The following is a 287,504-nucleotide window of genomic DNA, read 5'->3' as shown; positions in this document are numbered from 1 at the left end:
CCTAGCGACCCCGTGGACTGCAGCCTACCAGGCTCCTCTGTCCATGGGATTTGCCAGCCAAGAACACTGGAGTGGGTTGCCATTTCCTTCTCCAATTAATAGTTCGTTAACCATAATTCCCTAAGGTCCATCTATTTGTTGCAGTTGGCAAGATATTATTCTTTTTATGGCTGCATAATATTCAGTTACAGATATATGTATCACATTTTCTTTATCCTTTCATTCAGTTGGGTTGCTTCCGTGTCTTACGTATTGTAAATAATGCTGCAATAAACATCTTGGTGCAAATACCTTTTCCAGTTAGTGTTTTCATGTCCTTTGGATAAATATCTAGAAGCACAATTGCTGGATCATAACAGTAGAGTAATTTTTTAACTTTTGGAGGAACCTCCATGCTGTTTTCTATAGTGGCTGCACCAATTTGCAATCCCGCCAACAGGCATGAAGGTTTCCTCTTCTCTACATCTCACCGACACACTTACTGTCTTTTTGTAATTGACACTCTAGAGGTATGAGGTGATACTGCAGTTCTGATTTCCTTTTCCCAATGATTAGGGATGTTGAGCACCTTTTCATGTACTTGTTGGCCATCTGAATGTTTTCCTTGGGAAAAAAAAGTCTATTCAGATCATTTGTACATTTTTTTTTAAACTGGATTTTTTTTTTCTGCTGAGTTTTAAGTTCTTTGTATATTTTGGATACTAACCCCTAATGAGGTATATGACATCTGCAGATATTTTCCCCACTTGGTAGGTTGTCTTTTCGCTTTGTTCATGGTTTCCTTTGCTGTGCAGGAGCTTTTTCATTACATGTAGTCCCACTTGTTCACTTGTGTTGTCAAGTACAGAAAGGTCCTCACCAAGACCTATGCTGAGAAGCTTATCACCTGTTTATTTCTGAGAGTTTTATGATTTCAAGCATGTTCAAGGCTGTCATCCATTTTGAATTACTTTTTGTGTAAGATCTAAATTAGTGGTCCAGTTTCATTCTTGTGTGTGTGGCTGTCTAGTTTTCCCTACATCATATATTGAAGAGATGACTCTTTCCCCATTGTATATTCCTGGCTCCTTTGTCATAAATAAATTGATCATATATGCATGGGGTTATTTATGGGCTCCATATTCTGTTATGGTGTGTGTTTTATGCTAATGCCATACTGTTTTGATTACTAGAGCTTTGAAATATAGCTTAGAGTCACAAAGTATGAAGACTTAAGCTTTGTTCTTTCTCAAGATGGCTTTGGTTCTCTGGGGCTTTTCTGTTTCCATATGAATTTTAGGATTTTTTTCCTCTATTTTTATGAAAAATACCATTGAAATTTTGATAGGGATTCATTGAAGCTTTAGATTGCTTTGAATAGTATGGACATTTCAACTCTATTCTTTCAGTCCATGAATGTGGAATATCTTTCCATTTATTTGTGCCTTCTTCAGTTTCTTTCATCAATGTCTTAAGTAGATTTCTGTACATGTTTTTAATTTCTTTGGTTAAATTTATTCCTAGATGTTTTATTCTTTCTGATGCAACTGTAAATGGTTTTGTTTCCTTAATTTCTCTTTCTGATAGTTTGTTATTATTGAATAGAAACACAGTAGATTTTTGCATATTGTTTTCATATCCTGCAAGTTTACTGAATTTGTAATTAGTTCTAACAATTTTGTTTTTGTGAAGTCTTTGGGGTTTCTATATATCCTGTCATCTGCAAATAGTGGGAGTTTTCTTCCTTTTCAATTTAGCTGCCTTTTATTTTTCTTAGCTAAATGCTCAGCCTAGGCCTTCCAAAATTACATTGAGTAAGTGGTGAGAGTGGGCATCCTTGTCTTATGCCTGATTTTAGAGGAAAAGCTTTCAGGTTTTCACTGTTGAGCATGACGTTAGCCATGGACTTCTCATATATGGCCTTTATTATGTTGAAATATGTTCCCTGAAAGCCACTTTGTTGAGATTTTTTAATCATAAGTGGAAATTGTACTTTATCAAATGTTTTTTATGTGTATTGAGACGATCATAAGGTTTTTTATATTTTATTAGAGTCTAGTTGATTTACTGGAGAAGGCAATGGCAACCCATTCCAGTACTCTTGCCTGGAAAATCCCATGGACGGAGGAGCCTGGTAGGCTGCAGTCCATGGGGTCGCTAAGAGTTGGGCACAACTGAACGACTTCAGTTTCACGTTTCACTTTCATGCATTGGAGAAGGAAATGGCAAGCCACTTCAGTGTTCTTGCCTGGAGAATCCCAGGGACGGGCGAGCCTGGTGGGCTGCCGTCTATGGTGTCGCACAGAGTCGGACACGACTGAAGCAACTTAGCAGTTGATTTACAAGATTGTGTTAGCTTCAGGTGTACAGCATAGTGATTCAGTTATTCATATCCATATATCCATCTTTTTCAAATTCTTTTCCCATATAGCTTATTATACTATATTGAGTATAATAGGTCATTGTTGACTATCTATTTTATATATAGCAGTGTGTATGTTAATCACAAACTCCTGATTTTTCCTGCCACACCTTTCCCCATCGATAACCATAAGTTTGTTTGTGAACTGAGTCTTGTTTCTGCTTAGTAAATAAGTTCATTTGTATCTTTTTCAGCTTTCACATATAAGTGATATCATATCTATCACTTGATATGTATCATATCATTTGTTTTTCTCTAATTTACTTCACTTAGTGTGAATCTCTAGGTCCAGCCATGTTGTTCCACGTGTTATGGCCAAGTAATATTCCATTTTATGTGTGTACCACATCTTCTTTATCCATTCATCAGTATTCTTGCCTGAAAAATGCCATGGACGGAGGAGCTTGGCAGGTTATAGTCCAAAGGGTCGCAGTCAGACATGACTGAGCACACAACACCCACACACAACATCTTTATCCATTCATCTGTCGATGGACATTTAGGTTACTTCCATGTCCTGGCTATTGTAAATAGTGCTACAGTGAACACTGGAGTGCAGATGTCTTTAGAATTGTGGTTTTTGTAGAGTATATGCCCAGCATTGGAATTTCTGGGTCATATAGTAGTTCTGTTCTTGATTTTTAAAGGAACCATTGTACTGTTCTCCACAGTGGCTCTACCAGTTTTCATTCCCACCAACAGTGCAAGATGTTTCTCTTTTCTCCACACCCTGGCCAACATTTATTGTTTGTAGATTTTTTTTCTTTTTGATGATGGCCATTCTAACTGTTGTGAGGTGATACCTCGTTGTAGTTTGCATTTGCATGTCTCTAATAATAAGCAGTATTGAGCATCTATTTATGTGTTTACTGGCCATCTGTATGTTGTCTTTGGAGAAATGTCTGTATAGGTCTTCTGTCCATTTTTAGTTTGGATTTAATGCTTTTTTTGGATACTGAGCTACATGAACTGTTTATTCCCTTGTCAGTTGCTTTATTTGCAAATACTTCCTACTGTTCTGAGGGTTGTCTTTGATCTTGCTTATGGTTTCCTTTGCTGTGCAAAAGCTTTTAACTTTAATTAGTTCTATTTGTTTATGTTTGTTTTTAGTTCCATTGCTGTAGGGGGTGGATCCAAAAAGATATTGCTGCAGTTTATGTCAAAGAATCTTCAGCCAATGTTTTATTCTAAGAGTTATGTACTGCCAAAGCATTACATTTAGGTCTTTAATCCATTTGGAGTTTACTTTTCTGTATAGTGTTTGGTAGTATTCTAATTTCATTCTTTTACATGTATGTGTCCAGTTTTCTGAGCACCATTTATTGAAAAGACTGTCTTTTCTCCATTGTATATTCTTGCCTCCTTTGTTGAAGATGAACTGATCATAGGTGTGTAGGTTTATCTCTGGGATTACTATGTTGTCACATTGATCCATATGTCTATTTTTGTGCCAGTACCATACTGTTTGATTATTGTAGCTTTGTAATAGAGTTTAAAGCCAGAGAGCCTGATTCCTCCAGCTCCATTTTTCTTTCTCAGGATTGCTTTTGCAGTTTGGGGTCTTTTGAATTTCTGTTCCATTCCATTCCAAAATTTTAAAATATTCTAGTTCTTTGAAAAATGCCATTGTTAATTCAATAGAAATTGCACTGAATATGTAGGTTATCTTGAGTAGTATGGAGAAGGCAATGGCAACCCACTCCAGTACTTGCCTGGAAAATCCCATGGACGGAGGAGCCTGGTGGGCTGTGGTCCCTGGGGTCACTAGGAGTCGGACACGACTGAGTGACTTCACTTTCACTTTTCATTTTCATGCATTAGAGGAGGAAATGGCTACCCACTCCAGTGTTCTTGCCTGGAGAATCCCAGGGATGGGGGAGCCTGGTGGGCTGCCGTCTATGGGGTCTCACAGAGTTGGACATGACTGAAGCTACTTAGCAGCAGCTTGAGTAGTATAGTCATTTTGACAAAATTGATTTTTCTAATTCAAGAACATGATGTGTCTTTCCACCTATTTCTTCATCTTCAAATTCTTTAATCAGAATCTTATAGTTTTCAGAGTATGAGTCTTTTGCCTTCTTCAGTTCAGTTCAGTTGCTCAGTCATGTCTGACTCTTTGTGATCCCATGGACTACAGCACACCAGGCCACCCTGTCCATCACCAACTCCCAGAGTTTACTCAAACTCATGTCCATTGAGTCAGTGATGCCATCCAACCATCTCATCTTCTGTCGTCACATTCTCTTCCGGCCTTCAATCTTTCCCAGCATCAGGGTCTTTTTGAATGAGTCAGCTCTTCGCATCAGGTGGCGAAAGTATTGAAGTTTCAGCTTCAACATCAGTCCTTCCAATGAACACTCAGGACTGATATCCTTTAGGTTAGACTGGTTGGATCTCCTTGCAGTCCAAGGGACTTTCAAGAGTCTTCTCCAGCACCACAGTTCAAAAGCATCAATTCTTCAGCACTCAGCTTTCTTTATAGTCCAACTCTCACATCCATACATGACCACTGGAAAAACCATAGCCTTGACTAGACGGACCTTTGTTGGCAAAGCAATGTCTCTGCTTTTTAATATGCTGTCTCCGTTGGTCATAATTTTTCTTCCAAGGAGCAAGCGTCTTTTAATTTCATGCTGCAGTCACCGTATGCAGTGATTTTTGGAGCCCAAAAAAATAAAGTCTGCCACTATTTCCCCATCTATTTGCCATGAAGTGATGGGACCAGATGCCATGATCTTCGTTTTCTAAATATTGAGCCTTAAGCCAACTTTTTCACTGTCCTCTTTCACTTTTCATCAAGAGGCTCTTTAGTTCTTCATTTTCTGCCATAAGAGTGGTGTCATCTGCATATCTGAGGTTATTGATATTTCTCCTGGCAATCTTGATTCTTGATTTGCAGTCTTGATTTGCCTTCTTAGGTAGGTTTATTTCTAGGCATTTTATTCTTTTTGATGAAATGGTTAAAGAGTTATTTCCTTAATTTCTCCCTTTGATATTTTGTTATTAGCATATAGAAGTGCAGCAGATTTCTGTATGTTCATTTTCTCACCTGTAACCTTACCAAATTTATTGAAGAGCTCCAGTGGTTTTCTGATAGCATCTTTAGGGTTTTCTATGTATAGTATCATGTCATCTGAGAACAGTGAGAGGTTTACTTCTCTTCCAATTTGAATTTCTTTATTTCTTTTCCTTTGATTGCAATAGTTAGACTTCCAAGACTATGTTGAAAAGTGATAAGAATAGACGTTCTCATCTTGTTCCTGATCTTAGAGGAAATGCTTTCAGTATGGTGTTAGCTCTAGGTTTTTCATATATAGCCTTTATTATGTTGAGTAAGTTTCTGTCTTTGTCCCCTTCTGGAGAGTTTTTATCATAAATAGATGTGAAGTCTGGTAAAAAAAAAAAAAATCTTTGTGTCTACTGAGATGATCATGTGTGTGTTTGGTTTTTTTAACTGGGGTACTGTTGCCTTACAATGTTGTATTGGTTTCTGTTGTACAAGGAAGTCAATCAGCCATATGTGTACATATATCACCTCCCTCTTGGACCTTCCTCCAGCCCCTTCCATCTCACTGATTTAGGTCACCACAGAGCACTGAACTGAACTTCTGTGCTGTATCAGATTCCTACTAGTGATTTATTTTACACATGGTAGTATATGTCAATCCCAATCTTTCAGTTAATCCCAACCCCCTTTCCACCCTCATCCCCATGTCCACATTTCCAGTAACCACTTCTGTATCTCTCTTCTTGCCTTGGAAATAGGTTTATCTGTGCTACTTTCCTAGAGTCCACATACATATGTTAATATTCAATATTTGTTTTTCTCTTTCTGACATAGTTCACCCTGTCTGCCAGATTCTACAGTGAACCAGTTTTGTTCCTTCTTATGGCTAAGTAATGTTCCATTGTATATATGTACTGTATCTTCTTTATCCATTCATCTCTCAATGGACATTTAGGTTGCTTCCATGTCCTGGCTATTATAAATAGTGCTGCAGTGACCATTGGGGTGGGGGCATGCATGTGTCATTTTGAATTGTTTTTTCAGGTTATGTGTGCAGTGGTGGCATTTCTGGGTCATATGGCAGTTAAATTTTCAATATTTATACTGTTCTCCACAGGGGCTGTACCAATTTAAATCCCACCAATGGTCCAAGAGGTTTGCCTTGGACATGATCCTCTACATAGAAAATCCTAAAGACACCACCAGAAAATTACTAGAGATAATCAGTGAATATAGTGAAGTTGCAGGATATAAAATTAACATGGATAAATCCCTTGAATTCCTATACACTAACAATGAGAAAACAGAAAGAGAAATTAAGGAAACAATCCCATTCACCATTGCAATGAAAAGAATAAAATACTTAGGAATGAATTTACCTAAATAAACAAAAGACCTATATATAGAAAACTATGAAACACTGATGAAAGATATCAAAGATGACACAAATATACCGTGTTCATGGATCAGAAGAATCAATATAGTGAAAATTAGTATACTACCCAAAGCAATCTATAGATTCAGTGCAGTCCCTATTAAGCTACCAATGGTATTTTTCACAAAACTAGAACAAATAATTTCACGATTTGTATGGAAACACAAAAAACCTCGAATAGGCAAAGCGATCTTGAGAAAGAAGAATGAAACTGGAGGAATCAACCTGCCTGAATTCAGACTATAGTACAATGCTACAGTCATTAAGACAGTATAGTACTGGCACAAAGACAGAAATATAGATCAATTGAACAATATATAAAGCCTAGAGATGAATCCATGCACCTATGGACAACTTATCTTTGACAAAGGAGGCAAGAATATACAATGGAGAAAAGATAATCTCTTTAACAAGTGGTGCTGGGACGACTGGTCGCCACTTGTAAAAGAATGAAACTAGAACACTTTCTAACACCATACACACAAATAAGCTCAAAATGGATTAAAGATCTAAATGTAAGACCAGAAACTATAAAACTCCTAGAGGAAAACATAGGCAGAACACTCTGTGACATAAATCACAGCAGGATCCTCTATGACCCACCTCCCAGAGTAAAGGAAATAAAAGCAAAAATAAACAAATGGGACGTAATTAAAAGTAAAAGTTTTGCACAGCGAAGGAAACTATAACCAAGGTGAAAAGGCAGCCTTCAGAACAGGAGAAAATAATAGCAAATGAAACAACTGACAAAGAATTGATTTCCAAAATATACAAGCAGCTCAATACCAGAAAAATAAATAGCCCAATCAAAAAGTTGGCCAAAGAACTAAACAGACATTTCTCTAGAGAAGACATACAGATGGCTAACAAACACATGAAAAGATGCTCAGCATCACTCATTATCAGAGAAATGCAAATCAGAACCACAATGAGGTACCATCTCACACTAGTCAGAATGGCTACCATCAAAAAGTCTACAAGCAATAAATGCTGGAGAGGTTGTGGAGAAAAGAGAACCCTCTTACACTGTTGGTGGGAATGCGAACTAGTACAGCCACTATGGAGAACAGTGTGGAGATTCCTTAAAAAACTGGAAATAGAACTGCCTTATGACCCAGCAATCCCACTGCTGGGCATACACACTGAGAAAACCAGAATTGAAAGAGACACATGTACCCCAATGTTCATCGCAGCACTGTTTATAATAGCCAGGACATGGAAATAACCTAGATGTCCATCAGCAGATGAATGGATAAGAAAGCTGTGGTACATATACACAATAGAGTATTACTCAGCCATTAAAAAGAATTCATTTGAATCAGTTCTAATGAGGTGGATTAAACTGGAGCTGATTATACAGAGTGAAGTAAGCCAGAAAGAAAAACACCAATACAGTATACTAATGCATATATATGGAATTTAGAAAGATGGTAATGATAACCCTGTATGGGAGACAGCAAAAGAGACACAGATGTATAGAACAGTCTTTTGGACTCTGTGGGAGAGGGCGAGGGTGGGATGATTTGGGAGAATGGCATTGAAACATGTATAATATCATATAAGAAATGAATCACCAGTCCAGGTTTGATGCAGGATACAGGAAGCTTGGGGCTGGTGCACTGGGATGGCCCAGAGGGATGGTATGGGGAGGGAGGTGGGAGGGGAGTTCAGGATTGGGAACACGTGTACACCCGTGGAGGATTCATGTTGATGTATGGCAAAACCAATACAATATTGTAATTAGCCTCTAACTAAAATAAATACATTTAATTAAAAAGTCTACAAACAATAAATGCTGGAGAGGGTGTGGAGAAAAGGGAACCCTCTTACACTGTTGGTAGGAATGCAAACTAGTACAGTCACTATGGAGAACAGAGTGGAGATTCCTTAAAAAACTGGAAATAGAACTGCCATACAACCCAGCAATCCCACTGCTGGGCATACACACTAAGGAAACCAGAATTGAAAGAGACATGCACCCCAGTGTTCACTGCAGCACTGTTTACAATAGCCAGGACACAGAAGCAACTTAGATGTCCATCGGCAGTTGAATGGGTAAGTGGTGGTACATATACACAATGGAATATTACTCAGCTATCAAAAAGAACACATTTGAATCAGTTCTAATGAGGTGGATGAAACTGGAGCCTATTATACAGAGAAGTAAGCCAGAAAGAGAAATACCAATACAGTATATTAACACATATATATATGGAATTTAGAAAGATGGTAATAATGACCCTATATGCAAGACAGCAAAAGAGATACAGATGTAAAGAACAGACTTTTGGACTATGTGGGAGAAGGCAAGGGTGGGATGATTTGACAGAATAGCATTGAAACATGCATATTACCGTATGTAAAATGGATGACCGGTGCAGGTTCCATGCATGAAGTGGTCACTCAAAGCTGGTGCTCTGGGACAACCCAGAGGGGTGGGCTGGGGAGGGAAGTGGTAGGGGGATTCAGGATGGTGGGACACATGTACACCCATGGCTGATTCATGTCGATGTATGGCAAAAAACACCACAATATTGTAATTAGTCTCCAATTAAAATAAAGTAATTTTTAAAAAGAGAAGGAGGTTTGCCTTTTCTCCTTACCCTCTCCAGCATTTACTGTTTGTAGAGGTTTTGATGATGGCCAAAGAGATGGGAATACCAGACCACCTGACCTGCCTCTTGAGAAATCTGTATGCAGGTCAGGAAGCAACAGTTAGAACTGGACATGGAACAACAGACTGATTCCAAATAGGAAAAGGAGTACATCAAGGCTGTATATTGTCACACTACTTATTTAACTTATATGTAGAGTACATCGTGAGAAATCCTGGGCTGGAGGAAGCACAAGCTGGAATCAAGATTGCTGGGAGAAATATCAATAACCTCAGATATGCAGATGATACCACTCTTATGGCAGAAAGTGAAGAAGAACTAAAGAGCCTGTTGATGAAAAGTGAAAGAGGAGAGTGAAAAAGTTGGCTTAAAGCTCAACATTCAGAAAATTAAGATCATGGCATCCAGTCCCCATCACTTCATGGCAAATAGATGGGGAAACAGTGACAGACTTTATTTCTGGGGGCTCCAAAAATCACTGCAGATGGTGAATGCAGCCATGAAATTAAAAGATGCTTACTCCTTGGAAGGAAAGTTATGACCAACCTAGACAGCATATTAAAAAGCAGAGACATTACTTTGCCAACAAAGGTCTGTCTAGTCAAGGCTACGGTTTTTCCAGTGGTCATGTATGGATGTGAGAGTTGGACTATAAAGAAAGCTGAGCACCGAAGAATTGATGCTTCTGAACTGTGGTGTTGGAGAAGACTCTTGAGAGTCCCTTGGACTGCAAGGAGATCCAACCAGTCCATCCTAAAGGAGATCAGTCCTGGGTGTTCATTGGAAGGACTGATGTTGAAGCTAAAACTCCATTACTTTCGCCACCTGATGCGAAGAGCTGACTCATTGGAAAAGACCCTGATGCTGGGAAAGATTGAGGGCAGGAGGAGAAGCGGGTGACAGAGGATGAGATGGCTGGATGGCATCACTGACTCAATGGACATGGGTTTGGGTGGACTCTGGGAGTTGGTGATGGACAGGGAGGCCTGGCGTGCTACAGTCCATGGGGTCGCAAAGAGTCGGACATGACTGAGCAACTGAACTGAACTGAATTCTGACTTGTGTGAGGTAGTAATTGTACTGTAGTTTTGATTTGCATTTCCTAATAATTAGTGATGTCGAGCATCTTTCCAGGTGTTTTTTTGGCCATCAGTATATTATCTTCTGCCCTTTTTTTACTGGGTTGTTCCTTTTTTTTTGGATACTGTGCTACATGAAGTGTTTATATATTTCAGAGATTAAACCCTTGTCGGTCGTTTCGTTTGCATATATTTTCTCCTGTTATGAAGGTTGTCTTTTCTTCTTGTTTATGGTTTCCTTTGTTATGAAAAAGCGTTTAAGTTTAATTAGATCCCATTTGTTTGTTTTTATTTTCATTACTGTAGGAGATGGATCAAGAAGATATTGCTGCAGTTTATCTCCGAGTATTCTGCCTATGTTTTCCTTTAATAGATTTTTAGTGTCTAGTATTACAGTTAGGCCTTTAAACCAGTTTTAGTTTACTTTTGTGTGTGGTGTTTGGTGGTTTGCTAATTTCATTGTTTTATATATGGCTGTCCAGTCTTCTGAGCACCATTTCTTGAAAAGACTCTCTTCTCCATTGTGTATTCTTGCCTCTTTTGTTATAGGTTAATTGATCATAGGGATGTGGGTTTATCTCTGGGTTTTCTATCCTGTCGTATTTGAGATATATATACACACATACACCAGTACCGTACTGTTTTAATTACTATAGCTTTGTATTAGTTTGATGCCAAGGTGCCTGATTCATCCAGCTCAAATTTTTCTTAGGATTGCTTTAGCACTACGGGGTCTTTCGTGTTCTCATACAAATTATAAAAATTTTATTCTAGTTTTGTAAAAAATGCCATTGGTAATCCAATAGGAATTACACTGAATATGTAGATTGCCTTGGATACTATAGTCATTTTGACAACATTGATTTTTCTAATCTAGAAGATTGTTTTTCCATCTATTTCTGTCATCTTCACATTCTTTAATTAGTATTTTATACTTTTCAGAGTACAGGTGTTTTGCCTCCTTAGGTAGGTGTTTACTCCTTGTTGTTTTAGGCTTTTTGATGCAATGGTAAATGAGTTATTTCTTTAATTCCTCCTTTTGATCTTTTGATATTAGTCAACTGAAGTGCAGCAGATTTCTATGCTTTAATTTTCTTTCCTGCAACCTTATCAGATTTATTGATGAGCTCTAGTGGTTTTCTGCTTGCATCTTTAGGATTTTCTATGTATAGTGTCTGGTCAGCTGCAAACAGTGACAATTTTTCTTTTACAATTTGAATTCCTTTATTTCTCTTACTTTGATTACTGTGGTTAGGATTTCCAAGATTATGTTGTATAAATGTGCTAAGAGTAGACATTTTTGGGTTGTTTTTGATTTTAGAGGAAATGCTTTCAGCTTTTCACCATTGCATATGATGTTATTTATGGGTTTTTCATATATGGCCATTATTATATTGATGAGGCATCCCTCTTTACCCCTTTCTGGAGAGTTTGTATCATAAATGGATGTAGAGTCTGGTAAAAAGCTTATTATATATCTCATGATCATAAAATTTTTTATTTGGAATCCAGTTGCTTTACTATGTTGTATTGGTTTTTGTTGTATAACAAAGTGAATCGGCTATATGTGTACGTATATACCTTCCCTTTCGGACCTTCCTCCAAGCACCCTCCATCTCACCCACCCGGGTCACTGCAAAGCACTGAGCTAAGATCTCTGCTATAGCAGGTTCCCACTAGATACTTATTTTGCATACTATAGTATATGTCAATCCCAGTCTTCCAATTCATTCTACCCCACCTTTCCAACCCCCTGCCCTGGGTCCACATATCCATTCTCTAGGTCTCTGTCTCTGTTCCTGCTTGGAAATAGGTTTATCTGTACCATTTTTCTGGAGACTACATATATCTATTAATATATGACATTTGGTTTTCTTTTTCTGACTTCTCTCTGTATTTCAGACTCTAGATCCATCCACATCTCTACAAATGACCCTGTTTTGTTCCTTTTTATGGGTAATATACCATTGTATATATGTACCACGATTACTTTATCCATTCATCTGTCAGTGAACATTTAGGTTGCTTACTTATCCTGACTGTTGTTACTCATTTGTCCTGCAGTGTACATTGGAGATGTATGTGTCTTTTTGAATTATCATTTTCTCAGGATATGTGACCAGTCGTGGGATTACTGGGTTATATGATAATTGTATTTTCAGTTTTTAAGGGAACTTCCTTGCTATTCTCCACAGTGCCTATACCATTTTACATTTCCAAAAGTTCAAGAGGGTTCTTTTTTCTCTTCACCCTCTCCAGCATTTATTTTTGTGGAATTTTGATGTTGGCCATTTTAACAAGTGCGAAGTAAAAATTGTACTGTAGGTTCAATTTGCATGTCTAATATTAGTGATGTTAAGCATCTTTTCAGACGTTTCTGGCCATCTGTACATTGTCTTTGGAGATATGTCATCTGCCCCTTTTTTCGATTTGGTTGTTTGATTTTTTGGGATATTGAGCTACATGAAATGTTTTTATATTTTGGAGATTAATCCCTTGTCAGTCACTTCTTTTGGTAATACTTATCCTGATCATTGGAAGGACTGGTGCTAAAGCTGAAACTCCAGTACTTTGGCCACCTCATGTGAAGAGTTGACTCATTGGAAAAGACTCTGATTCTGGGAAGGATTGGGGGCAGGAGGAGAAGGGGACAACAGAGGATGAGATGCCTGGATGGCATCACCAACTCAATGGACATGAGTTTGAGTAAACTCCGGGAGTTGGTGGTGGACAGGGAGGCCTGGCGTGCTGCGATTCATGGGGTCGCAAAGAGTCAGACACAACTGAGTGACTGAACTGAACTGAACTGATCCTGACCTGAGGGTTGTCTTTTTGTCTTGTTTATAGTTCCTGCACTGTGCCACAGCTTTTAATTTTAATTGGGTCCCATTTGTCTGTGTTTATTTTAATTTCATTACTGTAGGAGGTAGATCCAAAAGATATTGCTGGAGTTTATGTCAGACAGTATCCTGCCTGTTTTCCTCTGACAATTTTATAATCTCTAGCATTATATTTGCACATCACCAATGCAATGGACATGAACTTGGGCAAACTTCGGGAGATAGTGAGGGACAGGGAGGCCTGGTGTGCTACAGTCCATGGAGTCACAAAGAGTTGGAGATGACTGGGCAACTGAACAGCAGCAGCATTATATTTAGGTCTTTAATCCTTTTTGAGTTTACTTTTGTGTATGGTGTTTTGTACTGTTCTAGTTTCAATCTTTACATGTAGTTGTGTGGTCTTCTGAGCACCACTTTTTGAAGAGGCTGTCTTTTCTCCATTGTATATTCTTGCCCTCTTTGTTCTAGGCTAATTGATTATAGTGCTGTGAGTTTATCTCTGGGTTTCCTATCCTATTCCATCTATATGTCTATTTGATGCCAATACCATACTGTTTTGACTTCTGTAGCTTTGTAGTATAGTTTGAAGCCAAGGAGCCTGATTTCCTGTAGCTCCATTTTTCTTTCTCTGAATTTCTTTGGTTATTGGGCATCTTTTGTGTTTCCAAACAAATTTTTAAATTTTTTGTTCTAGTTCTGTAAAGAATGTCATTGGTAATTCAATAGTAATTGCGCTGAACATGTAGGTTGCCTTGGTTAGTATAGTCATTTTAGCAATATTGAGTCTTCCAATTCAGGAATGTGGTCTATCTTTCCATGTGTTTGTATCATCTTCAAGTTATTTCATCAGTGTCTTATGGTTTTCAGAGTATAGCTCTTTTGCCTCCCTGGGAAGATTTATTCTAGTATTTTATTCTTTCTGATGCAGTGGTAAAAGAGATGTTTCCTTAATTTCTCTTTTTGATCTTTTTATGTTAGTCTCTAGAAATGCAACAGATTTCTATGTATTAATTTTCTCTACTGCAACCTTATCAAATTTATTGTTGAGTCTAGTGATTTTCTGGTAGCATCTGTAAGTTTTTCTACTTATTGGATTCTGCCATCTGCAAACAGTGACTGTTTTGTTTCTTTTTTTACAATTTGAATTTATTTCTTTTACATTGATTGCTGTGAATAGGACTTCCAATACTATGTTGAATAAAAGTGGTAAGAGTAGACATTCTTGTCTTGATCCTGATCTTATAGGAAATGTTTTCAGCTTTTCACCATTGGGTTGATGTTATCTTTGGGTTTTTCATATAAGGCCTTTATTATGTTGAGGAAGATTTTCTCTATCCCCCTATCATTAGAGTTTTTTTTAATCATAAATAAGTGTGAAATTTAGTCAAAAGTTATTTTTATATCTATTGCCAAGATTATGTGTTTTTTTTTTTAATTGGAGTAAAGTTGCTTGACAATGTATCGGTTTCTGTTATACAACAAAGTGGATCAGCTGTATGTACAATATATTCCTTCCCTCATGGACCATCCTCCAGTGCCCCTCCATCTCGCCAATCTAGGTCATAACATGCACTGAGCTGAGCTCCCTGTGCTACAGCAGGAATCCACTAGCTATTTATTTTACACGTGGTAATGTATGTCATGGAGAAGGAAATGGCAACCCATTCCAGTATTCTTGCCTGGAGAATCCTGTGGTCAGAGAAGCCTGGTGTGTTGCTGTCCATGGGGTCACACACAGGCGGACATGACTGAAGTGACTTAGCAGCAGCAGCAGTGTATGTCAGTCCTAATCTTCCAATTCATCCCACCCTCATTCCCAGCCTCATGTCCAAATATCCATTCTCTAGGTTTGCATTTCTATTCCTACCTTGGAAATAAATTTATCTGTACTGTTTTTCTAGAGTCCTATGTGTGAATATACGATACTTGATTTTCTCTTTTGGACTTACTTTACTATGTATGCTAGACTGTCGGGCCAAATCTCTGCATATGACGCAGTTTCGTTCATTTTTACGGGTAACATGCCATTATAGATATGGGCCGCATCTTCTGTATTTGTTCATCTGTCGATGTGCATCTAGGTTGCTTCATGTCTTGGCTATTGTAAATATTGCCACAGTGGCTTTGCAGGTGCACGTGTCTTGCTGAATCATGGTTTTCTCAGATTATGTGTGTGGTGCTTGGATTACTGAGTAATATGATAGTTGTATTTTCAGTTTTTACAGGACCCTCTCTATACTGTTCTCCACAGTGGCTTTAGCAATTTTTATTCCCACCCACAGTCTAAGAGAGTTCACCTTTCTCCATGTCCTCTCCTGCTTTTATTGTTTTTAGATTTTTGATGATGTGCATTCTGACTGGTGTGAGGTGATAATTGTACTGTAGGTTTGACTTGCATTTCTGTAATAATTAGTGATGTTGAGCATCTTTTCATATGTTTTTTGGTCATCTGTACTTTGTCTTTAGTGAAATGTTTATAAAGATACATCTTCTGTCCGTTTTATTGGGTGTGATTTTTTGAATCCTGAGCTACGTAAACTGTGTGTTTTGGAAACGAATCCCTTGTTGGTTGCTTCAGTTGCTAAAACTTTCTCCTATTCTGAGGGTTGTCTCTTTGTCTTGTTTATGGTTTCCTTTGCTGTGCAAAAACTTTTAAGTTTAATTAGGCCCCTTTTGTTTATTTTTGGTTTTTTTTTTTCAGTACTATAGGAGATGGATCCAAAAACATATTGCTGCAGTTTATGTCAAAGAATGTTCTTTCCGTTTTCCTCTAAGCATTTTATAGTGTCTAGCATCACATTTTTGTCTTTAATCCATCCTGAGTTTACTTTTGTGTATAGTGTTTGATAGTGTTCCATTTTCATTATTTAATATATAGTTGTCCAGTCTTCTGAGCATTTCTTCTTGAAGAGACTGTCCTTTCTCCATTGTATATTCTTGCTTCTTTTGTTGCAGGTTAATTGATCACAGGGGTGTGGGTTTATTTCATGGTTTTCTATCCTGTCCCATTTGATACATATCTGTTTTTGTACCAATACCATGCTGTTTTGATTACTGTTGTTTTGTTGTTCAGTCACTCAATCATGTCCAACTCTTTGCAGCCCCATGGACTACAGCATGCCAGGCTTCCCTGTCCTTTACTATCTCCTAAGTTTAGCTCTAACTCATGTCCACTGAGTCGATGATGCCATGCAGCCATCTCATCATCTGTGGCCCCCTTCTTCTCCTGTCCTCAATCTTTCCCACCATCAGGGTCTTTTCCAATGAGTCAGCTCTTCGTATCAGGTGGCCAAAGTATTGGAGTTTCAGCATCAGTCCTTCCAATGAATATTCAGGGTTGATTTCCTTTAGGATAGACTGGTTTGATCTCCTTGCTGTCTACGTGATTCTCAAGAGACTCCTCCAGTGCCACAGTTTGAAAACATCAATTTTTAGGCACTCGACCTTCCTTATAGTCCAACCACATAGCTCAGTTGGTAAAGAATCCGCATGCAATGCAGGAGACCCTGGTTCGATTCCTGGGTCAGGATGATCTGCTGGAGAAGGATTAAGCTACCCACTCCAGTATTCTTGGGCTTCCTCTATAGCTTAGCTGATAAAGAATCTGCCTGCAGTGTGGGAGACCTGGGTTCGATCCCTGGATTGGGAAGATCCCCTGGAGAAGGGAAAGGCTACCCCCCTAGTATTCTGGCCTGGAGAATTCCATGGACTGTATAGTTGATGAGGTCGCAAAGGGTCGGACACAACTGAGTGAGTTTCACTTTCACTCACATCCAAACATGATTACTGGAAAAACCATAGCTTTGCCTATACAGACCATTGTTGGCACAGTGATGTCTCTGCTTTTTAATATGCTGTCTAGGTGTGTCATGGATTTTCTTCCAAGGAGCAAGCGTATTTTAATTTCATGGATGCATACCTGTCTGCAGTGATTTTGGAGCCCAAGAAAATAAAATTGGCCACTATTTCCACTTTTTCCCCATCTATTTGTATGAAGTGACAGGACCCAGTGCCATGGTCTTAGTATTTTGAAAGTTGAGTTTTAAGCCAGCTTTTTCACTTGCTCTTTCACCTTCATCAACAGGCTCTTTAGTTCCTCTTGGCTTTCTGCCATTAGGGTGGTGTCATCTGAATATCTGAAGTTATTGATGTTTCACCAGCCAATCTTGTGATTCATCCAGCCCAGCATTTCACATGATATGCTCTGCATATAAGTTAATTAAGCAGGGTGACAGTATACAGCCTTGATGTACTCCTTTCCCAATTTGGAACCAGTCCATTATTCCATGTCCAGTTCTAACTGTTGCTTCTCAATCTGCATACAGATTTCTGAGGAGGCAGGAAAAGTGGTTTGGTATTCCCATCTTTTGGAAACATTTTCACAGTTTGTCGTGATCTACACAGTCAAAAGGATTTAGCGTAGTCAGTAAAGCAGAAGTGACGTTTTCCTGGAATTCTCTTGCTGTCTCTCTGATCCAATGGATGTTGGCAGTTTGATCTCTGGTTCCTCTGACTTTTCTAAATCGAGTTTGTACATTTGAAAGTTCTCAGTTCACATACTGTTGAAGCCTGACTAGAAGGATTTTGAGTGTAAGCTTGCTAGCATGTAAATGAATGTAATTGTAGGATAGTTTGAACATTCTTTGGCATTGCCCTTCTTGGGATTGGAATGAAATTTGAGCTTTTCCAGTCCTGTGGACACTGCTGTTTTCTAGATTTGCTAGCGTATCGAGTGCAGCACTTTAACAGCCTAATCTCTTAGGATTTTAAATATCTCATCTGAATTCCATCACCTCCACTAACTTTGTTTGTAGTAATGATTTCTGAGGCCCACTTGACTTCACACTCCAGGATGTCTGGCTCTAGGTTTGTGACCTCACCATCGTGGTTATCCGGGTCATTAAGACTTTTTTTTTAAACAGGTCTTCTGTGTATTCTTGCCACCTCTTCTTAATCTCTTCTGCTTCTGTTAGGTCCTTACTGTTTCTGTCCTTTATTTGGCCCATCTTTGCATGAAATATTCCCTTTTGTTATTGTTGTTTGGTCACTCAGTTCAGTTCAGTTGCTCAGTCATGTCCGACTCTTTGTGAGCCCATGAATTGCAGCACGCCAGGCCTTCCTGTCCATCACCAACTCCTGGAGTTCACCCAAACTCATGTCCATCGAGTCAGTGATGCCATCCAGCCATCTCATCCTCTGTCACCTCTTCTCCTGCCCCCAATCCCTCCCAGCATCAGGGTCTTTTCCAATGAGTCAACTCTTCACACGAGGTGGCCAAAGTATTGGAGTTTCAGCTTCAACATCAGTCCTTCCAGTGAACACCCAGGACTGATCTCCTTTAGGATGGACTGGTTGGATCTCCTTGCAGTCCAAGGGACTCTGAAGAGTCTTCTCCAACACCACAGTTCAAAAGCATCAATTCTTCGGCACTCAGCTTTCTTTATAGTCCAACTGTCACATCCATACATGACTACTGGAAAAACCATTGCCTTGACTAGACGGACGTTTGTTGGCAAAGTAATGTCTCTGCTTTTTAATATGCTGTCTAGGTTGGTCATAACTTTCCTTCCAAGGAGTAAGCGTCTTTTAATTTCATGGCTGAAATATCTGTAGTGATTTTGGAGCCGCCAAAAATAAAGTCTGTCACTGTTTCCCCATCTATTTCCCATGAAGTGATGGGACCAGATGCCATGATCTTAGTTTTCTGAATGTTGAGCTTTAAGCCAACTTTTTCACTCTCCTCTTTCACTTTCATCAAGAGGCTTTTTAGGTCCTCTTCACTTTCTGCCATAAGGGTTACAGTCACTCAGTTGTGTCCAACTCTTTGCAACACCATAGATTGCAGCATGCCAGGCTTCCCTGTCCTTCACCATCTCCCAGGTCTTGCTCAAACTCATGCCCATTGATTGAGTTGGTGATGTCACCCAACCATCTCATCCTCTGGTATCCCTTGTTTTCTCAAAGAGATGTCTTGTCTTTCCCATTCTATTGTTTTTCTCTATTTCTTTGCATTGTTCCCTTAAAAAGACTTTCTTTTTTTTTTTTCTAATTTTATTTTTAAACTTTACATAATTGTATTAGTTTTGCCAAATATCAAAATGAATCCGCCACAGGTATACATGTGTTCCCCATCCTGAACCCTCCTCCCTCCTCCCTCCCCATACCATCCCTCTGGGTCGTCCCAGTGCACTAGCCCCAAGCATCCAGTATCGTGTATCGAACCTGGACTGGCAACTCGTTTCTCACATGATATTTTACATGTTTCAATGTCATTCTCCCAAATCTTCCCACCCTCTCCCTCTCCCACAGAGTCCATAAGACTGTTCTATACATCAGTGTCTCTTTTGCTGTCTCGTACACCGGGTTATTGTTACCATCTTTCTAAATTCCATATATATGCATTAGTATACTGTAATTATGTTTTTCCTTCTGGCTTACTTCACTCGGTATAATAGGCTCCAGTTTCATCCACCTCATTAGAACTGATTCAAATGTATTCTTTTTAATGGCTGAGTAATACTCCATTGTGTATATGTACCACAGCTTTCTTATCCATTCATCTGCTGATGGACATCTAGGTTGCTTCCATGTCCTGGCTATTATAAACAGTGCTGCGATGAACATTGGGGTACACGTGTCTCTTTCCCTTCTCTTTTTTCTATTCTTTGGAGCTCTGCATTCAGATGGGTGTATCTCTGATTACTATAGCTTTGTATTAGTTTGAAGCCAGGGACCCTGATTCCTTTAGCTCCATTTTTTTCTTCTCAAATTACTTTGTCTATTTGGTGTTTTTTGTGTTTCCATACAAATTTATACAGCTTTTGTTAGAATTCTGTGAAAAATGCCATTGGTAATTCAGTAGGATTTGCATGAGTATGTAGATTGTATTGGTGGTATAGTCATTTTAACAGCGTTGATTGCTCCCATCCAAAAACATGATCTACCCTTCCATTGTGTTATCTTCAGATAGAGTACAGGTCTTTTGCCTCCTTAGATAGGTTTGTTCCTAATTATTTTATTCTTTTTAATGCAGTGGTAAATGAATTGTTTCTTAATTCCTCCTTTTAGTCCTTTGATATTAGTCTGTGGAAGTGCAGCAGATTTCTGTGTATTAATTTTCTCTCCTACAACCTTATCAAATTTATTGGTGAGTTCTAGTGGTTATCTGGTTGCATCTTTAGGATTTTCTATGTATAGTATCCTGTCAACTGTAAACAGTGTCAGTTTTTCTTTTCCAGTGGAATTTCTGTATTTCTTTTCCTTGATTGCTATGTTGAATATGTGGTAAGATACGATCTTCTAGTCTTGTTCCTCATCTTAGAGGAAATGACTTCAGTTTTTCACCATTGAGTATGATGTTAGCTATGGGTTTGTTATATGTGACCTTTAATATGTTGAAGAAGGTGCCCTCTGTACCTCTTTCTGGAGAGTTTCCATCATAAATGGTGTAAAGTCTAGTAGAAGGTCTTTATGTATCTAATGAGATTATCATTTTTTTTCAATTAGGGTACAGTTGCTTTCCAATGTTGTATTGGTTTCTGTTGTACAATGAAGTGAATCAGCCATGAAAGTGAAAATACGTGAAAGCGTTAGTTACTTGGTCATGTCTGACTCTTTGCAACCCCAGGACTGTAGCCTGCCAGGCTCCTCTGTTCATGGAATTCTCTAGGCAAGAGTACTGGAGTGGGTTGCCCTTCTCTTCTGCAGAGGATCTTCCCCACCCATGGATCAAAACTGGATCTCCTACATTGCAGGCAGATTCTTTACCATCTGAGCCACCAGCTAATCAGCTATATGTATACACATATCTCCTCCCTCTTGTAAGTCTCTCCAGCACCCCCTGGATCCCACTGATCTAGGTTACCACAGAGCACTGAGCTGGACTTCCTGAGCTGCAGCAGGTTCCCACTAGCTATTTATTTTACTATTGGTAGTGTATGTCAATCCCAATTTTCTAGTTAATCCCACCCCCCTGCCCAGTATCTACATATCCTTTCTCTAGGTCTGCATCTCTATTCCTGATGTGGAAATAGAGTACCATTGGAAATTTGTACCATTTTTCTAGAGTCCATGTATGTGAATTAACACACGGCATTTGCTTTTCTCTTTCTGACTTTCTTCATTCTGTTTGCCAGATTTTAGATTCCTCCAGCTGTCTACAAATGACCCAGTTTAGTTCCTTTTTATGGCTGAGTAATATTCCATTGTATATATGATCACATCTTTATCCATTCATATATTGATGGATATTTGCTTCCTTGTCTCAGCTTTGTAAGTAATGCTGCAGTGAAAACTGTGGGTACGTTATCTTTTTGCATTATGGTTTTCTCACATTATATGAGCAATAGTTGGATTGCTGGGTCATATGATAGTTGTATTTCCAGTTTTAAGGAAACCTCAACAGTGGCAATACCAATTTCTATGCCCCCCAGTAATCCTAGAAGGTCCTGTTTTCTCCACACCCTCTCCTGCATTTGTTGTTTTTGGATTTTTGGTGATGTCCATTTTAACTACTGTGAATTGATAATTGTATTGTAGATTTGATTTGACTATCTCTAATATTTAATGATGTAGAGCATCTTTTCACATGTTTCTTCATCATCTGAATTTCATATTAGAGAAATAAATGTCTGTATAATTCTTCTGCCATATTTTTGATAGGGTTGTTTGATTTTTTTTGGCTAGTAAGCCAGAAACTGTATGTGTATTTTGGAGACTAATCCCTTGTTGATCACTTCAGTTGCAAATACTCTTCCCTATTCTAAGGGTTGTCTTTTCATCTTGTTTTTTTATTTTCTTTGCTATGCAAAAGCTTTTAAGTTTATTAGGTCCAATGTGTTTATTTTTCTTTTTATTTTCATTACTGTAGGAGATGGATCTAAAAAGATAATTCTGTTCAGTTCAGTCACTCAGTTGTGCCCGACTCTTTGCAACCCCATGGACTGCAGCACGCCAGGCTTGCCTGTCCAATCACCGATTCCCAGAGCTTACTCAAACTCATGTCCATCAAGTCAGTGATGTCATCCAACCATCTGGTCCTCTGTCATCCCCTTCACCTCCTGCCTTCTATCTTTCCCAGCATCAGGGTCTTTTTCAATGAGTCAATTCTTTGCATCAGGTGGCCAAAGTATTGGAGTTTATCAGTCCTTCTAATGAATATTCAGGACTAATTTCATTAGGATAGACTGGTTTGATCTCCTTGCAGTCCAAGAGACTTTCAAGGGTCTTCTCCCACACCACAGTTCAAATACATCAATTCTTCAGTGCTTAGTTTTCTTTATAGTCTGACTCTCACCTCCATACATGACTACTGGAAAAACCATCACTTTGACTGATGGACCTTTGTTGACAAAGTAATGTCTCTGCTTTTTAATATGCTGTCTAGGTTGGTTATAGCTTTTCTTCCAAGGAGTAAGCATTTTTAATTTCATGGCTGCAGTCACCATCTGCAGTAATTTTTGAGCCTGAGAAAATAAAGTCTCTCCCTGTTTCCATTGTTTCCCCATCTATTTGCCATGAAGTGATGAGACCAGATGCCATGATCTTAGTTTTTGAATGTTGAATTTTAAGCCAACTTTTTCACTCTCCTCTTTCACTTTCATCAAGAGGCTCTTTAGTTCTTCTTTGCTTTTTGCCATAAGGGTGGTGTCATCTGGGTATGTGAGGTTATTGATATTTCTCCCACCAATCTTGATTCCAGCTTGTGCTTCATCCAGCCCAGCATTTTGCATGATCTATTCTGCATATAAGTTAAATAACAAGGGTGACAATATACAACCTTTCCCAGGTTGGAACTAATCTGTTGTTCCATGTCCATTTGTAACTGTTGCTTCTTGACCTCCATACAGATTTCTCAAGAGGTAGGTAAGGTGGTCTGGTATTCCCATCTCTTTAAGAATCTTCTAGAGTTTGTTGTGATCCACACAGTCAAAGGCATTGGCATAGTCAGTAAAGCAGAAGTAGATGTTTTTCTGAAACTCTCTATCATAGAAAAACTGCTTTTTCTATGATCCAACAGATGTTGGCAATTTGATCTCTGGTTCCTCTGCCTTTTCTAAATCCAGCTTGAACATCTGGAAGTTCATGGTTCACATACTGTCGAAGCCTAGCTTGGAGAATTTTGAGCTAGCATGTGAGATGCGTGCAATTGTGCAGTAGTTGGAGCATTCTTTGGCATTGCCTTTCTTTGGGATTGGAATGAACACTGACCTTTTCTAGTCCTGTGGCCACTACTGGGTTTTGCTGGCATACTGAGTGCAGCACTTGCACAGCATCATCTTTTAGGGTTTGAAATAGCTCAACTGGAATTCCATCACCTCCACCTGCTTTGTTTGTAGTGATGCTTCCTAAGGCTCACTTGACTTCGTTTTCCAGGATGTCTGGCTCTAGGTGAGTGATCACACCATCACGGTTATCTGGGTCATGAGATCTTTTTTGTATAGTTCTTCTGTGTATTCGTGCTACCTCTTCTTAATCTCTTCTGCTTCTGTTAGGTCCATACCATTTTTGTACTTTATCGAGTCCATCTTTGCATGAAATGTTACCTTGGCATCTCTAATTTTCTTGAAGAGATCTCTAGTCTTTCCCATTCTATTGTTTTCCTCTGTTTCTTTGCACTGATCACTGAGGAAGGCTTTCTAATCTCTCCTTGCTATTCTTTGAAACTCAGCATTCAAATGGGTATATCTTTCCTTTTCTCCTTTGCCTTTAGCCTCTCTTCTTTTCTCAGCTATTTGTAAGGCCTCCTCAGACAACCATTTTGCCTTTCTGCATTTATTTTCCTTAGGGATGGTCTTGATCACTGCCTCCTGTACAGTGTCACAAACCTCTGTCTGTAGTTCTTCATGCACTCTATCAGATCTAATCCCTTGAATCTATTTGTCATTTCCACTTACAATCGTAAGGGATTTGACCATACCTGAATGGTCTAGTGGTTTTCCCTACTTTCTTCAGTTTAAGTCTGAATTTGCAATAAGGAGTTCATGATCTGAGCCACAATCAGCTCCTGGTCTTATTTTTGCTGACTGTATCGAGCTTCTCCATCTTTGGCTGCAAAGAATACAATCAGTCTGATTTTGGTATTGACCCATCTGGTGATGTCATGTGTAGAGTCTTCTCTTGTGTTGTTGGAAGACAGTGTTTGCTGTGACCAGTGCTCTTTCCTGGCAAAACTCTGTTAGCCTTTGCCCTGCTTCATTTTGTATTCCAAGGCCAAACTTGCCTGTTACTCCAGGTATCTCTTGACTTCCTACTTTTGCATTCCAGTCCCCTATGATGAAAAGGACATCTTTTTTCAGTGTTACTTCTAGAAGGTCTTGTAAGTCTTCATAGAACCGTTCAACTTCAGCTTCTTCAGCGTTACTGGTTGGGGCATAGACTTGGATTGCTATGATATTGAATGGTTTGCCTTGGAAACGAACAGAGATCATTCTGTCGTTTTTGAGATTGCATCCAAGTACTGCATTTCGGACTCTCTTGTTGACCACGAGGGCTATTCCAGTTCTTCTAAGGGATTTTTGCCCACAGTAGTAGATACAATGGTCATCTGAGTTAAATTCACCCATTCCAGTCCATTTTAGTTCATTGATTCCTAAAATGTCGATGTTCACTTTGCCATCTCCTGTTTGACCGCTTGTAATTTGCCTTGATTCATGGACCTAACATTCCAGGTTCCTATGCAACATTGTTCTTTACAGCTGGAGAACAGCTGAAAAAGATACTGCTGACAAAGGTATTGTTGGAGTTTATGTCAAAGAGTGTTCTGCTTATGTTTTGCTCTAAATTTTTATAGTGTCCAGCATTACACTTAGGTCTTTATCCACTTCAAGTTTATTTTTGTTTGTTTTCTAATTTCCTTGTTTTACATGTTAGGTGTTCAGTCTTCTGAGCACCACTTCTTGAAGAGACTTTTTTTTCCATTGTATATTGTTGCCTCCTCTGTTGTAGGCTGATTTATCACAGGGATTTGGGTGGTTCTTCGGTTTTTCTGTCCTGTCCCATTTCACCTGTGTGTCTATTTTTGTGCCAGTTCTGTACTGTTTAGATTATTGTAACTCTGTATTTGTTTGATGCCAGGCTGCCTGATTTCTCCAGCTCCATATTTCTTGCTCAGAATGTCTTTGGCAATTTTCGGTCTTTTGTGTTTTTATACAAATTTTGAAAATTTTGTTCCAGTTCTGTGAAAAATGCCATTGGTAATTCAATAGAAATTGCTTGAATATGTAGATTATCTTGGATAGTATAGTCATTTTGACAACTTTGATTCTTCTAATCCAAGAAGATCATCTATTTGTGTCATCTTCAAATCCTTTCATTAGTGTCTTATACTTTTCAGAGTACAGGTTTTTTGCCTACTGATGTAGGTGTGCTCCTAGGTGTTTTATTCTTTTGATGCAATGGTGAATAAAATAAGTTTTTTCCTTACTTTCTTTTTCATCTTTTGATATTAGTCTTTTGAAGTGCAGCAGGTTTTTATGTATTAATTTTCTCTTCTATAACCTTATCAATTTATTAATGAGTTCTAGTGATGTTCTGGTAGCATCCTTAGGATTTTCTGTGTATCGTATCTGGTCAACTGCAAACAGTGACAGTTTTACTCCTTCTTACACAATTTGAATTTCTTTATTTCTTTTAATTTGATTACTGTGATTAGGACTTCCAGGATTATGTTGAATAAGAGTTGTGAGAGTAGACATTCTTGTCTTGTTCTTGATTTCAGCTTTTCACCATTGAGTATGATGTTAGCTGTAGGTTTTTCGTATATGGCCATTATAATGTTGATGAAGCTTTCCTCTCTACCCCTTTCTGGAGAGTTTCTATCATAAATGGGTGTGAAGTCTAGTAAAAAGCTTATTATGCATCTGTTGAGATCATATATTTCTTCATTGGTGCACAGTTGCTTTATGTGTTGTAGTGCTTTCTGTTGTGTAACAGAGGGAATCAGCTCTATGAATTCCCTCCCTCTTGGACCTCTCTCCATCCACCCTCCAGCTCACCTACCTGGGTCACCGCAGAGGACTGAGGTGAGCTCACTGTGTTATAGCAGATTCCCACTAGCTCTTTATTGTACACATGGAAGTATATGTCAGTCCCAGTCTTCCAACTCATTCCACACACCCTGCCAAACCCTTGTCCTCTACCCGCATATCCATTGTCTAGGTTTCCATCTCTATTCCTGCCCTGGAAATAGGTTTATCTGTACCATTTTTCTAGAGACCACATATATCCATTAATAACCGATATTTGTTTTTCTGTTTCTTGACTTCCCTCTATATTTTAGGTCTAGGTCCATCCACATCTCTACAAATGGCCCAATTTTGTTTCATTTTTACGGGTGGGTAATATACCATTATATGTATGTACCACATCTTCCTTATCCATTTATCTCTCAGTGAACTTTTAGGTTTCTTCCTTGTCCTGGCAGTTGTAAATACTCCTGCAGTGAACATTGAGGGTGTATGTGTCTTTTTGAATTATTATTTTCTCAGGTTATATGACCAATAGTGGGATTACTGGTTTATATGATAATTGTATTTTCAGTTTTTAAGGGAACGTCCATACTGTTCTTCACGGTGGCTGTACCAATTTACATTTTCACCTACAGTCCAAGAGGGTTCTCTTTTCTCTACACCCTCTCCTGCATTTGCTATTGTGGAATTTTTATGATGGCCATTCTAACCTGTGTGGAGTGATGATTGTACTGTAGGTTTGATTTGCATTTCTCTAATATTAGTAATGTTGACCATCTTTTCAGATGTTTCTGGATATCTGTACATTCTTTGAAAAATGTCTATGTAGATATTCTGCCAATTTTTTTGATCGGACTGTTCAGTTTTTTTTTTATACTGAGCTATATGAGCTGTTTGTACATTTTGGAGATTAATCCCTTGTTGTCACTTCATTTGGTGATACTTTTCCTACTTTGAGGGTTGTCTTTTGTCTTGTTTATGGTTCCTGGGCTATGCAGAAACTTTAACATTTAATTAGTTCCCGTTACAAAAGCTCTTAATGACCATGTAATTGTGATGGTGTGATCACTCACCTAGAGCCAGACATCCTGGAGTGTGACATCCAGTGGGCCTTAGGAAATATCGCTAAAAACAAAGCTAGTGGAGATGATGCAATTCCAGCTGAATGGTTTCAAATCCTAAAAGATGATGCTGTGAAAGTGCTGCATTCAATATGCCAGCAAATTTGGAAAACTCAGCAGTGGCCACAAGACTGGAAAAAGCCAGTTTTCACTCCAATCCCAAAGAAGGGCAGTGCCAAAGAATGTTCAAACTATTGCACAATTGCACTCATTTCACGTGCTAACAAGGTCATGCTCAAAATCCTCCAAGCTAGGCTTCAACAGTATGTGAACCTAGAACTTCCAGATGTTCAAGCTGGATTTAGAAAAGGCAGGGGAACCAGCAATCAAATTGCCAACATCTGATGGATCATAGAAAAAACAGGAAAATTCCAGAAAAACATCTGCTTCATTGACTACGCTAAAGCCTTTGACTGTGTGGATCACAACAAACTGTGGAAAATTCTTAAAGAGATGGGAATATCAGACCACCTTCTTGCCTCCTGAGAAACCTGTATGCAGGTCAAGAAGCTACAGAACCAAGCATGGAACAATAGACTGATTCAAAATGGGGAAAGGAATATGTCAAGGTTACATATTCTCACTCTGTTGTTTAACTTTTATGCAGAGTACATTATGCGAAATGCTGGACTGGATGAAGCACAAGTTAGAATCAAGATTGCCCAGAGAAATACCAATCACCTCAGATATGCAGACGATTCCACCCTTAGGGCAGAAAGCAAAGAGGAACTAAAGCGCCTCTTTGATGAAGGTAAAAGAAGAGAGTGAAAAAGCTGACTTAAAACTCAACATTCAAAAAACAAAGATCATGGCATCTGGTCCCATTACTTAATGGCATATAGATGGGGAAACAGTGGAAACAGTGACAGATTTTATTTTCTTGGGCTCCAAAGTCACGGCAGATGGTGACTGCAGCCATGAAATTAAGAGATGCTTGCTCCTTAAGAAAAGGAAAGCTATGACCAACCTAGGCAGCATATTAAAAAGCAGAGACATTACTTTGCCAACAAAGGTCCATCTAGTCAAAGCTATGGTTTTTCCAGTAGTCATGTATGGATGTGAGAGTTGGACCATAAAGAAGGCTGAGCACTGAAGAACTGATGCTTCTGAACTGTGTTATTGAAGACCCTTGAGAGTCCTTGGACTGCCAGGAGATTAAACCAGTCAGTCATAAAGGAAATCAACCTTGAATATTCATTGCAAGGACTGATGCTGAAGTTTAAGCTCCAATACTTTGCCCACCTGATGTAAAGAGTTGACTGATTGGAAAAGACCCTGATGCTGGGGAAGATGGAAGGCAGGAGGAAAAGGGGACGACAGAGGGCAAGATGATTGGATGGCATTACCGACTCAATGAACATGAGTTTGAGCAAACTCTGGGAGATAATGAAGGATGGAAGCCTAGCATGCTGCAATCCATGGGGGTCGCAAAGATACATGATTGAGTGACAGAACAATAAGTCCCATTTGTCTATTTTTGTTTTAATTTTATTACTGTAGGAGGTAGATCAAAAAGATACTGCTGAAGTTTATATCAAAGAGTTCTGCCTATGTTTTTGAGAGTTTTATGGTGTCTAGCAATAATTCTAGTTTTTAATCCATTTTGAGTTTACTTTTGCATATGGTGTTTGTTAGTGTTCTAATTTCATTCTTTTATATGTGGCTCTCCAGTCTTCTGGGCACTACGTTTTGAAGAGAGTATCTTTTCTCCATTGTATATTCTTGCATCCTTTGTTGTAGATTAATTGATCATAGGGGTGTGGGTTTATCTCTGGGCTTTCTATCCTGGCCCATTTGATCTATACGTCTATTTTTGTGCCTGTACCATACTGTTTGATTACTGTGGCTTTGTAGTATAGTTTGAAGCCAGGGAGCCTGATTCTTCCAGCTCCATTTTTCTTTCTCCAGATTGTTTTGGCTTTTTCTGATCTTCTGTATTTCCATAAAAATTTTAAAATGCTTTAATTCTGTAAAAAATGACATTGGTAATTCAGTAGCAATTGAACTGAACATGTTGACTGCCTTGTGTAGTAGTCATTTTGACAGTATTGGATCTTGCAATCCAAGAATATGATTTCTTTCCATACATCTGTGTTGTCTTCAAGTTCTTTCATCTGTGTCTTATCATTTTCAGAGTATAGGTTTTTCCCTTCCTACATAGGTTTATTCATTGGTATTTTATTCTTTTTTATGCAATGATAAGTGAGTTGTTTCTTTAATTTCTCCATTTGATCTGTTGTTATTCATGTATAGATGTGCAACAGATTTCTGTGTATTTTCTCTCCTACAACCTTATCAAATTTATTGATGACATCTAGTGATTTTCTGGTAGCACCCTTAGGAGTTTCTACATATAGCATTTTGTTATCTGCAAACAGGGACTGTTTTACTTCTTTTACAGTTTGAATTCTGTTTCTTTTACATTGATTAGTGTGACTAGAATTTCAATACTATGTTGAATAAAAATGGTCAGAGTCGACATTCCTGTCTTGTTCCTGATCATATGGGAAATGCTTTCAGTTTTTCACCATTGAGTTGATGTTATCTTTGGGTTTTTCATATATGGCCTTTATTATGCTGAGGAAGGTTTCTCCTTCCCCCTTTCTTGAGAGTTTTTATCATAAATGAATGTGAAATGTAGTCAAGAGTTCTTTCTGTATCTATTCCCAACAATTTTTTTTTAAAGTTGGGATAAAGTTGCTTGATGATGTTGTACTGGTTTCTGTTATACAATGAAATGAATCAGCTATATGTAGATGTATATCCCCTTCCTCGTGGGCCACCCTCCAAAGCCCCTCCATCCCACTGATCTAGGTCATGACAGGCCATTGAGCTGAGTTCCCTTTGCCATAGCAGTTCACACTAGCTGTTTATTTCACCAATGGTACTGTATGTCAATCCCAGTCTTTGAGTTCACCCCACCCTCCTTCCCAGCCTCATGTCCAAATATCCATTGTCTAGGTCTGCATTGCTATCCCTGCCTTGGAAATAAGTTCATCTGTGCCATTTTTTTAGAATCCACACATATGTGTGATATATATTTGTCTTTATCTTTTTGAGTTACTTTACTATGTATACCAGACTCTAGGTCCTTCCACATCTCTGCATATGACCTAGTTTCATTCCTCCTCGCGTGTGTGCTAAGTCGATTCTCTCATGTCCAACTCTTTGTGACCCTATGAACTGTATCCCACCAGGCTCCTCAGTGCATGGGATTCTCTAGGCAAGAATACTGAAATGGATTGCAATGCCCTCCTCCAGGAGATCTTCCCAACCCTGGGATTGAATCCGCATCTCTTGCATCTTCTACATTGACAGGTTCTTTAGCACTGGTGCTGGGTGAGTAATATATCATTTTTTATATATGTACCACATGTTTTTCATGCCTTTGCCTGTCAGTGGACATTTAGGTTGCTTCCATCCTAGCTGTTGTAAATACTGCTACAGTGACCTTTGTGGGTGCTTGTGTCTTTTTGAATCATGATTTTCTCAGGTTATATATGCAGTAGTTGGATTGCTGGGTCATATGATAGTTGTATTTTCTGTTTTCAAAGGAACGTCTATACTGTTCTCCACAGTGGCTGTCGCAATTTTTATTCCCACCCACTGTTCAAGAGGGTTCGCTTTTCTCCTGCTTTTATTATTGGTAAGCTTTTTGATAGTGGCCATTCTGACTAGTGTAAGGTGATAATTGTAATAGATTTGATTTGCATTTTATGTAATAATTAGTAATGCTGAGCATCTTTTCATGTGTTTTTTGGCCATCTGTACTTCGTCTTTAGAGATATGTCTATATAGATCTTTTGCCCATTTTTTTTGATTGGATTGTTTGATTTTTTTTGAATACTGAGTTTCATGAACTGTTTGAATATTTTGGAAATTAATCCCTTGTCAGTCATTTCAGTTGCAAATATTTTCTTCTATTCTGAGCCTTGTCTTTTTATCTTGTTTATGGTTTCATTTGCTATGCAAAATGAGGTGGATTCAAAAAGATATTGCTGCAGTTCATGGAATAGTGTTCTGACTATGTTTTCCTCCAGGAGTTTTATAGTATCTAGCATTATATTTAGGTCTTTGGTCCATTTCAACTTTATTTTTGTGTAAGGTGTTTCTTAGTTTTCTATTTTCGTTGTTTTATATGCAACTGTCCAGTCTTCTGAGCACCACTTCTTGTAGAGACTATCTTTTCTACATTGTATATTCTTGCTTCCTTTGTTGTAGTTAATTGATCTTAGGGGTGTGAGTTTATCTCTGGGTTTTCTGTCCTGTCACATTTGATCTATATGTCTATTTTTGTGTGAGTTCCATACTGTTTGATTACTGTAGCTTTGTATTAGTTTAATGCCATGGATTCCTCCAGCTCCATTTTTTTTCTCAGGAGTGCTTTGTCTATTTGGTGTCTTTTGTGTTTACATACAATTTATAAAGTTTTTGTTTTCTGTGAAAAATGCCATTGATAATTCAATAAGAATTGCACTGAATATGTAGATTGCCTTGAGTAGTATATTCATTTTGATAACATTGATTCTTCCAATCCATGAACTTGATCTGTCTTTCCATCTGTTTGTATCATCAAATTCTTTCATCAGTGTCTTAAAGTTTTCAGAGTATAGGTCTTTTTGCCACCTTAAGTATGTAGGTTTATTCCTAAGTATTTTATTCTTTTTGCTGCAATGGTCAATGAATTATTTCCTTCATTTCTTCCTTTTGATCATTCGTAATATTAGTGTATAGATGTTTCGTTATTAGTATATAGATGTGTAACAGGTTTCTGTGTGTTAATTTTCTCTCCTGTAACTTTACCAAATTTATTGATGAACTCTAGTGGTTTTCAGGCTTCCCTGGTTTGCAATGCAGGAGACCCTAGTTTGATCCATGGGTTGGGTAGATCCTTCAGAGAAGGGCCGGGTAGATCCCCCAGAGATGGGTCAGGAAGATCCCCTAGAGAAGGGAATGGCTACCCACTGCAGTATTCTAGGCTGGAGAATTCCATGGACAGAGGAGCCTGACAGGCTACATACAGTCCATGAGGTCGAGAAACACACACTGCCCATCAGTGGCTTTCTGGTATCATCTTTAGAATTTTCTAACATCCTAGTTATATATAGTATAATACATATCGCCATCCTGTAGTCTCCTGTCATCTGCAAACAGTGACAGTTTTACTTTTCCCATGTGAATTCCTTTATTTCTTTTTCTTTGATTATTGTGGCTAGGACTTCCAAGACTAAGTTGAATGAAAGTGGTAAGAGTATGCATTCTTGTCTTCTTCCTTGAGAGGAAATGCTTTCAACCTTTTTGCTGTTGAATATGATGTTAGCTGTGGCCTGTCATGTATGGCCTCTATTGTATTGAGGAAGGTTCCCTCTTTGCCTCTTTCTCTAGAGTTTTTATCATAAATGCATGTCATATCATCAGTCACTCTTTCTGTATCTAGTGAGATGATCATATTTTAAATTGGGGTATAGTTGCTTTCCAGTGTTGTACTGATTTCTGTTGTACAAGAAAATGAATCAACCATTTGTATATTTATTTATACATCCCCTTTCTCTTGGACCTCGTCCAACCCACCTCCATCCCACCTATCTCGGCCACCACAAAGCGCTGAGCTGAGCCCTCTCTGCTATAGCAGTTTCCCCCTAGCTATCTGTTTTACACATGCTAGTGTCTGCCAGTCCCAATCTTCAGTTCATCCCACCCCAGCTCCCTCGTGTCCACATGTCATTGTGTATGTCTGCATCTACACTCCTGCCTTGAAAATAGGCTTATCTGTACCATTTTCCAGAGTCCACATATATGCATTAATATATGATGTTTGTTTTTCTATTTCTGACTTACCTCAGGATTTCTATGACAGACTCTGAGTCCATTTCTGTCTCTACAAATTTGTAGAGACATATAAATAGAAGAAGCATAAAAATTTGTAGAAACATAAAAATACAGTTTCATTCCTTTTTATGGTTGAGTAAGATATTGTGTATATATGCCTTGTATTTTTTCATTCATCTGTCAACAGACATTTAGGTTGCTTCCACGTCCTGGCTATAACCGGAATTGTGCTGCAGTGAACTGTGGGGTGCTTCTGTCTTTTTGAATTACGAGTTTCTCAGGATATATGCCCAAATGTGGGAATGCTGGGTCATATGGTAGTTCTATTTTCAGGTCTTAAAGGAACCTCTGTACTGTTTTACACAGCGGCTGTACCAATTTATGTTCCATACATTCGTGCAAGAGGGTTCCCTTTTCTCCACACCCTCTACAGCATTTATTTTTCGTAGATTTTTAATGATGTCCATTCTGACTTTGAGAGTGATACTTATTGTAATTTTGATTTGCATTTGCTTAATGATTAGTGATGTTGAGCATCTTTTCATGTGCCTCTTGGCCATCTGTGTATCTTGTTTGGAGAAATGTCCAGATCTTCCACCCATTTTTTGAGTAGGTTGTTTTTGTTTTATATTGAGATGCATTGAGCTGTTTGTATATTTTGGAAATTAATCTTTTATCCTTTTTTTATTTGCAAATATTTTCTCCCATTCTCAGGGTTGGCTTTTCATGTTGTTGATGGTATCTTTTGCTCTGCAAAAGCTTTTAAATTTAATAAGATCCCATTTGTTTATTTTTTAATTTTCATTACTCTAGTTGATGAGTGGAAAAAAAAATTATTGCTTCAGTTTATGTCAAAGAATATTCTGCCTATGTTTTCCTCTAAGAGTTTTCCAGTGTCTGGTCTTACACTTAGGTCTTTAATCCATTTTGAGTTTATTCTTGTGTATGATGTTAGGTTTTGTTCTAATTTCATTTTTTTACATGTAGCTATCCAGTTTTCCTAGCTGCTGCTGCTGCTAAGTCGCTTCAGTCATGTCTGACTCTGTGCAACCCCATAGACGGCAGCCCACCAGGCTCCCCCATCCCTGGGATTCTCCAGGCAAGAACACTGGAGTGGGTTGCCGTTTCCTTCTCCAATGCATGAAAGTGAAAAGCTCAGTCAGTCCAAGTTTTCCCAGCACCGCTTATTAAATAAACCGTCGTTTCTCCATTGTATATTTTTGCCTTCTTTGTCAAAGATAAGGTGACTATAGGCGTGTGGGTTTATCTCTGGGATTTATATTCTGTACCAATGATGTTTTTGTACCAATACCATACTGTCTTGATCACTTTAGCTTTGTTGTACAGTTTGAAGCCAGAGAGCCTAATTCTTCCAGCTTCATCTTTCTTCCTCAAGGTTTCTTTTGCTATTCAGGGTTTTTGTGTTTCTATACACATTATAAATAAATTTTGTTCTAATTTTGTAAAGACTGCATTGATAATTTGATAGGAATTACATTGAATATGTAGATTGCTTTGGATAGTATAGTCATTTTCCCAGTGTTGATTCTTTCAGTCTAAGAACATGATATCTCTTCTGTTTGCATCATCATTGATTTCTTTCATCAGTGTTTTATAATTTTCTGAGTACAGGTCCTTTCCCTTCTTAGATGGGTTTATTCTTAAGTTATTTTATTATTTTTCTTTTTTGGCTATGGCATATGGGATTGTTTCCTTAATTTCTCTTTCTGATCTTTTATTTTTAGTGTATAGGAATGCAAGAGATTTCTGTACATTAATTCTGTACCCTTCAACTTTACCAAATGCATTGATTATCTCTGGTAGTTTTCTGATGACATCTTTAAAATTTTCTATGTATAGTATCATGTCTTCTGCAAACAGTGACAGTTTCACTTCTCTATTTCCAATTTGGATTCCTTCTATTTCTTTGATTGCTATCTCTAGGACTTCCAAGATGATGTTGAATAAAAGTGGCAAGATTGGACATTTGTCTTGTTCCTGATCCTAGACCCCACAGAGACTGAGCCAGACCTGCCTTTGAGTGTTAGAGTATCTCCTGTGGAGGTACAGGTCAGCAGTGGCCTGCCGCTGGGTCTCTGGGTACAGCAGACCTGGGTATGGCATAAGCCCTCTTGGAGGAGGTCACCATTAACCCCACCATAGAGCCTACAGAACTTACACAGGATTTGGGAAACAGACTCTTAGAGGGCACAAAGAGAATCTTGTGCACGCCAGGACCCAGGAGAAAGGAGCAGTGACCCTACAAGAGCCTGACCCAGACTTGCCATGAGTGTCCAGGAGTCTCCAGTGGAGGCATGGGTCGGCGGTGGCCTGCTGCAGGGTCTGGGGCACTGAGTGAAGCAGTGCATGCATGGGACCTTTTGAAAGGAGGTCACCATTATCTTAATTACTTACACCATATTTTGGCCTCAGGTCAAACAACAGGAAGGGAGTAGAGCCCTGCCCATCAACAGAAAATTGGATTAAAGATTTACTGAGCATGGCCCCGCCCATCAGAACAAGACCCAGTTTCCCCCTCAGTCAGTCTCTCCCATCAGAATCTTCCATAAGCCTCTTATCCTTATCCATCAGAGGGCAGACAGACTGAAAACCACAGTCACAGAAAACTAATCAAACTGATCACATGGATCACAGCCTTGTCTAACTCAATGAAACTGTGAGCCATCCCATGTAGGGCCACCCAAGATGGATGGGTTATGGTGGAGAGTTCTGACAAAACGTGGTCCACTGGAGAAGGGCATGGCAAACCACTTCAGTATTCTTGCCTTGAGAGCCCCATGAACAGTATGAAAAGGCAAAAAGATAAGACACTAAAAGATGAACTCCCCAGGTTGGTAGGTGCACAATATGCTGGTATGTTCTCCAATATGGCAAACAGTGGAGAAATAACTCCAGAAATAATAGAGACAGAGCCAAAGCAAAACAACACCCAGTTGTGGATGTGACAGGTGATGGAAGTAAAGTCCGATGCTGCTGACCTGTACCTCCTAACCTGGAATGTTAGGTCCATGAATCAAGGTAAATTACAAGTGGTCAAACAGGAGATGGCAAGAGTGAACATCGACATTTTAGGAATCAATGAACTAAAATGGACTGGACTGAGTGAATTTAACTCAGATGACCATTGTATCTACTACTGTGGGCAAGAATCCCTTAGAAGAAATGGAGTAGCCCTCATAGTCAACAAGAGAGTCTGAAATGCAGTACTTGACTGCAATCTCAAAAATGACAGAATGATCTCTGTTTGTTTCCAAGGCAAACCATTCAGTATCACAGTAATCAAAGTCTATGCCCCAATCAGTAATGCTGAAGAAGCTGAAGTTGAATTGTTTTATGAAGACTTACAAGAACTTCTAGAGCTAACTGAAAAAAGATGTCCTTTTCATTTAGGGGACTGGAATGCAAAAGTAGGAAGTCAAGAGATACCTGGAGTAACAGGCAAGTTTGGCCTTGGAGTACAAAATGAAGCAGGGCAAGGGCTAACAGAGTTTTGCCAGGAGAACGCACTGGTTACAGCAAACACCCTGTTCCAACAATGCAAGAGAAGACTCTACACATGGACATCACCAGATGGGTCAATACCGAAATCAGACTGATTGTATTCTTTGTAGCCAAAGATGGAAAAGCTCTATACAGTCAGCAAAAATAAGACCAGGAGCTGACTGTGGCTCAGATCATCAACTCCTTATTGCCAAATTCAGACTTAAATTGAAGAAAGTAAGGAAAACCACTAGACCATTCAGGTATGACCTAAATCAAATCCCTTATGATTGTACAGTGGAAGTGACAAATAGATTCAAGGGATTAGATCTGATAGAGTGCCTGAAGAACTATGGACGGAGGTTCGTGACATTGTACAGGAGGCAGTGATCAAGACCAGCCCCAAGGAAAAGAAATGCAGAAAGGCAAAATGGCTGTCTGAGGAAGCCTTACAAATAGCTGAGAAAAGAAGAGACGCTAAAGGCAAAGGAGAAAAGGAAAAATATACCCATTTGAATGCTGAGTTTCAAAGAATAGCAAGGAGAGATTAGAAAGCCTTCCTCAGTGATCAGTGCAAAGAAATAGAGGAATACAATAGAATGGGACAGACTAGAGATCTCTTCAAGAAAATTAGAGATACCAAGGGAACGTTTCATGCAAAGATGGGCACAATAAAGGATGGAAATGGTATGGACCTAACAGAAGCAGAAGATAAGAAGAAGAGGTGGAAAGAATACACAAGAAGAACTATACAAAAAAGATCTTCATGACCCAGACAACCACGATGATGTGATCACTTACCTAGATTGAAGGCGGGAGGAGAAGGCGACGACAGAGGATGAGATAATTGGATGTCATCACTGACTCAATGGACATGAGTTTAAGTAAGCTCCAGGAGTTGTTGATGGACAGGGAAGCCTGGCATGCTGCAGTCCATGAGGTCACAAAGAGTTGAACATGACTGAGCAACTGAACTGAATTGATCTGAGAAGAAATACTTTCACTTTTCATTTTTGAGTATGATATTATCTGTGGGTTTGTCATATGTGGCCTTTGTTATGTTTAGGAAGCTTCCTTCTTTGCCCAGTTTCTGGAGTTTTTTTTTTTTTTAATTATGTTTTTCAGTCACCCAGTCGTGTCAGACTCTCTGCGCCCCTATGGACTGCAGCATGCCAGGCCTCCCTGTCCCTTACCATCTTCCAGAGTTTGCCCAAGTTCATGTCCATTGCATAGATCATGCCATCCAGCCATCTCACCCTGTGATGCCCTCTTCTCTTCTGCCCTCAGTCTTGCCCAGTGTCAGGTACTTTTCCAATGAGTCACTGTTTGCCTCAGGTGACCAAAATACTGGAACTTCAGCTTCAGCATCAGTCCTTCCAATGAGTATTCATGGTTGATTTCCTTTAACACTGACTGGTTTAATCTTGCTGTCCTAGGGACTCTCAGGAGTCTTCTCCAGCACCACAGTTCAAAGGCATCAAAACTTTGGCGCTCTGCTTTCGTTATGGTCCAGGTCTCACAACCATACGTGACCACTGGAAGGACCATAACCTTGACTCTGTGGACCTTTGTCGGCAGAGTGATGTCTCTCCTTTTCAACACACACTCTATGTTTGTCATAGCTTTCCTGCCGAGAAGCAATCATCTTCTGAGTTCATGGCTGCAGTCATCATCTTCAGTGATATTAGAGCCCATGAAGAGGAAATCTTTCACCACTTCCAACTTTTCCCCTTCTACTTGCCATGAAGTAATGGGACCAGATGCCATGATCTTTTTTTTTTTTTTAAGTTTTAGTTTTAAGCTGGCTTTTTCACTCTCCTTCTTCACCCTCATCAAGAGGTTCTTTAGTTCCTCTTCACTTTCTGCCATTAGAGTGGTGTCATCCACATATCTAAGGTTGTTGATGTTTCTCCCACCTGTTTTGAGTCCAGCTTGTAACTCATCTAGCCCTGCATTTCTCATGATGTGCTTAGCATATAGGTTAAATAAACAGAGTGACAACAGACAGCCCTGTCGTTCTCCTTTCTCAATCCTGTACCAATGAGTTGTTCCATGCAAGGTTCTAACTGTTGCTTCTTGACCTGAATACAGCTTTCTCCGGAGACAGGTTAAGATTGTCTGGTATTCCCATCTCTTTTAAGAGCTTTCCACAGTTTGTTATGATCCATAAAGTCAAAGGCTTTAGTGTAGTTGATGAAACAGAAGTAGATGTTTTTCTGGATTTCCCATGCTTTCTCTATGATCCAGCGAATGCTGGCAATTTGATCTCTGGCTTCTCTTCCTTTTCTAAACCCAGCTTGGATATCTGGAAGTTCTTGGTTCGCATAATGCTGAAGCCTAGCATGCATGATTGTAAGCATGACCTGACTAGCATAGGAGATGCCTGCAATTGTCCGATGGTTTGAACATTCTTTAGTGCTGTCCTCCTTGGGAATTGGGATGAGGATTGACCTTTTCCAGTCCTGTGGCTACTGCTGAGTCTTCCATATTTGCTGACATGTTGAAAGCAACACTCTGATAACATCATCTTTTAGGGTTTTGACTAGCTCTGCTGGAATTCCACTGCATCCACCAGCTGTGTCCACAGCAGTGCTTGCTGTGGCCCACTTCACACTCCACAATGTCTGGCTCTGGGTGACTGACCACACCATCATAGTTATCTGGTTAATTAAGATCTTTTTTTGTACAGTTTTTGTATTCTTTCCATCTCTTCTGAATCTCTTCTGCTTCCACCAGGTCTCTACCATAATTTCTGTCTTTTATTCTGCCCATCTTTGGGTGAAGTATTCCCTTGATATTTCCAGTTTTCCTGAAGAGATCTTTAGTCTTTCCCCTTCTGTTGTATTCCTCTATTTTATGCGTTGTTCATTGAAGAAAGCCTTCCTGTCTCTCCTTATTATTCTTTGGAAATCTCTGTTTAGTTGGATGTGCCTTTCCCTTTCTTCCTTCCTTTTTGCTTCTCTTCTTTCTTCAGCTATTCGTAAAGCCTCCCCTCAGATAACCACTTGGCCTTCTTCCTCTTCTTTCTTTGGGATGGTTTTGTTTGCTGCCTTCTGTACCGTATTATGGACCTCTGTCCATAGTTCTTAAGGCACACTGTTTACTAGATCTAATCCCTTGTATCTATTCATCACCTTCATTGTATATTCATCAGTTCAGTTCAGTTGCTCAGTCGTGTCCAACGTGCAACCCCATGGGCTTTAACCCTCCAGGCCTCCCTGTCATCACCAACTCCTGGAGTTTAGTCAAACTCATGTCCATTGAGTCAGTGATGCCATCCAACCATCTCATCCTCTGTCGTCCTCTTCTCCTCCTGCCTTCAATCTTTTCCAGCATCAGGGTCTTTTCCAGTGAGTCAACTCTTCACATCAGGTGGCCAAAGTATTGGAGTTTCAGATTCAGCATCAGTCCTTCCAGTGAATATTCAGGACTGATTTCCTTTAGGATGGACTGGTTGGATCTCCTTGCAGTCCAAGGGACTCTCAAGAGTCTTCTCCAACACCACAGTTCAGAAGCATCAATTCTTTGGTGCTCAGCTTTCTTTATAGTCCAACTGTCACATCCATACATGACCACTGGAAAAACCATAGCTTTGACTAGATGGACCTTTGTTGGCAAAGTAATGTCTCTGCTTTTTAATATGCTGTCTAGGTTGGTCATAGCTTTTTCCTTCCACGGAGCAAGCATCTTTTTATTTCATGGTGGCTGCAGTCACCATCTGCAGTGATTTTGGAGCCCCCCAAAATAAAGTCTGTCACTGTTTGCATTGTTTCCCCATCTATTTCCCATGAAGTGATAGGACCAGATGCCATGATCTTAGTTTTCTGAATGTTGAGTTTTAAGCCAACTTTTTCACTCTCCTCTTTTACTTTCATCAAGAGGCTCTTTAGTTGTTCGCTTTCTGAGATAAATGTAGTGTCATCTGCATATCTGAGGTTATTGATATTTCTCCTGACAATCTTGATTCCAGCTTGTGCTTCATCCAGCCTGGCATTTCTCATGATGTACTCTGCATATAAGGAAAATAAGCAGGGTGACAATATACAGCCTTGACGTACTCCTTTCCCAATTTGGAACCAGTCTGTTTTTCCATGCCCAGTTCTAACTGTTACTTCTTGACCTGCACACAGATTTCTCAGGAGGCAGGTAAGATGATCTGATGTTCCCATCTCTTTAAGATTTTTCCACAGTTTGTTGTGATTCACACAGTCAAAGGCTTTGGCATAGTCAATAAAGCAGAAATAGATGTTTTTCTGAAACTCTTTTGCTTTTTCTATGATCCAGCAGATGTTGGCAATTTGATCTCTAGTTCCTCTGCCTTTTCTAAATCCAGCTTGAACATCTGGAAGTTCATGGTTCACATACTGTCGAAGCCTGGCATGGAGAATTTTGAGCATTACTTTACTAGCATGTGAGATGAGTGCAATTGTGTGGTAGTTTGAGCATTCTTTGGCATTGCCTTTCTTTGGGACTGGAATGGAAACTGGCATTTTCAAGTCCTGTGGCCACTGCTGAGTTTCCCAAATTGGCTGTCATATTGAGTGCAGCACTTTCACAGCATCATCTTTTAGGATTTGAAATAGCTCAACTGCAATCCCATCACGTCCACTAACTTTTGTTTGTAGTGATGCTTCCTAGGGCCCACTTGACTTTGGATCCCAGGATGTCTGGCTCTAGGTGAGTAATCACACCTTCATGATTATCTGGGTCATGAAGATCTTTTCTGCATAGTTCTTCTGTGTATTCTTGCCATCTCTTCTGCTTCTGTTACCATTTCTTTCCTTTATTGTGTCCATCTTTGCATGAAATAGGGGATTTGATTTAAGTTCTACCTGGCTGGGCTAGTGGTTTTCCCTGTTTTCTTTAGTTTAAGCCTGAATTTTGCTATGAGAAGCTGATGATCTGAGCCACAGTCAGCTCCAGTCTTGTTTTTGCTCACTGTATACAGCTTCTTTAATTTGATTTCGGTATTGATCATTTGGGGATGTCCATGTGTGAAGTCATCTCTTGTGTTGTTGAAAAAGGGTGTTTGCTATGACCAGAGCATTCTCTTGGCAAAATTCAGTTAGCCTTTGCCTTGCTTCATTTTGTACTCCAAGGCCAATCCTGCCTGTTGCTCCGAGAATCTTTTTACTTCCTACCTTTGTATTCCAATCCCCAATGATGAATAGAACGTAATTTTTTTTTTTTTTTGGTGTGTGTTCTAGGAGGTCTTCTAGGTCTTCTGATCAACTTCAGCCTCTTCAGCATTGGTGGTAGGGGCATAGACCTGAATTACTATCATGTTGAATGACTTGCATTGAGTCATTCTCAAACGAACTGAGATCATTCTGTCATTTTTGAGGTTGCCCCCAAGTACTGCATTCCAGACTCTTTTGTTGATTATGATGGGTACTCCATTTATTCTATGGGAATCTTTACCCACGTAGTAGATACAATGGTCATCTGAATTACTTTGCCCATTCCCATTCATTTAGTTCACGGATTCCTGAGATGTCAACATTTATTCTTACCATCTTCTGCTTGACCACATCTAATTTACCTTGATTCATGGACCTCACGGAGAAGGCAATGGCACCCCACTCCAGTACTCTTGCCTGGAAAATCCCATGGATGGGGGAGCCTGGCAGGCTGCAGTCCATGGGGTCGCTAGAGTCGGACACGACTGAGTGACTTCACTTCACTTTTCACTTTCATGCATTGGAGAAGGAAATGGCAACCCACTCCAGTGTTCTTGCCTGGAGAATCCCAGGGACGGGGAAGCCTGGTGGGCTGCCATCTATGGGGTTGCACAGAGTCGGACACGACTGAAGTGACTTAGCAGCAGCAGCAGCAGCAGCATGGACCTCACGTTCCGGGTTCCTGTGCAGTACTGTTCTTTGCAGCATTGGAAATCACGTTCATCACCAGACACATCCACAACTGAGCGTTGTTTTCACTTTGGCCCAGCCACTTCATTCTTTCTGGGGCTGTTAGTAGTTGCCCTCCACTCTTCACAAGTGCAATACTGGATACCTTCCGACCTGGGGGACTTGTCTTTTGCTGTCACCTTTTATGTCTTTTTGTACAGTTCATGAGCTCCTCGGCAAGTATACTGGGGTGGTCTGCCTTCCCTCCTCCACTGGATTGCGTTTTGTCAGAACTTTCCAGTATGACCTGTCCATTCTGGGTGGCCCTACATGGTATGGCTCATAGCTTCACTGAGTTATGCACATCACTTTGCCATGACAAGGCAGTAATCCATGAAGGGTTTTGTTTTTTTTTAATCTTCAGTTCAGTTCAGTCGCTCAGTCGTGTCCGACTCTTTGCAACCCCATGAATCGCAGCACGCCAGGCCTCCCTGTCCATCACCATCTCCCGGAGTTCACCCAGACTCACGTCCATCGAGTCGGTGATGCCATCCAGCCATCTCATCCTCTGTCGTCCCCTTCTCCTCCTGCCCCCAATCCCTCCCAGCATCAGAGTCTTTTCCAATGAGTCAACTCTTCACATGAGGTGGCCAAAGTATTGGAGTTTCAGCTTTAGCATCATTCCTTCCAAAGAAATCCCAGGGCTGATCTCCTTTAGAATGGACTGGTTGGATCTCCTTGCAGTCCAAGGAACTCTCAAGAGTCTTTTCCAACACCACAGTTCAAAAGCATCAATTCTTCGGTGCTCAGCCTTCTTCACAGTCCAACTGTCAAATCCATACATGACCACAAGAAAAACCATAGCCTTGACTAGACGAACCTTTGTTGGCAAAGTAATGTTTCTGCTTTTCAATATGCTATCTAGGTTGGTCATAACTTTCCTTCCAAGGAGTAAGTGTCTTTTAATTTCATGGCTGCAGTCACCATCTGCAGTGATTTTGGAGCCCCCCAAAATAAATTCTGACACTGTTTCCACTGTTTCTCCATCTATTTCCCATGAAGTGATGGGACCAGATGCCATGATCTTAGCTTTCTTCCTCTGCTTCTCTTCCATTCATCTCCAGCTTCTTGGGGTGTGGGGGTGGGGTTCATTTTGCAGGATCCTCAAAACTTTTGCAACAGTATCATGTTTTGTAGCCTGTCTCGTCTTTCCCATTAAATTGTTGTCCTCCAACAGAAAGTTCGATAAAGTAAAGATAGTACTGGAAATGGGTAAAAGTACCTGAGGGGATAAGCACTTCCTCTCATGTTGTAACTGTAGGTGGACTGCATCCAAGAGTAAGGGTTGACAGGCTTACCCATTGGCTTTCCCCCCGAGTTTCATGCACAGTGCACGCAGCTCTACAGTAGGGGTTACGCTTTCTTACAGTGAACTGGACCTTGCTCACACTAAATCTTATACTCAGGCTGAATCTGGTTGAAACGGGCTAACTCATTCACAAGACACATTGGTGCTTTCTCTTTGGGGTGTGCCAGGTTAGAAGGAACTGTCTGTTGTCCCAAGCTTGTCCCCTGGCTGGTGGTCCCGGGTGGCAAAGTGATGGTGAGGGGAAAGAGGGAGAAGGAAGGGATGGTGGGTGGGAAGCAGAGTGTCCTCAGAGGAGACCAGCGCCACCAGGCCTGGGATCAGAGGAAGGTGCAGTCAAGCCAGATGTGGCCACTGCTGGCACAACACCGAAGCTATGAAAGTCTTAAAGTCAGTTTCAATTTCTGTATTTGTGATTGGTTTGTTCATATTTTCTCTCTCTTCCTGGTTCAGTCTTAGAAGATCATATCGTTCTAAGAATTTATCCATTCCTTCTAGGTTGTCCATTTTATTGGCATATAGTTGCTTGTAGTAGTCTCTCATGATCCTTTGTATTTCTGTGTGTCAGTTGTAACTTCCTCTTTTTCGTTCCTAATACTACTGATTTGAGCCCTCTCCCTTTTTTTTTTTTCTTGAATCTGGCTAAAGGTTTATCAATTTTATTTTTTCTAGGAGCCTGTGTTTAGTTTCATTGATCCTTTCTATTGTTTTCTTCATCTCAGTTTGATTTATTTCTGCTCTGATCATCATGATGTCTTTCCTTCTACTGACTTCAGGTTTTGTTTGTTGTTCTTTCTCTAGGTTGCTTTAGGTGTAAGGTTAGGTTGGTTGGTTGAGGTTTTTCTTGTTTCCTGAAGTAAGGCTGCGGGCAGCGGCCTGGCCGTTCTGCCTCTCCCCTCCAGCCACCCCTTCCTCCTCTGTCCTGCCCTCCTCATTGCTTCAGTCACCCACGGCCACTGGCTGGGAGATGAGCTCGGGGCAGCAGCCATTTCCTTCTAACATGGCACACCCCAAAGAGAAAGCCTCAATGTCTTGTGAATGAGTTATCCCACTTCAGCAGAATTCAACCTGAGCATGAGCTTATAGCCATAGAAGTTTATGGCAGTCTATAAACTTCCATCTTAGAACTGCTTTTGCTGTATCCCATAGATTTTAGATTGTTATATTTTCATTTGTCTCAAGGCATTTTTTAAATTCCCTCTTTGATTTCTTCAATGATCTATTGATTGTTCAATACCATATTGTTGGCCTTCACATGTTTTTCTTTCACAGTTTTTTTTTTTTTCTTGTAGTTGATGTCTAATGTCATAGCATTGTGGTTGGAGAAGCTGGTTATTTTGGTGTCAGTTTTCTTAAATTTACCCAGGTTTACTTTGTGGCCCAGCCCTGGAGAATGTTCCATGTGCACTTGAGAAGAATGTATATTCTGCCACTTTCAGATGGAATGTTTTGTAAATATCAATTGAGTCCATGATGTTTTTTATGTCATTTAAGGCTTGTATTTCCTTACTGGTTTTCTGTCTGGATGATCTGTCCATTGATGTTAGTGGGGTGGTATCAGTTCAGTTCAGTCGCTCAGTCATGTCCAACTCTTTGTGACCCCATGAATTGCAGCACGCCAGGCCTCCCTGTCCATTACCAATCAATAAACTGTGGAAAATTCTGAAAAAGAGGTGGGGTGGTATAGTCCGCCATTGTTATTATGTTACTCTTGATTTCCCCTTCTACGGCTGCCAACATTTGCCTTATATATTGAAATGCTCCTTTGTCGGGTGCAAATTCAATAACAATTGTTATATCTTCTTAGATTGATCCCTTGATCATTATGTATTGTCCTTTATCTCTTTTAACAGTCTTATTTTAAACTCTATTTTGTCTGATATGAGTATTCCTACTCCAGCTTTCTTTTGATTTCCATTTGCATGGAATATCTTTTTCCATCCCTTCACTTTCAGTCTATATGTGTCCCTAGATCTGAAGTGAGTCTCTTATACACAACATATATACGGGTCTTGTTTTTGTATCCATTCAGTCAGTCTGGGTCTTTTGGTTGGAACATTTAATCCATTTACATTTAAGGTAATTATCAACATGTATGTCCTTCAGTTCAGTTCAATTCAGTTCAGTCACTCAGTCATGTCGGACTCTTTGCGACCCCATGAATCACAGCATGCCAGGCCTCCCTGCCCATCACCAACTCCCGGAGATCACTTAAAGTCACCTCCATTGAGTCGGTGATGCCATCCAGCCATCTCATCCTCTGTCGTCCCCTTCTCCTCCTGCCCCCAATCCCTCCCAGCATCAGAGTCTTTTCCAATGAGTCAGCTCTTCGCATGAGGTGGCCAAAGTACTGGAGTTTCAGCTTTAGCATCATTCCTTCCAAAAAACACCCAGGGCTGATCTCCTTTAGGATGGACTGGTTGGATCTCCTTGCAGTCCAAGGGACTCTCAAGAGTCTTCTTCAACACCACAGTTCAAAAACATCAATTCTTTGGCGCTCAGCTTTCTACACAGTCCAACTCTCACATCCATACATGACCACTGGAAAAACCATAGCCTTGACTAGATGGACCTTTGTTGGCAAAGTAATATCTCTGCTTTTCAATACGCTATCTAGGTTGGTCATAATTTTTCTTCCAAGGAGTAAGCGTCTTTTAATTTCATGGCTGCAGTCACCATCTGCAGTGATTTTGGAGCCCCCCAAAATAAAATCTGACACTGTTTCCACTGTTTCCCCATCTATTTCCCATGAAGTGATGGGACCAGATGCCCTGATCTTCATTTTCTGAATGTTGTGCTTTAACACAGCCTTTTCACTTTCCTCTTTCACTTTCATCAAGAGGCTTTTTAGTTCCTCTTCACTTTCTGCCATAAGGGTGGTGTGTCCTTATTGTTTTCTTAATTATTTGGATTTGTTTTTATAGGTCTTTCCCCTTCACTTCCTCTTTTGTTTTCTTCTCTTGTGATATCATGACTATCTTTAGTGTTGTGTTTGGATTGCTTTTTCTTTTTTGTGTGTGTATCTATTACAGATTTTTGGTTCACATGATGTTTTAATATAGCAGTCTATGTATATACAAGTTTTTTTTAAGTTGCTGGTCTCTTATTTCAAATGCATATGCAATATCCGGCATTTGTATTCTCCTCCCCTCACAGTTGCTGGTTTTGATATTGTATTTGTGTATGCTGATGATTTCCTAGCTTTACTGTATGTTTTATCTTTACTGGTACGCTTTCCCATTAGTAATTTTCTTTGTCTCTAGTTGTGTTCTTTTCCATCCGAGAAGTTCCTTTAGCATTTGTTGTAAAGCTGGTTTGGTAGTGCTAAATTCTCTTTAACTTTTAATTTTTTGTATAACTTTTCATCTCTATGTTGAATCTGAATGAAACCTTACGAGGTAGTGTATTCTTGGTTGGTTTCTTTTTTTCATCACTTTAAATATATTATGCCACTCTCTTCTGGCCTGCAGCATTTCTGCTGAAAAAATGAGCTGATAAACTTATGGGAATTCCTTTGTATGTTGTTTGTTTCTTTGTTGCCTTTAATATTTTGTCTTTAATTTTTGTTAATTTGATTGTCTTAGTGTGTTCCTCCTTGGGCTTATCCTGCATGGGACTCTGCACTTCCTGGACTTGAGTGTCCCCTTTCTCTTGTTAGGGATGTTTTTTGCTATTATCTCTTCAAATAATTTCTCAGGCCCTTTCTCTCTCTCTCCTCCTTTTGGGACCCCTATAATGTGAATGTCAGTGCATTTAATATTCCAGAGGTCTCTTAGGCTGTCCTCACTTCTTTTCGTTCTTTTTTCTTTATTCTGTTCTCCAGCAGTGATTTGCATCAGTCTGTCTTTCAGCTCACTTATTCATTCATCTGTCTCAATTATTCTGCTATCAATTCATTCTAGTGTATTTTTCAGGTCAGTTATTGTATGGTTTAGCTCTGTTTGTTTTTTAAGGTTCTAGCTCTTCATTAAACATTTCTTGTATCCTCTCAGTCTGTGCCACCATTCTTTTTCCAAAATCTTAGATTACCTTTACTGTCATTACTCTGAATTCTTTCTCAGATAGATTGCCTGTCTCCACTTCATTTAGTTGTTGTTCTGGGATTTTATCTTGTTCCTTCATCTGACACGTATTTCTCTGCTGTCTCATTTTGTCTAATTATCTGTATTTGTGGTCTTCATTCCTCAGGTTGCAGGATTGTAACTCTTCGGGTTCTGGTGTCACCTCCATAGTGTGTGAGATTGGTCTTGTGCAGACTTTCTGGTGGGAGAGACTGGTGCCTGCCCACTGGTGGGTGAATCTGGATCTTAACCCTCTGGTAGGCAGAGCCATGTCAAAGAGTGTCTTTAAAGGTAGTTTTTGGCTCAGGGAAACTTCAGGCTGTGAAGAGATACACCATGTCCAAGGTAAGAGAAACCAAAGTGAGATGGTAGGTGTTTCAAGAGGGCATCAGAGGGCAGACACACTGAAACCATAATCACAGAAAACTAGCCAATCTGATCACATGGACCACAGCCTTGTCTGACTCAATGAAACTAAGCCATGCTTTGTGGGGCCACCCAAGACAGACGGGTCATGGTGGAGAGGTCTGACAGAATGTGGTCCACTGGAGAAGGGAATGGCAAATCACTTCAGTATTCTTGCTTTGAGAACCCTATGAACAGTATGAAAAGGCAAAATGATAGGATACTGAAAGAGGAACTCCCCAGGTTGATAGGTGCCCAATATGCTACACGAGGTCAGTGAAGAAATAACTCCAGAAAGAATGAAGGGATGGAGCCAAAGCAAAAACAATACCCAGTTGTGGATGTGACTGGTGATAGAAGCAAGGTCCAATGCTGTAAAGACCAATATTGCATAGGAACCTGGAATGTCAGGTCCATGAATCAAGGCAAATTGCAAGTGGTCAAACAGGAACTGGCAAGAGTGAACATCAACATTCTAGGAATCAGCGAACTAAAATGGCCTGGAATGGGTGAATTTAACTCGGATGACCATTATCTACTACTGTGGGCAGGAATCCCTTACAAGAAATGGAGTGGCCATCATGGTCAACAAAGGAGTCTGAAATGCAGTACTTGGATGCAATCTCAAAAACGACAGAATGATCTCTGTTCATTTCCAAGGCAAACCATTCAATATCATGGTGATCTAAGCCTATGCCCCAACCAGTAACGCTGAAGAAGCTGAACAGTTTATGAAGACCTACAAGACCTTTTAGAACTAACACCCAAAAAAGATGTCCTTTTCATTATAGGGGACTGGAATGCAAAAGTAGGAAGTCAAGAAACACCTGGAGTAACAGGCAAATTTGGCCTTGGAATATGGAATGAAGTAGGGCAAAGGCTAATAGAGTTTTGCTAAGAGAACGCACTGGTCATAGCAAACACCCTCTTCCAACAACACAAGAGAAGACTCTACACATGGGCATCACCAGATGGTCAACTCAACACCGAAATCAGACTGATTATATTCTTTGCAGCCAAAGATGGAGAAGCTCTATACAGTCAGCAAAAACAAGACTGGGAGCTGACTGTGGCTCAGATCATGAGCTCCTTATTGCCAAATTCAGACTTAAATTGAAGAAAGTAGGGAAAACCACTAGACCATTCAGGTATGACCTAAATCAAATCCCTTATGATTATATAGTGGAAGTGAGAAATAGATTTAAGGGACTAGATCTGATAGAGTGCCTGATGAACTACGGACGGAGGTTCATGACATTGTACAGGAGACAGGGATCAAGACCATCCCCATGGAAAAGAAATGCAAAAAAGCAAAATGGCTGTCTGAGGAGGAGTTACAATAGCTGTGAAAAGAATAGAAGTGAAAAGCAAAGAAGAAAAGGAAAGATATTCCCATTTGAATGCTGAGTTCCAAAGAATAGCAAGGATAGATTAGGAAGCCTTCCTCAGCGATCAATGCAAATAGAGGAAAACAACAGAATGGGAAAGACTAGAGATCTTTTCAAGAAAGTTAAAGATACCAAGGAAACATTTCATGCAAAGATGGGCTTGATAAAGGACAGAAATGGTATGGACCTAACAGAAGCAGAAGAGATTAAGAAGAGGTGGCAAGAATACACAGAACTGTACAAAAAAGATCTTCATGACCCAGATAATCACGATGTTGTGATCACTCACCTAGAGCCAGACATCCTGGAATATGAAGTCAAGTGGGCCTTAGTAAGCATCACTACGAACAAAGCTAGTGGATGTGATGGAATTCCAGTTGAGGTATTTCAAACCCTGAAAGATGATGCTGTGAAAGTGCTGCACTCAATATGTCAGGAAATTTGGAAAACTCAGCAGTGGCCACAGGACTGGAAAAGGTCGGTTTTCATTTCAATGCCAAAGAATGCTCAAACTACTGCACAATTGCACTCGTCTCACATGCTAGTAATGCTCAAAATTCTCCAAGCCAGGCTTCAGCAAACGTGAACCATGAACTTCCAGATGTTCAAGCTGGATTTAGAAAAGGCAGAGGAACCAGAGATCAAATTGCCAACATCTGCTGGATCATCGAAAAAGCAAGAGAGTTCCAGAAAAATATCTATTTCTGCTTTATTGACTATGCCAAAGCCTTTGTGTGGATCCCAATAAACTGTGGAAAATTCTGAAAGAGATGGGAATACCAGACCACCTGACCTGCCTCTTGAGAAACCTATATGCAGGTCAGGAAGCAACAGAACTGCACATGGAAAAACAGACTGCTTCCAAATAGGAAAAGGAGTACATCAAGGGTGTGTATTGTCACCCTGCTTATTTAACTTATATGCAGAGTACATCATCAGAAACGCTGGGCTGGAAGAAGCACAAGCTGGAATCAAGATTGCCGGGAGAAATATCAGTAACCTCAGATAAGCAGATGACACCACCCTTATGGCAGAAAGTGAAGGGGACCTAAAAAGCCTCTTGATGAGAGTGAAAGAGGAGAGTGAAAAAGTTGGCTTAAAGCTCAACATTCAGAAAACGAAGATCATGGCATCTGGTCCCATCACTTCATGGGAAATAGATGGGGAAACAGTGTAAACAGTGGCTGACTTTATTTTTCTGGGCTCCAAAATTAGTGCAGATGGTGACTGCAGCATGAAATTAAAAGACGCTTACTCTTTGGAAGGAAAGTTATGACCAACCTAGACAGCGTATTAAAAAGCAGAGATATTACTTTGCCAACAAAGGTCCATCTAGTCAAGGCTATGGTTTTTCCAGTGGTCATGTATGGATGTGAGAGTTGGACTGTGAAGAAAGCTTAGCGCCGAAGAATTGATGCTTTTGAACTATGGTGTTGAAGACTCTTGAGAGTCCCTTGGACTGCAAGGAGATCCAACCAGTCCATCCTAAAGGAGACCAGTCCTTAGACCATACTGATGCAGAGGCTGAAACTCCAGTACTTTTCGCCACCTCATGCGAAGAGTTGTCTTATTGGAAAAGACCCTGATGCTCGGAGGGATTGGGGGCAGGAGGAGAAGGGGACGACAGAGGATGAGATGGCTGGATGGCATCACTGACTCGATGGACGTGAGTCTTAGTGAACTCTGGGAGTTGGTGATGGACAGGGAGGCCTGGTGTGCTGCAATTCATGGGGTCGCAGAGTTGGACACTGAGGGACTGAACTGGACTGAACTTCAGGCAGCCTGTCTGCTGGTGGGTGGGGCTGTGTTCCTATTCTGTTGGTTGTTTGGCCTGAGGTGTGTCCCAGCACTGGTGCCTGCAGGCTGTTGGGTGGGGCTAGGTCTTGGTTATGCCAATGGATATTCCAAGGCAACCACCAGTGTCTTTGCCTCCACAGTCATCCACAGCTAACCCTCACCTCCCCAGAAGACCCTCCAAGACCCGCAGGTATGTCTGGCTCCATCTCCTATCAAATGACTACTTTGCCCTGAGACCTAGTGCACATGAAAACTTGTGTGCACCTCCAAGAGTGGAGTCTCTGTTGCCTCTAGTCTTGTGGAGCTCCTTTGAAGGCCAGCTCAAGCCAACTGGCCTTCATAGCGAAATGCTTTGGGGGCTTCTCCTCCTCCTGATGTTAGACCGCCAGGCTGGGGAGCCTGATGTGGGAGTTCCTTTTGGGAATTCTTGTGGGAGATCCTCTGCAATATAATTATTTTCCAGTTTGTGGGTTGCCCACCTGGCAGATACATTATTTGGTTATATCAGAACAGTGCCCCTCCTACCATCTTGTTGTGGCTTCTTTGTGTTGTAGAATAACTTTTTTTTTTTTTGTAGATTCAAGTCTATTTTTGTTGATGATTGTTCAGCAGTTAGTTGATTCTGGTGTTTTGTAAAAGGAGGCGAGCTCAAATCCTTCTACTCCACCACTTTGTCTCCAGCTCCTGAATCACTGCACATTCTGGAAATCAACAATGCTAATCTCGTAAGCCCATCTAGAAGTACCTTCAATCATTTTTATTCATTTGGTTAATACTGTGTATTATATTGCATGCAGATGATTTATTCCTTGCATTCCTGAAGTAAATCCCACTTAGTCAAGGTGTATGATTATTTAATGAGTTGTTGAATTAGGTTGGCTAATATTTTGTTGAAGATTTTCATATTTTATGTACATTAGGGATGTTTGCTTGTAATTATTTTTTGTGTCATCATCTGGTTTTGTCATGGGGGTAAGGTTAGCCTTGTAAAAGGAATTTGAAAATATTCTCTCCTGTTCTTTTTGAAAGAGTTTGAGAAAGATTGGTATCATTTCAATATTCAGTAGAATTCAACAGTGAAGTCATCTGTTCCCTTTCATTAGGTTTTTGATACTGATTCAGTCTTCTTACTAGTAATTGGTATGTTCAGATTTCCTATTCATTCGATTCAATCTTGGCCAGTTTTATGTTACTAGGAATTTATCCTTTTCTCTAGGTTGTCAAATTTTTTGGTGTATAATTGTTCATAGCAGTCTCTTATGATCCTTTGTGTTTCTGTGGCATCAGTTTTAACACCAGTTTTTCACTTCTGATTTAGAGTCCTCTTTTTTGTTGGTGAGTCTAGCCAGAAGTTTGTCAATTTTATCGGTTTAAAGAACCGGCTCTTAGTTTCATGTTTTCTTAAGTCTGTTTTATTTCTGATGATTTCATAATTTCCTGTCTTCTCCTAACTTTGGTTTGTTTTGTTCTTTTTCTTGAAGGTAAAGTTGTGTTTGAAATTTTGAGGTCCTTGTGGTATGAAGTTAGGATTTGAAATTTTTCTTGTTTATTGAGGTGTAGGCATTTATCACCACGAGCCCCTCTTAGAACAGCTTTTGATGCATCTCTTTAAGTTTTGCTGTGTTGCATTTTTGTTTTTATTTGCTCAAGATATTTTTAAAACTTACTTTGACTCATTTTTGTTTTTCAGTAGTATCTTATTTAATCGGCACATATTTGTGGATTTTTTTTGGTTTTCTTCTTATAATTGATTTCTAGTTTAAAGCCATTGTGGTTGGAAAAGATGCCTGTTACAATTTCAGTCTTACATTTATTAAGACTTGTTTTGTGACCTAATATGATCTGTCCTGGAGAACGTTGGATGTACAACTTGAAGAATGTGTATTTTGTTGCTTTTGGATGGAATGTTCTGTATACAGTTGATCCTTGAACAACATGGGTTTGACTTGTGTGGGGCACTTATATTTTTTTTTTTCAATTATATCTGTAGAACATTGTGCGCAAGATGTACTGAAGTGGATAGCCTGTCTTTACATAGACATAAGGTGAGTGGTATTTATTATGAAACCAACGTGTTAGTTTTCTCACTGCTTTATAACTTTGCATTCAAAGAATTATATTATTATACAGTCTACCTCTCTTGCAGAGTAGGAAATAGCAACCCATTCCAGTATTCTTGCCTAGAGACTCCCGTGGACAGAGGAGCCTGGTGGGAGTCGCACAGAGTTGGACAAAGCTGAAGTGCCTTAGCATGCATGCATACATTGGAGAAGGAATTGCCAACCCACTCCATTCTTCTTGCTTGGAGAATCCCAGGGACAGAGGAGCCTGGTGGGCTGCCATCTGTGGGGTTGTACAGAGTTGGACACGACTGAAGCGACTTAGCAGCAGCAGTGGCTACCTCTCTTGTAATTGGAGAAACTGCATAACAGCCTATCATCATAGGTAAATTTTTTTAAAATGTGTAACAGTGTTTCCAATACTATGTTATGAATATGACTACTAGTTTGTGCCAAAAAATTTTCACAATGATTCATTCATAGCATATAGGCTAGTTAAGTCTTTCTATGAATTACAGACTACCAGAAAGCAATATTACTGCTTCATTACTGATACATGATTATACCTGTAAATAAATGTTTTCTTCATTTTTGATGTCTACTGTTGATAATACATGTAATATCTACAGTGTTATACAAAAGACAATATTGATCTAGGTACTGACAGATGATTTGTCTTGTAAACTTGTGTTGACAAATACAGTAGTAAATGTATATATTTTCTCTTTCTTAACATTTCTATAGCTTTATTTTAGGAATACAGTATATAATTAACATACAAAATGTCTTGATCGATTGTTTATTATCAGCAAGGTTTTGTCAATACAAGGCTATTAGTAGTTTTGGAGGAGTCAGAAGTTTTGGTGAATTTGACTGCATGGGGGGGATGCTGCCCTGGCCAGTGTTTTTCAGATCTATTAAGTTCATCTGGCCTAACATGTTATTTAAGGCTGATGTTATTCCTTATTTTCTGTCTAGATGATTTACCTATTCATGAAGGTGGATATTAAAATTCCCTGTTATTGTATTACTGTTTCTCAGGTTAGGTCTGCTAATACTTGCTTTATATACTTAGGTGCTTCTATGTTGGCTATATAAATATTTATAAACATTGTATCTTATTGGGTTGATCCTTTTATTATTACATAGTAACAACCTTGTCTCTTACCACAGCCTTTGTCTTAAAAATCTATTTTGTCTGATACAAGTATAGCTACTCCAGCTTCTTTTTGTTTCCACTTGCATGAGTATGTTTTCAGCCCTTCACTTTGAGATGTGTCCTTACATCTGAAGTCTCCTGTAGGCAGCATATATTCAGCCACTCTGCATCGTTTGATTGGTAAGCTTAGTCCATTTTCATTAAAAGTAATTGATAGGTATGTAATTATTGCTAATTTTTTTCTATTTGGTAGTTCTTCTCTTCGTGACTTTTATATAGTGGTATGCTTAGATTCCTTTATCTTTTGTATATCTACTGTAGATTTTTGCTTTGTGGTTACCATTAGGAATAAAGGTTTTTTTTTTTTTTTTAAACTAATAACTGCATATGAATATATTATGTATCTCTGGGAAAAGAAGCCCACAGGGATGAAATTCTAAAATATTCCTACTGAAGTTTAAATTGTCAGAAAGTAACAGTAAAATATTTTTTTAAATCAGTCCAGCAACCACCAATGACTTTATTTAATACTCAGGGTGGCCTGAACAGAAACAGTCTTGAGATCCAAACAGCATTTCTAAAGTGAAGAAAACAAGAGTTCTGAGAACAAATCAATTAGGCCTCCAACCCACAGCAGTCCTGCACCTAGGATGTGCAACTTCCAAAACGGCTGCATGTGCTGGAAGGAAGGGGATCGTTCATGGAGCTGCATGTGCTGGAATGAAGGGGATCATTCATGCAGCTGCACGTGCTGGAATGAAGGGGATCGTTCATGGAGCTGCACGTGCTGGAAGGAAGGGGATCGTTCATGGAGCTCCATGTGCTGGAATGAGGGGAATCGTTCATGGAGCCTGTCTTGTCACTGCTGACACTCAGGCTCATCCTAAGCACTTATGCACAGATTCATGGGTTAAAATACAGAAACAGCTCCATATTGATAAATGGCTGCTGCTTACTGGACTCCTCACCCCAAGTGTTCTTATCCCTTCCTCAGGGTGTCCTACAATTACTCTTGAGCCTCTCAGTGCACTACGGCCAGCATTTGATCTGCTTGGTCAAAGCTCATGCCGTGTTAGTTGGAGGAACTTCCTGCAAGGTGGTACTCTTCATATACACACTTCACAGATATGGAAGGTAAGCCAAGAGAGGCTCTCAGTGACTCCTCTAAGGGCACTCAATTATTAAGGAACAAAGACAAATGCAAAGTCAGGTCAGGCTTCAAAACCCATGCTTTCCCTGCTTTTCAGTCTTCTGAATACCTCCGTAAAAGGAGGTTATGAATTTTGTTCTAAGCAGACCAAAGTTATAAAGAGATGAAATAGGATCAATATGAATGATATATATGAGCCATACTCATTCTTTAGATCAGGTAGTTTTAGAATCTTAAGTTTGTCATAGTTTTAGAATCTAAGTTTGTCATATCCTAGAAATAAATCATGATCTCTCATATAAAGTATTTAAACCAAATAAACCATATATTAAGAACAGGACAGTGCTGGTCATGCACATCTACTCTTTAGCTTAGGTATCTGGCTATGGGAACAGCCTAAGTTTTCAGATGAAAATGGATCACATAAAGAAAAATTTACATTACAAGCAGGCTTTTAAAAAAATCAAGAGTCACATGAAGTCAGGATTACTCACTTGTGATCATGGCACTGGAGCAGCATTCATGGATAATTTCATTAGATTTGTAAGACTTTCTCAAGTTTTTTACTTAATAATCAGTTTTTCCAGATTTCCTCTGAGACCAGCTGGTACCACTGCAGGGAGAGGAAGGAGAATATACCTTCTACCTTCATGGAAGTTGGCTGAGAATGAGAAAGGTGAACTGATCTCTGTAAGTTATTAATAAATTTAAAATGCAATGAAAAACAAGTGTGAGAATAGGAAAAGGCTTGTAACCCCACTCTCTGCCTTGCCTAGGACGAGTCTGGACAAAAAGCCCTCTCTCAAGTGATTCTCAGCCATCCCGGCTCAGCTCAGACAGCATTCCTGATCTAACAACTGAAGAATTCTTTTTATTGCTCTTTCATGGTGACAGATTTGTATCTGTTCATTTTTGTTATTTTGAACAATCATGATTTAACACACTAATGTGTTCTAATAAAGCAGCAAGATGTTAGCACAGTTAAGTACTTTGCTTTAGAACTCCAGGAGCTGTGCTTTTAGTTCTGATGTCATTTACTAGTTAATGTGGTCTTACCAAGTCATTTCTTTTCTCCAAATGTTTCTCCTCTGTAAAACTGGTATAACAGTACCTATCCTACCTCAGATGACTTGTACTATCAAGGAAAACCCCCTGGGATGTACGGTAGAATTTGCTCTGATGAAATAGCCTGAATGGTTAGAGTGTGATCCTTTTGGTAACTACAGTTGAGACAACGTTACTTTTTGTTGCCACACTGCACCACCTTCCCTTTTCAGGTAGTCTAATTGCTTAAAACAAGTTAAAAAAATACTACAGAACTTGTTTCTTAAGGGGGAAATAGTATTTCACAGGAAGCAAAGTGGACTACAAATGTAGGATAAAAACAACAGAGTAACCTTTGAGTCTTAAAGGAGAATAATAGCTTTATACACATGGTATTACAATGAGCTGGGTGTGGTTCCAAGTGCTTTATGCGCATGAACTCATTTATTCCTTGCAACCCCTTTGTGTGGTAGGTACTGTTATCCCCATTTTCAGAGGATGAACTTGAAACACAGTGGCAGTAAATGGCAGTCAACATTTAAACCCAAAGAACCTGGTTCTAAACTGGGTTCTTAACCAGCATTCTTGCCATTGCCTTTTAAAAACTGTCATATGTATGTAGGTAATACACATTTCTAGTATGTTAAATGAGTGAGAATTTCCAGGTGAAAATCATGCATCTTGATCCTAATGAAAGATAACTCCTCTGAATTCTCCTCTGGCTCTATGCAGTTGTTTTGAAGTTAGTCTATACACATTTACTCAAATCTTTCCCATTCAAAAATCCAAGAATTCTCAACAAGAAGAATCTTCAAAAAAAGAACAGGGAAATGAAAGCAGGGGAAGGTAAATGGAGATATGTATGTTATAATTCAAATCAACGGAAAGTTGTAGAAATTCTAAGACTTTTACAGAATTCCTGGAACCCAAGAACTAGAATTCTAATAATTTTATTCTAAAGCTAGCTGCAAAAATAATTTTTAAATTAAGCCTTAAGAACATTAAAGTTTAGTATATTTGGGAGGAAAATGATCAGGTAACATGTCAAAATTTAAAGTGGGATTATTTTAAGACATGCCCGTGTGATGTTAAAATGTGTGTAAGTCTGCCTTTTCCACACACAAACAGTAATGTAAGTTAAACTCACAATCTAATAGGACTGGACAGTCTGCACTACTGCTGCAAAACACAGCTAATAACATCTGATGGTAATCAGCATTATTGTATTTAATCAGTAACAACAGCAAAACACACAATATACTCTTTAAATTTGTTTCACTGAAATTCTACCATTTTGGTTTCATGTAATGAGGTATTTGTAGAAGTATTTGTTCACATTTTATGTACCATTTAAATTGAAAATTATTTTTTTAGGAGAAGGGGATGGCAGCCAGTAAGTAAAAAACAGACTTAAAACTTCATTTTTGAAAAACAACCAAGTAGCTACCCAACTCCAGACTTAATAAATTAGTGTGGTTTCTACACTTATTTCCTCTCAGCATGCATGCACTAAAGCTAATTCATATCAGAGAAATATTATAAATTATATGCAAAAACTATACATTTACCTTGCAGTGCTTCTTAAAGCGAGGAGACCTTGGCTACTGTCTAAGGGTAAAGGAAATGCTTTAATTTTGAGGATAGAATTTAGACCAAAAAACAATTTAAGCCTCAAAAGCTAATTAGAGTAAAAGATTATCAGCGTGACTGAAATTAGTGATAAATAGAAGTGTCCCAGGTAAAGGTAACAGTTCTCACTTTGGCTCAGTTAGCTATCTTGTACTTGCTGGGGTAGGGACATACTATCCCAAAGCTGTGTCATTTCTGTCATTTCTTTGGAAAAACTTTAAGAGGAATAGAGGGTCTCAAAGCTGGCTTATCACTCACACACCTTGGATTCTAAACAGATGATTACCTAAGCCCAGGGAAGCAATTTTATTTTATGGCTTATTCTCCTCCTCTTCTGCATTCTGACAGTAGCAGTCACTTCCATTTATTTGAAAATGATATGATAAAGGCCAGTGATCTAAGTCTGTACCTCTTCTTCAATCTCATGTTAGACATACACATCCACTTATATACCTCACTAAAATTTTAAAACTGGGTATTTTAATTGGGGACTTTAAATAACAGTTACTATAATGAACATAGTATTTCAGGATTCAGAAGGATGAAAACTCAAACAACAAAACTGAAAAATTTGCAGACAGCACCTAAAGCACTCAATTAATGCTAACATTCCATTACTATGTCAATAATTTTTAAAATAGGATTTCTATCTTGATCTACAGAGGAACAGGTACAGCCCTTAAGCCATTCCCAATAGGGCTAAGTGTTACTTACCTAGGATTAGCCTTGATAATGGTTATTAGGTATACTTTAACAGCTTGAAACCCCTTCATACTTATCTTGAAGTATACTTCAAGAATTTACTCAGCTGATTCTTAAGTAAAGGAGCCCAGTCAATGTCCTAAGTCTTGAAAGCTCCCTTCAAATGTAATTTCATAGTCTTTAAATTTTAACTGTCATTGTTTATTACTGTTTTGGCTACATTCTCTACAATTTCAGCAGCATCTTAAAGAGACAATGTGTCTATGTACAATGAAAGAACAAAATGGCTTGCAATATCAGAAATTAGAGCCACCATTTAACTGTACAATATTAAGGAGAATCTGTGTTAAACATAGCCTCCTTTTTCAGCAACATGGACAATTTACATGTAAGAATCAGCATTATGAACGTGATGATAAAGAAATTTCTTAAAGGAGTGAAATACAGCATCCTGAAAAATAACGGTTTCTACCATACAAGGCAGTTAGAAAATGTTCACATTTTAACAAATCTGTACAAACCGCAAGAAATTTGTTTAAGGGACTGTCATCCCACCTTGCTGATTAGAACCTGCTAGAAATGTAGAATTACCATGAACAATTTATAAATCTACTACATATGTGCTCCCACAGCCCTAGAAATCAAGAAACTGATTTCAAGAACTCTTTATGTCCAACATGGATCATTTTTACATGCCTTGATTGTTAACAAATGCCTGCTTTTAATAATCTTTCTATGATGTACAGTCAACTTGCACCTTTTAAGGAGGTCATTTGATTTTTTTTTAAGCAAAGAAGCAACACCATTTAGCAGCAATTAAAGCGCCTTCAAGAAGACTTAAAAAAAATACAATATCCAATTAGAAAAGCCATATTTTTAAACATTTGTACAAGAATAAGCTGCTGAAACTTGCTAGTTGAAATATGACATCTGTACAACAATTTACAATAGAGCTAGAAGGGAATTTATCATTATCCTGCATAGAACTGGCCTGCATTTGGTTATATATTGTCACTTGTTTGAATGAACAAGGCCTGGTAACAAAATAAAAATACCTGTTAACAGTTCTAACATGTTGAGAACACTGGAGATACCATAATTTAGTGACTTCAATTGGTTCCAAAATAAGCAGCGCACTTTGTCAGAGGTCTAAAGTATCTAGGAACAGTTCTCCCTTTAACAAAACCAGTGAAAAGAGCAGACATGTGATTTCGAGGTACAACCTGGTACAAGCCAGAATAGGCAAATGACGAAGTCTAACTTGGCCCAAAGATTCTCTCACATCCTGTTACTGTAAAACACAACGGCCACTATCATTCCGTTCTTACTTTGGTTGCAGCAGATAAACTGCTGAATGCTGAATAATGTATCCAGGCACTGTATAGTTCTCGTGTTAGAAATATGTCTCATTTTCCATGTGTTTTTAAATAATGAAAAACTACCCTTCGTATTAGAACTCTCGAGTAACAACCAAATGTACTGAAGTATTATAAACGTTATTTACAGTGTTCCCCTCCCCAACAAAACCCACTTTTCTTCAACATGGTATTCCTGTTTCTGTGCAACAGGCAGTCACCCTTCACTGCTTAGGTTACAGTCAGAAGTGTACATTTATTCAGGGTCCATGATCCACTCTCATACAAACGACTCTATGAAAAACTTCAGTTCACAAACAGTTCTCAACCATATCCTGTGTAAAAAAAAACAACAAAAACACTCAGAAGCTCTCAAACTCAAGTGTGCATCTGGAAGCAATTCAAAGACATCATGCCGATTTTGGAGGAAAGTCAGTAAGTAAGTATGCTTGAAGAAGGGGGTGTGGGTGATGCTGTCAGCCCAGCCATGTGTAAGTTGCCTGAAGAATTGGATCTTCTCATGTGTGGGAGAAGGTAGGGGTCATTTGCCAGTTGGTGCACATCAAACCTATCTTCTTTTCGGTATGCCAAACAGCGTCTTATAAAGGCCTTAAAAAAAAAATTAAAATCTTTTCTAAGTATTAATAAACTGAATAATACAGATGATGGACACAGTTCAGAAAATAGATCTCATTTCACTAGGGAATCAGATTAAAAGAAACCAGCAATAAAATTATTGCAAATCCAACTCTCAATTCTCAGCCTCTAATTGTCCACAGTACTAAATATTATTGCTACCACTTATGGCTGGAAAGCTGTTATTTCTTTTGTTTAAAACAATTTTTATGGAGAATAAAATAAACGTAACATAAAACTGAGCATTTTTAACCCAAGTATACAATTCAGTGACATTAAGCACACTCACACCGCAGTACACCATCACCACTATCCATCTGCAGAACTTTTCATCATCCAGAACTGAAATCTGTACCCATTAGGCAATATCTCCTATTCCTCCTTCCCCCAGCCCTTGGTAACCAGTATGTTCTTTTATGATTCAGCTATTCTAAGCACCTTATGTGAGTGGAATCATACAGCAGTCGTCCTTCTGTGTCTTTCACTTAAGTGTGATGCTTGAGTCATCCATGTCGTAGCATGCATCAGAATTTTGTTCCTTTTTAAGGCTAATATTCCATTGCGTGTATATGCTACATTTTGTTTACCCATTTATCTGTTGGTTGACTTTTCGGTTGTTTTACTTTTAATTATTGTGAAGTTGGTATACAATATCTGAGTCCTTGCTGCCGCGTTTTTTGGTCTACATATTTAATATCATTTTATATATAAAAACCCTTGTCTACCATTAGTGACAGTTTTACTTCTTTCTGATTTATATGCCTCTTATTTCTTTTTCTTGCCTAACTGTTCTGGCTAGGACTTCCAGTACAGGCATACCTTGTTCTATTCCACTTTGCAAATATTGTGTTTTTTGTTTTTTTCAAATTGAAGGTTTGTGGCAACCCTGCGTCAAACAAACCTATTGGCACCATTTTTCGAACAGCATGTGCTCGCTCTGTCACATTTGGTAATCCTAGCAGGTTTTGACTTTGCATCATGATTTATTTGTGGTGGTCATCAGTGACTTGTTACTTCTGTAACTGTTTGGGGGATGCCATGAACTGTGCCCATATAAGACCGCAAGTTTAATTGCTGAAATGACAATAAAGGATTTAGAATATTAAATAAACTTAGTTTCATAAGGCAGTGGCAGGGTTTGAGAGGACTGACTCAATTTTGAAATCATTTTACTCACAGAAGAACTTCTCTCAAAAGCACTGTACACTACAGAAAAACTATTCCCGAAAGGAAGAGTCCCATCAATGTGAAGCTGCCTGAGCATCACCACCATGCCCAGTCAGCAGCCATCAACAGCAAAGCAAGACCATCCACCAGCAAAAAGACTGGCTGAAGGTTCAGATGACGTCTATTTAGCAGTTTTTAGCAGGCAAGCATTTTAAATTAAGGTATGTACAGTATTTTTTTAGGTATAATGCTACTGCACTAATTAACAGACAACATTACCATGTAAACATAATTTTATGTGCACCAGAAAACCAAAAATTGTGTGTGACTTCCTTTATTGCAATATTCACCTTATTGCAGTGGTATAGAATCAGACCCACGCCATCTCTGGGGTATGCCTGTAAACTGTGTTGAATATGGAATACTGCATTGCTCCCTACAAAACTCCAGAGTCCTCTTTTTCTGAAATTTGTCTTTCGTAAAACAGTCATTCCATTTTCCTGTTAATTTAGTTTAGCCCAGAGAATGATGCCATTTTTTGCTGTAATATTTTCTCCCTAAGGGAGCATACAGCACAAAATGAATGTAGCTATATAACTGGCAAATGAATCAAGAAAAAGAACTTTATCAGAACCACCTAAGACTCTTCATGCCCACCTTTGGTCACGGGCACTGCCTCTGCCCCAGTCTACTGGAGTAATAAGCTATCTGACTTCTAAACACCATAGTTGAGTTTTGTGTCTTTTGAACTTTATGTAAATATAGTAATAGATTATGGTCTCTTTAGCCTGCCTTCTTAAAAGAAATCATGGACTATACTTGGGTCCTTAAAAACTATCACAACCAAAGCAGCTCTTCTCCAGAGCAAATCGCCCACCCCTATTGGACAGACTTGCCTGTGGCTGCAGTCCCTTTTGCTTTACTTATTAATGTTTACTTTGTTTTAACCACAACTTATGAAATAAAAAAATCACTTCACAAAATTTATTTACATAAATTTGGTACCTTTGCTTCACTGCTTACGACAGGTTTTACAGGGAATTGGACATCAGTGGCTTTTAATATCGTATTTTCTTGAAGAATGTCTTGCTGAGATTGATTGTGACCAAATGGCTTTAAAAGAAATGAATAAAATGTTGAAAAATTTATCTCACAAAATATTTAAACAGATGTTATCACTGAATCCCTGCAGTACAAATGATTTGTGTTTTAAAAAATCTTATTCTTAGTTACTTCCAGGTTGGGATGTATTCTCATAGGCTATAATTGATATAGCAGGCTGAGAAAGACCATCTGATCAATCCTCCACATAGCCAAAACACAATAAATAAGCAATTAAGATAAAAACATTAAATATTTTATTCTGTTTAAAATGTTTAAGAACTACTTCTTAGTAGAAGAAACTATAAGGTTACAGCTGGCACCTGCTAGCAGATATAGTTTTGAAAACAGCTAGTGGAGAAGGCAATGGCACCCCACTCCAGTACTCTTGCCTGGAAAATCCCATGGACAGAGGAGCCTGGTAGGCTGCAGTCCATGGGGTCACTGAGGGTCAGACACGACTGAGCGACTTCACTTTGACTTTTCACTTTCATGCATTAGAGAAGTAAATGGCAACCCACTCCAGTGTTCTTGCCTGGAGAATCCCAGGGACGGGGGAGCCTGGTGGGCTGCCGTCTCTGGGGTCACACAGAGTCGGACACGACTGAAGCGACTTAGCAGCAGCAGCAGTGATGTCCTTCAGTTTGATACAGTTCAAACTAGTTTGAAAAGTAGTGGAAACATCTGTGAAAAGTCCAGAGTAAAACACCTTGAGCATGACAAATTAAGTTAAATGAAACAGCTCTGGCTTTGGTCCTAACATGCAGTGAATTCCCAGAGAAGTCCCTGGATCACTTTTCACACTGATGAAGGGACTGAATGGGATAAGGATTAAATATCCATGGTAGTTTGTAGTTCTGACTTCAATATAAAAAGAAGTTTGAGAAACATTAGGACTAGGTTTGACAGAATTTCCCTGAAGAAGCACGGGCGAAACATGCTCAGGCCAATGTGTGTGTGTTTTGGGGGGTTGGGGGAGAATGGGGGTAGAGGATGTGAGAAAGTGAAGAAAATAGTTTTGACTCCATTATTTCTAATGCTACAGAAACATTAGCAGTGTTATTAAAGTAATTCTGATCCATAAAAATTTTAGTAAGTGATGATATATTTAAGATCACCTAAAAAAATTAACATGGGTAACTATGGTTCAGGCATCCAAAATGGAGCTGGGTAGCCATTATGGGTGTGGTTTCAGACACATCCCTGCATCACAGAAAACCTGAACTTTCCAAACTGTATCAAACCAAAGGACACTACTAGTTGTTTTCAAAACCAATTAGCCAATGCTAGCTGCAACCTTGCAGTTTAGAAGTCACCCCCACTTTGCAACTATGTGAACAGCACAGCACCCTTACTTCTGGCCAGCTCCAATCCTAATTCTTAACAATTTATGTAACCTTGCAGTTTTTTTGCCTATAAGCACCCCTCCCTCCTTTGTGTAGAGCTGCAACACAGTTCAAGTGCTTTCTTGGATTATTGCTTTCCAGGCTGTTCCTAACCCCAATGGTTATTTGGGGTTTGTTGTTGCTGTTGTTCCTGCCTTAACCAGGTCTCCATTCTTGACTAAACTGACTTCAAATTAATGAAACTTCAAGAAGAAGAGAAAATTCAACTTCTCTCCGTATGGCTGAATCTGCTATACTTTAACTTACCTTTCTACCATAAAGACATTGAAAGAAGATGACTCCAACTGACCACACGTCAACCTTGTTGGAAATCTTTGGCGGTTCCTTTCCAACTACGAAACATTCGGGAGGTAAATACCTAGTTTGGGATGGGGGGAGGCGGGGAGACAGAAAAAAGGAAAGGATATTAACAATTTATAACTTGTAAATGTAAAATCTTAGAACTTTCGTTTTATCCATACATTGAAGGATGTCCTAAACTTTTAAAGCATTTGTATCATCTGACTCTAGCGCCAAAACAAACAACTTTGTGATAAAGTGTGTAAGATACAGTTAACCCTTTAACAACACAGGTTAGAACTGCATGGGTCCACTTGCATGAGGATTTTTTTTTTAATAGTAAATACTACATACAGCACTACACAATCCCTGGTTGGGTGAATTTCGGGCCTTTGGAGGAACCATGTATATGAAGGGCAACTCTTTAAGCTACTCTCAGATTTTTGACTGTGTAGAGGGCTGGTGCCTCTCATCCCTGCATTGTTTAAGGGTCAATTATAAATGTGTATTATCTATAGAAATGACAAATTATTGTTAAAACTACAGTGTTCTGAGTAAGTAAGTATCCACTAGGACGAAAAAACTCTTCCTATCCCCCTCTTCACCAGTGTTCAAACTCTTCCTAAAACATACATCTGATCAGCCAGTTCTTTTGTTTAAAGAACCTCAACATCACTGGCTAGCAAGGTAAGACCTTGTATCTCTTGCTTGTAACAAACAACCTGTCTTAGTCTAGCAGCAACTTAAATTTCCAAAATCTCTTCCCCTGACCCCCGCAAACTGGCTGCTGCTAAGTCACTTCAATCGTGTCCTACTCTGTGCGACCCCATGGACTGCAGCCTACCAGGCTCCTCTGTCCATGGGATTTTCCAGGCAAGAGTACTGGAGTGGGGTGCCATTGCCTTCTCCGCTCAAACTGGCTAGGCAAAGCCAATTCATTTGGTCCCACACTGTGCTTCCCCACATGCTTCTGAATATGCTTTTTATGCTTTTATGAATACCTTTTACGCTTGCTTTTACCCCAGTTTGGGCTTCCCCAGGGGCTCTGAGGTTAAAGAATCCGCCTGCAATGCAGGAGATGGGGGGGTTCAAACCCTGGATTGGGAAAATTCTCTGGAGAAGGGCATGGCAACCCACTCCAGTATTCTTGCCTGGAGAATCCCATGTACAAAGGAGCCTGGCAGGCTATAGTCTATAGGGTCACAAGGAGTTAGGACTGAAGCGACTTATCATACTCATTTGACATGGTAGCCACCCTTTCTTCAAAATCTGCCTAACTATCACAAGCCTTCTCTGCTTCCCTCCAGGGACCTCTGTTACATTAATTCATTAATCTTTGTGCAGTTTTGAATGGTTGCAGCAACAGAAATATATGGAGCATTCAAAAATACTATCTTTTTAATTTATAAAGTCATAATTTTAGACAAAAGGTAAAAATAGATTGTAATATTTACTTTTACCTTTTAAATAAATTTAAACAGCTCCACCAGGATGCAAGCATCTCCCCCCATCTAAAATTTGGATAAACTACAAAGTCCTTAAAAGCAATAATACAGCTAAATGGGAATCTATGGTTTTTTTGTTTTATACTCACTACACTAATAATCACTTAAATTTCAGCAGAACGTTCACAGATGACCAATAGCTTGTATGTGATGTAATCCTTTCCTACCTTCCAAATCAAGTAAAAAGCCAGGTTTGTTCTATGAAAAGTATGTGTTTTCTGTAGGTTTATGTGTGTGTGTGTAACTGAAAACAAGAATGCCTCTCAAACACTATGCTATACTGTCCCTCAAGGTAAAAGGGTGTAAGCAAGGAGAGAAAGTATAGGAATAGATACCAAAGCTTTTCAGGAAAAATGACCAACAGGATTTAGTGAATGCTTGCATTTGAGACCTGAGAGGCAAGAAGAAATAAAACTCACTTTCTTATAAGTGATACTGACAGGGGATGAAAGGCAATTTGTAAAGGCACCATGACACATATTTTAAAAGTTTGTATAGGACATTGTTTACCAAATACATATCTTAAAAAACTAATGATTAGAAACTAACCATTTTGGGAAACATTGTTTCTATAAGAAGTGTAATTCCAGGTTCCTAACATGGAAATGCCATGACTTTACCACAGAGTACCCTAAACATAAGCGTCCCTGCTGCCCATCTGCCAGGGAAATTCCATTGCCTTGCCCTACACTAGGGAAACCGGAGTGAGAGGAAAACGGCATGTGGGAATCTCTGCAAAGGATTATCTATTATATAGAACATGGTTTCAAGCTGTTTTCCACAGAATTTAGGGTTCTACCAAGCAACTAGGATTCTAAGATTTTGTGGTGAAAAAAGGAGTCTTGTTGCTAAAAGAAGAAAGACTCAAGATTACTTACTGATTGAGGGTTCCGACCTTCAAGGAGTTACCAGTTTGAATGATAATTTTCTTTAAACATGTATTTTAAAAATCTATGACATACTGTATTATATTCCTTAAAAAATGCCACAAGCATAATTTTAAAACTCTAAAATGGCTTTACATGAATACATGGATATGACTAATCCCTATTCTGAAAAGTAAAAATGCATACAAACTTGTAGCATTTTCTATTGCCCAGGCTAACTATATTCTAGAAACCCTAAAGTCACATATATGTTTGTAATCACCATCCTGCTCAGTGAGGCTGAGTACAGCTATCTCCCTTCCAATTAAGATTTCACTCCTTTTGCTAAATTCATTCATTCTGAAAACTAAATTTTTTTTGAAAATTCACAATGAAGTAATTTTTGTCAACACCTAGGTAACTGTGAAGGAATGGCATTCATTTAGACTCATGTCCAAAAGATCAAGATTGTACCAAATTTCTCTTCTCATTCATGATCAACAAAACATCCATCTCAAACAAAAACTGTAACCACAAAACCTGTACAGAGAGGGCTTAATACTTACTGCTTTTAATAGCTAAGATGTTATATTAAGTATTATTATTCATAGTAAAGTAATGCTCAAAATTCTCCAAGCCAGGCTTCAGTAATATGTGAACTGTGAACTTCCAGATGTTCAAGCTGGTTTTAGAAAAGGCAGAGGAACCAAAGATCAAATTGCCAACATCCACTGGATCATGGAAAAAGCAAGAGAGTTCCAGAAAAACATCTATTTCTGCTTTATCGACTATGCCAAAGCCTTTGACTGAGTGGATCATAATAAACTGTGGAAAATTCTGAAAGAGATGGGAATACCAGACCACCTGACCTGCCTCTTCAGAAACCTATATGCAGGTCAGGAAGCAAGACTTAGAACTGGATATGGAACAACAGACTGGTTCCAAATAGGAAAAGGAGTACATCAAGGCTGTATATTGTCACCCTGCTTATTTAACTTCTATGCTGAGTACATCATGAGAAACGCTGGGCTGGAGGAAGCACAAGCTGGAATCAAGACTGCTGGGAGAAATCTCAATAACCTCAGATACGCAGATGACACCACCCTTATGACAGAAAGTGAAGAGGAACTAAAGAGCCTCTTGATGAAAGTGAAAGAGGAGAGTGAAAAAGTTGGCTTAAAGCTCAACATTTAGAAAACTAAGATCATGGCATCCAGTCCCCATCACTTCATGGCAAATAGATGGGGAAACAGTGGCAGACTATTTTTGGGGGCTCCAAAATCACTGCAGATGGTGACTGCAGCCATGAAATTAAAAGACGCTTGCTCCTTGGAAGAAAAGTTATGACCAACCTAGACAGCATGTTAGAAAGCAGAGGTGTTACTTTGCCAACAAAGGCCCATCTAGTCAAGGCAATGGTTTTTCCAGTGGTCATGTATGGATGTGAGAGTTGGACTATAAAGAAAGCTGAGCGCTGAAGAATTGATGCTTTTGAACTGTGGTGCTGGAGAAGACTCTTGAGAGTCCCTTGGACTGCAAGGAGATCCAACCAGTCCATCCTAAAGGAGATCAGTCCTGAGTGTTCATTGGAAGGACTGATGTTGAAGCTAAAACTCCAATATTTTGGCCACCTGATGAGAAGAGCTGACTCAATGGAAAAGACCCTGATGCTGGGAAAGATTGAGGGCAGGAGGAGAAGGGGACGACAGAGGATGAGATGGTTGGATGGCATCACCGACTCAATGGACATGAGTTTGAGTAAATTCCAGGAGTTGGTGATGGATAGGGAGGCTTGGCGTGCTGCAGTCCATGGGGTCACGAAGAGTCAGACACAACTAAGCAACTGAACTGATTCAAAATAAACATCACTCACTCTAACATTACAGAACAAGATTCACAAATTCTTCACATTAGGAATTTCTGGCTGGTAGTCACTGATGCCAAATTTCTCTTCCTCCAGTTTCCTGATACTTACAGTTAAGGCAGGATGAGAAAAGAGGGCTGATGCCAGTAGTCTCAACTCAGAGACTTCGTATCACCACCCTTATCACACCATAGTACTCTCAAAGGCACACGAAAATAAACTCTCTTTGAAAAGACTGGGCACTGACCTAGATAATTTTGGTGTTTTTAATAATATACTTACCAGTATGTGCCTGCCCCCTGGGATGTTAGATCCATTCCATCTACACCATAGCTGTCATCATCCATGATCTTGGACAGACCAAAATCCGTGATTTTTATTTCTCCACATGCTGTTCCATCTACCAGGAGGATGTTTCCTAAAACAAAGTTTATTTAATGATACAAAGATGAAAAACATTATGTTTACTACGAAAGCTGATTTGGGGGAAATAAATAATACATTTAGTATACATATGTAAAATTTTTAATTAAAATACACATTTAAAATATAATTGCAAAATATAGCAATGTTATTTTAAAAACACTTCAGGTTCTATTAGTATGCCACTGTCTCTTAAAAACTACATCACAAAGCATATTTTCAGATAATTATATTCTTTAAAGCTTAAAAACTTAAGACAAATTTTATTTATTACCTGGCTTAAGATCATAATGTATAATAGGGGGTTTTATTTCATTGAGATATCTTAGTGCATTTACAATTTGCATTACAATAGACCTAGCTTCTTTCTCTGACATTAACTTATGTTGCTTCAGATAGAAATCCAAGTCATTGCCTTCACAGTATTCTAACACTGTACAAAACCTACAATGGAGAAAAGAAAAAAATCAGACACAAAATATTAGCCAATACTTCAGAGTCACAATGGACAAATGAGTATTTGTATCATCACTACAGAATAGGGGAAGCAAATGCCAACATGTCTTTTCTTAAAAACTAAGTCTGTTTACATTCACTTACGTATCTGTATCCAAGGAGAAATAGTCATAGAGTTTAACTATTCTGGGGTGATCCAGTTCTTTGTGTATTCTATACTCTCTGCAGGCATGTCTACGAGAAGGAGAGTGTATTAATTCTCCATGGCCATTAAATGTATTTTCAAAATTGATAAAAATCAAAGAATTAATATTTACTTGTGGTAGTTTTCCTTCTTCTCATCCCTCCAGCTTTTATTAAGCTGGTGGATCTTCACAGCAGCATATCTTTGTTCATAAAGGTCAAAAGCCTAGGATTAAAGGAACAGAGAAGACTTTGAACCAAAGACCAACTGAAGAGCTCACTTTTTTGGGGGGGTAATAATTTTGCAGTAATATGGAACTAGAATATACACTTTTATACTATAAAATATACTACTTTTGGTAGTCATCTCTGCTAAGATTATAGTTCAGTGGCACATTTATTATCAGAAACAAGATACAAATTTCATGATGTTAAATCAGAGTAAACCTTAATGTGAATTTTCATGTTCAAGTTTTATAAATGCCAATATACTGAATTAAGATAAAACAATAAAGCTTTTTTTTAAAAAAAAAGAAAACATAGAGCTTCTCCTCTATACCAGCAGCAGCAGTAAGCAGCCAGGAAAACAGGTGACTTTAATACTTTTTTGGTGGATTGGATGAAGTAAACTTTTTCCTCTATCTTTTCCTACAGACTCCATGTTTTTTCCCCACTTGTTTGAAAATTAGTTTATTAAAGTTCTAAACTTTTATTACAAAATTAAACATAACCATATATAATTATACCATATCAGCAATTATTCCTTAATCTCATCTCAAGATACGTTTTTATACTGGTTTGTTCAAATTATCAGCCTATTTCTTAAGAATGAATGATCAATATTTTTTAAGGCTTCAGGTGACTTTTTCTTTTTTTCTAAAAAACACTGCATATCATGAAAAATTTAATAGTTTAGGTTCTACTGTAACTTATATACAAAAAGTGCTCCTTTAAGAAAACACTTAAATAGCTTACATATTTATTAAGAAGAAGGCTCATAGCTTCCACTCCCTCTATCAATTTAACCTTAAAATAAGCAGGGGGGTAAACTGCTTGTCACAAAATTATAAAAGCATGAGATCTGAAATCACAAAGGATGCAGTAATTAAGAATATTCACTTTGGAGTCAGATAAACTTATTATTAGATGTGTTACTTTGTGCTAACATCTCAAAGTTTGGATTGTTGAAGAGAATTAAATGGGGTGAAACATATAAAGTGTTTAGAATAATACATGATTCACAATAAATACCCAATAGACATTAGCTAAGTTTTAAACAACAGAAAAGAAAAAAAGTTCAGGTAGGAGAAAGCAAAAAGAACATAATAAGTTTATTAAAGAACTTACAAGCAATCACAGTAAGAAGAAAAAAAGTAAAAAATGAAATTCTAAAGTTATCATTAGTGTATACTGATTATAATGTAAGACACATCTTTCAAAGTATACCTTCCCATAAAGCTAAGATGGTAATCACTAAGCAACTGATTCAATATTTTCCACAAAGTCTATTTTTTGATTTACAATCTGCTGCTTTGTTTCCCAAGGGACATGGCAAGAAAGAAAGGACTTTGAAGGGGTCAGAGGCAGCTGTCATTAGTATTTAAATCAACAATAGGGATTTAAGACATTAGGGCCCCAACAATCTGCATTTTCTAATTTCTATGTAAGATTTTCTTCAAGAGAAAAGTCTCTTTTAGCCCCTATCTGTGAGACTAAAAACAGTGGAAATACTACTGGGCAGTGGCAGAAGACCGCCATGAAAGCTATTAGAAGCAACAGAGACTGGGCTACTTTTAGGATAAGCCAGTGCTAGCTATGGTGATTTTAGATCCACCATGAGCTATTATGATCTTCTTTTTTCTACCTTGTGGCCTGGGTAAGACTACTCAACACTTAAGTGCCCAGATAAACTACCATTCGAATCAAAGAAACAAGAACTGGAAGAGGGCTCACAAATCACTCTTGATGGGTGATACTAATGCTTATCCAAGTTAACAAAACAAAAACTAGTTCATGGTTGAACCAAGATCAGAAATTAGTTCTCTGAATCCAAATCCCATCATTTCTCCAGAGTCAGAACTGGATACAGGTTGTCTCTTGAACAGAGAGGATTTCTAATAACACTTTGATAAGCTTACATTTACTCAACACCAAAATTCTATGTGATTTACCTGATAGTTCATTTAATCATTACAATGATCCCATGATGTACGTAACTGTTAAACAGTCCCAGATGAAGACAGGATGATAAAGCAATAAGCCAAAGTTTAGACAGCTGGTAAACAGCAATCAGAATTAGGATTCAAACTCAGCCTGTTTGGCTTCAGAACCCGAGGTCTTAATCACTGATTATACCAATACATAATGAAGCTCGAAGTGTTACAAAGAGCTTATAAAAGGCAGATTAATAGGGAAGCCAATAGGAACTAAAGTTTAAGGTGAGACTATTACCTTCATTATGACTTCATCCTAACTAAGAGCAAATGGGAAAGCCACTGGGGCTTATAAGGCAGGGGAGTGAGATGATCAGACTGCATTTTCTAACAAGGCCACTCTAGCTGCAGCATACACACAAATGGACTGGAGAAACTCAATGTCCAGCAAGAGGTGATTGGCTAGGAGATTAGAGCAGCAAAGCAAACAAGAGACAATGAGGCTTTGAGCTGAGATAGAGAAGGGTCCTTGCTGGATTTAAGAGAGCTTAATGACACTAGTAATGACATACACCAGAGACTGGTTATGCTGGAGGAAGGGGGTTAGGGGAAAGATGTAGTGAAAAACGGCTTTCATTCAAGTTTTTCAGGGAAGGAACTGGGTAGATAAAAGGCAGTGCTGTGTATTAAAGTGGGGAGCGGTGTTTTTTTTTTTTTTTTTTAAGGGAGGAAGGTGTGGGAGGAGAGGAAGATAAGCTTCTATTTCACATGTGAGTTTGCAGTACTTAGGAAGCATCCACATGAGGTCATGTAAATCCGCAGGTATGGGGCTCAGAAAGAAGTGTGGGTAGATAGCTACATATATACTTATGTATACATATGTATCTATATCTGAAACCAAATAGGTGATAACTCAGTGAAGAGGAGGGGGATATATTTGAAAAGGAGATTAAGAATGATAAAGAAATTTGGGAACACAGTATTTAAAGGTTGGTCAGAAAGACAATACAGAGCAAAAAAAAAAGGTATAAAGTATTAAATGTGATGAATAAAAATTTCTGCATTCATATATATTTGAGAAACACTGGCCTTGAAATAGGTAGAACTTAGGGTAAATCCAGGAAATATAAGGACTTGTAACACATGTTTAAGGGATATAACCTTATCATATATGTACTATATTAAATGGCTACCTGCCCATCTTGATTCTAATGGCTATTATTTGTATCAGGTTGGTCAGTGGTAATCAGCTACCAAATATCAGAGGGTCTGCAAAGGCACAAGGATAGTTTATAGACTCTTGAGATAACATAAGCCATCACAGACTCTTTTTGCAATGAGAAGACATAATTTCCCAGTCAAAAAATCATAAAAACAATAAACATGTACTTCTTAACCACATACTCCTATATCTTTGCTATATTAGTGTGAAGAACAGAAAAAAATATGTACATTACCTTATATACTTCACTAAAGCCACCTCTACCAAGCAGATGGAGCAATAAATATCTTTCATTTAACGTTGGGTGATCTTTGAACCTTAAGGGTGGGGAAAAAAACACTCATGCACATGAAAACACACACGAAAAGGTCCTGTCCACAGCACAGCTGTGCTCTACCCTACTCCTGGCTCTCTTCCCTGCTATTCTGAATTCTATTCCATACTTCTTTCTCTACCTGCATGACTATCACCCATCTCAGCGCTTTGGTGTTCACGAAGCCCAACATTCAGCTCTTAAGCTGAATATTCAAGTTCAATGACCAATTATAGCACTGTGATAAAGACCTACCAACTACTGTATTACTAAGAGCTTTATAAAATCCTGTATCTATTCATCAGGAAATACTTCCCTTATGAAAACATACTTTTATCTGGGAGTTTTAATTAAGTTTTATAGTACTGACAGAGGATTAAAAATAATTATAAGCTGACTTTCATTCATGGTTAAATTTTATAGTCTTTGCCTTTTACAAATAAAATTTTAATTCCCAATCAAAAAAGAAATGCTTAAAAAAAAAATAAAACCCACCACAAATAAAATTATTTAAGGTTTATCACACCTGCTACACACTAAGCACTCACATGTATTATCTCATTTGGTTCTTAACTAACCCTCTGAAGTAGGCCCTGCTACTACCTCTATTTTACAGATGAGGGCACTACTGCACAGAAAGGTTAAGTAACTGTCCAGGGTCAACAGCTAATACATGGCAGGGTTTCACAGAAAAACATGGTTCCAAAATGTACACTCTTGATTCTTAAACGGGAGGGGGAAAAGTCAATGCCAGTTTTATAGTCTCAGATACAAAATATACATGGTATTTTATTCAATGTCAACACAACTTTGACAATTTAAGTTTTTCTTGAGAATTATTAGAGATTTCTGTTTAGTTTTAAAGCAAAATGTAGGAAATTTCCTGGTAGTCCAGTGGTTAGGACTCAGTGTTTTCACTGCCGTGGCCCATGTTCAATCTCTAGTTGGGGAACTAGAATCCCACAAGCCATGTAGCCAAAAAAAAAAAAAAAAAAAAGAAAGGGAAATATAACAATTCATTTAATTTTCATCAAGTGGATTAAGTTATATCCACAAACAAGCTTGGGCATAATTTTCAGAACAGTCAACTATAAATTAGCTTTGACTTATCTGCTTTATTAGAATTTATCTGGTATAATTAAGTATATTCCATAACTATGTTATTTCATTTACCTTATATATTGGAATGATTATGTTCATAAACAGGCCTTCTTTTAAGCAAGATATTTCATGGCAGAAATAGGCCACTTCCAATTCTGACACTCATTTAGGTCATGAAGATTTAAATTATATAAATCTGAAAGTGTAAATAAGACATCCTTCCTGTCCTCTACATAGACTACATCCAATTAATGCCTTTCTTTATTTCTGTCTTCCTCATAAAGCTCCCACCTGTCCACAGGCATTTTCTCTTTGAATTCCTTTAGCGTTTAAATAAATTTGATTAGGGATTAAGGACAGAGACTATAATTTAAACTGCTCTTCTATTTCTTCTTTACACAATGCTGGATACACGGTTTAATGAAATCCCTTTAGCTGAAACGATTTCTTCTTCACTACTGTAACACTAACTTTGGTATTTAGTCAACAAATATTTATTCTGTGCCTACCATACGCCAGAAACAGGTTTAGGTTTGGGGGATATAGCAAGAACAAAACTAAATCCCTGCTCTCATGTAGCTTACATTCCAGTGAAGGAAACAGATAAAAGAACTGGAAAAAAAATGTAATTCCAAATACTGATAAATGCCAAGAATAAAAAGCAAGGTAAGGATACTGAGAGAGGTGATGGAGTAACGCCAGGACTGATATTTTAGACAGGGTGGCCTTTCTAGTGACCACCTGGAGTGAAATAAGTAAGCCACTCATATGTCTAGAGGAAGAATATTTCAGGCAGAGAAAATGGAGAACAGAAGAGCCTTGAGATAGGAATGACATGTGATCAAGGGAGCCAGTGTATATATGACATATAAGTGAGAGGCAGATGAGAGAGGTGGGGTGGTGAGGTGCCTGAGACCGGATCATACAAGGCCTTCTGAGTCATGGGAAGGACTTTATTTCTATGATGAAGTCCCTCAACAAGGAAATACTGTGTTTATGATCTCCAAGGGGAGATAATCTTTTATCATGTAATCCTGTAAAATACAAATAATGACTTACTGTGAATTATCTTCATTATTTATTCTTTTGAGCTCTCGAATATGAAGATTTCTGACTCTTTCCAAACGTTCAAGTTCTGCCTGGATTTCTGCCTCTTCCTGAAAATGAAAAGAGGGGACTATAACAAGCTCAATCTATTGGTGATATAAAAAAGATGTTTTTACTCATGCACCAATTTTTTTTTTAACAGTGATGGAAAGAATAGTGTATTATAAAGTACCACTGAGTTAAAAGATCGAAGTGCTCTTTTCAATGCCTGAAAGATAAGAAAGAGATAAGGCAAAAGCCTATTTCAAGAAACCAACCTCCACATGAAAATCTCTGTACTACAAGAAATCTATTTTTATAATGTCTAAACTAAAAATGACTGCAAGGTAGTCTGAAACTGACTTATAACACAAAATGAGCTTAAGTTTTATTTCTGATACGTTCAAATTTTAATTTATGAGGGAATAATTTACTAATACAAAATAAATGAAGATATTTCACAATAGATAAAAGAGGAAGAAAGGTAAAACACAAAACTACTGATTATTCAGAGACCTCACAACATTTGGAATACACAAACACACACGTACAATCAGACCAATCACTTTGGATAAATTCCACTACAATTTTAAAGAGACTCTTAAAACAAAAATTATGTGACTAGCTGTGATTTAGATCCTTAGTCATCAGAGCACACCTAGGCAAATCCTAAAGGAATTTACTTTAACATTCATTAATCTAAAAATTCTGATATTTTCATGTCTCAATATATACAATTTTTAGAACATTTAAAAGACACCAAAACAAACAAAACCACCCATTACACACACCTCTTTGTCAATATAAATACTATTAAGACAAGAACATAACCAAATTTCAGTGAAAAGTTCTAGAAATGCCCATTTTATAATATTTTTGAAGAACTATTAAGTAAACACAGACTGCCTTGGCCTAAATGTATAACCATTATAAATCTATATACAACATGGAATAGGGATCATTTCTGAATATTATACTTAAATATTTCTGCTTTTCATTAGCACTGTCTCATAATGATTTATCTTCTAAAATTAAAAAAAATCCTTTGTCTCAAAAAATCAACAATTCTGAAATTTACTCTGAAAGTATATTTCATTGTAAGGCAAGATAACAGAGGTATAAAGTCTATTACGCCATTATCTATAGTCTCAGTGTCATAAAGAAAAACAAATGTTCACAGATTAAAAAACTAAGTATGTTTATATTCTACTTGACCTTAAGATTATATTAGTTATTTAAAAATGAAACGCAACCCCTACTTGTTGCAGATATTTAATGTAAATTAGGCATTAGATAATACATGCTGCTGCTGCTAAGTCGCTTCAGTCGTGTCCGACTCTGTGTGACCCCATAGACGGCAGTCCAACCAGGCTTCTCTGTCTCTCGGATGCTCCAGGCAATACTGGAGTGGGTTGCCATTTCCTTCTCCAATGCATGCATACATGCTAAGTCGCTTCAGTTGTGTCCGACTCTGTGCAACCCTATGGACAGCAGCCCACTAAGCTCCTCTGTCCAGGGGATTCTCTAGGCAAGAATACTGGAGTGGGTTGCCATTTCCTTCTCCATAGATAATACACAGAAACCACTGAAGATGAACTTTTCTAAAATTTATGGGAGAGTTCTCTAAAATACACTAAATTCTCTGAAATTTCCTCATTTAGTGTAGCTTCAGTCACAAATATTTCTAATTTTAATGAAAATAAGAAAAAAAGGTAAGATAATGTTCCAGGGGATTAAATAGTTTCATTATAAGGACAGGAAATAGATTCAAAAGCTTTGCAACAATAAAGTCAAACCATAGTTCAGTTATCTCAATTCAGTTACATAAAGCAGAATAAGAAACTGGCTATATAGGTGTGTCCATAAATATGAAAAAATTCAAATTCAATTATATCACAGAACACAGAAAGAGGTAACTTACTTTTTTCAGATTACTAACATTTGCTGCCTTAACATTTGCTGTTAATTTCTTACACATGTATGAAGCTACTAAACACTTAGTAAACTGGTATAATTTTAAATAATCTGATAAAACAGTGAAATGCTTATTAGAATTGCCAGCAAAAATACTTGTTTCAACTTTTACTTGAAATTGTGGTATGGGGATACTTATTTGAAAAGTGAATTTATAGAAATTCTATTATAAATATATAATTTTGAGACAACTAGATTGTTCACACATAATTACATTTGTTTTATAATTTTTGGTAATCTTCAAATGTTTATACAATGGCAGTAATCAATATTACGAAACAGTTACTAAAGAAAATAAAATACATGTATGTGCCAGTTAAACAAGCTTTTATTCCTCTATAAAACATGCCAAGTATGGGCTTCCCTAGAGGCTTATATGGTAAAGACTCTGCCTGCAATGCAGGAGACCAGTCTGATCCTTGGATCAGGAAGATCCCCTGGAGAAGGGAATGGCTACCCACACCAGTGTTCTTGCCTGGAGAATCCCATGGACAGAGAAGCCTGGCAGGTTCCATGGGGTTACAGAGTCAGATAAGACTGAGCGACTAAGCACACACATACACATGCCCCATAAGATCTTGTAATACAAAAGGACAGGCAAGCTTCATTCAGTCTGAACTGTAAAATTTACAGGAAAAAACCCCCAAATGTCAGGAGGACTAGTTAAAACAGACAGCTGGATCCTAGCTGTTTAAGAGGAAAGGTCAAGGGAAGGAACTATAACTGATTATATGCAGATACACGTAAATCTTCCATAGTCATCAGTAAATATATTTACATATTCCATATTGTAATTCAGTATTTATTCCAGTATCTTGGATCTCAAAACAAACTGACATATTTCTAGGGGAAAGATAATTCAGCAACTCTAAGTACCTTCTCTCAAATCCCACTGAGTAAAAGTATATATTCTGTTACGGATTGAAGGCTTTGTGTTCCTCCCAAATTGTGTATGTCTAAGCCCTAACCCCCCAGTGTGATGGTATTTGGAGAAGGGGACTCTGTAAGTTAAGCGTTAGCTTAGGTAATGAGACTGGAGCCCTCTTGATGAAATCTAGTGGCTTTTTGAGTAGGAAGAAAGAGATCTCTCCTCCCAACCCCACCACCTCTTTGTGGCAGCACAGAGAAAAGTCACATGAGGATGTGAGAAGATGACCATCTACAAACTAGGAAGAAAGCTACAGAAACTAAACCCGAGGCTCCCCTGGTAAAGAATCTGACTGCCAATGCAGGAAACACAGGTTCGACCCCTGATCCAGGAAGATCGCACATGCGGCAGAGCAATTAACCCTATGCGCAGCAATTATTCAGCCTGTGTTCTAAAGCCAAGGAGCCGCAACTACTGGAAGCCTGCATGCCCTAGAGCCCACGAGCCACAACGAGAAGCCACCGCAAGGAGAAGCTCACAAAGCAACAAAGACCCAGCACAGCCAAAAGTAAATGAATGATTAAAGAAAAAAAAGAAACTAAACCCCAAGGGACCTTGATCTTGGATTTCCAGCCTCTAGAACTATGAGAAATAAGTTTCTGTTGTTGGTATTCTGTTACAACAGCCTGAGCCTGTTACTTATTCTCTCCTTATAGAAGGGAATTCCATTATGGAATGGAATCCTCAAACACATGGGAAAGGTAGGTCAAATTACTAAAATAAAAGAGAGGTAGTCCAGAATGGAGATCATGCTTAGTAAGAACACTAAAGTTCAATACTCTAGTCAGCCACTAGCTAAGCAATTTACAGCAGAAAAGGTCTAAGAAGAAACAGCATCTCTGGAAAAGAATTGGTCTCTGTAGGCAATTATGGTGTTGAAGGAACACAAATAAGAAAAGATCCTACTAGAGAGAGGGAGGTAGGTTTGGTAATCACATACAATAAAAGGACATCGTTCTTTCCCGGTTTAGACAAAAAGATATGGCAATAAACCTTAACAGTACATACTACAGCTATTTTAACGGTATTTTAAAATAAGATCTAATATCTGAATTACTTGAATATATATTTTTAAAAACCCAGGTTAGACAAGTATACAATGACCTCAATATTGCCTCATTTAAGTAACCTGCAAAACATAGCACCTTCCAAAATTTTTAACTTTAAAAATTTATATGCAAAGTAAAACCAGTTTGTCCCTCAATAGATATTTAGCATACAAATACTTTCTATTTGTACTCAAGAGTCCCTTCCGGCAACTTAATATCCCCTTGGCTCAACATTCTAAGCTAAAAGTATGCTACAGCAATGTAGAATCTTCGTAAAATGCCAAGTTAAATAAAATGCAGGTTAAAACTGCTAGGCAGACTTGGGGTATTTTTTGAGCATTTCTCTTAATGGCAGTTTTTAAAAGGGCAATTATTTTCTTTTAAAGTAGGGGTGTGTAGGCATTAAACTACAAAACTTACAAGTTATATAGTAATGCATTTTACCAGTAAAGCTAATGCATTTCCTGTAAAAGTTGAACATACTATTGAATAGTTTAAACTTCTTTAGCAAATCTTTAATATATTACATGTTAGCCCCACAAAAACCCCTCAATTTTGAAAAGCTGCCTTTCTATAAAAGATAAGATAGAATTTGAGAATCTGAGAATTTCTGATGTATCATTCTCAGCTTGCCTATAATCCATGTGAGTTGGGAGAAGAAAAGAGTTTGTGTGGTATATTATGAAGATAGTGGAAACAGGGAAAAGCTTATCATTTACAATAGTATATTTGGGAGCACCATAACAACATTAGTCCGTTTGAGAAAACTATTAATAGTTCAGAATGAGGTTTCAACATATTTAATACCAAATTAATTTTAGTAATGTAATGATACAATCAAGTTAGTATCTCCAAGTCCTCAAATAAGTTTTAATTTCATAAAATATTTATAATGTCATTCTGAAAGTCTATCACTAGGAAAGTGAAAGGTGAAATTAACAAAAGGCGCTATTAAAAGCTAACAGAAAGGGCAGTGCAGAAAAGAATTAAGAAAATTATTACCAATTTACTTCAAATTTGTAATTTTTCTCTATTATATTCTTTTATATATCCTACATATGGATATAAGAGACACGAACCATTGGAAATATGAACCAATAAAAAAACTACATTGAACGTATAGAGATCAGTTTTGAAACTACTGCCCGTAATACTCTCTTTGCTCAAGTATGACCGTACAGATGGAGGGAGTAGGGTAGGAAGAGGAAAAAGGACAAATACTGTGAAATTCCTGGTGGGGGACTCTTTCCTAACTATGTATATGATGTCTCTGTCGATCCTGAGTCGCTGAGCTGGATATTACCGAGGGGAACGTACTGGGTCTCCCTCAAGTGTGTTTAACTGGCTTAGATAATTACTTTAGAACTTTAATGTTTTCCTCTCTCTATTTCATTTCCTTCTTTGGTGGGCTGGGGGTCATTCGCCTCTCCTCGATGAATAAACACACACATCAAAAACCCTAAATGGGAGTAAGTGTTAAAATGGACAATGGGATTGTCAGTTCCCCCATTCTATTTAAACAAACCAAACCCTATATTCTCAGCAGCAAATAAATATAACAGTTCAACTGACTGGCAAATTATAAATATCCAGTACACTTCCTGAAAAAGAAATCACAGCTTCTGTATTAAGGGGATGAAATTTCTTGATGTTGAAACTAGCTAAGATGCTGACACCAAACCCTAGCACCTACAGGTACGATGCCTTACTACATTTTCTTCCAGCTTTCTGCCTCCTTTTAACCTTTTGCAGGGTTCTGGTGGATTCCATATTTTTTAAAAGTATGGAAAGGTTTAACATTCTATACAATAATGAGAAGAGCCTAATCTTCTAGACTCTATGTATATGCATATAAACAGCATGGAGTTACAGTTTTTGGCCACTGGCCAAACAACTGCCTTCTCTTTTTTGTGAAATTATGACCTCTAAACTGAATTTACAAACCTGAATAAACTCTGCCCAATGGTTAACATGACTTCTAAGATTCTTTCCAAAATTCAAAGAATACCATTGCTTACACAACTGGATTAATATAAAAATCTACAAACGTGAAATACATTTTATCACTAAATTTTCACTCTGGTAAGTGAACACCATCTATTACCGGGTAAAGATGTGTAACTACAGATGGGGTGAGCCAGAACTATGCTTGCAGGTTCACAAGGAGAGCAGGACGCAGAGTACACACACCAGTAGCTTTCCTATCTACAGCTAGTGACGTGCTCTCTCAGGCATCGCTTTCACAGACTAGCACTCGTTTTTAAACAGAGGCAGAACTATGCACAAGGTGTCAAGTTTAGAATTCCAACACTCTTGGCACTTTTCTTGCCCACACATACCAAGAACTTGGGAACCTCGTATATTCTTTGTGGGCTTAACGGTGACTTTTTCTAGCGTAATGAATGCATTTTCGCTAGACTTCACTGAAAACTACTTCCTACACAAGTAGCGTCTTGTGTATTGTTCTAGAGAAATGTAACATACAATGTGGTTGGCTTTGAGAGAAAATTTTCTTGAATATAGAGGTGCACATGCAGTTTAAGCCCTCTAGCATTAACTATTTTCACATTTTTATTCATACCTAAAGTGACAAGAGGTGTCACATACACAAACGTATTCTTTGTGGTCATACTAAGGATTTGATAAATCAGATGACAATGGTATTCTAGAAAGAAAGACCAAAGGAGATATCAAACTTCAAGAATATTTGGGGATTAATTCACCTAAAACCAATGCCCTGTATTCTCCACTGTTCAAAAGGCTTGCAGACAATCCATTGTCTTCCATTTCAACTAGTTGCATGGTCCACTGTGAAGGAGTGAGAAAAGAGCTGTGTGCTTGTTCTTGACCTGTAAAGATTTCATCATGGAAGATTAATACTGATGCTGCTGCTGCCTGTTACTGGTTGTTTCTCTTTGCAGGTGCCAATATCGGTCAGAGAACAGGATTTCAGTGGCAGAGTTGTTGCTATACTGTTATCTCTTCAGAACGGAGGCACAAGGAGAGATGAATGCCACATCGCAAGGAGCAAAGGAGAAAGAGAGAAAGAAATGGTGTCAGGTGGCATGTTGGATGCGATTTTTGTTTTAGTAGAGATTGAGATGACCGTAATTGTTTAGCTGATTCCTTCGGTCTGCAAAGATACACTTGTGTTGGTGCTGATGGTTCTTGACTAATCCTGTTTCAATTACAAGTTGGTTATGTTTTTCCTAAAAGCTTGTGGTATTTAAATTCAGGGTTTATAACTCTCTCTCTCACACACACACCCCAAAACACATACATTAAAGTCAATCCCTACTACACTATCTAATATTCTATACTGAGACGTCAAATCTTCTATATGCATTCTCTCCAACTAATCAAATATTTTAAATCCAGAAGACCAAAAATTCGAACACTAGAATAAACACCTCCACACGCTGTTCACATCACAAACTTGGGTCAAACAGCAGTGGTGTGATGTAGTTATTGGTCCTGATAACTTTCAAAATTCTTACTTTCTCTTTATTTTGGGGTATTATGATTGGTAATTTATATTTTTAAATAATATTATGACTAGAGAGAATCTATTACAAGGAAGATGGTTTACCAGGGATTTTTTAAAAAGTTGTTTATGTTAGTTTAGTAATAATCCTTGGAAAGCACATCCACATAGTTTTGTTCAATTCTAGAATTAAGATTGGAGTTATACAAACAACCACCTAGTAGAACTCCTCAAATTACAAAGATAAACGACTTTCTCATAACTAGAATTTATCAAGACCGGTATCAAAACAGGATCAACTATAAAAGCTAACTGGTACACAGCTTATTAGTTTTTCTTAAAGCCAGAGATGCCACATGTGGCACAGGTACATTATCGGATTTAGTTGCTCTACCTTAAAGAAACAAAATTTTAAACATAGGAAATTATTCTCATTACAACTATAAGCTTATAAGCGATAATCAAAGAAGTTTATGCATAATGACTAGTAGCAAAAAGTTATTTTGTGTAAGTTTCAGGAGTAATCTGTATAATATACATATATTTGACTATATACTTCCTTTACGTTCTAGTAAATCTTTAGCTGTATAAAGGTAAAATTACACTAGAGAGTATTTACACATTTTACCTCCCAAAACATGCTTTTCCTCTTGACCTTTAAAGATAAATTTATAATGAAAAACAGTGAACCAATTAATAATAAAGAAATATTCTAGTTGATAGAATAGTCACTAACAGGCTACCCAAGGAAAGTAATATATGAGAGAAAGAGAGAAAGAAATACGTGTGTGAAAAATTTAATTGCTCTACTTTATCTGTGATGAAAATAAAACAGTCTATTTCTGGGGGAAAAAAGGAAAGCAAACATTCCTACTACTCTAAGAAAAATGCAAAGCTACAAGGGAATCAATTCTGAATACAGAAGGATCAACCTGCTCTCCATCTACAACTAGAGAATTGTAGGAATAAAGTGTAAGGATACTTCCACTGAAGTAGCAGTGAGAAAAGGTTCAAGTCTTGGCTTTGCTAGTTACTAGCTATATTAATTTAGACAAAGCAAACAGAGAAGAGCTTGGCATTCAAATTTAACATTAATGTTCACTCTAGAATGGTTAAAAATTCAAAGTGTATAAAATGTAATATTATGTAATTCTCCTGAAATGTGGAAATAAATCACTTAGTGAATGAGTGAGCAATAATTTCATAAACTGATAACTAAAACAATATTAATTCTTAATATATTAAAAAAGATGATGCTGAACAATAATTTTCCTAATTTCAGAAGACAGTAAGCCCTTAAGTAAGTTTACATTTACTATTTGGTGGTAACAGGAATGAGAATTTATTTTAGCCATGGACTTACTGCTGAACTCTCATTTGTTACTCTATCACACTAACAGATTCACTGGATTTGGATCATTATGTTTCTAGCCCTACAGAATATGAACTGAACTTTATGATTTACTCAGTGGTAAATACTTTTTCATATTTCGGTTTACCTATTCAGTTATGATGATTATCTTTATAAAATACAATGTATATCATAAATTATCTCAAGAAAAAGTTAACTAGGCCTTCTAGTCTTCTATGTCCAAATGGTATGGGCTTCAGCAATGATGGAAGTTTTTTCCTTTGGTGCCAACAAATTTAATAACTCTATCTAACTTCAAGAGTTTTTACTGAAGGGAGAGTGAAAGTCACCTTTGGTAATACAGGAGGTATACTGGGCTCCACATCTAAACCCTAATCTGATGTAGGTCACATGATTAATTCCTGCACAGGTTACATGGACATCAAATATTTACAGATCAGATCCAGCCTATGGTAGAAACTATATAGTTACATGTCGGGGTATGGTTCATGTTGGCTTAAGACAGAGGTGATGAAGTGTTCAATCTACTTGTGTTTTAGAAACCAGAATGACCTATTTTTAATGACCTACTTTCCAACTATGCTTTAGAATGCCAAATAACTTATTTTTAACACATGTAACTGAATGCCTATTATTCTTAAACTGTACAACTAAAAAAATAATACCCAGTGGAAAGCAGACTACTACTATTCATTTGTACTCTAAGGTGACACTACTTACTCAATTTTGTTCTCTGTATGTACTACTAGCAACTTTCTTCATAATGCATTCATTCTTCTCAACCAAAAAAGTCAGAAGTAAATGTGAGAATTCAAAACATGAGAGTATATTTCAGCATTAATTCATCAATTCTTCCAAAATATTCCATGATGGAGATCAAAGAAAAGTAATGTTGTAAATTGGTTAAGAAGAAGATAAAGTTAGAAATATAAAACTGCTCAGTAAATTTGATAAAAGCTGAAACAATAAAACAGGAAAAGGATTATGGATGGGACAATTATTAGAATGAGTAAATACAAAAATGGAGAAGTCAAACACTGGGAAAAAAGATAATACGGAAGTTAGAATAGAAGGTGTAGTAAACTACAAAAGCTTACAACTGTTTATATAATATCTAGACATTTAAGTATATGTACCTTACTTTATAAAATAGAAATGTTTCAGAGAAATAAAATATTTTCAATGTACCAGGAAAGCTTTAAAATCAACCAACCACCCACCAATCAAAAAATAAAAACAAACCGCCCTCTGAATCCTTTTAAGTATTTTTGTGATACAAACAGCCGATTCCTAATTTAACTACTTTATCATTTCAGATTTTATAACAGGTTTCCATAAGACATGTAAAACTCATCATTAGAAAGAGTAATCTGAAATTTACTATTATGTGTGAAAATTATAATCCTCCAGTTGACTATACACTTTAGCATCCCATTATCATGAAAGGCTGGTCAGAAAATAATTGATAAATCTTTCTTTTTATGGAACATCAAACACAGGTCTCTATCAAAATAGCTTAGGTGGGCAGACAAATACTTGTATGAATTCTGAACTTCAAAATCCCCACTTCCCTTCTATAGTCCCGTTACAACTCCATCAGTTACAAAACAGGTTGAAGTTGTCTACTTATATCAAAGGACAAGAGAAATATCAATAATTACAACAGAACAGAAAACAGAACAAAACAGATCAGAATAAATTCATTTTAGAATTTACTGTTCAAGTAGTTGGGCTGAAACTTTTCTGAACAGGGGCACAGTAAAGAACACTAATACAAATTACATGTATATGTATGTGTCTATATATACACACATATACACAAAAGTGAGGTGAAAGTCGCTCAGTTGTGTCCGACTCTTTGCGACCCCATGGCTCCTCTGTCCATGGAATTCTACAGGCAAGAATACTGGAGTGGGTTGCCATTCCCTTCTCCAATATACAAATATGTATGTATATAAAATATAATTTTTTTCTGTTCCCTGTACCTAAATGGCAGGACTCTGAAGCATGTTGATAGCATTCCAAAAATAAGCACATCTATAATGAGATGGTGGCTGCTACAAGAATGGGTTTCTCTGACATACCTCACCCTACCCCAGGGAGATGACTTGATAGATACTATCTTCAATTAGTTCACTAACTTAGTTTTAGCTATTACTCAGCCTATTTAAACAATGTAAGTAATGTGATAAGCAGACCAGACAATTTAAAAACTGGATCAAAGAAAAAGAATTTTACAGCTGTCAGTAATTTCATTTTGAGGGGGAAAATCTATTATTTCTCTGAAATGGTTTGAATTAAAAATATGAACTAAAAAACAATGAACTGAATATAATTTCAGAGTTTACAAACAAGTACACAGTTTACATTATAAAACTTACTAAAATATAACAATGTTTTTCTGAATTATATCACTTCATATTATTACCGATGATCAGGCTCTTCTAAATTTGCCAATGTATATGTTTTAACTGAAACATTTAATCAGGTATTTGGTAACTTTAAAGTTAAGTCAAAAAAACCTGTTATTAATTTACAATTGTTTCAATTTGTTATGAAATGGACACAACAACATAGAATATTACATTTTATCTTAAAAATAAAGCTTTTTTTTTTTTAAAAAAACAGATAGTATTTAACAGTAATCTTAAAAACCTGGAGTTCTGTCCAGGATCATTCCTCCACTATAGGGACATGGGTTTTTGTTTTTTAACTTTTTGACCACACACGTCATGTGGGATCTTACTCCCCAGACCAGGGATCGAATCAGCATCCCCCTGCATTGAGAAGTCCCAGGGACACGGTATTATCAGCATCTGAAATGTTTGTAAATTACCACAAGGTAAAGGAACGTTATTTTAATGTATTCAACATAAAAATGCAACTTTTATGCCCCTCTTTTATTTTTTGGTCTGAAGTTTTAAATTTGGGTCCTTTTTCTCTGTAAGTTTTGCCTTCTTTAATAAGAAACGGAAAACACAACTTTCCACAACCTCTGGTAAAATGAAATGGCCAGCATATGCTTCACGTACCTTTTTGAGATGTCCTAGTCTAAGTTTGAAAATTTCTTCCTGTTCATGATATTCTGCCAAAGTCAACCTGTCAAAATGAAATTGTAATTCTAGATATTAAGATTAATACTTATTGTTTCTTATTAACAACCAGCAAAATAAAATTAATCAAATAAAAATACTAAAAATGTTGACAAATTTCAGCCCCGAACACATAAGCCTAAAGTGCCTGAAGGTATTCTTCAGAGTATATCTAATACAGATGGAAAAACTGACTGACTTATAAATTCAACAACTATTTAATCAGTACCACGAATTTAGATCCTAAGGATGCAATGAAAAGGACAGTTTCTCAATATACTCTGGTTTGAACTTACACTTCATAGTGGGAGTATAGGGGGTAAGGAAGCAGAAGAGAAACAATTTAGTCCAGAAATGAAACAATCCCAAGTAACAGTACGTGTTATAAAGGGAATCAGAAAGGCTGGTGTGATAATAACTGTCTGTACTACACTAATTTGCACCAAGTTTTAGGGAGATAGTCTTGATCTGAATGTCAAAAGGACAGCCACAAGAGGACCTAGGGGAGTACGTTCTAGACACAGGTTAAAGCAGGTACAAAGACACCAAGATGGAAATAGACTGATACTGAGAAGAGGAAAAAAAAAAAACACAAGTATCAGAATATAGTCAAAGAGGCTGTCAGCAAAAGAGATAAAGCAGGGGCACAGCATCTAAAAGCAGGATGGATTTTAGACCAAGAAATGAATTTCATTTTACTTTAAGAGTACTGGGAAATCACTGCAAAGGTAATTGGTCCAATTTGGGCACTGGTTTAAGAAAGAAAGAAATGAAGACATTTTTCTCTTCTCTGCTTCCATGTGCTAGTGAATAAGTGAGACAGGGCTGCCAAAACCCACCAAATTATTAATAAATACAAACATATACACACGTGAGAGTACTTTATGGTTGTGGTATTATTAATTTCAAATATTCTTCTGTAAATTAGAAAAAATCACTGCAGCTGACCCTTGAATAACAAGGGTTTGAACTGCACAGGTCCACATACATGAAGATTTTTAAAATAAACACGTATTACAGTACACTACATAGTCTGGAGTTGGTTGACTCTGTGGAGGTGGAACTGCAGATACAGAGGTCAGCTGTGAAGTTATATGCAAATTTTCAACTGTAGGGAGGGTTAGAGTCCCAAACCCTCATGTTGTTTAGGGTTCAACTGTAGTTTAATGTATGTAGAACTTTAGTAGGATATGTACCTATTATAATATTTCATAAGAAAACATGATTCTGTATCAATAAAGTGAAAGAGGAAAACACACACACACACAGACACCCCCCCCACAACAAAACAACTTCCATTCATACCCATTACTGAAAGAACTGCTTTTATCTATCATATTTAGGCCCTTGTTTACTTATGTATTCTGGGTTTATTTGGTTAAGCTCCAAACCCCAAGGACAACTTATTTATGCTTGGTTTATATCCCTCAGCAACATTCAGTATAAATGCTATTTCCCTTAAGCTAGATGGTAATTAAAATATTAATATCATAGAAAGGGCATTCAAATGAAATAATCAAAAACCTCCAAGAAATTCAGTTAGTATTCCACTAGAAATATCTTAAGAGTAAAAAACAAACATTTAAAATTAACTCTCTCTACCCAGTCTTAGGTTAACATAACCATTGGATTTTATTATACTGAATATAGCAATATAGTTCCAGCAATTGCCTAACATAAATTTAGAGAACTAAACACTGCACTGTGAATGTGAAACATGTATGCAGATGCAATGAAACAAGAAGAGGGAAACATGGTATTTTTTTAAAAAAGAGGTTTGGAAACTAAAGCTGATAATATCTCAACTAGTTCACTAAAATAAAGCCATAGGAATTTTGGCAAATAGTTTCTGGATATGCATATATGCCATCAATGGAAATTACCTGTATAACAATATAGTAATTTACTACTCTTAAAATAAGGTTTTAGGCCCACCAGTAGACCATAGGATGGGCTCAGAACTAATTTTTTTAAATATGTAAATATTTTCTTTGTTTCTGTATAGGAATAAAATACAGTTCTATACTTTGGTTTTTATTGAGTTAAAATGCAGCTAAATTTACTATTCATAAGGTAAAATTAGTATGGCTAAAATTTAGTTTACTAAAATTTTTGACTGTCTTAAGTTGGCAGTAGTTTTCAATAGCTATTGTTCTTCTGAGTTAATAATAAATCAGTGTCAATTAGTTCCATGGTATCTTAGTCTGTTGAATACTGCATGGTATACATTTTATAATGTAATACATATTGGCTATTAACTAGCATTCAGTTCCAGTTGTTAATATGTTTGTGTTGTGGCTCAAATATACATCATCTACATACCTTTAATAAAAGCAAATACACACAAATAGTCCCTTCCCTAAATTTACTTAGTATAATGATACCTCATTGATTTCAAAAGCTTTGACCCCAGAGCATTATTTTATAGGTCTAATCCTAATATGAAACACATGCAATTCTCAGTAAAGATTAATGGTAACTTTCGGCAGCAACAGAACTTTGCTTTCTTTACTGCATTTGATTACTACCACTATAAAGCTCCAAATAAACAGCAAAATATATACATACTAATTTCTCTCTGCTGGGTTTGAAGCATCAATAAACAAATGTACAGATAGTACTAAATACTAGGCTACTGACTTTCTTGGACAGTGAAAGTGAAAGAAAGTCGCTCAGTCGTGTCCAACTCTTTGCGGCCCCATGGACTGTAGCCTACCAGGCTCTTCCGTCCATGGGATTTTCCAGACAAGGATACTGGAGTGGGTTGCCATTTCCTTCTCCAGGAGATCTTCCCAACCCAGGGATTGAACCCAGGTCTCCTGCATTATAGGCAGACGCTTTACCATCTGAGCCACCAGGGAAGTTCTTGGACAGTAATTCTTACCATTTTATGATCATGGTATCCAATTTCACATATACGTAACTTTGCGGTTCAAACAGCAGTTTAAGAATTCCTATTCCTGTCTCACAAAATAGAATGCAAACCACCAAACAGCAAAAGACATTTCTTACATTTCTTTGCACTTCCTTATCAGAAAGCACCTGACATATATTAGCACTTTAGAAATTGAAAAGTGAAGTTGCTCAGTTGTGTCCGACTCTTTGCGACCCCATGGGCCATTTAGCACTTTAGATATCTGCTATTTATTTCCACTGAAAAATACTTATAGATTAAATTTATTTAGATAAAATTAATTGGATCTTACTTAAAGAAATTGGATTTTATTTTATATATGGAAAGAGGTAAGCTAGGAAAATACTAATTTTGATGACTTTTAATTGCCACATCAATTAATTTTATGATGTGCTTTTTAAGATGCTTAAAAAACATCCACCCTCTTAAGCAAGTCAATTGCTTAAATTACTTAGCAAATCTCTTGTTCACAGAATGCAAAGTCCAATTTCTCCCTTTATGAATCATATCTCATATTATAGATTGAATATTAACTTTATTACACATTTATGTATATATATTTAGGAGAAGCTAAAAATCATAAAAACTGTTCAGGAGGTTAACACAAAATTATTCAAAAAGCCAAGAAATTTAAAACTCAAACATAAAACTTAACCACTGATAACCTTTCACAGTGAGTATGAATGAATAAAGAAAGCTGAGTGCTGAACAATTGATGCTTTTGAATTGTGGAGTTTGAGAAGATTCTTGAGAGTCCCTTGCACTGCAAGGAGATCCAACCAGTCCATCCTAAAGGAGATCAGCCCTGAGTGTTCACTGGAAGGACTGATGTTGAAGCTGAAACTCCAATACTTTGGCCACCTCATGAGAAGAGCTGACTCATTTGAAAAGATCCTGATGCTAGGAAGAAAGATTGAGGGCAGGAGGAGAAGGGGATAACAGAAGATGAGATGGTTGGATGGCATCACCAACTCAATGGACACGAGTTTGGGTGAACTCCAGGAGTTGGTGATGGATAGGGAGGCCTGGTGTGCCATGGTTCATGGGGTTGCAAAGAGTCGGACACGACTGAGTGACTGAATTGAACTGAATGAATGAATGAGAATTTTATTTTTAATTCAAAAATTGTTTTCCAAGAGTTTAATAGAAATGTAGGGTATCTGCAGAAAACAGAGATTACTCATTTCAAAGAAACTGATATCCAATTTTTTAAGGGTATTCTGTTTAAGCTGGAAACTAATCTGAAGTCTCAGAGTTAAGGAATACAAGATCTGGTAAACAGAATGTTAAAGGCACTTAAGAAAAAAAATATCAAGCCGGTTTTTGGGCACAATTTAGCAAACCTTTACAGAATACTGAACTAAGTCACACATTGAGGAGTAGACTTTTTTAAATGAGGGAGGAAATAGATGAGACTACTCTGCCTTTGAAGAGCCCTAAAAAGACACTAGAAATAGAAAAAAAAAATGTCCTTAACATGGTAAAGGGCATTTATTTAAAAAACCATAACTAACATCATACTCAATGGTGAAAGAGTAAAAACTTTCCCCTTAAGGCCAGGAACAATTTTCACCCCTGCTGTTCAATATTGTACTGGAAGTCCTCTCAGAGGATTTAAAAAAAAAAAAAACACTGAAATTGGAAAGGAAGAAGTAAAACTATTTCTAGTCACAGATGACTTAACTCTACATGTAGAAAATCTCTAAAAATGAACAAGAGCTAAAAAGTTCAGCAAAGTTGCAAGGCATGAGATCGACACACAAAAATCAAATGTGTTTGTATACATCAGCAATGAACAATGTAAAAACAATACTAAGAATACAATTCAATTAATAATAGAACTGAAAACAGTAATATACATAGGATCAAGTTACTCAGGAAGTGACTTGGATGCTAAAAACTACAAAATATAGCTGAAGAAATGAAAGCATACTAATTAAATGAAAGAACATCAGTGCTCATGTCCTTAAGATTAGCAGACTCACTATTGTTAAGAGGGCAATTCTTCCCCAAAGTGACCCACAGACCCAACATAATCCTGATCAAAATTATCAACGATTTTGCTGAAACAGGAAAGCTGATTCTTTAGTAAAATGCAATGTGCAAGGGTCCTCAAATAAACAAAACAATATTGAAAAAGAAGGACTCATACTTCCTATTTAAAAAATTAATACAGTTATGGTTATCAAAAGAGTGTGGTACTGCCTTAAGGACAGACATCTACTGTATGATTCTCTTTAATGCACTATCCAGAAGAGGCAAATACATAGAGAAAGGAGATTATTTGTTACCAGGAGGATGCAGGGAGGCAGGAATGGGGAGTGATTAATTAACGGGCATTAGGTGTTCTGGATGAATAAAATGTTCCAAAACTAAAGGGAGGTCTTGGCTGCACAACACTGCACAGCACTGTGAATGCACCAAGTGCCACTGAACTGTATGCTTTTCAATGGCTAACTGTATGTTATGCAAATTTAACCTAATTTTTTTTCTTTTTAAGTACCACTGGGAAAAAGAAATGGGGGAATATGGGAAGGATGAAACTAGTTTCCTCTGAAGAGCCCAGGATTCAATATACAAAAAAAAAAAAAAGAGGACTAATGACTTATGCCAAGTGCTGGTATGATGTGTAGAATAATGGCCTCATAAAGATGTCTACATCCTAATTCCTGGAGATGTGAGTATGCTAAGTTACACAGCAAAGGAGAATTAAAGTAGCAGATGGAATTAAAGCTGTTAATTAGCTTACTTTAAAATAGGGATTTATTCTGGATTACCCTTTGTGGACGCAATGTAATCACAAGAAGCCTTAAAATGCGAGGAGATGGGCAAAGGTGTTGGAATCACAGTGACATGACACGACAAGGGCTTGACTTGCTTCTGCTGGCTTGCAGTTGGAAGGGGATCATGAACCAAGGAATGTGGACAGGCTCTAGAAGCTGGAAAAAGCAAGGATTGTTTTCTAGAGCCACCATGAGTAATGCACCCCTGACAATACCCTGATTTTAGCCCAGTGAGATCCATTTTGGATTTGTGATCTCCAAAAATATAAGATAATAAATTTGTGTTGTTTTAACTCACTGAATTTGTGGCAATTTGTTACAGCAGCAGTATGAAATTACTATAGATCCTGGTACCTAGAAAGGGGATATTTCCATAACAAATACCTAAAAATATACAAGTGACTTTGGAAGTGGGCAGTGAGCTTGGAAGTGGGCAGTGAGCAAGAGGCTAGGAGAATTCAGAGGAGCATGATTTTAAAATAACCTTAGGCTGCCTTGAATAGGCTATTAGCAGAAATATGAATATTAACAACTCTGCCAAGTGAGGATTCGAGGAATTCCACAAGGAACACAGTGTGGAAAACCTATTGCCTTAAGAGAACACCTAAATTGTCATGAATGGATCATCTGGTAGATAGGAGAGGTGCAACTGGTGAAAACTCAGAAGGAAATGAAAAATATGTTATAGAAAACTGGAGGAATCCTTGTTACAATGGAAGAAAGCTTAGCAAAACTGTATCCTGTAGTTATACAGAAAGCCAAGTATGTAAGAAATGAACTCTGCAGATTTCCAAACAGTGTTCAAAGTCTGGACTGGTTTCTTCTCACTGTTTACACTAAAATGTGAGGAAAGATAAATCAAAGGTAAGAAATAAGAAATGTTCAACCAAAAATTTAATGGGTTTAATCCAACCAAGATTTAATGGTTTAAGAAATTTTCATTTTATTCAGAGTGCAAAATACACCAAAATTGAGATTCATGGTCAAAGCTCCTCTTAAAACGGAAGGTGTAGTTGAACAACCTTTTGCTAATATTCCAGAGAAGCCAGAGTATTCCTCACATAAAGTCTTTAAAAAGATGAAGTGTGTGACTCACAGATCCCTTCAGCCTTCTTAGCAGAAGTCAAAAATAGTGATAAAATTATCTAGGGAAAAAAAAAAAAAAAAAACCTGGAGGAGCCCCTTGTCTAATGGAATGAATGCTTGTGTCACACATGAGAGACCCACAAGATTCTTGAGAACTTTATACCAACAAAAACACTGCCAGCTTGGATTTTAAGGGACACAGACAGCACAAAGTGAAAGGCTGTCAAAGAGTCAAAACTCTACAAACAAGAAACTGGTTGTAAAGCTACTCAGCAGCAAATACATGCTAACCTTCACGAAAAAGAAATCTTTATAAAAAAATGGACAGAAGCTTGAAAAGTCACAAGCTACAGAAAAATTATTACCAGATCTTGAAACCTGAGTTTGCCTGGATGGATTCTGAAACTGCCAGGATCAGTGACACCTTTAATCTTTTTCTGTTTGAAAGGAAATGTCTATAACTCTTATCCTATGGCTGTCCCCATCACTGTATTTTGGAAAGAGGTAGTAACTTGTCTCTTGATGTTCACAGGTTCATAGGTTAAGAGGAATTATTTTCAGGGCATATTATACAAAAGTCTCACTCATAATTTATTTAGGTAACAAAATTTAGAATCTCTAAGTTGATGAGATTTAGGTAAGGTTTTTTAACGTGGAGTTAAGGCTATAATGAGGTTGACAAGACTTTGCAGATAGGATAAATGAATTTTGCATGTGGGAAAGAAGTGAATCTTAGGTCAGAGGGGAGGCTGTGTAGGTAGAATAATGACTTTCCAAAAATGCCACATTTTAATCCTCAGGACTTATGAATGTGCTCAACAGAAAGGATAAAATGGGATTAATATCACTAATTAGCTGACCTTAAAATACAGTGATTATCTTGGATGATACAGCTATGAGTACACAGTGTAAAGAAAAACAACTTTTATCGGAAGGAAACTGGGAAAAGGCACGTAAGTGGTAATATCTGAACCGGTTTAACAGAAGCAACAGAAAGCAGCCAGGAGGAAGAAACAGGGCACACAAGGACATGGTGACCCATAAACACAGCATGTAGACATGCAAGCCAAAAGAAAACTGGATGTATACTGCAGATTAAGGAAATTATCTTTTATCGGTTGCTTGCTAAGAGTTTAGACAGATCGATGCTGAATTTTACCTATTATTTTTTATTTTGGAATCTATTAAGATAACCATATAATCTTTCTCTTCATGTGAAAATTACACTGATTTTTCTTATTTTAAACCAAGCTATCATACCTAAAATAAATCCAAACTGGTCTTGATAAATTCTCATTTTTATGTATTATATGTGGGGTTGCTAATATTTTATTTAATATTTTTGCATTTACTTTATAAATGATATTAGACTATCATTTATCAATAGGGCTTCCCTGGCAGCTCAGTGGTAATAGATCTGCCTGCTAAAGCAAGAGGTATGGGTTCGATTCCTGGGTCAGGAAGATACTCTGGAGAAGGAAATGGCAATCCACTCCAGTATTTTTGCCTGGGAAATCCCATGGACAGAGAAGCTTGGCAGGCTACAGTCCATGGGGTTGCAGAAGAGTTGGACACAACTTAGGCTTCAGCAATATGTGAACCGTGAACTTCGAGATGTTCAAGCTGGTTTTAGGAAAGGCAGAGGAACCAGACATCAAATTGTCAACATCTGCTGGATCATCGAAAAAGCAAGAGGGTTCCAGAAAAACATCTATTTCTGCTTTATTGACTATGCCAAAGCCTTTGACTGTGTGGATCCCAATAAACTGTGGAAAATTCTGAAAGAGATGGGAATACAAGGCCTGACTTGCCTCTTGAGAAACCTATATGCAAGTCAGGAAGCAACAGTTAGAACTGGACATGGAACAACAGACTGGTTGCAAACAGGAAAAGGAGTACGTCAAGGCTGTATATTGTCACCCTGCTTATTTAATTTATATGCAGAGTACATCATGAGAAACGCTGGGCTGGAGGAAGCACATGCTGGAATCAAGATTGCTTGGAGAAATATGAACAACCTTAAGATATGCAGATGACACCACCCTTATGGCAGAAAAGTGAAGAAGAATTAAAGAGCCTCTTGATGAAAGTGAAAGTGGAGAGTGAAAAAGTTGCCTTAAAGCTCAACATACAGAAAACTAAGATCATGGCATCTGGTCCCATCACTTCATGGCAAATAGATAGGGAAACAGTGGAAAACAGTGGCTGATTTTATTTTTGGGGGCTCCAAAATCACTACAGATGGTGACTGCAGCCATGAAATTAAAAGACGCTTGCTCCTTGTAAGGAAAGTTATGACCAACCTAGACAGCATATTAAAAAGCAGAGACATTGCTTTACCAACAAAGATCCATCTAGTCAAGGCTATGGTTTTTCCAGTAGTCATGTACAGATGTGAGAGTTTTACTATAAAGAAAGCTGAGGGCCAAAGAATTGATGCTTTTGAACTGTGGTGCTGGAGAAGACTCTTGAGAGTCCCTTGAACTGCAAGGAGATCCAACCAGTCCATCCTAAAGGAGATCAGTCCTGGGTGTTCATTGGAAGGACTGATGCTAAAGCTGAAACTCCAATACTTTGGCCACCTGATGCGAAGAGCTGACTCACTGGAAAAGACCATGATGCTCGGAAAGACTGAGGACAGGGGAAGGGGGCGACAGAGGATGAGATGGTTGGATGGCATCACCAACTCAGTGGACATGGGTTTGAGTAGACTCTGGGAGTTGGTGATGGATAGGGAGGCCTGGCATGCTGCGATTCATGGGGTCGCAAAGAGTCGGACACTGATGAACAACTGAACTGAACTGAACTAGCCACTAAACAACACCATGACAAATTAGGCTATAACTTTCCTTTCCGGTATGGTCTTTCTTGAATTTCAACACAACTGCTGGCCTAAAATTAAGTTGAAAGTATTTCTCCCTTAGCTGTTCTTCAAAAGGTTTTGAAAGACTGGCACTATTTCTTCCTTAAATGGCTAGTGGAATTCATAGATGAAATCATCTGTACCTGAGTTTTTTATGATCAAAGATTTTAATTATAGATTCAATTTTTTTAACGTTACAGAACTATCTGATTTTGTTTGTTCTAGTGTCAATTTTGGTAACTTGTATTTTTCTAGAAATTTATCCATTTCACAAAAATTTTAAATTCAAGTCATTTATAATATTTTTTTCTTTAAGTATGTGTACATTCTATAATAACATTGTTTCTTTCATTCCTGATGATGATTCTTTTCTCTCTTTCTTGTTTTCAATTTTATTAGTCCTTCCTCACCCACATAAAACCCATAGACATCCCTTTTGGACTGGCTGATGCTCTGTATTTTATGATTATTTCCTGTATCAAAATTTCTGCTCTTATTTTTCTCTTCCTCCTTTTCTTGGTTAATTCTGCTCATTCTCTGATAAAAGTTTTACCTCAATAATTTTTGCCATGTAGCACTTTCACCATCATTCATCTAAAAATATCTTCTCATTTCCGATGAGACTTTTGCACTATCTTTGTTTCTGATTTCTAGTTTAATTCCACTGTGATGAGAGAACATATTTTATATGATTTCAATCCATTAAGTTTCACCCATGAGTCCTATCTAACATTTAAAGGAAGAAACAATGTCAGTCTTACATAAAACTCTTTCAATCCTTTGAACTTTGCTTAGACCTGTTCTACGACTCGACAAGGTCAATTTTTATAAAAGTCCATTTTTAAAAAGAACATATATTCTATAAATGTTAGGGGGTAACATGCTCATTAAGTCAAGCCTGTCAATCCCACTGAAATTTTCTATACTCATGCTGTGTTTCTATTTTATATTGTTTTATTTTTATCTATATGTTCTATTACTAAAAAATGTATGTGTTGAATTCTCCCATTATAATTTGTGTATATGTCCATATATCCTTAAAATACTGTCAATTTTTTATCTTGAGGGCATGTTGTTATGCATACAAATTTAGAATTATTGTATGTTTTGGTGATTTTAAACTTTTATAGTTATGAAATAATCACTATTTCTTATAATTTTTTGGTTTAAATTTTACTGTATCTGCTATAAATATGGTTTTCTTTCAATTGCCATCTGTCTAGAATGTTTTTTCCCTTAATTTTTACATTTAATATTTTTTTCTTTTGGTGGCCCCCTTTTTTTTTTTGCTGTGCCTCATGGCCTGTCAGATCTTAGTTCCCTAATCACCTAACCAGGGATCAAAACTGCATTCCCTGCAGTGGAAGCAGAGTCTAAACCACTGGAAGTCCCCCTGTTTGGCCGCTTTTGAGAATTTTTTCTCTTTTCCTTGATTTTCTGAAATTTCATTATGATGTGTTTGAGTACTTCTTTTTATTCATCCTACTTGGAATTCTCTGGCCTTCATGAATCTATAGACTGATCTTGCTCATTTATTTAAAATATTCTCAGTTACCTAATCTCCAAATATTGCTTCTGCTCCATTTAAGGTCATTTTCTACAGAGTCATCTGACTCGTCAATAGTAGTAATTTAAGTTAGAAGACAGTAAGATTCTATCTTCAAATAACCACCAACCTAAAAGCAGTAAAAATATTTCAAGAATGAAGGCAAAAGAGTTATTTTCAGACCAACCAAAACTGAGAGACATCACTACCAATAGACCCACACTAAAAGGAAATTACTAAAGGGTATTCTTAGGCAAAAAGATCTCACTAGAGGTAAAAATCAGAGATCCAGGATCAATGAAACAAAGGGAGAAAAATCAAATCAATAAAATTAGAAACGAAAATGGAGAGATCACAACAGACAACACAGAAATACAAAGGATCATAAGAGACTACTATCAACAATTATATGCCAATAAAATGGACAACGTGGAAGAAATGGACAAATTCTTAGAAAAGTACAACTTTCCAAAACTGAACCAGGAAGAAATAGAAAATCTTAACAGACCCATCACAAGCATGGAAATTGAAACTGTAATCAAAAATCTTCCAGCAAACAAAAGCCCAGGTCCAGACGGCTTCACAGCTGAATTCTACCAAAAATTTAGAGAAGAGCTAACACCTATCCTGCTCAAACTCTTCCAGAAAATTGCAGAGGAAGGTAAACTTCCAAACTCATTCTATGAGGCCACCATCACCCTAATACCAAAACCTGACAAAGATCCCACAAAAAAAAGAAAACTACAGGCCAATATCACTGATGAACATAGATGCAAAAATCCTTAACAAAATTCTAGCAATCAGAATCCAACAACACATTAAAAAGATCATACACCATGACCAAGTGGGCTTTATCCCAGGGATGCAAGGATTCTTCAATATCTGCAAATCAATCAATGTAATACACCACATTAACAAATTGAAAAATAAAAACCATATGATTATCTCAATAGATGCAGAGAAAGCCTTTGACAAAATTCAACACCCATTTATGATAAAAACTCTCCAGAAAGCAGGAATAGAAGGAACATACCTCAACATAATAAAAGCTATATATGACAAACCCACAGCAAACATTATCCTCAATGGTGAAAAATTGAAAGCATTTCCTCTAAAGTCAGGAACAAGACAAGGGTGCCCACTTTCACCATTACTATTCAACATAGTTTTGGCAGTTTTGGCCACAGCAATCAGAGCAGAAAAAGAAATAAAAGGAATCCAAATTGGAAAAGAAGAAGTAAAACTCTCACTATTTGCAGATGACATGATCCTCTACATAGAAAACCTAAAGACTCCACCAGAAAATTACTAGAACTAATCAATGATTATAGTAAAGTTGCAGGATATAAAATCAACACACAGAAATCCCTTGCATTCCTATACACTAATAATGAGAAAACAGAAAGAGAAATTAAGGAAACAATTCCATTCACCATTGCAACGGAAAGAATAAAATACTTGGGAATATATCTACCTAAAGAAACTAAAGACCTATATATAGAAAACTATAAAACACTGGTGAAAGAAATCAAAGAGGACACTAATAGATGGAGAAATATACCATGTTCATGGATTGGAAGAATCAATATAGTGAAAATGAGTATACTACCCAAAGCAATTTATAGATTCAATGCAATCCCTATCAAGCTACCAACAGTATTCTTCACAGAGCTAGAACAAATAATTTCACAATTTGTACGGAAATACAAAAAACCTCGAATAGCCAAAGCGATCCTGAGAAAGAAGAATGGAACTGGAGGAATCAACCTACCTGACTTCAGGTTCTATTACAAAGCCACAGTTATCAAGACAGTATGGTACTGGCACAAAGACAGAAATATAGATCAATGGAACAAAACAGAAAGCCCAGAGATAAATCCACGCACATATGGACACCTTATCTTTGACAAAGGAGGCAAGAATATACAATGGATTAAAGACAATCTCTTTAACAAGTGGTGCTGGGAAATCTGGTCAACCACTTGTAAAAGAATGAAACTAGAACACTTTCTAACACCATACACAAAAATAAACTCAAAATGGATTAAAGATCTAAATGTAAGACCAGAAACTATAAAACTCTAGAGGAGAACATAGGCAAAACACTCTCTGACATACATCACAGCAGGATCCTCTATGACCCACCTCCCAGAATATTGGAAATAAAAGCAAAAATAAACAAATGGGACCTAATTAACCTTAAAAGCTTCTGCACATCAAAGGAAACTATTAGCAAGGTGAAAAGACAGCCTTCAGAATGGGAGAAAATAATAGCAAATGAAGCAACTGACAAACAACTAATCTCAAAAATATACAAGCAACTCCTACAGCTCAACTCCAGAAAAATAAATGACCCAATCAAAAAATGGGCCAAAGAACTAAATAGACATTTCTCCAAAGAAGACATACAGATGGCTAACAAACACATGAAAAGATGCTCAACATCACTCATTATCAGAGAAATGCAAATCAAAACCACAATGAGGTACCATTTCACACCAGTCAGAATGGCTGCGATCCAAAAGTCTACAAATAATAAATGCTGGAGAGGGTGTGGAGAAAAGGGAACCCTCTTACACTGTTGGTGGGAATACAAACTAGTACAGCCACTATGGAGAACAGTGTGGAGATTCCTTAAAAAACTGGAAATAGAACTGCCTTATGATCCAGCAATCCCACTGCTAGGCATACACACTGAGGAAACCAGAAGGGAAAGAGACACGTGTACCCCAATGTTCATTGTGGCACTGTTTATAATAGCCAGGACATGGAAGCAACCTAGATGCCCATCAGCAGATGAATGGATAAGAAAGCTGTGGTACATATACACAATGGAGTATTACTCAGCCATTAAAAAGAATACATTTGAATCAGTTCTAATGAGGTGGATGAAACTGAAGCCTATTATACAGAGTGAAGTAAGCCAGAAGGAAAAACACCAATACAGTATACTAACGCATATATATGGAATTTAGAAAGATGGTAACAATAACCCTGTGTATGAGACAGCAAAAGAGACAGTATTGTATAGAACAGTCTTATGGACTCTGTGGGAGAGGGAGAGGGTGGGAAGATTTGAGAGAATGGCATTGAAACATGTAAAATATCATGTATGAAACGAGATGCCAGTCCAGGTTCGATGCACGATACTGGATGCTTGGGGATAGTGCACTGGGACGACCCAGAGGGATGGTATGGGGAGGGAGGAGGGTTCAGGATGGGGAACACATGTATACCTGTGGTGGATTCATTTTGATATTTGGCAAAACTAATACAATTATGTAAAGTTTAAAAATTAAATAAAATTTAAAAAAAAAAATTAGTTAAGAACCAGGAACCATGCAAGTACTATATAAGCTTCATCTCATTTCATCTTTTCAACATTATGACATAGGTACTTTCACAAGGAAGTGGAGGCTCTAAGACATAAAACAGTTTACCAAAAATTAAAAAATAAAACTGGAAAAGTCAAGGTTGGATTCCACATCTGACTAAAGAGCTTAAAATCCTAAGCACTACACAGCAGTAACCTTCTTTAATAGTACTTACTTTCTGGCTGCACTGGGGCTTTGTTGCTGTGCAGGCTTTCTCTAGCTGCAGTGAGCAGGGGCTACTCTCTAGTTGTGGTGTGCAGGCTTCTCACTGCGGTGGCTTCTCTGTTGCAGAGCATGGGCTCTAGAGTGCACAGGCTCAGGAGCTGTGACACACGGGCTTAGCTGCCCTGTGGCTAACTGCCCTTAGTCGAATCTTCCTCGACTAGAGGCTGAACATTGGCAGGCGGATTCTTAACCACTGGACTACCAGGGAAGTCCTATTTTCTACTTTAATTTCTTGATAAAGAAATAATGAAAGATTCATGACCTCTATTCTAATTACTTTACTAGATGTTCTGCACAAACAGATATAAAAGAAGTTTTAGAAGACTACTGCAATGCATGGCTGATAAAATCAAATTAATATATATGAATCAAAGTGTTTCTGTCACTTTTTTCCTTATTTAAATCTGTACTTATGTAAGGATGCAATACAACTGCTATGTTGTATTACTTCATCTGCCACTCTAAGAACACAGCAGTATAACTTCAGAGGTAGTTCTAAGTCAACATATGCAATTAACTGAGATGGAAGTGAGATAATCTACGACTAATAAACTACTGTTAGAGCTAGAGAAGCAAAACACCTGTGGCAAACTAGAAAAATGGTCTTTTGAGAAGGAGAAAATGAAATTCAATCATATGCTTATGTACTATAATTTAGTATTTACTGACCATTTTCTATATGCCAGGCACTGTACTAGATACTGGGGGCATAGAGAGAAGATGGAGAGATAAGAGCTCCAATACTGACAGGCGCAGGTACAAAAGGTACCTAACTCGAGGGGAAATGGGGAAGAAACTAGGACGAAAAAAGGTCAAAAAGGATTTACTACTGGAACTGACATACAAGGCAAGTCATAAAGGATAAATACAAAATGGAACAGGTAAAGAAAGGCAAAGAACAAGATATACAAAGGTGCAGAAACAAGTAAAGCAGAGTCCATTTAAAGCACTGAAAGAATTTAATGCAGATGCCTAAGGAAGACACTGGAGGAGAGAAATCAGAAGGCCTATAAAGGGTCTTCATGAGAGTGAATTTTATCTTAAACGCTGGTGAAGGAGGTTAGACATGAAAAAGACATCAGGTGAAAGGTAAGAAACAGTAACTGATGTTAAAAAAGAGAGAGAGCAGCAGTCGTACAGTAAGGATAGTGGTAGTGAAGATGGACAAGATACAAAAACGTTATGTAAACAGACACAGAGAACAAGGAAAAGGCAAACATCTAGGATGTTTCCAGTGTCATTAACTGAGTGGATGATGATGCTGTGACTGAATACAGAGGTATGAGTATCAGGTTATCACTGAATACCTCAAGTGATAACTGAGTCCTATCCTTCAAGGGTCAAGGAGAAGCTTTCAAGAGGAATCAATATTTAGTATGGGATTTAAAAGATGAACAGAAATTATGACAATGGGCTGGAGTTTAAAAGTTGGTGGTGAATGGGAGGCACTGGTCAATGATAAAAGATGAGGCAAGAGAGGTCAGAAGCTGCCAGGTCAAAAGTACTTTCTGGACTATATTATCCAAGCAATGTAGAATTATGTTAGGTTTACAGGGAAGAAAAAGAAAGGATTGTATTTTTATTTTGGAAAAAAAAGGACTCTGACTATAAGATGACCTAGACCAAAGTTGAAAGATGTCAGAGTGGGTGGGGGTGGGAAGAAAGAACCCAAGTGAGAAATGGCAGTGGACACATTTGAGTGAAGACTGGATGTCTATGGGGTGGAATTAAGCTTACACACCACCTTCTGTATAATTGCTCACCTATCCATCCACTCTTTTAAAAGCAACAAATTTACCCATCTTTGAAAATGAAGTCATGTTATTTTTTTAAAATATCAATAGCCAAAGGATTTAATTGCAAGTCACAACCACCCCCTCCCCATCCTTGCCCAAATCAGGAAGGACTTAAAAGATGGAAGCACATTTTGGACTTTAAAATATAAGATTATCACCACTTATTTATTAACTAAAAGATAATAAAAATGGATTAAGAAAAATAAATGGAATCCTGATTTAAAACCTGTAACAACCAAAATTCTGGTATGTGGAATTGAGAGGATGGTGGTACCATTTACTAACTAAGAAAACAGGAGGAGGCAAGGAGTGTGTGTATGTGTGTGCATAGAGAGAAAAGAGAAAAAGAGAGGGGGGGGGAAAGGGGGTTGGGGAGGACAGAAATGGGAAAGATAATAATAAATACCATTTTTGTTTTGTGTGTTTAGTAAATACAGTTTTGAACAGGCTGCCATTAGAGGCACTTGTGAGGCATTTAAGTACCAATACCAATTAAGCAAGGATATGACATTCAAGACTGAGATATAAACATTTGACACTCAAGAGAGAAAAGTAGGCTGGAGACAGAAGTTTAGGTGTCAGCAGCATAAACAGGGCAACTGAAACCCTAGGAGTAGCTAATACTCATGGAGAATACACAGAGCAAGTGGTAAGATGGCCTAGGACAGAGCCTTAAAAATCCTATGCTTTACAAATTGATAATGTAAATGATGTCCACAGAAGAGACTTAAAAGATGTAGTCAGATTAAGTTAAAATGAAAATCAGAAAAAAAGGTTCTCAAAAACTATGGCAAGAAAGTGTCTTTCCAGAAAAAATAAGTAGTCAACAATATCCAATGTTGCCAAGTTAAAGACTCAAATGTCTGTGGCATTTAGTATCAAGGACATAATCTTTAAAAGAACAATTTCAGTCAATAAAAGAGAGAATGGAAAGTGAGGTAGCAGAGACTATAAGCAACGGAAAGTCTTTCAGGAAACCTAGTTATAAAGATGACAATATGGAGACTGGAGAGATTTCTAATTGATAGAGAGTTTTTTGTTTTGTTTCCTAAAAGGAAGGAACCAGTGGACAGCACAAGGGTGAAGATATACGATAAAGGAGGTATCAACAGAAGAGGTCCCTGATGTGGCAGGGGATGGGCTTCAAAGCACAGATGAAACAGTATCTTTCAACAAAGGAGAAGCATATTAAAACATAAAGCAGAGGGTGTGTGTATGTATTTTCCACTCACATAAACTTATATAAAGTCTTATAAAACAGAAAAACTATATAAATTAGATTGCATCTATATACAGAAAGTATAACAATGGTGTTTTTTCCAGTGGTCATGTATGGATGTGAGAGTTGGACTATAAAGGAAGCTGAGTGCCAAAGAATTGATGCTTTTGAATTGTGGTTTTGGACAAGATTCTTGAGAGTCCCATGGACTGCAAGGAGATCCAAACAGTCTATCCTAAAGGAGATCAGTCCTGGTGTTCATTGGAAGGACTGATGTTGAAACTGAAACTCCAATACTTTGGCCACCTGATGCGAAGAGCTGACTCATTGGAAAAGACCCTGATGCTGGGAAAGATTGAGGGCAGGAGGAGAAGGGGACGAGAGAGGATGAGATGGTTGGATGGCATCACCAACTCGATGGACAAGGGTTTGGGTTGACTCTGGGAGTTGGTGATGGACAGGGAGGCCTGGCGTGCTGTGGTTCATGGGGTCGCAAGGCATTGGACACGACTGAGTGACTGAACTGAATTGTTCTCTGTGAGATAGGATCATGGTCTTTACTGTTTTATTGTTTTTTCATATTTTTCAAATTTCCTATGATAAGCATATAATTATTTTTTAAATGTCTCCAACTTCTGAATTATAAAAAGTAGTTCACCATTAAAGTAGGAAACCTAGAAACTAAAGCAGGAAGGGGAAAAACAATACCTATAACCTCTGAATGTGCTGCCTTCATAGGTTGACAAAAATATGTCAGCTTACTTAAGCCAACAGTTTCTCAGAAAAAGGAACATTAAGAGGAATACTGAACTAGAATAATCAAAATTGACAAGTGACTCTACTTCATTCACAGACACAGAAGAAAAAGTGAACTCTAGCTTCCTCTTAGCTACCCAAGTCTCCATTTTAAAACAGGATTACTAAATCTCCACTTAGGTAGAATTCAGATTTGGAGGCTTATTATTCATTTAGAAGTAAATTTTTGCAATACTGTTTTCCTTCCTGGCCATGATGATTTTTACTATTTAATTATTAATAACACCCACTACTAACATTCATGCTCACTGGCAACACTTAAAAAAAAAGAAATTAAAAATGCAAACTTACAGTTGTGGTAAATTTGGTCTAACGAAGGGATCATTTTCTGCTCCATTGACTGCTTTGTTTTTCCTTTGTTTTGATTCAGAATTGGTAGAGGGTGCCTGAGAATTATTAGCTGTGGGAGGTTTGCGTTTGGCTAGAAGTTTCCTTTGCCTTTCAATATCTTCCCTTTGCTGATTCACCCATTCTTGTTGCCTACATAAAAATAAATGTGGAAAAAAATTAACCTTCCTTTACTTTTCACATTTAAAACATGAAAATACATTAGTAAACATGAAAAATCACATAATATAAACATGTAACGTTATGGTCCCACTCTTGTTAACCAACACCTTCTCACTGTCCTTTTCTCATTGGGAACATACATTTTTAAATGAGGTCTTCCCTAAACCCCCTGGATGAGAAAGATGTGTTGCCACATATAACTTCACAGTACCTTGTAGCTCCCCATCTTCTCTTTTCTAACACATATATCTATGGACACTTGATCTCAATATGTGTGGTTAGACTAAATCACTCCATGAGAAGACAATTATTTTATACCCTATTGTACCCTAAGTGCCCAGCACAGTGACTGGCACATGCTAGGCATTCAATAAATATTTCTTGAATAAAATAAATCAACTATTGAAAAAAAGAAATAACAGAATTAAGGAGGTTTTATACATTCATCTCACCACTGTTTAAAGAAAAACTTATAAAAGACAAATGTGAATTTATTAATAAAGTGTTATTTTCTAAATGTATCTGTTAAATTTCAGGGAAGGCTAAGTGGTATATTGAAATGAAACAAAAACTGACCTTAGAAATTTAGGAAGAAAGAAGGAATTTTGACACTTTAAAGAGAGAAAACACCAAGAAAAATTTAGATGGCATTGAAAAATGGGCAACTAATTTAACTAAAAATATTACTGTTTCCAATTGAAGCTTTTAAAAACCATCCTCTCATACAACATCTTAAGCCTGTTCTAATATAATTATCTTCCCTCTTAGGTCACCTTACCACACTAGGAAAAATTTTTAAAAAACTAAACGGTGATTGTGACAGGATGTGGAATTTTGTCTAATTCTTTAATTGTATCGAGATGATTTTGTTTTCCTTCATTGTATTAGGTGACATATCACACTGATTTTTTCTGCTGACCCATTCTCAAACCAGGAATAAATCCCACTTTGTCACAGTGTATAATTCTTTTAATGTAAAAAAAAAAAAAAAAAAAAAAAACCCAAAACACATAACCTCCATGGTGATGGTACTCAGATTTAGAATAAGTCAAAAATTTCAGTTCCTCACTCCTTCACCCCTATTCAGACCAGGACTAGAGAGCTTCCACTCTACCGACAAAGACTTGTTTTACACATGTTTCAAAGTCCCATGATCCCAGTTAAGGCAATGCAGAACAGGAAAGAAGGGAAGGAATGAAGGAGCACCCAAGTAAAAGAGCAAAATGTTGGAGAAAAGTCTCAAGAAGAGCAAGGTTAGAATGTGACTTTAATCCAGTTTTCTACTGGAAGTAGGAATAATTTCAGTTTATTTAAAAAATTAGTTTTAAAGCTAGTTTAGGGTACAATCAAGATTAATAAAAATAAGCAGCAATAATCCTACTGAAATAATGAAAGAATTACTCTAATGGATATATACATATACACACACACATATATATATAGTGACTGATTATTCAGTAATGACCATACAGTTTAGAGATTATTAATTTAGTATTACTAATTTTTATTTCTCTTCTTATCCTCCAACTATTTTGGGTTATATCACAGCTTAAAAAATATACACTGATTAACCGTTTGATACTAAATATATATGTAACAACATACAGTAGGCCCTCAGTAAATGCTTATTAGTAAGAAAAATATACAAGCAATTCCTTAAAACTGGGTTATTGCTTTATTATAAAAGGATATAGCTCAGAAACAGCTCCAGTACTCTTGCCGGAAAATTCCACGGACGGAGGAGCCTGGTAGGCTGCAGTCCATGGGGTCGCTAAGAGTCAGACACAACTGAGCGACTTCACTTTCACTTTCATGCTTTGGAGAGGGAAATGGCAACCCACTCCAGGATTCTTGCCTGGAGAGTTCCAGGGACGGAGGAGCCTGGTGGGCTGCCGTCTATGGGGTCGCACAGAGTCGGCCACGACTGAAGCAACTTAGCAGCAGCAGCAGTCGCCACCAGATGGAAGAGCTGCACAGGGCGAGGTATGGGGGAAGAGACACGGAGCTTCCATACCCTCTCTGAGCCTGATAACCTTCCCAGATCTCCACACATTCACCAATCCATAAGCTCCCATTTTACTCTCTGACAGCTTAATGGAGAAATTTTAACAATTGGCAGCATTTGTATTTTAGTTTATATTTAATCTTATACTATGTAACCTTCTTTTATTCATTACCAGGACAACTGTAGATCTGGGTTTAGCAGCTCAGAAAAACACTAAAAATTTTTAAGTTGTACCTCAACTCTCTTACTTTCTACTTCTACTGTTAATATTTTAGCTCAAGCCTAATCACCTTTCATTTGGATGCTTCTCCATCTAAATTGTCAACAATTTATGTTCTTTTAAGTATTATTCCCACATTACTATCAGTTATCTTTCAAAAACTCAAATTTGACCCCACACTATATAAAACTTTAACAGCTCCCTTTTATCAACAGAATTAAAATCCAAACTTCCTACCATCACAAAGACACTGTCCTTCAATACCTAACACCCAGAAACAGTTCTGTTGAACATAAGCTGGGTAAATCAACCGAGATAGGTACAAGACCATTCTATACTTAAGTCCTAGGAACTAATGTTTGAAACAGCAATGTTTATGTGATACTATGTGAAATAAAGCTTTGCCTACATTCTCCATTTAACTGGACTGACTCTGGGAAAGCTGATTTAGATGCTGGCACTACTCTTGCTTTGCAGGTTTTTATGTTTTCCAGCAAAAAAAGAGGGGTAGGGGCAGCAATAGATCCTGGCTCCTTAACACAGAAATAGTCAACCTACCCTTTCCTACCACCAACTTGAGAAAATGGATTTCTCCATTTTAAAGTTTACCTCAGAAGTGCTAAAGCCACATACATGTTCAGTTCAACTGACTTTTGAGTTATTATGTTTGACACTGGAGAGAAAACATGTCTCTCTTTCCCACAAGAATAATGAGCAGACAAATGCCAAAGGAAGGACTGAAGAATGGGAGAGGGGAGGGGAAAAAACCCAAAAAACTAAGCAGAAAACCCCAAGATACACAGATACAAATCTTGCAATTAAAGTTAAAAGTTTTAACAATTTCCCTCTCAACTGACCTACAAAAGCTAGGTCAGTTTATGTTTTGGAAAGTCATATTTAAAATAATACATCATACTATACAGATGAATACTAACTAATCAAGGAGTGTGCTAAAGCTAAAACTGTAATGCCTCTTTTATGTTCCTTTCAAATGTATTAAGTTCTATGATTTCAAAGAGTAGTGAGGAGTAGATATAGAACATAATTTCAAATCTATAATCTTTGAAAATAACAAACACCCAAAGGAATACTAAATCTTTCAAAATGTAAGAGTGACTAACTTTACAAGATTCTGAAATGCAAAACCATCTGTCCATTGTTCAGTAAATGAAGCACCATGTCTAACTGTTGTGAAATGCCCAAGGCGTAATCTGTCTTGCATGCTCTTCTCTCGGCTTGACAGTTTTTCTTGTGTACTCTGAAAAAAAAGGGGGGGAAAATCATCATTCAACTTTATTCATTTAAATTTTAAAAACATAGGACTAGTGAAAGGAGAGGGAAAATTTATTGAACTTTTTTTTTTTGACATGGACTTTTTTTAAGCCTTTACTGAATTTGTTACAATACCGTTTCTGTTTTACCTTTTGGTTTTTTGACCACGAGGCATGTGGGGTATGTGAGGATCTTAGCTTCCCAACCAGGATCAAACCCACACTCTTGCATTGGAAGGTGAAGTCTTAATCACCGGACTGCCAGGGAACTCACCTTTTCAATAAGCAGTTTCTTGCTCATTGATATGCACTTATTTAATCGCTCTTTGTATTTTTCAAGTAGCTTTTGTTGCTCATCTATCTGCCGTCTGAGATCACAATTAGCCTACAATATAAGTAGATAATGAAAAAGGTCTAGAATTTGTGTATATGAGACATTTAAGAATATTTATACATTTTGAAAAATTTCATAAAGAGAAGGATTAATAAGATTAAGTATTTGAATGTGATACTAAAAAAAAATGTTAAAACACTTACTTACCATGAGAATAACTACACTGTTACATGCTGCTTAGTTGTATAGTGAAAAGTACATGGAACATGTATCATACTCCATAGGTTCAAATCTACACTCTAGGTTATATAATCTGGGCTAAGTTTAATAAATTATTTGAACCTTATTTCTAAAGTTGTCTTAAAGGTCTGCTCTATTATCTTATTTCTAAAACAGAGCAACATCATTCTATCTCATTTGAAATAACTGAAATACAAAGTGTCTAACACTTAGAAATGAATGTGAGTTCTCCATCTTTTGTAATAAAACATCTCCATTCAACACGTGGGTAACACTGCAGATGCCTATCCAATAGCTAACTGTTCTCACCATCTTTCTCAGCCACATGAATACAAATTTTGTTAACTCTGTAGGCAGTCATATGCTCAGTCCCTCTTTCTAAGCTCAGAAGATGAGTCTGATTAGTCTAGTACAGTCACCAGGAAGTAACCTGGAGAGCTTGTTGGAACACAGATTACTGGAATCCATTCCCAGTTTCTGAATAAGTAGCTCTGGAGTAGAGTCTGAAACTTGATTTCTAATAAGTCCGCTAGTAAGGTTGATGCTTACTGGTCTGGGGATCATTCTTTGAAAACCGTAGGTCTATGCCAATCACAGTATGAGCCAAAAGAGAGCAGTATAATAAATAAAAAATGCTGGGAGAAAAATACAGCTGCCAATCTAAAAGTATGTATCTAACAAAAAGCTGTTTTCCAAGGAAAAGGGTAAAATAAAATAGTTTCAGAGGAACATATATGAAATTTAGCATCAGACCCTTATCATTATGTGCAAGTCGAACAGAAACCCAACAAATTGTGTATGTGTGAGTTGAAAATCTAACACTAGCTAGTGTATTTCCCATCTCCTTGCAGCTAATGATGGTCAGTGAAATGTAAGCAGAAGTTGTTCAATGGAATACTCAAGAACACTATGCAGAAAACTTTTGTATTTTTAATTTCCTTCCTCTTCTGCTTAAGAACACAGATACCATAACTGTGACTCTGATAAATATTTTGTACCTTGATATAATCTTCAAGATGAAGGCCATGTACTAAGGGGAGGGAGCAGAAAAACTGAGGGAGACAAGATTCCATATGACACCTGGGCTACCTCTTTCTGTTCTTCTCTTAAAAAATAATATTGTATTTCATTTAAAGTACTGTTGTTTATGGAAACCTGTCCAGATGCCTATGGCCTGCATAGCTCAGTCGTCTCTACTTGCTAGCAAAGCTCTGCCTGGCTGGAAATAAAGCAGGACGGATAAAATTGCATTTTCACAAAACTTACCATCTTCCATTCAAAGGCCTATGGCCTCTTAGGCTTTGTCCAGGGTGGCAACAGCCCAATTGCACACGTGTAGACATTGCTGTCTAGATAGATGAACAGTCTCCAGGGCCTCCTCAGTCACATCTGGGATGAATGGTCAGTGTGGCACCAGGAGCCACAACTGCAGGGTCCTGCCTAGCCTCCATCACTAGCTTGGGGGTCAGGGAAACACTCGGTCCCTTGTCCCCTCAGAGGTGAGCAGTATGCAGAGAAAAGAAAAACCTATCTCAGATATGTTAGTGAGGGGCACTGTGTTCCATGGGTTATCTCAGCACCATTTCCTTCTGGGCCTGCTATGGAAGGACTGGGCTCCACCCCCAACTGGATTTAGTGTGGGGCAAGTAACTCAGTGGGCAGGAAGACACTGCACCCTCAAGCTCTGACTTGGAACACCCCCCGCCTTTCTGTTCTTCTCTCAAAAAGTAATCCTGTATATTATTTAAAGGACTATTGTTTATGTTCTCTGTTACTAACAACCAAAGACAACAGCTAAATGATAAAAAGATGCTGTAGCACCAGTATAGGAATACACAAAGAGAACACGGTACTTATGAAATGAGATTATAAAAATGAGATTGTATGATGGAGCTGGCAGTAGAGAGCAGACTTAATTACATGGTCTAGATAACTGGTTCTCTATATAGAAATTAAAATGAAACCTTATTTCACATCATACCCCAAAATGAATTCCAGTGAGATTTATAACTTGTATTGACTATAAAATTTTTTTAAAGAAGATACAGACGAACATTTTTATGGTCTTAGGGACAAAAACAATGAGTTATTTTGGTATACCCTTGATAATAATTTGGAACAAACTATAAACAAAGAGATCACTCAGTCATGTTCGACTCTTTGCAACTCCATAGACAGTAGCCTGTCAGGCTCCTCTGTCCATGGGATTCTCCAGGCAAGAATACTGGAGTGGACTGTCACGTCCTTCTCCAGAGAATCTTCCCGACCCAGGGATCAAACCCAGGTCTCCTGCACTGTGGGCAGATTCTTTACAATCTGAGACACCAGGGAAACCCATAAAAAAAGACATGTAATCATATAAATTTTAAACGATCTAATCAAAAGATAGTGCAAAGAAATAAAAAAGACAATTTACACACTGGGAGAAAAATCAATATATATGGTCAACAAAAAAACTGATACAATTTTTAAAAAGACAGCAAGTCATTAAGAAAAATGAGCAAAAAAAATGATTATTTACTTCACAGAAATACAGTTAATAAATATTTTACAAGATATTCAAAAAATAAAGTGAATGCATAATAACTAATACCTTGTTATATCCATTAAACTGAACCCCCAAATTAAATATGATTCTAATAAGCTTTGTCAAGGATGATGAGCAATAAGATTATTCTCTGCTTATAGTTAGTGGAATGTAAACTGATCCAACCACCTTGGGGAAAATTTGCTTTTATAGAGTGGAGATGTATGCCCTGTACTCTAGCCATGTCTCTCTAAGCATATACCACAGAGAAATTCTCCATGTGTGCCGCAGAAGACATGTACAAGAGTGTGTCTTAGCAGAACTGTTCATACTAGGAAAAAGTAGAAATAAAACGTCCAGCAAGACCAGGAAAGATAAATTACAGTATATTCATTTACGCCTTACTATACTGCAGTGAAATGAAAATGACAATCCCACATATAATGTTTAGTGAAAACAAGCGGGGCATACAGTATAATTTTGTAATTTAAAGTTCAAAAACAGTGAAATAATATGTTGTTAAGAATGTTTAAGATACATATAAGATAACTATAAGAAACACAAAGGCGAAGAAACAGATACAAAATTTACAACAGTGGTCAATGGTAAAGGGATGTAAGAGAGTGAATAGGATGGGAACGGGAGAGGCACACTAGATGTTTTAGAGGTATCGGTAATTATGGGATGATCATAGATGATGGTTTCACTGAGTTTCTACACCAACAGTTCTGTTAGCTAAATTATAATCATTTGGAGAAGGTTTTTATTTTTCCCCCTTAATTTATTTATCTGGTTGAGCTGGATCCTAGGTGCAACATGTGCGATCTAGGTCCCTGACCAGAGATCAAACCTGGGCCCCCTTCATTGGGAGCATGGAGTCTTAGCCTCTGGACCATGTAGGAGCTTTTAAAACTACCAACGCCCAAGCCCTACGTCACACCAATAGAATCAGAATTCCTCAGGGTAAAGTATAATCATTGTTACTTTTATAAAGCACCTCCCATATTTTCCATCCAGTGATTCAATGAGCAGCAAGGGGTGAGAACAACTACTTCATCTCTTACTAACATATAAGGCATACTTTTTGATGTGTCTCTTTAATAAGTTTCCATTAAAAGGTTTATAACAAAATCAAGTAACTTTAAAACCACCATGAAATGGATATCTGTCTTAGGATAGCTGATCAAGTAAAAATAAAATTTTATAAACTTCTATTTCTCCAACTGCTTTTCAGTTCAAATTTAAAGAGCTAATAAAAGCTTTTTCTTTAAATGGTTGATATTTTCAATTATGTCCTTAACACTAAAAGATTTAATTTCTCCCAATAATAGAAAAATTTTAAAATGGTAAGTATTTTCTCAACTGTTTTACTATTGCCAAATACTTGGCAATGACGACTTCTTACTTACCCTGAGCAAGTCATCTATGCGACCTTCCTTCTTTTCCAGGTCCTGGTTTTTATTACTTTCTAATGCTGCTAATTTCAGCATCGTAAGATCAGTCTAAATAAAAGAAAGCTATTTTATTATTCCATTCTATATATCACTGCATGTAAACATAAAATTAGATTTAATTATGATTCTAAAAACCATAGCACTGGAGTTTGTGTATGTAAAGGGTATCCCAAAAGGTCTTAGTGTAGTTTTAAGTTTTATTATCTCCAGAAATGTAAGTGCTACACAGACTTAAAAAAATTATTTTCAAAGGTTAATCATTTAAATTTTTAGAATATTGATATGTTTGTTCTTCATTAAAATTCAGTATAATCACTGTTATATGATATCAACTCTAGCTGATTTTTGAACAGGGCAAAAACATTCACAAGCTGTTCACTGACTCAAAGCAATGTACTTGTAAATCCTGGTCTAAAGATTATCCAAAGAAAGAAGTTTTGATGCATTCACAGAGTCTGGCCATGACCTGACAGGAAGAGTGTAACGGCAATAAACTGCACAATTAAGGTGGCAAGCAAGAAGACCTACTTTTTCAATCCTTGGTTTCAGACACTCCTTCAAAAGCTGTCACATGTATATAAAGTTAAAACGAAAACTCCAATACTCAAAATTCATAAAACAAAGTAACTGCAAAAGATGTCTGATTTTCAAATAATTTTCAATTGTGTGGCATATATGATACACAAAAATACAGACATGTAAAACAAACTGCTTTAATATCCACTTATAACAAATATAACACCTTCAAGAAGGTATCAATTATATGTACTTGGATGTTAAGTTAAAAAAGAATCAGTAAGCAGAACTGACATGTTATGGTTGTTTTGGTTATTTAATTTGCTTAAAATATATATTTAACCAGTGTAACAAAGGACAGACTGACAATAAACTGGGTTTTAATTTCTCTCTCTACGAATTTTTTTTGTTGTTATTCAGTAATTAGCTTTCTTGATATTGAATTTTACTTTATGATTATGTTTAAAAGAGAAGACATCTTAATTGTGTGCACAAACTGGTCACTGGTTTTTTATCCCTAAGTCATACAAAGAAATCTCAATTACTATTTACCTGAGTAATTTTAAAGGATAACTGCTTTGGCTGTACAATAGGGTGGTCCCCAAAAGCTAACGCAGTAGGAGAAGGGCTATTCGGTCGAACCTTAACAAAATATTAAATTTTACATTAGCAAAAATACAATAGAAAGATTCTTCTTGATGTTTGCCAGAAAACAACAAAATTCTGTAAAGCAATTTTCCTTCAATTAAAAAATGAATAAATTTTAAAAAAAGAATTAAAAATAGATTTATGCTTAACAACAACTAAATATTTCTTACGTGTTTATTAGGATAATAACTCAAAACATAACTGAATTTTAAAAACTTTTTATCATTGTTTATTTAATAAGGATTCATTGAGTACCTCCCTCTTACAAAGCCCAGTAAAAGAAACAACCAGCCATTTGATAGATAGATAAAATAGACAGACAGGTATGAGCCTTGGTCTCAGAAACTCATCCAAAAACTGTCACATGTATAAACTTTATAATATATATATATATATGCCTTGCCCTCAAGGAGTTTACAATCTGGTCCCATAAAAGAAAACTGAATGCTTTCAATCTGTTAAATATAACAATGTCAAATACATCATTTTAAAACAAAATTATCAAAAACAGCTTATGACGGTTCAAAAAGTAAAACTGAAAGACTTTAATATATCAGTAGAATTCTTTTAGAACTAGGGACAACAATGCATGCCCATGTTGTTGCTGTTATGTTACTTGCTCAGTCGTGTCTGACTCTGCATGACCCCATGGACTCTAGCTTGCCAGGTTCCTCTGTCCATGGAATTCTCCAGGCAAGAATATTGGAGAGGGTAGCCATTCCTTCTCCAGGGGATCTTCCCAACCCAGGGGTCAAAATCAGTCTCCTGCACCGTGGTGGATTTTTTACCATCTGAGTCATCAGGGAAGCCCTAATGCATGCCCATGTGTAGTATAAAATGAATTTACTGATAAGTTGCACAGTTTAGTCACTAGTTTTAAAATACATTTGCTGAAAACAGTCGATTACATCATGTACCAATGCTATCACTACAATTCCAAGCTATTTTTGAGTTTTACACTTTACTTGGTATATGGCAATAGGATGTCCTCCAAGATACAAAATGAGTAAGACATTAAAAAGTATGTATCTACAGAAAGGACTAGAAAGCAACACTGGAAGTTACAACAGTGTAACTGAATAAATGACATACTCTAATTTTTAAAAATTCTTAATTCATCTTTAAATTACTGAAAGCCAACACTGCTATTATGGTTATACAATGAACTTTCACATAATGAAAGTTAAAAAACAGTAAATAAAATCCAATATGTAGAGCAATGCATACCTGGATCTTAAAAACGTTAGAAACAAACTAAAAAGTTTTAAGTGAATTTTTAGATCCAAGATCCTTTTCTTACCCCAAACTATATTATCCAAGACTGACAGCTGCCTACTCTTTTCTCAAGGATTCCCAGAAAGGAATTATTTAACTGATAAGATCCCTGACCAATGATGGAACTCTGGCCCCGGCAATAAAAAGTTCTGAGACCTATCCAATGGACTACCAAGGAATTCCCAATCCTATCATTCTTTTATAGAAACATTACTTCTTGGAACTAATTAACTCAGAAAATCTTTAAGAATCTCACTTTCAGAAATAAAGTTTTAACAGCATCAAATCATTGAAAAGAATTCAACTCACCTCAATAGAATGAAAGACTTTTTAAAAAAGGTAAATGCTAATATATATATATATATATATATACACACACATATATATATATACACACACACACACACACACATATATATATATATATATACACACATATATATATATATATTTGATCCCTGAGTTGGGAAGATCCCCTGAAGGAAGCCATAGCAACCCACTCCAGTACTGTTGCCTGGAGAATCCCCACGGACAGAGGAGCCTGGCCAGCTACATCCATGGGGTCGCAAAGAGTCAGACACGACTGAGTGACTAAGCACATATATATAAAAGGCCTCAATAAAGACAAATTGTAAAAATTATTCATTCAGTACATATAACCTCTGAGACATAAAAACACATGGAAAAACTTACAGATGAAGAAGGCGTGGAATGTGAATGTGAATTTTGAGGCGAACGGATTGCAGGAGGTATGCCTCTTACTGGACTTGAGCCATTTCCACCTTGGTACTGAGGGTAAAAGGAAACACCACTATATATATATATATACACACATATAAAACCAAAGTTTAGAAAGATGTTTTAGACATGGCATTACGAATTAATTTAAATATATATTATTTTTGTGGCAGACTCAAAGACAAATTTCCCCAAAGCAAAGAACATGTCTTATTTTTCCTTCAAATTTTAGCAGTTCCCTTATGCTTGTGAAGCCAGCAGGAGCTCTAATCCCAAGAAACTTTAATCTCTTTACAAGTAGATATGTAGATGTTAATCAACTATCTTAAGACAGAACTGTCATTCCCAAGATCTGTTAAGTATCCAAATGTTCATAGCACTATAAAAGAACTACTGGACCAAGCCCCTTCTTAACAGCACAAAGTCTAATACAAATTGATTCTTTCTTACATGCATTATAGTGAATGACTTAATCACATATGAAGAGAAGCCACCTATCTGTTCCATAGCTTTCTCAAGTCTCATGTTTCTGAACCAAGAATGGAAGGCAAAAATAATTTGCTGCTAATGGCTTCATCTTTGGGTATTAGGTATGAACAGCAGAAAAGGAGACTTCCTAGTGTGTTCATTAAACAACTTCCTACAACTAAAGAACTTATTCTAGATTTTTAATCTACAGTGCCTAGCATAATGCTCAGCACATAGTACGCATTCAAGACACCTGAGATGTGTTTATTTGAACAGACCCTACCTTTGGCAAAGATTTTTAATGACATTAACACTAAGGGACTGACAGCAACTAAAGAGCTTTAGGTGTATTTTATAGTCTGCAACTGTTTTAACTTAGATTCTGTAAACTCAAAAAAGAAAAACAATGGAGGATATATACATATATATATATGTGTGTGTATATATATATATATATATATATATGAGTGAAAGAGAGCGACTGTGTTAGTCACTCAGTCATATTCAACTCAGTGCAACCCCATGGAGAAGAGCCCACCAAGCTCTTCCCTCCATGGGATTCTCCAGGCAAGAATACTGGAGTGGGTTGCTATGTCCTTCTGCGAGGGATCTTCTCAACTCAGCATTTATATATATATACATATAAAAAATACAGCCCTTCTCCCAACGAGCAAATTCTGCTCTCTCAAGTAAATATAAATATTTTTCAACAGACTAGATTATTATTTTACTAATCACACTAATATTTTATAATTAATCACATTAATATCATAATGGTAGGTAAAAGTGTTTCTGTGTACAGGCAAAGAAACATTTCAGATAGGGTAAAAATTTAAATTTACCACTGTTTATTATTTTCAGGGACTCTTTAGATTCACATCTCTATCATTATTTAATCTCCATCCACAGGCCTCAGCTGTTGCTTTGGTATAATAAAATCTTGACTGACAGTACAAAGAATTCTAGAGGCTCTTCCATTTAAAATTTGCCTTTAGGTAGGATACTTTATGCGGCTTCCCAGGTGGCTCAGTGGTAAAGAGTACACCTGCCAGTGCAGGAAACTAGAGTTTAATCCCTGGGTCAGGAAGATCCCCTGGAGAAGGAGATGGCACCCCAATTCAGTATTCTTGCCTGGGAAATCCCATGGACAGAGGGCCTTGGCGAGCTACAGTCTACAGGGTCACAAAAGAGTCAGACACAGCTGCATGACCAAACAACAAGGCTACTTTAACATCTCTGGTTCTCAGGTTCTTCACCTAAAACAGGAATACTAATACCTGCTTTGACCATCTCCTGACCTATTACAAGAAAATATGGGAGAAAATCCTTTGAAAATTATGATGTGCCATACCAAAGTAAAAGTAAACTTTAATGTTCCTAGGAAGACAGGACATCACATAGTACCTAAGTTCTGCTTTAATCAAGTAGATCAACAAAAGCAGACTTGGTGGTTCAAACAGCCTATGGCAGAATTATATTAAGAACTGAAGATATTCCTCAATGAACTTACTTCAAAATAGTCGCTAATTTTGTGGCCACGTCCCCCAATACTTTTTCCTAAAATATAAAAGTAAAAAATTTTACAGATTTAAAGTCAGTCGTGACTATCTATCACATATTATATGAGAAAGAGAATGTGCCAAACTTAATTCCCCTAATACACACAAAAATAATGTTAAGAATATGATATTCTAGTTGGGTGGTGATGGGCATTAAAAGAATACTAAGATTCCTCAGAGGGTCAGATGCCAACTTCACAATTCCAAAAATCAAATGATATTCCAATAGATACATGTCAATTTTAAAAGTCTCAACTATGGGAAAATCAGAAAAATAAATCATATTAAAAGACTGCCTGCTTTTAAAACAACATTATTCATATTGCTTCATGGTTAATAACTTGAGAAAAGTGTATCAATGAAAAATATATCAATTAAAAAAGACTAGTGGCAGCTGTATAACTGACAAACCAATTTATATCTATAAATAATAAAAAAGCTCGGTCAACACAAACCATAACAAACTGACAATAACATGCTTTAATATGAACACTATTTTGTAAAATACTTGATTTTCTAAAAGGTATTTTCAAATTAATAGGATTTTTTTCAAAAATAAACTAGATTTTAAATATTGTGCTTACATGGCCACTTTGATAAAGTGGTCAAAATTATCATTAAAAGTTTTGCTCCAAAATGGACTTTTAAAAAAACAAAAAGCAAATAAGATGAATTTTTTCATCAATTTTATAAATACTAAACTGAGAAGCTGCTAAGAAATATAGCATTTTGGATGGGAGTTATCCATCCTTCATTAGAATTACACTGAATACATCATTTCTTCAAGTTACAAAAGAAAAACTAATGATAGCATGGAGTCAAAAGCATTGGATAATACAAACATTTATCAATTCAATACTGACACATCATCCATTCACTTATTTTATTCAACAAACATTTCTTGAGTGGTTACTATTTGCCAGGCATTACCAAGATGAACAAACAATACATTTAAAGGTTCAACAACCTCAGATTCCTTCCTGGAACAAGGTAGGGGGCATTAAAAAAAAAAAAAAAAAAAACTAAGAAGTAATACAACCTAGAAATTTTCAATAGTTTTGTATAGGTTTATTCAGAGGTCAGAGAGGACTGTAAGGTTTTAAATACCAAAGGAATTTTCCTTCTGCCTATAACAACTTTCTTGCAGATTCTGAAGTGGTGCCATCTTTTAATGAAGACAGAGACATTTTTTGGTTGCCTACCAGAAACTATTTCCCCAGTTCTTTTTCCCTGATTGAATCCAAATTTTATTCTGTTAACGTTCTCTCCCCTGCATAGACCATATAATTTCAGTTCAGTTCAGTTGCTCAGTCGTATCCACTCTTTGCAACCCCATGGACTGCAGCACGCCAAGCTTAGCTGTCCATCACCAACTCCCTCAGCTTGCTCAAACTCATGTCCATTGAGTCGGTGATGCCATCCAACCATCTCATCTGGTCGTCCCCTTCTCCTCCTACTTTCAATCTTTCCCGGCATCAAAGTCTTTTCTAATGAGTCAGTTCTTCACATCAGGTGGCCTAAGTATTGGAGTTTCAGCTTCAGCATCAATCCTTCCAATGAATATTCAGGAATGACTTCCTTTACGATGGACTGGTTGGATCTCTTTGCTGTCCAAGGGACTCTCAAGAGTACTTCTCCAATACCACAGTTCAAGAGCATCAAGTCTTTGGCACTCAGCTTTCTTTATGGTCCAGCTCTCACATCCATAGCTTTGACGAGATGGACCTTTGTCTGTAAAGTATTGCCTCTGCTTTTTAATATGCTGTCTAGGTTGGTCATAGCTTTTCTTCCCAGGCTGTTTCCTATTTGGCCTCCATTCCTAGTTCCCTATCTCTCCTCCTTCTAATCAGAAATTCAGTTTTTCTCAGGTATCACGCTTTCTGCACAAGATCTATATTTCTAAGGGGAATGTTACCACATTTTCAATTTCAGAGACAGGCCTGATTTTAAGGGCAATAATACCTCTCATGGACATAATTGGTTTTGGAATGGACACAGAACCAAATTCTGACCAAGAAGATGACAGGAGAGGTTTGCTATGAACTTAAATAACCTACATCAAAGAGAGGTAAAAAAAAGAAAAGCACATAGAAAACCAGCCTCTCTCTAAAGCAAATACAAGTGTGGAGGATGAAACGAGGAGATACAATTTAAAATGGCCACAGTCCTAAAATCATAAAAGAAAAAAAGCAGACAATTCTGTAGATGGCAGATCACAGAGAAAATGATGTGGCTTCCTAAAGACATAAGTTGGCTCAACCAATCCAGAAGTCCCACACTATATTGAAACCTGCTTTTAAGTGAGCTTTAAAATTTAATGTTAAAACTATCATAACTAATATAACTAAATAAATCCAAGTTCACTAAACACAGATGAGGAAACTACACTAAGATCAAAAAGGACCTCAGGCCAGGCTGAAATACAAAATAGCACAAACTTAGAGAAAGGCGCTAGAGTGACCCAACTTACCCTTTCCACAAAGACAGCTGCTGCAAATCTATTTCTTGACCCCAGTGCCACATGTAAATACTAGTAAGCCATGGGTTCATAGCTCTAGACTTTGTAGCTAAAAATGGCTCCAAAACACATAATATATGCATAAAATCAACATTACATATGATTCAAGAGTCCAATTTATTGTGTTTAATCTTGAAAAACCAAATTAAATGATAATACTATCTTATCCATTATAAGAAGTTTTGTAGTCTAATGAAAGTAATTTCCTTACTAGTTTATAATATAAAATGTAGAAAAAAAGATGAAGAAAGGATATGGAAAGAAAGCAAAAACGGATGAAGAAAAGGTATGGAAAGAAAAAGATGATGTTTTAATGAAGCTCCTCAATCATTTTTATATAATCTTTTTTTCAACAAAAAGGATGAGTAAATTTAGGTATTTGTTTCAAAGCAAGATATAAAATTCTTATCCAAAAACAAGAAGTCATTCCAACACCATATTTCATATAAAGAGAGAACAGAGAAAGGTGATAAAGGTAATGCATATCAGGTTTGGACATGACACTTTCTAATTCTCAAAAAAATAAAGGAAATGTTAAAAAGAGTAACCATAAGCAAACTACCTGTGGTACAAAAAGACTCCAACTTCATAATATTTTTTACACAAAGTATATGTAAGCTATTATTAATGCAGATATTACACGGTATCTATAGAAATCACAAGAACAGAAAACTTTAAAACAAATTATTAATTGATTAAAAACCAGAATAATTAATTGCAAATACCTCTTTGGGTATGAAGGAGGATTTTGCTTCACTTACCCTGACTACTTTCATTCTGGTTTTCTGCTTTTCTTTTTCTTCCTCTGGATGATTCTGATTGTTTCTTCTCTGGTGTCTACGGAAAGCAAGTTAACAGAGTTTTATAGTTTCAACAAACAAAATGTTATAATCACTATAAATGTCATTTTTATTTTCTAATTAAGAAATTTTGCTAAATAGCATTCATGCAATGTGAATGTCTAATTACTTACATACAATTTCTTTAAAAGATAAACTTCCATAGCTATTGTATAAATTTTTAAAATTCAAAATGTAGAAGGCCTTGCACATATTACTTGAAATTTATAGAATGTGATTTGAGGTGGATGAGAAATCTGAGAGTAATCAGCCTTAAAAGATGTCCTTCAAATTCTTAAAAAACCTCCACACAGTAACAACAAATCATCATTTGTTTTTCCCATTAGTTTTCTACTATTAACATATATTCTATAAAGTATTTATATATATATATATAAAAACATATATTCTATAAACTTGGGCAAGAAAAAAAGAGCAGAACATAAATCCTAACATATATAATCCCTACATGCTTGAAATCACCTAAATGCTTGAAAATTATCCAACAACAGCAGCAAATTCATAGATTATATCCTAAATCAGGCATCTGCAAACTAACAGTCAGCTGGCCAAATCTGGCTAGCCACCTGTTTTTCTCAAGGCCCATTTTTTAATGACTGAAAAATATAAAAACAAAACAAGACTATTTTATCATATGAAAATTGTAAGAAATTCAAATTTCAGTGTTCATAAATTTGGTTTTATTGGAACACAGTCACACTCCTTCATTTATGTACTGTCTATAATTCCCTTCACACCGCAACAGCAGAGTTGAGTAGTTCTGTCAGAAACTGTATGGCACATAAAGCCTAAAATATCTGGCCCTTTAAAAAAAAGGTTCGCAGAGCTCTGTACTACTCGATGGCTTGTTCTTAAATTACAGGTTTGTTCTTTTAACTGATAGGAAGTACTTTCATCAGGCTAAAACAACAATTTTTGTGGAGTCTGACAGAATGTTGTGTTTAGTGAAAAATTAAAACCAAATGTGCAAAAGGCAATGGCACAGGGCCCTCAAATTCTAGAAGCCTGGCAAATATATCTGATGCCAGAACACAGAATATCTGAATGAATGAAACATCAGGCAACTTAAAGTAATTCTCTAAAGGCAATGGAGTCCTCCAACAAGGAAGGGACTTAACCCACATTTTGATGTCTCTTGTGGGTAGTTCTGTGATTAAATAGTACGAATGACAAAATACAATGACAGATAATACCTTGAGGTATAATACCTTGAGGTTTATATAGGTGCTCAATATCAACCTAACTCATATTGAACCTCTTTGGTTCCTCAAGGTATTATTATCTGGGGAATTTTAAGTTCTCTCATTGCCATTTTGCCAACAACATAACAAATTTAGAGAGGTTTAAGTGAATGCTACTGATATATGAATTCTTTAAAGACAGAAGTTACATCTTCTCCCCACCACCTCCTCCCACCCTTCATGCCTAGCATAGTTACTTAATATTATCTTATAAATATATGAATATGAAATAACTTACTCAAGGTAACCAGGATTCAAATCAGATTCAATTCTGTGTATTTCCAAGCCCTAAATATGCTTTTCCCCTCCTTCTATGTGTCATGATTATGTGTCCTACATCAAGAAGTAACTGAATATATCAACTATACAAAAATACTTCAAAATTGTCATTAAGTTCATAAATAAAATTTATTATGTCCAATAAACTGCCCATATGTTTTCACATGATAAATTAAGAGATTAAAGAGAGCCACTCTAACTAAAAATCTACTCAGGAGACAGACTGACATACACGCAATTTAGGATAAACAGTTTATTACTTGACTTAAATGATAACTAATCTTCTATTTCTGTTGGAATAAAAATATCATCAGAAAAATTCTAAGTTAACAGTTTTATAAGGAATCCTATAATGGATTTTAAAACAAAGGAGGCATCCCAAATAATAATTTATTCATATCCTTCCCAATTTAATCTATGTAAAAATATAAGGTCAAGGAAATATGGTTTTTCAGAACAGTTTCTGAAAATGCTTCTAAGAACCATTAAAATGCTAGCATTCACTGGCTACCTCCAAGTGGGGATGGAATGGAAAGATACGGTATAGGTAGGTATTCTCAAACTTATTTGGGATAACATTCATTGAATACTTTACTGGATATAGACTTCAAGACATTTAAGGTCCTTTTTTTTCTTTTTTTAAAAGACATATAGGGTAACTGAGTAAAATCTTTCTCTCCAAGGCAAAATTTCCCTGAATTAAAATTTTTTCTGGAATAGGGAAGTGGGACAGTTTTGGGAGAAATGTCATTCTGTTTATCAGAACAAACAAACCCTCAAATGCATAATGATTACAGTAAAGAAAAAAAGGCAACAGGCTTCCCTCCTTTAAATCAGAGAAGAATTTGAGGAAGGAGAATGAAGGGAAAAAAGGATGACAGGACTAAAATTAATTTTAAGACTGTAATCTAAGACTAATGTGGGTAAGCAGCTGGAAATAGCTAGTAACTGAAAAGCAGAGCAAAGCAAAAGATGAGAAAGGGAAACCTAGATATACCTAAATTTGCTTGTAAAGTAAACACAGGCATTATAAACACACCATTTTGCCTTCCCATGAACTTTTTGCACCCACATCCTAGTATGTAGGATATACCTACATCCTAGTGGGTATATACCTAGTATATACCCACATCCACTACCTAGTGCTGACCTATGACTTCATTCTCACCTCTGTCAGCCCAATAGACCATAATTTTCTCAGAAGAAAAGTACCATGGATCTCTGAAAACACACAGACTAAGAATCTAACTCTGGGTCTACTATTTACCATAATTTTCAGCATGTTCCTTAACCAAGACTCAATTTTCTCATCAATTTTAAATGTGATAACAGGGGCATAAAAGGACTGTGGGGACTAAATCAGAAACATAACTAAAATAACATCTAGAACAGTGTATAGTATGTATCAGTAAGCTGTGCTTATCTGAATGGCTATCCTATTACTCTAAATATCTGTGCACTTGTATGTTTCAAGACTTCAGTCAAATGTCATTCATTAAATGATTAGCAGCTTTTGACCTAATAGTTTACAAATTACTTGTAGGGTTTGCAAAATAAACAATGTTTCTTCTTTAAGGTCCCCAGTCAACTCTGATATCAACTATAGGCCAATTAAGGCCTTCAGTCTAGGACCTAAAGATTACATCACTAACTCTAAGACAAATGTACTTTAAACAGTTTTCTGGTTTTGAATTTAAATAATCTGAGCAACACGTATATTAAACAAAACAGAAACTCTCAATGAAGCCTAATGCTGCCAATTTTCCTAGGTCATTCTTTGTGTATGGACTTATTTTGAGATTTCGAACCTTGAGGATTTAGGATAGGCAGAAACTCAGCAAGTATTTAACCTCTAAAATGGCTAATCACTGAAAAAAAGTTCAGAATACTATCAGCGACTTTCACATTGTACTCCAGGAACACCTCAGGGGAAAGGAGGTTGTGTCTCCAAAGTTACTGAAGGAAAGGAAGGAGCAGGTGGCTGAGCTGAGGCTCCAGCCACCAGTGAGTGCGTGTGTGCTCAGTCACTTCAGTCTTGTCCAACTCTTTGCGATCCCATGGACTATAGCCCACCAGTCTCCTCTGTCCATGGGATTCTCCAGGAAAGAATACTGGAGTGGGTTGCCATTCCCGTCTCCAGTGTCTAGCCACTAGACACATCCTATCCCATACCCTATCCCTTGGAACACAGAGTATATCTTAAGATCAATACTGTATACCAGATTTACTTCAAAGAAAGAGATCAATGACTTCAAAAATGTTTAAAAACCCCTGATCTTGACCAAACATCAGTTTCCTAGAAAATCTAAGGGACATCAATCAGGTCACCACTGTTAATTTTGTAAGGTATAAAACTTGTATACATTGAGCATTTTATACAGAACACTTTCAAACTTGTTACTGCTCTAACACTGTCATTCTTTCCTCTATTTTTTCTCAGTTACTGCGCTACAATTGAGCACAATGGGAAGGATCATTATGGAAGGCAAAATAGTATGACTTGGCTTTAAAGTAAAGATGGAAAGACTACAGTAATTATAAAAAGTCAAAGAATTCTGGCATTCAGTGGAACAGTGGTTAGGAGAATATGATGAAAGGAGAAATTGGTATTCTTCAAATCCATTTAGTTTTAAAAGTTCTAGTTTGTAATCATACCAAAACCTGAATGATTACTCTGGCATTTAAATGTTCCAAGATATTAGGGTGAGTTTATACAGCATTTTCTAGAGTTAGAAGTAAATTAAAAAAAACAAACAAACAAACAAAAAAAAACAGATAAATCTAAAGGACTCAAGGGGCAATAGTGATCTATCTAATGTTCTATTTCATCTGAAATTTAAGTCAATGATTATTAAACAAGGTTTTTATATCTAATCATGTGGCCTCTCGATTTATCTTAAAAATAAATCTGCTTTCATCAATGCAAATAAGACCAAATATAAGAAAATAAGAACCTTAATGCTATCACAGAGTGAGGGAGGGAAAGCAACATGGATTGTTGAAAATTGATCACCACCTCTACAAGCCTCCGACTAGAGTGAAAGTCACTCAGTCGTGTTCAACTCTTTGCGACCCCATGGACTATACAGTCCATGGAATTCTCCAGGCCAGAGTACTGGAGTGGGTAGCCTTTCCCTGCTCCAGGGGATCTTCCCAACCCAGGGATAGAACCCAGGTCTCCCTGGGTAAAGAGGTATTTTAAAATCACTGGAATAAATGCATGACAGAAAATTTTAACAGTTTGTGGAAAGATATTATAATATCAATAAAAGAGGAGTGGGTATTAAAATTTATTCTTCACCTCTACCTTAGGTAGAGATCATAAGCTCCAACTGAATGGAACAAAAACAAAAGTCAGACAGCATCACATATAATAAAATTATTGAGTTAACGGACACAAATATTTTTAATTTCTTTCTGTTAAATGAGAAAATAAGGTAGAAAGAAAAGTTGCTCTAATATTAAGTAATATCTGTATAATAAAATATTCAACCCTCAAACTTGTCAGAATGAATTTTTTCTGACTGATTCACTTACTAAAGACTGATTTAAAAAATACAACTCATTAGCTACTTCAATGATTCATATAGTTACTGAGGTACCAAATTCAAGGTCATTATACTTTGGACAAATGGCACTTAAACCTTTTTGCCCACAGCTGGTAATAACAATGTTTCATTCACATTTCTAGGCAAAATCTTTCAAATTAGTTTTGAGACAGAAGAAATCTTTGATATTTTATAGCACATACCAAAACAGCACTGAACTAAAAGGGACATCTAGAGCCTTATAACAATAATCAATGTAAAATAGATGTTCCAGTCAAGAATATCAAATGTACAAGAAACTATTTCTTCCAACCTTTGCTGTAAAGATTAGGTTAGAATAATGCCCTATATGAAAAATGAAATTCTGTAGTGAGAACTTCCTTGCAGCTTTGTATCCGATTTACATTTAGATAAAATCTATCACAAAACATGTATACCCTAATTCCAGGATGATTTTGAGTTAGCATGACCTGAAAAATTCTCAGTCTTTCTCTGCCCAAGAGTCAAACTTTAATACTAACAATTATATATAAATCTTTGCTTGAATCTCTGACACCCAAAAGATCTATGTTATACTGCAGAATTCAATATAAAAAATATGAAAAGTTTATATATGCAACATTTTGGGATCTTATCACCAAATAAAAGCTGTTCACCAAATAAAAGCTGTTTCCTTGCTGTTCAAAGGAAATCCAATCAACATATCAGCAATTTTGAGTGTAGCCTATTCTGCTGTATTGCCTTTATCATTTAATAATATGTAATGTCAAAGATGGTAGACAGCCAAAAAGAAATTAGGCAACCCTCAACTAAAATGTATGCTGCCTTAAGTTAACTTAAAGTGCACCAGCTCACAACATTTTTAAGAGCCTGAAGGATTTTGACTCCCTCCACAAACATACAGCATCCATAACCATTTCAATACCTAAAAATATATAATATTTAATCTCATTTTCAATTTTTAAAAGCTACTTTATACCTACCATCCTCACAGCTGTATTAGGTTGGTACAAAAGTAACTGTGGTTTCAGACCATGAATTTTAAATCACTGTAACTAGGCTCAAACATGTCTTTATTAATCAAAATAGGAACCATTACAGTCAACATATTTTTGCCAAAGAGAAGTTTATTTCTACAGTGTAAAATTCAGGCCTCAGGATTCGACAAATTTTTGGAAACCATTCTCTGTGTCCTGTAGAGGTGTTTCAAGAAGTGGTAGTCAGTTGGATAGAGGTCAGGTTTTGGAAACCATTCTCTGTGTCCTGTAGAGGTGTTTGAAGAAGTGGTAGTCAGTTGGCGAGAGGTAAGGTGAGCACGGCAGATGAGGCAAAACTTCATAGACCAATTCATTCAACTTTTGAAACGCTGGTTGTACATCATGTGGCCGGGCGTTGTCATGGAGAAGAACTGGGCCCTTTCTGTTGACCTATGCTGGCGGCAGGTGTGTTCAGTTTTTGGTGCATCTCATCGATTTGCCGAGCATACTTCTCAGATGTAATGGTTTTGCCAGAATTCAGAAAACTCTAGATCACCAAAATTCAGCAGCAGATCACCAGTGACCATGACCTTTTTTGGGTTGCAAGTTTGGCTTTTGGAAGTGCTCTGCGGCTTCTTCTTGGTTCAACCACTGAGCTGGTCGCCACTGATTGTCATACAAAATCTACTTTTTGTCGCACATCACAATCCAATTGAGAAATGGTTCACTGTTGCTGCACAAAATGAGAAGACCACACTTCAAAATGATTTTTTTTTGATTTGCAGTCAGCTCATGAGGCACCCGCCTATCACGTTTTTTCACCCTTCCAATTTGCTTCAAATGCTGAATGGTCAACATTGAGTTCTTCAGCAAAACTTTCTGTAGTTTTAAGAGGATCAGCTTTGATGATCCTCTCAATTGGTCCTTGTCACCTTCCAATGGCAGACCACTGTGCTCCTCTATCTTCAAGGCTCTCATCTCTGTGGCAAAACTTCTTGAAGCACCACTGCACTGTATGTTCGTTATTAGTTCCTGGGTCAAATGTGTTGATGTTGTGAGTCGTTTTTGCTGCTTTATGACCCATTTTGAACTCAAACGAAAGAAATTTGCTTTTTGACTAACATCATTTCCATAGTCTTAAATATAAACAGCAAGTAGTAAGTCATTGGCAAAAAAACAAAGCGAGAAATGTGCATTAAAATGATGTGTAACATAACCACATTTATTAAAGAATGCATTCCAATATCAAAAGGCAAAGATCAACAATGCAAACTGCAATTACTTTTGCACCAACCTAATACTTCTTACAAGGCTGTATATTGTCACACTGCTTATTTAACTTATATGCAGAGTACATCATGAGAAACGCTGGACTGGAAGAAACACAAGCTGGAATCAAGACTGCCGGGAGAAATATCAATAACCTCAGATATGCAGATGACACCACCCTTATGGCAGAAAGTGAAGAGGAACTAAAAAGCCTCTTGATGAAAGTGAAAGAGGAGAGTGAAAAAGTTCGCTTAAAGCTCAACATTCAGAAAACGAAGATCATGGCATCTAGTCCCATCACTTCATGGGAAATAGATGGGGAAACAGTGGAAACAGTGTCAGACTTTATTTTGGGGGGCTCCAAAATCACTGCAGATGGTGACTGCAGCCATGAAATTAAAAGACACTTACTCCTTGGAAGGAAAGTTATGACCAACCTAGATAGCATATTCAAAAGCAGAGACATTACTTTGCCAACAAAGGTCCGTCTAGTCAAGGCTATGGTTTTTCCTGTGGTCATGTATGCATGTGAGAGTTGGACTGTGAAGAAGGCTGAGCGCCGAAGAATTGATGCCTTTGAACTGTGGTGTTGGAGAAGACTCTTGAGAGTCCCTTGGACTGCAAGGAGATCCAAGCAGTCCATTCTGAAGGAGATCAGCCCTAGGATTTCTTTGGAAGGAAGGATGCTAAAGCTGAAACTCCAGTACTTTGGCCACCTCATGCGAAGAGTTGACTCATTGGAAAAGACTCTGAAGCTGGGAGGGATTGGGGGCAGAAGGAGAAGGGGACGACAGAAGATGAGATGGCTTGATGGCATCACTGACTTGATGGACGTGAGTCTGGGTAAGCTCCGGGAATTGGTGATGGACAGGGAGGCCTGGCGTGCTGCGATTCATGGGGTCGCAAAGAGTCAGACAAGACTGAGCGACTAAACTGAACTGAACTGAATACTTCTTATGCTCCTATTACCTGGACCTATTTTAATTTATATTCACATTTGCTTAAAAGGAACATATTACATCTTTGATACCGATAAAGTACAGTTTTGTTTGCCATTTTCTTCTCATTCACATGGCATAACTATTTCTTGGCATTTTCTCTTCTGGCTTTCTGTTTGACTTAAGGCTTTATTTACTAAATACTATAAACCATAAAATTAGAATCAAGTTGGACCTTCTCCTCTGTTCATATGATCTGAAAAGTAGTTTTAAAATCATACAATCTGGATAAAACAGCCACAGGGAGCAAATACTATGGGAGGAAAAGCAAATCTTCAAGATACTGTAGTCTGAGAATGTTGACATTTTGAGAATGCCTGTTACAAATACTATCATTATAATACAAAATACTATTATAAATACTAAATTCAGAAAGTTAACTACCTGACTTTTTAAAAGTGATATTTCATTGTTATTATTTTCTGTCTAGCAGTACTACTGCACTATAACCAGAAAAAAAAAAAATCCTTTTCTTTTAGTCTATTTTTTAAAAGAAATTGTTCTATAATTTATCTATTAGCACCAATTCTCAATGTTGACTATATTTCATAATCACAAAGCTGTTATTTAAAGCTCATGCTGGCATCCCCATCCCAAATTTAAACATCTATTAAAGGATATCAAAGAAATCTGTATGTTTTTAAAAGCTCCACAAGTGATGCTAATACATCATCAGGATTAGCAATAGTCAATCTAATATATAGTAACACAGCATGTATTTCCTGCACATTCCACTTTAGAGAATCTCTAAAATTAGTTGTTATTCTTTATATACTCTTCCATTAAAAATTACAGACCAAAATTGTGACATACAGCAGAAACTTCATTAGGATATGAGAAGTCCAAGGGGTTGTTATGGTTACTCAGTTATTTTAGAAAATGAGAATTATTCTTAAAGAAAATTAGTAAAATACTATGTTCTCCTGACATAAAAACACATCCAATACTTTAAAAATTGTACTATAGTACAAGCATAGCTCATTTTATTGAGCTCTGCTTTACTGCACACTTTGCAGATGTAACATTTTTTACAAATTGAAGGTTTCTGGCAATCTTGATCTAGCAAGTCTTTTGATCCCATTTTCCCAACAGCATTTGCTTACTTTCTCTCTGTGGATCACATTTTAGTAATTCTTACAATATTTAAAACTTCTTCATTATTATATTTGTTATGGTGATCTGTGATCCATGATCTTTGATGTTACTACTGTAATTGTGTTGGGGTGGCACAAACTGTGACCATATGACAGTGCTCTTAATTGATAAAATGTTGTGTGTCTTCTGACTGCTCCACTGACCAGCCATTCTCTCCCTCTCCTCGCACTTCTCTATTCTCTGCTACTGCTGCTAAGTCACTTCAGTCATGACCGACTCTGTGCGACCCCATAGACGGCAGCCCACCAAGCTCCCCTGTCCCTGGGATTCTCCAGGCAAGAACACTGGAGTGGGTTGCCATTTCCTTCTCCAATGCATGAAAGTGAAAAGTGAAAGGGAAGTCGCTCAGTCATGTCCAACTCTTAGTGACCCCATGGACTGCAGCCTACCAGGCTCCTCCATCCATGGGATTTTCCAGGCAAGAGTACTGGAGTGGGGTGCCACTGCCTTCTCTATTCTCTAAGACACCACAATACTGAGATTAGGCCAACTAGTAACCCTACAATGGCCTCTGAGAGTCCAAATGAAAGGAAGAGTTCTACATCTCTGACTTTCACCAAAAGCTAGAAAGGATATAGCCTAGTGAGGAAGGTATGCTGAAAGCTAAGGGACAAGCTGAAAGCTAGGCCTCCTGAGCCAGTTAGTCAGGTTGTAAATGCAAAGAAAAAGTTCTTGAAGGAAATTAAAAGTACTACTACAGTAAACACACAAACTGTAAGAAAGCAAAACACCCTTACTGGGGATATGGAGAACATTTGAGTGGTCTGGACAGAAGATAAAACCAATTACAACATCCCCTTAAGCCAAAGACTAATCCAGAGCAACTCAATGAAGGCTGAGAGAGGTGAGGAAGAGTAGAAGTGTGAAGACGTAGAGGTTGGTCCATGAGGTTTATGGAAAAAAGCTGTTTCCTTAACAATGAAAGTACAAGGTGAAACAGCAAGTACTGATGTAGAGGCTGCAATGAGTCATCCAACAGACCAGCTGAGATAATTACTGAAAGTGGCAACAGTAAACAACAGGTCAATGTAAACAAATCAATCTTCTATTGGAAGAAGATGCCACCTAGGACTTTCGTAGCTCAAGAGAAGTCAGTGCCTGGGTTCAAAGCTTCAAAAGACAGGCTGACTCACTTGTTAGGGGCTTTTACAATTGGTGACTTGAAGTTACAGCCAATGCTCATTTACCATTCCGAAAATCCTAGGACCCTTAAGAATTATTACTAAATCTACTCTGCCTGTATTCTGTCTGAATATTCATTGGAAGGATGATGTTGAAGCTAAAGCTCCAATTCTTTGGCCACCTGATATGAAAAATCAACTCAGTGGAAAAGATCCTGATGCTGGAAAAAACTCAGGTCAGCAGAAGAGGGTGACAGAGGATTAGATGGTTGGATGGCATCACCAACTCAATGGACATGAGTTTGAGCAAACCTGTGAAGGACAGGGAAGCCTGGCGTGCTTCAATCCATGGGGTCGCAGAGTCGGCTATGACTTATCGACTGAACAACTAATACTACGACTCTGCCTGTGCTCTATAAACGGACAACAAAACCTGGAAACGGACAACAAAACCTGGATGATCACACATCTGTTTACAACATGGTTTACTAAATATTTTAAGCCCCCTGTTGAGTCCCAGTGCTCAGAAACAAAGAGATTCCTTTCAAAATATTACTGCTCACTGACAATGTACCTGATCATCCAAGAGCTCTGATGGAGATGTTCAAGATTAATGTTGTTTTCATTCTTGCCAACAAAACATCCATTCTACAGCCCACAGGTCAAGGAGTAATTTCAACTTACAAGTTTTATTATCTAAGAAATACATTTTGTAAGGCTATAAGCCACCTGTGGCCTTCCCAGATGGCACCAGTGATAACCTGCCTGCCGATGCAGGAGATGAAAAAGATGTGGGTTCGATCCGTGGGTTGTGAAGATCCCCTGGAAAAGGAAATGGCATTCCACTCCAGTATTCTTGCCTGGAAAATTCCATGGGCAGAGGAGCCTGGCGAGCTACAGCCCATGGAGTTACAAAGAGTCAGACACAACTGAGCGCCTGAGCACATAAAATACAGCTGCCATAAAATTCCTTCGATGTAATTCCTTTGATAGATCTAGGCAAAGTAAACTGAAAACTTTCTGGAAAGGATTCACTATTCTAGAGCTATTAAGAACATCGGGGATTCATGGGAAAAGGTCAAAATATTAACAGGAATGTGGAAGAGATAGATTTCAACCCTCATGGATGACTTTGAGGGGGTTAAAGCTTCAGTGGAGGAAGTAACCACAGATGTGATGGACAGCAAGATAACTAAAAGTAGAAATGGAGCCTAAAGATGTGACTGAACTGCTGCAATCTCATGATAAAATTTCATGCTCAGTGGTAAAGAATCCACCTGCCAATGCAAGAGATGCACATGTGGGTTTGATCCCTGAGTTGGGAAGATCTCCTTGAGTAGGAAATGGCAACCCCCTCCAGTATTCTTGCCTGGAAAATCCCATGGACAAAGGAGTCTGGTAGGTTACAGTTCATGGAGTTCTAAAGAGTTGGACAGAACTGAGTAGCATTACTACTACAGAGAAATCAATGGCAAAAAGAAGAGTCAATTAATGTGCAAACATCATTGTTGTTTTAGAAATGGCCAGAGCCTCCTTCCAGCAACCATCACCCTGACTCATCAGTATTGAAGCAAGACACTCCACCAGCAAAAAGATTATGACTTGCTGAAGGCTTAAAAGATGGTGAGCATTTTTTAAGTGGTATTTAAAAATTAAAGCATGTACACTGCTTTTTCAGATATAAGGCCACTGCACACTTAACAGATTATGGTATAAATATAACTTTTATACACACTGTGAAACCAAAAACTTCATGTGACTCGCTTTATTTTGGTATTTGCTTTACTGTGGTGGTATGGAACTAAACCGGCAGTATCTTTGAGGTATATGCCTGTATAAGATACTAAAACCAAATTTCTCAGTATTGTCAACTGGTGCTGAATGTACTTAAGTGTGAAAACATATTTGTCAGAAAAAAAACATTTGTGAAGTTCTGTCAGTCCAGCATATCCTGGATTGGCAAATTTGATGAATATGATAAATCATCTTAAAACTAAATATTTCCAAAAAAGAATACCACTCTTTTTCAAAAGACTAACTAGGGTCATTAACTTATAAGTAATATACCACTTTAGTTATACAGAGAGAGCACAGAACAATAGTTGAAAGCTTCACTTTCAAATAAGACGCTGGAGAATTTTAACAATTAACTTACTATATGTAGCAAATTAACCTCTCTGGGCTTCTGTTTTCACAGAAGAGAGGTGAAACTTAAACAGAAATGTCATCTAGCTCCACATGTAACATGCTAAAACTTTATTTTCCCTCCTTCATTAATGGGGTGGTTCCCAACCAGAGGACATTTGCCTCTACCCCAAAGGATACGTGGCAATATCCAGAGACATTTTCGGTTGCCACGACTCGGGGTGGGGGCCGGGGGATGGGCTACAGATATCTAATGTATCATGTAGAGATGCTGCTAAGTATCCTATGTTACACATGACAACTCTCTCTCCACCCCCAAAGTCAATAATGTTTAGAAACCTTGGTTTGATGAATACATTAGAATTATATGTTGACACAAAAACTGCTTGTGTATTATGTGACAACTAAAGGCTGTTATCAAATTTATTTATTCAACAAATACTTACTATGCCTCTATGATGCTTAAGTGCTATACCAGAGTCCACTTTAAAGTATGTCTTCATTGTTAAAGTGACCTGGAATTTTTCTCTTCAAATATTGTTTTCATTTATCAGCTTAGAATTTTCTTGCTCTAAAAATCACCCACCCCCACTAAAAATGTACTTTTTTAAAAAAGGGAAACACTAAAAAAAAGGGGTGGGGGGACCTTTAACAGCTGTTTGTTTTCTAAATAAACTGCTAACTGCTATGTCACTTCAGTCATGTCCGACTCTGTGCGACCCCATAGACGGCAGCCCACCAGGCTCCCCCGTCCCTGGGATTCTTCAGGCAAGAACACTGGAGTGGGTTGCCATTTCCTTCTCCAATGCATGAAAGTGAAAAGTGAAAGTGAAGTCGCTCAGTTGTGTCCGACTCTCAGTGACTCCATGGACTGCAGCCTACCAGGCTCCTTTGTCCATGGGATTTTCCAGGCAAGAGTACTGGAGTGGGGTGCCATTGCCTTCTCCAACTAAATAACTGGCCTACAGAATCAAGATTTATTGATTTACAAGAAATCAAAAATAATCTAGACAGAGTATATCAGAGTTTCTAAGAAGGGAGCCTAAGTGTGTTTATTTTGGAAAGGTGATTCTGACACACACAGTCCTCCACCTTTATGGAAACAGGAACACAGAGCCAGTCAGTATTGGGCCAACATTTGACTTCCAGTGTTTTTCCTTCCAAGACACTAAGGACATATAGTCAACCAGGATAGACCACATCCTTTGCTGTGAACTCGTCATATAACATATTTTAGCACTGGATACTCCATAACTCTAACTGAATATACTTCCTGTAAGAACATGTCCTTTAGGGACTTCCACCACCCTTCACTGGAGTGGCGTGGGTTCAATCCATGGTCAGGGAACTAACTCCCACATGCCATGGGATGAGGTCAAAGAAGAAAAAACCATGTTCTTTCATGTTTAGTGGTAGACTATTTGAATACAGTTTTTTCTTTTTAAATAAAAGGAAATTCCAAGTAATTCCAAGTATTTCACAGAAACTATAATTTCAAAGTTTGACTATTAGTCTTAATAGAGAAAAAAACACATTTATTCCCCTACTGAGAAAATGTCTTTATTGGTGATACAAAATCCTACTAATCTCACCAAGTACTATAGTAAGAAGTCCGTGAGAAAATACTGCCAGTGGAAGATAAGTAAAGAAGACAGAGGAACTAAATCAAACAGAACACCACAAAGGTCATTAATCAGGCTAAAACATTTCAGAAAATAATGCAGGTTACAGGACACAAAGAATATTTCTTAAAGTTGATGAGGACAGTAAAACTAGATATCTAACAATCTTTAGAAACTGAGTAGGTTTAAACAGAATAAAGTAAAAAACAAAGTAATTCATTTAGGGAGAAACAGGTATAAAAATCTAACTTTCATTGACATTTAACTATACACCACTAAATTAATTTTTCAAGTTTTCTTTCTTACTGGGTCCTCAAACTAGGACATTAAAGAAAAGGTCTGTCCAGGTTATAACGTGTATGTGTGTGTGTGTGTGTGTGTGTGTGTGTAGGGAGAGAGAGAAGTAAAACTTAAATGAATTTTAAAGAAAAGGTCTGTCCAGGTTATAACGTGTGTGTGTGTGTGTGTGTGTGTGTGTAGGGAGAGAGAGAAGTAAAACTTAAATGAATTTTAAAGAAAAGGTCTGTCCAGGTTATAACGTGTGTGTGTGTGTGTGTGTGTGTGTGTGTGTGTGTGTGTGTGTGTGTGTAGGGAGAGAGAGAAGTAAAACTTAAATGAATTTTAAAGAAAAGGTCTGTCCAGGTTATAACGTGTGTGTGTGTGTGTGTGTGTGTGTGTAGGGAGAGAGAGAAGTAAAACTTAAATGAATTTTAAAGAAAAGGTCTGTCCAGGTTATAACGTGTGTGTGTGTGTGTGTGTGTGTGTGTGTGTGTGTGTGTGTGTGTGTGTGTGTGTGTGTGTGTGTGTGTGTGTGTAGGGAGAGAGAGAAGTAAAACTTAAATGAATTTTAAAGAAAAGGTCTGTCCAGGTTATAACGTGTGTGTGTGTGTGTGTGTGTGTGTGTGTGTGTGTGTGTGTGTGTGTAGGGAGAGAGAGAAGTAAAACTTAAATGAATTTTAAAGAAAAGGTCTGTCCAGGTTATAACGTGTGTGTGTGTGTGTGTGTGTGTGTGTGTGTGTGTGTGTGTGTGTGTGTAGGGAGAGAGAGAAGTAAAACTTAAATGAATTTTAAAGAAAAGGTCTGTCCAGGTTATAACGTGTGTGTGTGTGTGTGTGTGTGTGTAGGGAGAGAGAGAAGTAAAACTTAAATGAATTTTAAAGAAAAGGTCTGTCCAGGTTATAATGTGTGTTTGTGTAGGTATGTATGTATATAGGAAGAGAGAGAAGTAAAACTTATATGAATTTTAAAAATCAATCTAAAACCTGAAACTCAAGGCCAGTGTTACCTCTGCTGCCAAGTCGCTTCAGTCATGTCCGACTCTGTGCAACCCCACGGACTGCAGCCTACCAGGCTTCTCCGTCCATGGAATTATCCAGGCAAGAACACTGGAGTGGGTTGCCATTTCCTTCTCCAAGTATTACCTCTACTTTCAAATAAAATCATAACTTCCAATCAATCTAAGGTCACTAAGTGTTCATGGAGGAAACATTTCAGCTAAAGAATATGTAGAGGACAAAAGGAAATATAAAAACGTAGAGATGGGGATGTACATTAAAACAAAGGTAAAAACAGAAAATGCTCTCCTAATCCAGGCAATTCACAAATACCAGGGAATCAATTTATATATTTAATCAATCATACCATTTAATCAATTCATATATGGCTATGCATAATTTAATACGAAAAAGGAGATTTTTAAATTAAAAAACTATTAAAGAACTATATAAATAATATGACTTGTTCTAAACATGAAAATAATGCACCCCTAAAGCCAAGTGGCACCCCACTCCAGTACTCTTGCCTGGAAAATCCCATGGGCGGAGGAGCCTGGGAAGCTGCAGTCCACGGGGTCGCTAAGAGTCGGACACGACTGAGTGACTTCACTTTCACTTTTCACTTTCATGCATTGGAGAAGGAAATGGCAACCCACTCCAGTGTTCTTGCCTGGAGAATCCCAGGGACGGGGGAGCCTGGTGGGCTGCTGTCTATGAGGTCGCACAGAGTCGGACACGACTGAAGCGACTTAGCAGCAGCAGCAGCAGCAAAGCCAAGTAAGGTTGTTTTAGTTCTGACTCCCTAGTGTTCTTGATTTCTACTTCCTCCAAAATATGAAAGTAAGAACACACACAACGTGGCCTTTTAAAAATTATTTTTAGAAAAGAATAAAACTAAGCATTAATGCTTCAAAGTGTCTTCAACACCGTAACTTCATTTCAAATAAGGAGGGGGAAAATTTGGATTTAAATATCACGACTATTTCTAGAAATTAAATTCAAATGAGAAAGTTAATTAGATCTTCTTTCATAAAATGGCTTTCATTAATCACCATTAGTTCCTCTTCGCTTTCTGTCACTAGAGTGGTATCATCTACATATCGGAGGTTGTTGACACTTCTCTGAAGACAATCAAGGCAATGTATCTATACCATATTCCTCTCTCATTACAATCATTACAATTCTGAAAGTGCACCAAAGTTTAAATGTTTAGATGCAACAACTGTTCCAGCTTCTGTGTATCTGTAACTTAAAAATCCTTAATCCTAAATAAATCAAATATCCCCCCAAATGCACTTGGATCAAAAAATAAACAATAATTCAATGCCAGTGGATACATGGTAAAAGAACTGATAATTACCCAGAAGGAAGGGGAGAAAAAAGTTTAGTTCTAGAAAAGGATAGTATGTATTTTAAACTGTTCAACTATGATTCAGGTTATAAAGAAGTTGTATAAAAGGAGACAAAAGGATCCTGCAAGGAGAATGGCAAATGGGTGGAAAACACTGATAAAAGGAAACATGGGCTCCTTATCTAATCCTCATAAAATAATCTGTACTTTCTGCCAGAAATAATAATTATCTGCCAGGAGGTAAGGCACACAGACCATGTCTCTAATTCCTTCAGGTATCCTAAGACACTTAAGTAAGGTGAGTGACTCCTCTCCCCTGTAAGCTCCTTCCTTGTCTCTCCCATAAATTTTTTTTTTATTATTCTCCTCACACCCACAATCCACTCAAGATTCTCTCCTTCAGTTGATATTCTCTATTTTCATTCTGAAAAAAGAGAAAGGTTATCAGGTATGGAAGTTCACTGATCAGAGGAAAGATTGTTCCTAGTCAGTCCTATCCACAACTAACTCTGTCCACTGAGTCTGTAACTTCATACCACCTCTGGGCAAAGTTTACTTTAGTTCCTCCTCTCTCTTCAGCACTTTGCTTGTCCCTGTCCCATCAAAGGTCTGCTATGATCCTCTCCCTAGCACATAATAAGTCAAGTCTGTTAAGACTCTGGATACCACCTCCCTTTCTTCACAGTCAAGGTTCTTCCAGGAGCAGTCAATATTTGCTCACTGTCCAATTGTTCCTTAATCAACTACTATCTGGCATCTTGCTCTCATTAGGCTACTAACACTAAGCCTAAGTGACAAATTCTTAGTCACTTTTTAGTTGTTATCTTAGTTGACTTTCATGACATTTAATCCTCCTTGTTATTCTCCTTCTCCGCTGGCTCCTCTTGTATCCACCCCTTTACCTTCTCCTACTCTTTCTCCAGCACACCCATCTTGCCTGCTCACATTTCCTAGCATTACATATACTATGAGTTCATCTTTAAAAGCGGTTTTTAAACTTCTGGGTCTCAAAACCTGTCTACAAACTTAAAAATTGTTGAGGACCCCAAAGAGTCTTTGTTTATGTGGGATATAACTATCGTTTTAACATTTTAGTAGTTAAAACTAAAAACACCAGAACACACAAGTACACAATCAATAAATCATCAGTAATGATGTCATCACAAATCTTACAGCCTTTGGAAATTTTCACTGTAAACTCATGATGAAATGAAAATTTACAAGCCAAATATGTTTTAGCGATACTATAAAAAAGGCAAATAATGTCTTTGCACTATTGTGTGCCAAAACCCACTAAGTCTTCATCTTCAATCTAACCTCCTTCTGGAGCTCCAGATAGCTTCCTCTGCTTTGGCCATTTCACAGGTATTCAAACTCAGCACTGTCCAGAATCTAATGTGTTACCTTTTATGCTAACCCATTCATCTTCCTTCTGTGTTGTCTATCTCACTCAAAGACATTATCATTCATCTGAGGCTGCTGCTGCTGCTGCTAAATCACTTCAGTCATGTCTGACTCTGTGCGACCCCAGAGATGGCAGCCCACCAGGCTCCCCAGTCCCTGGGATTCTCCAGGCAAGAACACTGGAGTGGGTTGCCATTTCCTTCTAAAATGCATGAAAGTGAAAAGTGAAAGTGAAGTCGCTCAGTCGTGTCCAACCCTCAGCAACCCCATGGACTGCAGCCCACCAGGCTCCTTTGTCCATGGGATTTTCCAGGCTAACTACCTATAAATAATCTGAGGTTCCTCCCTCTCCTTCTCTACCCTCATTCAGTCATCAAAACCTACTTTTATTTATTTATTTTTTTTTTACATACACATGGAAATTTATTTTAATTATGTAAAACATTATATAGTAGCAGACTCATTCACTTAAATATAAACTTTTTTGATTTCACAGTCATAAGTCAAGTATATCACACCACTGGCACAATTAATATACTATAGGAAATAGTTATACAGAAATATATACGTTGTCAATGCTCTTTGGAAAACTACATAGTACAATACATATGGTCTTTTTTTTTTCTCCCAAATCTTCCCACCCTCTCCCTCTCCCACAGAGTCCATAAGCCTGTTCTTTTAAAATCTAGTGGAATCTGAGAGCTTGTTAGAAATGCAAACACCCACTCCAGATCTGTAAGAACCCTTGGTAATTCACTTGCACATTAAAGTCTGAGCAGCATGGGCCTGGGTGGTTATAGTATCAATAGTTGAGAGAATCCGAAGAAGGCAGAGTCCAAAACACAAACTTGAGAGCACTGTAATTAGAACTCCCACTTGAAATTTTCTCTCTGGTTAAGCCTGGAGTTTTGTAAAGGCAACAGCATTCCTTAACTAAATGATCTTCCCAACTTGGGTTTCATCGTCCTCTCATTTCATCCTATTCACTGCCCCCTTAAGGAGCCTTCTTCATCTCTACTTGTCTTGTTTCCCTTCTTGTCATCTTCTAGAAATGAAATATAAGGGCACTCAAACTCTGACTTTGCCTATCTTTCAGCATTTTTGCATTATCTTCTCTACATAAGAAGTCGGAAAACCAGGTCAATCACCTAGGCAGCTTGTTTTTGTTTTTTCCCCCAAGCTCCTCAGATGAGCTAAAGGACAGTTAGGACTGATAATCACGGCCCTACATCTTGAACAAAACCATGCTGTCGTTGTTCAATCGCCCAGTCATGTCCGACTCTGCGAGCCCATGGACTGCAGCCTGCCATGCGCCATACTTCCACGCAAAAGCACACCCTAGTACCGCTGCCTGCTTTCTTCTCATTCTTTGTCCTTGTCCTCTGAGATGAGCCCACAGGCTTTCCTAGGGACTCAACTATCATCTCTTCTTTGAGGGAAGACCTCTCTTTCCTCTTTCCCTACCTCTCCCCTGCAGGCAGATGGAATTAGAGGTTTCTTGCTCTTTCCTCCCATAGTACCTCGTGCTTGCATCTGTTGTAGCACAGCCCACACTGGTTATGGAACTGTTTGTCCTACTAGACACTGATCTCATGTGAAAGCAAGAACTGTGTCCTACTCATTTTTATATTCTCTGTGCTTAGACATAGAGGTTAGAAGATAACAGATATGTAATAAATGCTTACTGAAACTACATTTTTAGAGTCTGCTGAACAGCCCCAGAGTGATGTAAAATAAAGCAAAACAAGACTGATGCAATTTCTTTCATCCAAGACTGGACAATTTCATTAAAAGACAACCCTTTTTGTTTTACAATTTTACATTTAGAAATAAAAGGCAAGCTCATGCATGAAGTGATTCACATATAAACTACAATGAAAATTTCAGCTGAAGTAATCAACCTAACAGTGAATATCAGATGTTTTTCACTTTTAATAGTAAAAGGATAGATGAAAACAAGAGGTTCTTAGTGTCTGAAAAACAGTACTGGGAAGAGGTTAGAAACCAGGGGGATATTATTAGTAGGCTAAAATCTTCATAAATACTAAAAGGAAGTAAAATACCCAATCAATGAACCAAAAATGCAAGATATGCATAATATTTATATTATAATGTGGAAATAAATAGCAGGAAGAAAAGCTAAGAGAATGGAGATCAGGGTGAGGTAGGGGTGGATGGTAGAGAATGCTATTAAAAAAATTAATAAACCTTCTACTGCTGTCTATAAAAACAAAAACTATTATCTTAAAAAATAAAAAATGTTATGGTTCAGGGGATGGATTACCAAAAGAATAAAATGACATCAGCAGACAATGGAATACTACATAAACTTTACTATTACGTGTACTGGGGAAAAAAGAAGTATTTCTATCCTGTAGCTCTTTGCTCTCAACAACTTTACTTCATGACCTATGAGAATCTGTTCTGTGATGTATATGAAGTATCACCCCAAGGGAAATCATTAATTGAGCCATCTCATAGTGAAACAAAGTCTTCCAGACAAATCACTTCTTAAAAGACAAACCCCTGCCCCCAAATTTCCTTCTTCAAATTTTAAGGAAAACATATAATCTGTAGTCATTTCCAAAATATTATGCCACTTAACCATTATTTTGTAAAAATTCCAGATGCTGAACACAAAACAGCAAGAGCCAAAAGATTTTGAAAATTTTCTACTGTGACCCCAAATGTCAAAAGAAAGCCAAGTACATCCAACGGTTAACCAAATTGTATTTCAGTGCAAATACCATTAAGGTCTTAAAAAAACTTTTTTTTAACATAAAAATATAGCCAAAAGTGAGCCTTAGAATTCTTTGGTTATTTTCTTTCAAACTGATTCTTTTGGAAGAATTCAAATATTGCATCTACAACTTATTTGGGAATATGGGTAACTAAAAGGAAGACATAAATATATAACCATTACAGGTGATCTAACTTTTCCTGTTTTTCTATTAAAAAAAAAAAAGAAAAATCTATCAAAAACACCAGGTTTAGTGAACATAAAAGAGAAATATCTAAAATTATTTTATTATCCTTCATAACATAAAACCCTATGAAAGAGGAGGCATGTGAAATTACTACATAGACCCAAACCTGTGGAAATATCAAGAAATGTTCCAAAATCCAAGAAACATTCTTGATATGGTTTTTGAAAAAATGTACTTTGACAAGATCTAAACCTACAATTCTTCAGGACTCAGTGTGTATTAATTTGGAAAAAAAAAAAAGCTAAACTGTGATAATCTGGTGCTACAGGGGCTACTAACGCTTACCTCAAGGGAACCTACTGCAGATAAAGTCCCGTCACTTGCACAGTCCTTTCAGCTGCCTGCCAGTTGTCTCTGTGGAAGGGAAAGCCTGATGAGTGAGAGCCCTATGCCACACTCCTTTGGAGTGTCAGGGTGCCTGCACAGAACTCCACAAAACTGTCTACCTAGAGATTCCTAGATGCTTTCAATACAACAGGGCTTAAAAAGATGCCGCTGCTAATATTCTCCTTCCACTGAACACCACACTAAATGGCTAAGAGTGTGCTAATGACCTATTGGTATTATTATCATGTGATAAATCTACACTAAACCAAGCAGAAAAAAGACTAAAATGGGTCAAACAGAAATAAGTTAACACTGACAGGGGAAATATACATACACACACACACACACAAATGTTGAAAAGTAAGTGACAGAACTCTGTAATCTGAGAAGAAGTATTACAGACTTTTATTTGCAAAAAGTGAAGTTGTAGCATCAACAAATGAATGCTAATACTCAAAGAACCTCCTGTCTAAATATTTTTTAAAATGCCATCAAGAACATCATGCTCAATGTGAACTATACCATGGATCCAAATACCTACTTATAAAATTCCATGTATTTTCTTAGTGGGAAGAGTAAGTGGGTGGGAAAGGAAGGAATTTTTCAGATATTTTTAACCATGTAAAGTGAAAACCAATAGCATGAAATCCCACAAGAAATTTCAAAAAGAAAACAAAAAACGTGTATCTGTATCTCAAAAAGTAAACAAACCTTTACTCAGGACCAAACTAAGAGGGAAGTATAACAAGAAATAGTAGAAAACGGTGAAAAACAACATATTACAAAAATCACGTTCATCTCTTAGAATCATGAATGGCTAGCAACTGAAGAACATCTATACCATTAATATAAAAGTTCATCTACATAACCAAAGAAATTACATTTTCTTTCTAATGTCAAATAGTCTTCAGTCTAATGTTATGCTTCTAAAACAGAATAAAATGCTCCTATAAAAAACAAAGATTAACATTTAGCACAAGTATTAAAGGAGGAAAAAAATTAATTTTAAAAAAGGTGATTCCAACTTTTCCTTCAATAGCAACATATTTAAAATGAAGTTACTCACCTCTGATTCTTTGTCACTCAAAGATCCCAAGCTTCCAAAACTGTGATTAGAGCTTTCATTATTTGTTGAGGCCTGTGAAAGATTTTTTAAAGGTAAAAATTAGGAGTAATTTTAAATGGAACATATTACAAAGTAAACAATCTATCTTTAGAATTAAAAACCTAATTCCTTTAAATAAGGAAGACAAATGAAGTAAAAATAAGAAACATTAAAAAAAAAAACACCAACGTCATAACAATATAGCTTAGAATGTTTTATTAAATCAATAAAGTTCTATCGTGTTTCAGGAACTGACTTCTTAGCTGATTTTTTAGATTATCAGATTCAGGAGCAAAAGAAGTGAGACGTTATTAGGATAAAAAGAGCCTTAAAATTACTTCCCAATAAAAACTAATCTAATGCTTCCTTTAACTAAAAGTATTATTTGTGTTCCTTAATTCCCACCACAATCTTAGCAAATTCTATCATATCTCATCCTCACCCCTTTGCCTCTTCATATAAACAAATTGGTCAATCTTCAGTTTCTCTTTGTTTGGGATTAGTCTTTCAAAAGAATCTTTTATTAATTTGACCATGTTAACTGCTTCACTGAAGAGTTTCTAAATTTCTTTTACAATATTTTGGACTGTGACAGTAATGAGCTATCTCTGTCAAATAACATTTTCTATGTTACTATATGTTTCTATGATGCTTATTATTTTGTGGACTTTTTGGAAATATTAGTACATTAGATCGATATCTTGCAGGAATGTTTAGACCAGACTAGAGCATATATGCCAAAGAGGACATATGAATGAACTTCCTGGACAGGTCGGCCAGCTGATAGCTCTATGTTTCCCTTCAATCTGTAAGAGTAACTATTAATCCTACCATTACGAGGTTGCAAATTAGCCTATAATTACGCTAGACTGACAAATTTCCAATTGATGACTGATAGGACATATTGCATATATGTCCAGGGCTATGCTGTAAAGGCTATTTTTAACACAAAACAGTACTTGAACTAAGATTCAAGCACTATTTAAGAGGAATTTATAATCTAATTAAGACAAGATTATCAAATTAGAAACAGGCAACACCATAAACAGAAATTAAAGAGTGATAAATTAGAAAGATTCAGGGCAATGGAAGCAGTGACAATGTTTCTGAGCATCCCTAAACCCCCAAACCTATGTTTACAACAAAACCAGGTGACAAGGAATCTCCATAAATCTCCCTAAAATAGTACGTGGGAACAAATCACCAACAGAACCTGCACTGTATGAGAAGAAGCAGAAGGAAACAGAGTGTCTGACACATCTGAGAAGAGAGACTCCCCAAATAGCTATAACTGGAAGGATTTCTGCATCTACTTGAAGTCTAAAGCTGGAGCAGTTAGCCTCTATGGTAAACTGATCTCTCACTAACAGCGTCCCAATGAGCATAAACTACTGAGCATGCAATCGGAATTGAGCACATTAAGTATAATGACTATAAAGAAATAAGAACAGTGGGGAAGAGAGCAAAGCCTTAGAAATCTTAGAAAGCAAATGCCACACTTCTGAAGAGTTCCCAAAAACAACAGCAGAGGGAGCTCTGTAAGAAATGCCACCCTAAACCAAAGCAAGAAAATGATGTAGATCAATCACATGAAATTATAAGGGGGAAAAAAGCAAAAGACACAGAATTACATCCTGATAATAAAAGCACACCAGGAAAATACACCCACTAAATAGATGAATTTATAACCAACCATTTCAAAATGAGCTAGGAAAATGACTCAAGACATGAAATAATAACACAAATCAGATGTCAAAAAACTAAGAAGGTAATGGAATTCAGGAAAGTATCAGAAATTGAAAAAAAAAAAAAATTTTTTTTTTTTTTTTTTCAAAAATAAAGATTAAACCTGAATGAACCCAAGAGAAAATACATACAACAGATAATGCTTTAAAAGAACAAGAAGGTAAAAAGGAGGAACAGTTTTGGAATCAAATGAACTGAAGAGATTAAAAGGGTGAGAGAAAGCAATCACTTAATAAAGTAATAAGGATCCAACATTCCAGTAACAGAAGTCTTTAAAAAACACCACTACAAGAGAACAAATTAGTAAAGATTGCAATTTGAAAAAACTTTTTTGAAAACAGAAACCAAAATCTGAAACTACTGACTGAAGGAGCACCACGAACACTTAAGAATTCAGCCAGAAGGCCAACATCTGATTTTCCAAAGGCAACACTTTACTTTTGTCTGAAGAAAACCGAGCAACATATTTCAGCTATTCAAGGAAAAAACTATGAATAAAGTATATTATGTTTGGTAAAATTGATTTCTCATCACATGGAAGACACAGATAAACTTATCAAAATGCCAAAAATTGGGAAACACTGCTCCATGATGGCAAGCAGTAACACTCTTGCTGACACAGATTAGATAAGAAGTACATGGAATAGAGTATAAAATTTAATGGCTAAATGTATACAAAATGTTTTGAAAACTATGGTATGGAAATTCATGGAAAGCACAAGCAAATTTTTACACTATTTTCAATAATCTCTGTGGTCATTGTGATAGTACACACATTGTTGAGACTGCTGTGTGTGAGATACAGAAAGGAGGAAATAAATACATAAATTAATTAAATTATTTTAAAAACATGAGATTTTTACCTTTCAAAAAAAACACACACCCCACAGACCTGCCATGATACCCAATATCTCTTATCAGAACAACATTCACACAGATAACAATAAATTCCAGAAAAAAAGTATATAAAACAACTACCTAAAGGCACTTGAGCAATCAAAAACAGGCAGAATCTGGTTAGAAGACAATATTTGGAAGGAAAAAACAGAATTGGATGGGTTTCCTATTTCTACAGCTTTTGCCTGAGAGAAGGCCCCTAGATTGAGCTGCACAGAGCAGCTGAAATTTGAATCAAAAGATACAGTCTTACTGGCTTGAAAATTGGGAGTTTGAAGCTGCCACAGTAATGGAAAGTGAGAAGATACATACTGGAAAATAAAGAACCACAAAGAGAGAGAGAACCACAAAGAACTGTACCCATATTTCTGGCTGGTCACTGACCTATGCAAGAGTGGAACAGATTCTAAGCATCCAGTAAGATCTGCCATCCTCTTCAGGGAGGCACAGTTTAGATTTCAGTTCAGCCAAATTAACTGCTTGCAAATACAAATAATAACCAAAATACTAACACTCTCCATAAAAACACACTAAATCCCAGAGTTACTACAATGTATCATTACAGTATGCAGGATATAATACAAAATTTCTTGGCATATGAAGAAACAAGAAAATGAGACCCATACTCAAGAGAAAAGACAATCAATAGAGAACAACCACAAGGCAACCCAGATATTAAAATTAGCAAAGATCTTAAAGCAGCCACCTGTAAATACGCTCAAGGCAAGAAGGGAAAATAAACTTGTAACTAAATGAACAAGTTGGAAATTTCAGCAGAGAAATAAAAATATCAAAAAGAGCCAAATGGAAATACCAAACTGAAAAATTCACTTTCTAAAATAAAAATTCACAGTATGGGTTTAACAGAGAATGGATAAAGTATTGAAGACAGATCAAAAATTAGTCCAACTAAGAAACAGAGAAAAATACTGAAAAGCAGTTATCTGCTAGACACTATTAAGTAGTCTAACACATGAATTTGGAGTCACAGAAGGAGAGAAAAGGACAAAAAAAAATTTTTTTAAGAAATAGGCAGAAACTTCTAAACATTGGTGAGACATAAATTTACACACTGATGATCCCAAGCAAGATAAGTACAAAGAAAATCATATATAGCTATATCACAGTCAAACTGCTGAAAAACAAAGTAAAAAAATCTTACCACAATGAGGTATTACCTCATATTTATTAGGGTGGCCATCATCAAAAAGACAAGAAATAACAAGTGCTGGTGAGGATGTGGAGACGAGAACTCTCCTACACTGCTGGTTGGAATGTAAACTGGTGCAGCCACTAGGGAAAACACTGTGGGGTATCCTCAAAAAAGCACAGAACTACCACGCGCATGTGTGCACACTCAGTCATGTCTGACTCTTTGTGACCCCAGAGTAGCCTACCAGGCTTCTCTGTCCATGAGATTCTCCAGGGAGAAATATTCAAGTGGGTTGCCATTTCCTCCTCTAGGGGATCTTCCTGAACCAGAGATAGAACCCACATCTCCTGTATTAGCATGCAGATTTTTTTTTACCACTGATCCACCTGGAAAGCCTCCATATCCTTGCCAAGAACTACCATATGTTTTAGGAATTCCATTTCTGCATGTTTATCTGAAGAAAATAAAAACAGTAACTCAAAATTATATCTGCACCTCAATGTTCACTGTAGCATTGTTTACAACAGACAAGACATGGAAGCAACCTAAGTGTCTATCAATTGATGAGTGGGTAAGGAAAATGTGGTGTGTGTATGTATATATATGTATATAAGAACACTATTCAGCCATTAAGAAAAAGGGAAATCTTTCCATTTGTGGCAACATAGAACCTGAAGACACTATGCTAAGGGAAATATGTCAGAGAAAGACAAATACCTTCTGATTGCACTTTTGTGTGGAATCTTAAAAAAACAATAAAAATTTAAAAGCCCAAGCTCAAAGATATAGAGAAGAGATTGGTGGTTTCCAGAGACAAGTGGGGGATGGGGGAGAAATGGATAAATGGGGTCAAAAAGTACAAACTTCCAGTTATAAAATAAATAAGTCTTGGGGATATAATGTACAGCATGGCAACAATAGTTAATAATATTATATTTGCATATTTGAAAGTTGCTGAGAAAGTACATCTTAAAAATCCTCATCACAAGGAAAACAATTGTAACCATGTATGGTGATGTTAACTAGACTGTGACGATCACTTTGCAACATACACAAATATGGAATCATTATATTGTATACATGTGATCTAATCTAAATGTAATCTTAAACATCACTTATACTTCAAAAAAAAAAACCTTACAATTAAAAAAAAATAAAATCTTGAAAGCAGCCAGGGAAAGAACACATATTACATTCATGAGAACAAAAAAGGATATGACTGACAGCTAGCTTGTCACAATTGGTACTGGAGGTCAGACTTCATCTCTGGAAATGGAAGCCAGGGGAACTCTGTACTGAGACACGTAAGGCGCAGATGAGGAAAGAGAGGCCTTGGGTGCACAGCTACACACTACATGAAGACACTCGGCACCTTTCTGTGCTAAACTAGAAAGGCGGCAGCCAAACTTAAACTCTTCAGGCTGAAGATTACAGAATTTCTCTCTAGGAAAACAAAACATGGTTTAAGAGACAAGACTTACAGACACCAAGAATCAAAAATCTCTCAGAAGAAGGACCCAGTCAACTCATCCTACTGAAGTAAATCCTGCCTACTCAAACAACACTTCCAGTAAGTGTTCCAGTGCCTAACGTACAGATATGAAGAAGGCCCCATATCACCAGATATCGGAAGAATATAAACAAAAAAAATTTTTTTAAGCCCACAGGCAAAAGACAACCCAGGAAGCAGAAAAAAAAACTTCATACAAAATAAAACTATCACTCATCTCACACGCTAGTAAAGTAATGCTCAAAATTCTCCAAGCCAGGCTTCAGCAATACATGAACCATAAACTTCCAGATGTTCAAGCTGATTTTAGAACAGGCAGAGGAACCAGACATCAAATTGCCAACATCCGCTGGATCATGGAAAAAGCAAGAGGGTTCCAGAAAAACATCTATTTCTGCTTTACTGACTATGCCAAAGCCTTTGACTGTGTGGATCACAATAAACTGTGGAAAATTTTGAAAGAGATGGGAATGCCAGACCACCTGACCTGCCTCTTGAGAAACCTATATGCAGGTCAGGAAGCAACAGTTACAACTGGACATGGAACAACAGACTGGTTCCAAATAGGAAAAGGAGTACATCAAGGCTGTATATTGTCACCCTGCTTATTTAACTTATATGCAGAGTACATCATGAGAAATGCTGGACTGGAAGAAGCACAAGCTGGAATCAAGATTGCCGGGAGAAATATCAATAACCTCAGATACGCAGATGACACCACCCTTATGGCAGAAAGTGAAGAGGAACTAAAGAGCCTCTTGATGAAAGTGAAAGAGGAGAGTGAAAAAGTTGGCTTAAAGCTCAACATTCAGAAAACTAAGATCATGGCATCTGGTCCCATCAGTTCATGGGAAATAGACTGGGAAACAGTGGAAACAGTGGCTGACTTTATTTTTTGGGACTCCAAAATCACTGCAGATGGTGACTGCAGCCATGAAATTAAAAGACGCTTACTCCTTGGAAGGAATGTTATAACCAACCCAGATAGCATATTAAAAAGCAGAGACATTATTTTGCCAACAAAGGTCCGTCTAGTCAAGGCTATGGTTTTTCCTGTGGTCATGTATGGATGTGAGAGTTGGACTGTGAAGAAAGCTGAGGGCCGAAGAATTGATGCTTTTGAACTGTGGTGCTAGAGAAGACTCTTCAGAGTCCCTTGGACTGCACGGAGATCCAACCAGTCCATCCTAAAGGAGATCAGTCCTGGGTGTTCATTGGAAGGACTGATACTGAGGCTGAAACTCCAATACTTTGACCACCTCATGCAAAGAGTGACTCATTGGAAAAGACTCTGATGCTGGGAGGGATTAGGGGCAGGAGAAGGGGATGACAGAGGATGAGATGGCTGGATGGCATCACCGACTCGATGGACATGAGTTTGGGTGAACTCCGGGAGTTGGTGATGGACAGGGAGGCCTGGCATGCTGCAATTTATGGGGTCGAAGAGTCGGACACGACTGAGCGACTGAGCTGAACTGAATACCCTAGTAACAGCAAACTATGAAAATGAAACATTTTAAGAACAATCCTAAAGGACTTTCCCTGGCTGTCCAGCAGTTAATACGCCACACTTCCACTGCATGGGAAGCCAGTTTCATCCCTGGTTGGAGTCTAAGATCCTGCATGCTGCACAGTGTGGTCAAAATCAAATAAATAAATAAATAACTTTTAAGTTAAAAAAAAGGAGAGAGTGAACACCCACCCACCCCCACTCCTCCCTTCCCCCTAAAAAAACCCAAAATACCACTCCTGGAAATTAAAAATATGATAGCAGAAACACACAGAAAATAAACTGGATGAATTCAAAGATAAAGCTGAAGAAACCTTCCCAGGAAGAGAAAAAAATAAAAAGAAAAAAAGAAAACTAGAGAATCTGTCCAAGAGGTACTGTTCCAAAAAAAGAGTTCCAGAAAAAAGAAAGAAATCTAATGAGGTAAAATTATCAAAGAAATAATTGAAGAAACTTTTAAAGAACAAGTAAACATTAGTTTCTGGATTGGAAGGATACACTTCTGAATCACACTGGTTCAAGGAAAATCTATACCAACACACATTATAATAAATTTAAATACCAAGGATGTGAAGCTTCTAGAGAAGAATAAACAGGAAAATCTACATTGATCAGGAATAAGAGCAGCACTGGAGTGCTCAGGAGTAACACTGGAAGCTAGAAGGCAATGGAATAATGCCTTCAAAACTCTGTTAAAATGATTTCCAACCTAGAATCCTACACCCAAACTAACAGCTAAGTGAGAAGATGACAATACCCAAGGTCTCACATATCTGACTACCCATTTACCTTTTCTTAGGAAATGACTAGAAAATCTGCACCAACAAACAAAAGAATAAACCAAGAATGATGAAAATAGGGCATTTAAGAAACGAGCTCAAACATGGGACAGACACAGAATGAATCCCCATGATGAAAAATAAGAGTGATTCCAGGACGACAGGCACCCAGAAGACACAGAGAGTAACTAGTCTAGATTTCAGAGGCTGTAAGTAAGTAGGTAATAAGTTGCTCAGTCGTGCCCAACTCTTTGCGACCCCACGGACTGCAGCCCACCAGGTTCCTGTGTCCATGAGATTTTCCAGGCAAGGATACTGGAGTGGGTTGCCATTTCCTTCTCCAAGGGATATTCCTGACCCAATGATCGAACCTGGGTCTCCTGCATCATGGGCAGATTCTTTACCTACTAAGCTATGGGTCAAAGGCTATGCCAACAGAAAAATAAGATGAAAACAGGTAAATAAACATATTTGAAAAAAAGACTGATAATATCTGCTAGAGATTATATGGATGCTTACATGAATACTAATAAACTAAAGAAATAAGTCAACTCTAGGAAAAACAAAAAGTTGTACAAAAGTATTAACAGAAACATAATTATGGAATCTCAAAGCTGTGAATAAAATTTAGTCATAATATAAACAATGAAATAATGATCTAACCAAAAACTAAAATATATCTAAATTAGGATAGGGTTGTAGAAGCTTGAGGGTTGGATAATGTTAAGTGTTACACTGCATCTTTTATAAAAGGAAGTCAATAAATACCAAAAAAACTGAAAAAAACCCACAAAGAACTGTAATAATCTTATTTAGAAATATAAACATAAAAAGGTAAAACATATGTGGTATAATAAAAAACTACAGGTGAGAAGTACTGCCTCTATGAAGAATGAATGTAGGGTTAAAAGAATGGGGCATGCTTCATCTAATTTTCCCTACGGCTTTTAAAGCTCTGACCCTTGTGTGTCTTTTTCCTTCCTGAGCTGTAGGAATTCTTTACATATTCTGGGTATGAATCCTCTATGATTTTCCCTTCCACTCATATACTGGTATCATTTGAACATAGCTGCATTTATCAAATGATTTCCTTTATGACTACAGCCTTTTGTGACCCATTTATGAATCTGTCATTATTCTTATTAAAGCTTTACTGTTTTATTTTTCATATTCAGATCTACAAATCACTTGGAATTGATTTTTCTATGATGGCAAGGAGTGATGATCTGAGTCATTTTCTTTCCCATGTGGATATTCAACTGATCCAGCATTACCTATTCTAAAAGACCACACTTTCCCCACTGCACTGCAGTATTACCTTTGTCATATATTAAGTTAGTATATATGAATGGCTCTGCTACTGGAGCCTATTCTCTTCCACTCGTCTATTTTCTTTCCTATGTCACTATCACAATGCTGTAATTACATTCCTTGGTATATACCTAAGAGAACTGAAAACATATGTCTACACGAAAACTTGTATCAGAATATTCACAGCAGCATTATTCCTGTAAAAAAAAAATAAAAACAACCTAAATGTCCACCAACTGCGAATGAATATACAAAATGTGAAACACATCAATATAATGAAACACCCAGTAATAAAAAGAAATGAGTACTAACACATACTACAATATTCATGAACCTTGAAAATACTCAACTAGGTGAAAAAACCTGCCACAGACGTTAAACGCAATGTTCTGTATGACTGATTCGATTTATGTGAAACATTCAGAAGGGGCAAATCCATAGAGATAGAAAGTAGACCAGTGGTTTCCAGGGGACAAAGAGCAGGGGAAGAAAGCAGGAAAATGAGGAATTGCTGTAAATTTTTATAGGGTTTCCTTTGAGGGTGATAAAAATATTCTGGAATTAGTGGTGACGGCTGAACAACCTTGTGATATACTAGATATCACTGAAAAATACACTTTCATAGAGTCAATTTTACAGTCTATGAATTATATTGCAATACAAAAAGTTTCAAGTTGTTAAGGAAAAGAGTGTGGGGGTGAAAGCTTAACAGAATCTATAAATGATTATGTAATTATTATACATTCAGATATACAGTAAGCACACATGTAAGCACAAACTCACAGACTTTTGAAGTCTTCAAAGCAGAAAAAAATTTTTGCAAATATTCACAAGATGGTTTTTAAAACATACAAGTAACACAAGCACACAGAAAAAATTTCATTATAGAAATGTAAATTTTCCCCTCCCTGATCAGTCCTACTATACTGACAGGAAAAATATACCCATTTGAATGTAGAGTTCCAAAGAACAGCAAGGAAAGATTAGAAAGCTTTCCTAAGTGATCAGTGCAAAGAAATAGAAGTAAACAATAAAATGGGAAAGACTAGAGATCTCTTCAGGAAAATTAGAGATACCAAGGGAAATTTTCATGCAAAGATGGGCTCAATAAAGGACAGAAATGGTATGGACCTAATGGAAACAAAAGATATTAAGAAAAGGTGGCAAGAATATACAGAACTATACAAAAAAGATCTTTATGACCCAGAAAATCACAATGCTGTGATTACTCACCTAGTGTCAGACATCCTGGAATGCAAAGTTAAATGGGCCTTAGGAAGCATCACTACGAACAAAGCTAGTGGAGGTGATGGAATTCCAGTTGAGCTATTTCAAATCCTATAAGATGATGCTATTAAGTGCTGCGTTCAATACAATATGCCAGAAAATTTGAAAAACTCAGCAGTGGTCACAGGACTGGAAAAGGTCAGTTTTCATTCCAATCCCAAAGAAAGGCAATGCCAAAGAATGTTCAGACTACCATACAATTGCACTCATCTCACATGCTAGTAAAGTAATGCTCAACATTCTCCAAGCCAGGCTTCAACAGTACATAAACCATGAACTTCCAGATGCTCAAGCTGGATTTAGAAAAGGCAGAGGAACCAGAGATCAAATTGCCAGTATCCACTGGATCATCAAAAAAGCAAGGGAGTTCCAGAAAAACATCTATTTCTGCTTTATTGACTATGCCAAAGCCTTTGACTGTGTGGATCACAATAAACTGTGGAAAATTCTGAAAGAGATGGGAATACCAGACCAACTGACCTGCCTCCTGAGAAATCTGTATGCAGGTCAAGAAACAACAGTTAGAACTGGACATGGAACAATGGACTGGTTCCAAATGGGGAAAGGAGTACATCAATGCTGTATATTGTCACCCTGCTTATTTACCTTCTATGCAGAGTACATCATGAGAAACACCGGGCTGGATGAAGCACAAGCCAGTATCAAGATTGCCAGGAGAAATATCAATAACCTCAGATATGCAGATGACACCACCCTTACAGCAGAAAGCGAAGAAGAACTGAAGAGCCTCTCAATGAAAAGTGAAGAGGAGAGTAAAAAAGTTGGCTTAAAACTCAACATTCAGAAAACTAAGATCATGGCAGCCGGTCCCATCACTTCATGGCAAATAGATGGGGAAACAGTGGAAACAGCAACAGACTTTATTTTTGGGGGCTCCAAAATGACTGCAGATGGTGACTGCAGCCATGAAATTAAAAGATGCTTACTCCTTGGAAGAAAAGCTATGACCAACCTAGATAGCATATTAAAAAGCAGAGATATTACTTTGCCAACAAAGGTCCATATAGTCAAGGCTATGGTTTTTCCAGTAGTCAGGTATGGATATGAGAGCACTGAAGAACTGATGCTTCTGAACTGTGGTACTGAAGACCCTTCAGAGTCTCTTGGACTGCAAGGAGATCCAACCAGTCCATTCTAAAGGAAATCAGTCCTGAATATTCACTGGAAGGACTGATGCTGAAGCTGAAACTCCAGTACTCTGGCCACCTGATGTGAAGAGCTGACCCATTAGAAAAGACCCTGATCCTGGGAAAGATTGAGAGCAGGAGGAGAAGGGAATGACAGAGGATGAGATGGTTGGATGGCATCACTGACTTGATGGACATGAGTTTGAGTAAACTCTGGGAGCTGGTGGATGGACAGGAAGGCCTGGCGTGCTGCAGTCCACGGGATAGCAAAGAGTCAGACATGACTGAGCGACTAAACTGAACTGAAGAAACCAGTAAGTACTTCTTAAAAACTAAGTGGAGGAAGGAAGAATGGTATAGGAATATCATACACAGAGCATCATAGAATGCCTATATAAAGAGGTGACATTTGAGCAGAAACCTGAAGTTAGGTAAGTGTATTTGAGACAACTGGCAAATAAACCAGTTTGAGTGCAGTATCGGGACAGTCAAATAGGGTAGTCTAGAGCTAGATCAGAAGATCTACTATGACCATTTCATTTTAACTGTGATGGTAAGTCTTCGGAAGGGTCTGAAGTTGAGGAGATACTAATCTCAAATTTGTATTTGATTTTACTGTCTTTTACTTTATGATTATCTGAAATATTTTCTTTCCGGTTAATTCCAGTCTTTGTCATTTTGGGGGTATGTTTCCTGTCAACTGCCTAAAGATAAGATTCTCATTTTTTTATCATAATATACACTTGGCTTTACTTCTACTATATTGTATAAAAGCAGGTAAAAATGTTTCCTCTTTCTTCCTCATATTTATTAGACTAAGTTTCTTTTTGTTCTTCCTCCTATACCCCATCATAGTAAAAGTTCTATGTATAGTATCTCTGCTCTTCTGCTTACTACTTTCTTACTTTCAGCAAACATATAACCCTAAAAATCAAATCTTAATGAACTATTCTATATTCCTAGATGATTTTCTTATCTTTCTCCCTCATTCCTCTTCTCTCAGAGCATGATCATTATCAGAAATTTGATTCTTCAAATGGGTTTATTTCCACATTACAAACTCCTGGTGTTGCTATTATTAAAATCTGACTCATATTAACAATGCATTTCACAGGCACGTTATCACTATCAATTCAAATAAAAAACACTGTAAGAGTCATTGCTCACCACTATCTGACATCCTGTAAGGTTCTGTTGTTTGTTATTGTCTATTTGCTAAGCCGTGTCCGACTCTTTTGATACCCCATGGACTGTAGCCTGCCAGGCTCCTCTGTCCATGCAAAATCCCAGGTAAGAATACTGGAGTGGGTTGCCATTTTCTCCTCCAGGGGATCTTCCTAACCCAGGCATCGAATCCACATCTCCTGCAATGGCAGGCGGGTTCTTCACCACTGAGCCACCAGAGAAGCCCTCTCTAATCTTTATCTGTACTACTAAATTTAAGTAAGTATTTTTATAATACAAGCTTATCCCTCAAAGAACAACAAAACCAACATTAGTACAGTATCATCATCCAACATACACTCCACACTCAAATTTTCCCTGTTGTCTCAAAAATGTCCTTTAAAATTGTTTTTCTCCCAATCCAGGAAGAAATCAGGATCTAGAGTCACACACTGCATTTGGCTAATAAGTCTTTTTTGTCTCATCCGACTTAGAATGGTCCCTCTACTTCTGTTTGCTCTTCATGGCACCAGCCACCAGGATGCCCCAGGGGTATTTCCTCATGATTAAATTCAAAGCAATGAAAACTAGAAGTGATCAGTGTTATTCTTATTACATCACCCTCGAGATGCGCATATCAAGCTCTCTGTGACATGACTAGTGCAAAGCTTAACCTTATTTACTATGGTGGTAATCAACACATCTCTCTACTTTAAAGGCACATTTGCTCTTTTATAATTAATAACTAATCTATAGGGTGGAGAAGGGAATGAAAAACCACTTCAGTATTCTTGCACTGAGAACCCCATGAACAGTATAAAAAGGCAGAAAGATATTACACAGAAAGATGAGCCCCCCAGGATGACAGATGTCCAATATGCTACCGGGAAAGACTACAGAAATAGTTCCAAAGAATGAAGAGGCTGGGCCAAAGCAGAAAGGATGCCCAGCTGTGGATGTGACTGGGGGTAAAAGTAAAGTCTGATGCTATAAAGAACAATATCGCATAGGTACCTGGAATGTTAGGTCCATGAATCAAGGTAAATTGGAAGTGGTCAAACAGGAGATGGCAAGAGTGAGCATCAACATTTTAGGAATCAGTGAACTAAAAAGGATGGAAACGGGTAAATTTTATTTAGATGACCATTATATCTACTACTGTGGGCAAGAATCGCTTAGAAGGAATGGAGTAGCCTCACAGACAACAAAAGAGTCCAAAATGCAGTACTTAGTGCAATCTCAAAAATGACAGAATGATCTCAGTTCGTTTCAAAGGCAAACCATTCAGCATCACAGTAATCCAAGTCTATGCCCCAAAAACTAATGCCAAAGAAGCTGAAGTTGAACGATTCTATAAAGACCTATGAGACCTTCTAGAACCAATGCCCAGAATGTTCTTTTCATGATAAGGGACTGGAATGCAAAACTAGGAAGTCAAGAGATACCTGGAGGACCAGGCAAGTTTGGCCTTGGAGTACAAAATGAAGCAGGGCAAAGGCTAACAGAGTTTTGCCAAGAAAACACACTGGTCATAGCAAACACCCTCTTCCAACAACACAAGAGATGACTCTACACATCGACATCACCAGATGGTCAATACTGAAACCAGATTGATTATATTCTTTGCAGCCAAAGGTGGAGAAGCTCTATACAGTCAGCAAAGACAAGACTTGGAGCAGACTGTGGCTCAGATCATCAGCTCCTTATTACAAAATTCAGGCTCACATTGAAGAAAGTAGGAAAAACCACTAGGCTACTCAGGTATGATCTAAATCAAATCCTGTATGATTACAGTGGAGATGATGAATAGATTCAAGGGATTAGATCTGGTAGACAGAATCCCTGAAGAACTATGGACAGGTTTGTAACACTGCACAGGAGGCAGTGATCAAAACCATCCCCAAGAAAAAGAAATGCAAGAAGACAAAGTGGTTGCCTGAGGAGGCCTTACAAATAGATGAGAAAAGAAGAAAAAAAAATAGGCAAAGGAGAAAGAGAAAGATAAACCCAACTGAATGCTGAGTTCCAAAGAATAGCAAGGAGAGATGAGAAAGCAGCCTTAAGTAAACAATTCAAAGAAAGAGAGAAAAACAGCAGAATGGGAAAGACTAGAGATTTCTTCAAGAAAAAGAGATACGAAAGGAACATTTCATTTAAAGATGGGCACAATAAAGGACAGAAACAGCAAGGACCTAACAGAAGCAGAAGAGATTAAGAAGAGTTGGCAAGAATACACAGAAGAACTACACAAAAAAAGGTGTTAATGACCCAGATAACCACAATGGTGGTCACTCACCTACAGCCAGACATCCTACAGTGTAAAGTCAAGTGGGCCTTAGGAAGCATTATTACAAACAAAGCTAGTGGAGGTGATGGAATGCCAGTTGAGCTACTTCAAATCCTAAAAGATGATTCTATTAAAGTGCCGTACTCAATACACTAGCAAATTTGGAAAACTCAGCAGTGACCACAGGATTGGAAAAGGTCAGTTTTCATTCCAGTCCCAAAGAAAGATAACACCAAAGAATGTTCAAATTACCATACAATTGCATTCATTTAACATGCTAGCAAGATTATGCTCAAAATCCTTCAAGCTAGGCTTCAGCAGTATGTCAATCAAGAACTTTCAGATGTACAAGCTGGGTTTAGAAAAGGCAGAGGAACCAGAGATCAAACTGCCAACCTCTGAAGGATTACAGAAAAAACAAGGGAGTTTCAGAAAAACATCTACTTCTGCTTCACTGACTATACTAAAGCATTTGACTGTGTGGATCACAACAAACTGGAAAATTCTTCAAGAGTTGGCAACAGCTGACCATCTTACTTGCCTCCTGAGAAACCTGCATGCAGGACAAGAACCAACAGTTAGTACTGGACATGGAACAAAGGGCTGGTTCAAAATTGAGGAAAACAGCATGTCAAGGCTGTATATTGTTATCCGGCTTATTTCACGTCTATGCAGAGTATGTCATGTGAAATGCCAGGCTGGATGAATCAAGCTGGAATCAAGATTGCCAAAAGAAATAACAACGATCTCAGATACGCAGATGATACCACTCTAATGGCAGAAAGTGAAGAGGAACAGAAGAGCCCCTTGATGAAGGCGAAACAGGAGAGTGAAAAAGCTGGCTTAAAATTCAACATTCAAAAAACGAAGATAATGGCATCAGGTCCCATCACTTCATGGCAAATAGATGGGGGAAAATGGAAACAGTGACAGATTTTATTCTCTTGAGCTCTAAAATCACTGCACATGATGACTGTGATCATGAAATTAAAAGACGCTTGCTCCTGGGAAGAGAAGCAATGACAAACCTAGACAGCATATTAAAAGGCAGAGGCAAAGGTCCGTATAGTCAAAGCTATGGTTCCTCCAACAGTCATATAACAATGTGAGAGCTGGACCATAAAGAAGGCTGAGCGCTGAAGAACTAATGTTTTTGAACTGGTGCTAGAGAAGACTCGAGAGTCCTTTGGACTGCAAGATCAAACCAGTCAATCATAAAGGAAATCAGTCCTGCATATTCAATGGAAGGACTGATGCTGAAGCTCCAATACTTTGACTACCTGATGCGAATAGATGATTCACTGGCAAAGTCCCTGTCTGTGAAAGACTGAGGGCAGGAGAAAGGGGCAACAGACAGTAGGATGGTTGGACTGGATGGCATAAGTAATTCAATGAATGTGAGTTTGAGCAAACTCTGGGAAATAGTGAAGGACCGGGAAGCCAGGTTGCTACAGTTCATGAGATCACAGAGAGTTCTGACAGGACTTGGCAACTAACAATAGGGTGAAACTTTGAAACCCTGTAAAACACTGTTCTCCAAAACGTTTTACTAAATGGTTTTAGCATCCATTGATGATCCTTAACTTAATCAGTACTGGGAAACACTATGTTGATTTCCTGAGTCTATATTCTTCCTACATTAGCTGACACTCTTCTAAGAGATTGCCACATAACATTAAGCATACCTAGCTTGGTTCCTCGGAGTAGGCAATGGCACCCCACTCCAGTACTCTTGACTGGCAAATCCCATGGACGGAGGAGCCTGGTGGGCTGCAGTCCATGGGGTCGCACAGAGTCGGACACGACTGAGCAACTTCACCTTCACTTTTCACTTTCGTGCATTGGAGAAGGAAATAGCAACCCACTCCAGTGTTCTCGCCTGGAGAATCCCAGGGACGGGGGAGCCTGGTGGGCTGCCGTCTCTGGGGTCGCACAGAGTCGGACACGACTGAAGCGACTTAGCAGCAGCAGCAGCAGCAGCTTGGTTCCTAAGTCCTAGTCCCCACTAAAGTGAATAAGGTTCCTTGAAAAGGTCTGTTTACAGTTTGGGGGGTTTTTTTTAATCGAAGAAAAACTGCTTTACAGTGTTAAGTTTCTACTAAACAGCAACATGAATCAGCCATAGGTCTGTTCACATTTATCACAGAGACAATACTTGAAAGAGATGATGGAGATGTGTATACACGCATGAACACAAAATTGACAAAAATGCTTATATTTCTTAAATCTAGATAAAGAGTATAGAAGTATTCTTGTAAAATATTTCCAATTTTTCTATAAGTATAGTATTACTTTTCAAAGTAAAAAGTTGTTTCAAAAAGGTGGGGGAGGGGGGTGGGCAGAGGCGACCATACAGGAATGCATAAATACCAGTTAGAGAGAGAACAGAAATAAATGACTAAAGAGTTTCATCATAAAACTAAAAACAGAACATGTAACTTTTTTTTTAAACATATAACCTTTAAAACATCAGGAAAAACTGCATCTGTCCAATGGAAAGCAAGGAGTGGAAGGGAATGAAAGTCAAGAAGATATCAATTAGAAGGTATCAACCAATAGATGGCAGAACCAAGTCAGAAAATAAAAATAATTATAATAGGTATAACAGACTGAATCCACCATTTGAGAAAAATGCTCATTTTCCGTCCAAAAGAGGAGACATACTGTCTATAAGAAACACAATTAAAAATAATAAAAATAAAGGAACAGAAAAACATACCTAAGACAAATATGAACCAAAACAAAGCCAAGGACAGTACTTAAGATCTAAAAAAACAAGTATTTTCTAAAAAATAATTATGTAGCCATGAAAAGAACCAAAAAAGATATATGCATGTAAAAAGGTAGCATCAAAATACATCAAGCCAAAACTGATAAACAACAAGCTGAAATGCATACCTCAATAATCACAATTAAAGATTTAAAAATACGACAATACAAGGAGATCTCCAAGATCTGAACTAATACAACTAGAAGCTATTAGATATGAAATGTTTATAAAACAGGGCACATTTCAGCACTGATGTCACACAAACTGTATTTTCAAAAAACAATGCAAAAAATTTAATTCTATAACAAAAGAAGAGCTCAAAATAACTAAACTTAAGAGGAGTGAACATACAAATGTTTATAGTAAGTGTATTTGTAATCCTTAAAATACTTAAAATAACCTAGATGCTCTTTATCTAGTAGAAATGGATTTTAAAAAAAATTGTGGTTTATTTTTACACACTACAGTATAAAAAACAGATAACCAACAAGGACCTACTCTATAGCAGAGGGAACTATACTCAGTATCTTGTATGGAAATGAATCTAAAGAAAATATATATATATGTATGCATGTATAACTGAATTCACTTTGCTGTACACCTGACACACAACACTGTAAATCAACTATATTTTAATAAAAATTTAAAAAACAAATGTATCAATATTTTATACAATAGAACACTATTTAACAATAAAAATTAACTATTGATAATATTACAACAATGGATGAATCTCAAAGGAATGCATTTTTCTAAGATAAAAGAAGTCAGAATCTAAGGTTACATATTTATAATACTGACTCCATTTGTATGACAGGCTTGCAAAGACAAAACTATAAAAACAGTAAATAAATCAGTGGTTACCAGAGGCAACCTAAAGGACAGAGTACAAAAGGGCATGGGGGAATATTCTGAGAACTATATTACATCCTAATTGTGGTGGAGGTTACACAATTTTATGCATTCACAAAACTTACAGCACAAGTCACTTAAAATCCATACATTTTACTGTATATTAATTATGTTGCCATATAAATAATCTAACTCATTCAACTCAACAGCTGGAAGAAGAGCCACAGAGCAAATCCAACAAGTAAATTATGATGACAGAAATCAATGAGGAAAATAAACTGAAACAGATTAAAACCAAATTCTTTGAAACAGTTACTTAATTAGAGCTCTGGCAGGAATGAACAGAAAAGCAGAATCTGAAAGAATAAACAGAAATGAATAAGAATTGAGATTTTTTTTCATGTGTTATAACTATCCACTAATAAGTCTGAAAAGCTTAACTGAAATAGATTAATTAAACTAACTAATATTAATGAAATTTAAATGATAATGAAAGACCTTTCTTCACAACAAACCCCAGGACAAGACAGTTTTACAGGTAAACGTCTACTCATCTTCCCATGAACATTTTCTACCATATATACGATGTTGAAAAAATTAAAAACAGCAAGAAAATAGTTCACTTTATGGGGCTAGTGTGATACTGTTTTATAAAACAGACAAGGTGGTGTGATGAAAATGTTCTATATCTTAAAAAGATGTGGATTCCTACAAGTGTATACATTTGTCAAAACTCACTAAAATATTACTCTTCAGGTCAGTGCATCTATTTCTTTTACAACCATACAAGTACAAATCCTAACTAAAATAGCTAGTCATGTATTAAATCTAATAAATTTTTAAAATAGTATATCATGACGAAGTTGGGTTTATCCCGGAAATGCAAAGTTCAATGTTTTTTAAAATTTGTTACACTTACTATTTTTAAGACAAATGAACAAAAAAATTCTTAACTAACCAGGAATGGAAAAGTTCTTCTGCTATGTGGTCATGGTTATATACACATAACCTACAGCAAACATTATACTTAATAGACAAACTTTGGATGATTCCTCTTGAACAGGACAAGACATAGTACTGAAGCTCATCACCAACACACACACACACATACACACACACACAAACATGAAGTATAAGAAATAAAACTGTAATTTGGGGAAAATAACTATTTCTCTTGGACAAATCTAAATAATCAACAAAGTAGTATAACCAATAAAAGAGACCTAAGTAAGACTACTAAATACAACACCAGTCCATAAAAATAAAAAACCTCCTAGGTCACCAAGAGCTAACTAGAAAATATAAAAAATACTTCACCCACAAAAACTTTCAAGTATCCAGAAATAAGCCCAAAAAATTCATAAAAATAGCCAAAAATTCTGTATAACTCTACAGAGAGAACTGAACAAATGGAGAGACATTTCAGGTACTTAGATGGGACAACCTAATCTTACAAACATTTCAATACTCCAAAAATCAATCTGCATTTAGGACAAAAATTCCATTTGATCTTTAAAGGAAAAAGATACAAATGAGTTATTAAAGAAGAATCATCCCCAAGTGCTAACAACTAAAGACATGCTCAAATTTTACATGAGGGAATAAAGATCCATAAATAATTGAGTCAATCTTACAAAAGAAGATTAAAGGAGAGACTTGCTTTACCACAGAAACAAGACAAACCAAAACACAACCATATTCTTTACGTGATACTGACAGAAGAACACAGAAAGACCACCGGAACATAAGGTAAATTTCAGACAGCTCAGAATATACACGTGGCAAATCAACACATAATACAGGTGCATCACACATCAGTGGGAAAACATGGATGCTTTAAGAAGTGGAGAAAACTGGTTTACTATGTGGAGAAAAATAAAACCTGATCTTTACCAATATTATATAAAAGATGAGGCCTCAATGGGCTAAAGAATAAATATAAAAGTAAAACTATAAAACAGAAGCAGTTGTATTTGTGCCTCACGGGTGGGAAAGAAGAATTTCACTTTTAGAATACCATCAGAGTCCACTGGACCCAACTTTAGCTTTCTGGCTTCTTTTTCAAGTCAGTTTGTAATAATTAATATTTCAGGACTTTTATTCTTTGAGACCATCCACAGAATAAAAATAGGAATTTATTTTTAATAGAATATAACACATTCTACCTTGCAATTAATTACCAGATGTCCACTGGCTTTCATAAATCCAAAATACATTATGGGATCTTACTGATCTTATCTTTCCTATATTTTGTTATTATATCATAAAAGGAAGTCATTACTTATCATTGTTCATCAATTATTCAAGTATGCTGAAACAAAGAGAAGCCTCTAAAATAAAACGGAAGAATGATTATATGATAGGCAGAATATTGGCTCCCCATTGATGTCTATGCCCTAAACACCAGAATGTTATTGTATACGGCAAAAGGGACTCTGCAGATGTGATTAAGGATGAGAATTTTAAAATGGGGAAATTATACCAGATTATCCAGATTGAGGTGGGCCCAATCTAATCATATTAGCAATTATAAGTGAAGAGCCCTTCTAGGCTATGGTCCATTACATGTGATTGTCAAAGATTAAGAGAGATGCAACACTGCTGGCTCTGAACATGCAGGAAGGACACCATCAGCCAAGAAATGCAGGCAGCCTCTCACAGCTGGAAAAGGCATGGCAAATCAATTCTCCTTCAAGACCCCAGAAAGACATGCAGCAATGCAGACAGCTTGATTTTAGCCCAGTGAGACTTGGGTCAGACTTCAGATGCTACAGAATTATAAGATGATAAATGCGTACTGTCTTGAGCAACTTCGTGATAATTTATAGTAGAAATAGAAAAACAGTACAGATTTAATGACTAAAAGGATGATGTAATAGTGAATAAATTATAAATTTATAAATAAATTATAAAGTTATTTTCTTTACCTCAAAGTACTGCATCATCTTTCAAAAACATATAAATGACTAAGAAACTATCTTTGGAGTCTGATTTTAGCTTTTATCAACTCCAGCTAATAAAAAATTTTCATTTTCTACTTAAGACGATCAGGAGAAGAAAATGACAGATGATAATTTACATCTATTAAACAAATCAGAAAATAAATATAAAGAGGTAACAGCACCTAAAACTGATGATGGTGACAATAAACATATAAATAAAATCTGAGTCTTCAAATGACAGTATCTTAGATGAATTTTCTCAAATTCAAGAATCAATGAACTGGACAATACATTTCTAAGAGGAGGAAAAAGGGAAACACTGTATTCTCATCCACTAATTCATTCAACTGAAGGACTTGATCATACAATGTTCTGCAACAAGAACCTGGGCCATTTTTAAGCTCAAAGGATGCACAACAATATCCTTCATCTTTTATGATGCTTGTGCACCAAGATTTACTTGATACAAAGAGATTTTTAAGTATGTTTAAATTCATATTAAAATTTCTAATAAAGTTGCTATTATATTTTTTATTGCTGAAAATTAGTAAAATAACAAAATATAGACATAGCAAAAAAGATATAGATCTAGATCATTTGACCTAGATGGTTACTGGTGACAACTGTTTTTCTTAGTAAAACCAAAAGTTGGTATACTAAGGTATAGACCATAAAGCAAAAAAAACTAGTGAGTTTGAATATAACAACATTAAAGAGTTCTGTACCATATTTATGGTGGATATGATGGATACTATAAAAAAAGCTAACAGACATGACAAAATGAAAGAAGTTATCTGCACTGTATGTAATCAACATGGAATATATAGAATATACAAGGGACATATGAAAAACAGTGGCTCTGATGGTAAACAATACAGGAGACAAAAGAGACATGGGCTCAATCCCTGGGTGGAGAAAATCCCCTGGCAACCTACTCCAGTATCCTTGCCCAGAAAACTCCATGGACAGAGAAGTCTTGTGGGTTACATGGGGTAGGAAAGAGTCAGACATGATAAAGCGACTTAGCGCAGCACAGCAGCCCAGCAAGACACACAGCACAGCAAAATATACCTTCTGGGCTATCAAACATGAGGAATCTGGATGATGCCAAGGGTTTCTTGGATACAGAGATACAGAAATACTCATGCACTCTGCTGAATGCAAATAAGTTTTATACAACCGTTATAAACAGCACACACTATTTATTCAATTTAAATCTATACATGTCCTATGCTCTATCAATTCTGCTGTCAGGAATATATTTTTTAAAAATGTTTACTAAGTCACAAAAGAGAACAGTTACAAGAAATTCACCACAATGTGAGGTAGCGGGGAGTTGGAGACACCCTGAGATTGATCACTGGAAGCCATAACAGATACACTATTCATTTTATGCAGGAGGTAGCAGCAGTGGACTACTGTACAGATAGGAACATATATAACAGCAACATGAGTTACAGGGGCAAAGAAGAAACAAAAAGGATAAGGAAAGGTGAAAATTATGTAATGGGAAAAAGACAGTACATCTAACAAATTCATTTCTACTCTTGAAACCTATTATGCTATATTACAACATAAATACTCAAAATATAGTATCAGTTCAGTCACTCAGTCGTATCTGACTCTTTGCGACCCCACAGACTGCAGCACGCCAGGCTCCCCTGTCCATCAACAAATCCCTCAGCTTGCTCAAACTCATGCCCATCCAATCAGTGATGGCATCCAAACATCTTATCCTCTGTCATCCTCTTCTCCTGTCTTCAATCTTTCCCAGCATCAGGGTCTTTTCCAATGAGTCACTTCTTTGCATCAGCTGGCCAAAGTATTGGAGTTTTAATTTCAGCATCAGTCCTTCCAATGAACACCCAGGACTGATTTCCTTTAGGATTGACTGGTTTGATCTCCTTTCAGTCCAAAGGACTCTCAAGGGTCTTTTCGAACACCACATTCTTCAGCGTTCACCTTTCTTTATGGTCCAACTCTCACATCCATACCTGACTACTGGAAAAACCATAGCTTTGACTAGATGGACCTTTGTTGGCAAAGTAATGTCTCTGCTTTTTAATATGCTATCTAGGTTGGTCATAGCTTTTCTTCTAAGGAATAAGTGTCTTTTAATTTCATGGCTACTGTCACCATCTGCAGTGATTCTGGAGCCCCAAAAAATAAAGTCTGTCACTGTTTCCATTGTTTCCCTAAGTATTTGTGATGAAGTGATGGGACCAGATGCCATGATCTTAGTTTTCTGAATGTTGAGTTTTAAGTCAACTTTTTCACTCTCCTCTTTCATCAAGAGGCTCTTTGGTTCTTTGCTTTCTGCCATACATGTAATGTCATTTGTATATCTGAGGTTATTGATATTTTCCCCAAAAATCTTGACTCCAGCTTGTGCTTCATCCAGCCTGGCATTTCTCATGATGTACTCTGTATATAAGGTAAATAAGCAGGGTGACAATATACAGCATTGATGTACTCCTTTCCCCATTTGGAACCAGTCCATTGTTCCATGTCCAGTTCTAACTGTTGCTTCTTGACCTGCATACAGATTTCACAGAAGGCAGGTAAGGTGGTCTGATAGTCCCATCTCTTTAAGAATTTTACACAGTTTGTTGTGATCCACACAGTCAAAGGCTTTGACATAGTCAATAAAACAGAATTAGGTATTTTTCTGGAACTCTCTTGCTTTTTCTATGATCTAACAGATGTTGGCAATTTGATCTCTGGTTCCTCTGCCTTTTCTAAATCCAGCTTGAACATCAGGAAGTTCACGGTTCACATACTGTCGAAGCCTGACTTGCAGAATTTTGAGCATTTCTTTGCTAGCGTGTGAAATGAGTGCAACTGTGCAGTAGTTTGAGCATTCTTTGGCATTGCCTTTCTTTGGGATTGGAATGAAAACTGACCTTTTCCAGTCCTGTGGCTCCTGCTGAGTTTTCCAAATTTGCTGGCGTATCGAGTGCAACACTTCCACAGCATCATCTTTTAGGATCTGAAATAGCTCAACTGGAATTCTGTCAGCTCCGCTAGCTTTGTTTGTAGTGATGCTTCCTAAGGCCCACTTGACTTCGCATTCTATGACTTCTGGCTCTAGGTGAGTGATTGCACCATCATGGTTATCTGGGGTCATGAAGATCTCTTTTGTATAGTTCTGTGTATTCTTGCCACCTCTTCTTAATATCTTCTGCTTCTGTTAGGTCCACACCATTTCTGTCCTTTATTGAGCCCATCTTTGCATGCAATGTTCCCTTGGTGTCTCTAACTTTCTTGAAGAGATCTCTAGTCTTTCCCATTCTATCGTTTCCCTCTATTTCTTTGCATTGATCACTGAGGAAGGCTTTCTTATCTCTCCTTGCTATTCTTTGGAACTCTGCATTCAGATGGGTATATCTTTGCTTTTCACTTTCACTTTCTTTTCTTTTTTTCAGCTATTTGTAAGGCCTCCTCAGAGAACCATTTTGCCTTTTTGTAAAATGGTATGCAAAATATAGTATGCTATACTAGAAATCAGGTATAAAAACATTGGACTTTTTCCTATACATTATAAAAATAATAGTAAGTACTAACTTGTTGTTAAATATAAATCCTTTACAAAATACGCATACTTTAATACAAAGAAAAAATGTCAAATAAAGATTACAATTTTACTCACTTTAGCTCCAACACTGCAACTGCCCGTGCTCCCCGTGCTCCCACTTGCAACTCCTGTAAATCTAGCTTCCAATAATTCTTGCCTTCTTGGATCCAGACTATGAAGCTCATCCATTGCACCTATTAAGACCAAAAAAAAAAAAAAGCACACTTACATATGTATTTATATACTTACATCTAAAATATATTTATGTAATTAGCTATGACAAACCTAAACAGCGTATTAAAAAGCAGAGACATCACTTTTCCGACAAAGATCCATATAGTCAAAGCTATAGTTTTTCCAGTAGTCATGTATGGATGTGAGATTTGGATCATAAAAAAGGCTGAGTGCTGAAGAACTGAAGCTTTTGAGAAGATTCTTGAGAGTCTCTTGGACTGCAAGGAGATCAAATCAGAAATCATCCCTGCATATTCACTGGAAGGACTGATACTGGGCTGAAGCCCCAATACTTTGGCCACCTGATGTGAAGAGCCGACTCTTGGAAAAGACCCTTATGCTGGGCAGGAAGAGAAGTGGCAACAGAGGATGAGATGGTTGGATGGCATCATGAACTCAATGGACATGAATTTGAGAAAACTCCGAGGGATAGTGAAGGATAGGGAAGCCTGGTGTGCTGCAGCCCATCTGGTCGCAAAGAGTCAAGACACGACTGAACAACAACAATTAGTTGAAATGTAAACATAAACTTAACGAATCTAAAAGCAGATGAATGTAAGGACTTTAAAGGTTTTTATAATGTCCACAATTATTTATCAAAATAACCTATGATGGATTTCCAACACTTTTTGACTGCAATCCACAGTAACAAATATATTTTCACCCAAATCAACACATACATACATACATTTTATATTAAAAGTTCCACAACTGTTTATTACTATATGCTGCAAGCTCCAATATTTTCTAGTTTATTCTAATCCATTAAAAAGGAAAAAATGCTGTTTGTGAGCTATTAAATTAATTTGATGAGCCATTAGTGGACCCAAGTCCACTTCTCATAATATAATCACCCTACTCTGAGCTTTACGGAATTTTGCACTAAGTGGTATTACTACTTAAATATTTTGCTTATATATAATTCATGACTTGGTTGTTTTGTTGTTATTTAGTTGCTAGGTCACGGTTTGACTCTTTTGCAACCCCAACTCTTTTGCAGCCCGCCAGGCTCTCTGTCCATGGTATTTCCCAAGCAAGAATATTGAAGTAGGTTGCCATTTCCTTCTCCAGGAGATCTTTCCAATCCAGGGATCAAATCCATGTCTCCTGCTTGGCAGGCGGATTCTTTATCATTAAGCCACCTGGGAAGCACTCAATTTATGACTAAGTGTATTTGAAACTGGGAAGACTCTTATTACTGTCATGTCCAAAGATTTTTTTGTACAGTGTTTTCAGTTTCTAGCAGGCAGACACAAACACACACAAATATCAAGCAGATCACTGAGATATCATCTATTATTAAACAACAACCCTAAGAATTAAAGAAGGGGAAAATGAACTCCCTCGTGTAATTTCAACGAAGCAGACTAAAGCACCACAAATTCTAGTTAAAGCTCAACTAAACTCTTAAAAATCCTCTCCTCCATGTCTGCTAATTCTCTACTGATAAAATTTTAGGAGTGACCTAAGTGAGTCAAAGGGAGCTGGAGGATATTATCAGAATCCAAAACCACATGTGAAACATATTCAAACTACACTAGACCCCTTTCACACACCGTAATGTTTTTCTTCTAAAACTTAAGAGCTATTCCTATAGTCCTTAACCCTTTAAAGTTTCCTCATTATCTTCCACCTTCATCTGGATGGAGGGCTAGAGAGATAATGGCCACCCTTTCATGTTTATTAGCGTTTCTCTGCCTGTATGTATCTGCCCTGTCCATTCTTCATTCTTCCATCTTAGACAAAAAGGTAGCTAAGTCCAAAAACCTAAAGCCTTCATTTCTTGTTTTTGATCCTATTCCTTCTTAATATTCAAGAAATCTTGCATCTGCATGTGTCCCTGCTCTCTTGTGCATCTCTCCCCTCCCTCCCTCCTTCTGTCTCACATATGCCTTTAAAAAAAATAAAACTGAAGCTTGAATTTTGTGCAATTAATATCAGAAAATTTAATTATTTCCTTACACTGGTGATTTATAACCCTAACTAGTTTTAGGTCCCTAGAATCTAGTTTCTATCATAAGTATACTCCTGACAATGTACTTTCAAGTATCACTGCTGCTAAGTCGCTTCAGTCGTGTCCGACTCTGTTTGACCCCATAGACGGCGGCCCACCAGGCTCCCCTGTCCCTGGGATTCTCCAGGCAAGAACACTGGAGTGGGCTGCCATTTCCTTCTCCAATGCATGAAAGTGAAAAGTCAAAGTGAAGTCGCTCAGTTGTGTCCAACTCTTAGTGACCTCATGGACTGCAGCCTACTAGGCTCCTCTGTCCATGGGATTTTCCAGGCAAGAGTACTGGAGTGGGGTGCCACTGCCTTCTCCGTCAAGTATCACTAGTACTTCCTATTTCCATGGTCATCCAGTGGTTAAGAATCCACCTTGCATTGTGATACACCAGTTCAATCCCTGGTCCAGGAAGATCCCAGATGCCACGGAGCAACTAAGCCCGTGTGCCACAACCAGCCAGTCAGCGTTCTACAGCCTACGAGCTGCAACTACTGGGCCAACATGCAGCAACTCTGAAGTCCGCATGCCTAGAGCCTGAGCTCCACAACAGCAGCAAGCACTGTGACAGAAGCCTGCCCCCTGAACCAAGAGCAGCCCCTACCGCCCCAACTAGAGAAGGCCTGTGTACAGCAATGAGGACACGCTGCAACCAAAACATAAAATACATCTTAAAAAAAAAAAAACTGTCAGTTGGTTGACAGACAGGAAAAACATTTTCTGTAAGTCTTTGATTTTTATCCATTTTCTTCATAATGATTTGAGAAGAGGAAATGTTTAATTCTGAAGTGAAAATATCTAATTTTTCTATTTATGGTTATTATCTTTCTATTACCAAGAAAACTTTGCATGTCCCAAAGTGAAAAAACAATCTTTTTAAGTTTTATGTTTTTCCACTTAGGTCTATGATTTATCCTAAATTAATATTTGTGTATGGTAGGGGGTCAGAATTTTTTCCCATATGCTTTTCCTGTTTTATTAATCACCACTTATCAAAAAACAGAAGCAGCAAAATTCTGCATTCACCAATAGTTTTGGTGGGTTTCTCAGGAGCAAAAATATATATATATATATTATATACAGTACTAATATAAAGACAAACATGTAAACCAATGGAATAAAATAGAGAGCCCAGAAATAAGAATGCTGAGACCATTCCATGGGGGGGGGGAAACAGTCTTTTCAACAAACAGCACTGGAAAGACTGGATATCCACACGCAAAAATGTTAAGTTGAACACTTCCCTAACATCAAATACAAAAATTAACTCAAAATGGATCAAATGCTTAAATATAAAGACCTGAAACTGTAAAACTCATAGAAGAAAAACAAGGGAAAATCTTCAGACACTGGATCTGGCAATGATTTCTTGGATATAAAAACAAAAGCTCAGCAACACAAGAAAATATATGTAACTGGACTTTATCAAAATTAACTTCCCTGGTGGTCCAGTGGCTAATGTTCTAAGCTCCCAATGCAGGAGACCAGGGTTAAATCCTTGGTCAGGGAACTAGATCCCACATCCAAACTTGAAGCCTGTGCTACAAAGGCTTCAAGACCTTTGGAGGAGAGGATTTCAATCCGGGGCCAGAGACGAGGCTTGACACTCAGAGCTTTTTATGTAACAATTTTATTAAAGGTAAAATAGACACAGAAAGCTTCTGACAGACATTAGAAGGGGGCAGAAAGAATGCCCCACTGTAGTTTTTAGCAAGGCATATGTCTGTTAGCAAGCTGCTAATCAGATAAGAGAGAAACGTCAAGGTTGAGGGAATTTCACCAGGCCCCTGTCCCACAACATGCATTTTTAAGATAGAATACCAAAGGTGTGTCATTCTCCACCCCTCCCCCCCAAAAAATGACCTGAATACTGGCTTGTTTAGCCATTATCAGCCCAGGTTTGAGAAAAGAAAAGAAAAGAAAAAAAAAAAAAGTTAGTCTTAGGCTGAACCAATTTGAAGAAAGGCAGACTGCAAAGCAAATACATAGTTTCAGTAATACAGCTTAAGGAAAACATTTACATAAGAAAAACCCATTGGTTAGCTCAAGGTTTGAGAAAAGTTAAGTTGAGGCAGAACCAGGTAACCTCAACAGAGAAGGGGAAAAGCCTACCACTTGTAGTGTATTTCCTCCTGCCACCTGGGAACTTCTGGTCTTCCTACCTGTTAACCCTCTTAAAAGTGAAAGTGAAGTCGATCAGTTGTGTCCGACTCTTTGTGACCCCATGGACGGTAGCCTACCAGGCTCCGCAATCCATGGGATTTTCCAGACAAAAATACTGGAGTGGGCTGTAAATGGGAGAAAACATCTGCAAGTCCTACGTCTCATAACGGATTGCTATCTAGAGATTGCAATACGAGAGACCTGGGTTGAATCCCTAGGTTGGGAAGATCCACTGGAGAAGGGAAAGGTTACCCACTCCAGTATCCTGGCCTGGAGAATTCCATAGACTCTAGTCCATGGATCGTGAAGATCTTTTTTGTACAGTTCTTCTGTGTATTCCTTCCACCTCTTCTTAACATCTTCTGCTTCCGTTAGGTCCCTACCATTTCTGTCCTTTATTGAGCCCATCTTCCCATGAAATGTTCCCTTGGTATCTCTAATTTTCTTGAAGAGATCTCTAGTCTTTCCCATTCTATTGTTTTCCTCTATTTCTTTGCATTGATCACTGAGGAAGGCTTTCTATCTCTCCTTGTTATTCTTTGGAACTCTGCATTGAAATGGGTATATCTTTCTTTTTCTCCTTTGCTTTTCACAGCTATTTGTAAGGCCTCCTTAGACAGCCATTTTGCTTTTTTGCAAAATTCTTTTTCCTGGGGATGGTCTTGATTCCGGTCTCCTGTACAATGTCACAAACCTCCGTCCATAGTTCATCAGGCACTCTGTCTATCAGATCTAGTCCCTTAAATCTATTTCTCACTTCCACTGTATAGTCATAAGGGATTTGATTCAGGTCATACCTGAATGATCTAGTGGTTTTCTCCACTTTCTTCAATTTCAGTCTGAATTTGGCAATAAGGAGCTCATAATCTGAGTCACAGTCAGCTCCTGGTCTTGTTTTTGCTGACTGTATAGAGCTTCTCCATCTTTGGCTGCAAAGAATATAATCAATCTGATTTTGGTGCTGAACATCTGGTCATGTCCATCTGTAGAGTTTTCCCTTGTGTTGTTGGAAGAGGGTGTTTGCTATGACCAGTGCGTTCTCTTGGCAAAACTCTATTAACCTTTGCCCTGCTTCATTCCGTATCCCAAGGCCAAATTTGCCCGTTACTCCAGGTGTTTCTTGACTTCCTACTTTTGCCTTCCAGTCCTCTATAATGAAAAGGACATCTTTTTTTCAGTGTTAGTTCTAGAAGTTCTTGTAGGTCTTCATAGAACTGTTCAACTTCAGCTTCTTCAGCATTACTCGTTGGGGCAGAGACTTGGATTACTGTGATATTGAATGGTTTGCCTTGGAAACGAACAGAGATCATTCTGTCGTTTTGGAGATTGCATCCAAGTACTGCATTTCGGACTCTTTTGTTGACTATGATGGCTACTCCATAATAATCACAATAGTGTGATCACTCACCTAGAGCCAGACATCCTGGAATGTGAAGTCAAGTGGGCTTTAGGAAGCATCACTATGAACAAAGTTATTGGAAGTGATGCAATTCCAGTTGAGCTATTTCAAATCCTAAAGGATGATGCTGTGATGATGCTGCACTCAATATGCCAGCAAATTTGGAATACTCAGCAGTGGCCACAGGACTAGAAAAGGTCAGTTTTCATTCCAATCCCAAAGAAAGGCAATGCCAAAGAATGCACAAACTACCGCACACTTGCACTCATCTCACACACTAGTGAAATAATGCTTAAAACTCTCCAAGCCAGGCTTCAGCAATACGTGAACCGTGAAATTCCAGACATTCAAGCTGGTTTTAGAAAAGGCAGAGGAACCACAGATCAAATTGCCAACATCCGCTGGATCATCGAAAAAGCAAGAGAGTTCCGGAAAAACATCTATTTCTGCTTTATTGACCATGCCAAAGCCTTTGACGGTGTGGATCACAATAAACTGTGGAAAATTCTGCAAGAGATGGGAATACCAGACCACCTGACCTGCCTCTTGAGAAATCTGTATGCAGGTCAGGAAGCAACAGTTAGAATTGGACATGGAACAACAGACTGGTTCCAAATAGGAAAAGGAGTACATCAAGGCTGCATATTGTCACCCTGCTTATTTAACTTATATGCAGAGTACATCATGAGAAACGCTGGGCTGGAGGAAGCACAAGCTGGAATCAAGATTGCCAGAAGAAATATCAATAACCTCAGATATGCAGATGACACCACCCTTACGGCAGAAAGTGAAGAAGTACTAAAGAGCTTCTTGATGAAATTGAAAGAGGAGAGTGAAAAAGTTGGCTTAAAGCTCAACATTCAGAAAACTAAGATCACGGCATCCGGTCCCATCACTTCATGGCAAATAGATGGGGTAACAGTGGCTGACTTTATTTTTGGGGGCTCCAAAATCACTGTAGATGGTGACTGCAGCCATGAAATTAAAAGACGCTTACTCCTTGGAAGGACAGTTATGACCAACCTAGACAGCATATTCAAAAGCAGAGACATTACTTTTTCAACAAAGGTCCGCCTAGTCAAGGCTATGTTTTTCCCAGTGGTCATGTATGGATGTGAGAGTTGGACTGTGAAGAAAGCTGAGCACAGAAGAATCGATGCTTTTGAACTGTGGTGCTGGAGAAGACTCTTGAGAGTCCCTTGGACTGCAAGGAGATCCAACCAGTCCATCCTAAAGGAGATCAGTCCTGGGTGTTCACTGGAAGGACTGATGTAGAAGCTACAACTCCAATACGTAGGCTACCTGATATGAAGAGCTGACTCATTGAAAAGACCCTGATGCTGGGAAAGATTGAGGTCAGGAGGAGAAGGGGATGACAGAGGATGAAATGGATGGAATCACTGACTCAACGGACATGGGTTTCAGTGATCTCCGGAAGTTGGTGATGGACAGGGAGGCCTGGCGTGCTGCAGTTCATGGGGTCGCAAAGAGTCGGACATGACTGAAAAACTTTGTTTCACTTTTCATCTAGAATATATAAAGACATCCTACAATTCAACAACAAAAACAATCCAATTAAAAAAATGGACAAAGAACTTGAACAGACACTTCTCCAAAGAAGACATACAGCTGCCCAACAGATTAAAGAAATGGACATCAAAATCACAATGAGATACAATTTCATATGCATTAGGATAGCTATAGTCAAAAAAAAAAAAAAAAAAAAACAAAATAACAACTGTTAGCAAGGATGTGGATAAGTTTGAACTCTTGCGTGTTGCTGGTGGGAATGCAAACTGGGGCAGTCACTATGGAAAATGGTATAGCAGTTCCTCAGAAAATTAAAAACATAATTATTACATGATCCAGAAAGTTTCTCCTCTAAGTGTGTGGAGGTAGGTGTGAGTGAGCTTCACTCCCAAAGGAAGTAAAAGCAAAGACTCAAATAGATATTTGTACATCCATATTGATAGAATTATTATTAACAGCCAAAAGGTAAGAGCACTCATAGTGTCCATCAAAGAATGAATGAATGAATAAAACGTTGTATATACATAAAGTGAAATTAAATATTATTTGGTGTGAAAAATGAAGGAAATTTACTTTCTATAGTTAAAGGAAATTTAGGCTAGAACATAAATAAGCTCCGAAGACATTATGCTAAGTGAAATATGTGAGACATAAAAAGACAAATACTGTATGATTTTGTTTACACAAGATTCCTAGAGTAGTCAAATTCATAGAGACAGAAAGTAGAATGGTGGATGCCAAGGGATGAGGGGCATGGGGGAATATGGAAGTAGTGTTTAATGGGTACAAAGGTTTGCTTGGGGAAGACAAAGAAAGCTCTGGAGATGGTAGTCACTGATCTATATATCTTAAAATGGTTAAAACGGTCAATCTTATTTATGTATATTTTACAACTCTTAAAAATAAAACAGAAAAAATAAATTGGACTTGTCAAAAATTTGAATTGGCTAGCTTAAAAAAATTATAAAAAAGGCAAGCAAGAGATTGAGGGAAAATGTTTACAAAATATGTATGTGCTATACATACTATGGAGTTCCCTGTGGCTCAAATGGTAAAGAATCACCCTGCAATACAGGAGACCTGGGTTTGATCCCTGGGTTGGGAAGATCCCCTGCAGAAGAGAATGGCTACCCACTCCAGTAGTCTTGTCTGGAGAATCCCATGGACAGAGGTGCCTGGCGGACCACAGTCCATAGACTGGCAAAGAGTCGGACATGACTGAGCAACTAACATTTTCACTTTACTCATACTATGTCTACTCTTTGGCTTGGAAACTGGTTGCTGGCCCCGTGGAATTTAGCAGGGAAGAGGACATCAGTCCCTACTATCGTACCAGCCACCAATGCAGTATTTTGCTTCCCACTGTTTCTGTTTCTTAAGATGTATAGCTTCCTCTCCCCTTCACGAGGTGCTGCTGCTGCTGTTGCCAAATCGCGTCAAACTCTGTGCGACCCCATAGATGGCAGTCCACCAGGCTCCCATGTCCCTGGGATTCTCCAGGCAAGAACACTGGAGTGGGTTGCCATTTCCTTCTCCAATGCACGAAAGTGAAAAGTGAAAGTGAAGTCGCTCTGTTGTGTCCAACTCTTAGTGACCCCATGGACTACAGCCCACCAGGCTCCTCCATCCATGGGATTTTCCAAGCAAGAGTACTGGAGTGGTGTGCCATCACCTTCTCCATCATGAGGTGCTTGAGGAAGCTAATCAATCAAGGGAAAACAAAACAATTAGTTTCTAATTCAAAACCCTTACTGGGCTTCCCTGATTAAAAAATCCACCTGCCATGTGGGAGACCTGGGCTCGATCCCTGGGTTGGGAAGATCCCCTGAAGGAGGGCATGACAACCCACTCCGGTGTTCTTGCCTGGAGAATCCCCATGGACAAAGGAGCCTGGCGGGCTACAGTCCATGGGGTTGCAAAGAGTTGGACACAACTGAGTGAATAAACACACAGAAAACCCTTGCTAGAGTTCCCAACCTCACTGCAGTCTTTAATACCTTCTAACAAGTTTCTGTGACATTTTAAAGAGTCAGTATGTCCAAAAGCCCCTGGTATAACTCCTGGCACATAACATATGCTTAACAAATATTAGAATACCTGTATAAAAATCTAACAAACTTGACTACTAGAGCTTTCCTTCTCAAAATGCAGTCCATTGATACCAACACCTGTTATCACCTCAGATGCATAAGAAAGGCAAACCTTGGGTTCCACCCCAGACCTACCAAATCAGAATCCATATTTTAAGAAGATCCTCAAAAAATTATGTACATCCAAGTTTGAGAAGCACTGCTATACAACAGGGGATACCACAACTGTTATAAAGAGCTTGATCACAAGGTATTTTGGTCCTTGCAGGCCACTGGGCAAAATTTATGAAGAGACTTATGTAACAGGAGAGAAAAGCCTCCTACATATTTTCTAATGATAAAATGTAAGGTATAATGATATCTGTATATGGTATTTTATAACAGATCAGTCTGCTAATGGAATGGACTTGGTGGGGGGGAGGGGAGCAGCAAAGGAACATTCCGCCTAATTCAAGTTTCCTATCATCAAAATATAAGTACTCCTCTGATAATGATGATCAGATTTTAAGGATTTATCTTTGAAAAAAATCTTTTCTGAAAAATAAGTACTGCCATATGCTGATATTAACCCGGAAGCACATGATTTTAATTAGCATATTCATTATTTCAAAGGCAGTTAGAGAAGTCTATTAGATTATTCTTGTGATATTTGCCTTTCGCTCTGTCATTACAGTGCAGATTAATCACTTCCAATTGAAGGTTAGATAGAGTTCCTCAAGTGCACAATTAAATTGATTCTGAATTATGGAAACATTCTTTGTGCTTGCATCAGTGTCTGAAAAAATGCTGCTGGAACTGTAGTTTGGGGTTGGAAAATATATTCAAGCCAATTCATGTGGGAATGAAGTTCTCATTTTGACAGGATGAGAACTGTATAAAGCAGCTTGATGTTACTTGTAATTCAAACATCAGTTACCACTCAAAGACTTTACTGCAGCTAAATTTCATAAATGAATGCTCTTATGCCTTGTAATTTTACATTAAATTCATTTAAAAATATTTTCAACTCCATATAAAAAGTTAGTTTCCAAAACCAATCAGTATTTGATAATAGTGATTGAGGGCTGCCTCTTTGTTCAGAAAAATCTCAAACTCAGTCCTAAAATCAAAAAACTGCAATAAAATGTTACCACTGCTAAGCCAGTCAGGATATTCAGCTTCGAACAAAAATGTGTACAGCTGGTGCTAGTTAAGTCCATGAGAACAAATCGAGTTCACTGTTGACCATACTGATTCTGTAACACGTAATAAATTCACATATTTTCAGCAAAGTACCTGCTGATGAATTGTACAACGTATAACAGTAGGCTCTGAACACCTCACATTTTTACAAGCTTTGTAGATGTGTCTAACTAAGCCTCTTTCTCTTTCACACGTATTTTTACCATTATCAGTTGTAGCACATCTTACCAGATTCCACTTCAGATTGTACTTAGTGTTTTCTCAACTGTGAAAATATTTTTACCTGAAGTTGTTCCACACAGATTATTCACAGAAGCTAATTTTTCTGCCACTTCAAACTTGGTATTGATGCCTTAAATCAACAACTGAGTAACATCAATAAAATCTGTGGATTCATCAAGACAAGGAAAACCATTCTAAATCTTTCGCCTTGTTTTTAAACTGACTATTGATATTGCTTCAAATGTCCTCAACTCTTAAATCAACTGTTCTTGCCAAAAAGTTAATAGTCTAAAACAGATTTATTTTCTCTGGACACATTTCTTTGACTGCTGCAATCAAACACAATTTAATTAACTCACCATCAGTAAACAGCTTTCTTTGCTTGGCTAATGAATGAGTTGCTCAGAAACTTATTTTGGTGGCAGCCTCATTTTCAACTTTTTATGAAGTTACACTGTAATGAAATGTTCCATTTTAAATGGACTGTTACTTTAAAAATTTGAGAGTTAAGAATACTGTGATGTATGCTTAGTCTAGTAATGTCAATATATACTTTATTCTTCTACCACAGCTACAGTGTCACTGCAAAAGATAAGAACAATTTTTTGCTATCTAACTCAATAATAAAATAATACATGCTCCAACTGTGCCTTAAAAAGCACACCACTCAGAGTTCATTGTTCTCTATTTTTCTTGTTCTGACATGATGTATATGCATATATAAATATTGAAAATTTTATTTAAAAAAACTAAATATTACAGACTGGAAATACACATGACATTCAAAATACTGTCAAGGTGTAACTGCAGCACTGAAATTCGTAGTGAACCAAAGCAGTAGGAAGTGAAGAGAATGCCATACAGGAGCTCTGTCACAACTACTCAGCTTTGCCATTATAAAGCAAAAGCAGCTGTTGTCCCAATAAAACTTTATTCATAGGTACTAAAATCTGAATTTCACATGTCACAAAATGTTGTCTTTTGATTATTTTTTAAATCAGGAGTCAGGTCATTTGCTGACTCCTGTTATAGCTAACACACTTCTGATACATCCAAAATTTGGATCCTTAATTATAAGAAGTGAGATTTTTCTTAAGAATAGGTAATTTTACCATGATCCATTAAATTCTTCAATATACAATAATGGTTTATATTTTTGAAAAAGAAAAAATTACAGAAGACACTATAAAGACCACATCATCCTTACAAGAAAACCCCATCCCAAAATACAACCACCTATCTCCTAGCTATGCTACTATTCTTACTAAACTGCCCCCCACAATCTACCATAAACCCATAAACCCATAAACTTCACATAAAACATAAAACAAGAGACGTCACTACTCAAATTAGAGCTCAATCACATCCTATTTTATGAAGAACAACTTTAAGAAAACAACAAAAATAAAACCACAATTTGACCCACTAGAGTCTGTCATGGTCCCTTCTAGTAGGTTTTCTCTCTCTCCCCCTCTCTTTCATACATACGTTCCCAAACTCACTCAATAAATGTTAACTATAAAAATATGGTCTCCCAAGGTGGTCATTCTGAAACAAGATACCATTATTTGAACATATTAGCAGCTCTGGTTGGTCAATATTACTTTACTTAGCACCTATTTTTAGACGGTGAATCAATTTTTCATTATGCCATTTTTAAATTACCTGAACTCTTCATCTTCCTTAGCAGATGGTCAAAAAAAAAAAAATCTAGAAAGCATGTTTTCAAAAGGTTAAAACCAGAACACTAGTTAACAAAAAGTAAAGAAATGAGTTTGTTCAGTAAGACACTTTTAATATTAGAGTCAACTGCTACTCAGCTATTACTTCACATTTTTTTTAATTCAAAACTTCCTTTACTCTAAAAATATTTTAATTCATTCTAGATTTTGTTACTTTTCACATTACATATGATAAACTGATTTATACAGAACAGTAAAGTCTTTCTTCAATTAATACTTTTCACATTATGCCTTACAAGGCAGAGAACTGTAGATTAGAAATATAATAAAGTTAGAAAATTTTTCAACAAGATAAAATATTCCAATTAAATAATTCCTTTTCATTAGTTTTTAAAATGCATTTGAAAGTACAGGAAACAAAAAGAATTCAACAAGTTTACACTGTTGAACACTCTAGAATTACTTTTGACTCATCTTTAAACATCTACTCTAGCACTGCTAATAAACAGAACATACCTATTTTCATATACAGTATTTTGTATCATGTATTCAATGGATATACTTATTATTTTTGTTGAATACACTGCATTCTATCATTTATTCCACTGTCTGATCCTCTATTTAAAATCAAATATTCTAATTTTTTGGCAGTTAAATAAACATGTTAAATGAGCTATCACAAGAGTAGCCCAATTTATTTCCTAATAAACTTTCTCTCCCAGGAATCCAATGAAAATACCACCTACATTTTTATAATGATTTAAAATATTAACATTTGGACATTTAATCCATTTAAAATTTAACTATATATATCTAGAATTTTTTTCAACAGTTAATAATTTCTCACAAATTCAACATTTCCTCACTGATTTGAAATACCTCTTTAGTCAAGTATCACATTCCAATATAAACATGGATGTATTTCTGTACTTAATTCAATTCTGTTTCCCTGAACTATTTCTGAACCATATATATCTCCATCCTATCTCTCCACACAAATATTTGTGTATTGTTTATATACACGTAAATATTTCACCTACAATGACTGAAAAAAAGTAAGCATACAAAGCCAGATTCCTGAATCTATTCTATTGATATACATTCAGTAAGATAAGCCTGTGATAAAGAGAAAACAGATCTGATCTAGAATCACTCCAAATCAGATTAAAATGCTTAAAGATAAGGGGTGAGATATTAAACACTTTAATTTATAACACTTCCAGCAAAGGATTCACACAACCCTAGACCAAATTTTAATATATGTACTGTGCATCAGAAGTAAGGCACAAGAGTTTTCATTTAAGCTTCAATTTTAATTTAATAATTTAATTTCAATTTTATTCTTATAAATAAAAAAAGTCTGAGCTAATTTTTCTTTCATCAAAAATAAAAACACACACACAGACAGACAAGTTGTACACACACACAGGAGGCCAAGTTCCTTTCCCTCTCCATGTTTCAGCTTCTTTATGTATAAAATGGCGATAATATAAGTATATACCTTATAGTTGCTAAAGTAAAACAAGTTAATATGAAGAGTTTTGAACTATACCTGACACTAAGCAGTCAATAATGTAAACATCTATGTATGCTAAAATACAAGTGCTAAGTAAACACTGCCATGTATAATGTATATAAGCTCTCTTCTAGCTTTCCCCCTTAAGTCAGAAGTTCCTGGTAGGTAGAATGGCATAATACTTCAATGCCTAATTTCCTTCATGTATTAATAACATAACTAACTCCTTTCCCTCTAGCTTAAAATAATATACTTTAAAAATCAATCTCTGAATAGCATTGAAACATGTATATTATCACACGTGAAATAGATCGCCAGTCCAGGTTCGATGCATGAGACAGGGTGCTCAGGGCTGGTGCACTGGGATGACCCTGAGGGATGGGATGGGGAGGGAGGTAGGAGGGAGGGTCAGGATGGGGAACACATGTACACCCATGGCTGATTCATGTGAATGTATGGTAAAAACCACCACTATATGTATTGTAAAGTAATTAGCCTCCAATTAAAATAAATTTAAAAAAATACATGCTAAAAAAAAATAAAAATCAATCTCTGCTTCCATTTATACACACACACACATATATAATCTTAATACTAGTCTATTTTTCTATTTTACCATATACTATGAGCTTCCCTGGTGGCTCAGAGGTTAAAGTGTCTGCCTGCAATACAGGAGACCTGGGTTCGATCCCTGGGTCGGGAAGATTCCCTGGAGAAGGAAATGGCAACCCACTCAAGTATTCTTGCCGGGAGAATCCAATGGACAGAGGAGCCTGGTGGGCTACAGACCAGGGGGTCGCAAAGAGTCGGACACGACTGAGCAACTTTACTTTCACTTTCTTTAAAAAATAAGGAGACTGAGACAATAAGAGGTTAATGCCTTTTGTTAGAACTTACACCCACTCAACTAAGCATCCGTGTTCCAAAAAGAACAATCCAAAAGGAGGGGGTAAGGGTATGAGTGAGAAAGAGTGCATGCAGAGACAGCACGTGATTGCACATGTAAGAAGGAATACTCTCTAAAATTACATCAATCTACCATAATAATATAATACATGTATGTATTTTAATAAAATTTAAATTTCTTAACAAACTTAACTTCAACTTTTATGCTAAAATTGATGAGTACTGAAGCTGCCTAACGGGTACATTAAGGTTCACTGCAATATTCACTCTACTTCAATAAATTAGATTTTTCTCATAATAAAAAAGTAACTTTTATATTTTTCCACAGGTTTGTGAAGAAATTTGTGTTTTAAGGGCATTTGCAAATTTAAGAATCAGAAAGTTATCTGGGGCTTCCCTGGGGGTACAGTGGTTAGGAATCCGCCTGCCAATGCAAGGGATGCAGGTTCGAATCCTGGTCTGGGAAGATTCCACATGCCCCCAGGACAACTAAGCCTGTGTGCCACAACTACTGAAGCCCTTGAGCCCTAGAGCCTATACTCCATGGGAGAAGCCACTGCAACAAGAGGCCCAAGCACCAAAACTACGGAGTATCCCCCGCTTTCTGCAACGAGAGAAAGCCTACAAACAGCAACAAAGACCGAGCATGGCCAAAAATAAATAAATAGTTAAAACAAAAAAGAAACAAAGTTACTTGGCACCCACTACTACCATCAAGACCATACACTACTTCCTGTTCTTTTATATTTTCTTGTTCTTTCTTACTCTCTCTCTCCCTTCTTCCCTTTTTTCATTGTTTCCTTCTTAAATAGATGATGCTCTAAGTTCAAGCAAAACCTGGGGGTCTAGGACATTACACATCAGGGAGCACGGCACTTTCAGCTTGCGTTCAGTCGCGTTCGGTTCTTTGTGACCCCCATGCACTGCAGCCTGCCAGGCTCCTGTGCCTGTGGTATTCTCCAGGCATGAGGACTGGAGTAGGTTGCCATTTCCTGCTCCAGGGGATCTTCCTGACCCAGGGATCAAACCCATGTCTCTTGTGCCTCCTGCACCTCGGGCAGATTCTTTCACCACTGTACCACCTGGGAAGCCCAAGACACTACACTGCTTACTGCTCTCTACCCTGTGTTCTTCCAGTCATACAAAAACAATCTGCCACATTATTATGTTTTCATGAACATAATTTTCATGGCTACCTAACATTCCATTAAAAGGATGTACATTAATGTTTAATTATCCTATTATTGATGACTCAAATGGTTTCTAATATTTTGTTATTAAAAATAGTGCTACAACAAACACCATCCTACCTAAAATGTTTGTCTGAACCTAGGATTATTTCCTTAAAACAATGACTCTTAAAGCATGACAGGAAAGACAATTGTAAATATTTATTATCTCTTTCCAGACTCACCCCAGCTATCTCCATCCACACTAAGTAACTATGCAGAAAAAGATTAACACAGTGGACCTGAGGATGCTATCCCAGCAAAGAAATTCTCACCTTTCTGTAACTAATAAGGGTGGCTCACAGTGCTGAAATTATACAATGTACCATAGCTAGGAAGCAGATGCTCCAGTAAAAACCTTCAAGTGCAGGGTAGTCTCCAGTGGACTTCCCTCGACAGACACACTGCACACAGGTTGCTCAAACTTCACTGCTGGGGGAAGTGTGTTCACTCTCTGCACCCTCTCTTATAGGGGAGAGAACACAGGGAAGCCTAAATATGGATCCCAACAGGCTCTACCTACTCTTTTTCCCCTTATGATCCAATTGTTCATCTTTACTATGTCACCATAATATATCTCAACTATGAATACAACTATAGTGTAAGCCCACTAGTCTATCAAAACTGACACAGTATCTGAAGCCCAAAGACAACTCCAAGACAGGCTGAAAGGACACCTGGTCACTAGTGAGGCCCCAGGTTCATAGCTCTAGGCAAAAACTGGCAATTATCCTACTTTTTGAGGTTACGGAGAACCCTGGAAGTAAGGTAACCTTACGTATCTCCTCCCATGCCAAGACACATTTAATGCTTCTTAGTTCTGAAGCTCCTTGGCAGACAAGTCATTCTGAGTCTGCAGCTGCATCAAAGAGTGGGTTATCATCCTCCTCTCCCAAGAATACAGCTCCAGAGGAAGAGCAGTGGGAAGGGGGCAGCTGAACAGATCTAGATCTGTTCTCTGAAATATCCAGATCTATTAAAGAATGACCAACATGTAGAAGACTCTCAGTAAGTATTTGTTGAATGAATAAATGAATATTCTCAGTTATGCTATTACAAAATCCTCAAATTCAAGAAACCTAGTCAACAACTAAATTCGTATCTCAGTTCCACCACCTAGTAATTCTCAACTTGTTCTCTCATTCATAAAATGAAATAGCCATCTAACTTGCACTTTGAAGATGAATGTAATACTACGTATGGATAAGCTCCATATAGCATAGGAACAGACAAACGACGTGACAGATTATATTTAGAAAAGCAAGGAACTATAATTTCCTAGAGATAAGTGGGTTGTTACTGTTGTTCAGCAGTGTCTACTCTTTGCAACCCCATGGACTGCAGCACGCCAGGCTTTCCTGTCCTTCAACAATTCCCAGATTGCTCAAACTCATCTCCATTGAGTCAGCGATGCCACCAACCATCTCTTCCTCTGTCCTCCCCTCCTGCCTTCAATCTTTCCCAGCTTCAGGGTTGTTTCTAATGAGTCAGCTCTTTGCATCAAGGAGCCAAAATATTGAGCTTCAGCTTCAGCATCATTCCTTCAAATGAATATTCAGGACTGATTTCCTTTAGGATTGACTGGTTTGATTTCCGTGCTGTCCAAGGGACTTTTAAAAGTCTTCTCCAACACAACAGTTCAAAAGCATCAATTCTTAGGCATTCAGCCTTCTTTAAGATCCAGTTCCTATATCGACAGAGATAGCTTTGACTAGATAGACCTTTGTCTATAAAGTAATGTCTCTGCTTTTTAATATGCTGTCTAGGTTGGTCTAACTTTTCTTCCAGGAGCAAGCGTCTTTTAATTTCATGGCTTCAGTCATCAAATGCAGTGATTTTTGGACCATAACAAAATAGTCTATCACTGTTTCCATTGTTTCACATCTGTCTGGCATAAAGTGATAAGAGTGTATGAATTTTGAGTTTTAAGCCAGCTTTCCCACTCTCTTCTTTCATCTTCATCACAAAGCTCTTTAGTTCCTCTTCAATTTCTGCCATGAGGGTGGTGTCATCTGCCTATCTGAGGTTATTGATATTTCTCCCAGAAATCTTGATTCCAGCTTGTGTTTCATCCAGCCCAGCATTTTACATGATGTACTCTGCATGTAAGTTAAGCAAGCACGGTGATAATATACAGTCTTGCTGCTAAGTCACTGCAGTCGTGTCCGACTCTGTGCAACCCCATAGACGGCAGCCCACCAGGCTCCCCCGTCCCTGGGATTCTCCAGACAAGAACACTGGAGTGGGTTGCCATTTCCTTCTCCAATGCATGAAAGTGAAAAGTGAAAGTGAAGTCGCTCAGTCATGTCTGACTCTTAGCGACCCCATGGACTGCAGCCCACCAGGCTCCTCCGTCCATGGGATTTTCCAGGCAAGAGTACTGGAGTGGGGTACTCCTTTTTCTATTTGGAACCAACCTGTTGTTCCATGTCCAGTTCTAACTGTTGCTTCTTGACCTGCATACAGATTTCTTAAGAGTAAGGTCAGGTGGTCTGGTATTCCCATCTCTTGAAGGATTTTCCACAGTTTATTGTGATCAACACAGTCAAAGGCTTTGGTATAGTCAATAAAGCAGAAATAGATGTTTTTCTGGAACCCTCTTGCATTTTCAATGATCCAGCAGATCTTGGCAATTTGATCTCTGATTCCTCTGCCTTTTCTAAATCCAGCTTGAACATATGGAAGTTCATGGTTCAAGTATTGTTGAAGCCTGGCTTGAAGAATTTTAGCATTACTTTACTAGTGTGTGAGATGAGTGCAAGTGTGCAGTAGTTGGATCATTCTTTGGGAATGGAATGAAAACTGACCTTTTCCAGTCCTGTGGCCACTGCTGAGTATTCCAAATTTGCTGGCATATTGACTGCAGCATCATCACAGTATCATCTTATAGGATTTGAAATAGCTCAACTGGAATTCCATCACCTCCACTAGCTTTGTTCGTAGTGATGCTTCCTAAGGCCCATTTAACTTCGCATTCCAGGATGTCTGGCTCTAGATGAGTGATCACACCATTATGATTATCTGGGTTATGAAGATCTTTTTTGTACAGTTCTTCTGTGTATTCTCGCCACCACTTCTTAATATCTTCTGCTTCTGTTAGGTCCATACCATTTCTGTCCTTTATTGAGCCAATCTTTGCATGAAAGGGACTTAGCAGAAGCAGTAGCGGTTGCATGAAATGTTCCCTTGGTGTCTCTAACTTTCTTGAAGAGATTTCTAGTCTTTCCCATTCTATTGTTTTCCTCTATTTCTTTGCACTGATCACTGAGGAAGGCTTTCTAATCTCTCCTTGCTATCCTTTGGAACTTGGCATTCAAATGGGTATATCTTTCCTTTTCTCCTTAGCTTTTTGCATCTCTTCTTTCCACAGCTATTTGTAAGGCCTCCTCAGAGAGCCATTTCGCTTTTTTCCCTTTCTTTTTCTTGGGAATGGTCTCGCTCCTTGTCTCCTGTACAATGTTATGAACCTCCATCCATAGTTCATCAGGCACTCTATCAGATCTAGTCCCTTAAATCTATTTCTCACTTCCACTGTATAATCGTTAGGGATTTGATTTAGGTCATACCTGAATGATCTAGTCATTTTCCCTGCTTTCTTCAATTTAGGTCTGAATCTGGCAATAAGGAGTTCATGATCTGAGCCACAGTCAGCTCCCGGTCTTGTTTTTGCTGACTGTATAGAGCTTCTCCATCTTTGGCTGCAAAGAATATATAATCAGTCTGATTTCAGTGTTGATCATCTGGTGATATCCACATGTAGAGTCTTCTCCTGTGTTGTTGGAGAGGGTGTTTGCTATGACCAGTGTGTTCTCTTGGCAAAACTCTGTTAGCCTTTGCCCTGCTTCATTCTGTACACCAAGGCCAAATTTGCCTGTTACTCCAGGTGTTTCTTGACTTCCTACTTTTGCATTCCAGTCCCCTATAATGAAAAGGACATCTTTTTTCGGTGTTAGTTCCAGAAGGTCTTGTAGGTCTTCACAGAACTGTTCAACTTCAGCTTCTCCAGCATTTTTGGTCAGGGCACAGATTGGATTACTATGATACTGAATGGTTTGCCTTGGTAACAAATAAAGATCATTCTGTTGTTTATGAGATGGCATCCAAGTACTGCATTTCAGACTCTCTTGTTAACTATGATGGCTACGCCATTTCTTCTAAAGGATTCTTGCCCACAGTAGTAGCTATAATGGTCATCTGAGTTAAGTTCACCCCATTCCAGGCCATTTTAGTTCAATGATTCCTAAAATGTTGATGTTCACTCTTGCCGTCTCCTGTTTGGCCACTTCCAATTTGCCTTGATTCACGGACCTAACATTCCAGGTGCCTATGCAATATTGCTCTTTACAGGATAGGACCTTGCTTCTATCACCAGTCACATCCACAGCTGGGTATTGTTTCTTGCCTTGGCTCCATCCCTTCCTTCTTTCTGGAGTTATTTCTCCACTGATCTCAAGTAGCATACTGGGCACCTGCCGACCTGTGGAATTCATCTTTCAGTATCCTATCTTTTTGTCTTTTCATACTGTTCATGGGGTTCTCAAGGCTAGAATACTGAAGTGGTTTGCAATTCCCTTCTCCAGTGGACCACATTTTGTCAGAACTCTCCACCATGACCCGTCAGTCTTCGTGGCCCTACACGGCATGGCTTGTAGTTTCACTGAGTTAGACATGGCTGTGGTCCATGTGATGAGATTGGCTAGTTGTCTGTGATTGGGTTTTTCATTCTGTCTGCCCTATGATGGAGAAGGATAAGAGGCTTATGGAAGCTTCCTGATGGGAGAGACTGACTGGGGTGAAACTGGGTCGTCTTCTGATGGGTGGGGCTATGCTGTATAAATCTTTAATCCACTTTTCTGTTGACGGTCAGAGCTGTGTTGCCTCCCCTGTTGTTTGACTTAAGGCCAAACTATGGTGGTGGTAATGAAGATAATGGTGACCTCCTTCATAAGGTCCCATGCAGGCACTGCTACACTCAGTGCCCCCCAAACCTGCACCAGCCACTGCCGACTCACACCTCCACCAGAGACTCCTGGACACTCATGGGCAAGTCTGGGTCAATCTCTTGTGGGGTCACTGCTCCTTTCTCCTGGATCCTGGTGCACACAAGGTTTTGTTTGTGCTCTCCAAGAGTCTGTTTCCCCAGTCATGTAAGTTCTGGTAGCTCTATAGTGGGGTTAATGGCGCACCTCCTCCAAGAGGGCTTATGCCATACCCAGAGCCCCTGCCCTTGCAACAGTCCACTGCTGACCTGTACCTCTGCAGGAGACACTCAAACACAGTTCTGGCTCAGTCTCTATGGGATCTCTGGGTCCTGGTGTACATAAGGCTTGTTTCAGCCCCCTGAGTGTTTCAGGCCAGTATGGTGTTTGATTCTAAATGCAATTTCACCCTTGCTATGGTCTTGCTGGGGTTTCTTCTTTGTCCTTGGATGTGGGGTATCTTTTTTTGGTGGGATCCAACATTCTCCTGTTGATGGTTGTTCAGCAGTGAGTTGTAATTTTGGAGTTTTTGCAGAAGATGAGTGCACATCCTTCTACTCTGCCATCTTGGAATCAAAGTTATTTATATCTTGTACAAATTTAGAAAGGTATCCTTAAATAATAGTTAAAATATGTAATAAAACTGCTCAGAACTTAATAAATGAAAAGTTTGCATCAACTATATCACTTTCTTGCTAAAAACAAGTTCAATGGGGTATGGGTGGAGGTTGTCATTAATCATGTTAACTATAATGATAACTAAAATGCTTCAAACATCAAATTTTTGACAGTCTTCTATACATCCAAGTATCTATGTTTTAGTTGATAACTCATTTATAGAAAATTTAAAACAACAACATCTGGGAATTCCCTAGTGGTGTGGTGGTGAGGACTAAATGCCCAAGTTCAATCCCTGGTAAAGGAACTAAGATATCACAAGCCACAGGACATAGTCAAAAAAAGTTGTTAAAACTTAAAATACTTCAGAGGCTTCCCTAGTGGCTCAGATGGTAAAGAATCTGCCTGCAATACAGGAGACCTGGGTTCAATTCCTGTGTTGGGAAGATCCCCTCAAGAAAGGAATAACTACCCTTTCTAGTATTCTTGCCTGGAGAATTCCATGGACAGAAGAGGCTGGTGGGCTACACCCCACAGGGCTACAAAGAGTGGGACATGACCGAATGGACTTAAAACAACATACTTAATATATTTATTTTGGATTCAGAAAGTAAAGAGTAAGTAACTACTAAAAATTGATTCCAGCAAGGAGACCATCATACTATGGCATACTGATCTAAAAAAATCTCTATTTCAAATCTTCAAATTTCAGACGTCAGTGTTTTGGGAACAAGCTGAAATATTTTACACCCACTTAAAACTCCTGATCATTTTTTCCCTCTGCTGTTGCCTAATGTAAAAAACTAAATGAGACAATGCACATAAATGCAAGTAATTTTTACTTATGAACTACACAATCCTTGTAGTCAATAAATACCATAGTAAAAGCAAACTTTTGCAGTAATAAGCTAAAATAAAGGGTCCATAATATCAAAGATATGACCTCAGCTAATTAACTTTGCTCTCTCCTAAAAAGACACACTGACCTAAATTTTATGACCAAACAATTCAAAATGTCATTCCTCACAGTAAATTTTAAGAAACTTGAACAATCCTTAAAACACATTACAAAGAGAAAATGTGATAAAAACATTGACAAACTGCTTATATTCTTGGTAATTAAACATATACAAGTAAAACAACCTGGAATTCCACTTAAAAAATCTGATACTTGTAAAATATAATAAAACTAGAGCAGTGATGGTCCAGTAAACTGGTTCATATGTGTTGCTGATGGTACTGTAAACAGGTACAACTCTTATAATACAGTAACATCCAGAAAGAAATTCACATTTTTTTTTTTTTTTTTTTACAAAATAGCTTGAACTGAAATAAGTACAATGTATCAGGCCTGATAAAAGCATCTTAAGTATTGTATTTAACAACTCTAGAAGTCTATTTCTGAGGCCATAACAGTTCTTTATAATAAGCTGTTGTTTATAGCTTAATATGATAATCTAAAAGTAAAGTAACAAAACAAAGGCATGTGTCACATTTTTTACCTATAGTGGAAAGAACTAAAAACAGAGAACTGAGAAAACAGCCAACCTTAAAGGAACAGCAAGTACATCCATCAACAAAATGAGCCAAGACTTATTTGAGATGGCAGAGTAGTAAAAGGACATGCACATATCTTCCGCTGCCAGAGCACCAAAATCGCAACTGGCTGGCGAACAACCATCAACATGAAGACACTGAAACCCACCAAAAGAAGATACCCCACATCCAAGGAAAATGAAGAAGCCACAATGAAACAGTAAGAGGGGCACAATTATGATAAAATTAAATCCTATGCCCACTGGGTGTGCAACTCACAAAGTGGAGAACAATACCAAAGAAGTTCTCACACTGTTGTGAAGCTTGTAGGCTCCACATCAGGCTCCCCAGCCTGGAGATCTGGTGAAGGGACTGAGAATCCCCAAGGATTCTGACTTTGAAGGCCAACAGATTTGACTACACAGCTTCCATTGGACTGGAGGAAACAGAGACTCTCGGAGGGCACAAATAAAATCTTGCGTGCACCAGGACCCAGGGAAAAGGAGCAATGACCCCTACAGAGACTGTGCCTGACCTACCTGTAAATGTGTGAGGGTCTCCTGCAGTGACAAGGGTCAGCACTGGCCTACCAAGAGGACACGGGTACAGGAAGCAACAATCCTGGGAGATGTGTCTTGGCATAAGTCCTTTTGGAGATCACCAATAGCCCTACTTTAGCAGCCTATAAACTCCAGGACTGGGTCTCAAGGCAAACTAACAGGGAGGGAGCACAGCCCCACCCATCAGCAGAAAATTGGATTAAAGTTGTAGAGAGCTCTACCCTGTGGGACTTCCCTGGTGGCTCAGATGGTAAAGCCTCTACCTACCATGAAGGAGACCTGGGTTCGATTCCTGGATCGGGAAGATCTCCTGGAGAAGGAAATGGCAACCCACACCAGTACTCTTGCCTGGAAAATCCCAAGGACAGAGGAGCCTGGTAGGCTACAGTCCATGGGGTCGCAAAGAGTCGGACACGACTGAGCCGCTTCACTTCACTTCACTCTGTGCACCAGAACAAGACACAATTTTCCCCACAGCTAATCCCTTTCATTAGAAGCTTGCACAAGCCTCTTATCCTCATCTACCAGAGCAGCAGACAGAAGAAATAAGAACTAAAATCCCATCAGCCTCCAGAACTAATACCACAATCACAGAGGGCTACTCAAAATGAAAAGAAAGGATTATGTCCCAAATGAAGGGACAAGATAAATTTCCAGAAAAACAACTAAATCAAGTGGAGACAGGCAACCTCCCCCAAAAAGAATTCAGAACAATGACAGTGAACATGAGTCATGACCTTGGAAAAAGAATGGAGAAAAACATTTAGAAGATGCAAGAAATGTTTTTCTATTTTATTGACTATTACAAAGACTTATTATTAGACTGTGTGGATCACAACAAACTGGAAAATTCTGAAAGAGATGGGAATACCAGACCACCTGACCTGTCTCTTAAGAAATCTGTATGCAGGTCAGGAAGCAACAGTTAGAACTGGACATGGAACAACAGATTGGTTCCAAATAGGAAAAGGAGTACACCAAGGCTGTATATTGTCACCTGTTTATTTAACTTCTATGCAGAGTACATCATGAGAAATGCTGGACTGGAAGAAACACAAGCTGGAATCAAGACTGCCGGGAGAAATATCAATAACCTCAGATATGCAGATGACACCACCCTTATGGCAGAAAGTGAAGAGGAACTAAAGAGCCTCTTGATGAAAGTAAAAGAGGAGAGTGAAAAAGTTGGCTTAAAACTCAACATTCAGAAAACTAAGATCATGGCATCTGGTCCCATCACTTCATGGCAAATAGATGGGGAAACAATGGAAACAGTGACCGACTTTATTTTTGGGGGCTCCAAAAGCACTGCAGATGGTGACTGAGGCCATAAAAGTAAAAGACGCTTGCTCCTTGGAATAAAAGTTATGACTAACCTAGACAGAATATTAAAAAGCAGAGACATCACTTTGCCAACAAAGGTCCATCTAGTCAAGGCTATGGTTTTTCCAGTAGTCGTGTATGGATGTGAGAGTTGGATTGTAAAGAAAGCTAAGAGCCGAAGAATTGATGCTTTTGAACCATGGTGTTGGAGAACACTCTTGAGAGTCCCCTGGACTGCAAGGAGATCCAACCAGTCAATCCTAAAGAAAATCAGTCCTGGGTGTTCATTGGAAGGACTGATGCTGAAGGTGAAACTCCAATACTTTGGCCACCTGATGCAAAGAACGGACGCATTGGAAAAGACCCTGATGCTGGGAAAGACTGAAGGCAGGACAAGGGGACAACAGAGGATGAGATGGCTGGATGGCATCACCAACTCAATGCACATGAGTCTGAGTAAACTCCAGGAGTTGGTAATGGACAGGGAGGCCTGGCGTGCTGTAGTCCATGGGGTCACAGAGTCAGACACGACTGAGCGACTGAACTGACCTGAACTGCAAAGAACTAAACAAACAAACAGAGATGAACAATACACTAGAATCAACAGCACAATAACTGAGCAAAAAGAGCTGATAAGTGACTTGGAAGATAGAATGCAAAAAATCAATGCTGCAAAACAGAACAGAGATAAAAACAATGAGAAGAAATTAAGACAGCCTAACAGACCTCTGGGACAACATTAAATGTACCAATATTCACATTATAGAGGAATCCAAAGGAGGAGGGAGAAAGGATCTCAGAAAATATTTGAAGAGAAAATAGCTAAAAACTTCCCCAACATTGGAAAGTAAACAGTCAACCAAGTCCCAGAAGCACAGAGCATCCCCAGCAGGATAAATCCAAGGAGGAACACACTGAGACACTTGGTAATCAAACTGACAAAAATTAAAAACAAAGATAAATTATTAAAAGCAGCGAGGAAAAAAAAGACAAACAACATATAAGGAAAAAACCCGTAAGATTATTGGCAGATTTCTGAACAGAAACTCTAACAAGCCAGAAAGGAATGGCATGATATATTCCAAGTCATTAAAGGGAAGAACCCACAACCAAGAATTCTCTACCCAGCAAGACTCTCATCCAGATTTGATGCAGCTATCAAAACCTTTGAGACAAGCAAAAGTTAAGAGAATTCAGCACCACTAAACCAGTTATACAACAAATGCTAAAGGAACTTCTCTAGGCAGGAAATACAAAAGAACAATAAGATCTATAAAAAATAAACCCAAAACAATTCACTGTGGAGGGTGACTGCAGCCATGAAATTAAAGGATGCTTGCTCCTTGGAAGAAAAGCTATCACCAACCTAGACAGCATGTTAAAAAGCAGAGACATTAATTTGCCAACAAAGGTCTGTCTAGTCAAAACTATGGTTTTTCCAGTAGTCATTAATGGATGTGAGAATTGAACCACAAAGAAAGCTGAGCGCCAAAGAGTTGATGCTTTTCAACTGTGGTGCTGGAGAAGACTCGTGAGTCCCTTGGCCCGCAAGGAGATCCAACCAGTCAATCCTAAAGAAAATCAGTCCTGAATATTCATTGGAAGGACTGATGCTGAAGCTGAAACACCAATACTCTGGCCACCTGATGTGAAGAACCGACTCATTGGCAAAGACCCTGATGCTGGGAAAGATTGAGGGCAGGAGGAAAAGGGGATGACAGAGGATGAGACGGTTGGATGGCATCACTGACGCGATGGACCTGAGTTTGAGTAGGCTCCAGGAGTTGGTGATGGACAGGGAAGCCTGGCGTGCTGCATTACATGGGGTCACAAAGAGTTGGACACAAATTAACAAAATGGTAATAGGATCACACATATTAATAATTACCTTAAAAGTAAATGGATTAAATGCACCAACCAAAAGACAGACTGGGTGGGTAGATAACAAAAACAAGATCATATATATGTTGTCTTGGGCTTTTCTGCTGGCTCAGCCAGTAAAGAATTGGCCTCAACACAAGAGATCTGGGTTCAATCCGTGGGTTGGGAAGATCCCCGGAAATAACAAATGGCAACCAACTCCAGTATTCTGCCTGGAGAATCCCATGGACAGAGGAGCCTGGCAGGCTACGTCCATGGGGTCACAAAGAGTCAGATATGACTGAGCGACGTAGCACAGCACACACATACATGTTGTCTACAGGATACACACTTCAAACCTATGGACACTTACAGACTGAAAGTTAGGGGATGGGAGCAAGTATTTCTCACAAATGGAAATCATAAGAAAACTAGAGTAGCAATACTCATATCAGAAAAAAATAGACTTTAAAACAAAGACTGTTATTAAGATTCAAAGTACACTACATAACCATCAATGGTTCAATCCAAGAAGATATAACAATTATAAATATATATGCACCCAACATAGGAGCACCTCAATATGTAAGCAAATACTAACAAACATAAAGGGAGAAGTTGACAGTCACACAATAATAGACAGTCACACAATAATTAAAACACTGTAATACCCACTGTCATCAATGGACATATCATCCAGACAGAAAACCAATAAGGAAACGTAGGCCTTAAATAACATTTTAGACATAATTATTACTTATAGAGCATTCCATCCAAAAGCAGTTGACTACACATTTTCCTCAAGCGCACATGGAACATTCTCCAGGACTCACCACAAGCTGGGCGACAAAAGCAAGCCTGGTAAATTTAAGAACACAGATATCATATCAAGCATTTTTTTCTGATTACAACGGTATGGGTTTAGAGTTAAACTAGAATTAAAAAACTCTAAAACACAAACATGTGGTGGCTAAACAACATGTTACTAATCATTGGATCACCGAAGGAAAAAAAAATAACCTAGAGACAAATGAAAGCACAACAGTCCAAAACTTAAGGGATGTAGCAAAGGCACTTCTCAGATGGAAGTTTATATCAATACAATCTTAACTCAAGATATAACAAAAATCTCAAATAAACAACCTAACCTTACACCTAAAACAATTAGAGAAAGAAGAACAAACAAAACCTGAAGTTAATACAAAAAAGGAAATCATAAGATCAGAGCAGACATAAATGAAACAAAGACAAAGAAAATAATCACCAAGATCGATGAAACTAAAAGGTTCTTTGAAAAGATAAACAAGATGGATAAACCTGTAGCCAGACTTATCAAGAAAAAAAGGGGACTAAAATCAGTAAAATTAGAAATGAAAAGGAGAAGTTACAACCAACTCCACAGAAATACCAAAAACCATACAAGACCACTATGAACAACTGTATGCCAATAAAATGGACAACCTGGAAGAAACAGACAAATTCTTAGAAAGATACAGTCTCACTAGACTGAACCAGGAAGAAAAGAGAAAATGTGAACAGACCAATCACAAGCATGAAATTGAAACCATGATTAAAAACCTCCCAACAAATACAAGTCCAGGACCTGATGGCTTCACAGGCAAATTTTATTAAACATTTAGAAAAGAGTTAACTCTTATCCTTCTGAAACTGTTCCAAAAAGTCACAGAGGAAGGAAAACTTCCCAACTTATTTTATGAGGCCACCATTATGCTGATACCAAAATCAGACAAAGATACCACAAAAAAATTACAGTCCATATCACTGATGAACATAGATGCAAAAATCCTCAACAAAATACTAGCAATCCATATCTAACAATGTTAAAAAGATCGTACACTGTGATTAAGTGGGATTCATCCCAGGGAAGCAAGGATTTTTCAACATCCACAAATGTGATACATCATATCAACCAAGTGAAGAATGGAAACGATATGATCATCTCAATAGATGCAGAAAAGACTTTTGACAAAATTCAGCACCCATTTATGATAAAAACTCTCCAGAAAGTGGGCAAAGAGCGTACATACCTCAACATAAGAAAGGTCATATATGACAAACCTACAGCTAGCATCATACTCAATGGAGAAAAGCTGAAAGCAAGTCCTTTAAGATCAGCAACAAGACAAGGGTATCTACTCTCTCCACTTTTATTCAACATAGTTTTGGAAGTCCTAGTTACAGCAATCAGACATGAAAAAGAAGTAAATGGAATCCAAATTGGAAAGAAGTTGTTAAACTGTCATTGTTTGCAGATGACACACTACTATACATGGAAGAGCCTCAAACCACTATCAGGAAACTGCTAGAACTCAACAATGAATTTGGTAAAGTTGCAAGTTACAAAATTAATACACATTAGTCTGTTGCATTCCTATACACTAACAACTAAAGATCAGAAAGAGAAATTCAAGAAGCAATTCCATTTACCACTGCATCAAAAAGAATAAAATACCTAGGAATAAACCTAAGGAGACAAAAGACCTATACTCCGAAAACTGTAATATGCTGATGAAAGTAATCAAAGAAGACATAAACAGATGGAAAGATATACCACATTCATGGTGTCAAAATGACTATACTACCCAAGGAAATCTACAGAGTCTGCTGCTGCTGCTGCTGCTGCTGCTGCTAAGTTGCTTCAGTCATGTCCGACCCTGTGCAACCCCATAGACGGCAGCCCACCAGGCTCCCCCATCCCTGGGATTTTCCAGGCAAGAACACTGGAGTGGGTTGCCATTTCCTTCTCCAGTGCATGAAAGTGAAAAAATAAAGTGAAGTCGCTCAGTCGTGTCCGACTCCTAGCAACCCCATGGACTGCAGCCCACCAGGCCCCTCCGTCCATGGGATTTTCCAGGCAAGAGTACTGGAGTGGGGTGCCATTGCCTTCTCCGACAGATTCTATGCAGTCTCTATTAAATTGCCAATGGCGTTCGGCAATTTAAATTGCCAAAAAACTCAAAATGTGCACGGGGACACAAAAGACCCCAAATAGCCAAAGCAGTCATGAAAAAGAAAAACGGAGCTGGAGGAATCAGGCTCCCCAACTTCAGACTATACTACAATGCTACAGTCATCAAAACAGTATGGTACTGGCACAAAAATAAAAAAACATAGATCAACAGAGCAAGACAGAAAACTCAGAAATAAGCCCATGTACCAACAGTCAATTAATCTATGACAAAGGAGACAAGATTACATAATGACTGAAAGACAGTCTCTTCAACAAATGGTGCTGGGAAAACTGGACAGCCACATGTAAAAAAAAGAAGTTAGATCATTCCTTAACTACAGACACAAAAATAAGCTGAAACTGGATTAAAGACCTAAATGTTACACCAGACACTGTAAAACTCTTAGAAGAAAACATAGGCAAAACACTCTCCGACATATTTCACAGCAACATCTTTTTTCATAAATCTCCCAGAATAATGGAAATAAAAGCAAAAACAAACGGGACCTACTTGACCTCAAATAATAAGCAAAAGGGAAAAAACCCACAGATTTGGAGAAAATATTTGGAAATGATGTGACTGATAAGGGATTAGTCTCCAAAATTTACAAACAGCTTATGACACTTAACAGCATCAAAACAAATAACTCACTCAAAAAATGGGCAGAAGACCTGAATAAATATTTCTCTAAAGAGGACATACAGATGGCCAATAAGCACAAGGTGTTCAACATCACTAGTTATTAGAGAAATGCAAATCAAAACTACAATTAGCTATCATCTCACACTGGTCAGAATGGCTAACATCAAAAAAATCCACAAACAAATGATGGAGAGGTGTGGAGACAAGGAAACATTGCTGCACTGTCGGTGGGAATGAAACTGGTACGGCCACTATGGAGAACAGTACGGAGGCTCCTTAAAAAACTAAAAGTAGAGCTACCAGTAGTCCCAGTCTTGGGCATATATCCAGAGAAAAACATGGCCTGAAAAGACACATGCACCTCAATGTTCACTGCAACACTGTTTATAATAGCCAAAATATGGAAACAAACTAAATGTCCATCCACTTAAGAGTGGAAAAGGAAGATGTGGCATGTATGTGTTATGTATGTATGTGTATACATATATATGATATATAATGGAATATTACCCAGCCATTAAAAAGAATGAAATAAGGCTACCTGCATCAACATGGATGGACCTAGGCAGTGTTATACCGAGTGAAAATAAACCAGACAGAGATGGAGAAATATCATATGACATCCCTTATATGTGGAATCTAAAAAAGAAATGATACTAATGAATGAACTTACAAAACAGAGACTCACAGGCTTAGAAAATGAACTCATTATTGCCAGGGGGAAGGGATAGTTAAGGACTTTGGGAAGGTCATATACCCACTGCTATATTTAAAATGGATAACCAACAAAAACCTACTGTACAGCACAGAGAACTCTGCTCAATGTTATGTGCCAACCTGGATGGGAGGGGTGTTTGGGGGAGAATGGATACATATGTATGTCTGAGTCCCTTCACTGTTCACCTGAAACTATTACAGCATTGTTAATCAGCTATACACCAATACAAATGTCTTGGGTGCTAAAAATAAACAAATGAAAATTAAAGAAAACAAAAATGACCCTAGTTACTGAATTATGAAAGGTACAATCATTAACTACGGCTTCTTTAAACCAGATTCCTAAACCAGACACGACTCCATTTCATCAAACATAATTCATTAGAAAACAGTCTTTTCCAGGATCAAAAAGCTGTATTTGAGTAATAGGATTATACACCACATGTTATTTTTGAATTTTATCAATATATTGTTCCTTGCTAATAATAAGAAAATAGTAGTACCAGATATCATTTACTCAACTGTACATTCATTATCACTCTTTGATGATTAACAAATTAAGTCAGTAACTATAATGTCTGAAAATTTTCCAAAGGCCAAGAAGGTGAAAGAGTTAATTCTTAGGTTGATAAGGAGTCCAGGGCCTTCAAGAAGGAGAAAGGGACAAATATTTTTTTCTACACTGCTTTCTGTTAGTTACAAAAAAAGTATTTTGTTAAATTGAGTTGTTATGACAACAATCTTTAGGACTAACTTTAAGCCCAGAGCTAATAATTACACAACAAAACAACTCATCTTGCGCAACGGTATATTTTACTGTAAGCTCTGTACTAATGATTATATAACAACAATGTATCTTGCATTGCAGGACATGTCTCTCCTTCTTAACAATAACTTTCTGACTAATCTTGTTATCTTAAGATATATGTTGTGGGAGTGGGTCTGGTAAAAGTAAGGCCTTGATAAGATAGCAAGCGGGGCACTCTCCACCCTTCGGATGTCTATGTCAGAAGCTTTCTCTGTCCCTTCTTCACTTTAATAGAACTCTGACACACAAAAGTTCTGAGTGATTAAGCCTGGTTGCAAAGCTAAATCTTCTTTCTTGGAGATCATGAATAAGACATCGTTCACCATAAGCTATCAAAGGCTCAGGCTGTTTCTGGGATTAAACAGCATTGGGCATTAAATTACCCTCAGTTCAATTCAGTTCAGTCGCTCAGTCGTGTCCGACTCTTTGCGACCCCATGAATCACAGCACGCCAGGCCTCCTTGTCCATCACCAACTCCCAGAGTTCACTCAGACTCACGTCCATCGAGTCAGTGATGCCATCCGGCCATCATCCTCTGTCGTCCCCTTCTCCTCCTGCCCCCAATCCCTCCCAGCATCCGAGTTTTTTCCAATGAGTCAACTCTTTGCATGAGGTGACCAAAGTACTGCAGTTTCAGCTTTAGCATCATTCCTTCTAAAGAAATCCCAGGGCTGATCTTCAGAATGGACTGGTTGGATCTCCTTGCAGTCCAAGGGACTCTCAAAAGTCTTCTCCAACACCACAGTTCAAAAGCATCAATTCTTCAGCGCTCAGCCTTCTTCACAGTCCAACTCTCACATCCATACATGACCACAGGAAAAACCATAGCCTTGACTAGATGGACCTCTGTTGGCAAAGTAACGTCTCTGCTTTTGAATATGCTATCTAGGTTGGTCATAACTTTCCTTCCAAGGAGTAAGCGTCTTTTAATTTCATGGCTGCAGTCACCATCTGTAGTGATTTTGGAGCCTAAAAAAATAAAGTCTGACACTGTTTCCACTGTCTCCCCATCTATTTCCCATGAAGTGATGGGACCAGATGCCGTGATCTTCGTTTTCTAAATGTTGAGCTTTAAGCTAACTTTTTCACTCTCCTCTTTCACTTTCATCAAGAAGCTTTTTATTTCCGCTTCACTTTCTGCCATAAGGGTGGTGTCATCTGCATATCTGAGGTTATTGATATTTTCCCCGGCAATCTTGATTCCAGCTTGTGTTTCTTCCAGTCCAGCATTTCTCATGATGTACTCTGCACAGAAGTTAAATAAGCAGGGTGACAATATACAGCCTTGACGTACTCCTTTCCCTATTTGGAACCAGTCTGTTGTTCCGTGTCCAGTTCTAACTGTTGCTTCTTGACCTGCATACAGATTTCTCAAGAGGCAGGTCAGGTGGCCTGGTATTCCCATCTCTTTCAGAATTTTCCACAGTTTATTGTGATCCACACAGTCAAAGGCTTTGGCATAGTCAATAAAGCAGAAATAGATGTTTTTCTGGAACTCCCCTGCTTTTTCCATGATCCAGCGGATGTTGGCAACTTGATCTCTGGTTCCTCTGCCTTTTCTAAAACCAGCTTGAACATCAGGAAGTTCACGGTTCACATATTGCTGAAGCCTGGCATGGAGAATTTTGAGCATTACTTTCCTAGCATGTGAGATGAATGCAACTGTGTGGTAGTTTGAGCATTCTTTGGCATTGCCTTTCTTTGGGATCGGAATGAAAACTGACCTTTTCCAGTCCTGTGGCCACTGCTGAGTTTTCCAGATTTGCTGGCATATTAAATGCAGCACTTAATAGCATCATCTTATAGGATTTGAAATAGCTCAACTGGAATTCCATCACCTCCACTAGCTTTGTTCGTAGTGATGCTTCCTAAGGCCCACCTGACTTCACATTCCAGGATGTCTGGCTCTAGGTCAGTAATCACACCATCGTGATTATCTGGGTCATGAAGATCTTTTTGTGCAGTTCTTCTGTGTATTCTTGCCACCTCTTCTTAATCTCTTCTGCTTCTGCTGGATCCATACCATTTCTGTCCTTTATCGAGCCCATCTTTGCATGAAATGTTCCCTTGGTATCATAATTTTCTTGAAGAGATCTCTAGTCTTTCCCATTCTGTTGTTTTCCTCTATTTCCTTGCATTGATTGCTGAGGAAAGCTTTCTTATCTCTTCTTGCTATTCTTTGGAATTCTGCATTCAGATGCTTATATCTTTCCTTTTCTCCTTTGCTTTTCGCTTCTCTTCTTTTCAGAGCTATTTGTAAGGCTTCCCCAGACAGCCATTTTGCTTTTTTGCATTTCTTTTCCATGGGGATGGTCTTGATCCCTGTCTCCTGTACAGTGTCACGAACCTCAGTCCATAGTTCATCAGGCACTCTGCCTATCAGATCTAGGCCCTTAAATCTATTTCTCACTTCCACTGTATAATCATAAGGGATTTGATTTAGGTCATACCTGAATGGTCTAGTGGTTTTCCCTACTTTCTTCAGTTTAAGTCTGAATTTGGCAATAAGCAGTTCACGGTCTGAGCCACAGTCAGCTCCTGGTCTTGTTTTTGCTGACTGTATAGAGCTTCTCCATTTTGGCTGCAAAGAATATAATCAATCTGATTTCAGTGTTGACCATCTGGTGATGTCCATGTGTAGAGTCTTCTCTTGTGTTGTTGGAAGAGGGTGTTTGCTATGACCAGTGCATTTTCTTGGCAAAACTCTATTAGTCTTTGCTCTGCTTCATTCTGTATTCCAAGGCCAAATTTGCCTGTTACTCCAGGTGTTTCTTGACTTCCTACTTTTGCATTCCAGTCCCCTATAATGAAAAGGACATCTTTTTTGGGTGTTAGTTCTAAAAGGTCTTGTAGGTCTTCATAGAACCGTTCAAGGGTGAAAAGAGCGGTAAGAAGGATACACTGGGAGATTGGACTGACATATACACACCACTATACACAAAAAAAGAAAAGTCAAAGTGAAGTCGCTCAGTCACATCTGACTTTTTGCAACCCCATGGACTATAGCCTGCTAGGCTCCTTCGTCCATGGGATTCTCCAGGCAAGAATACTGGAGTGGGCTGCCATTTCCTTCTCCAGGGGATCTTCCCAACACAGGGATTGAAGCTGGGTACCCACACTGCAGGCAAACTCTTTACCTTCTAAACCACAATAAAACAGATAACTAATAAGAACCTACCATATAGCACAGGAAGTCTCTACTCAAAACTCTGTAATGACCAACACAGGACTAAAATCTAGAAGAGTGGATATAACTAATTCACTTCATTTTACAGCAGAAACTAACACAACACTGTAAATCAAGTACACTGTAATAAACATTAAACTTAAAAAATTATAGAAAAAGAGAACTTTCTGTTTCTAGTCATGATTAGGTACATCACACCAATCTTCTGACTGAGGAAACCTGAAAAACTGGACTAAATTTTAAAAAGAAAAGTCTGCTTATAGACATAAGGCAATAAAGAACATCAGTCCAAAATTCAGGAAACGACATTCCAGAGGGATTTGGTATATAGGCTTTCCTGCCTCTGGAGGCATCTGTTGATTCCAAAATTAGTGACTTAGATGCTGAGAATCTAAACAAAACTCTGCCAGCATCATTGAGCTTGTTGTTGTTTAGTCACTAAGTCATGTCCAACTCTTTCTGACTCCATGGACTGCAGCCTTACCAGGCTCCTCTGTCCATGGGGTTTCCCAGGCAAGAACAGTGGAGTGGGTTGCTGTTTCTTCTCCAGGAGATTTTTCTGACCCCGGGATCAAACTCACATCTTCTGCACAGTCAGGCAGATTCTTTACCACTGAGCCATCAGGAAAGTCCTATCACTGAGCTAGCCAGAGAAAAAATGAAATGCAGAGCACCTCCAAACTTTGAACTGGTATCCCAATCTTGGAGCAAGAATGACTGGGATTAAATGAAGTTCAGCTTCTAATCTTAATCCTTAAAAGTAGATCAAGAAACCTGAGATTTATAATGCCCCTATATTTTTGCCAAAATTAAATGACTTATAAATTCTCTGTCACAGAAGATTGCTATCATTCTATTAAAAGGCCCCAAAATAGTTCTATAGTTGCCAATTTAAAAAAAAGAGAGAGAAACCCAAAAAAATAACATAACTGAAAAGCAAATGAAGCATGACCCAAAGGGATCTAGATAATTAAGTTATCAGACACAGAGTTTTAAATAACTGTGCTGAAGAGTAAGACTGAGAACTCTGGCAGAGAGCCTGAAACTAGAAAGAAAACCAAACTGGCTCCTAGAACTAACAAGCAAAAGAACCTAAACCAACTCAGTTGACAAGCTTGATGCATATTAGATATAGCTTTAGAGAATTAATGAACTAGGAAATAGCTCAGAAATACAATTTTAAAAACACACACAAGAATATGATGATGAAAATACAGGAAAGGGCATAAGAAACAGAGGATGCAAGATAAGAAGGTCTAACACATGTAAACTGGAGTCCCAAAAGAAGAGAAGACAACAGGACAGGAACACTATGGGAAGTGATATGGGATGAGAATTTTACAAAACTTTAGAAAGCCCCTCAACAGTGCTGTTCAAGAAAACTTTCAGCAACGATGGATATGTCATCCACCTGCCAATAAGGCAGCCAATAACCGCATGTGGCTACTGAGAACCTGAAATGTGAATAAATGGATTTTTAACTAATTGTTAACGTTTAACTACTGATAATCAGTTCAACTAATGATAATTAAATAAACAGCCACACATGGCTAGTGGCACTGATAGTGCAGTCCCAAGTCACAGACCTAAGAAGTCATACAAACACCAAGGAGAACAAGGGAGAGTGTACCTAGATATATCCCAGTAAAACTGCTTGAAAACCAAAAATCAGATCAGATCAGATCAGTCACTCAGTCGTGTTCGACTCTTTGCAACCCCATGAATCGCAGCACACCAGGCCTCCCTGTCCATCACCAACTCCTGGAGTTCACTCAGACTCACGTCCATTGAGTCAGTGATGCCATCCAGCCATCTCATCCTCTGTCGTCCCCTTCTCCTCCTGCCCCCAATCAGAGTCTTTTCCAATGAGTCAACTCTTAGCATGAGGTGATCAAAATATTGGAGTTTCAGTTTTACCATCAGTCCTTCCAATGAACATCCAGGACTGATCTCCTTCAGAATGGACTGGTTGGATCTCCTTGCAGTCCAAGGGACTCTCAAGAGTCTTCTCCAACACCACAGTTCAAAAGCATCAATTCTTCGGCACTCAGCCTTCTTCACAGTCCAACTCTCACATCCATACATGACCACTGGAAAAACCATAGCCTTGACTAGACGGACCTTTGTTGGCAAAGTAATGTCTCTGCTTTTGAATATGCTATCTAGGTTGGTCATAACTTTCCTTCCAAGGAGTAAGCATCTTTTACTTTCATGGCTGCAGTCACCATCTGCAGTGATAAACCCCCCAAAACCTGAGGGGCAAAGACACTACAAGCAGGATTCCATCAAAGCAGCAACAACAGGACTGACAGTTGATCTCTGAACACAAACAATGGAAACCAGGTCTCAATGGTGTAACACTCAACGTGCTAAATGAAAATATTGGGGTAGCCAAAAAGCTCCTTTAGGTTTTTAAGTAAAAATAAAAGACATATTTTTCACTTTCACCAAGAACTTTATTGAACAACATATTTAACAACATTCACTGTTTTGTTCTGCTACCTTCTGCCATTTTTGAGGCAACTTAATAATTCATCTTCCCAAAACTTTTTATCTTTTGAGCAAAGAACTGTTTCATGTGCCTTTTACAATCTTCCATTAAGAAAATTCTATACAGACCAAAATAAATGAACATCCAAAGGTGCAATATCTGGTAAATATGGTGGATGAATCAGAACTTCTCAGTCAGCCTGTAACAGATTTTGTCTGCTCCTCATCTTGTGTTACTCTGATAGAAGGTTATGCATTTTCTGTTGACTAATTCCAGACACTTTCTGTTGAGTGCTGCTTTCAGTTTGCCTAATTGGGAGCAGTACTTGTTGGAATTAAACATTTGGTTTTCCTGAAGGAGCTCATAACAGAGTCCTCCCTTCCAATCCTACCACATACACAACACCACGTTCAAGACCAGTCTTCACTGTGGTTGGTGGAGATTCATTTTGCTTGCCCCACGATCTCTTCCATTCCACATTTTTGTACAGCTTACACTTTCAGCATCTGTCACAATTTGTTTTAAAACCAGAACATTTTCGTTATGTTTAAGTTGAGAATCATAAGCACAAATATGGTCAAGGAGGTTCCCGTTCCTGCACCCCCTTAACTTATGTGGAACCCAAACATCAAAGGGATTAACATAACCAAGCTGGTGCAAATGATTTTCAATGGTTGGTTGATTTGAATGTTTTGAGTCTGTTGGCTATTCCAGCATGGTATAACGTTGACTGTTCTCAATTAATGTCCCAATTTGATCACTATCAACTTCAACTGGTCTACTCAATGGAGGCGCATCATCAAGCAAGAAATCTCTAGCACAAAAGTTTGCAAACCACTTTTGATGTGCTCCATCAGTCATAGCACCTTCTCCACACACTACATAAATCTTTTTTTCAGTGTTGCATTTTCAGTTTTCTTTAAATATAAAGCACAACATGCCAAAAATGTTGTCTTTCTTCCATCTTCAATACTAAAAAGGCTATACAAAAATTCACCAATTCTGATAAGGCTTTTTTAAAAAATGAGCACTGATAGGACAGCTGTTACAACACAATCTAACAAAATTGCTACTAGAACCATCGTACAGCAAACACCAAACAAACTTTTTGGCCAAACCAACTAACTCCCTACCTAGATTCCCCATGTCCAGCCAAAAAAACAACAAACAAAAACACTTTCAAGAATCAACATGGAAAAAAGACATTATCAGAGAAGCAATCCCAAACAATTCCTCACCAGACAGACTCCAAAATTATAAGAGTATTCTTTAGGAAAACAGAAAATCAATTCAGCTAAAAAAAAAAAAAAGTAAACACAAAGAAAATAAAAACTCAACGTAACTATATAAAACACTAATATCTTTTGGGTGCTCAAAAGCGTACATGGAACTAAACTACAGAGCGGTAAACAGCATATAGTCCACGAGAGGGAAGGGCACAGTTAATATCTTCTGAAGTTGCTATGCTGATGAAGAAGAAAATGTACTGAGACATATAATACTTTAACAAATCAAGAAAGCATTTTCAATTTCTAGGACAACCACTTAAATACATAAAACCACCAAGAATCAGCCAACCAATAAACAAACAAAGAAAAACAGATTAGGATATTATTAAGCCAATTGTGGGAGATAACTTTGCCCTCCCAATGCATGGAGCTTGACTCTGATCCTTGGTCAAGGAAGTAATATCTCACAGTGACAAAATATTCATCATCATCATCATCATCATCATCATCCAAAGGCAGAAAAGGAGAATGAAAGAAAGTTCAAAGAAACAGTATAACTAGAAATCACTTATTAGAAATATCTATTTAAACTCAAGTATATCAGTAAGTATAATGAATGTAAACTTACTAAATGTTCCAATTAAAACATAAACATGGTCAAGCCCATTTTTTAAAAAGAACTTATGCTACTTACAAGAGACTTACAATTTCTATAACCAAAAGTCGCAAATAATAGGATAGAAAAAGATATACCATGCAAACATTTAAGACCTGAAGCTAACATTATCTGTCACAACACTAGACTGTTGTTTAGTCGCCAAGTCATATACGACTTTTTTGTGACTCCATGGACTGTAGCACAGCAGGTTCCTCTAGCCATAGGATTTCCTAGGCAAGAATACTGGACTGGGTTCCCATTTCCTTCTCCAGTGGATCTTACCAACCCAGGGATCGAACCCATGTCTCCTGCACTGGCAGGCGGATTTGTTACCACTGACCCACCAGGGAAACCCCTTAATAAAGTACTCTATTAGGAAATATGCATTATTATTGTTATCAGACATTTCCTGTTAATAAAAGGTTTGTTTTAGCAGGTAGAAACAAAAATGCTTAATTTCTAAGCACCTATGTAACATATTTGAAATATATAAAGCAAATGACAGAAACTATACAGAGAAACAGACAAAGCTACAATTGTTTTCTGGACATTTTAACAAACTTTTCTCTGAATAAGAGCAAATTCAAAAAGTAATGATAACCATTTTAAAAAGCAACAAACTGGATATAACTGATACACATATTACATGGCATCTAGTAACCACAGCCAATAAAAAAAAAAATCTTAGCCCTATATAAGGAATATTTACCAAGACAGACTATATCTCTGCCATAAAGTTAAGTCTCAAATTTTTAAAAATTGAAATCTTATAGATTTACTTCTTACTATGATGGAGTTGATAGAAATTAGTAAGAAAAAAACATTTAGAAATACCTCATGTTTAAAGATTAAGCAAGATACTTCTGAATAAACCATAGCCCAGTGAACAAACTAAAAGACGGTTCCACGTAAAGGCATAAACTGGTAAGATGGATCAAGAAGACAGACAAGACACAGACAGTGACCATCTGGAATGAAAAAGACATCACAATAGACTCTAGACAAAGAAAGATCACGAGAGTATTATTTACAATTTTATGCAGACACATTTGAAATTTTACATAAAATGAAGGGATTCCTAGAAGACACAATTTACCAAAACTGATGTGAAAATTAAAATTCTAAAGAGCATTATGACATTATAGAAACTGAAGCCATCTACTTAAAATTTCACAGAGAAAATTCCAAGTCTAGGATGCTTCAGTGAATTCTACCAAGTATTTTAATGATGCTCTAACACCCTTCTTATATAAATTACTTGAGAAAATGGTAAAAGAAAAGGTACTTCCCAACTCATTTTTATAAAGCCAATGTTACCTTGATATAAAACCTAACATTTTCAGAAATGAAAATTAAGCCTGAATGAATCCAAGAAAAAAGATAATGCTTTAAGGAAATAAGAAAAAGGAGCAACATTTCTGAAATCAAAAGAAATGAAGAGATTAAAAAGATAAGACAAAGCAACTACTTAATGAGGTAACAGGGATCCAACATTCAGAAAACAAGTCTTTAAAGAGCACTACCATACCAGAATAAATAGTAAAAACCACAATTCAAGAAAGCTTTCTTAAAAGTTAAAAAAAATAAAACTGCTTACTGAAAGAGCACCATGTACACTTAAGAATTCAGCCCAGAAGGCCAACATCTAATTTTCAAAGGCAATAGTTTATGCCACAAGAAAACAGAGTAACATATTCCAGATAATCAAGGTAGGAAAGTATAAGGTGTCTTATAGTCAGTAAAATTTATTTTTAGCACATGAAAGACACAACCTGTTATCAAAATGCCCCAAATTGGGAAATACAGCTCCCATGAGCTGTTCCAAAATCTAGAGAACAAATCTGTAAGAAGTAATAGACCTATCTCATTCATGAACATAGGTGAAAAATACTAAACAAAGATCAGTAAATTAATTTGTAGAAAAATAAGAGCTCAAAACTACATTGGGTTTAGTCCAGGAAAACAAGGTTGGTTTAACACTTCAAGAGCAATAAAATAATATCCATCACATTAAAAAAAAAAAAAAACCTGGAAAAAAATTAGATTGTCCAAAAAGATGCAGAAAAAGCATCTGATAAAATTTAATATCCATTTGTGATTTAAACAAACAACAACAACAAAAAACTAGTAACTAGTAATAGAAAGGAATTTCCTTGATCTGAAAAAGGGCAGATCCAAAATACCCATATAATAAATTGTGAAATACTGAAAAATTCTCCCCCCTACTTCTAAAATTAGTAACAATACAAGTATTCCCATAATAACCAATCTATTCAACACCGTACTAGAAGTCGTAGTCACCACAAGGCTGTAAAAAACAAATACATATAAGGATTGGAAAAGATGAAATGAAATTATCATTCATAGGCCATATGTTTATAGAAAACAAATCTAGCTAAGATAAATTATCAGAATTATAACCAAAGTTGGTCGTTATCAAGTCAAATGCAAAAATTAACTGAATTTCCACATATCATCAATAAACAAAGAATAATAAAACTAAAATAGGTATCTTATTTACAATAACATCAAAAAGTAAAAATACCTAGAAATGCAACAATAATTATGCAAGTTTATTACAGAGAAAACTATAAAACATTATTAAGATGGCAGGAATACACTACAGGCATAAATTATTTTGTTCAGTCACTAACCTGTGTCCCACTGTTTGAAACCCCATGGACTGCAGCACACTAGGCTTCCCTGTCCTTCACTATCTCCTGGAGTTTGCTCAAACTCATGTCCATTGAATCAGTGATGCTTATCTAACCATCTCAACCTCTGCCACCCACTTCTCTTGCCTGCACTTTTTCCAGCATCAAAGTGGAATGAGTCAGCTTTTCACACGAGGTGGCCAAAGTACAGGAGCTTTAGCATCAGTCCTTCCAATCAATACTCAGGACTGATTTCCTTTAGGATTGACTGGTTTGATCTCCATGCTGTCCAAGTGACTCTCAAGAGTCTTCTCCAGCACAATTCTAAAGCATCGATTCTTTAGTGCTCAGTCTTCTTTATGGTCCAATGCTCATATCTGTACATGACTACTAGAAAAACCCTAGCTTTGACTATACGAACTTTGGCTGTCAAATTGAGGTCTCTGCTTTTTAATACACTATCTAGGTTTGTCATTGCTTTTCACCAAGGAGTAAGTGTTGTTTTAATTTCATGGCTGCAGTCACATCTGCAGTGATTTTGGCACCCAAGAAAATAAAACTTGACACTGTTTCCACATTTTCCCCCATCTATTTGCCATGAATGATGGGACTGGATGCCATGATCTTAGTTTTTTGAACAGAGTTTTAAACTAGCTTTTTCACTCTCCTCTTTCACCTTCAATCAAGAGGCTCTTTAATTCCTCTTCACTTTCTGCCATTAGAGTGGTATCATCTGCATATCTGAGATTGCTGATATTTCTCACAACAATCTTGATTCCAGCTTGTTATTCATCCAGCCTGGCATTTCGCATGATGTACTTGGCACAGAAGTTATGCATACATAACTTCTGAACATTCTCTGGCATTCTCTGAACATTCTCTGGCATTGCCTTTTGTAACACTCATTATTGTAAAGATATAATCAATATATTCAGTGTTATCTCAATGAAAGTCCCAACAGATGGGTGTTTGATTTTTTAACTTAGCCAAAAACAGCCAAAGCAATTTTGAAGAAAATCTAAAATAAAGTGTCCACTGCTGTCCTAACAAGTTAACTATACACTTATCAGCTTAAAGCACCCATTTATTATCTCCAAGTTCTATGGGTCAGATATCTTGGCACATCACAGCTCAGCTGGTTCTCTCCTTCGAGTTTCACAAGAATGAATCAAGGTATCAGCCAAGCTGTGTCCCTGTCCAGACACTCTAGGAGAGAATATATTTCCAGGTTTGTTTAGGATGGTCCAGGTTGACAACAATCAGTGCCAAGCAGATGCAGGACAGAGGCCCCATTCCCCTGCTACCCCTCAAGTGGGGTTTGGCCTCAGTTTCTAGAGACTGCCTACACTCCCTGACCCATGATCACCGCCTTTCAAAGGCAGTAACAGCAGGTTAAGTCCTATTCAATGCTTCTGAGTAAATCCCTCTGATCTCTCCTTCTGCCCCTTCTCTTTTGCTTCCCTCTTCTGTCTTCTTTGCTTCTGACTCTTCTATTTTTAAGGGCTTGTCTGATTATACAGGACCCAACCAAATAATCCAAAATAATCTATTTTAAGGTCTGTTGATTAGTAACTTTAATTACACCTGCAAAATCCCTTCACATCACTTTCTAGATTAGCAGTTCACTGAATAATTGAGATGGAAATGTTGGAAAAATATCTTTAAAATTCCACCTATCAAAAAGCAGCAAAAGTATTTTATTGACTATCAACCTAATTATAAAACTATAGTAATAATAAAACATGATACCAGCACACACACAAAAAAGACAAACATAATATAGAATATAAAGCCTAGACACAGACCTGTTGCTGGGCATAGACATTTGACTTACAAAAAAAAGGAAAACAGTGTGAAAGAACAATTCTTTTCAGTAAATTGTGCTCTGATATCAGGACAGTCATAGGAAAATGAAAACTATTTCAATCCAACACCACACAGAAAAAAATCAACTTCCTAATGATTACAGACCTAAATATGAAAAGCATAACAAAAAAGCTGAAAGATAACATGGGAGAGTGAGACTTCAAGAATAGTGGCATGATGAGCTAGGTGGACCATTTCTCTAGTAAAACATTACTTTGGCAACAAAAGTCCGTCTAGTCAAAGCTATGGTTTTTCCAGTAGTCATGTATAAGATGTGAGAGTTGGACCATAAAGAAAGCTGAGGGCCAAAGAATTGATGCTTTTGAACTGTGGTGTTGGAGAAGACTCTTGAGAGGCCCTTGGACTGCAAGGAAATCCAACCAGTCCATCCTAAAGGAAATCAGTCCCGAATATTCATTGGAAGGACGGACTGATGCTGAAGCTGAAACTCCAATACTTTGGCCACCTGATGTGAAGAACTGACTCACTGGAAAAGACCTTGATGCTAGGAAAGACTGAAGGTGAGAGAAGGAAACAACAGAGGATAAGATGGTTAGAAGGCATCACCAACTCGATGGACATGAGTTTGAACAAGTTCTGGGAGTTGTTGATGGACAGGCAAGCCTGGTGTGCTGCGGTCCATGGGGTCGCTAAGAGTCGGACATGACTGAGTGACTGAATTGACTGAACTAAACTGGTAGAAAGAAAATTTTTAAAGTCAACCATTTAATGTCTCTGAAAATTGTCTCAAGGACACATAGCAAATAAAAAAAAGAACATTTATTCAAGAAAACATTAAACAGAGGTGAGAACAGCAAGTATCCATGACATATGAGCCATAAACCACTTTCAATTACACCCCACAACTCAGGATAACTCCAATGTTCTACACCAAACAGGTGCTGCAGGAGCTCCCACATTCCAGCCTAGGAATGAATTTCACCCTTGGAGGGGAACGCTGCTGGCATCTCCCACCTGCCCCACTCCCCCACCTCCATGCTGCAGAAACGCTATGCCAGGCAGGCCCACGTAAGAAGAGTAAAAGAGTCCCTTCACCCAACCAGCGCCCACGTATAAGGCAGAAAAGCTCTTTTTCCAGTGTAGTAAGCCAAAAGTATTAAGTCCCAATCGCACTCCTAAAACAGAGGTTCTTTACCAGAAGGGGCAAGTTAAAAGTACGTGCTCTACTCTGAGAGCAGTGTCCCTTCAAAGTGAAGTGATCTCTTTGCCTCTGACCCTAATTTCACTAAGGCAAGGTAGAGGGTCCTCCCAGGGGAAAAGGTAGACAGTTAAGAACAGAAAGCTCTGTCCTCCACCTAATGGAATTACTTTACTTGGAACAGACTGTGGGAAAATTCATTTTAAAGGGCAACGTCCGGGCGGAGGCTGGGCTTGTGGGGTGACCGGAGTAAGGGTTCGGATCCCGGCCGCGAGGTTTCTGATCAGGATTGCTACAATGAGTCTGTGGAAGCAAACGCCCAGTGACTTCCTGAAGCAGATCACTGGGCGACCAGTTGTGGTGAAGCTAAATTCGGGAGTGGATTATCGAGGGGTCCTGGCTTGCCTGGATGGCTACATGAATATAGTCTTGGAGCAGACAGAGGAGTATGTAAATGGACAGCTGAAGAATACATACGGGGATGCATTTATCCAAGGAAACAATGTGTTGTATATAAGTACGCAGAAGAGGAGGATGTGAAGACACCAAGACACAGTACTTTTCATACCGAGATATATTTTTTATCAAGTTTTTTGTTTCTTCTGTCATATAATTTTTCCTGTTTTGAAATAGTTGGTGATTTTTCACTGACACGTGATTGAGATACATGTGTAAACTTGTGGATTTAATTGTAAAGAGTTCTTTCATATTTAAGTTGCAGTCATTTTCTTTTACCTCTATGTCAGTGTGCAGAAAGCAAAAAGATTTTTTTTTTAAAGTGGAAAGAAAATTTTTTTCTCCCTACACGGAAGTTTTCAAGCAACACCATTGGATCTGACTGCTTGGTCTGTGGGACTGACTGAAATGATGGGCGTGAGGCTAATAAAACACTGTAGAGACGGCAAAAAAAATAAATAAAGGGCAACGTCCAAAACTATGGAGATCTTGGGAGTGAATAACTAAAAGAAAGCTGGTAGTTCCATGACAGTAGTAACATGCAAAACTGCAAACCAGCTAAAAGTTTAACGGAGGGAACTAGACAAAGAAAAAGGCAGGAAGATTCCTCAGGGTAATAAGCCCAAGTCTCAAAGGCTGGCAATTTAGCAAACTTGTTAGCGTCTATAGAGATCTGACTTACTGTGATCATGCCCTGGGATATTGGTGAAAACAATAGAGCAATCAGTTAGCAGTTAGTGGAGGCTGACAGCTAGGTATGACAGCTATAGAGGCAGACCAGCCAAAAGTTTATGTGGAGATCAGGGAAAGAGGCAAAGAGAACAAGGTGAAAACCAGTCATCGCTGGTAGACTGCACATGACTTTGAGAGGGTCCAGATGTTGGATTCATCAGACAAAGAGTTCAAAGCAGCTATTATAAATATATTCAAAGAACTAAAGAAAATCATGTTTAAATAATTCAGTTCAGTTCAGTCGCTCAGTCGTGTCCGACTCTCTGCGACTCCATGAATTGCAGCACGCCAGGCCTCCCTGTCCATCACCAGCTCCCAGAGTTCACTAAAACTTATGTCCATTGAGTCGGTGATGCCATCCAGCCATCTCATCCTCTGTCGTCCCCTTTTCCTCCTGCCCCCAATCCCTCCCAGCATCAGAGTCTTTTCCAATGAGTCAACTCTTAGCATGAGGTGACCAAAGTATTGGAGTTTCAGCTTTACCATCAGTCCTTCCAATGAACATCCAGGACTGATCTCCTTTAGAATGGACTGGTTGGATCTCCTTGCAGTCCAAAGGACTCTCAAGAGTCTTCTCCAACACCAGAGTTCAAAAGGATCAATTCTTCGGCACTCAGCTTTCTTCACAGTCCAACTCTCACATCCATACACGACCACTGGAAAAACCATAGTCCTGACTAGACGTGGTCCACTGGAGAAGGGAATGGCAAACCACTTCAGTACTCTTGCCTTGAGAACCCCATGAACAGTATGAAAAGGCAAAATGATATGATACTGAAAGAGGAACTCCCCAGGTCGGTAGGTACCCAATATGCTACTGGAGATCAGTAGAGAAATAACTCCAGAAAGAATGAAGGGACGGAGCCAAAGCAAAAACAATACCCAGTTGTGGATGTGACTGGTGACAGAAGCAAGGTCTAATGCTGTAAAGACCAATATTGCATAGGAAGCTGGAATGTTAGATCCATGAATCAAGGCAAATTGGAAGTAGACAAACAGGAAATGGCAAGATTGAACATCGACATTCTAGGAATCAGCAAACTCAAATGGACTGGAATGGGTGAATTTAACTCAGATGACCATTATATCTACTACTGTGGGCAGGAATCCCTTAGAAGAAATGGAGTGGCCATCATGGTCAACAAGAGAGTCCAAAATGCAGTACTTGGATGCAATCTCAAAAACAACAGAATGATCTCTGTTCGCTTCCAAGGCAAACCATTCAATATCATGGTAATCCAAGCCTTTGCCCTAACCAGTAACACTGAAGAAGCTGAAGTTTAAATAATTAAAGGAAGGTATTACTATAAGGACTTGTCAAATACAGAATATCAATGAAAAATAAGGAATTATAAAAAATAAGCAAATGAGAAAACATGTATGCTAATAAAGAGAACATAACTGCATATTTCTTCTCACCTAATTTTAAAAGCAACTGCACAATAATAAATAAAATAAAAGCAACTACACATACAACATAAATGCAAATGCATGGTGAGATATAACATACAGAATATGCAATATATCTGACAATAACAGCACAAGGACAGTTGGAAAAAAATTACTGAAGTAAGGAAATAACATCATATGTTATAAATCAAATCTACATGAGGAAACAGAGAACCAGATATAATAAGGTTAGTACAAAAACTATAAATATGTTTTCTTATCTCAGTTTCTTTAAAAAAGACTTTAAATTACATAAAGTAATTGTAACAATTTATTCTGGAGTTTATATCTACTACTGTGGGCAAGAATCCCTTAGAAGAAATGGAGTAGCCATCATAGTTAATAAAATTGAGTCCAAAATGCAGTACCTGGATGCAATCTCAAAAATGAGAGAATGATCTCTGTTCATTTCCAAGGCAAACCATTCAATATCATAGTAATCCAAGTCTATGCCCCAACCAGTAATGCTGAAGAAGCTGAAGTTGAACGGTTCTATGACGACCTACAAGATCTTCTAGAACTAACACTCAAAAAGGATGTCCTTTTCAATATAGGGGACTGGATTGCAAAAGTAGGAAGTCAAGAAACACCTGGAGTAACAGGAAATTTGGCTCTGCAGACGGAATGAAGCAGGGCAAAGGCTAATAGAGTTTTGCCAAGAGAACACACTGGTCATAGCAAACACCCTCTTCCAACAACACAAGAGAAAACTCTACATGTGGACATCACCAGATAGTCAACATTGAAATCAGACTGATTATATATTCTTTGCAGCCAAAGATGGAGAAGCTCTATACAGTCAGCAAAAACAAGACCGGAGCTGACTGTGGCTCAGATCATGAACTCCTTATTGCCACATTCAGACAAATTGAAGAAAATGGGGAAAACGACTAGACCATTCAGGTATGACCTAAATCAAATCCCTAACAATTATACAGTGGAAGTGACAAATAGATTTAAGGGACTAGATCTGATAGAGTGCTTGATGAACAATGGACGGAGGTTCGTGACATTGTACAGGAGACAGGGAGCAAGACCATCCCAAAGAAAAAGAAATGCAAAAAAGTGAAATGGCTCTCTGAGGAGGCCTTACAAATAGCTGTGAAAAGAAAGAGATGCAAAAAACAAAGGAGAAAAGGAAAGATATACCCATTTGAATGCCAAGTTCCAAAGGATAGCAAGAAGAGATTAGAAAGCCTTCCTCAGTGATCAGTGCAAAGAAATAGAGGAAAACAATACAATGAGAAGACTAGAGATCTCTTCAAGAAAGTTCCCTTGGAACATTTCATGCAAAGATGGGCTCAATAAAGGACAGAAAGGGTATGGACCTAACAGAAGCAGAACAGATTAAGAAGAGGTGGAAAGAATACACAGAAGAACTGTACAAAAAAGATCTTCACCACCTAGATAATCATGATGGTGTGAACACTCACCTAGAGCCAGACATCCTGGAATGTGAAGTCAGGTGGGCCTTAGGAAGCATCACTACAAACAAAGCTAGTGGAGGTGATGGAACTCCAGTTGAGCTATTTCAATCCTGAAAGATGATGCTGTTAAGTGCTGCACTCAATATGGCAGCAAATTTGGAAAACTCAGCGGTGGCCACAGGACTGGAAAAGGTCAGTTTTCATTCCAACCCCAAAGAAAGGCAATGCCAAAGAATGCTCAAACTACAACACACTTGCACTCATCTCACATGCTAGGAAAGTAATGCTCAAAATTCTCCAAGCCAGGCTTCAGCAATACGTGAACCGTGAACTTCCTGATGTTCAAGCTGGTTTTAGAAAAGGCAGAGGAACCAGAGATCAAATTGTCAACATCCGCTGGATCATGGAAAAAGCAAGAGAGTTCCAGAAAAACATCTATTTCTGCTTTATTGACTATGCCAAAACCACTGACTATGTGGATCACAATAAACTGTGGAAATTCTGAAAGAGATGGGAATACCAGACCACCTGACCTTACTCTTAAGAAATCTGTATGCAGGTCAAGAAGCAACAGTTAGAACTGGACATGGAACAACAGACTGGTTCCAAATAGGAAAAGGACAAATACGTCAAGGCTGTATATTGTCACTCTGCTTATTTAACTAATATGCAGAGTACATCATGAGAAACACGGGGCTGGAAGAAGCACAAGCTGAAATCAAAGATTGCCGGAAGAAATATCAATAACCTCAGATATGCAGATGACACCAATTTTATGGCAGAAAGTGAAGAAGAAATAAAGAGCCTCTTGATGAAAGTGAAAGAGGAGAGTGAAAAAGCTGGGTTAAAACTCAACATTCAGAAAACAAAGATCATGGCATCTGGTCCCATCACTTCATCACAGATAGATCGGGAAACAGTGGCAGACTTTATTTTTGGGGGTTCCAAAAATCACTGCAGATGGTGACTGCAGCTATGAAATTAAAAGACACTTGATTCTTGGAAGAGAAGTTCAGATGAACCTAGACAGCATATTAAAAATCAGAGAGGTACCATTTCACGCCAGTCAGAATGGCTGCGATCCAAAAGTCTACAAGCAATAAATGCTGGAGAGGGTGTGGAGAAAAGGGAACCCTCTTACACTGTTGGTGGGAATGCAAACTAGTACAGCCACTATGGAGAACAGTGTGGCGATTCCTTAAAAAACTGGAAATAGAACTGCCTTATGACCCAGCAATCCCATGCTGGGCATACACACCAAGGAAACCAGAATTGAAAGAGACACATGTACCCCAATGTTCATCACAGCACTGTTTATAATAGCTAGGACATGGAAGCAACCTAGATGTCCATCAGCAGATGAATGGGTAAGAAAGCTGTGGTACATATACACAATGGAGTGTTACTCAGCCATTAAAAAGAATGCATCTGAATCAGTTCTAATGAGGTGGATGAAACTTGAGCCTATTATACAGAGTGAAGTAAGCCAGAAAGAAAAACACCAATACAGTATACTAACGCATATATATGGAATTTAGAAAGATGGTAACGGTAACCCTGAGACAGCAAAAGAGACACAGATGTATAGAACAGTCTTTTGGACTCTGTGGGAGAGGGAGAGGGTGGGATGATTTGGGAGAATGGCATTGAAACATGTATAATATCATATATGAAATGAATTGCCAGTCCAGGTTCAATGCATGATACAGGATGCTCGGGGCTGGTGCACTGGGATGACCAAGAGGGATGGTACAGGGAGGAAAGGGGGAGGGAGGAGGGAGACGGGTTCCGGATGGGGAACACGTGTACACCCGTGGCGGATTCATGTTGATATATGGCAAAACCAATACAATATTGTAAAGTAACTAACCTCCAATTAAAATAAATAAATTTATTGAAAAATAAATAAATAAATACATAAAAATAAAATAAAAATCAGAGACATTTCTTTGCCAACAAAGGTAGGTCCGTCTAGTCAAGGCTACGGTTTTTCAAGTAGTCGTGTATGACTGTGAGAGTTGGACTGTGAAGAAAGCTGAGCACCGAAGAATTAATGCTTTTGAACTGTGGTGTTGGAGAAGACTCTTGAGAGTCCCTTGGACTGCAAGGAGATCCAACCAGTCCATCCTAAAGGAAATCAGTCCTGAATATTCATTGGAAGGACTGATGCTGAAGTTGAAACTCCAATACTTTGGTTGCCTGATGCAAAGAGCTGATTCATTGGAAAAGACCCTGATGCTGGGAATGATTGAAGGCAGGAGGAGAAGGGGACGACAGAGGATGAGATGGTTGATGGCATCACCAACTCAGTGGGCATGAGTTTGAGTAAATTCTCGGAGTTGGTGCTGGACAGGGAGGCCTGGCGTGGTACAGTCCACGGGGTTACAAAGATTCAGACACAACTAAGCAACCGAACTGAACTGCACCCAGCAACATGTATAACCAAAACAGAGAAGAATGGAGTAGAGCTATATAGGAGCAAAGTTTCTATATAATGTTGGAATTAAGTTAATGTAAATCTGAAGTCAATTCTGATAAGACTATAATGTAAACCTTAAGAGAATAACAAAAGAAGATAAAAATCATGAAAGGAATTAAAACATTACCCTAGGAAATAATGGAAAGAAAATAGAAATGCAGGTACAGAAGGACAGAGACATGAGACAGAGAGAAAACAAAATGCAAAATGGCAGACATAAATCCAACCATACCCAAAAAACATTTACTGTGAATGCATTAAGCAATATAATCAAGAGGCAGGGACTGTAGGAGTCAATCAAAAAAGAACAAGATCAAATTAAATGCTGTCTACAGAAGACACACTTTAGATCCAAAAACACAAATAGGATAAAAATAAGTGGATAGAAAAAGACACTGTGCAAAGAACTACCACAGAAAAACTGAAGCAGATACACTAATATCAGACAACTTCTAAAATGGTTTTAGAAATGAAGAGGGATGTCTTATAACAATAAAAGGGTCAGTTCATCAGTAAGATAAAAAAATTATAGACACAGAGGTTTCCCTGGTGGTTCAGTGGTTAAGAATCCACCTTGCAATGCAGGGGACATGGGTTCGACCCCTGGTCCAGGACAATTCCACATGCCACAGGGCAGCTAAGCCAGCCCATGCACCAGTCGCTGAGCCTGTGCTCAGGAACCCAAGAGCCCCAACTACTGAGGCTGATATGCCACGACTACTGAGGGGCACACACCCGGAGCCTGTGCTCTGCAACACAGGAGGCCACTGCAGAAGCAGCTCGCACACTGCAACTGGAGAGTGGGCCCGGTCTCTGCAGCTGGAGAGCCCACGCACAGCAACGCAGACCCAGTGCAACCAAAACAAATCAACAGACTTTTGTAAAAATCAATCAATCAATAAATAAATGGCATGTCCACAGACATTTTAAAAGAATTGTAAACATACATATGTACCTTATAACAGGGCTTCAAAATACATGAAACAAAACTGACAGAAACAAAGGGAGAAAAACACTATTCAACACTAGTTGGAATATTTCAACGCTTCACCTTTAATAACAAACAGAACTAAGCAGAACATAACAAAGAAACATAAACACAATATACCAACTATACCTAACAGACATCTAGAGAATATTCCATTCAACAGTAGAATACACGTTCTTCTAAAGTACACATGAAACACTCTCTAAGACAGACCATATGCTAGGCCACAAAACAAGCATCAGCAAATTTAAAAGGACTGCAAGCACACACATATGTCCTCTGACCAAAATGAAACAAAATTAGAAATCAGTTACAGAAGGAAATTTAGGAAATTCACAAATATAGGAAATTAACATACTCCTAAATCAATAATAGACCAAAAGAACAAATCAAAAGGAAAATCAGAAAACACTTGAGATGAGTAAAATCAAAAACACAACATATCAAAACTTAACGGGATCAATCAACTGCGTGCTTGCAGGGAAATTTACACTTGTAAATGTCCATATTAAGATAAGAAAGGGAAAACATTTTGTATGAATTTGAGATACTTCTTAAACACAATAAAGGGGGGCAGGAGGCCAAAGAAACCTCTGGGGGAGGTAATAAAAAAAAAGAGTACCTATCCAAAATACAAAAAGAATTCCTTCAATTAATTTTAGTTTTTGTGAAGAGAACACAAAGGAAAACTGATCAAAAGATGTGAATAAGCACTTCACAAGAGATATCCAAAAGTCAATAAACTTATGAAAAAATGGTAAACCTTTTAACTCACCGGGAAAATGAAAACCAAAAATACCACCTCACATCAGAACACCAGAAATAAATAACAATCCAATTGTCAGTGAGGATACAGAGCAATGGGAACTCTCATACACTGTTCATGGGAATGTGAATTGTTATAACCACTTTGGGAAACTGGCAGTATATATTAATACTATATTAGGCCTATAATCCAGCAAATCTGCTATTAGGTCTAAACTCAATAGAAATTAATACTATATGAACAGACAGGTACAAATATGTTCACACAGCATTATTAGTGATAATCAAGAAGTAGAAACGATCCACATCTATCAACAGACTGTATAAACAAAATGTGGTAAATGAATACAAGTAATATTACAGAGCAATGAAAGTGAACTACGGTTAAGGAATTAACATGGATAAAACTCAAAAACATGTGAAGCAAAAGCAGCTACAAACAAAATACATATTGCATGAGTCCATTTATATTAAGTTCAAAAACAAGCATATTAAGTCAGAATAGTGTTTGGTGGGCTACAGCCCATGGGGTCGCTAAGAGTCAGACACGACTAAATGACTAAGCACAGCACAGCACAGCGACAGCTCTGGAGGGAGGCAGAAGGTAGTAAAGGACTGATGAGAGCGGAAGAGAGCTCTCAAATGCTGCTAGTGTTCCTCTTCTTGACTGAGTGAGTGGTAGTTACACACACCATGGTTTACAGTAGCTCGCTGAGCATCAATTTGTCTGTGTGTGTTTTCTGCATTAATATTATTCTTCAATAATGAAAACTAAAGCACCACATAACATTAAAAAATAAAATCAATTGAATCATAGTAAAATTAGAGTGCTTGAACCTTAGACGGTAATAATTTTTTGAAGACTGAGCTTTTGATATAAATATTAAGTTCAATCTCACAAGCAATCAAGACTTATCAACTGAAACAAGATGATACCATTTGAAAATAGTTAAAGTGGAGGAAACCTAGCTAATTCCCTTCTCTAGGGAATACTCTGTTCACACCTACTGATAGAAATACAATTACCTTCCTTCTCACTTTTCATTTTCAAGAAACCTTCCTTTACAGTCCTAGAAAGGGTTGCTCTACGATCCACAGGAGAACAGTGCGACCATGGTCCCTGAATTTCCAGTTCAGTCCCCTGAAGTCTAACTAGGTTCTAAGAGATACTCAGCCCTATATCCTTCTAATAATAAATCTGTATTGCTAAAGTTTGTTCCTAGAAATCAAATGACCAATGGATATAACACCGTGATATAGGATATGTTACAACCATGTTATATAATAGTTCTATTTACATCAGAAGTTGAAAATTGGCAACTTACAGACTGTTTTATCTGATCCACAAAGTATTTTTTTTAAGTATAAATTACATGTTATGAATTACAGTCTTCCTCACTAGACTTTGGCCAAACTCCTAGGAGGCAAGTACTGGGTTGCCATTCCCTTCTCCAGGAGATCTTCCCGACCCAGGGATCGAACCTGGGTCTCCCACATTGCAGGCAGATTCTTAACCATCTGAGCTACCAGGGAAGCCCCATTATACAAGAGTTCTGTTTATATCAGAAGTTAAAAATTGGCAACTCATGAACTGTTTCATCTGATCCACAAAGTGGTTTTTAAGTATAAATTACATGTTATGAATTACAGTCTTCCTCACTAGACTTTGGCCACGCTCCTAGGAGGCAAGGACTATTATTTTACATATCTTTGTTTTTCCCAGTGCTAGGCTCTAGGTCCAAAAATACATGCAGAATGATTAAACAAACTATGCCAATAGGTTTCTATAAAATTCTAGAACTCTGACAACTGATTAATTTCTGAGAAACTAAAGAACAAACTTTAAAATCCTAGTTATTCAATAGGGAAAACAATAATGACAATACACATTAAATGATATTTTAAAAAATCATGTGCTTTTGTACAGTAAAACAAATCTTTAAAATGTAAAATAAAGAAATCAAAGGAAGAAAAATTTTATGTAAAATAAATGCCATAATATTATATAGTGAAAAGAAATGAGATTAACAACTATAATTATCACTTAAAATCTGCCTCTGTCATACACAACCCTGCTAAAATTCTTCAACAATCCATGGAGACAATCTATGTCAAGTGTGCTCTGGCCAAAAGATCTCAATGTAGATAGGTCCTGTTCCCTATTCTTGATATTTTAAAAAGGAGAAAAATTTTTAATTCTAAAGTATCCTTGTATCTAAATATAATAGTAATAGTTAACATATTGGAGAAGGCAATGGCACCCCACTCCAGTACTCTTGCCTGGAAAATCCCAAGGACGGAGGAGCCTGGTAGGCTACAGTCCATGGGGTCACGTAGAGTCAGACACAACTGAGCGACTTCACTTTCACTTTTCACTTTCATGCACTGGAGAAGGAAATGGCAACCCACTCCAGTGTTCTTGCCTGGAGAGTCCCAGGGATGGAGGAGCCTGGTGGGCTGCCATCTATGGGATCGCAGAGTCGGACACGACTGAAGCAACTTAGCAGCAGCAGCAGTTAACATATACTGACTTGTTCAGTTCAGTTCAGTCACTCAGTCGTGTCTGACTCTTTGCGACCCCATGAATCGCAGCACACCAGGCCTCCCTGTCCATCACCAACTCCTGGAGTTCGCTCAGAGTCACGTCCATCGAGTCGGTGATGCCATCCAGCCATCTCATCCTCTGTCGTCCCCTTCTCCTCCTGCCCCCAATCCCTCCCAGCATCAGAGTCTTTTCCAATGAGTCAACTCTTCGCACGAGGTAGCCAAAGTACTGGAGTTTCAGCTTTAGCATCAGTCCTTCCAAAGAACACCCAGGACTGATCTCCCTTAGAATGGACTGGTTGGATCTCCTTGCAGTCCAAGGGACTCTCAAGTCTTCTCCAACACCACAGTTCAAAAGCATCAATTCTTTGGCACTCAGCTTTCTTCACAGTTCAACTTTCACATCCATACATGACCACTGGAAAAACCATAGCCTTGACTAGATGGACCTTTGTTGGCAAAGTAATGTCTCTGCTTTTGAATATGCTATCTAGGTTGGTCATAACATTCCTTCCATGCCACAAATTTCACATTTAATTCTCACAACCTTATGAAACAGTTACTATTTCTTATTCCACCCTACAATCAAGAAAATCTAGGAATTCCCTGGCAGTCCAGTGTTTAGGACTCACTTCCACTGCACGGGGCATGGCGTGGATCCTGGATGGAGGAACCAGGATCCTGAAAGCCTCAGCAACCTCATGGACTGCAGCATGCCAGGCTCCCCTGTCCTTTACTGTCTCCTGGACCTTGTTCAAATTTATGTCCATTGAGTCAGTGATGCTATTTTACCATCTCATCCTCTACCATCTCCTTCTCCTTTTGCCTTCAATCTTTCCCAGCATCAGGGTCTTTTCCAATGAATCAGCTCTTCATATCAGGTGGCCAAAGTATTGGAGATTCACCATCAGTCCTTCCAATGAATATTCAGGGTTGATTTCCTTTAGGATTGACTGGTTTGATCTCCTTGCAGTCCAAGGGACTCTCAAGAGTTTTCTCCAACACCACAATTCTAAAGCATGTTCTTCAGTGCTCAGCCTTCTTTATGGTCCAATTCTCACATCTGGACATGACTACTGGAAAAACCATAGCCTTGACTATATGGACCTTTACTGGCAAAGTGACGTCTCTGCTCTTTAATATGCTGTCTAGGGTGGTCATAGCTTTCCTTTCAAGGAGCAACCATCTTTCAATTTTGAAGATTTTTAAATAGTGAGAATGAAAAATAATAAAGCATTTGATAAATTGGATTAGACATATGTTCAGTGTGAGGATCTCAATCCTTTTGTTAACTAAAAAGCATGTGTTAGTCAGTCGCTCAGTTGTGTCTGACTCTTTGTGACCCCATGGACTGTGGCTCACCAGGCTCCTCTGTCCATGGGATTCTCCAGGCAAGAATACTGGAGTGGGTTGCCATTTCCTTCTCCAGGGGATCTTCCTGACCCAGCGATCAAACCTGGGTCTCCTGTATTGGAGGCAGACTCTTTACTCTCTTAGCCATCAGGGAAACTTTTGTTAACTGAAAGGCATTGTGTTAACAATATTTAAGCCTAGCAATCCCCAGGATGAGTTGAACCTTCCCTGGTTCAAAAAGACATGCCTAACTCATATGTCAGTACTATACGAGCTGAATACAATTCTTTAAATAATAATTTGGTAATAGTTATCAAAAGCCCTTAACTGTTTTACACTTTTTGCCCTGATATTCCATGACTGAGAATCATGTTAGGGGTTGGGGGAAACTTTTACTCAGAGATATTCACTATATTAATATCTATTATAGCCAAAAGGGAGAAGGCAATGGCACCCCACTCCAGTACTCTTGCCTGGAAAATCCCATGGACGGAGGAGCCTGGTGGGCTGCAGTCCATGGGGTTGCTAAGAGTCAGACACGACTGAGCGACTTCACTTTCACTTTTCACTTTCATGCACTGGAGGAGGAAATGGCAACCCACTCCAGTGTTCTTGCCTGGAGAATCCCAGGGACAGCGGGGCCTGATGGGCTGCCATCTATGGGGTCGCACAGAGTCAGACACGACTGAAGAGACTTAGCAGTAGCAGCATAGCCAAAAAGAAAAGTTAAAGAAAAAGAAAAGAAATAACCTAAACAACTAATACAGTAGTTAAGATGTTTTTGTTCACCATGATCCACTATTCAGGAAAACTATCACTCACCTAATCTGTGATCTTCAGGCATCTGTTAATCATGGCTTTCTGTGGATTCCCCAACTCATCCTATCTACAGCCATGGTGGCCACTTTGCTGTACTTCATCTCCCAGCTACCAATGACTGGTTAAGGAATTGATGATCACAATACATCGGCATCAACCCAGATGGCATGTGGACATCAGGAAAAAGTTAGTCTTTCAAGTATAGTTGCTAAGCCAAAGAGTATGTGACTGAGGCTCCAGAAGCAAGAGGCTAGAAAAACCCAGATATGGAGTCAAAGAGGCTCAGTGACATCATTTGAGACTTTGGAGCTAAGCTGCTTCCAAAGCTATTCCATCCTTCTCCATATTTACTATTCTCAATTATGTGAACCAGTAAATTATTTACCTTTACCAAAGCTTGTGATAAGTTTTTATCACAGGTAAGCAAAAGAATCATGATTAACACACTACCAAAAGAAGAATGGTTAAATAAAATACACTGAGTACACCTATTCGGTATCTTTGTGGATAAAATTCAATGGAATAATGCTGACAGAATAGCATAAACTGTTAAAGAGATGCATTCAGGAGCCTAGTCTGAATCTTGACTCTACTACAGATTCTCATGTGTCCCTGGTTAAACTAGTTAACCTCTGTGCTTCCATTTCCTCATCTGTAAAACAGGGACTCAATAATACCTACTGCATGATCATTAGAAGTAAATGAGTTACAATTTACAAAGTTCCTAAAACAAGTCCTACCATTAAGTATATGTATCTTTTAAATAAATGAGTTTATATACATACATACATATACATGGGCTTCCCTGGTGGCTCAGATGGTAAAGAATCCGTATGCAATGCAGGAGACCTGGGTTTGGTCCCTGAGATGGGAAGATCCCCTGGAGAAGGGAATGGCTACACAGTCCAGTATTCTTGCCTGGAGAATTTCACAGACAAGAGGAGCCATGTGATCACAAAGAGTCAGACACGACTAAGTAACACTTTCACTTTCATATATATATATGATATAAAATAATATATATACAAAGTAATTCACTGATTTTTTTTAAAATCTGTGCACAGAAATAGGAAAAACTATGTTTTTTTTTTTAAAAAGGCAGAAATACCCTATTTGTCAAAAAAGAAGAAAAAACAAGAAACATGCCTCAGGTCTTATGAAAGACAGGATGACTCTGATTGGCTTCATACAAATCCCCTGACATTCTCCAGAGGCACCATAGCTGTATTTACCATCAGACAGGAAGCACATACATAGTGGCGAGGGCAGAGCTAACACAATGTATGCCATTTAACAATAACAGCAAGTACCAGGTTAAAGCTTAATTTAAACCTAGAAGAATGTCATTTCACCAACTAAACTAGTTTCCCAGGAAAGATACAAACTTATGAGCACAACAAACACTTAACGCGTGTGTGTGTGTGTGTGCTCAGCTGTGTCCAATCCTTTGGGACCCAATGGACTGTAGCCCCCTGGGCTCCTCTGTCCATGGGATTCTCCTGGCAAGAATACTGAGGTGAGTTGCTGTGCCCTCCTCGAGGGATCTTTCTAACCTAGGGATCAAACCCACGTCTCCTACACTGCAGGCAGACTCTTTACTGTCTGAGCCATCTGGGAAGCCCCATGTCATCCCCTAAAACTGCTCATATTTGGCTTTATACTGCATCTTGTAGAATACAAGCCTTTTAACTTAAATAGAGGTATATAACCTGTCGTCTTTAAATTCACAAATTTCAAATCTAATAATGAAGCCACATTGAGAAGATTTGTTTCACAACCCACACTTGTTTCAGCTCTGCATCTTTCTACATTATGCTTTAAATTCCTATCAAACCATTCAAATTCTGTCGCTCGTTAGATACACTAATACATGTTATGAAGAGATCTGTTTTGTATGAAATAAAGTAATTAAAGCTTTAAGTGTTTTAAAAAAACACTTCTTGTAAGATGAACCAGGTTGAGAGTCAAGCCTCCTTTCCCTTCCATAATGAACACTAAATCATCTGCCACTAAAGCATCTCAATTTTGTTGAGCACCTCATGCACCAGGTTAAAATCCTTCACAATAAGTGGACTTCGAAAATTCTCCATTCAAATTCTAATGTTTATTTGTTACAACTGTAGTGAGTTTATGAGGCCAAAATATTAAGATAAACAGCATTCTACTTTAATTATTAAACATGAAAATAAGATTTTTCATTAGTATACTTCTAACATTTTTCATAAAATTTAAGATTTGCACAAACTGATTTTGAATTTTTCGTTTTTTTAATCCTATCTCCATACACATACAAAATTCATGCCAAAAAAAGAAAAAAAAGTTTATCAGTAAACTGAATGAGCCAAAATGACTGATTAGTAAATTAAAATTTGTTAAGGAAAAACTAAGAAATTACTCAAAATGAAATTTCTTTATCTTGGGCAATATATCCGAGTGGTTAAAATGCAGACGATTAAAATCTCAGCTCTAACATTTACTACTGTGTGTCATACTGGGCAAGTTTCTTCACTTCTCTGGGCTTTGGCTCCTCATAGGCAAAATGAGAATAACTGTATATACCTCAAAGAGTTAATGAGAATTAAATGAATTAACATGTACAAACACTAAACTTCAGCTATTACTGTTACTATTATGACTCTCTAAAATATAACTTTGGCCACCTCATGCGAAGAGTTGACTCACTGGAAAAAGACTCTGATGCTGGGAGGGATTGGGGGCAAGAGGAGAAGGGGACGCAGAGGATGATGGCTGGATGGCATCACTGACTAGATGGACGTGAGTCTGAGTGAACTCCAGGAGTTGGTGATGGACAGGGAGGCCTGGTGTGCTGCGATTCATGGGGTCGCAAAGAGTCGGACACGACTGAGTGACTGAACTGAACTGAAAATACAACTTGCCTATAAAATACTAAAATGAGTGTCTTCCTGGGTCTCAAATATGTATATATTAAGTATAAAATCATTCAGTTTAAAAAAAAAAAAACAGTCCTTTGACAAAACATTCTGTTAGATGCCAACTCTATAGAGGACATCCTACTATGCAATGAGAATATGGAAATGAACAAAAGAAAGTCTCTGAATTCAAGACCTTTCTGTAGAGTAGGTAAAAAAAAAAAAAAAAAAGTCTATAATAAAAGGTATGACAACAGAGGTGCTATGAAACAGACAAGAATTGTCTGCAGGACACTACGGAACACTATGCTTCCCAGGTGGCGCTAGCGGTAAAGAACCCGCATGCCAACACAGAAGACATGAGAGACGCAAGTTCGATCCCTAGGTGGGCAAGATCCCTTGGCGGGAACAGTAACCCACTCCAATATTCCTGCCTGGAGAATCCCATGGACAGAGAAGTCTTGTCAGCTAGGGGCCACAGGCTTGCAGAGAGTCATACAAGACTGAAGCGACTTAGCACACATGCACAAACAGAACACTAAGGAACAGAGGCATCTAACCAGGGGGAGCAGGGGAGACACCCTAGAAAGAATTTCTGAGAAACAATCACCTAGTTTCCTCCACTTCAGGACACCACATTGCTATTTACATAATTTACACAGCTTTTAACATATTCGTAATAGCGTTTTAGAATGCAGATCAATAAAAAGACAAGATCACCTAGTACACTACTACTTAACTATGCTCATAAACAAACTTAAAAATCTTTTGGTAATAATGAAGATGACTATCTTAACAAATTATAACATAACCTTGAAAGAGTCACACTGCTTCCTCAAAAAAACATTTATTTTACCAATAAATAAAAGCTACAAACTTTCCTCCAGTAAATTATAATGAAACTGATGTCAAAGAATATTTTTCAGCTGTTAAAGACCTCTGAAGGATTTGAATTCAACCCCGCCACTTTACAGATTTAGAGGAGCCACAAAGTATAATGGGAAAGCAGTAAGTTGAAAATCAGAAAACCGCATCTTGGTCCCAACTCTCCTAGAGTGAAAGTCTGGGCAAAGTTTCCTCATCGGTAAAATAAGAAGTTTGAATTCAATAGCTTCCAGGGTCCCTTTCAGCTCTATAATTCTCATGTTATGAAACTGAAGCAGATAAGCAACTTGCCCAAACATCACCCATCTAGTTAAGGGCAAAGTAGGGACACTTGTTTTCCAATTATCAATGCACTTTCTCTTTTGCAGCATACTGCTTCTCCCACTTCATAACACCGTTCCTCTAAATTATTCTAAGATATGTGGAAATTATTAAAGAGAACGAAGGAGTTTACAAAACTAAATTACTTATTCCTATAGTTCTTCTATAGAAAATGAGCTTTAAATCTAAATGAAACAAATACATGAACTCTCAAGCTCTGTGTCACTTACTTCACTAAAACTGACCTCAGGAAAGTTAAAGGAGTTTATCCTTAAACTTCCAAGTACCTAAAATCTAACCTTTCAATACATTTCACAGAAGAGACTATGTTCCATAGTAAATTAAAATATGAATTGTTATAGATAATCATAACTATTACATACATACTTCTCTGAATAAGATGAGAATTAAAATTCTTTTTATGTTCTGGTTATAATATGCACTTTTTTATTCAAGACAGATCAATTTAAACACTTACTTTTCCTTTAGCTATCCTTTTTTCAGACTCTCTAGCTTTTAAACCATTAGATTAAGCACATTACCTCTGAAATCACATAAACAATTAAAAATAAAAGACTATACAGAATGCTGATAGTTTCTCTTTTAAAACTGAAAATCAGCCCCCAGAAGTGCAACTCTACTAAACTATATCATAAGCAGCATCTGATTCCCTAAAATGTCTTCAAAGCTTATTATATTTTGCAGGGAATTTATCAAGATTTCAGGAAGACTGACAGTGTTGATTCCAGAAAATACAGGAAAAACTGCAGAAGCACAATAAAAACGCAAAACAGCAATAAAGTCAACAGCAGTTTCATACTACTGAAATTTGAGGATTTTCAAAAACATTCATGGATATATAAGTAGTTTAACTACATTTACAAATTTTCAAAGAATCACAGAATGTTTGCATTTTTTAATTGGATGGGACCTTAAGTCACTTAATCCAATACCACACAAAATAAGAATTTATTGAATTTATCTCCACCCCACCCCAAAAGTCCATGTACATGCACGTGCTCAGTCATGCCCAGCTCTTTGTAACCCTATACACTGTATGTAGCTCGCCAGGATCCTCTGTCCATGGGATTCTCCAGGCAAGAATACTGGAGTAGGTTGCCATTTCCTTCTCCAGGGGATCTTCAGGGATCGAACCCATGTCTCTTATGTCTTCTGCACCAGCAGTGTAGTTTGCTTTAAATTCTCATAGTTAAATATTTCAAGAGACTGGTCTTTCCATTGCTGGTCAAGTCTAGTTGTTACATGGTTCTTACAGCCTTGTCAAAAAAAAAAAAAAAAAAATACAGAATTCATTCTATGCCTTTGCAACTTTCACCTGTTAGTTTATCTTCTGTAACAGCATAATAAATACATTCTCTTCTATTTGTTTTTGAAATATCTGAAAACAGCTATACTCTTCCCCACCCTTCAACTAGTCTCTTGCTGAATCTAAATGTATGGTCCACAGATTTCTTGTGTGTCCTGAAGACACTTCTGGGATAAAATGTACTTCCACATTGCAAGTAACCTTTGAAAACAACAGCCAACTGTTGAATTTTGGTGTAATATCAAAGAATAACTTCCCAAAAGGCTAGTAAAATAGTTCTAAGTACATATCTATGTGAAATTGGGTTCTCAACACATGCCTCAAAATATATCTCAACAGACGGAAAGAAGAAAATCCAGCTACCTTCTAGTATGCCAGAAATTAAAGTGGTCTGTAAAAATATAAAACAATTCCACTAGTCTCACTGAAGTTTTTATTTTAGCATATTTATTTATCATTTTAAAATTCGTTAACATGTAATCAAATTGTTTTTAGATAAATAAATGTTTCTGAAGTTATTTCATTACAAATATAGTAAATACCAAGACATAACCCACATAAACAAAATCTCTTTAGAGACCTGAATAATTAAGGAGTAAAAGGGGGTCCAGAGACCAAAAAGGCTAAAACATAACCTATTTCTCAAGGGCAGATTCCCAGGCTTCTATCTTGAATTTCCCTTTCTCCTCTAATACATAAAAATGCCTCTGTAAGGGAGGCGCCTACCACATATCTATGCATTCACGAGCTAGAATCCTTAAACATACAACTCGGTCTTGCTGCAGCAGGTGACTTCAAAAAATTAAAGTGCCATCTGATGCATAACTTTTAACATCTTCCTACAGGTATTATGCAATCATCTGGAATCAAATACTTTTAACTCTTCCGTCTAAAGATGCAGTCTGTAAATACAGAAACAGAGCAAGTTTATGACTATGATATTATCTTTTTGGCCAAACTATTTTTGCTATTTATATAAAAGTAAAAAGCAAATTATTTATATCTGGAAAAATGGAATAAAAAAGACAAGTCTTTTGTATAACCATTTATTTGACTCACAGCAGTAACCCATTCAAAAGTACTTATGTACTGATATGAAGAAAAAAAAAAATCTATTCATCTAGCCAACACATTCCTAGGCCTCAGCAAACAAAACTGACCTTATCTGAAAATTTCTTAACTTCTCACATCCTTATTCACAGAATTATTAGAAGATAAAGTGGGATAGAGAATTTAGCCACAGGTTTAAAAGATCTACTGTGAAACCTAGAGCTACACTGCTGAGCACCTCTCAGAGAATTTTAAGACTGATAAAGGAAAAGCTTTGGAACTCCAAGGAAAGAAATTATTAATAGTCTGTGTGTGTTAGTCACTCAGTCGTGTCCGACTCTTCACGACCCCATGGACTGTAGCCCACCAGGCTCTTTGGTCCATAGAATTCTCCAGGCAAGAATACTGGAGTGGCTTGCCATTTCCTTCTCCAATTAATAGTCTACACTCTACCATACAAATTCCTGAATTCCAATAAATTCCTAAATCTTATGATTTAGGCTTATGGATAAGATACTTATGGCTTATCTTTAAAAATAGCCCATTTTCAAAGTTAAGTTTGCTTAAAAGGAGTTCATCACATATATAACTTTATATATGTACATATACGTGTGTATCTCTTTTAAGTTTAAAATTTTATATTCTCTATTACATTAAGTTGGCTCAATTTTTCAAGAAACAAAGTTTGTTCTCTCCTCGATATGTACACTCAAGTTCCATTAATAGTAATGCTTTTCACTAGCTATCAGTCACCAGCAATTAAAGCTATCAAATTTGGATTTCCCTGGTGGCTCAGTATCCTCCTGCCAATGCAGGGGACATGGTTCAATCCCTGGTCCAGGAAGATCCCACATCCTGCAAAGCAGCTAAACCCAAGCACTAACCCCATGCTCTGTAACAAGAGAAGCCACAGCAATGAGAAGCCTGTGGACCCCAACCAAGAGTAGCACCAGCTCATGGAAACCAGAAAAAAGCCCGCACAGCAATAAAGACCCCACATAGCCAAAAATAATTTTTTTAAAAAAAGCTGTTAATTTACATCAATTTATACAACAGACTAATATGTTACCTGGAAAAGATGCCAAGCACTTGTTAAAATAAAAACTGGGATCCCACTCAATAGACAATGGTAACACCTTGATTCCTAGGGCTTCATATATGCAATTAGTGTTCGCATTAGTGAAATCTGAAACAATAGCTTCAAGATGAATACATAACCCTACAGAGCATTAAAAGTTTTAATTTATATCCTGGTTGGTCAAAAAAAAGCAATATACCACTGTCACCATACAGGTATTTGGGTGTGAAGTATAACTTACACAACAGCATGTCTTGTTATTTCATAAATTGAGACTAGGTTACATAAAAATCCAAACTGCTGGAAAAAATTTGCCTTATTTGGAAGTTCAAGCTAAATTATTCCAATCTTTCAAAATTTTAAAACATCAGGAAAAGTGCAGAATAGTACACAAGTTTTTTAATGAGTTGAAGTAACCTCTGAAGTTCACAAAATCTAGATTCTACAGACCCAAAATTACTAACACTGATTACAGATGTTAACAGATGAACAATTCAACACTAAGTCCTCATTAACAAGTACGTGCTTGGCTCACACAAAATGTCTCAATAAATATTTAAGAAATGAATAATTTAAAAAAAGGTATAGCCTTAAAAAAAGTCTTTCCCAAGACATCACTGAATATCACTCATTATACTATCATTCCTAACACTGCCATTTAGCATCTTAATGAAAGTATAGACAAAAGTAAAAGCATGCTAAAAGCACCAACTGCCGTTCTCAAAATAGATTTTAAGACACTCATTTACAAATTTTCAAGTGAAGAAAGAAAAATCACCAGGTGTACTAAATTCGAGTTAGTCAATAAATAAACTTTTATCTTCTAATAATCAGAACTCAGGGTTGGGGGTGAGATGGAAAGAGGAAATGTCTGTCAAAGTATTCAGAACGCTTAATGGATGCCATAAATCAAATCTTCCCGTGAATTTTCCAGAGCAAATTCATGCCAATCTTTGAGCCTATTGTCACTTTCACACATGCTCACAGGAACAAAATGACAAAGAACGCTATGCCTGAACCACTGGATTCAGGGCACAAACCACTTGACTAACAAATGTCAAGACTCTGAGTCATAAATACTGATAGCTATTTTCAAAATAAATTAATCCCACCGACTCCTACATAAATCAAAGCTCTTGGTATCTTTAAAGGATTCACTAGACTACTGGACTTCCCGACGTTTTTTCGAAAATGTGGCTACAATCTTCCTGTGTGACACAACTGGCCGTGAACACCCCATTTACCAATTGCTCATGAATACCGCTGAACGTTTTCCAGACAAAAGAACGTTAAACGCGATTCTACACACATTTATTCTTCCCCCATAAATATGTGTTCTCCTAAATTTAATTTTACGTCGTATACTTAAAGTTAAATACAGCAAGTTAAAATTTTAGTCAAAAGCACTCCGGTGTCTTACTAGCTGTGTAACTGCTACATCTGGTGGCAGCACACTTGCATGCAGGAAGCCAGAAAACTTAGAAAACAATTGTAACCGATCTGGTGAATGTTTGCAGTAACCTTTACGCAGCGATTTCCCACAAAACCCACGACCCTGTCGGAGAAGAATAGTAGCCTACTTGTAACAGAGAGGTAACACACAAATATGCAGGAGGTGATGGCGAAGCAAAGTTGCAACCATCTGGGTGGTTTTAAAAGCCTGCCCACGAATCGGTCTCTAGTTTAAACTGCTCCGGGTGGGGGTGGCGGGGCAGGCCAGGGATCAAAGTCGGCTTTGATAATTTCAGCGGCTCTCCCCAAAAGGCAGAGATCTTGCCAGTGAGGGGCATCCTTCAGGTCCCGGGCAGCAAAGCTCGCAGAGCGGGGACCGCCTCTAGGGGAGGAGTGCGCGAGGGAAGGGGAGGGGGCTCGAGGATGAATGCTTCACCGAGAGGGAAAACCCACCAGAGACCGGAGGCCGGGAGGTTAAGAGTACTGAGAGTACTAGCAAATGGAGCAGAAAGGGGCTCGCGTCCGGGGTCAGGCTTCCCACCCTAGCCAGGACTGCCTCTTAGGAACCCCAAGCGAGTCTGTGCGCCGCGCCTCGCCCCGTCCCCTCCAGCGCGCACCCCTTCGTCCGTCTTCGCCACCCGCGAACCACCACCCACAACCGGAGCACTACCTCCCCTGGGCCGGGCGGCCTCGCGTCCACCTCGTCCCCCTCCCCCACCCCGGGGTCGCGGGAAGGAGACCCGGGGGCGCGCGGGCCGCGGCGCGGGGAAGGGAGGCCAGCGAGCGGGCGCGGGCGCGACGGCACTTACCTTCCCTGGGCCTCCCGGATGGCGGCGTGTGATTCAGCAGGGACCTGGCCGCCGCCGCCGAGCCCGGGGTTGGAGACGTGGAGAGCTGGGACCAAGATGGCGGCCCCTCCAAACTTCCACTGCTACTTTGGACACTCATCAAGCTACTTTCTGGGAACCCGACTCCCCCCCTGCGACGGCAGCGGCGGCAACGGCACCGGCACCCGCCTCCGTCATGGCGGGGGCCGCGCTGAGGGCGAGCAGGAGAGCGAGGGCAGGGAGGGGAGAGTCAAGGGGATGGGGGAGGAAACCAAGAAGGGGGGAGGTGGGGAGGGTAGAGGTGAGGGGAGGAGAGGGGACGGGGAGGAGGAAAAGCGGGAGAAGTAAGGGAGCCGGCGGGCGCGCCGGGGAAGAGGCGGAGGGAAGGAGCGCCGCGGCGGAGGCGTCGAGGGGGCGCCCGCTGGGGCCGGGGTCGGAGCGCGGGCGGAGCGCGGGCTGCGCCAGCCGAGAAGACTTCCGCGGGCGGAACCTGCCGGCACCTCTGCAGTGCGTCGGCCCCCGGCGTCGCCCGGGTGGCGGCGGCGGCGGGCGGTGGGTGGCGGCTGAGGCGGCGGGGTAACCTCTGCATCAGTTACGGGCGGCGGCGGCGTCACGCGCCGCCTGTGCAAACACTATCGCGAGGCTCCTGCGCCTCCGGTAGCGGCGGCGGCGGCGGCGGCCGCGGGACCAGGCTTGGGGGAGGGACCTGCCAGGGGTTGGGGGCGGGGGGGATTGGGGAGGGAACGAGCGCGCGAGGGAGGAGACGCGGGCGCTGGGCGCTCCGGGCGCACCCGCGGATCGCTGCTCGGCGCGGGAGCCCGGGGCCGGCGGACTGGCGTGCGCCGGGGGCGGCCTCCCGGAGCCGGCCGGAGGGAGGCGCGCCCCGCACGCGCCCCCGCCGCGCTGCACCGGCTCCCGCTCCGCTGCCACCTGACTCCCCCTTTCTCCCGCGGAAGCGCGCCTGCCTTCCGACCCACACCCAGCCTGGGGAGAAATGCTTCTGCTCTCTCTGGGCTGTCGTTTCTCAGGAGTTCGATGTGATCATTTCTCAAAATGGAACTGCAAAGTTGAGAGTTGCTTTTTTTTCCTCTCTCTACTGTGTAAAAAAAAAAAAAAAAAAAAACCGGTGTGCGCCTCCCCGTTCGGGAGTGGTTATCGAATAAAAGAGCTAACAAAATAAGTTGGGTGGAAATAAAACTTTACAAATGTTTTCCAACAAGAAAGACAATCTTTACTGGTGTATGCACTGTATGTGTGGTCTGGCAGTTCTTTGTTTTAAAACAGTAGGTGGAAAGTCTGAATAGAAAAATTTGATCACCGAGTTCACATTTTTAGGGTATGAAGAGGGTATGGTTTCTAGAAAGTTCCAGTGACTGCCACTGCTGAGTCGTGACTACAAAATATTGAAGCGAACTACAGCATCTGTTAAAATTTATGGTTACAATGTAACTTTCTACACACCCACACAGGGACAGACACATCAGGGATTGGGCATCTTGTACATAAAAGAGCCTTCTAATAGTTCAGGAAAAATACAACGAAGTTATTGCTCTCTTTTTTGTTCCAAATAAAGTGACTAGAATTTTTATGTACAAAAAAAAAAAAAAACAAATTGAATAGAACACTAAAAAGATTATGATATAGAGTAACTGTACAGGCATGAGGAAATGGCATTGCCAGGGGAACAAAAATGTCACTTCTATTTTTTATTTGTATGACTCTGCGCTTCTCATAGTAATGTTTTGTTCAGATAAACTATCATATTAAAATAGAACCTTGGTTGTCAGTTATCTCCAGAAGTAATTTTAGTTTTCTTGTGCTTCAGATTCTTCAGTGAGTTTTTAGTTATGTTCTGCTTTTCATACTTGGGGTAATCTCAAATTAAACAACTTCAGTGAGGTATAATTAACATGCAATAAACTGCACATATTTAAAGTGTGCAATTTGATGTTTTCATGTGTATACAACCCTGAAACCATTTCTACAATCAAGATAGTGAATATATCCATCTGCCTCCAAAATTTCCTCTACCCCTTTCTGATTCCTCTTTCCCTACACCCCCATCCCCAGGTAACCACAGAACTGCTTTCTGTCACTTAGTTTACATTTCCCAGAACTTTAGATAAAAGGAATTGTACAATTTGAACTCTTTTGTCTGACTTCTTTTACTCAATGTAATTATTTTGAGATTGATCTACATTGTTGGATTTATCAATAGTTCATTTCTTTTTCTTTCTGAGTATTCCATTGTGTGAATATACCACACTTTGTTTATTCATTCACCTGTTGATGGAATTTGGATTGTTTCCACTGTTTTACTAATGTGAATAATGCTAGTATGAACATTTGTGTACAAGTCTTTGTGTGGACATATGCTTTCCTTTCTCTTGGATACATATCTAGAACCTTACATTAGATTTTTATACCAAAGTGCATACACCCTAAGGCAAAACAAGAGTTCCTGTAAGATAGGTAATAGGTAGCTGTATGCTCTCAGTATTTTAAAAGAGAAAGCTTAGTCAGCTGATTGTGGTGAAAAGGACAGAAAAGAAGTCAAGAGACCTGGATATTAGTCTCAGCAGGTAGCAATCCTTCTTGATTTAATTTCCTCATCTGTGAAAAAGAGGTTAGAGTCACTCAGTGATCTCTAAAGCTCCTACCAGTTTCAAGATTTTACCCAGAGCTCAGCTCCTCTGGAGAGTAGTAAACAAAACCCAACCAGAGATTTGATAGGTTATCTGCCTCCCAATCCTCCCAAGAGCCTCAGGATACCTGTACACCAACACCAGTTACATTTTATGCAGACTGACTCCTTGTATTTTAAATGGTAACTAGAGGATCACAACAAATCCAAATACATAATACAATTTCTTTCGATTTGTTTTTGTTATGAGTGCTGCCTTGGAAAGACAATTAAATGACTGATTCCTACTTTCTTGCAGCTTATGATAAAGATAGTCAACATGACTGACTTGCAGAGAGGCTACTGCCAGCAACAAGGAACTACTTAAATAAACCGTGGCTTAGCCTGAAAATAGAATGTTATGCTATCACTTAAAATCATGTCTTTGAAAAATACTTAAAAAGATGATAAAAAATTCCCTTGTATATTGTAAGTGAAAGCACGGGTATGATCCCAATCCGTTTGTAAGTATGAAAAGCAAAGGACTGCAAGGATGCACCCCCAAAAGTGTATAGCTAGCCTTGGGTTGTAAGATTGCATAATTATTCCTTTCTGCTCTTCCAAATGTTATACAATGAATCTCGTATTAAGTAATTTAAGCATAAAAAGGATATGGACACAAGTTGTGCAAAAACATAATTTTATTGAATTATTGTAAAAACTTTTAAATAGTGAGTAGAGGCTCCCGCATACCTTGTACACCGGCAAGGACACGGGCATTTGAATAATGTTTGATAGAGACAGATGGAATGGTTAGAGTGATAGCTTGCCCAATAGAACAAGATATAGGAAAGTCAGGAGAGTCTAGGTTCGGCCACTCTGGGAGAGGAGAAATATCAAGAAAAGCAAGGAAAGATCATTGGAAGGGGGTTACAGCAAGATGGAAGCACAGGAATGAACTAAGCAAGTAAAAGGAGAATGCAGTAAGACTGCCTACAAAGAATCAGGCAGAGTGTTCTTTCTGTGAATTGAGAGCGCCATGAAGACAGAGACTAAAGCCCATTATACAATGCCTGACACAGAACCAAGGGCTCTGTCAATGTTTGCGGAATGGATGATGAGGAATGGAGCAGTTCAGAAGTCTTCAAGGGTCTTCTGATATAAGATCATATACAAAAAGGGAGATCTTAGCCCTGATCTATAGGCTAGTCATAATTTACAACTACGTTTATGAGACTCTTCTATTTATATAACAGTAAAAAAAATTTTTCCAAAGCATCCAATATTATATATATATAATAAATGCTAATACCTCTTAGCATTTGATTCCCTCTAAATTTGAGGAGATAATTAATCTCTAAATCCCGTTCCCCCAAACCAATCAGAAAAGAGCCCAGAAATTGGATGAAAGGTCCTTTCTAAGTACTGTTCCAGACAGTGGCCTGCTGGAGCCAGTTCATACAGCCCAGAGAGCAGATTGTAAAAGTCTCTCCCTCAACTCAGAGTTCAATGCCCCCCACACTGGTAGCTTGAAACTGGCCATGGTAAGAGTATTTACAACTCCAAAGTCAGCAAAATCTGCATATCAAGGCTTCTTTGCCAACACACCACTGCTCCCACAGTACATAGATCATTGCCTTATTATCTTCCATTTCCCCACCCTGGCTAAAATCCTAGTGAGGGCAAGGACCTTGTCTGTCATGTTTACAGTTATACTCCCAACATCTAGCACCTGCTTGGCATACAGCTGGTGCTGATACGTATTTGTTGAGCTGATCAATTACCCACATAGCTGATTAGCAAGCACCTGAGCCCCCTGGGCTAATCTGCTGGTAAACAACTGTGTTGGCCACGCTAGGTGAGGAAGAAAAGGCCAAATATTCCCCCACCCCCTCACACTTACACTTCATTGGCCAATGACTGTGATTTGGTAAAGTTCACTGACCTTGTTAGGGTTGCCGGATGAAATACAAATTTTGCATGGGCCATACTTACACTAAAAAGGTTTTCGTTGTCTGTACAAAATTCAACTGTAACTGCTGCTAAGTCGCTTCAGTCGTGTCCGACTCTGTGCAACCCCATAGACGGCAGCCCACCAGGCTCCCCTGTCCCTGGGATTCTCCAGGCAAGAATACCGGAGTGGGTTGCCATTTCCTTCTCCAATGCATGAAAGTGAAAAGTGAAAGTGAAGTCGCTCAGTCCTGTCCAACTCTGAGCGACCCCATGGACTGCAGCCTACCGGGCTCCTCCGTCCATGGGATTTTCCAGGCAAGAGTACTGGAGTGGGGTGCCATTGCCTTCTCCGCAAATGTAACTGAGAATCCTGTATTTTCATTTGCTACAGCTGGCAACCCTAGCCCTTTTTAACTAAGCCAAAAAAAAGTTGATGAAGTATTACCTAGTAAAATTGAAGATGCTACGACCCAGCAATTGCATTCCAAAAACTGTATCTTGAAGTAGTTCTTGTTTATGTGCACCAGAAGAAAGAACAAGCATGTCCATAACATTACTGTTAACAGCAGCCAAACACTGGAAACCACCCAAATTTTGCTAACAAGAAAATAGATTAATAAATAGAGTTGTGTATATTCACACAATAGGATACTATACATACAATTAAAATTCTCACAGGCATGATGCTGATTTACCTGACCAAATTAAAGAAAGATGAAGTCAGTTTGATTCATTTATAAAACATTCAAACCTAAATAACATAATGTTCAGGAATATATAAGTATGTGTGGCAAAACTAGAAAGAAAAAAGAAAAAGGAATGAGAAGCCAAAATCAGAGTCGCTAGTTCCATCCAGGAAAAGGCAGGATGTGACCGTGGAGGACTCACAGGGACTTCAAAAGCATCAGTAAACGCACTGCTGTTAAGTTGGGTGGGAGTGTAGACGTATGATTTTCTTACTCTTTTTCTTTAAGCTATTTATATATATCAGAATCTGCTCTCATATGTATGAAATATTCCATTACAAATGTTTAGGAAATGGAGCGTGCTGGGCCTTTTCATTAGAATGAACTGAAACACCCAGCCTGTCTCCTCTTGCCTGGACTCACCGCCAGATTTGATTTCCTTCTTTGTCTGAACATATGCACACAGACACGAGTTCTCAAGATACCTGCCCTACCTTCGTGACTTGCCACCTTAGTAGTATCCTTTCTGGTAGAGGCTTAGACAAATGACTCCATTGCATTGGATTATGAGGAATTCTATTTTCACTGAGTTTGTTCTACCTGTCCTGCACAATTCACAGAGCGGCTGCTTGAAGATGATGATTTCCAAATCCCTGTAGTGATAGCTTCAGGGTTTTGTGGGTAATAGGCTAGGTTACTCTTCCTCTGATCTCTTTAGCTGTGAAAGTGGTTTCCTTCAGGTTTGTCAATTCATTGGGGGAGGCTCGTCTTGATCCATACATCACCGAAACTGGAATTACTAGATTCTCAAAACTGATTCATTTAGCCTGAGGTTAAAAAATTACAATCAGCTTCAAACAATATTACCTCCCCCAAAGTGCACTAGAGGCAATCTTCCAAGGGCATGAGTATTATGAAATGTTTACAAAAACAAAGTACAACAAGCAAACAGTGCTCATAGCAGATTTTAAATCAACGGTGTACCTCTTAATAAAGCAGTCCACTGAGAAATGATTGAGAAAACATGTCAAATCAATTGTAATCTAGTGTTCCACTTCACTTAGATCCTAAGTCTTACTAATTGAACTGAAATATAAATTCATCGCTATAGAGGGAAGAACAAAGACTTCCAAAACCTTATTTACCCTGGACTTGGTTTCTGCAGTAGGAATTTGTTTTTTGGTTGCACCACATGGCATATGGGATCCTAGTTCCCCCACCAGGGATCGAACTTGCATCCCCTGCATTGGAAGCAGGGAATCTAAATCACTGGACCACCAGAGAAGTCCTGCAAATTATTTTGTAGGCAAAGAAATTGATGTTCCTTTTCATAAACATCAAATATCCTTGATTTTTGACAATATCTTTCCAACTGTATGGTTTCAAGACTTTCAAAATCACTTAATCCAAGCAAAAATCACTAAATGCTTTCCTAACAAATAAAAAATACAAATCTTCCTTAGATACATGACAAAAATAATGTGAGATGTATATAACCTCATACATTTTAGAAACTTTGAAACAATACAAAAACATCAAATATTGATGAAAATTTCTCCCCCTTCCCTCCCAAAGTCAAAAAATCACCATGAAAAAAAGTCATCATGAAGCAAGAAGAGGGGTTTCAGAGATGAAAGTAATATTCTGTTCCTTAATCCAGGCACTGGTTAGAAGCAAGTGTCTCGTTTGTGAAAATTACACTGCACACTTATGATAAAAAATTAGAAAAAAATTTTAGCAAAAATAACCTAGCATTTGTGATTCTAAGTATTTACACACACACACATACACACGAACACATTCTAATGGGATTTGTTGTTTAATGAGAAAATAAAAGGGAGTATTTTTTTTAATGTAACATTGCTAATGTGAGGGGAGATGAAGAAAACAGTATCTTAAAATCAATAAATACACAATGAAATTTCCAAAACTGCCACTGTGAAAAAGTCCTCAGGTAAATATTTATCTACTTAACTGTTGCTCACTTTGAGCACTTAATAAAGTTATTTGGGAATGGTTTATAATCTGTATATCCATTGGTTCTGAAAACAGTTACCAACTGATAAGCATTGGTTTCAGGAATTATTTGTTGAACACCTATCTAGGATAAAGCAATTTGCCAGGTGCTGTGAAAGCACAGAGGTGAGTCACACATGTAACGTGGAGGTAATGATCAAAGAGTAGTCTGGCAAATTACTATCCAAAGCAGAAAATGATGCATTTTCTAGAAAAATGGGAGAATTTGGAGGCAGGAGAGATCACATTTGAGGTGTCTAAATGAGGAGCAATTTTAGCTGGGCCTTGTAGTGCATCAAAGTGATCTAAATTATTTCCTTTTCAAGATTCAAAACTTATCCATCAGAGTCGGGATCTATTCCATACACCAACTTAAGACTCTATTCTATTTTTTATTGTGTCTTCAATTTAGGATAGTCTTGAGCACCTAGTTAAATCTTTGCTTATTTGCCCCTTTTTCCCTGTTTAGAGGCCTCGACACATTTTTCCAACCCCTCCTAGAATTGCATCTTTCAACTTACCATAGGCTTGGGCTTCTCTGGTGGCTCAGGTGGTAAAGAATCAGCCTGCAGTGCAGGAGACCTGGGTTTGATCCCTGCGTTGGGACGAACTCCTGGAGAAGGGAACACCCACCCTCTCCAGTATTCTGGCCTGGAGAATTCCATGGACTGTATAGTTCATGGGGTCACAAAGAGTCAGATACGACTGAGCGACTTTCACTTTCACTTCCTTCATTTTCCCCTTGCTCTATGGATTGGGATGGGTTGGAAAGGACACAGCTAGTGTCATAAAGTAATTTTGGGAATTTCCTGGTGGTCCAGGGGTTGGGAATCTGCCTGCTAATACAGGGGACACGGATCAGTCCCTGGTCTGGGAAGATCCCACCTGCTGTGGGGCAGCTTGGCTTGTGTGCCACAACCAGTGAGCTCAAGCACTTAGAGCCCGTGCTCCAAAACAAGAGAAGCCACTGCAATGAGAAACCATACACCACAGCGAGAGAGTAGCCCCTGCTGACTGCAGCTAGAGAAAGCCCGTGTGCAGCAATGAAGACCCAGAACAGCCAAAAATACATAATTTTTTTTAACTTAAAAATAATAATAATTTTCCTAAGTGGAAATAAGTCACCTGCTATGCAATATGCAGAAACGAAACCAAATTAAGTTACATAAAGCATTGACTTAATTGGTAATCAACAACAAAAAAAAACACACATTCTTCCATGTATTTGATGCAATTTGATGAATCATAAAATGAGTCACTGAATCATAAAAAGAACTCATGATTTGGAAGATAGGGGTTGGAAAGAATTGGTGGAAATGCCCAAAACAGACTTTAGTTATAGTATAAGTTAATATAAACACCAATAATGAGAAATGAATTGATGCTAAGTCTGAAATGCTAAAAGAACTATAGCAACAATATAGCTATATTGAGATTTCATTTATAATGATGCAATTTCTTTGTGGAAGCAATTTAGCAATATGAACCAAAAATCCTTAAAAAAATATATTCATTTTGGGACTTCCCTGATGGTCCAATGGTTAAGACTCCCTGCTCCCAAGACCCAGGACATGGGTACAACCCCTGGTAGGGGAGCTAAGATTCTGCATGCTGTACAGCATGATCGAAAAAAAAAAAAAGGTAGTCCTTTGACCTACTAATTTTATTCTGGAAATCTGTCCTAATGAAATAATCCTAAATTAGACAAAAAGTGTGCTTTTTCCCCTTTTGCACAAAGATAATTCTATTCTACATTATTTATGATAATTAGAAGTTAAAAATAATCTAAATGTACAATAATGATATGGTAATAACTTATGGCTCATCTAATATGATAAGGTCTTCAAAATGATTGTGAAGTTTTTATATAACCAAAAACAACTAGTTGCTAATAAAAACATTTCAGTGAAAAAAGCAGCATATAAAATCATATATACAATATAATCTCAATCATATAAAATGTATATAGTAAAAAGTTTGAAGGGAAATATGCTAAAATATTAACAGCCGTTGTCTTTGTGTGGTAAAATGATGGCAGATTTTGTTGCTGCCCTTTGTACTTTAGGGTATTGTCCTAATGTTTTATAGGAAGAGCAATTAGTTTATGAGGGAAAAAAACTATTTTTTCAAATGACTTAGTTTACTACCCCAGATTAGATAGTTAACACAAACAAAAGATAAGATTAACAGGGGATAGGGAAATAAAAAATGTTTGATGCCTCCTTTTCCATAGTTCCTAAAGGTTATTATTTGACTTATTACTTTTACAATTAAACAAACAAAGATTTTTTTAAAGTATTTGTGGAAAGCTCTCAGGAACCCACTAGCAAAATCAGAGGAATGTCTACTTTCAAAACATCACAGTAAAGAATAAGAGCAAACAACACCAAATCTTCAGCGCAAATGACAAAACTGAAAAGAAACAGAACACACATATGATGAAAACAAAGGCACAAAAACATGGCAATCCTGAGACTAAGCGTGATCAGTTCACTTATTAAATTTAGATCCCCTATTAATAGAAAAAGCCTCGCACATTGTGTTGAAAATCAGAATCTTTGCTGCTTATAAAAAGTACATCTAAATAAAATAACATAAAAAGTCTAGAGAAAAGGTTGAGTGAAATGTGGTAAGCAAGCTTGTAATAAATTAGAGAAGCATTAAAGCAAGAAATCTTAAAAGTTATTTCAATCTAATATACACGTTAGATACCCCAAATAAATAGTGTTGCTGCTGCTAAGTCACTTCAGTTGTGTCCGACTCTGTGCAACCCCATAGACGGCAGCCCACCAGGCCCCCCCGTCCCTGGGATTCTCCAGGCAAGAACAATGGAGTGGGTTGCCATTTCCTTCTCCAATGCATGAAAGTGAAAAGTCAAAGTGAAGTTGCTCAGTCGTGTCTGACCCTCAGCGACCCCATGGACTGCAGCCTACCAGGCTCCTCCATCCATAGGATTTTCCAGGCAAGAGTACTGGAGTGGGGTGCCATTGCCTTCTCTGATAAACAGTGTTAATAGACACAAAAGTGTTAATAGACACAATCCATTTGCACAGTGGAAAATATGACTAGTTAGTCAAGGGAATGTGGTGGGATCACCGTCTCTCTGGTATCTGTCTTTCCTCTCCACCCTGGGCACATGGGAAAACTATACTTCCCAGGCTCCCTTCAGGGAGGTGAGGCCACGTTAACAGATGCAGACAACAGAACGTAAGCTGAAATTGGGTGTCTCCCAACCAGGCCAAGAATTCAAGAGTCAAAGTGCCACCATCATGCTCTCTTCTCTTCTAGCAGATTGTAGAGACCACCTACTACTGTGAAGTCCCAAGATGGAAGAGACCTAGATCTCTCAGTCATTGCAGGGAGACCGGCTGCCTTATAAACTGGCCAACTGGCAACTGGACTTTGGAAAACTAAAGCCATGTTATTTTAAGCCTCTAAAATTTGGTGCTTCATTTGCTACTGCAGCAGAATCTGTCCTGTCTTAATACAATAGAGAAATGGCAAATTGCCCAAATAATCAATAAATGAGTTAAACAATGAGGCCTCACTCTCCATGTGTTAAACTGAAGAGAAAAAAAAAAACCCTTAAATAAACATCTATTTCTGCTTTATTGACTATGCCAAAGCCTTTGACTGTGTGGATCACAATAAACTGTGGAAAATTCTGAAAGAGATGGGAATACCAGACCACCTGATCTGCCTCTTGACAAACCTATATGCAGGTCAGGAAGCAACAGTTAGAACTGGACATGGAACAACAGACTGGTTCCATATAGGAAAAGGAGTTCGTCAAGGGTGTATATTGTCACCCTGTTTATTTAACTTCTATGCAGAGTACATCATGAGAAACGCTGGACTGGAAGAAACACAAATTGGAATCAAGATTGCCGGGAGAAATATCAATAACCTCAGATATGCAGATGACACCACCCTTATGGCAGAAAGTGAAGAGGAACTAAAGAGCCTCTTGATGAAAGTGAAAGAGGAGAGTGAAAAAGTTAGCTTAAAGCTCAACATTCAGAAAACGAAGATCATGGCATCCGGTCCCACCACTTCATGGGAAATAGATGGGGAAACAGTGGAAACAGTGTCAGACTTTATTTTTCTGGGCTCCAAAATCACTACAGATGGTGACTGCAGCCATGAAATTAAAAGACACTTACTCCTTGGAAGGAAAGTTATGACCAACCTAGATAGCATATTGAAAAGCAGAGACATTACTTTGCCAACAAAGGTTCGTCTAGTCAAGGCTATGGTTTTTCCAGTGGTCATGTATGGATGTGAGAGTTGGACTGTGAAGAAGGCTGAGCACCAAAAAATTGATGCTTTTGAACTGTGGTGTCGGAGAAGACTCTTGAGAGTCCGTTGGACTGCAAGGAGATCCAACCAGTCCATTCTGAAGGAGATCAGCCCTGGGATTTCTTTGGAAGGAATGATGCTAAAGCTGAAACTCCAGTACTTTGGCCACCTCATGCGAAGAGTTGACTCATTGGAAAAGATTCTGATGCTGGGAGGGATTGGGGGCAGGAGGAGAAGGGGACGACAGAGGATGAGATGGCTGGATGGCATCACTGACTCGATGGATGTGAGTCTGGGTGAACTCCGGGAGTTGGTTATGGACAGGAAGGCCTGGCGTGCTGTGATTCATGGGGTCACAAAGAGTCGGACACGACTGAGTGACTGATCTGATCTGACCTGAATAATATTCAGTGCAGTGGGGGAAAGGATAATCTTTGCAATAAATTAGACTGTGTCAAATAGATATCCATATAGAAAAATATGCATTTTGACCCCTACCTTACACAAAATACAAAAATACATTTCAAATGGGTTGCAGATCTAAATATGAAAATAAAAGATAAAGCATTTAAAAGAAAACATAGAGAAATATCTTCATGACTTACAGGTGGGCAAAGATTTCTTAAACAGAACATAAAATGGAAGAATAGACAGGTTGAACTACATTAAGATTAAAAACTTCTAATCATGGGAAGATGTTCTTCAGTGAAAGCAAACATGGAGTGGGAAAACACTTGCAAGACATATACCTGATAAAGGACTCATATTCAGAACATGTAAAATAGCAACATAACAACAATAATAACCTCTTACAAATCAATAAGGAAAAGAGAATACAGCAGAAAAGTAGACAGCTTGAACAGCAACTTCACAAAACAACATATCCAAATGGCTAAAAAATTTATGAAAAGATGGTTAACACTTTTGGTTAACAAGGATATCCAAATTGAAGCCAAATAAGACACCATTTATGAGAAGACTAAAATGAAAAAGACAAAATGTTAGACGGCATGTAGAGCACCAGGAACTCTCATATACTGGAGGAAGTGCAAAGTGGTACCCTGGGAAAACAGGGCAGTAACTACCAAAGCTGAAAACAAACACGTTATGATCCATCATTTCATTCCTAAGTCATTCCCCATAGAAATGCATACATGTATTCATCAAGGGATATAACAAAAATGTTCATAAACCAGTGCTGTTTATAATAGCCCCAAACCAGAAACTACCCTAATGCTTACCAGAACAAGTACATTGTAGAACATTCACACGGTAGAATACCATACAGAAATGAGAACGAACCACAGATAACCCAGTGACATGATGCACTGCACAAACATAATGCTAAACAAAAGAAGACAGACACAAAAGATTACACGCTATGTGATTCTATTTATCGAAAGTTCAAAAACAGCTCAAACTGTCCTATAACGTCAAAAATCAAGACAGTGGTTGTACCTTTGAGGGATAGATATATGAGAGGGAATTCTGAGATGCTGATAATGCTCTGTTTCTTGATTTAGGTTCAGATTATATAGTATGTTCACTCTGAAAATTCATCAGGCTATACGATTAGATATGTATACTTTGTTGTATGTTTATCTTACTGCAATGTATATAATAAAAATATCAGTTCAGTTCAGTTGCTCAGTCATGTCAAATTCTTTGCGACCCCATGGATTGCAGCAAGCCAGGCTTCCGTGTCCATCACCAACTCTCGGAGCTTGCTCAAACTCATGTCCATAGAGTCAGTGACACCATCCAACCATCTCATCCTCCGTCGTCCCTTCTCCTCCTGCTTCAATCTTTCCCAGCTTCAGGGTCTTTTCCAATGAGTCAACTCTTCGCATGAGGTGGCCAAAGTATTGGAGTTTCAGCTTTGGCATCAGTCCTTCCAATGAACACACAGGACTGATCTCCTTTAGGATGGACTGGTTGTATCTCCTTGCAGTCCAAGGGACTCTCAAGAGTCTTCTCCAACACCACAGTTCAAAAGCATCAATTCTTCGGCGCTCAACTTTCTTTATAGTCCAACTCACACATCCATACATGACTACTAGAAAAACCGTAGCTTTGAAGATACGAACCTTTGTTGACAAAGTAATGTCTCTGCTTTTTAATGTGCTGCCTAGGTTGGTCATAGCTTTTCTTCCAAGGAGGAAGCGTCTGGAGCCCAAGAAAGTAAAGTCTGAACTTTACTTCCATTGTTTCCCCATCTATTTTCCATGAAGTGATGCGACCGGATTTCATGATCTTAGTTTTTTGAATGTTGAGTTTTAAGCCAGCTTTTAAACTTTCCTCTTTCAATTTCATCAAGAGGCTTTTTAGTTCCTCTTCACTTTCTGCCATAAGGGTGGTGGTATCTGCATATTGATATTTCTCCCAGCAATCTTGATTCCAGCTTGTGCTTCTTCCAGCCAGCATTTCACATGATGTACTCTGCAGATAAGTTAAATAAGCAGAGTGACAATATACAGCCTTGACGTACTCCTTTCCCAACTTGGAGCCAGTCTATTGTTCTATGTCCAGTTCTAACGGTTGCTTCTTGACCTGCATACAGATTTCTCAGGAGGCAGGTGAGATGGTGTGGTATTCCCATCTCTTTCAGAATTTTCCACAGTTTATTGTGATCCACACAGTCAAAGGCTTTGGCATAGTCAATAAACCAGAAGTAGATGTTTTTCTGGAACTCCCTTGCTTTTTTGATGATCCAGTGGATGTTGGCAATTTGATCTTTGGTTCCTTGCCTTTTCTAAATCCAACTTGAACATCTGGAAGTTCATGGTTCACGTACCGTTGAAGCCTGTCTTGAAGAACTTTGAGCACTACTTTGCTAGCGTGTGAGATGACCACTGCTGAGTTTTCCAAATTTGCTGGCATATTGAGTGCAGCACTTTCACAGCATCATCTTTTAGGATTTGAAATAGCTCAACTGGAATGCCATTGCCTCCACTAGCTTTGTCATAGTGTGCTTCCTAAGGCCCACTTGACTTCAGAATCCAGGACGTCTATACACATTCCACAAATCCTATATCCTGCGCGTGTGCTCAGTTGTGTCCTACTCTGCAGCCCATGGACTGTAAGCTGCCAGGCTCCGTTTTCCATGGAGTTTTCCAGGCAAGAATACTGGAGTCGGTTGCCATTTCCCACAGATGAACCCAAGTCTCCTGTGTCTCTTGCATTGATGAGTGAGTCTTTAGCACTGTGCCACCTGGGAAGCCCCATTCGATAAATACATAATACCAAATTATAGCAAGTACCTAATTAAATTTGTATCTTCATACATTGTTGGTATTAAGGAGAAACTGTACAACCATTTCGGAAAATAATTTGGATGTATACGTGCAACAAACATTAAATATAGAACAACATACATATATTCTCATTTCTGAGAATCTTGCCTAAGGAAAAAATCCAAAACATGGGAGAAAAACTATGAGCAGAAATTTTTATCACAGAGATAAGCTCAACTATAACTATAGCATATCCTCTTGGTATATTTTTATTCAGCCACAGTTTTGACTGTTTTGAAAACTCTAGTGCAACATAAGAAAAACTTTTGTTATAATGTGAGTTGAAAAAGGAAATTGCATAATCTAATTACATCCGCTGGATCATGGAAAAAGCAAGAGAGTTCCAGAAAAACATCTATTTCTGCTTTATTGACTATGCCAAAGCCTTTGACTGTGTGGATCACAATAAACTGTGGAAAATTCTGGAAGAGATGGGAATACCAGACCACCTGACCTGCCTCTTGACAAACCTATATGCAGGTCAGGAAGCAACAGTTAGAACTGGACATGGAACAACAGACTGGTTCCAAATAGGAAAAGGAGTACGTCAAGGCTGTATATTGTCACTCTGCTTATTTAACTTCTATGCAGAGTACATCATGAGAAACGCTGGGCTGGAAGAAGCACAAGCTGGAATCAAGATTGCCGGGAGAAGTATCAATAACCTCAAATATGCAGATGACACCACCCTTATGGCAGAAAATGAAGAACTAAAGAGCCTCTTGATGAAAGTGAAAGAGGAGAGTAAAAAAGTTGGCTTAAAGCTCAACATTCAGAAAACGAAGATCATGGCATCCAGTCCCATCACTTCATGGGAAATAGATGGGGAAACAGTGGAAACAGTGTCAGACTTTATTTTTGGGGGCTCCAAAATCACTGCAGATGGTGACTGCAGCCATGAAATTAAAAGACGCTTACTCCTTGGAAGAAAAGTTATGACCAACCTAGATAGCATATTGAAAAGCAGAGACATTACTTTGCCAACAAAAGTCCGTCTAGTCAAGGCTATGGTTTTTCCAGTGGTCATGTATGGATGTGAGAGTTGGACTGTGAAGAAGGCTGAGCGCCAAAGAATTGATGCTTTTGAACTGTGGTGTTGGAGAAGACTCTTGAGAATCCCTTGGACTGCAAGGAGATCCAACCAGTCCATTCTGAAGGAGATCAGCCCTGGGATTTCTTTGGAAGGAATGATGCTAAAGCTGAAACTCCAGTACTTTGGCCACCTCATGCGAAGAGTTGACTCATTGGAAAAGATTCTGATGCTGGGAGGGATTGGGGGCAGGAGGAGAAGGGGACGACAGAGGATGAGATGGCTGGATGGCATCACTGACTCGATGGACGTGAGTCTGGGTGAACTCCGGGAGTTGGTGATGGACAGGGAGGCCTGGGGTGATGCAATTCATGGGGTCGCAAAGAGTCAGACACGACTGAGCGACTGAACTGAACTGAACTGACTGAATTATTAAAATTAAATGAGGATATAATTTAGAATAAAATGACTAGAAAGGAAAGCACACAAAGGCATGTATACAACATCCTTGCTCAGTCTCAATCACTCCACAAATCACATAGGTAATGAGGCCTCTTAAATCAGTATCTCTAGCCCACATATCTCTTTTGAGCTCCAGGATATTCAAACTCATCAGTCTTCCCTTGGATGTTCCACAGGTCCCTCAATTTTACTCCTATATTTTTTTGTCTTGGTTGAAACTCAGCTGAGAATAAGAACAGGGATAATTATCTAAATCAGAGATCTGAGAATCTTTCTTCTTTTCCTTCACTCCACATTCCTAATGCTCCCATCCCTTACCATTCCCTAAGTCTACTCAGTCTCCTAAAGAGTCCTTTCCATTCATCCCTATCTGTCCATCCATCCTTCTGCTCTTGTCTTTATTAATTAATATTTCCCACCTAGATTACTGAAAGACCTCTCTAACTAGTCTTCCTGCTTTCAGCCTCTTTCAGTTGAGCTGCTGTGGTCATAGTTGTAATATCAAATCTGAGTGTGTTTTCTACTTTAAAATTCTTCCGTGGCTACTCATAAGTGACTGAATAAAGTTCAAAGTCTCTACACAGCCTGTGTGATTCTTTTTTATCTTGTTATCACCTGCCTGTCTTTCCAGTTTTAAGTCTGGTTACTCCCTCACTGGCAACCCACACTCCAACAACACGAAAGTTATTACAGTGGCCAAACAGGTTGTACGCTCTGTCTCACTTGCTTTCTTCCAGCTCAGAATTCTCTTCTTTCTTCCACCTTTTCCTGACCTTATTTACCTGGCCCACCATTCAAGTCTCAGTTCAAGATTTTTCTTGACTGGGAAAGTTTCAGGGATCATATTTTTATATGATTGTAATCATGGGGTACACTCAATTTTCCATCTTGTTTCTATCACTAACATTAAAGCATGAGCAATTTTCTAGTTTGTCAAGGTGCTGTTCATAATCATCATTCAACATGCAATAAGTTCTCTGTCTTCTTTGCTCCCACCATCTGCTCTATATAACTTTTATTACATCACTTATCACTTTGTTTTGTAGCCATTTTTCATGTGTTCACCTCCCCAAAGAGGCCCTGAATTACTTAAGGGCAGAGATTTTTGTGGTGCTGATTTCTACATCCCCAGCATAGAGTCTGCTGCAGAGTAGGAATTCACTAAATAAAACTGAATGCATGCTAAATAATGTTTAGTACAAGGGAATGTGCGACTGAGCGACTAACACACACACACACACACACAATGAAGAAAGACTAGAGGAGCAGTTGTTATCACTTGCTTTATTTGCAACACACTTCTTTGTACCTAATTAATAGTTAATACTCAGTCCTTATCTTATTAATCCTTCTAGTAGTATTTGACTCATCTGATTACTCCATCCTCCTTGAACTCCTGTATTTCTTTGACCTCTGGGACATTCTCCTGGTTTCCCTCCTAACTTAACACCTTCTTTTGATCAGTCCTGTTGCTGGACCCTCTGCTTTCTCTTCTGATCCACTAAATGCTGGAGCCCACCAAGGCTTCAATCTATGAGTCCCCTCTTTTCTCTCTTATAACCAGCTACCTGAGTCCCTTTCTCCCTGGTTCTCAAGCTTGGCTACACATTAGAATCATCGGAGACGCTTCTAAAAAGAAACACCAAATCCCTTTTCTACCATAACTTCTGGGGGCAGAGCTATGATTTTATAGGTTTTAAAGCACCCCAAGTGATTCTAATGTGGGACCAGTGTTGAGGATCACATTGAATGGATTTAAATAACATGTACATAGATTAGTTCAAAATATGTGTCTCCAGCTCTGACCTCTCTTTGAGACCCGACCTCAAATATCCAGTTAGTCTTCAACAGCTTCTCTTGTGCTGTCTAATAACTACTGTGTCCAAAACTAAGTGTTTGATTTTTGCCCTCAAACCTGCTCTTTTCCTAGTCTTCCCATCTCTGCAAATGGTCCCATCATTTAGTAGTTGCTGCCACCAAAATCCTGAGAATCACCTTTTAATCCACATCCCTCTCACTTCTCACTTTCACATAATTCAGTCCTGATCTACTGTGCACTAAATATATTTTCCAAATTTTACCATTTCCCCTCTCCTCCAAAGCTATTGCCCTAACCTAGGCCAGCATCATCTCTCATAGAGCTAAAGCAATACCTATAATTAGGTAGGCTTCCTGCTTCCACTCCTGCATTCCTATCCTCCATTTTTTTTCTCCTTGTGATGGGAACTTTAAGGATCTACTATTAGTAACTTTTATATATATCCATGGCATGTGTTAGTCACTCAGTCATGTCTGACTCTATGCGACTCCATGGATTGTAGCCTGCAGGCTCCTCTGTCCATGGAATTCTCCAGGCAAGAATACTGGAGTGGGTTTCCATTCCCTTTTCCAGGTATATATATGCCAGACAGCAGTGTTAACTAAAGTCATCATGTTGTAAATTATATCATCAATACTTATTTATCTTATAATTTGAAGTTTGTACCTTTTGACCCCCTTATTCCAATTCCTCCACCCCCCACCAATAGTCGATGTATTTCAGACTGAATGAAATATGGTAGTAAGTAGTCAGTAAATAGAGCTTCCCAGGGGGCACTAGTGGTAAAGAAGCTGCCTATCAATGCAGGAGAAGCAGTAGGTCAGGAAGATCTGCTGGAGGAGAGCATGGCAACCCACTCCAGTATTCTTGCCTGGAGAATCCCATGGACAGAGGAGCCTGGCGGGCTACAGTCCATGGGATCACAAAGAGGCAGACATGACTGAAATGGCTTAGCATGCATGCACTCTATAAATAAAAATAATGAGTTGGGGGAACTGAATAAACATATAAGTAATTAGAATAAATGTTATAGATCTGGGTCAAAAGAATTATATCCTGGTTAACACATATCATCATGGAAGGTGACTGCAGCCATGAAATTAAAAGACACTTGCTCCACGGAAGGAAAGCTATGACAAACCTAGACAACAGCAGGCTGAAAAACCAGAAACACCACTTTGCCAACAAAGGTCCATAAAGTCAAAGCTATGGTTTTTCCAGGAGTCAGGTATGAATGTGAGAGTTGGACCATAAAAAAGGCTGAGTGCCAAAGAGTTGATGCTTTTGAACTGTGGTATTGGAAAAGACTCTTGAAAGTCCCTTGGACTGCAAGGAGATCAAACCAGTCAATCCTAAAGGTAATCAACCCTGAATAGTCATGGGAAGGACTTATGCTGAAGCCAAAGCTCCAATACTTTGGCCACCTGAGGCGAAGAGCTGACTCACTGGAAAAGACTCTGATGCTGGGAAAGATTGAAGGCAAAAGGAGAAGCGGGTGGCAGAGAATGAGATGGTTAGATAGCATCACCAACTCAATGAACATGAATCTGACTCCAGGAGATAGTGAAGGACAGGGGAGCCTGGCATGCTGCAGTCCGTGCAGTTGCAAAGTTTTGGACACAACTTAGCAACTGAACAATGAAAACAATAATGCATATAAGGTGGAAATGAACCAAAGAAATAGGAAATTTTCATCATTCTCAGAGGGACAGAAAACCCTGGGTTGCACCTCAAACACTGCTGTAGGAGTCCTTGGCATGCAGAACTGTCAGTGTCTCGAGGGCAGAGGGAGAGTCACTGGAAAGAGAAATCAAACTTGAAACAGAACAGCTCAAAGAAAAAGAACCATCAGAGATATTGGACAGAAGTTTGTTCAGAAACTGTCTCTTCTCAAATACCAAAGTGATGCAAGTATAAATTTTTTTTGGTTCAAAGTCATTGCTGAATAAGGCCCCCAAAGGATATGGAAGCATCCTCAAGGGTTTAGTGAATTTTTTTAAACAAATATGTTTTTATATTAATAGCATCAATGTTTTATTAGCTAGCATTTTTAAATGCTTATCATATGCCAAATACCACTTGGAGTGTTTATATGCATTATCTAATTTGATTCTAACAATACACTCTATGAGACAGGTATTACTGTTATCCTTATTTTGCAAATGAGAAAGCTGAGGCTTAGAGAGATTAGGGAGCTTGTCCAAAGTAATGCAGGTATTAAGGGAAGAAACCAGACTTGAAACCCAGGGCGGCTTGAGGCCAAAGTCTATTCTCTAGACCGCTCTGGATAGTGCCTTTTATATATTTCCATCCCCAAAGACTATGCTTTTAAATTTCTGAATGTCATGGAGCCTTTCAATTACAGACTGGAGCTGAAAGGAAGTGTACTTTTTAGCTTTTTACCCTTTCCTTCTTCCTGACCTTCTTGCTTGAAGAAGAAATATAAGATAAACAGGCTTGAATGTAGGCATACTTTTTGACAATAGAGGTAATAAAATCTATAGAATAGTTAAAACCACAGTAGAAAGAAAACTCCAAGCTTAAGGATCAAAGCAACCAGACATAGTTAAGCAAAGTGTTAGCTGAAATTGATTGAAAATCAATCAGCTAATAAGGAAAACTACAGAGAAGCTTAAGATCTTACTTCCTAAATAGATTCAAATAAAGCTGCTATAATGTATATCACTCTTATTCTCTTTGTTAAACATTTATATGCTTATTAAACTGAAGAAATATAAGTGTGAGTTAGGCTTTGTACCACTTTTCTAGTTTGGGGTATCAATTTAACATTATCAAAATAGTCTTAATTTTCAAGTATTATAGCTTTTTACATTGATGACTATTAAATTTTATATATACTTTTATTGCATTGGACAGTTCAGAGTATTTTCAGTGCTATAATTTTGAATGACTCTTTCCATGGTTCTGAGGTAGCTTGCACCTGCTCTAGCTACAGCTTTTTATAGTCTCAACTAATAATGGATTTGAAGACTATTCTAATATTTATTGTTACACCAGAATAGGTCTTATATTCCATATAAGAAGGTATAGAATAGCAATTACCAACTGTAAAGGGAAATTGGCAATGTTACTGTGATGACAAGCACAGTTGTAGTGGTATGACCGATTTATTCATTTCCTTAATAACCTTCATAGATGTAATGAGTCATCCCTGTCTCTTCTAAATTATAGGGCACCCGTTTATTCCCAAATCAAATGAATATACATGATGACATTTTTTTCTTTCTTGTTCTCATTTGAAAGACCTAATTTTTCATAATCTGCCGTTAAGAGCATCGGACAGACGTGACTTGGAATCCTGGCTAGGAGGAATAAAAGGTTAGAGAAGGCAAGGGTTTCTCTGCTGCCCCCAACTTGTCCTCTAGACGTCTTTCAGAGGCTTTGAAATGTGGTCAGGCTCTTTGTTGCTGTGAGACTGACATTTAAGCAGGTAGTCCATTCCATTCCTTTTATGAAAAAGGAAGAAGGAAGAAAGATGAGAGAAGGAAATCATTTTTGGTTTGACAATCAAGCAGACAGTATTTGCTCTATATATCAATGTCATTATTTACTAATAAGGAATTTTTAAAGGAGCCATTAAAGAAAAGTCATCTGAGGGCATACAGAAAATGGAATCCTCCTACACTGTTGGTGAGAATGTAAATTGGTACAGCCACTATGGAGAACAGTATAGAAGTTCCTTAAGAAACTAAAAATAGAACTAATATGTGATCCAGCAATCCCACTCCTGGGCACATATCCAAAGAATAACATGGCTTGAAAGATATATGCTCCGCAATGTTCATTGCAGCACTGTTTACGATACTCAGGACACGGAAACAACCTAACTGTCCATCGATGACAGATGAATGGAAAAAGATGTGGTGTGTACGTGCGTGCTCAGTCGTATCTGACTTTTTACGACCCCATGGACTGTAGCCCACCAGGCTCCTCTGTCCATGGAATTTTCCAGGCAAGAATACTGGAGTGGGTCGCCATGCCCTCCTCCAGGGGTTCTTCCCAACCCAGGGATCGAACCCACATCACCTGCGTGTCCTGCATTGCAGGCAGGTTCTTTATCCACTGAGCCACTGGGGAAACCACAAAGACATGGTACATATATACAATAGAATATTACTCAGCCATTAAAAAAATTTAAAAATGCCATTCGCAGCAATATGGATGGACCTAGAGATTATCATACTAAGTGAAGTCAGACCAAGACAAATATCATATGATATCCCTTATATGTAGAAAGTTAAAGGAATGATACAAATAAACTTATTTACAAAACAGAAACAGGCTCACAGACAGAGAAAGATTTTATGGGTGTGGGGAGGGAGGGAGGTGAGGGAGGGATAGATTGAGAGTTTGGGACTGACACATACACGCTACTATATTTAAAACAGATAACCAATAAGGACCTACTACATAGCACAGGTAGCTCTGCTTAACACTCTGTAATAACCTAAATGGAAAGATAATTTGAAAAAGGAACAGATAGACGTATAACTGAATCACCTGTTGTACACCTGAAACTAACACATTGTTAACCAATATAAAATAAAAATTGGAAGAAAGGAAGAAAAAGAAAGATGAGTCATCTGAGAAGGCAGAGGAACACATCTGCCCTCCAGGTCCTAGCGTGTTAGTAGGTGGTGTTTGTCATATGAAATCTAGCTGAGCTGATGAGAAAGCAAGCCTTCGCATACTTCTAGTTGTTTTATCCATATTGTATTCTTTCTCCCGGAGTGCGGATAATTGAAATCACAGGTTAGCAACATAGCAGTGCTGCAAACTAAGAAGACCAATTGTTTTCGCCTACCATTCCTGGAAACAGAGGAGGAACTGTCTGAGCAGAGAAGACTGCAACATGTTTTAACTTGTTGCTTCAGCAGTACACAAGGCTTTTCTACACTGGCTTAAAAATGAATGATTATTATTGAGACAAAGATTAGAAACCAAATTTTCAGACACGTAAATTCTGCAAATGAGTCACTGTACACGTTAGAAGGAGTACAAGGCATGAAAACAACAGGAGGAAGTATTTTTTACTATAACATAAAGTTCAAAGTGAGAGAAGATGCCACTCATAAGATATGAAACTAGGCCTAATTAAAATGTTTTAAAGTTCAGAGATGATTAACTCTGGTATTGATGATTGAGGAGTTGTATTTAGATGAAGGAACATATTAATTCTGTAAGAAACCTTGAACACAAGAAAGTTTCTCTTTGGATTACGAACAAGAACAATTAAGGTCTGCCATTTGTTCTCATCTTTCAACAGAATCTGGAAAAATTAATGTCTCATTAAGGCAAATAGTAGCTGAAACAAAATATGGTGCTTCTTTTAAGAAATGGAAAGAAAATATCAAAGTGTAAAACTCTAACATCACCAAGACCTCCAAACTGTCATACTCACAAGTGAAGGCAATGTTGATTTTTTTTTTACTCCCATAAGTATGGATCATTCCATGTGCTTGAGCAGTGAGATGGAAAGACTCTAAAGCATTACTGAACATCTGAGAAATCCAAAATAAAAAGCCATGCCAACACTTAAACCCAAGTGCTCGAATGTTTTATCTTGTCTCCAGAGCTGCCCTTCAACATGTTAACATCACCAAGGTTCTGTGCTCTATCTCTTCCTAATCTGTCAGTTCCCTCTGGCTTCACTTTCTGCCTTACCCAGTCAGACCCCACAGTCCTCTTCAACCCCATTCTTGCCAAGACCATCAATTTCCTTACTCTTTTAAACTTCATTCATTGAACTCACTCTGCATCAATCCAACCTCTGGCTTCTCCCTCTTATACCTGAATGTCTAGAAAAATAAGAATCATCGAACTATCAAAAATTAATACTGGAGATCATTTTGTAATATATTCTATATAATATCAAATTGCTATGTTATATACCTGGAAGCTGGAGAAGGCAATGGCACCCCACTCCAGGACTCTTGCCTGGAAAATCCCATGGACGGAGGAGCCTGGTAGGCTGCAGACCATGGGGTCACGAAGAGTCGGACACGACTGAGTGACTTCATTTTCACTTTTCCCTTTCATGCATTGGAGAAGGAAATGGCAACCCACTCCAGTGTTCTTGCCTGGAGAATCCCAGGGACGGGGGAGCCTGGTGGGCCGCCGTCTATGGGGTCGCACAGAGTCGGACACGACTGAAGCGACTTAGCAGTAGCAGGAGCAGCATACCTGGAAGTAAGCTGGTGTTGTAGGTTATTTATACTTCAATTACTACAAAAAAAGATGTTAGTAATGGCTATCTCTGAGAATATAGGGAAATTTCACTCTCTGTGCTAATACATGTAGAAGGAATGATGGAATTAGAAAATCACTTCTTGGCAATCCACATAGTAACAATTCAGGTAAAGGGGACACCAATGGATGCTAATGCTAAAGTGTGAAAGAGGAATAAGGAACAGAGTTTTATACAGTCGCAAAGTATTTCCTTCAAATACCCATTAATAGCAAAAAGGTAAAGGAGTAATTTTTCAGTTGAGAAACCTGTCAGAAACCATCTTAAGCAACTAATCAAACTAATGCCACCGGAAATGGGACAGACTGACATCATAGGCTACACACTGGGATTGAATAAGAAGAATCCAGTTTCAGTTCTATGGTGTTCCTGGATGATCTTGGTCTAATCATAAGGAAACTTCAAGTAAACAGACACTGAGAGGTATTCTACAAAATTACTGGCCTACAGTCTTCAAAAACGTCAAGGTCATGGAAGTCAAGGAAAGACTGAAGAACTGTTTCAGGGTGAAAGAGACTAGAGAAATATGACAACTGCCTACAGCACATAAAAAATATGTGCTTTTGCAGCATCACCAAGCAGTTAATTCTGATATCATCTACCTGGAGACAGCATCAGATCCCTCAGATTAAGGGCTCAGTCCAACAAGACTGCCTCCCCTACTTCAGTTACCAATCACAAATCCAGGTTGTTATTTGTACTGCTGACCAACTGGCTATCAGTCAGAAGTTTTCACAACCTTCTCCTTGGGTTCAACTAATTTGCTAGACTAGTTCGCAGAACTCAGAGAAACATTTGCTTATGTACACCAGTTTATTATCAAAGGATATAATGCAGTAGCAGCAAGGTGGAGAAGATGTCTAGGATAAGGGACATGGTAAGGAGTGAAGAGTTCTTCATGCTCTCTAGGTATGCCATTCTTCCCACATCTCCATGTGTACACCAGCTGAACTCTGTCCTTTGGAGTTTTCTAGCAGTGGAAATGATTAATTAAATCATCGGTAATTGATTCAATCTCCAGTCTCTCCCTCATGGAAGTCAGGGGGTAGGTCTGAAATTTCCAACCTTCTTTCACATGGTTCATTCCCCTACTAACATCCCCCTTCCTTCTAGGCTTTCCAACTCACTTCATGAACATAATCTTGAATACAATCGAAAGGTGATTCTTATAAATATCAAGATACCTTTATGGCTTAGAAAATTCCAAGGGTTTTAGGACCTTTGTGCCAAACAATGGGATGAAGATCAAATATATCTTTCTTATTATAAATTACAGTATCACAAACACATGAAACTAGACTAAACCCTTTTGCTATAAAAAATATTATTGGGGCAATTGCCAAACTTATATGGGGCTTCTGGACAAAGGATATATGGCAGTTCTTTGCACATTCTTGCAATTAACTGTAAGTCTGAAATTATTTCAAATAAGTTGTTTCAAAATAAAAAGTAAAAAACAAATCTGCTTTCCCATTTTTTAAATCATGAATCATTGGATGTGTATTGCGTGCTCAGTCTCTCAGTCGTATCTGATCCCATGATACATACACACAAAAAATAAGTATAATTTACAAGTAAGTTATGACATTTAAAAATAAAAATGAACGCCTATGAATTTAACACTCAATTTGAGAAATTAGATATTAATCAATAATGTTAAAGTTTCCAGTGTGCTCCCCTCCACCTTAACCCCACCCCCCACCCCAAAAATATTATCCTGAATATATTTTATCATTCCCTTGCTTTTCTTTGAGGATTTACCAGATATATAGAAATTCCTAAATAATATTTTCTAATAACTAAAGACATTTAGCTTCCCACCTCCTTTGTTTATTGGTTACTTTGATTTCTTCTTTAAATCATCTTTTTTATCCTTTGCCCATTTTTCTATCTGATTGAGTTTCTTCCTTATTGGTTTGTAAATACTCTTCATATACTATGGATATTTTCTTTGTCTGTTATACACCTGGCCAAATTTTTTCCTAATTTGATGCTTTTCTTTTAACTGTCATTTTTTTGTGTGTTGCTTTTCATTTTATAGCCTTTTTGAGTATTTATTGTGCCAAGTATGTTGATAGCTTTATTTATAACAACCTCTGGATTTCTTATCCTGTCCAGGAAAGTCTTCCTTATTTAAAGATATCCTCCTGTGGTTTCTCCTATTACTTTGGTAGTTTTGTTTATTTTTGTATTTAGATCTTTAATCCATAAGTAACTTATTTTTTCTTTATGGTGTAAAGTAGAGATCTCAATTGACATTTTTCACCTGTGATAGGCAGAATAATGGCCCATAAGATGTCTATACCCTAAACTCTAGAACCTGTAAATGTCACCTGACACAGCAAAAGAGATTTTGCAGATGTGATTAAGGTTATGGATTGAAATGAGGAGATTATCCTGGATTCATTGTATGAGTCCTTAAAATTGGAAAACCTTTCCTGGCTGTGGTCAGAGAGAAATTTGACTGTATAGAGAGGAATGATTAGAGAAACGCATTGTTGCTGGCTTTGGAGATGGAAGGGAGGCCCAGAACCCAGGAATGAGGGTGGTTTCTAGAAATGGAAAAGGCAAGGAAATAAATTCTCACCTACAGTCTCCAGAACAGAATACAGTCTTGCCAACACCTTGATTTTAGCCTAGTGAGCCCCACGTCAGACTTCTGAGCTACAGAACTATAAAATAATGAGTTTGTAGTGTTTAAGCCACCAGGTTTTTGGTAATTTGTTAATTGTAAAACCAATATATGCCTCTAACCAACACTTTTTAAAATATTTCATCCTGTTCCTACTAATGCTGGTTTCTGAACTCTATTATGATCCGTTGACAATGGATCTCTTTTCCTGATCTGTAACCTTATTGTTTAATTTCTGTTACTTTATAATTTTTTAAAAAATCTGAAATCCTTCCTCTCCTTTAAATCCTCACTCCTACCTCTCTATTTAGGATCTCTTCATTTCTCTCCTCTTTTCTGGTATCTTAACCACTCTCTATCTTGGATTTCTTTTTCCTCCAGATCATTTTCCAATCTATTGCTAGAATGATTTGAAATCCAAATATCATCAGACTTTTTTCCTTTAAGTCCTTCATGGCCATCGTTCTTTCTTAATTCAAAGTCCAAGTTCCTAAGCATGGTACATAAAAGTGTTAGGACAAATGATATTGCCTATCTCACCAGTGTCATCTCCTGCTCCTTCCTAACAGACGCCAGAGAACTGGAGGCTTGTAGACTGCAAACTTTCAATCCTTCATAGCTTGTCTGTGTTACTGCTTCTGCCTACAGTACCTTTCATTCCTCCTCCAAGCCATGAACACTGTACATTCAAAACTCAGATAAAACATCAGCTTCCCTCAGCTAACTTTTCACATTCCTCAGCATGAGACTGAGTAGTGCCCTTCCTTTGCATTCCTATAGCTGCATATTTATATCCTTTCTAGCATGCACTTCTATGTTCGTATTGCAATCATTGCTTCACTTGCATCCCTCCCTCACTAGATAGTGAATTCCTTAAGAGCAAGAATTTCTTTTCACTTCTGTATCCACAGTACTTAAAATAGATTGCTAACAACCTTGTAATAATAAGAAGAATATGAAAAACAATGAAATAAGTGGTACCTGCTATTATAACTTGGACTAAGTTCTTTTCCTAATTCAATAACTATGAAGTGTCAGCTCATAATTTTGTGTTTTGTGAAACTGCTTTTAACTAAAAATAATATTGTCCAGCTTGTTCACTCATCTTATTCACATGGCTTGGTTACAAGTGACTTTGGGATGTTTCCAAAGAAAGAAAGTTTCCTATGTTGAATAAATTCAAAAGAACGTGACTCAGGCTCTAAAAGTAATTCAGAAGAGAATTTCTAAAATATTTTGAGTAAGAATGGCATTATTGGATTGTTTTGATAGGACTAACCCTTAGATGCCTATGAGAACCACCAGATTCATTTAGGTGCCCCTCCTCTGTGCTCCCATAGATATGAACACAAACTGTGATCCTAGCACATAGCATATGGAAGTGATGTGCCATCTCCTTTCGTATCCCTTGGTATTGGTTGCAAGAGACCTGTGGTTACCAAAATCTGCAGTGCTCAATTGTATGGCACAGTTGACCCTTGGTGACCCTGGTTCCACATCCAGGGATTTCACCCTGAATCTTTTCCCCAACTGCCAGTGTTTTTCAATCAGGAAAATAATACAGCTCCCCTTCTTGTAGGCGTGTTTGGGGAAATTTTTGATTATCCTAGTGATCCGGGTTGGTGGGGTGGCGGCGGTGCCCCTGTCATTTCATGGCCAGGAACCAGAGATGCTAAACATCCTACACTGGGCAGGACAGTCCTGCACAGCAAAGAATTATCCTGCCCGTGTTCACTAACTTACTGTGGAAGTCCTTTCATGGTGTATGTGAGTCAAATCATTATGCTCTACACCTAAAACTTCAGTTCAGTTCAGTTCAGTCGCTCAGTCGTGTCCGACTCTTTGCGACCCCATGAATCGCATCACCCCAGGCCTCCCTGTCCATCACCAACTCCCATAGTTCACTCAGACTCACATCCATCGAGTCAGTGATGCCATCCAGCCATCTCATCCTCTGTTGTCCCCTTCTCCTCCTGCCCCCAATCCCTCCCAGCATCAGAGTCTTTTCCAATGAGTCAACTCTTCGCATGAGGTGGCCAAAGTACTGGAGTTTCAGCTTCAGCATCATTCCTTCCAAAGAAATCCCAGGGCTGATCTCCTTCAGAATGGACTGGTTGGATCTCCTTGCAGTCCAAGGGACTCTCAAGAGTCTTCTCCAACACCACAGTTCAAAAGCATCAATTCTTTGGCGCTCAGCCTTCTTCACAGTCCAACTCTCACATCCATACATGACCACAGGAAAAACCATAGCCTTGATTAGATGAACCTTTGTTGGCAAAGAAATGTCTCTGCTTTTCAATATGCTATCTAGGTTGGTCATAACTTTCCTTCCAAGGAGTAAGCGTCTTTTAATTTCATGGCTGCAGTCATCATCTGCAGTGATTTTGGAGTCCAGAAAAATAAAGTCTGACATTGTTTCCACTGTTTCCCCATATATTTCCCATGAAGTGATGGGACCGGATGCTGTGATCTTCTTTTTCTGAATGTTGAGCTTTAAGCCAAATTTTTCACTCTCCACTTTCATCAAGAGGCTCTTTAGTTCCTCTTCACTTTCTGCCATAAGGGTGGTGTCATCTGCATATCTGAGGTTATTGATACTTCTCCCGGCAATCTTGATTCCAGCTTGTGCTTCTTCCAGTCCAGCATTTCTCATGATGTACTCTGCATATAAGTTAAATAAACAGGGTGACAATATACAGCCTTGACGTACTCCTTTTCCTATTTGGAACCAGTCTGTTGTTCCGTGTCCAGTTCTAACTGTTGCTTCCTGATCGGCATACAGATTTCTCAAGAGGCAGGTCACGTGGTCTGGTATTCCCATCTCCTTCAGAATTTTCCACAGTTTATTGTGATCCACACAGTCAAAGGCTTTGGCATAGTCAATAAAGCAGAAATAGATGTTTTTCTGGAACTCTCTTGCTTTTTTGATGATCCAGTGGATGTTGGCAATTTGATCTCTGGTTCCTCTGCCTTTTCTAAAACCAGCTTGAACATCAGGAAGTTCACGGTTCACATATTGCTGAAGCCTGGCTTGGAGAATTTTGAGCATTACTTTACTAACATGTGAGATGAGTGCAATTGTGCCGTAGTTTGAGCATTCTTTGGCATTGCCTTTCTTTGGGATCGGAATGAAAACTGACCTTTTCCAGTCCTGTGGCCACTGCTGAGTTTTCCCAATTTGCTGGCATATTGAGTACAGCACTTTCACAGCATCATCTTTCAGGATTTGAAAGAGCTCAAATGGAATTCCATCACCTCCACTAGCTTTGTTCGTAGTGATGCTTTCTAAGGCCCACTTGACTTCACATTTCAGGATGTCTGGCTCTAGGTCAGTGATCATACCATTATGATTATCTCAGTCATGAAGATCTTTTTTGTACAGTTCTTCTGTGTATTCTTGCCATCTCTTCTTAATATCTTCTGCTTCTGTTAGGTCCATACCATTCTGTCCTTTATTGTGCCCATCTTTGCATGAAACGTTCCCTTGGTATCTCTAATTTTCTTGAAGAGATCTCTAGTCTTTCCCATTCTGTTGTTTTCCTCTATTTCTTTGCATTGATTGCTGAGGAAGGCTTTCTTATCTCTTCTTGCTGTCTTTGGAACTCTGCATTCAGGTGCTTATATCTGTGCTTTTCTCCTTTGCTTTTCGCTTCTCTTCTTTTCAGAGCTATTTGTAAGGCCTCCCCAGACAGCCATTTTGCTTATTTGCATTTCTTTTCCATGGGGATGGTCTTGATCCCTGTCTCCTGTACAATGTCACAAACCTCATTCCATAGTTCATCAGGCACTCTATCTATCAGATCTAGGCCCTTAAATCTATTTCTCACTTCCACTGTATAATCATAAGGATTTGATTTAGGTCATACCTGAATGGTCTAGTGGTTTTCCCTACTTTCTTCAATTTAAGTCTGAATTTGGTAATAAAGAGTTCATGATCTGAGCCACAGTCAGCTCCTGGTCTTGTTTTTGCTAACTGTATAGAGCTTCTCCATCTTTGGCTGCAAAGAATATAATCAATCTGATTTCAGTGTTGACCATCTGGTGATGTCCATGTGTAGAGTCTTCTCTTGTGTTGTTGGACGAGGGTGTTTGCTATGACCAGTGCATTTTCTTGGCAAAACTCTATTAGTCTTTGCCCTGCTTCATTCTGTATTCCAAGGCCAAACTTGCCTGTTACTCCAGGTGTTTCTTGACTTCCTACTTTTGCATTCCAGTCCCCTATAATGAAAAGGACATCTTTTTTGGGTGTTAGTTCTAAAAGGTCTTGTAGGTCTTCATAGGACCGTTCATAGGACTTGGATTACTGTGATATTGAATGGTTTGCCTTGGAAACGAACAGAGACCATTCTGTCGTTTTTGAGATTGCATCCAAGTACTGCATTTAGGACTCTTTTGTTGATCATGATGGCTACTCCATTTCTTCTGAGGGATTCCTGCCCGCAGTAGTAGATATAATTGTCATCTGAGTTAAATTCACCCATTCCGGTCCATTTTAGTTTGCTGATTCCTAGAATGTCGACATTCACTCTTGCCATCTCTTGTTTGACCACTTCCAATTTGCCTTGATTCATGGACCTGACATTTCAGGTTCCTATGCAATATTGCTCTTTACAGCATCGGACCTTGCTTCCATCACCAGTCACATCCACAGCTGGGTATTGTTTTGACAGAATGTGGCCCACTGGAGAAGGGAATGGCAAACCACTTCAGTATTCGTGCCTTGAGAACCCCATGAACAGTATGAAAAGGCAAAATGATAAGATACTGAAAGAGGAACTCCCCAGGTCAGTAGGTGCCCAATATGCTACTGGAGATTAGTGGAGAAATAACTCCAGAAAGAATGAAGGGATGGAGCCAAGGCAGAAACACCTAAAACTTATACAGTGCTGTTTGTCAATTAAATCTCAATAACACTGGAAGAAAAAAATATCCTACCAAAACTGCCCACAGAGACTCCATTAAGAAGCTGACTTTTCTTTTTTTTACTTTTTGACTTTCCATTGGTTTGGAAAGCCTAGCAATAAACGTCACTCTGAACTGAAACCGCGAAGGGATAGGGGCAGGAATACTTAGTTATAGTTTGTAGGTTATGTGGCCTTAAATAATCAGTCCATTACTCTGTACTCACCTTTCATAGTTACTTCTATATTTCTCTCATATAACTGATGAAAAGTAAATGATTAAAGAATAAAGTCCTTAAATTCAATTATTTCTTTTTCTGTTTTTGGTTGGTTCAGTTAAGGTTAATTCTAATCAAAACAGCAGAAAAAAAAATTAAAGTTCATCTTCGATACTTTCTTCCAACAATCTGCTCATCTCTTGGAGTCTCCGTCATATTTTGGCATCCACCTCAAAGAACCTCCCCAATTTGGCACCATTCTAGGAAATAGATATCTTGGCCTGGATAATGTATTTCTGATTGTGTATTCCTGATAATGCCATTCCTTCAGGGTTCAAGGTCCTCTATTGTTTGAGCTGATAATTCAGATAGCAGATAATAGAGTTTCTACATTATATGTAAACTCCATTTCAATTTTAACATTCTGTGATTCAGTACAGTTCAGAGTATACCGTATTTTCACAAGTCCTTTTCAAAGTTACTCATGACAAGAGTTATCAGCATTAACAGTTTTTATAAGAACTGTGCCAGTGCCATGAGTTGAAGTGTAAGGAGAAGGGGGCACAAGGCCATTTCAGCCAAATGGGACATATTTGTTGAACTGCCAGATTTGGGGTTCCTCTAATTATGATTTTTAGGTAACCAGCTAACCACCATTCCCTAGGTTCATTCCTAGTTTTAAAACAACATTGTTTATTGCTGGCTTCTGCTAAAATGTCAACTTCATGGCAGCAAGAACCTTGTCAACTTTATCTATACTGCATCCCCAGCACCTAAAACCATATCTACTCTATAGAGATACTCATTAAATATTTGTTGAATGAAAAAGTAATTTACTATAAGTAGAGATTTAATAATTTACCAGTATTCTACAATGGATATTCTACAACAAAAGGAAACTTCCACTAAGAGGAGATCATATAACATATTGTGAACTCTGTACTGAATTGCAAAGTCACGGGGCGAGAAGCAGGAACCATCAATATGCATAACATGAAATGTAAAAATGGATATCACTGAATTATAAGGAGCACTTAAGCATGGTACAAAGGTCAAGTGAAACTCATTTATCCCTGTGTCTGATTTAGGTGAAGAATATCTGGTAGGTTTGCAGCAAAACTACAATTAATTTTAATGTATTATTCTGACAAGTCTTAAGTCTGTTAACTTAAGCAATAATTCTGCTGCTGCTGCTAAGTCGCTTCAGTCATGTCCGACTCTGTGCGACCCCATAGACGGCAGCCCACCAGGCTTCCCTGTCCCTGGGATTCTCCTGGCAAAAACACTGGAGTGGGTTGCCATTTCCTTCTAGACATACTTAAAATATTATTTTTCAAGATCCTAATATGCACATGAAAGCCAAAGCAAAATACCTCATAGAAGTAATGTTTAATACTTTACTGAGAATATACAAAGAAATTACAACAAATGCATTTACTTCACTTATGTTTAGTGGGAACCAGCAATTATTTCCATTTTACAGAAAGACAAAATAAAGGTAAATGAAATACAAGTCAATCATGAAAATCATCTTAAATCAATACCACATACTAAGTGAAATTTCCATGTAACCAGATAACATTGAGGGAATTTCAATAAAGTTGAAAAATCAACTCAAACATTGATAATATAATTTTAAAACTTCAAATGTTTCCTGACTTTAAATGTCAATGAAAAAATAAATAAATGAAATGTCAATAAGAAGCATGAGAAAGACTTGTGAAAAAATGCATTTTTCATTGCATAGGCAACCAACTTTTAAAATGTTCAAAGTCCCACAGAGATTTGCAAAAGAAATTCTGTCTCCTGGATCCTTAATTCAAATCAACATAAAGGGAACCATTTTAATTCAAGATTGCACTCTACAGCAAATAACAGAAAACATGATCAATTTTTTTTTTTTATGTACCAGTGAGTTTGAAGGTAGAGAGTGACTTGAAGCTCGGCACCTTCTATCTTTCTGGACCTCCATCTTAGCATACAGTTTTTGCCCTCATGTTTTTATTTTGTGGTCACAAGAAGGCTGCTCGACATCCAGCATTGCACCTGAGTTCCAAGCAGGAAGAAATGACAGGGCAAAAGGCATATGCCAGCAAAGACTTGGAAAGAGATTTATCAGAAGCCTCAATTCAGTGACTTTTCACTAAGTTCTCATTGACTAGAACTTGTCTTAGATTGCCACCCCAAGCTGCAAGGAAAGCTGTGAGATGTACTGTTTAGCTGGCATATTGCCACTCTTCATTTCTATTGGATTTAGATTTATGCATAGTAAACTGTTCCAAGTTAAAGTATTGACTATCTAACTGGGTAAGAAAGAGTGTGAAACTCAGAGGCAAATTTACCCTGATGCTAATGGAGCTTCAACTTCAGCTTCCTGCACTTATATGGACCCTGCTAAGACCCTGGAAGAACTTTTGGAAATAATGTTCATGAGGTCATACATTTTTGTAGAATTGCACAATGAAGTTTGCAATTAATTAATACTACTGTTGTTTTCTGTTCTGACTTTCCCACTCTTAGGACACAAGGTGGCTTTGTTGGAGTGGCCATGAATATTTGGAGGATCAAGCTAAGAGGAGGCTAAATTGAGGGTACAATCAGTTTGGATTTAGTGAGCTATTTTAAGGGGGTTTGCGGGTGAATCTGTGTATAGTGGAGTTACCACCAGCCATCAAAATGTAAGAATCATTTTCAGGAATATGCCTACTGCCCACTGTGTTAACTCATCTGGCTCAACATAAAGGTCATTATTAGTTTACTACAATAGGATGCTGGTGCCAAACTGTTCAACAAGCGTCTTCGACTCAAAGATTACTTAGATTAGTCAGTAACAGAAAACTTGAAATGCTCTAAAGTCCAAACTTTGCAAATAATTCCTAAAATGCTACACGCTATTTCCAATAAGTTATAATGCTGAAAGAAACTTTTCTAATTGACCAGTAATGAAAAAAATTTCAAACTTGCTAGAGGAAAGCTTGGATTAGCTTTTTGTTTTTATTAAGGTTCAGTGAGGTAAGGACTGTTATTTATTTCTTTGGCTGCCTGCAGCGTGCGGTATCTTAGTTCCCTGACCAGGGATCAGACTCATGCCCCCTGCATAGAAAGCACAGAATCTTAACCACTGGACAACCAGGGAATTCCTCTGGATTAGCTTTTTATTCTACACAAAACATTATTTCAGAATCTGAAATCTTCATATGAAGAGGCAAACAACAAGAATACAGCAAAAAATATTTTTTAAAAAGAGACATGTGTCAGGCAGTTAATAAAATTTGCATTGTTTTTCTGGGTCTTGTAACATTCACAGTACTTGACAGTTTTAAAATTTTAATTTGTTATAATTCTTTTCCTCATTTTAAATAGTCACTTTTGCTTCTAATTTTGTATTCTTTCTCTTATCAAGTTCCCCAATCTCCAAACTGGGTAATTTTCAAGCTCCATCAAACCTAGTTCTGCCCTTGGGACCCTCATGAATCCTCTAACAAGAAGCACTCCCTAAGGCCTTCCAAATTTACCTCCATGTCCATCGCAGGAAGAAATTGTAAGGACAGTGCCGTTCTCCTGAGTCAGAACTGAAGCTGGCCAGAGATGCCTACTTGAAGTGTCCTTTATCCTGAGCTACATCCTGAGTTCACTTAGCCTGCTTAGATGAAGGTCATCGTCAGCCATCTCACAGCAGCCAAGAGAGGGTCACAAGAAGAAGCAAAAGGGAAGTAAGTCTTAAATTCTCTTACTCCTTTCACTGAAAACTAAACCCCAGAAATATACCCAGGTACATAGAAAACAAATATGGTAACCAAAGGGGGAAGGCAATAGGAAGAATAAATTAGGAGCTTGGGATTAACATACACACTACTATGTATAAAATAATCAACAAGGATCTACTGTATAGCGCAAGGAACTCTGTTTACTAGTTTGTAGTAACCTACAAGGGAAAAGAAACTGAAAAGGAAAATATATATAACTGAAGGGCTTCCTGGGTGGCATAGCGGTAAAGAATCCACCTATCGATGCAGGAGACGTGAGAGATGAGGGTTTGATCCCTGGGCCAGGATCTCCTGGAGTAGGAAATGGCAACCCACTCCAGTATTCTTACCTGGAAAATTCCATGGACAGAGGCGCCTGGCTGGCTACAGTCCATGGGGTCACAGAGAATAAGACATGACTGAGCACGCATGCAATGGTGCAATTATATAATTGAATCATTTTGCTGTTCACCTGAAACTAACACAACACTGAAAATCAGCTATACTTCAATTAAAAAAAAAAAAAAACCGGGGGAATCCTGCATGCTAGAATCTTCCCCAAACATTCCCAATGCACACTGGCATCTTCAAAATTCCAGAACAGAAGTCAGTTGACTTCAGTTCCACATTTTTCTAATCTCATTTGTCCATAGAATCCTTTACAATCCAGAATACATCTTTAGAATTTTGCTCTAAATACACATACAAACAGTATTACTATTATTATTATTAATTAGCTTCATAACACAAGTGGCAAGCCTCCAAAAAGACATTTGGATTTTGAACAGCTTTTGGTAACAAAAGAAACCAATCTGTAACATTGAACTTTAAGGGGTTATGGCCACAATGCTAGAGAAGTTTAAGACAATATCAGGAAACATGTTTTAAATTCTGACATCTTTATGGCTGTTGTCCTAGCCATTCATAAGGCTGGTTTTGAACCTGTTCACAAAACAAAGAATTTATGATGCAGGATGTTATTTGTTTCTTGATTATGTTTCCATGCTATTATACTCAGATTTGAAATTAGTTGCCTAATGGATCAATAAGACTTTAACACATAAACTTATTAGTTTTTAGTTACAAAATCTATAGGATGATTAAGATGTAAAGCCTGCTAATTTTCCTTGCTTAATAATAAAGCCAATTTAAATCGTTATGAGAAATTTTGTTTAAAGTTGCTCTTTAACACATTCTGCTCAGGTATAAACTTGTACAGTATTGGTAACCACACATTTGACAAAAGAAGGAAATCTGTGAGCTCAACCATATGCTAAGATAAATCAAGTACATGGAGCTAGTAACCATGCTTAGAAATTAATACAGGCAGTAACAAAAGGCCTAATTTAGGTGGAATGGACTCACTACCACTAGGACTTCATAATCCTAACCAAAACCCTTATGTCTTCAATAACATACAATACAACTCCATGGTGACTTTAAAATTTTTGTTTGACTTTATTATTTATTTATTGTTTTAATAATGCAGTTTCCCTGGTTGTGGCATGTCTGGATCTTTTTTCTCTCTTGTGCTAAAAGCAAATGGTTTACATGCCAGTTTGTGGTGGATGTAGTTGGGGATCTCCATTAATGAAACTATTTCTTTAGTTTCTGTTCATTCTAATCTGCAAACACAATGCTCAGGAAATGTAGGAAAATGAGCTCCTTCTATTAGGGCTGCCATATACGATTGTGCAAGTTGTGGACTGTACAACTTACACAACTGTACACAGCAACTCTGTGCTGCAATCGTCAATAGGGCCCCGTGCTCCAGTCTTTCATCCGTGCAAAAATAAGCTGACTGAAAGAGTGGGATGTAAAGGAATCTTATGAAATCCTGTGCTTTTCTTCCCCCACACATGAGGCAAAGTTTATCATTCATTATGTAATTTTAGGTTCCAGTCTTTATTATGGAGTAAACAACATTTAGGGGGTTGAGAAAAAAAAGTACAGTGAAATAAAATTTGAATAAAATTTTGAAGTGAAAGTCAATGTATTCATTTTTCTATTAAGAGGGAAAAAATCAGGGAGGATTGAAGTACAAGGCTCTTGGCAATCACTATCTGAATCATCATCCTACTCATCCTTGCTCCTTTTCTAACACACCCTTTTCCTCAATCGGTTCGAAATGCAGAACGTCTGTGGCTGGCAAGTGGAGTCAGCAGCAAAATTTCTGAGATGCATTTTTATATATTTGCTGTCAGTAGACATGAAACTAGTGAGATTCTTCCAGCCATTCCAGACATGAAATACCCTTCACAACCCCAAAAACCCTTTTCCCAGCAAGATAATCTCAGACATTAAGAAGAGAACAGTACCTGAGCTAGCTCTATAGTTAAATATATATATCATTTTCCAGAGGACAGTAATTAGATATGCCTTCATGTTTTGCTCCCAAAATTACATGTATAGTCCCTGAATAATACACTTTTCTTTGTGATCTATCTTCTTAGATCTCTTTTTGGTTGAGCATATAGAGAAACAACAAACAGTGATTGATCTTATAAGATTCTCTGGTGAGAACTAAGTTGGCTCAAAGGCATTGTAGCTGCTCTAAGTGAGATGTGGTGGGACTGTTCTGCTTTGTTTAAATGTAATGTGGACAGCTGTATCCTCCTCATTGGAAAACATCAAATCCAGGAAGATTTTTTTGATGGTGTCAAAAATTGACATATATATGCCAGTATTATACATATAACCATATATATAATATATGACAGCTAAGTAACTGTCAATTTATATATGTGTATATATGTACAGAGGACTTCCATGTATACGTACATGTATATGAATATGTATATATTATCTCCTCAGATGCACGGACAGAGTTTGTAGAGAAGTAAGGTGGAGGGAATGGATTTCTTCTCTGTATAGGGAGCTAGGTCAGCGCTTTAATCAGTTTTAAAAGACTAAGCAGCTAGCAACTGAAATACAGAAAAGGTGTGCAAGGATGGAGGTCATCAGTTTGGTTTTAAGAAAGATTTCACAAAGAATTGGAAAAAAAAAGTTTAAGACTGGAATTACGGTACCGGGGCGGGGGGTGGACTCTGCCTGATCGAACTTAAGCATTAGTGGAAAAAACCCAAATTATGTGTATGTGAATATGGCTCTAAAATTTCACTTGGTGAGACTATTTAATATTTTGCTTTGTTAAGACTTAGTTTCATAGTCTCTTTCAAAGCAGTGGGCATATGGCTAGAATCTGCATCTCAAGTAAATCCTAATTTGGGTCTTTAGTTGGACTAGAAAAAAACTAACTGTTCCTTTCTTCCTGGAAGCAGGAGATACTACTTGCAGGAAAAGTATCTGTAGAAAAAGAACTGAGTCAGATTAGCAAACCTGAAATCTGCACTTTTACAAAGTGATACCATAATAGTGTTATACAGTTTTTAATTTTATGGTTTAATGGGAGGAAGGAAAAGAGAAGATATATGTTAAATATCTAGATTTTTAGCAAAGTACTCATACTTTAAATCTTCTCATACTTGACTGGTAATCTCGGAATATGAGAAGATTTCTTAGTTAAAAGTGACAGAGAAAAAGCATTAATGGAAAGGAAACTGGTTAAACATTTTCCCTTAAATAGCATATGTAAAAAAACAAAAAACTTTGTGATAACAATCCAGAACTACAGGCACAAATATGCAACATTCAATAGGGTTTAATGTGGTATTTAAAAGTTTTGTCAATGTACTACCTGCATCAGAATCACTGGGAGGATTTACTAAAATGCAAATTCCTGGGGCCAAACCAAACTTAAAACCTGGGGAGGTGAGAACTCCAGAATCCACACTTCAACTAATACTCTCAGACAGGTCTTCTAAGAACACTAAGCTATGAGAGCCACAGCACCAAAGTATCTTCTGAATAGAATAGACACAATATATCCATTTTTTGTGTCCTCAGTACCTAGCATTCTGTCTGGCCTAGGGCAGATGTTCAATAAATGTTTACTTAAGCAACTTGTAAAGAGAAGATGGTCTTTCTCTTCTTAATCATAGCTTACATGCCTGCATGCTAAGTCATTTCAGTTGTGTCTGACTCTTTTGACGCTATGGACTATAGCCCACCAGGCTCCTCTGTCCATGGGATTCTCCAGGCAAGAATACTGGAGTAGGTTGCCATCGCCTCCTCCAGGGGAATCTTCCTGATCCAGGGACTGAACCTGTGGCTCTTGTGTCTCTTGCATTGGCAGATGGGTTCTTTACCACAAGCCCCACTTATGAAGCCCTAATTGTAGCTCAAATCCAGGCATTTACCCAACAAAAATATTCATCTATGTCCTACAATTACAAGTAGAGAAGAAAACAGTGAAATGCAAAGGACATGGGCTGGCCAACTGGAAGATTATAAATGTATTTGATGTGCATATTTAATGTGTGATATAAATGTATAAGCTCAATTAATGTGCTATAAAGGTGTCAGCTCAATTAATTAAAGCATGAAACTTTTCTGCTCAGAGGCACCATTTAAGAAATAGCAATGGATCAATATAGTCCCAGCATTTCAATTGCAAAAAAATACATAAAATATTTGCATCTTATGATGAGTAGGATAATTTTCAAGATAAAAATCAGCACATTTAAGACAGCAATGGAAAGGTCCTAAAATGAATGTGCCAAAGTAGAGGATTGGAGTGGGTTTGGATAGGATATATAAAAGGGCCATTAAGACTATTCAATTAGCAGGTTGTGAGACAGCTGGGCTGGATAGAGTTGGTGGTTGGGTTGGCGGTGATGAGAATGGAAAGTTAGACCAGTATCCAAAGATGTACCAGAAGTAGGTCTGATTGACTGAAGGATGGAAATGAGAAATGATTGCACATGGTCCCTAAAATCCTGCATGATCAGAAAAATCTGACCCTAGTAAATTTATCTTCCAATCTCCAAAAGAAAATGTTTGTCTATTTTAGTTCTTTTCTGATAACAACTTAAAGTCTTTACCATTCATTTACCTATTAATCAATTTTAAAGTAAATTTACAGTATATTTCTTAGGTTAAGGAATTGAAGTGACAGATTAAAATGTACAAAGCATGCACTGATAGTGCCAGCATCTACCTTTTTTTGTAATTATATATTACAAATTATTTAAAAATAAGAATCAAGTCCTGCCCATTCAATAAGTTTCTAATGAAAGAGTCATATACTGAAATTAATTTTAAAACAATATAAATTTTCTTTCTTTTTTTTAAGGGTGTCTATAACTAAGATGTTTGCCACTTGGGACTATTTCTCTTAAAAGTAGTGTTATGTTAGCCATGTGCACCTGTACCTTTTAGATTAGTTTTCTAGGGTAGCCCACAAAATCATGCCAGGGTCACTCGGAACTCAAAAGTCCCCAGGGGTAGGGGGTCTTTCTGAGCCTTGAGACGTAAAACCCAAAGTCACTCTGAAGCTGGAAGGATCCCTCGGACAGTGGGTCTTCCTGTAGATATGTGTTGGGGGTGGTGCACCCAATCTACCAGAGCAGTAGATCCAGAGGTACTCTTTGTTGTGGGAAAAGTTTTTGATCTGGGGAAAAGTTATCTTGCAAATTCAGAATCGGGAAGTTTCAGAGCCTAATCTCTTGAAAAGGTTCTGCAGGGTAGAAATAATGGAATATGCTGCTGCTGCTGCTGCTAAGTCACTTCAGTCGTGTCTGACTCTATGCGATCCCATAGACAGCAGCCCACCAGGCACCTCCATCCATGGGATTCTCCAGGCAAGAACACTGGAGTGGGGTGCCATTGCCTTCTCCGAATAGAATATGAGTGTTGGTGTTTTCATGTCTTCATCATACAGAATATCTGTGAACAAAAAACCTGAGGTTTTGTTGGTATTTCAAACAAAGCAAGTCTAAGATGGAGGGTGGGGTTGGGGGGAAGCTGGGACCATTTTACACAATGGTTTGTGTAAAATTTACTAAAAGAGCTATTTGATATATTGTTAATATTGTTAACCTTTCAATTAACTCCACTAAAACTTAGAGAAATAAAGCTAGTGCTTTTTCCATTATAAAAGTAATTTTAGGAGACATGGTTACTCTCATATGCTACTGTTGAAAGTGTAAATTTTAAAAACATCTTAACTGTGGTAAGATATACTTAACATAAAATATACTATCTTAACTATTTTTAAGTGTAGGTTTTAATAATGTTAAGTACATTTACACTGTTGTATAACCAACCTCAAGAACACTTTATCTTGCAAAAATAAAACTCTATACCTATCAAGGGGCTTTCTGGGTAGCTCAAATGGTAAAGAATCTGCCTGCAATGCAGGAGACCTGGGTTCAATCCCTGGGTTAGGAAGATCCCCTGGAGAAGGGCATGGCAACCCACTCCAGTATTCTTGCCTGGAGAATCCCATGGACAGAGAAGCCTGGTGGGCTACAGTTCATGGGGTCACAAAGAGTTGGACACGACTGAGCAACTAAAACACACTCATACCCACCAAACAACAACTCTTCATTCCCCCCTGCCCCAGCCCCTGGCATCCACCATTCTACTGTCTGGCTCCATGGATTCGATTAATTTAGGTAACTCACATAGGACTTCCCAGGTGGCGACAGTTGTAAAGAATCTGCCTGCCAACGCCGGAGAAACAAGACACACAGGTTCAATCCCTGGATTGGGAAGATCCTCTGGAGTAGGAAATGGCAACCTGTTCCAGTATTCTTGCATGGAAAACTGTGGACAGAGGAGACTGGCCATGGAGTCTCAGAGAGTTTATTCTATTGTCTAGCTCTATGAATTTGACTAATTTAAGTAACTCATATAAGTGGATTCATACAGTACTTGTCCTTTTGAGACTAGCTTATTTCACTTAGCATAATGTCCTTAAGATTCACTGTTGTGACGTATCAGTATTTCCTTATTTTAGAGGCTGAATAATATACCATTTTATGTATATACTGCATTTTGTTTATCCATTCATCTGTCAATGGATACTGGGATTGCTTCCTCCTTTTGCCTATTGTGAATGATGCTGCTATGAGCATGAGTGTGGAGAGTGAAAGTTCATACAAAATTTCTTAGAGGAAATTTAGTCATGTCAATAGAATTACTACAAACTCGCAACTGATGAGCTAAATAAGGATTATAAAAGAGAGGATGATAAAATTATGGTGAAGTGAGGGGTTAAACTTTTAAGTTTGTTGTATTGAAAACAAATTAAAAATTTGTATATTCGGGCAGAATTTTGAAGAATTTAGAGTTAGACTGGAATAATACTGTTAAGGTGGGTAAATCCATATAAACTCAAGATTTTCTAGAGAAACATCTTTTCCAGCTCTGCACTAAGGTGGCCTAGCAGTGTTATCATCTTGGCTACACCAGGACATGAAATGATGCAATTTGTAACTTGAGTGTGCGCCCAGGTTTTAGTGTTTAATTCTAGCACCCATTCAGTTCAGTTCAGTTCAGTTGCTCAGTCATGTCCGACTCTTTGCAACCCCATGAACCGCAGCATGCCAGGCCTCCCTGTCCATCACCTGCTCCTGGAGTTTACCTAAACCCATGTCCGTTGAGTTGGTGATGCCATCCAACCATTTTATCCTCTGTCATCCCCTCTCCTCCTGCCCTCAATCTTTCCCAGCATCAGGGTCTTTTCCAATGAGTCAACTCTTAGCATCAGGTTGCCAAAGTATTGGAGTTTTAGCTTCAACATCAGTCCTTCCAATGAACACCCAGGACTGATCTCCTTTAGGATGGACTGGTTGGATCTCCTTGCAGTCCAAGGGACTCTCAAGAGTCATCTCCAACACCACAGTTGAAAAGCATCAATTCTTTGGCACTCAGCTTTCTTTATAGTCTAACTAGCACCCATTACAAGTAGCTAATTCTATGTCCTACAACAGGGAGGAAAACTAACATAGGCTTAATATATCTTAACGTTTTCAGAAAGGAAGGATGTTTTTAATCATCACTGCAATGTTGGAAGTACAATGGAGCCACCTTAAAGTTAGTCTTGGTTAACTTATTTCAATTTGAACTTTAAAAATGAAAAAAAGATAATTATGGCTAACTGAAAAGAGTTGCATCTATGAAAATCCATGAGTCTGTAATGGTACTCAAAAAATAAAAATCTATATATATTGTATAAAAGGAAACTGTGACCTAAACATTGCAAATTAAATGGAATATGCTTAATTTTAAAAACATATTTAAATATATTTAGTTGAATGTATATAAACATATCTAAATATAGTTTAATAAGTAGGAAAATGACATCTGTGGATGTCCTTTTTTATATTAAACATCACAATTAATAAATTATAATACATATTTGTGATTCTAAGATACCTTGTTTCTTTTTGGATTTTAATGCATCTGAAATTGTGCTTCTACAGTGGATGGCCTTTTCAGTTGCTGTTGGTGAAGAGCTGTATGTTCGTTCATACTTGGTCAGAGCTGTTTATAACATTTCACTTCAGTTGAGTAATGTGCATTGCTGGTATTTTACAGGTTGAAATTAACCACCATTTGAAATGCCTTTTTAAAAGTTTCTACTGTAATTTTGGCACTGAAATGAGGTATTGTGTACACAGAGAGACAGTGAAACAGAGCAGTGGAATGTGCCTTTGACATTAGTGAAGGCTTCATATTTGGAGGAATGTCAACATATTTTTCATATTTTCTTTCAATGCAACAACCAAATACTTTATGGAAACTGAGAAAGAGAGATACCCACAAGCAGATCATGTTATATTATACTGACTGAGGGATCAAACCTGTATGTCTCCTGCATTGGCAGATGGGTTCTTTATCACTAGCGCCACCTGGGAAGCCCAAGATACATAAAAAGAGATTCTTAGATTCTTATTACTCAACAAGAAATGAAACCGAGGGCAGGAAAACTCGCCAAATCACTTGTAATAGTTTTGGAGCAATAAGAGGATAGTTGAACTGATTCCTAAGTCATGCAAGGATTTAGGATTTTTAAAGGCATGTGTCATAGCTTAATTAGTTTTTTCCTTCTTATATAAGGGAAAGTATACAAAGGTGTATAAAATAATGGAGCAGCTGACTGTAGCATCTTATGCTTAATAAAGCATGGTATGCATTTTTTCTCTATTTGATTAAGAAGGGAAAGAAAATGTCATAGAACTATGAGATAGCCACATAGTAATGGGGAAAAAGGAGCAACTCTACAAGGATAGGAAGAATGAGAAAAGACAGTCCAAGAGAGGGTTGAAAGATGGTGGATTAGCCACATATTCCAAAGAGGCAAGGGGCAATACAATCTCCATTTCTGTCTCCATAGAAATGAACCTTTAAAGGACTTATTACTTCAAATACCTAATAAGGCTTATCTAGTTCCCCAACAGTGCTAAAGACCAGGACTTTTAATAGGGGACATGATACTTGTTTATATGATGCTGATCAAGCTAACCAAAAAACATAGTCGACACTTGAATGACATGAGTTTGAGCTCATGGGTCCACTTATATACAGATGTTTTTTCAATAGTAAATACTACAGGACCACACCATCCACAATTAATGGAATCTAAGGATGTGGAATCAAAGATATAAAGAAACCTCGGATACCGAGGGCCATCTGTAAGTTACACACAGATTTTCAAATACACAGAGGGTCAGCACCCCTAACCCCACATTATTCAAGGGTCAGTTGTACACCATTTCAGGAAAAGAGATCATCTTGCAGGAAGCTAAAATCCATGTGAAAGTGTAGACATGAAAATTCCCCTTGATATGAATAAAACCTAACTACACAAAGGTACTTACCTTGCCCAAGAAGACATACGGATGACAAGTAATCATATGAAAAGATGCTCAAGATCCATGTCATTAGGGAAATGCATATTAAAACATCAATGAGATATGCCATATAACTGTTGCTGCTGCTGCTGAGTCACTTCAGTCATGTCCGACTCTGCGCGACCCCATAGACGGCAGCCCACCAGGCTCCCCGCCCCTGGGATTCTCCAGGCAAGAACACTGGAGTGGGTTGCCATTTCCTTCTCCAATGCAGGAAAGTGAAAAGTGAAAGTGAAGTCGCTCAGTCCTGTCTGACTCTTCACGACCCCATGGACTGCAGCCCTCCAGGCTCCTCCTTCCACGGGATTCTCCAGGCAAGAGGACTGGAGTGGGGTGCCATTGCCTTCTCCGATATAACTGTTAGAATGGCTAAAAATCCAAAACACTGGGAACTCCAAATTCTGGCAAAGATGCAGAACAGGAATTCTCATTCATTGGTAGTGGGAATGCAAGTGGTACAGTCAGTTTGGAAGAAAATTGTAGGTTTCTTACAAATTAAACATGCTCCTATCATATGATCGAGCAATTTTGTTCCTTGGTATTTATCCAAATGAATTGAAAATGTGTGTCCATACAAAAGTCTGAACAGGTGTTATAGGAGCTTTATTTATAATTGCCAAAACTTGGAAGCAACAAAAATGTCCTTCAGTAGGTGAAAAGATAAATAAACTGTGGTACATCTAGACAGTGGAATATTAATAAGTGTTAAAAAGAAATGAGCTATCAAGCTATAAAGGAAGGAACCTTAAATGCATATTATTGGAGAAGGAAATGGCAATCCACTCCAGTGTTCTTGCCTGGAGAATCCAAGGGATGGGGGAGCCTGGTAGGCTCCTGTCCATGGGGTTGCACAGAGTCGGACACGACTGAAGTGACTTAGCAGCAGCAGTAGCAGTAAGTGAAAGAAGCCAGTCTGAAAATGCTCTATCTTTTTGATTTCTACTACATGACTTTCTGGAAAAGGTAAAACTATGGAGACAAAAAAAGAATCAGTAGTTGCCAGAGGTTAGGTGAGAGGGAGAGGGAGAAATGAATAAGCAGATCATAGAGGATTTGAGGGGAAGCAAAACTACTCTGTACATTATAACAGTGGACATGTGTCATTATAAATTTGTCCAAACCCACAGAATGTCTAACACCAAGAGTAAACCCTAAAGTAAACCATGGACTTTAGGATGATAAAGATGTATCAATGTAGATTCAACAGTTGTAACAAATTTACCTCTCTGGGGGTGGGGATATTGATAGTGCAGGAGGGTGTGTTGTGGGGGGACAGGGAATATATGGAAATTATTTGTACTTTCCACTCAGTTTTGCTGTGCACTTAAAACTGCTGTAAAAAAAGAAATTCTAATGAGACTTCCCTGATGGTCCAGTGGTTAAGACTGTGCTCTCAATACAGGAGGCTTGGATTTGATCCCTCAAGGGATTAGATTCCACAAGCTGTAACTACGAGTCTGCACGCTGCAACTAAAGACCCTAATGCTGCAATGAAGACAAAGGTCCCAAGTGCCACAACAAAGACCTGGTGCAGCCAAATAAATAGCCAAAAGTAAATATTTTAAATAAATAAATAAAAGGCAATCTATTTTAAAAAGGGTGGGAAGGTATTCTGATGAC

The 287,504-nt window shown here is 38.1% G+C and overlaps 2 protein-coding genes, 1 long non-coding RNA gene and 1 other non-coding gene across 6 annotated transcripts; 2 read left to right on the top strand and 2 right to left on the bottom strand.

The window, feature by feature from the left end:
• Window positions 1–52,250: 52,250 nt before the first annotated feature.
• Window positions 52,251–65,319, top strand: LOC112442555 (uncharacterized). The gene is made up of 4 exons (XR_003030664.2): window positions 52,251–52,387; window positions 53,653–53,707; window positions 53,809–62,785; window positions 65,153–65,319. It is a non-coding gene; the product is annotated as an uncharacterized lncRNA (long non-coding RNA).
• Window positions 59,586–240,762, bottom strand: TLK1 (tousled like kinase 1). Of its 3 annotated transcripts, none has more exons than XM_002685281.6 (21): window positions 240,160–240,762; window positions 171,995–172,113; window positions 146,951–147,022; window positions 124,088–124,163; window positions 120,760–120,806; window positions 118,737–118,832; window positions 116,673–116,762; window positions 115,560–115,652; window positions 111,324–111,434; window positions 110,900–111,036; window positions 107,335–107,523; window positions 88,362–88,428; window positions 76,496–76,593; window positions 74,258–74,339; window positions 70,782–70,873; window positions 70,609–70,698; window positions 70,283–70,452; window positions 69,868–70,003; window positions 65,318–65,429; window positions 63,570–63,677; window positions 59,586–61,370 (listed from the first exon to the last, which is right to left on the bottom strand). In XM_002685281.6, exons 1-21 carry the CDS (start codon window positions 240,296–240,298, stop codon window positions 61,194–61,196), a joined length of 2,301 nt encoding a protein of 766 aa, XP_002685327.1. In that variant the 5' UTR covers window positions 240,299–240,762; the 3' UTR covers window positions 59,586–61,193. The 3 variants fall into 3 exon arrangements, with proteins under 3 accessions (XP_002685327.1, XP_010800229.1, XP_059734082.1); XM_059878099.1 differs by lacking the exon at window positions 59,586–61,370 and adding an exon at window positions 62,384–62,471; XM_010801927.3 differs by lacking the exon at window positions 116,673–116,762.
• Window positions 91,211–91,282, bottom strand: TRNAY-AUA (transfer RNA tyrosine (anticodon AUA)). Its single transcript has one exon. It is a non-coding gene; the product is annotated as a tRNA-Tyr (tRNA).
• Window positions 217,557–218,109, top strand: LOC107132243 (U6 snRNA-associated Sm-like protein LSm6). The gene has a single exon (XM_059878101.1). It carries the CDS (start codon window positions 217,632–217,634, stop codon window positions 217,872–217,874), a length of 243 nt encoding a protein of 80 aa, XP_059734084.1. The 5' UTR covers window positions 217,557–217,631; the 3' UTR covers window positions 217,875–218,109.
• Window positions 240,763–287,504: the final 46,742 nt, after the last annotated feature.

Source organism: Bos taurus, chromosome 2, assembly GCF_002263795.3.
Source record: "Bos taurus isolate L1 Dominette 01449 registration number 42190680 breed Hereford chromosome 2, ARS-UCD2.0, whole genome shotgun sequence".
Lineage (NCBI taxonomy): Eukaryota > Metazoa > Chordata > Mammalia > Artiodactyla > Bovidae > Bos > Bos taurus.
The sequence above is the reverse complement of the archived record's forward strand: the minus strand, read 5'-3'. Positions and strand labels throughout refer to the sequence as shown.

Bases quoted from the DNA above. Each gene is read 5' to 3' on its own strand.
- LOC107132243 (XM_059878101.1), top strand. From the start codon at position 217,632: ATGAGTCTGTGGAAGCAAACGCCCAGTGACTTCCTGAAGCAGATCACT.
- TLK1 (XM_002685281.6), bottom strand. From the start codon at position 240,298: ATGAGTGTCCAAAGTAGCAGTGGAAGTTTGGAGGGGCCGCCATCTTGG. The intron at 124,164-146,950 runs GTGAGTAACTTC...TGCTTTCCGTAG, and splicing joins TGAGTGACAAAGAATCAGAG to ACACCAGAGAAGAAACAATC. The intron at 88,429-107,334 runs GTAAGTTTGCAT...TCATTTTGACAG, and splicing joins AGACCAAATTTACCACAACT to GTTGACTTTGGCAGAATATC.